Source organism: Salmo salar, chromosome 16 (assembly GCF_965601325.2).
Source record: "Salmo salar chromosome 16, fSalSal1, whole genome shotgun sequence".
Classification (NCBI taxonomy): Eukaryota; Metazoa; Chordata; class Actinopteri; order Salmoniformes; family Salmonidae; genus Salmo; species Salmo salar.
In genome coordinates, this window is record NC_138306.1 from 66,654,099 (window position 1) to 66,942,456 (window position 288,358).

The window sequence follows — 288,358 nt, forward strand, 5'->3', positions numbered from 1 at the left end:
CCTTGCCTGTGAAGCCCTTTTTGTGCAAAGCAATGATGACGGCACGTGTTTCCTTGCAGGCAACCATGGTTGACAGTGGAAGAACAATGATTCCAAGCACCACCCTCCTTTGTAAGCTCCCAGTCTGTTATTCGAACTCAATCAGCATGAGAGAGTGATCTCCAGCCTTGTCCTCATCAACACTCACACCTGTGTTAACAAGAGAATCACTGACATGATGTCAGCTGGTTCTTTTGTGGCAGGGCTGAAATGCAGTGGAAATGTTTTTTTTGGATTCAGTTCATTTGCATGGCAAAGAGGGACTTTGCAATTAATTGCAATTCATCTGATCACTCTTCATAACATTCTGGAGTATATGAAAATTGGCATGATCCAAACTGAGGCAGCAGACTTTGTTAAAATTAATATTTGTGTCATTCTCAAAACTTTTGGCCACGACTGTACAGCAGTAGTTATATAGGATGAGCCTCAACTAGAATACAGTATATACTGTACATATTGGGTAAAAAAGTATTATTATTGTTATTAAAGTGACCAGTTGTTTAATGACTATGTAAAGTACATTGGGCAGCAGTCTCTAAGGTTCAGGGTAGAGTACCGGGTGGTAGCCGGCTAGTAACTGTGACTAAAGTTCAGGGCAGGGTACTGGGTGGAGGCCAGCTAGTGGTGACTGTTTAAAAGTCTGATGGCCTGGAGATAAGGTGAGTCTACTGCCCAATTTGCACTTCATCAGGTACCCCAAAAATTTGCGTTAATGTTTTTCAATCTGAAAAGCATGATTACACACATGCATTATGTTATGATGCATAGTATCACTAGGAATTCCGTGGTTGCCAAAGCACCGCAATGGCAGCTTTGGATGATTACTCCTGTACATTTACTAGTTATTCACTGTTTTAAGTGTTTTTTTATGTCAACAAGTGATCGATTTAGGAAGCTGATTAAGAGTACGTTACTTTGATCTAGACAATCTGAGAATATATCAGTCTGATTCAAATTCGCTCAACAATAACAACCTGCACCTAAGTGACTATAACATGCGTGGGAGTCTATGGGGTGGCCCATGGAAGAGCCTGAAAGTGCTGCAGCCTTATTTCAGTGACCAATGGGGCTTTGTCAGACCTAAGCCTCCCAATCCCCCTTCCCAACTCAAAGCACATGTAGAGCTGGCCTCATTCGGTGCGCAGCTCCACTCATCATTAACATGTTTATTTTCTCACACTTGGAGAAAATTGAGCATTAGGAGTGGTGTGACCCAGTGGGAGAAGAATAGCCTGGGTGTCAGCAGTCAGACCTGTTAGCTACACTCAAACCCAAACTATAAGGTGCCCAAACTTCAGTGGTGTAAAGTGCTTAAGTAAAAATACTTTAAAGGTACTACTTAAGTCGTTTTTGGGGGTATCTGTACTTTACTTGACTATTTTTAATCTTTGACAACTTTTACTTTTACTTCACTACACTCCTAAAGAAAATAATGTACTTTTTACTCCATGCATTTCCCTGACACCCAAAAGTACTCGTTACATTTTGACAGGAAAATGGTCCAATTCACACACTTATCAAGAGAACATCCCTGGTCATCCCTACTGCCTCTGATCTGGCAGATTCATTAGCACAATTTTTTCGGTAAATTAGTTTGAGTGTGCCCCTGGCTATCTGTCAATAAAAAATTGAAACCGTGCCGTCTGGTTTGCTTAATAAGGAATATGAAATAATTTGTACTTTTACTTTTGATACTTAAGTACATTTTAGAAATTCCATTTACTTTTGATACTTAAGTATATTTAAAACCAAATACTTTTAGACTTTTACTCAAATAGTATTTTACTGGGTGACTTTCACTTTTACTTGAGAGTCATTTTCTATTAAGGTACTGTATCTTTACTTTTACTCAAGTATGACAATCAAGTACTTTTCCACCAGTGCAAAACGTACCCCTGCCCTTATACCTGTGGGGTACAGATGGGAGTTTACAGTTTAGTTGGCCCACCATTTCCCAGTAGGTTGGGCAGCAGAGATATCCCTTAGATCACAAACCAACTCCTATCTCCTACCTCCTTGGCACTTGAAGAGTTCTGAGATGACTGGATCCGTGCCCACTTCTACCATCAGGAGACCCAGTGTGTGCACCCATAATCTGCTCACAGGAGAGAAACGTACTTTAGAGCCCTTCCATCTACACTGTACGAGGACAAATAACACACCCTAGCCTGACTATTCAAAACATGTCAGCTAGGTAGGCACTTAGGAGTACTCTACCTCACACACTGTTTAAATAAATGCTGGTCTTCAGTTTCTGTTGAAAGTATAGAGGCAAGGCTAAAGTGAAGGCTGACTTCAGTGTTTGATACAAACAAATCTTTTCCTGAGTAGGAATGAAGACTACAGTCCTAAAGCCCACTCAGTACTCTGCATGACAGTGAGCATAACTCACTACCCTCGCCTCCTTTAAAAAGTTCACAGCTAATAATCCCTCATCATAAAAACAAGATGAGAAATGGTACCAATTTGTCTTCCAAAAGGCCAACCTAACGCCCACAAGGGTTAAGTCCCTTCCAATAAACCCAGTTGTGATTCATTGGGCTGGAGAGAGAGAGAGTTAGAGCTGCCATGGAAAAAGCCATGACCAGACGGTAAGGTAAAGTTTATACAATGACCCAACCGACCAACTCTTCCCCACCCTCCACCCTGTTTTGCACACACACACTATGTCGACTACGCCAACATCTGTCCGCAATCACAGGTCTCTCAAAAGTAAATCAAATTCAGGATGACTATATGACTGAAAGTGTGTGTGTGTGTGCCTGTTTGTGCTTCTGCCTGTGTGTGTGTGTGTGTGTGTGTGTGTGTGTGTGTGTGTGTGTGTGTGTGTGTGTGTGTGTGTGTGTGTGTGTGTGTGTGTGTGTGTGTGTGTGTGTGTGTGTGTGTGTGTGTGTGTGTGTGTGTGTGTGTGTGATGTGTGTGTGTGTGTGTGTGTGTGTGCGTGTGCGCATGTGCATATGCGTGTGTTGGTCCAGGGTCCAGACCTGGACTGAGTTTGAAGAATGAGTCTCTCTCAGGTTTGATACTTTAAGGTGGAGATAGTGTGTCCTTCATTTTCATCATGTTTCATACATCTGTACAAGACTGTATAAGCTATTCGTTGAGAGGAACATTGCAAGGTCCACCACCGGGCTGAGTGCAGAGAGAGTGCAATACTTTATGATTTATAGCACCAGAATGACGACAGATATCCTCTAAGCATATACTCATAATATATTCAATATTATGTACAATGATACATTACTGTACCCATAAATATAACGATGAGAGCGCAGAGAGATGAAAGAACTTCACTGGGGAGAAGACTTGTATTTCCTTGTAGACTCTTTATTTTCTTCTTCCACAGATCAAGTGCTTGACTAGATATGGCTACTTGGATCTGAGTAAAGGGTAAGGGTCACTTCTGGATTTAACAATGGATTTAATCCCTTCCTTTCTCTGTGAACCAGACAACCCCGGACTTCCCCTCTCTGCTTCAAAGAGAGGTAAACACAAACAACTTGTAGCAAATGAAACGATGCCAAATCGCAACCTTCGGCAGCCATTTTGATTGGAGGTAAGCTCCTGTAACTGTTCCCAGACCTATGTGATAGTATCAGATTTAGCTAGGTTGTTGTTGTTTTTCCACTAGTGCTGCACCCTTATAAGTACAGCACAAATTGATGGCTGGACAGGGCGGCCATCCAACAGCTTGAGTTTTGAACTTCGAGCCAGTTCAGTCTTTTCACTGTTTTTGTAAAATGAAGGGTGAGAGCAGAGAAAGACATTATGCTCAATTCAAAACAGCGTCATCCACATCAACTCATCAGACTCCAACACTGTCAGAAGGCATCCGTATCAGGAAAACAGCAATGCTGTGAACATGAATAACCATGGTCAGTGATTTTCAGATATACATATAAATGGATTGTGTAGAATGGTCATAGCGCCAAATTCCTCTGCCTCTGTTCTTGTAAATTGCCGACCTATCCTACAAGGGTTCTGGTATTCACCTCTAGGGGCAGAATTCCTTGCTCTAATAAGAATGTAATATCAGTCAATAACTGCAGGGTGAGCAGAGGGGTCCAGGGGGGTAGCTATTACTTCAGGTTAGAGACCAGGCAGCGAAGGTACATTTTCCACCCACTTCATGCCTCAAATCTATTACACATGAGTATTGTATTGGATACCCTCCCTCAGCTCATTTGTTTACATTTCCCATTATGCAACCTAAACTGTCCCTGGTTATGAAACGAACAAACAAGTATATCTTAGTCCCTTCATGCCAACAAATACTTTGCGAAGGCAGATGAGATATAAATGGCATTTTCTTTTGTTTTTTCCTTAAAAGCACATCAGAAATGAGGGCGCTATATCATGGATGCAGGTACAGAAAGATGTCATAATTGAGAAGAATGCAAAATGACACAGCGCTCATTTGACTTTATGAAGCTGGTTATAGAACTAAATGCTACCCAGTAAAAGTTCAATGGGTAACATTTAAAACGGTTTTCAACAGATTTACTAGTGTATTAAAATCACCTCTGCGTGACTTGTTAAACACTATGGTAACAGTCTTTGATTTGCCATCTAGAACTGGGAACGAACCACAGTTCCACCCTGTCCCTGCCAAACAATATAAACTTCTCTGAATTGTATAACTCGAAATGTGTAATTCTCTAATTAGCTCATGTTAAGAGTGCAGTTTTGTTAATGTTGCATGTTTATTTCTTGACATGTCAGATAGATCATTTGTATCGTACTAGAGCTATTTTAACAGCATTTTATAAATCATATTTCGGATTGAAGTAGAATTTCAGATCTAAACTCCACCATGACAAGAATGGCACCGTGCTTCAAATGAATGTCAAAACAGAGAGGGTTTTTATAAACTCCATTTGTTCTCGCTACAAACAGTTGTTTCTTCATTTTAATTCATACAATTTACACTCCCTCTGCAATCTACATAATTACAGTGCTACCAAGACAACTTCACTAACTAAGGTCTGTGTGTCAGTTTCCTGTATGTTATCCGGAACAGATTTTCTTTATTTCAAGTCAAACTTTAATTTAACTGGATGTATTTTTTACCGTAAAAGTCATTTAATGGTGCCAGATGGTGGTATATCATAAATAGCTGCTTACTTGTTACTGGTTTGTTTATAAGCACCAACCACAGTGGCTCTATGGTAACGAAATAGGTTTTCCCATGTGTTAATTTGTTCTTCGCTATGGCAGAGACTTTCCCTCCAGTGGCTATGACGGTGATTTCAAATACTGGCTTGGATAGGACACTTTAATAGGCAGCTATGCCAAATTATTTATGGTGAGTGTTGTTAATAGGGGGAAAACAAACGCAAAAAAACTGGCACAAAATAACCAACTGTGTTTGTATCACTGTATTGTTCAACATACATTTGTCACAACTTTTATTCAATTAAGCTTTAGTACTACAGTAATGTTGACTGATTTCATGTGTTAAAAGTTTCCATTATAGTGTAAACTATCAGCTGACAATTGGGCAAATACTTTGTCAATATGTGGATCCACACATAAACAGTGGTTATGAAATCTGTAGGAACGCTATGTCATTGCCAGCAGCTGAATATATGAAGCCAAAATCCATTGTGATTGACTGATTAATCAACAAGACCAAGAACAGAGAGAACTTTTTTCAACCCCAATCCTCTATTCAGTGTTTACTGACAGGGTGTAGGAGTAAACGGTGACAGATTGAACAATAATGAAGATTGAACTCCTACTTTTTCAAAGAAGTTAACTTGCGACCATGGCCTGTTGTTGTATGGGGACCTACTTTGTGGAGTGTTGAGTAAGTTGATTTTACAGATTGCATATCACTCCTCTTTGTTTTTAGAATACGGAGGAGGCGGCGTGGTTTATCCAAGTCAAAGCTGTCAGCTATTCTGTGGTGTGCTTTAATGTCCTATCTGTGAGTGTTTGTTTTTACTGACACTGTTTCAATATGTGTGCTGCAGATAGTTCATGCTCCGTGGTCAATGTGGTCGGGTCAGAGGTTGTGTTTGTTTTTCCACTCCCTGTCAGACAGCAACACCTGGGCGACCCAACCAAACCAATCATAGTCTGGGGTGTCAACACCACTGCAGCCTGAGTACAGAACATATCAACGTGTTAGCAAACATTGGCCTCCCTGGCCCAGTCCACATGATTGGTAGTAACAAAGTCATGATACAGTGAGGCTCTATTTTATTCTATCCAATTCTATTAGTTTCTATTCTATGTGATTAGAATCCTGTCCATTGTTTCTCCTTGAAGTTGTTGAATCTTTACCAGTAAGTCCCTATTGGCAGTGTTAATCATTCACTTCAGTTTCCCTCAGAATTGAATTATCCAATATTATCATGTGCTGGAAATACTGTCCTACTACTAGGATCCATTGGACAAGCTAAGCCATCACAGAGAAAGAGGAGACGGAATAAAACAAAGCCTTTTACAGTAACTGTCCATAGTTTGCAAGTGTATTTAATGGATTGTGGTTTGGGGAGTTTCAAAAGCCCATGGACATAATAGCATATCTTTGTTGAAATCAACAAAAAACTCTTCGAGACAACCCTAGGCAACCATTAACACATTCATCATTGAACCAGAAGCAATAAGTCATCTTTATGGGAAGAGTGTCTGAAAAGTTCCCAGCATCATTGAACCATGCACAACCACATGGTAACAGAGTTATGGTAGAGCCCTGAATACCTGGCTATCTATTATATACTACTGCATGGGAGAAAGTGGCTTTGGAAATGTTTGGTTACCAAAGTTCATGCACTAACATAAAATTATCTGAAACTGTGTATATTAAAAATGTTTTAATCTAGCATTCAAGTATAAGGTTAGAGGCCCAGGACAATAGCCAGCATTTCATTTGAAATTGGTTATTGCACATAGCTCTGAGGGCGTTCTCCATGATATCAAAGGTTGCAAACGATTATGTACAGCTTGTCCTCATTGTATATATCCTAAACAACTCCACCTTTAAAGGGGCAATCTGCACTTTCGAAACCAATTTTTTAAATGTAAATTAATGATACTGTATTGATTCTTGAATAATGTAACTTATAACTAACTACCTATTGAGCTTAGTTCAACTGTCGTACTCCATCCGAACCAAAATATAAGCTTGTTTTACTCTTTTGTTTATAAACAATGTAATTAGAAACGATCACTGTATAACCTCAAAACATGGTTACAACTATAATTTTGATATCATGGATGCTCAGTCCTTGCACCCATAGCTCTGTGCCTCTGTCTATGAATTTCAGAGTGAATACATTTCTCCAGCCCCATCCGTCAGACGTTTACCAAAACAGTGGCGGGGTCAACCTCTTCATTATTGTTAGAAATGCAGATTGCCCCTTTAAAGGTATATCTCTCAATTCAATTCAATTCAAGGGGCTTTATTGGTAACTTTATGGGTAACATAACATATGTTACCCATCCCAATAAAGCCCCTTGAATTGAATTGAATCAAGTGAAGTAGATAATAAATAATAGAGAAATAAACAATAAAAATGAACAGTAGACATTACACTCACAGAAGTCTCTCTCGCTCTCTGTGCTATATTTCCTGAAAGCGCTTTGCACCAATAGCGAGCAGCCCCACTGTACCTGGTGTGCGAGCTTCAGTGAACCAGCGCTCTGGATTGGTTCGCGTAGCAGAAAACGCGGCCATTACGGTCGCCCAGCTGGAGGAATGTACAGTATGTTAATGCATTAGGAATGACAGCATAAAAAAAAATGAAAAAAGGAAGGAGTCAAATGTGTTCGGTTCACGCACGACATCTCTAGCTGCTGTGCAGTTTGAAAAGTTTGTCTAAACTTTTACATCAAAAAGCAATTTGGGATTTATCGGTCCGGTATACCAAGAGGAATAGTTTCTGCGCATATTTGGAGCTTCGACGTATGAGACGTTCTGTACATCGGCGGACTCCTTGTGGATATTTACATGATACAGAGCTTTATCTAGTCCCGTTTCTTCGAAAACTATCTGCAAGAATAAGAGGGAAACGTATTGGATAGTATTATTCTATAGACTTTCTTAGTGAGACATTATGTTGGGGAGTACGGCGCAGTACGCAGCTAAGAAACGGAAGAAGCCTGTTCAGAAAATGTAAGCAACTCTGAATATAATTTTCAAGTAAAAAGATACGGCTACTTTGTGTAAAGGAATGGTTACATTATCTTACAGGTCAACCAATGCTACTATTACAGGTTATAACGACACAAAACAATAAACTAAACGTTTCATTTTAAGGTTATTCTACTATTATGTGTATAGTAGACGTTGTGTAGCCTATCGTATGGCACTTATTTTCACTATAGGCTATGGGTTCTGAGCTTCACTAAATCAAGTTACGCAAATAAGACCGATGTCACTACCTTTTGTCATAATTTTATGGGTGAATGCATGACTGCATTTTTACGATACACACATTGATTGACGTGTTATGTATCAATCTATAATTGATCATTGTCTATGAATAATATGCATATTATGATACTGGTTCTGTGTATAAATTGTGCGTAATGTTGGTATAGCTATGGGTATCTGCAGTGATTCTGCAGATGCAACGATGCCCAACTGATTTAGCCTACTTTCTCGTTCCAAACCATTTTCATTAGATTTGTTATCTAAAAAAAAAGTTTAAAAAAAAAGTAAAATGGAAAAAAAATAAAATCTATACAATCTCTATTTAAGTTCTCAGTATTTTCCACAGCAGCCTGCTATAAATGCTTCCTGAAGTCTTTAGGGTTACCTTAAGATTACGTTTTGGTGTGTAGTTATGATCTGGCATGGAAATGGTAGTCTTGCATAGTCACAATCAGGTTGAAAATTGACTGCGCTCTCACGCAATGCTTACATGGAGGAGGGAGAGCAGGGAAAACTGGGTCGCAATGTTGTAATTTAATAGTCTTGCGGTTTTTTTCCAATCATGAGGAACAAACTTTTTTGCATTTCAAAACTTTTTCCTCTGCAAATTACCATATTTCCGTGTCACACAAAGTTATACAGTTGTATTCTCTGGCAAAAAAACATTACTTGAACAAATCTTTTTTTTAAATGTTTCAATATATTGCACTAATCAGAACATTTTGGTCCCAAGATTCCAGCAAAAAAATCTTATTTTCGTTCATCTGACTTTCATTTATCTGCATGTCCAGCCCTTATATTTGCATAAAGAGTTGCATTCATGAGATGTCAATAAAAAAAACAAGGTCCGTCTAAGCATAAACTTGATAAAAAATAAATGTATATGAATGCTGTAAGTACATCAGTTGTTTGCTCACTGGGAAATGAATATCCAACTTGTCAGTGACAACTGTGTTGAGTTTGACGTTTGTGTCAGCAACTCATTGAGCATATTACAGTGTTATTGACACATGTCCTGGGATTTCCAATGATCTTCTATATAGAAGAACCCCTTACCTTCTAATGACTCTTATGTAGCTTGTGAGCAACATAGATCAAAAAACATGTGCGTGATTGTGAGAGTCTTAGCGTTTCATAGAAAACATTTAATAGTTTGTATCTCAAACCATTCGGACTCTACAGACATTTTTGTATAAAAAACCCGCCCCGGGCCCCTTTGGGTTCCACCCTTGTCTCACAAATACTGCTCTAGCTCAGCCACCGATAATCAAACAGACTAATGGTTGGTATTTACGGATGCAGAAGAAATAGACGATTCCAATGGTACAAGAAGACTGTAGCTCAGACGTACAATGTTTTAAAGGAGTTAGAGGCCTGAAACGCACCAGCGATACGGTGGGACTCATTGAGTTAATAAGTATGAGTAATTACTTTATTATTACCTAGTTATAACCTTATGACCCTATTCAGCAAGTATTTTCCTCAATTTTGAAAAAGTATTTTCTTTCTCCAATCTCCAAACTATCTACCAGCTCTATATGTAAACATTATCTTTTCATTTCTCTCTCCCTCTATCAGATTTCCAGAAGGTTGGAACAATGGCACAGGGTAACCTGTGGGCCTTTAAAAAAAGAGAAGATTGGTGATATTACATTACCTACAGCAGGAGACAGTGTCTACAGTTCTAGTGTCCAATAGAGTGAGCTTTTTCTACCTCCACAATGATATCATTGTGTGGCTGCTGTGTGCAGACCAGGCTTAGTCTGCCTCTCAAATGGCACTCTATTCCGTATACAGCATAGTGCACTACTTTTGACCAGGGCTCATAGGGCTCTCTGGTAAAATGTAGTGCACTGTATATGGAATAGGATGCCATTTGGGATGTATCGCTAGTGTTTTAGTAGACATTCCTCTGAGTATGATACTCAGTCAGCCACTCTCACTAGGTCACCGCTGGGAAATATCCCTTTCAGAACAGAAAATGCATGACTCTTTGTGATTTCTCTGTGAATCAAATGAGAGGGATCCAAAAATTCAACAAACATTTCACTTTTTATCTAAGAGACTCACAGACAGACAGACAGACAGACAGACAGACAGACAGACAGGCAGGCAGGCAGGCAGGCAGGCAGGCAGGCAGGCAGGCAGGCAGGCAGGCAGGCAGACAGACAGACAGACAGACAGACAGACAGACAGACAGACAGACAGACAGACAGACAGACAGACAGACAGACAGACAGACAGACAGACAGACAGACAGACAGACAGACAGACCCTGGCTCTCCAGTCCACACCAGACCCTCGGCCACCCCTCCACGCCTGGCCTGCCACTTGTCAGTGATGTCACATGGCTACATTAACTGTAACGGACCTCACCAGAAGCTCATTACGGGAACACTTGAGCCAGAAGTGACTAGGCTATTTTTGGCAGCAAGTATGTCAATGGATTAATATGACTTTGATGGTGATGACCATGGAGGGGCATGCATTCACATCCCCACATTTTAAAGCTTTACTATAAGGGACCCCTATTCCCCATCCCCAGCTGTGGCTACCACCTTCACCATTACTTCACAGACAGTGTCCTGACTGTTTGGAAAGAATGTTAGACAGTATTTACCTTGTCTTTTTTTCTTCTTTACCAAACAGTTTGGAAATAATGCTAGACAGTTTTGATGTACTTGTTATTTTAGACATAGAACCTAATCTTATTCAGGGGTTGTTGCTACACTGACTCAGACAAAGTACCTTTGTTTGGGAGTCTGGGAAAGCAGTCTTGCATTAAGATGGTAAAACTCTGCCAAGATAGATAACACTACACATCCATTGTTTTAAGAATTGGACCTACAGTATGAGTCATGGTGAGAGAGCCAGCGAGGTGGGCAAGGTGAACGCTGCAGGTTGAGCCATCTGAGTTTAATCCCAGTCTTGTTTTGTTGTGGTGGACCAGAGACAGATAGAGTTCTACTGGAGGTTATCAGGGTGGGAATGACCTTACCAGAGCCGGGCTCAAATAGTATTTGTGCACTTTCAAATACTTTAGCTGCCCTTGGTTGAGCTTTCCTGGTGCAAAATAACCAATAGAATAGGCCCAAAAGGCAAAACCCTGCCCGTCTGGCACTCCGTGATGGCTATGTCAAATGTTGAACGTATTTGATGGAAAACAAATACTTTTTGAATCTAGGCCTGGGCCTCGCTATTTCCAAACGTGCGCAGGCCTCTCATGTCATGTGTCGGTTACAACACTCAAAATCAGATTACGTAGATCTGGTTCCTCTATCACTCCTCCTCTGTTCAGCCATCAGGTTGACCTTTGGAAGACTGTTATCTATTTTGGTTCAGATCTAGGCCATCTGGTTTGAACTGTTTATGGAAAGGTTGACCATTTTAATTATGTAAGCCAAAATGCTTCAAGAAGCTAGCACTTATCTTATTATGAATACATAAGTATATAAACATCACTGTGTGGTCCTTGCAGTGATTAAGAATACACTACTGTAACATTGAACTACGTGCACCCGTATCAAAACATGCTAATGTCACTTGGAATTTGTCATTAACTTGTGATATCACCTGTGCTACAACAATGAAGGTACCTCCATCTGTGTGAGGAATCCAAGATGGTGGACGGACAGAGATGGTCTGAATGAAGAGCCTATTGTCCCCAAGGCCAGTCACTGGTGTCGTCACTTTCCCTTGTTTTCTGGGAATGTGTAATTTGGTTCCAAACCTCTGGCTTGAGTTACTGTTGAAATCCCTTCGGGTAAGCCCTTGGTGGTGAAAATACAGTGTTGGGTTACAACAGACCTCCATTTGACAACAATGGCTTGGTTTCTCAAGACAAGGTTCTCCCAAACATTGAACCATGAAATTCTGAAGTGGGAGAGCTTGTTGGTTTTAAGGATTGGTAAGAGTAGACAATGACACACTATGTTAACAACATTATAAGGTTTAGGATTTGAAATGTCATCTATGTCTATGACAAATCATTTCTAATACATTTTTCAGTTTTTCTTATATGTCTATGAAAGTTCATTTCCAATAAATCTTTTCACATAGTTTTTCTTGGAATAGATGATTATGATGTACAGTATACTTGACACACAAAGCTAATATTGCCTTGCTTATCAAATGCCTAAAACAACTCTGACCAGCCTAATATAAGCTCTTGGACTTAAGGCCTTTTGTAGTTAGTTGAACATTGTAATGGATTAATTATGCTATTTGACAGTTTTTAAAGAGAGTTAAGTACGTTTCTAGGAATATGCCAGAGAGAGTGCAGCAGCTGTGACCCAAAGGTGCTCGGTGAGACTTACGCGAAGACAAATACCTGGAACACAGAGGCATGTATTTATGAGGAATCAGGATGACATCATACTGCCCCAATGACCTGGTTCTTTACTTGAGGTTGAGAATTCCCTATAGTTTACTACTTTTGATGCTATAGGCCCGGGGTGTCAAACAAATGTTCCTCGCGGGCCGCATTCGATCTTCACTGAGGTCCGGAGGGCCGCAGTTAAAATTGAGCTCGCCGTCAAAATTTGCAAAAAACATGTCCTCTACCTATCGCTTTCGGAATGTTCGATGATTATTGACTGTCAAGCTTTCGTTTCGATGACTGTTTTCTAGCTGGACAGAGTGAAGAGACTATACTGTATATACTGAGCAAAAATGTAAACGCAAAATATAAAGTGTTGGTCCCATGTTTCATGAGCTGAAATAAAAGATCCCAGAAATTGCCCATACGCACAAAAAGTTTTTTTCTCTCAAATTCTATGCACAAATTTGTTTATATCCCTGTTGGTGAGGATTTCTCCTTTGCCAAGATAATCCATCCACCTGACAAGTGTGGCATATCAAGAAGCTGATTAAACAGCATGATCATTACACAGGTGCACCTTGTGCTGGGGACAATAAAAGGCCACTTAAATGTGCAATTTTGTCGCACAACACAATGCCACAGATGTCTCAAGTTTTGAGGGAGCGTGCAATTGGCATGCTGACTACAGGATTGTCTACCTGAGCTGAATTTAATGTTAATTTCTCTACCATAAGTCGCCTCCAACGGTGATTTTTTTTTGGGGGGGTCAATATGTCCAACCGGCCTTACAACCGCAGACTACGTGTAACCACGCCAACCCCGGACCTCCACATCCCGCTTCTTCACCTGCGGGATCGTCCGAGACCAGACACCCGGAAAGCTGATGAAACTGAGGAGTATTTATGTCTGTAATAAAGCCCTTTTGTGGGAGAAAAAACTAATCCTGATTGGCTGCGCTCCTGCCCAGTCATGTGAAATCCATAGTTTAGGGCCTAATTCATTTATTTAAATTGACTGATTTCCTTAAATGAACTGAAACTCAGTAAAATCATCGAAGTTGTTGCATGTTGCGTTTATATTTTTGTTCAGTAAATATATTTATTTACTCAAACCGCCCGCTGGCCTTGAATTTGACACGTGCTATAGGGAATAGGGTGCCATTTTGTACATTTGGAAACTTGAGACATCTCTGTAAAAGACAATTGTTCTTGGAGGTTTTTGGGTCTGGATCACATTTCATTTCCTGAAGTGGCCCTATGTATGTTTTTCAACAGCCTTAGAGTCTTCTTTAGTGCCAGAATTCACTTCAACAGAAACCCAACAGTGGGCAGGGGAATACCCTAACCCGAATAGCACACGGCTAAAATCATAGAGTAGATCCAACTTCATTAAGGACTAAATTGTTCAGGGATTTTCACATAACAATAAAATGAAATCGGATTCCATGTAAGATATGCACTACTATTCCATTCTCTACCAAAATATTTCTTACAAGGTGGTTTCATCATCACCAGAGAAACCAGGCTGTTTAGCAGAGACTAGGGCTGCTTGTCACACTTTCTTCTCTTGTGTGTAATTCTCAGCACCAGTATATCTTAGAAGTCTCTTTTCATCAATAATAGAAAGACCATAAAATAACCCTGCATTAATTTCAAACCCCCATCATCGAACCGTAACTTATTTTTCTCTCTTTTTTCAGTCCTAAACCCCCTCCTACAGATGGCATCAAATCGAACCCGTCAAAGCGCCACAGGGATCGGCTGAACGGAGAGTTGGACAAGTTGACCGGGCTGTTGCCGTTCTCAGAGGATGTACGTGCGAGGCTGGACAAGCTGTCTGTGCTTCGGCTCAGTGTGGGATACCTCAAGGTCAAGAGCTTCTTCAGTGGTGAGTGGCACATACTCTGACTCATAGACGAACCAACACTTTAGCTGCCTCATAGGCCTCATTGTAGCTAACTCTTACGACAGAGGTGAAGACTGTTAGATTGAGATCTGTAGTTTTTGGTTTGAGGTTTCTTTTTCTCCCATCGTTTCGCCTCGCTTCTCAACTCTGGCTGCTAGTCTCTCTCTCTCTCTCTCTCTCTCTCTCTCTCTCTCTCTCTCTCTCTCTCTATTTCTCTCAGGAAACAGTTTATATCTGTGTTGCCGTGTTAATTGCACTTTGAGTCTCTGAGGCCGAGTGTTGAGTAGAGGACAGACAGAAATATGGTACCTCGGAGTGTCACATGGCCAGACGCTAGCTTCCTTTTCCTGTCGAGTGGCAACACATGTTCTGAATATCATCACACACACACCCCCGTCCCCCCACCGCCCGGGCCCCTCTTAACTTTCCGGCCCCTCTTAACTCCCAAAACAGTTAGAGGATGTTCTTGTGGTCGGAGATGTTAGCTAGCAGTGCACATACACGCACGCACACACGCACCCACGCACACACATACACACCAGAAGGATTGACTGTCCTTGCTAGTTTCTGCCACACATAACTTTTCCTCAAATAGTTCCTGCCCTGTCCAAAATAGCATCAATTAGAAGCAGACTACAGCCTCGTTGCAAGCCAGGCCATGACGAGAGCTAACAGACACTCCGACAATTTTTTTTTTTGTTGGTCTGGGCATCCACCGACAGACATAGCAGTTAGTTATAAACACTCTGCATCAACAACAAAGGCAAATCAGACAAATCAGACCTTTGCATATTGTATGTTTTGGACATAACTTCCTTGGCAACCAAAGGTGTTAATTGTTACGAATGGAGACATGCGTTTATTGCGTTACTAAGTAAACGTTGCCAGGGCGATGGCCATACACAGTGCGAGTAGTCAAGATCTGCAAGCCCCAAAGCGGTTAGGAGATCCCGTTTTGTTTCCATCCTCTTTTACACCACAACAACACACACAGCAGCAACAGCAGAGCCTCTCTCCCTCACCCTCTCTCTCTCTCTTTCTCCCCCTCACTCTCTATCCCCCTCTCTCTTTCTCTTATGGAGCAACAGAGAGGGTCAGAAGGACAGAGAAGGTCAGAAGAACAGAACAGAGAGGGTCAGAAGGACAGAGAGGGTGTGTGGAGGGAGTTGGAAATCAGGCGTTGAACTCTGACTCCACCCACACTCTACTTCCTGTGCAACCCCTCACCCTCCTTTCCTTCTTCTGTTCCCTCCCTTCCTCCTTCCTCATCGGCCTGTGTGAAGTTCAAGTTCACAAACTCCCCCCCCCCCCCCAAACAAACGCAACAGGATCCTAGTAGAGTGGTGTACTGTGCTGGCACGGCATGGTCCGAAAATGAATTGTCTTATACATTATATATTAGCATTTTTACATTATTAGTTGCTATTAAAGATACTAGAACTTTCGTTCAACTCTATTTAAAGTGGGCTTTGTATATTTTATACACACATTTTCTCAGTGATGGAATTTTGGTCAACCTCAAACATGCCGTGGTGGTCAACTCCCCTTGTCCGCTTTTAATTTCATGACCACAAAACGCTTTGGTTATTCCTGAGCTATGTAGATGTATGGAGAGTTCAGAATAGGTTGAAGTGGCTGGATGTTTGGCTCAGGAGAAAGAGACCTTTGTACTCTGAGATCCAAGCTGGACCTGCTCTTTTATATTTTTATTGAACCTTGATTTAACTAGGCAAGTCAGTTAAGAACAAATTGTTATTTATTTACCCCGGCCAAACCCGGACGACGCTGGGCTAATTGTGCGCCGCCCTATGGGACTCCCAGTCACGGCCGGATGTGATGCAGCCTGGATTGTCCCTGCTCTGTCTTGCCCCTCAATCATAGACCACTAAAGGCTGATGGGAAGGAGGCCGGCCTAGAGCCGTAAGGCGTCGCGGTTGATGAGAAAAGCCCTAGGGTTGTGTCCCACGACTCCCATGGCGCTCTACATAAGCAGCACATTGCTGCTTCCCCAATGATCGTCAACTTACTGGCCCACCAAACCCCAATTTGCTCTCTCTCCCTGTCTGCTGAAAGTACTGTATGAAAGTAATCTATCTGTTGTCTATCTGGGCCGCCCCCCCAGGTGATGGGGGTAGGAAACAACATCTCCACCCCGCTGATCCTCAACACTGGGGCCCCACAAGGGTGCGTACTCAGCCCTCTCCTGTACTCCCTGTTTACCCATGACTGCATGGCCATGCACGCCTCCAACTCAATCATCAAGTTTGCAGACGACACTACAGTGGTTGGCTTGATTACCAACAACGACGAGACGGCCTACAGGGAGGAGGTGAGGGCCCTCGGAGTCTGGTGTCAGGAAAATAACCTCACACTCAATGTCAACAAAACAAAGAAGATGATCGTGGACTTCAGGAAACAGCAGAGGGTGCACCCCGCTATCCACATCGACTGGACAGTAGTGGAGAAGGTGGAAAGTTTTAAGTTCCTCAGCATACACATCACGGACAAACTGAAATGGTCCACCCACACAGACAGCGTGGTGAAAAAGGCGCAACAGCACCTCTTTAACCTCAGGAGGCTGAAGAAATTTGGCTTGTCACCAAAAACACTCACAAACTTTTACAGATGCACAATCGAGAGCATCCTGTCGGGCTGTATCACCACCTGGTACGGCAGCTGCTCCGCCCATAACCGTAAGGCTCTCCAGAGGGTAGTGAGGTCTGCACAACGCATCACCGGGTGCAAACTACCTGGCCTCCAGGACACCTACACCACCCGATGTCACAGGAAGGCCAAAATGATCATCAAGGGCAACAACCACCCGAGCGACTGCCTGTTCACCCAGCTATCATCCAGAAGGCGAGGTCAGTACAGGTGCATCAAAGCTGGGACCGAGGACTGAAATACAGCTTCTATCTCAAGGCCATCAGACTGTTAAACAGCCATCACTAACATTGAGTGGCTGCTGCCAACATACAGACTAGATCTCTAGCCACTTTAATAATTAATAATTGGATGTAATAAATGTATCACTAGTCACTTAAACAATGCCCCTTTATATAATGTTTACATACCCTACATTACTCATCTCATATGTATATACTGTACTCTATACCATCAACTGCATCTTGCCTAAGCCGTTCGGCCATCGCTCATCCATATATTTATATGTACATATTCTTAATCATTCCTTTACACTTGTGTGTATAAGGTAGTTGTTGTGAAGTTGTTAGATTACTTGTTAGATATTACTGCACGGTCGGAACTAGAAGCACAAGCATTTCGCTACACTCGCATTAACATCTGCTAACCATGTGTAGGTGAGCAATATAATTTCATTTGATTTGATTTGGTCTCACCATGGTGGTTATCTTTAGTGTGTGATCCCAGTTCAGAGTAGAAGTGTCAACCAACCATTTCCACACTTGATATCGCTCAGATATCTTCTGATTGAGAATGAATCAGAATATGCATGACTTCACAAAACAGCTTGTAGTTGCAACATTATTCCCATATCAACAATATCCACACATGGGGAATAACAGTGAATGTTAATAGATTTGTGTGGCTGAGCTCACCATGCGTTCCCTACTGCAATATGAACAGTGGTCTTTCAAGGCCTTCTTCGTACCATGTGGTTCCTATCTCTGTGTTTGACTTGGCTGACACTGTGAAGTAAGGGAGTGTCAGTGAGTGTCAGTGATAGTGTGGGAATGGAGGTTTGACACTGTACGACTCTGAACTGGGGTCAGTAAAGTCGAAAGATCACCACCGTGAATCCATGTGACTTTATGGTGAGACAACAGACAGACTCTGTAGCAGTGGGGCCCATGCAGAGTGCAGAAACCCGGGGGAGATAAATACTGCGGGGGGGGGGGGGGGGGGGTGTGTGTGTGTGTGTGTGTGTGTGTGTGTGTGTGTGTGTGTGTGTGTGTGTGTGTGTGTGTGTGTGTGTGTGTGTGTGTGTGTGTGTGTGTGTGTGTGTGTGTGTCCGTGTCCGTGTCCGTGTGTGTACTGTCAGCAGACAGGGAGAAGGCATACTGGGATCTAGTGGGCCAGTAATGCTGATCATGTTGGATCACTGGATCTATGGTTCCTGACAGTGGTCTGCGTTGTTGACGAACAACACTTCATCCAGAAAATAAATCGGAGACGGTCATGATTGTCGACCATAAAACATACTGAACCACCGCTTTACCTTTATCCGTCACACACAACACACACATCCATCTTTCCACCTCCTCCCCGTGCGTTGTCTCCCTGCCTAGCTCTGGCCTTTGTCTCTGTGAAGCCTGTTTATCGTCTCTGGGATCTGAGGCTGCCTGCCTGCTGGGCGTGGAAAGGTGGAGGGGCACGTTTGGGGAGGGAAGCTCTGGAGCATTGCTGGCTGGCTGCACAACCACAACACGAGGGACTGCTGTCGGAGTCAGCTGTGTTTGCCTAGTGATGGATCAGACATATATATTATTGGTAGGCCTAACCCCTGTCACATTCCAGCTCTACATATTAGAGCAGTGTTTAAAAAAAAAAGATGAATAGGCCGTGTCCCATTATAACTGAAATATACCTGTCGTGTTCTTCATGTTCCTGTGGACCTGCAAGGTGAGCAGGTTTCTGTAGTTCTAGCATAGTACTACTAACATGTCAGATTCAACTCTTCATTATAAGTTGTATTTTAGTTGAATTTGTGTTGGCGCTGGGCTAGAACAAAAGCCTGCACACCTTGTGGGTTCCTAGGAAACAGGATTGAAGAGCACTCCTCCATTATGTAAAGTCCTATGAAATAAAGCTGGGCCATGCCTCCCAACTTTATCTCCGTTAGTGATGCCATTACCCCCCCCCCCCCCCCCAACAGAGAGAGGCTGTAAAACAGGCTAAACAAGCTACTGAGAGTCACCTTTGAACCCTCCATGCAAACCAATCTCACATTCTCCTGGGGTCATGGTAAGGTTGTACTGAGGTTGTGCTGAGGTTGTACTGAGGTTGTAATAAGGTTGTAATAAGGTTGGACTATGGCAACTATGATTCATTTCACTTCCCTTGTGACATACATTTGGTCGTATTTGTTATTATTCTGAACTGAAACCTTCATTGAATACAGTTACTGTTGTTTGTTACGAAGTGTTGACAGAGTGACATGGAGCAGCTTGGCACTCAGGGATGGTGTTGAGTGTTGTGGGTGTTACTGTTGGTGAGACAGATACAACACAGGGTTGGACTCAACGTTAGTGCATGTGTAGGTCAAACAAAAAGTAGAGGGACAGGGCTGCCATTTTGCTGAGAAACAAACGCTCCCGCTGAGACTAAACACACACTACACGCTAAATCCTAAAACCAAACAGAACAATATTGACCAATGTTGGGATAATGCAGCTTTTCCTAATCAGTGCAGAGAGAAATCATGGCACAGATTCAGTATTTACACAGTTGTGATGTCACAGGCCCAGGTTGGAGAAGTATGTGTTTACATGTTCATACACTCAAATGGCTGTAATGCGTGTCATCTCAACATTGACCTTGTATCCCTTTGTTGATGTTGAAGTCATCCAGTCATAAATAGCTGCCTGAAGGATGGATGCAATTTGTAAAGTGCATGATCACACACCAGATCGATTTGCATTGTTATTGCCATTCATCTAGTCGGTCTATGTGACGCCATTGTAACTGCAGTGAGTAAGCGGTGTTAGTGAATGGTATGGTGTCTGGACATGTTCAGCTGGGTAGTGTTAGACACATTGAGGGCTACGCGCCACACACACACACACACACACACACACACACACACACACACACACACACACACACACACACACACACACACACACACACACACACACACACACACACACACACACACACACACACACACACACACAAATACAACCACTGCTCCAGGACATAACATGATGAAATGGAGTGAGGAGAAGTTACAGAGACAGGGAGGAATGTTCCCTGTCACCATTAGCAGTGACCTCTAACCCCTTGACCTTCCAGAACAACCTCACAGGCTCTGGCAGGCTCAAGGTTTTGACATGTTGTTGTTGACTACCTAGACACCAGGGTTTCCCAAACTCGGTCCTGGGGCCTCCGCTTTGGGTGCACGTTTCGTTTTTTTTGCCCTAGCACTACACAGATGATTCAAATAACCAACTCATCATCAAGCTTTGAATATTTGAAATCAGCTGTGTAGTGCTAGGACAAAAAAAACTAAACGTGCACCCAAAGGGGAGGCCCCAGGACCGAGTTTGGAAAACCTAGACCAAGGACAGGTACAGTCATTACAAAGCTTTAGTTCAAATACCTGTTTGAGAGGGATAACAGTCACTGTTAGTCTAACTCTATGACAGAATGAGGCCCCAGCCTTAGGACTGACGGTGTGTACTGAGTTTTACCTTAGATGACTAGTGCTCTCTCTGTTTCTCCCTCCGACCGCTCTCTTTTCTTCCACTCACCCCCTCGACCCGCTCTTTACTGAGCAAAGTATGAAAGCAGACCAATACCTGAAGCATTATAATGGGATTTCTATAACCGATTCAGGCAACGGTAAGACACACCATCCTTTTTCAGATGGGTAAATATCCTAGGACATATGACAACGATGAAGCTGTTGTGTGAATCACACTAACGTAGTGGTTTATGAGCCACTCTGTAAAAGTTTAAATCTGATGTTGAAGAACTAGACTAGTCACATGAATTATTTCACTATGACACGTCGTTATAGTGTTGTAGGAATGTCCCCGTGGGCACCGCAATAAGAATAACAACAATGTGGATTATTTAACCACAGTGATATTACCAACCACCACCCATTTAACACAACGATGTCAAGACCGGCTTGTGATTTACAGCCCAGTACACACTGAGTAAACCAAAAAAGACATATCGCCATGAAAGCCAAACTTTAATGACATGCTCTTTTTCTTTCTTTTTCCTACTACAGGCGTTTTCTTCTCTCCGTTTTCCTCTCTCCGTTTTCTCGGGGCACGGTGGGACTTTAGCGGGTGCTTGGGCATGTTCCTACTTGAGCAGCTAGCCGCTTGCTGCTGTGTTTTGACTGGGGTTGTGCTGAAGAGGGTAAGCCAATAGTCATGGCCCTGTGCTAGCTGAGATGGCTAGGATGGAGTCCTGCATTGGGTGGGTTGGGTCGACCCGGGAAGATCCGGAAAAATCTAGCTTTGTACAGGAGTGTAGTTCAGTGGCTCTGAAATTTACTCCAGTGTTGCTTCATGCCCATCTTGATCATCTCGCTGGCTTGCTTAGATTGGGCACAGGGTGAACAGGCCATTTTTCAAAAATGTTAAGTTCCAACTTATTGAGCAGCACCCTCTCTGTAATGGCTATCAAACACAAGGCCAAACAGTTGGTACATGTACAATATCTGTGTCTGGTTAGCGTGAGCTCCTCTACCTTCCAGATGGTGTCAAGTTCCTGTGTTTTGAGTTATGATCAAGTTCTATTGCAGGCGAAGTGCCAAGACTGAGGAATCTGCCACATGCATACTAAGCCATATCACAAACCCAGCAGATTCCTCCAGGTATACCGACCGCTAGCTAGCTCTGAAATACTAGCCCTGTGCTGTATTTGACTAAAATGTCACTGGGGTCTCTACCCGTAGTTGGGATTGAGTTTGACAAGAGATTTCTATCTTAAAATTCCCCAAATAAAGAGTTATGCATTGTAAGGCATTGATTGCTACAATGTCTACATTTTTGAGTAAATGGTGGTCAGAGATGAGTAAGGGAAGGGTTACTGTTAGGGTTAAGGTGTGCATTGAACCAATAACAGCGGTTGAGAGGTTTGTAGAACCAATCACAGGATGACCACAGGGGTCATAATGTCAGACAGAGGTCAGCAGCAGTCGAGTAAAGCTGTCTCAATCAGGCCAGGTTAAAGGTCACCATGCAGGACAGGTTGAGACTGGCCCTAATGACCTACAGCTTTCAATCTCTTTCAATCAATGTTCCTCATAGAGCTCAAGCCCTTTGTGTGTGCGTGTGCGTGTGTGTTTGTGTGTGAGAGAGTGGAATTTCCTTTTTTTCCACATAAGAAATTACTGTAAGAACTTTACAAAGACCATATCTGCGTCCCAAAATAGCACCCTATTCCCCACCAGCATTGATCAAAAGTAGTGCACTATGTAGGGAATGGGGTGCTATTTTGGGACACCGCCCATTACGTTAGAATGAACGACTCCAGCCAAAACAAATATTGATGTTCTGCCTCTCGCTGAAACAAACTGCCTCTTTTTGTCCTACCAACAATGGAGAAGCCGTCGCACTTTCTCTCTATGGAAGAACACAATGGTTGGAAAACAAATAGGACCAGGAAAATCAATGCTTGGGGAAGACAATGTCAAAAGTTGCTATTGTAATTTGAAAAGTAAGTCAAGAAACATGTGGTTTTCGTAATAGTTCCCCATACTAGTTGAAAAGGAGTCGTCAGTTGAGAGTGAAAGTCGAAAGGGGTTCTCGTGGAGCGAGGGACTTGTAGGTCTACTCCTGTTTCTTTCTGTAGACCTACTCATGTTTCTTTCTGTAGACCTACTCCTATTTCTTTCTGTAGACCTACTCCTGTTTCTTTCTGTAGACCTACTCCTGTTTCTTTCTGTAGACCTACTCCTATTTCTTTCTGTAGACCTACTCCTGTTTCTTTCTGTAGACCTACTCCTGTTTCTTTCTGTAGACCTACTCCTGTTTCTTTCTGTAGACCTACTCCTGTTTCTTTCTGTAGACCTACTCCTGTTTCTTTCTGTAGACCTACTCCTGTTTCTTTCTGTAGACCTACTCCTGTTTCTTTCTGTAGACCTACTCCAGTTTCTTTCTGTAGACCTACTCCTGTTTCTTTCTGTAGACCTACTCCTGTTTCTTTCTGTAGACCTACTCCTGTTTCTTTCTGTAGACCTACTCCAGTTTCATTCTGTAGACCTACTCCTGTTTCTTTCTGTAGACCTACTCCAGTTTCTTTTTGTAGGCATACTCCAGTTTCTTTCTGTAGACCTACTCCTGTTTCTTTCTGTAGACCTACTCCTGTTTCTTTCTGTCACGTCCTGACCATAGAAAGCTTTTATTTTCTATGGTAGAGTAGGTCAGGGCGTGACTGGGGGGTTGTTCTAGTTTATATTTTCTATGTGGGGTTCTAGGTTCATTTTTCTATATTGGTGATTTGTATGATTCCCAATTAGAGGCAGCTGGTTATCGTTGTCTCTAATTGGGGATCATACTTAAGTAGCATTTTTTCCACCTGTGGATTATGGGATATTGTTTATGTTTAGTTGCCTGTTAGCACTGCATTGTCGTCACGGTTCGTTTATTCTTTATTGTTTTGTATTTGGCTAAGTTTCACTTTCTAATAAATTATGTGGAACTCTACATTCGCTGCGCCTTGGTCCGACATTCATTACAACGACGAACGTGACACTTTCTGTAGACCTACTCCTGTTTCTTTCTGTAGGCCTACTCCTGTTTCTTTCTGTAGTCCTACTCCTGTTTCTTTCTGTAGGCCTACTCCTGTTTCTTTCTGTAGGCCTACTCCTGTTTCTTTCTGTAGACCTACTCCTTATCATTTCTGTAGGCCTACTTCTTATTCTTTCTGTAGACCTACTTCTTTTTCTTTCTGTAGGCCTACTCCTGTTTCTTTCTGTAGACCTACTCCTTATCATTTCTGTAGGCCTACTTCTTATTCTTTCTGTAGGCCTACTTCTTTTTCTTTCTGTAGGCCTACTCCTGTTTCTTTCTGTAGGCCTGCTACTTTTTTTATGTAGATGTCACGTCCTGGCCAGTATAGGGTTAATTGGTATTGTAGTTTGGTCAGGACGTGGCAGAGGGTATTCGTTTTATGTGGTTCGGGGTGGTGTGTTTTGTTGAAGGGGCATTTGGTTTAAGTATTCCGGGGTTTTTGGGCACTGTTTGGTTTTCAGGTATTCTATGTTTAGTCTAGTATGTCTGTTTCTATGTTTGGTTAATTGGGGTTGGGACTCTCAGTTGAAGGCAGGTGTTGTCTATCTGCCTTTGATTGAGAGTCCCATATATTAGGGTGTGTTTGTGTTTGTTATTTGTGGGTGATTGTTCTGTGTTTCGCCTTGTGCCTTACCAGACTGTTTTTGTTGATCGTTCGTGTTTTGTTATTTTTGTACGTTCATTTTGAAAGTAAATAAACAGCAAGATGAGCATACACATACCTGCTGCGTTTTGGTCCTCTTTAACCGACGACATGCGTGATAGTAGACCTACTCCAGTTTCTTTCTGTAAGCCTACTCCTGTTTCTTTCTGTAGGCCTGCTCCTGTTTCTTTCTGTAGACCTACTCCTATTTCTTTCTGTAGACCTACTCCTGTTTCTTTCTGTAGACCTACTCCTGTTTCTTTCTGTAGACCTACTCCTGTTTCTTTCTGTAGACCTACTCCTGTTTCTTTCTGTAGGCCTACTCCTGTTTCTTTCTGTAGGCCTACTCCTGTTTCTTTCTGTAGGCCTACTCCTGTTTCTTTCTGTAGACCTACTCCTGTTTCTTTCTGTAGGCCTACTCCTGTTTCTTTCTGTAGGCCTACTCCTGTTTCTTTCTGTAGGCCTACTCCTGTTTCTTTCTGTAGACCTACTCCTTATCATTTCTGTAGGCCTGCTCCTGTTTCTTTCTGTACACCTACTGCAGTTTCTTTCTGTAGGCCTGCTCCTGTTTCTTTCTGTAGACCTACTCCAGTTTCTTTCTGTAGACCTACTCCAGTTTCTTTCTGTAGACCTACTCCAGTTTCTTTCTGTAGACCTACTCCAGTTTCTTTTTGTAGACCTACTCCAGTTTCTTTTTGTAGACCTACTCCAGTTTCTTTTTTTCTGTAGACCTACTCCTGTTTCTTTCTTTCTGTAGACCTACTCCTGTTTCTTTCTGTAGGTCCTACTCCTTTTTTCTGTAGGTCCTACTCCTGTTTCTTTCTGTAGGTCCTACTCCTCTTTTTGTTGTCCTATTCCTGTTTTTCCCTGAGTAACAACAGAAGCAGCTGCATGATAAGAACAAGGAAAGAGCAGCAGGCAGTAGGGCACTTTAGCCTCCTATTACTTTGTTCTCTTTAGCAGTCCTACACCAACCTGAAAGGTATCGGCTGGTCCATTACGTCCAGTTGAGTTGTTTTGATGCTTTTCCTTATTATTGAGAGATCAGATTGAGATTGATGGGAACAGAGGGAATTAGGGGTTGTGGGGTTTTATAAGGGGGGGGGGGGGGTTGGTAAATCATCACTTCTCATTTCTGATGCATGAGTTCAACTTTTGGCGAGACGAGAGGAAACGGAGAGAAACTTCATCTCTCTGAAGGACAACTGTTATGTTTTCGCCCTTTTTTTTATAAACCTCCAGTGTTATTCAGCTGTCACTGAGTCACACACTTTGAAACTAACAACCCCACAACAGAAGAGATAGTCTAGGAGGGGGAAAAGAACGATTCCTTTATTTTCATTGAATACACAGAGGATGTATAGTAGAGTTCTCCTTTTGCAATGTGTCATGAGAACGGTGCGAGTTAACAAAGGAAAGACCACGAGGGACACCCCCCCGGGGAATACATTATTTTTTTGTTTTTGTACTGGCCCCCCTGTGGGTATCGAACCCACAACCCTAGCGTTGCACACACCATGCTCTACCAACTGAGCCACAGGGCTAACATGTGTTTGTTCATTCGTGCATATGTGGGCTTCTGAGTGGCACAGGGGTTTAAGGCACTGCATCTCAGTGCAAGAGGCGTCAATACAGTCCTTGGTTTGAATCCAGGCTGTATCACATCTGGCCATGATTGGGAGTCCCATAGGGTGGTGCACAATTGGCCCGGGTTTGGCTGGGGTAGGCTGTCATTGTGAATAAGAATTTGTTCTTAACTGACTTGCCTAGTTAAATAAAGGTTAAATGCATAAAAAAGGTGTGTGTGTGTGTGTGTGTGTGTGTGTGTGTGTGTGTGTGTGTGTGTGTGTGTGTGTGTGTGTGTGTGTGTGTGTGTGTGTGTGTGTGTTCCTCAGTCAGTTATCAGGGGAAACCTGGTGAGCATGTTGAGTAATCTCCTTTATGTATACAGGAAGCTCTCTTTGTTCAGACTGAGTGGATCAACATAAGTCAGGCTGAATAGGAATGCCTCACTGTTGCCTGATGCCTGGTGTCTCAGAGCAGCAAGGTGTCTGCTAACCTCCGCTCCAACCCTTCACCCCTGGCTCTGATCTAGCGCTGGCTCTCTCCCTGCTCTTCTGGCTGCTGGCGAGAGACGGGGATTAGATGCAGGATGTTGGATGGTCATCCAGCTGGGCTGGATAGGACTGGACTGTGGCTTTATTGTTCGGTTAGCGGCAGTTCTAATTGTATCCCTCAGGCGATGACATGCCTCAGGAAGGGAATATCCATTTCCAACAGTCCACTTCCCTGAGTTTGTACAAACAGCTGAGTGTGTTCCTATTCAGAAGACTGTTGAATAAGAATGTGCATCGGGATACATACCTGCAATGATGATTCATAAGAGCAGCGATGATCTAGTGTTTCTGGGAGGAAAAATATGTTTCCTGACTATGGCTGTATCACATCCAGACATCCATACTGTATCACAACCGGCCGTGATTGGGAGTCCCAAAGGGCAGTGCACAATTGACCCAGCATCGTCCGGGTTTGGCCGGTGTGGGCCTTCATTGTAAATAAGAATTTGTTCTTAACTGACTTTTCCAGTTAAATAAAGGTTAAATAAAATGTGAAATTATAAAATAGGGCTGTGGCGGTCACAACATTTAGTCAGCCGGTGATTGTCAAGCAAATAACTGTCGGTTTCACGGTAATTGACCGTTAATTAACATAAACACATTTAGCATCTCCTGGCTTCCACACATAGCCTACAAGCCCCTGATGCAAACCGTTGGAACACCTACATTTTAAAACATCTAATAAAACCATGTAATATAGCCTACACATTCACAATAAATCCATTATTTAGTTTAGAGAGTTCTAAAGAAGCATGATATGAAGAAAATATAGTCTATTTCATACTCTAAGTTCTCCTTATGTTAGGTCCTCATCTGGCTATGCCAAATGGCTGTGGGCTACACTAGTTAATTTAGCAGAGAAGATTTGCTTAGAATTCCGTGGCATTATTTTATATTATTTTATAGTATGAAGAATACAATTGAACAAAGCTGAATAAAATATAAATATTTTCCCCAAATGATTTGAGGGAGTGCACACTTGCGGCTATTCTGAGTTGAGCGGTTAACAAATACATTGGTACTCCTATATTCTTAATTTAGAGTTATTAATGTAACTTTATTTATTCTACAAATTTGGGCTATATGTTTTGATTTTTAATACATTGTAAGGCTGCATGATGCGACTCTAATGATGATTTGAAAAAAGTTGCTTGAAAGGCATGAGCTTTGCTTACACACTTCATCAGTCTCTCATTCACAATTTGACAAGCACTTGATAATGCCTCGGATTTCACGGCGGCATCTCCTTTGTGGCCGCAATGCACCCTAAAAAAATCCTTGCCTTTTGCGGCCAGTGGCTGTTGTGCCCTTGGCACGGAGTGCTGCGTTGTGCCCTTCTCCCTGAGTGCTGCGCCTTCCTATGCACCTCTCACTCACATGGCTCTCCATCACATTATCTGGTCTTTCTCACAGGCTACAAGTGAAGACAAACACATCGTGGAGGCAACTGCCTTATCCAATTCCAAGGTGCTTATTGAAGATATTGGAAGAACTGTCCACATTTACTTGTTGTCAGCCAACAAGATTAGTAGGCCTAACGAACAGCAAACGCACTAGCCTATGCCAATCTACTATCCCCCATAGTACAAAAGTCAACCTATTCTATTCTGTTCAAGAGATAAATATTCCAAACATGGTCTCCAAACAGTTGTGGGATGCGATGGATCCCAAATGAATGCAACCACTATCATAAAAAAAACTGTTTTACGTAATGTGGCTGATGCAACAGATTAGAATATTTATCTTAAAATGTTGATAAACTGTTAGGCTATTTATTTCACATTATAGGCGCAGCAATGCGCACATGGCAGTAGGCAATAAGCACGGATGTTCCATTAGCGGGAAAACACCATTATCAAAAGTGACCGCAAATGTGATTATGCATGTAATGCTTTTATTATAAAGGTGCATTTTTATGGTGAACATTATCTTCCCCAAACTTGAAACTCACGCGCTGCTTATGTATGCTAGTTAGGCTCAGAACCCCTTGTAGAGTGGATTAATGTGCCTAATTGTAAGAAGTTATTTGGCCACTTTAGTGGTGATACAAACTTATCAAAACATATAGGCCTATGGGCTAGGCTACGTGAGGTGTGCTACTATGATTCCAAAAAATAGGCAGATTCTTATGCTGGGCATTATTCACAAGTGATTGCCTAATATTGTCACCCATCAGACTATTCTTGATTTAATGTTGTCTTTACATATACTAAATAATATATGTGTGAAATTTGTTTGATTTGTAATGAACCATTATCATGCACCTGTCTCGAAACAAGGGCAGCGTGAAAAAATACATGTCATCTATGCACTTAAATAGCGAATGGAGGACGCTTTTCCCGTGGTTAATTTTCATGCCAGTCAGGTAGGCTATACTCCTGATGTAAAGATAAACAATGTGCTTAATATAAGGAAAGTTGAGAAATAAATATAGTAGGCCTAGCCTATAGAAAGCTGATGGGATCCTCCTCTTTTTAGTAGAGGCATCACTGTTTTCTCGCGCAATTGCATAGCCTATAGAAATGTTGCGCAACATGAGCTGTTTGATTAGATTTTCGAATACATTTGCATTGATGTCAGAATGATTAGAGGGACAATAGAGTGCAGAGTACCAGGCAGTTAGCAAGTTTGGTAGGCTACTAATGACCATCACAGCATCAGAGCTTGGAGAAGTCTAATTATCGTGACTAAACGGTCACATGGAATTTGACTGCCGTCATGACTCGTGACCGCTGGTGTTGCGGTAATACGGTCACCGCTGGTGTTGCGGTAATACGGTCACCGCAACAGCCCTATTCCTGATTCAACTTCTTTTTTTTAATACAAAGTGTTTGCCTCTTCAGATTTTCTGAGTTTCTGAGAAATGTTTTCACCGTTTTTTCCAGGAAGACTTCCTTCTGAAACTCAAACTCAGGTCTAGGGTTGCAAAGGGTTGGAAACTATCCGTTAAATTTCCAGAAATATTCCAGAAATTTTCCATGGGAACTTTGCTTAAATTCATCAATAAAGTTAGCTTATAACAGTGAACCTTTTTTTGTGGGAGACACATAAGGCAATTATAGGTCTTGTGGCATAATTTTGTTAAACTATCCCCAATTCAATAGAATTGCAACCCTCTGCATGCACAGTGCATTCTTCCATCACATGTACAGCTGATTCTGAAGATCTTGCACACTAATGAGATGCTATTAAGCCCACACTACTATACTGTCTGAGCCAAGGACTACATGCTTTCTGGTAAGTTTTGATTACAATACTGGGTAGGGTGAGTATATTTAATATGACATACATGATTTTTTTGTTAACTAGTAAATAGTAGCCTAAAGAAAAGTGTGTTTAAATCATTTCTAACTTTTTGACAATTTCTGCTAGTTACTTTTTGCTACCATGTCGGTTTTAGCTTGCTTGAGCCTGCTAACTGAGGAGTGTTAATTCACCTGTTTCCATATATGTTTCATTTTAAAACATTTATCTTACAAAGGAGTTGTTAATCTAACTTCTTAACTATTTATCTGTACATGGAATTGTATTTGTTGTTTTTTTACTCATTTTTTTCTAATCTTTACAGGAAAATGCCACGGTGTGGAGACATTTCACTGCAGCTAATGTAGAAGGAAAAGCTGTGTACATTTGCAAATACTGTGCCAAATCATATGTGAAGAATGCAACAAAGATGCAGAATCATCTGGCCAAGTACATAAAGTTCCCTCAGCGTTCACAACAAGAACCCTCTGACAAAAGTCACTCTACTTCTATTCGAGGTGAAAATTATGACTCAGACCCCTTATCGATAGCAACAGCTCATGTTTTTTTTACTCAATGGAGGAACGTAGTCAGAGAAATGCTGATGAATGTCTTGCTCGAGCTGTGTATGCAACTGGTTCACATCTGATGCTCACAGACAATGTGTATTGGAAGAGATTTCTGAATGTTCTTCGCCCAGCATACACCCCTCCAACCAGACATGCTTTATCTACTCATTTGCTGGATGCAGAGATCAACAGAGTTCAAGTGAAGGTCGAGCAAATCATAGAGAAAGCAGACTGTATTGCAATCATCTCTGATGGGTCGTCAAATGTTTGTGAGCAAGGAATAATTAACTACATCATCACCACCCCTCAACTAGTATTCTTCAAGAGCACAGACACAAGGGACAAGAGACACACAATTCAATACATTGCAGATGAGCTGAAGGCAATCACCAATGACCTTGGTCCACAGAAGGTATTTGCACTGGTGACAGACAATTCTGCGAACATGAAGGCTGCTTGGTCTAAAGTGGAGGAGTCCTACCCTCACATCACACCCATTGGCTGTGCTGCTCATGCATTGAATCTGCTCCTCAAGGACATCAGGGCACTGAAAACAATGGATACACTCCACAAGAGAGCCAAGGAAATGGTTAGGTATGTGAAGGGTCATCAAGTTATAGCAGCAATCTACCTCACCAAGCAAAGTGAGACGAATAAGAGCACCACATTGAAGCTGCCCAGCAACACCCGTTGGGCTGGTGTTGTCATCATGTTTGACAGTCTCCTGGAGGGGAATGAGTCTCTCCAAGAAATGGCCATATCACAGTCTGCCGATATGGACAGCCCCATCAAGAGGATCCTCCTGGATTATGTATTTTGGGAGAGAGTGGTAAGCAGCCTGAAACTCCTGAAACATATAGCAGTAGTCATTGCACAGATTGAGGGAGACAATGCCATCCTGTCTGATGTTCAGACTCTGCTTGCAGATGTATGATAAGTTATCCGTACTGCCCTGCCCACTTCACTGTTGCTCCAAGCAGAGGAAACTGCAGATCTGAAATATATCAAAAAGCGTGCAGACTTCTGCCTGAAGCCCATACACACCGCAACATACATGTTGGGCCCCAAGTATGCTGGTAAGAGCATCCTGTCTGGTGCAGAGATCAAAAAGGCCTATGGTGTCATCATTTCCGTGTCTCGCCACCTTGGCCTGGATGAGGGCAATGTTTTTGGCAGTCTGGCGAAGTACACTTCCAAGCAAGGGCTTTGGGATGGAAATGCAATATGGCAGTCATGCCAACATATTTCATCAGCCGCCTGGTGGAAGGGACTTTGTGGATCTGAGGCTCTTTCCCCTGTTGCCTCCATCATCCTCCAGATCCCACCAACATCAGCCGCCTCAGAGCGCAAACATCCTTGTTTGGGAACACAAACACCAAAGCACGCAACAGGCTAACAAATACAATGGTTGAAAAATTTGTGGCCATCCGGGCAAATTTGAGGCTTTTTGAGCCTGACAGCAAGCCATCCTCAACAAGGTTGGAAAGTGACAGTGAAGATGAGGCCTCAGAGTCTGATGTTCAAGAGGTGGACATTGAGGAGGTCCAGGGAGAAGACATGGAAGCCTGAGAGGAAGATAACCAATGCTTTAGTTTCTAGACTATCATTTTACAGATGTATGTTTAAAATGTTTTTGGGAGATGCGATGGATCATTGGGATCATTCAATATTTCTTTTCTTTTGTGGTTCTGTGAACTCATCCCGTGTGAAGAGTCAACTAATTTAATTAAAGTTCAATTCGTAACTAAATGTTTAACTACATTTTCGTATTTAAAAATTTTTTTATATTGGAAGGATTTAATCATTTGCAATTATATATACTTATGATAAGGTAAAAGATTTATGCTTCTGTCTCCATATAATATGGTAAATATATCCAAAGCAAAAAAAAACATCTACATTTAAATTGTATTAATATTAATTTGCATTCCCACGGGAAACTTCCACCTCTGAATATTCCCCAAAATGTGCAAACCTACTCAGATCATCCTTTATTTGAGATTTAAAGGCCTAATATTTGACAATGTGTCATGTGCAAACATGAGCCTCGAGCCTCGAGCCTGTATGTTCTTCCAATGACACAAAATGACGGAACAGTTTCACCCACTGTCATGGCACACACCACTAAACATGTTGCACCAGACTGCACGTATCCCCTGAATGACTGTATACAGTACACTTCGAGCTCACCTGACACATCGTCAAGACACAGGGAAGTGATTTGGTTTAACATCATGGTGGTGGAAAATTACTGGCAGGCATTCCCCTCCCCCAGAGTTATGAATGAACATTTACATAGGCAGAGGCCCATGTGGGTTATTAGAATAAAGAGGTGGAGAAGTAGAAATCTGTCAGGAAGGTAAGAAGTAAAACATAACAAACCAGCCTGCATGTCTTGTCAGAATCCAATGTTTATTCTACCCTCTTCTACCTCTCTCTAATCTACACCTCTCTCACTCGCTCTCTTTGTTAGTCACTCTCTTTTGCTCACTCTCCCTTTTCTCCCTCTATCTCTCTCTCCTCCATTCTCCTCCATTTCTTTTTCTCTGTCTTTCTTTCTCTCCCTCATCAAACATTTGCACCTCTTTCACCCTCTTCTGCTCGGCATAAACAACATCTTTGAAGTGAACACACTAACACTGAAAAACCTGTTGGAGCAGATTACAGAATTCCCCAGTGGAGTGTGATAGCTGTTTCCCGACATATACTTAATCTGTGTAATCAAAGTCATAATTCATGGGGAAATGTACTTCTGTGGAAATAACACAGTATGGGCTTGTTGGGCAAAGATAATAGTTAATATTTCACTACCAAGCTTGTGTAAATGTATGGCGGTTACCTGGTCTTGTTACAGTACAATATTTCTTTTAAAAAGCAGAAATTAGAATTTTGGCTACCAATGACATTTTGAACTTGAACTGAAAACAACACTTCCCCTTGCAAGAGTTGTGTAAAACAAACTTGAAGTAGAGAAAGTAACTTCAGCAGCTACAATATGTGCAATGTAAGAAGTGACAGACGGATACTGAGAATGTCTGCCAGAGAGAGACGTTTGCTTTGGCTCTGGCCATCGTTTCTTCAGCAGAATCACTCTGGACACCCGGTCATGTCCGCTCTCCACTCTTCTCTTCCTGTCTTCCGCAAACTCTAACCCCCCCTCCTCAGTTTAATGTTCCCTTCAGACCAAGTCATAGTCGTACTGTGCCGTAGTGTTGTGGGGTGGGTTTTATCGGCGCTGCATTGAGCGAGGCACACAGGAAGAGATAGGGCTCTCTTTCCTCTTGGCAGCCGCGGGTCCCCGGGGGAGGCATGCTTGCGTGAGAGCAGGGCCCGGGATCTGTCAGTGGAGCAGGGGCTGGGAGGGGGACGAGGAGGTGGGTGGGGTCTCTCAATCAGTTCTCTCTCTCTCTCTGCCTCTCAAGGTCTCCTGTGTTAGCGCTGGGAAGGCACACAGACGAGGTGCCCTTGTCTGTCAGCGGACCTCAAGAGCACACACACGAATGCACACACACACACACGCGCACACACACACACACACACACACACACACACACACACACACACACACACACACACACACACACACACACACACACACACACACACACACACACACACACACACACACACGCAATACAGGGTGTTGATGTCAGGAATCCAGGATGCCCTTATCAGCAGGGGTTCTTGGTGTTGCTGGGATGTGGCGGCAGGGAGGGTGGAGGAGGAGGGGTGTGTGTTCATTTCCAGGGCTCCCTTCTTCTTCTCCTTCGTCTTCTTCTTCCTCATGGGCAGGTCCTGTTGGCTCTCACTGGAGGATGAGGGTTAGTGTACGCCCCCCCCCCCCCCCCAAAAGAAAACACACACCAAGAGGGAGAGACTGAGAGAGGGAGGGAGAGAGAGAGCGAGGGAGAGAGAGAGAGAGATATTACAGGCCTTATTTTAGCTGGTGCGTCATCGCTCTGCTTGACGCATTGAGCACCACCGCCACCACCTTATCAAATGACAGGGTTCTGGAAGGACAGCTCCAGTGGCAGAGAATGAGGCAGGAGTGTCCGTTGGCCTGGTTGCCTGGCCTTGATGTTGAGACAAACTGTCGCCAACGTTTTATTACTCAGTTACTTTAGCCTCTGTTGATTGGTGCAGGCATCCCCTGGCTGTGGTTACGGGATGGTATGGGGGTCCAAATGATGACTCAGGACACCTCCTATAACGAGACCATTACATTACCCAGATGCATATCGGATTTATTGCCGCGTTTCAAATGGCACCCTATTCCCTACGTAGTACACTGCACGGTGACATTTGGGACGTAGCTCAGATCGGTGTTTTCGTTTATTGGAGATGAGGAATCCTTTTCTTTGTCTTTTGATATGAAGATTGAACAGACACGTTTAGCCCTTCACACTCGTGGGAATTGGCCTATATGGATAGGGTTAAAATGAAACGTTTCTTACAGAAGAAGTATGCATAAGCACGGTAGCAATTATAAGGGATGAGTTTGGAGGTTATGTGGAAATTATTATCGTATGTTTTGTGATATGGAAGGTGATGTTCACATTTGGACGGGTGTTTGGGTTTTGCTTGTATGACGTCAAAGCGGTATTTATTATAATCCTCAACGTCTCATCTTTTAGAATACGTCGAGTTCTCTTAGTATACAGCATTTCCCTCACTCAGACAGCAAAACATTAGCAAAAGTTGCCCAATTAGCAGGAGGGATGGGGGCAGCTCTCTGTCGCGGGCAGTGCTCAAGTTCAGAGTGGCTGTCAGTCAAATCCCATACAGTGCTGTGAAGGACAGAGCTATGACGTCATGTATAGAAAGTTACTGTACAGACACTGCGTTCCAATTTCATCACTTATCAGTGCCCAAATCTGCCATTTTCAACCCTTATACGGGTAAGAGTGTAAAAGGGCTACGACAAGTTGAGTGGGTCGGGCAGAGAACATGAAGACACATAAGCAGCCAGAGCCATGCCTAGGTAGGCCTTCAGACATGGCATTAGTGTGTGTGTGTATTTCTTCACAACCACTCAAGGTTAACTATTAACCAGGCTAAACCAAAACCAAAACCTAAATCTTAAACCCTAACCAACAACCATAACCTCATCTCAACCTCTCTCTCACCCCAGTGGTGAACACCAATCGTCTGTGGTCCTGTGTAGTTTAGTTAGCGGAGCATGACGCTTGTAACACCAGGGTAGTGGGATCAATTCCCGCGGGGGACCAGTATGAAAAAGAGTATGAAAAAGCATCTGTTAAATGACAAGACTGTCTATGAAGGCTCATGACTATTGGGCTGTAGTGGCTCAGCAATAATGTACACGTCTTCATTTCCTGCATTGATTAAGACTTCCTACATACAGGATATTTGATTCTCTCTAACTGCTATGATCTTTTGAACAAAGACATATGCTGTGAACGTGTGCCGTGGGCTATCTTACAAACAAACACACACACTCCATGCAGGTGCCTTACAGTAAAGTCAAGTCTACCCTATCATACTGTAACCAGACAGGACAGGCTTCGTTCCATTGTGTAGCAATTACATAAACCCTCCATTTTTTTTCTTCTTTTTTGCCTGCGGTGGGCCGGCGGGCGGGCGCGGAGAAGGGCTAGTGCGAGCAGTTCTCCAACATGTCTGTGCAGGGAAGGCGCAACCCCCGCTTTCAAGTACAGCCCCAAGTATGTAAACAGGATACCCTGCGCTGCCGGAGAAGAAAGGCAAGGCATGGAATCATTAAAAGTTAAAAGACAAAACTGGGGCCTAGAAATAAGCAGCATCTCCTTTTCTACGTCCCCTCCTCCTCTCTTCCCTCGTTCTTTTTTCTGTATTACTACTAGACATCAACCCCTGTGCTCCTCTTGCAACAGAGTGAAGCTAATTGCTGGTTTTAATTATGTTCTGTTTGCGTCCCCTATGGGCCCTGGTCAAAAGTAGTGTACTATATAGGGAATAGGGTGACATTTTGGATATATCCCTGTCTTTTTTTTACTACTAATTCATGCAGCAGCTGAGAGAGACGGAATCTTCTTGAATCAATAAATGAACAGCTGTTTCATAATTGTAAGCCAGAGTAGAAACATATTTAGACTGGTGTTTATTTTTAGGGAGAGCAATTTAGAAATACCAAATAAAACATTTTGGGAATGTGTTATGTGTTGCATTCCTGAAGCAACAGAAATAGATTGCGGACTAGTCCTTGACTGCATTTTACTGTACGTCTAAATTGGTGTGAATAGTTGTTATATGCATATGACATGTTGTTAAACATACTGTATGTGTGTAATTCATGGATTGGTAAGCATACTGTTTACTTGGTTAGCATACTTTTACTGTATGCCGAGCTTTGTGCGTACACTACGTGTGCTTCTAGTAAAAATAGGTTCTCTTTTGTGCAAAGCACCTCCTGGTGATATGAAGCTGGTGTGGTTCTCTCTACCCGTGCTGTTGAACACGGTCAATCAGTCACCTCCATAATGTATGGTTTGTTTTCTCTCCAGTCACTTACTGTATGCAAAACGCAGAGCAAAAACAAACAGTTCATTGACAGAAAGGCGCCGGTTGATATGGGTCAGGTGTTGGACTGCTGGAGAGCAGGGTTATTGCTCGCTCGCTCTCTCTCTCTCTCTCTCTCTCTCTCTCTCTCTCTCTCTCTCTCTCTCTCTCTCTCTCTCTCTCTCTCTCTCTCTCCTATTCATATGGCTTTATTGGCATGGGAAACATATGTTTACATTGCCAAAGTAAGTGAATGAGATAATAAACAAAAGTGAAATAAACAATCAGAAATGAAGAGAGCGAGGGAAGGAGGATGGAGGCAGGGGAAGTGGTTAGGGGGAGTCGGGATCATTTTCTCTGGCTGTGCTGTGAGTGCGTCGTCCCCCAACTCCCCCAACCGATTGGTTCCTTTATCTCTGACTCTGACTACTTCCCAAGACCCTGCGTGCAAGGACAAATCTGTAGTCTGGCTCTAGTGGAACTAAATGTCTTCAGATTAAGATAATATCCCTACTGAATATCTGGCGCATTTTATTTTCTACCCCCCCCGCCTTCATTCCTCTATTACTCTCTTTCATTCTTCCTTCTTTTCACCTCACTCCTCCTCAACCCTCTTCTCTCATCACGTCTTTCTCACTTTCTCTCTCTGCCTCTCCCGCTTCTTCCCTCGAAGCAAAAACAAACATGACTCTTTGGCACCGACTTGACTGTGGAGGCAAGGCTGTGTCAGAGTAATCTTCCACTTCCAGATGTGCGCCCCACTGCTCGCCGGGGTTTTATTTCACTTTAAGATATATGTGGTTTCCTCACTGTCTAGTCTCCTCTTATTTTATTTTCCCCTGTTTCATTTAAAAGGGCTGAATGAATAGGAAGCCAGCAGCATACCACCCTGCAGCCCACCGCTGGTTTGCTTCTGAAGCTAAGCAGGGTTGGTCCCTGGATGGGAGACCAGATGCTGCTGGAAGTGGTGTTGGAAGGCCAGTAGGAGGCACCCCTTCCTTTGGTCTAAGAAAATATCCCAGTACCCCAAGGCAGTGTTTGGGGACATTGCCCTGCATAGGATGCTGTCTCTCGGATGGGATGTTAATTGGGTGTACTGACCCTCTGTGGTCACTAAAGATCCCATGGCACTTCTTGTAAGAGTAGGGTGTTAACCCAGGTTAAATTCCCTGTTCACCTAATCATCCCCAGTTTACAATTGGCTCATTCTTCCTATTCCCCAGGTTGTTACAGTGAATGTGTTCTCAGTCAACTTATCTGGTATAATAAGGGTTAAAAAAAAATCCTAGCTATTTCTTATGCTTGGAGTCCATACAATCCCATCAAGTAGTCATGCGATCCACTGCCTTATGTGATGTCTGTCCAAGTGATTTAGATTTGTGCTAGTAATGTATTACCACATGTATTTAGCCCAGTGTAAGGAGGAAAGGCCATTGTGGTCTGACCAAAGACTCTAGTTAATGAGGTACATGTGTGTCCATGGAGACATGGGAGAGTTGCTGTGATCTATGTCTGTTTAACATAGCGGCCTGTGATGCATCACCCTTTGATACGTAGCACAACATACAACTTTATTGTTCGTCGAAACGGAAACGGATACGTGCGGTCTGTTGTCATCATCAACCCATTGAGGCGGTTAGAAAAGAGAGTCACATTTGATGATATGAATTGAATATGTATTTTCGTGTATTTTTTCACGTTTTCTTTATGTCCTTGGTGCTCTCCGTTGGTTCCATTCTCTGCAACAACAGGTACGCCTTTGTAAATGAATAACACACACACACTGTCATAGGAGAGGAGAGGAGAGGAGAGGGGGAAGTGGAGGAGAGGAGAGGGGGAAGTGGGGGAGAGGAGAGGTGAGAGTGAAGTGGAGGAGAGGAGAGGAGAGGAGGAAGTGGAGGAGAGGTGAGAGTGAAGTGGAGGAGAGGAGAGGAGAGGAGGAAGTGGAGGAGAGGTGAGAGTGAAGTGGAGGAGAGGAGAGGGGGAAGGGGTGAGGCCAGTCATCCAGAAACAGAATAAACATCCCAGCAGCTGCTTCATTAGTCTATAGCCAATGATAATTTTCCATGGCTCCCTCCGCCACCATGGCAACCTGTTGTGTGGCACACACACCCCACACACTCACACGCGCACACACACACACACACACACACACACACACACACACACACACACACACACACACACACACACACACGTGGACGCACATCCCCTCCAGTCATTGTGGCATTGTTGCGAATTGTGTTAGAGGTAGGTGAAGGAGTCAAGCGCAGGAGAGCAGAGATGGGATGGAGAAATGAACGGGGGAGGAAGGGGAGTATGTGCAGTATGTAGACTACTATTTGCATTCCCACACTGTATTTAAAACAGGCTGGATATGAATGTCTGGGAATCTGGAGCAAGAAGGCCTTATGAAGTCATGTGTGGCTCAGTTGGTAGAGCATGGCACTTGCAATGGTTGTGGGTTCGAGTCCTGCCGGTGCCACTCATATGTAAAATGTAAGCATGCATGACTAAGCTGGTTTGGATAAAAGTATCTGCTAAATGGTGTACGTTATTGTTATATGATGGTCTTTCGAAAGGAAAGGAATGAGATGCCTACACTTAAAAAAAAACGATGCTATCTAGAACCCAAAAAAGTGTTCTTCGGCTGTCCCCATAGGAGAACCCTTTGTAGAACACTTTTTCGTACTAGGTAGAACCCTTTTGGTTCCAGGTAGAACCCTTTTGGGTTCCATGTAGAACCATTTCCACAAAGGTTTCTACATGGAACCCAAAAGGGTTCTACCTGGATCCAAAAAGGGTTCTCCTATAGGGACAGCCAAATAACCTTTTAGGAACCCTTTGTCTAAAAACACAATCACTCCCAGTGTGTCTCCTATGAGGTCCATGGTAACCTGAGGAACATGCCATTGGTTATGTCTATGTGACACTGTCATAGAAATGACGAATGGCCATCTGTTTCCGGTTGTTGGATGACCCAGTTTGTGGCTTAACCTTTTAGTGCGGTGGGCTAAATCAGGGCCACACAGAGTGATTCTTAGTAGTTTTAAACAAATCTACTTTGAAACAGAAGTAGAAACCTCACACACATGGTTATGGGCTTAAAAGAAGAAGACATCTGTACCATGTCAGATATAGAGTTGAACTATATTACATTTTGAATTTGCATCCCAATATTACACTTTATATACATCACAGACTGTTTCAAGACTGAAATATAACAACAACTTTTGACATAGAAACACCGGATTTTCATTGGGTTCTTTGAAATAATCTTGATTGATTATCAAATTAGGAAGAATATTGATAACATTCCACACATGAGGCCAAAGAGGGCGCTTTTGGTCATTGACTGCAGGAAAGGGCTACACATCAACCAACATCACACTACCTGGTTTTAATCAATATGTCGGGAATCTGATTAGGAATGAATGGACAACTGGATATGATGAATGTTGAATTGAATTGAATCAACTTTATTGAGAGGGTAAACTGTCGCTACAGAAGTTACATCCTTCAGCTGCTGGTCTATACTGTGCTATGTTCTGTTATCTCTGCCTTATCCAAGCCCTCTTGTTTTATGTAACCACCACTACAAACCAGGAAACCAGTGTGTGAGGAAATAACTACTGGTAAGTATGCTGCTTTTGGAGGATGGAATGTTGTATGGAATAGATTTGACAAGACCGTTAGCTGTGTTTAATGTGTTGTTTACACACACACACACACACACACACACACACACACACACACACACACACACACACACACACACACACACACACACACACACACACACACAATCTGTTGTGTAATCTGATACAGGGAGTCTGTCTTGTGTTGTTTTTTTTAACTTTCTCTCACTGCCCTGAAATTAGGCCTGTTTCTGACATTGTTAAAGAAAAGCTGCTGATTGGACAACTCAGAGGCAGCTGCTGATTTCCCATGATCCTTCACACACTCACCTGTGTGTGCGTGTGTGTGCGTTAGGGCTGGGAATTGACAGGGACCGCGCGATACGATATAATCATGATATTTAGGTGCCGATATGTATTGCGATTCTCACGATTTTCACGATTCTATTCGTATTATGCGATTCGATACAGAAATTTGATGTTCCAAACATATTGCTCACTATATGTCTGCTGCAGAGAGACAAGAGAGAGTATGATAAAATGAGTTTTGATCAGTCAGGGAAATAAAAGTACTGAAAACTTGTTGGCTCACTATTTTAAAAGAAAACAAGTTATAGGATGAAAAGTACCAGAGTTTTGGCACAGGTACAGCCGACTAGCGCTAGCTAACTCTACCTAGCAAAAAAAATATAAAATCGATACTTGTAGTCAAAGTTTCAATATAATTTCCCCCACCACAAGTGTGTGTGCGTGTGCAAGTGCGTGCGTGCCTGCCTGCCTGCCTGCGTGCGTGTGTGTGTGCAGGGTCAGTGTTCTGGTTCACTGCGTCAGCTGCAGCTGTGCTGTGGCTTCACACACACACACACACACACACACACACACACACACACCACACACCTGTTTCAGCCCCATTGACTTTATGGCTAGCTAGACATTTCCACTAGACGTTGGAACATTGCTGCGGAGACTTGCTTCCATTCAGCCACAAGAGCATTATTGAGGTCGGCACTGATGTTGGGCGATTAGGCCTGACTCGCAGTCGGAGTTCCAATTCATCCCTAAGGTGTTCAATGGGATTGAGGTCAGGGCTTTGCGCAGGCCAGTCAAGTTCTTCCATACCAATCTCGACAAACCATTTCTGTATGGACCTCGTGCATGGGGGCATTGTCATGCTGAAACTGGAAAGGGCCTTCCCCAAACTGTTGCCACAGAGTTGGAAGCACAGAATTGTCTAGAATGTCATTGTATGCTGTAGCATTAAGATTTCCCTTCACTGGAACTAAGGAGCCTAGTCCGAACCATGAAAAACTGCCCCAGACCATTATTCCTCATCCACCAAACTGTACAGATGGCACTATGCATTGGGGCATACACAATCGGTACCGGCGTTGAAAAATCATAATTGGTCGACCTTTAATAGATACACTATAGAAACACTATACAGACACACTATAGGCACACTATAGACACACTATAGACACACTACAGGCACACTACAGGCACACTATAGATACACTATATAGACGCACTATAGACACACTATATATACACATTATATATATAAAAGTATGTAGACACCCCTTCAACTTAGTGGATTCGGCTATTTCAGCAACACCCGTTGCTGACAAGTGTATAAAATCGAGCACACAGCCATGCAATCCCCATAGACAAATATTGGCATTAGAATGGCCTTACTGAAGAGCTCAGTGACTTTCAAAGTGGCACCGTCATAGGATGCCACCTTTCCAACAAGTCAGTTGGTCTGCACTGCTAGATCTGCCCCGGTCAACTGTAAGGGCTGTTTCTGTGAAACCTCTAGGAGCTACAACGGCTCAGCCGCGTAGTGTTAGGCCACACAAGCTCCTGAGAATGGGACCGCCGAGTGCTGAAGTGCGTAAAAATCGTTTACCCTCGATTGCAAAACTCACTGCCAAGTTCCAAACTGCCTCTCGAAGCAACGTCAGCACAATAACTGTTCGTTATGAAATGGGTTTCCATAGCTGAGCAGCCGCACACAACGCTAACATCACCATGCACAATGCCAAGCGTCGTCTGGAGTGGTGTAAAGCTCGCCGCCATTGGACTCTGGAGCGGTGGAAACACGTTCTCTGGAGAGAAGAATCACGCTTCACCATCTGGCAGTCTGATGGACGAATCTGGGTTTGGCAGATGCTAGGAGAACGCTACTGGCGGGCAACTCCGACGACTGTTGACTGGCGGGCAACTCTGACGACTGTTGACTGGCGGGCAGCTCTGACGACTGTTGACTGGCGGGCAGCTCTGACGACTGTTGACTGGCGGGCAGCTCTGACGACTGTTGACTGGCGGGCAGCTCTGACGACTGTTGACTGGCGGGCAGCTCTGATGACGACTGTTGACTGGCGGGCAGCTCTGATGACGACTGTTGACTGGCGGGCAGCTCTGATGACGACTGTTGACTGGCGGGCAGCTCTGATGACGACTGTTGACTGGCGGGCAGCTCTGATGACGACTGTTGACTAGCGGGCAGCTCTGATGACGACTGTTGACTGGCGGGCAGCTCTGACGACTGTTGACTGGCGGGCAGCTCTGTTGACTGGCGGGCAGCTCTGTTGACTGTTGACTGGTGAGGCTGGATTTACGCACTAGAAGCCTGGTGCGTGGTGCTGGTATTGGGCTTACCAGATTTTGAACACGCACCTCCAGGCTAGTGCGGGGAGCGGGAACAGGACGAGTCGGACTGGGTTGACGCACTTCCGGGTTCGCACGAGAGACAGGAGCTGGAAACCCAGGGCTATGGAGGTGCACAGTCGGTCTAGATCTTACCTCCTGCACAACCCGCCTTGGCTGGATGGAACTAGTAGCCCTGTACGAGCGGGGTGCTCGTACAGGGCAGACTGGGCTGTGCAGGGGCCTGATGGTAGCCGTGCGTAGAGCGGGAGTTGGGTAGCCTGGTCCTCGGAGGCGTACCGGCGACCAGATGCGCTGCGCAGGCATCCTCCTACCAGGCTGGATGCCCGCTCTAGCACGGCACCTGCGAGGGGCTGGAATAGCGCGCACCGGACTGTGCGTGCGTATGGGTGAGATAGTGCGCTCCTCAGCGAAACATGGCGCTCTCCACCCCATACGCTCCTACATATAACCACGGGTAGCTGGCTTCCGGCTCTTCCTATGCCTAGCCAAACTACCCATGTGCCCCCCCAAAAAAAATTATTGGGGGTGCCTCTCGTGCTTCAACGCCAGTCTTGATCCTCGGAAACGTTCCCGGTCCTTACCAGCCATACTCCATGGGCCTTCTCCGGCCATAACCTGCTCCCATGTCCATCTCTCCACATAGTCCGTATCCTGAACGTGCTGCTCCTCTCTCCGCTGCTTGGTCTTGGTTTGGTGGGTGATTCTGTCAGGGATTTCTTCGTCGGAGGACGATATAACGAAATCATCGTCGGAAAAAGATGACCAATACGCAGCAGAGTCGATATAGTTCATTTTGAACATTTAATAAACTCAAGATGGATATACAAAATAACAAAGCCAAACTCACGATAAACTGACAGTCCTGTTAGGCTTACTTACGCTAAACATGAAACAATCACCCACAAATAACAAACACAAACTAATATATGGGACTCTCAATCAAAGGCAGATAGACAACACCTGCCTTCAACTGAGAGTCCCAACCCTAATTAACCAAACATAGAACCAGACATACTAGACTAAACATAGAATACCAGAAAACCAAACAGTGCCCAAAAACACCGGAATACTTAAACCAAATGCCCCTTCAACAAAACACACCACCCCAAACCACATAAAACGAATACTCTCTGCCACGTCCTGACCAAACTACAATACTAATTAACCTTTATACTGGCCAGGACGTGACAATAAACAAAGTGTTGGAGAACACTATCATCTCGAACATCTCGAACAAACTATCTAGAATAAACTATCATCTCGAACACAAAAGTTTTTTCTTTCAGTGAAATACGGAACCGTTCCGTATTTTAACTAACGGGTGGCATCCCTAAGTCTAAATATTCCTGTTAAATTGCACAACCTTCAATGTTATGTCATAATTACGTAAAATTCTTGCAAATTAGTTCACAACGAGCCAGGTGGCCCAAACTGTTGCATATACCCTGACTCTGCGTGCAATGAACGCAAGAGAAGTGACACAATTTCACCTGGTTAATATTGCCTGCTAACCTGGATTTCTTTTAGCTAAATATGCAGGTTTAAAAATATATACTTCTGTGTATTGATTTTAAGAAAGGCATTGATGTTTATGGTTAGGTACATGTTGGAACAATGACAGTCCTTTTTCACGAATGCGCACCGCATCGATTATATGCAATGCAGGACAGGCTAGATAAACTAGTAATATCATCAACCATGTGTAGTTAACTCGTGATTATGATTGATTGATTGATTGTTTTTTATAAGATAAGTTTAATGCTAGCTAGCAACTTACCTTGGCTTCTTACTGCATTCCCGTAACAGGCAGGCTCCTCGTGGAGTGCAATGTAAAGCAGGTGGTTAGAGCGTTGGACAAGTTAACCGTAAGGTTGCAAGATTGAATCCCCGAGCTGACAAGGTAAAAATCTGTCGTTCTGCCCCTGAACAAGGCAGTTAACCCACCGTTCCTAGGCCGTCATTGAAAATAAGAATGTGTTCTTAACTGACTTGCCTAGTTAAATAAAGGTGTAAAAAAACTTTTTTTTTAAAACTAAAAGAAAATCGGCAAATCGGAGTCCAGAAATACCGATTACCGATTGTTATGAAAACGTGAAATCGGCCCCAATTAATCGGCCATTCCGATTAATCGGTCGACCTCTAATATATATAGTGTGTCTATATAGTGTGTCTATATAGTGTGTCTCTGTAGTGTGTCTCTATAGTGTGTCTATATAGTGTGTCTATATAGTGTCTCTATATAGTGTGTATCTATAGTGTGTCTATATAGTGTGTCTATAGAGTATGTCTATATAGTGTGTATCTATAGTGTGTCTAGATAGTGTGTCTATAGTGTGTCTATAGTGTGTCTCTATATAGTGTCTCTATAGTGTATCTACAGATGAAGCCACTCGAAGCTGCTGTATGTGGCTCATAGAATAAAATCCAAGCCCTTTCTATGGATTCTATGATATGGATCCCTACTGGATTTCTACTTTCGACCATTCGCCTGACATGGCCTTTTTTTTCTCCTTCCGTTTCTTTGCTTCTGTCATTAGAGTATTGTATAAGAAAGAGTATGCCACATCATTAGAATATTGTATAATAAAATGTGGCGTGGGCCTTTCTGATGCGGTGTGATAGGTGTGAAGTTTGAAACATAGTCAAATGTATGAGTCACCACACCACCAGGGAAAGTCCCTCAGAAGCCCGCATGCAGCCACCTCTACCCAGCAGTGTCACTAGAGAGAGTGGAATGCTTACCACAGGGCCATGCAGCCACCTCTACCCAGCAGTGTCACTAGAGAGAGTGGAATGCTTACCACAGGCCCAGCCTGGTACCACTACAACTGAGCACTATGCCCTACTATTCCTCTTTCTATTGTCTCTGTTTCACATCCTCCTCTCTTTGCCTAAAAGTAGACATTTCATATTTTTGTGTAATGACAATTTCAGGGGAATCCAAATCAGTGATGACATTGCTTCAGACTTGTAGAGTTGCAAATTGGAAATTGTCCTTCTCTGTCTGTGGGAGGTAGGTAGGTTAGCGTTTGACGTGCGTGGATTTTCCCTCTATGCTGATCAAGGTCTGAAGTCACCTACTGACTCACGTCACAGTAAGCAATGTATCAACACCCACCGCACTGATGATTATGGGAACTTTACCTTAACTTTACCCATGGCAAAATGAAAAGTGTATAAAAAATATTTTGAAACTCCCCTGTGAGTGCTAATTTGAAATGCAGTTAGCATGCCCTGAGGTTTACAGAATGTGAGGATACATTTCTGAATGAACCAGAGGAGTACAATCTCAGTTTGGAGAGCAATAATACCTCACACCTTTTTTCATATAGAATAACAAACTAGCCACACCTTGTCCTTACTTTAACTGTCATGATACAATATCAATATTTAGTCTCGTCAGCCGTGAAAGCCTCTTACAGTGTGCTTCGGTGACTTCAAAATGGCCGAAGCTTAAGGAGAGTAAGTACAGTATGTGATGAACTGCTTTGTCAGATAAGCGTGGGTGATACTGTCCTACACGTACTGCTGCTGCTATATAAACCAAGAGCAGATGGCCATCAAACACGGAAGTGTTGGCGCTGCGCAGAGCAGAACCGATGCAGTTCAGTTAGATCAGTCATTGTGTACTCCTGTTCTTGATTTCACAATCTCCGGAGTAGCTCCGTTGTCCTCAGGGGTTTATTAAGGGTTTTTTCTACCCCCCCCCCCCCCCCCCCACACACACACACACACACACACACACAGTCTCTTTGGGATGTGAAATGAATCTTTTGCACCTCAGTCTGGCTGGCACAAGCCTCGCACTCTCTCTCTCACTCGTCTCAACCACACAGCGATCTGAAATGTCTTTTGTATACTTTGTTTTCTTAGCACCGGCATCCTTCCTGGTCGCGACGCTGAGTGAAACTGCCTGGCCCGCTATCAGGTGCCAGCTCGAACTCACACCTGGCTGGTGCAGACCTGGGTTCATCAACGATTCAGTCTTTCTAATAATTTTAGTGTTTGCACTAGCCTGCCTGGAGCCTGCCTGGAGTTTCAGATGGAAGGGGTTTGCGGTTTGGGACGACTCTATTTGTCCATTAAGCCAGGCAAGCGCAATCAAGCACAGATAAAGTATCTGAAATCATTTAAAATAGTCATTGAACCCAGGTCTGCTGGTGTACATTGCATGCTAGAGTTGAGCTGGGTTATTTGGGCTAGGAGGGGTAGGTTGGAGATAGAGAGGAGAAGTACAGTAAAACAGGTCTGCTCAACCCGCACTCCTGTCCAAACAAGGAAATTATATTTATTTGCACTAATAGATTGGCAGTTGCATTATTATATGTTCTGTTGCCTGTTAACAACCCAGAAAAACAAATGTAGTACCGTAATTTCCGGACTATAAGCCACAACTTTTTTCCCACGTTTCGAACCTCGCGGCTTAAACAATGACGCGGATAATATATGGAGTATATTTCCCGCTTTCAATTTTTTTTTCTCCCACAAAACACATTCTGTGACGTGCTCAGTTTTTTGGCGGCATGAAGCTTTCATTAGACCAATGAAATTGCCGAACGGGTTAAGGTCAAACAACTTTTTTTTTTTACTGTTTAGATTAAATCGAGCGCTCTCAAACTTCCCATCATTCTGATTACAGTAGTCATTTTGTCACCCTCATCATGGCGAAGACACGGAGAAATGCATATGATGCAGCTTTCAAGTTGAAGGCGATTGATCTGGCTGTTGGAAAAGGAAATAGAGCTGCTGCACGGGAGCTTGGTCTTAATGAGTCGATGATAAGACGTTGGAAACAGCAGCGTGAGGAATTGACTCAGTGCAAAAAGACAACTAAAGCTTACTGCAATTTTTTTTTGTTACAAGCCGTGTTTCGTTAAAGCCTATTTATTTTTGTTACAAGCCGTGTTTCGTTAAAGCCTATTTATTTTTGTTACAAGCCGTGTTTCGTTAAAGCCTGTGTAAAGTTCATTTCTTTCAATGTACCGGTAGGCACCTGCAGCTTATAGACATGTGCGGCTTATTTATGTTCAAAATAATATATATTTTTTAAATTCAGTGGGTGCGGCTTATATTCAGGTGCGCTCAATAGTCCGGAAATTACGGTATTCAAACTGAAACAAACAGTTTTGTATTTGTGCTGTCCTTTGCAGGAGAAGGAAGTTGTTGTTGTTGTTGCTGTTGTTGTTTATCTCTCAGCTTGTAAACTGGGCTGCCACTGAGCAGACTGTTTGTTTGCATGGCTCCATGGAGGTTTGGAGTCAGTCATGGCAGGCAGAGCCAGGCAGAGGCCTCACGACAGACAGGGGGTCAGAGGGATGGAGGGTTGACAGTTTGGAGGGTTACCAGACGGTTCGGGGGAGCCGAGCCAGTGGCAGGCAGGGCAGGGCTTGGAGGTGGGAGAGAGAGCAGGAGAGAAGGAGGGAGGGAGTCAACCGAGGTTCCATGTTGCATTCTGGGAACGTCAGCATCATAATAATGGTCTATTCGGTCCCTCCAGCTCCAGAGGCCCAGTAGCTCTCCCAGTCCAAACCACCGGCCCCTAAAGGCCCCAAACACTCATAACAAACCTCCCCAACCCTTCCCTCCAATCTGTTATTTTCCTTCCACTCTCTGGCCGCGTCCCACATAGCACCCTGTTTCCTATATAGTGCACCACTGATATAGATCTGTTCAAAAGTAGTACACTAAATGGGAACAGGGTGCCATTTGGGATGCTGCATCCCTCTCTCTTGCTGCCTTTCTCTCACATAGTTTTTGCGATATCCAATTTTAGCTGACCACTTGGGCCTCCTTTCCTCCTCCTTCTCCTGGCCTCTCCCCTCCCCACGTGTCCCCCTGACTCATAGGAACTAGTAGAGGTTTTAAAGGGGGTGGCAATATTTAGGCTGGGCCAGCCCACCCGGCGGTAGGCCTGCTCGAACCCTGCTTTTTTCCAAAAAGGCCTCTTGGAGCTGTTGACTGACAGTAATTGGCAGATGAAATGGCGTAGCGTGTAAAGACTTTATTTAGAGCGAAAGAGAAAGAGGGAGAAAGAAAGAGAAGGGGAGGTGGAAAGAGAGGATAGGGTTTAGAAAGTGAGCTGTGCTGCAGTAGTAGAGAGGGACAATTTAATGTCATATACACCAAATAGGTGCAGTGAAATGTTTTTTTTTTTACAGGGTCAGGCATAGTAGTACGGAGCCCCCGGAGCAAATGATAGTTAAATGCCTTAATCAAGGGCACGTCGAGTTGTTTCACCTTGTCAGCTCAGGTGTTCAAACCAGCGACCTTTCGGTTACTGGCTCAATGGTCTAACTGCTAGGCTACCTGCCCTGTCTATGGTGTCAGTAAACCTGGCTGTTATCCAGCCATAGTCTATACTCTTGTCAAACAGCATTTGGACTGTAAGTCCCTCTAGTCTGCTCCACACTATCATTAACTCAGTACCTTCAGTACCTACAGTATCTACAGTACCTACAGTATCTACAGTACCTACAGTATCTACAGTATCTACAGTATCTACAGTACCTACAGTACCTACAGTATCTACAGTATCTACAGTACCTACAGTATCTACAGTATCTACAGTACCTACAGTACCTACAGTATCTACAGTACCTACAGTACCTACAGTATCTACAGTATCTACAGTACCTACAGTATCTACAGTATCTACAGTACCTACAGTACCTACAGTATCTACAGTACCTACAGTACCTACAGTATCTACAGTATCTACAGTACTTACAGTATCTACAGTATCTACACTATCTACAGTACCTACAGTATCTACAGTATCTACAGTACCTACAGTATCTACAGTACCTACAGTACCTACAGTATCTACAGTATCTACAGTACCTACAGTATCTACAGTACCTACAGTATCTACAGTACCTACAGTACTAGTACCAGGTGCACAACTTGTTGTACTCCAGATCAGATCAGATGGCTGGCATGCCCTGCCTGGCGTGACCTTGTTTTGTTATCCTCGTCATACCAGTGTCTCCGTTGGCATGAGAGAATAGCGAACAGCCTTTATTAATGGGCTCTGCCCCGATGAATTCAAATCACCCTGCAGAATGGACGGCTTGTTCAGACTCACTGCATCCCTTGTGTAAACCATGCTGTACTTTGGTAAAGCACCCGCAGCCATTATTGAAGCATTCAACTACCTTTTAAGTGCCTGGCTGGCTGGCACAGTGGAAGAGGTAGAATAGGTGTGTGGGTGTACAGTTAGGGGTCTCTCGTCTGCACGCGTGTGTACGTGTTTTACTGTACTTGTGAGTACCAGAAGTCCTCACAAGAATTACAAACCAACAAAAATGTGACATTTTGCCGGTCTTCACTTGTAAAAAGGCTATTTTAGGGGTTAGGCTTATGGTTAGGGTTTGAATTAGGGTTAGGGTTAGAATTAAGGTTTAGAGTTCGAGTTAGGGGTTAAGGTTTTATTAGTCGACAATGCAACAACAATATGAAATAATAAAAGATAAGAATACGAACATAAAGTAAATGGCTCAGTAGAATAGAATAAAATGTTTATTCAAATCTAATATGGCATATAAACTGAGCAATATAATGAGAGGCTGGTAGCAGCAGTGTGTGTGTGTGTGTGTGTGTGTGTGTGTGTGTGTGTGTGTGTGTGTGTGTGTGTGTGTGTGTGTGTGTGTGTGTGTGTGTGTGTGTGTGTGTGTGAGCGAGTACATGTGTGTGTGCTAAGGTGCAGAGAATCAGAGCAGGTCGTCAGTCCAGTTCAAACGTTCAGCAGTCTGATGGCTTGAAGATAGAAACAGTCTCTGAGCCTGTTGGTATCAGACCTCATGCTCTGAGGCCTTCTGCCCGACGGTAAGGTAGAGAACAACTCGTGGCTGGGGTGTGTAGGGTTAAGGTTAGCGTAAGGTTGAGGGTTAGGGGTTAGGGAAAATTGGATTTTGAATGGGAATCAATTGTTGGTCCCCAAAAAGTCCTCACAAGTATAGTAAGACATAGTTGCGTGTGTGTGCCCGCTTGAGTGTGTGCATGCATGATTTTGTGTGTGTGTGTGTGCCTGTGTCTTAGCATGTGTCTGGTGTTTCTCAGTAATCTTCCTCTTCCTCCCTCCCTCTGAGTCCTGCAGAGATCGGTTTGAAGTCCCAAGCCCCCCAGCTTTGGTTGTCCCTTTCTCAGCTCTGTGTGCAGCTGGTGCTGCAGCTCAGTTGCATCCCAAATGGCACCCTATTCCCTATATAGTGCACTACTTTTGACCAGCCTTATATATATATATATAGGGAAGCTGGTCAAAAGTAGTGCACGCTATAGGGAATAGGGTGCCATTTGGGACGCAGGTCTACAGTATCAGTCAGAAGCCAGCTGCTCTGCTCTGTACTGTAGGAAACCAAGCAGCCCTCAGCACAGCGCAGCACTCCCCTGGCACAGCACCAGCATTTACCTAACCTTACGGAGATGAATCAAGAAACCGAGCCATGTTTACATAAGCTAAGTGTCTTCAGGCACAAATCCACCATCCACAAGAAAACACCCTTCAGGTTAGAGGTAGAGAGGAGACTCAGTGACATTAAGAAAACATTGGCTTTGTCCCAAATGGCACTCCATTCCCTATATAGTGCAGTGTGCACTACTTGTGACCAGGGGCAATAGGGCTCTGGCAAAAAGTTGTGCACTATGTAGCCAAAGAAACATTCTCCTCTTGGCTGGCTGGAAGAAGAAGGGTGTTGCGTGATGCTTCGTACTGTTATATGAGCGAGAAGAAGAGAATGGAATCCTCTGAGTTCACTGACTGGTGACATGTGAAGTGGTGTGGTCTGTACATGAAGCCCAGGGAAATGTGACAGATGGATGGATGGATGGATGGATGGATGGATGGATGGATGGATGGATGGATGGATGGATGGATGCTCGCTGGCTGGCTGGCTGGCTGGCTGGCTGGCTGGCTGGCTGGCTGGCTGGCTGGCTGGCTGGCTGGCTGGCTGGCTGGCTGGCTGGCTGGGTTAGTGTTGTAATACAAGGTGCTAGTGTGTGTGTGTCTTGGTTTGGTTGCAAATAAGAGAGAGAGATGGAGAGGGGGAGGGAGAGGGGGAGGGAGAGAGAAATCCTGAGATTCTCCATCACCCCCCACCAATAGTTTCTGTCTTACCACAGTTTTTATGAAGCAGCCAAGTATGAGCACTTGGGCCTCAGCCAACTCCTGGAACAATGAGAGCCTTTGTGTCTCTACCTGATGCTGTCTGGCTGTCTGACGGCTAACTGCCTTCCTCAGCAGAACAGGGAGGAGGGGGAGAGGAGGTGTGTGTGTGTCTCGTGTTCTGCGGTGTGAGTGTGTGATGACGGGCTAAGGTGTGTGTGTTGACTGCGAGACGATTTTGTTGAGCTAGCTGTAGGAGTGGGAGGTGTTGTGTTGAGTAGTGAGCAGCGTGGGTGAAAGTGTGTGTGACAGAAAGGAGTGTGTGGTTCGAGGGAAAGAGTGTCGATGCGGTAACGCAGGCTGGGAGGTTGTGTTGACTAGTGGAGCTTGTGTGTAGTAGTAGTTAATTAATGTGTGTGTGCTTGTGCATCTGTGCACGTGTTCGTGTGCTTGTGCAACGTGCACATGTATGTGTGTGTACGTGTGTGTGTGTTGTGGAGTGCAGTTGAGTGGGAGCTGTGCCGAGTCTAACAGTGGAAGTGAGATTGAGTACAGAGTACATCTCTGCCCGATCCCCTCGCCTTTCCTTCCTTCGCCTTGCGTGAGGAGAAGGCGTGCAAACTTTCAACCCTGGCAGTCGAGGTTGAAGTTTTGGGAAAGGGAGAGAGCGAGAGAGAGCACAGAGGAGGGGGAATGGAGGGGGACGGCGAGGGGAAGGGGAGAAGGGGGTGGGGTGGGGGGGGGGGGGTGGAGGGGCGGATCAGGGTAAAGTGTTTGGTTACACAAGGACATGGAGCTTGGTAATTAACATCAGCAGGGAACCAAATGGAGGATCCACTTGCCAAGAAAAAGACTGCCCTCTTATTTTCAGGCTGCATTTTCTGCTTCAGCCTGTGGTCGAGTGGGCAGGAGAGAGAGAGAGCGAGAGAGAAGGAGAGAGAGAGAGAGCGAGAGAGAGGAGAGAGAGAGAGAGTGAGAGAGAGAGAGACCAGAGAGAGAGAGTGAAAAAGAGAGGGTGCGTTGAAGGTAGAGAGGCCTAGAAAGTGGGAGACAAGAACAAATGAAAGGCAATGAGGGGAGAAAAGAAAATTGGGTGATGGTAGAGGGAGAAGAAAAAGGGAGAGAGAGTGAAAAAGTGAAAGAGGGAGTCTGACCTGAGTAGCCTCGCAGTGCGGTGTCGTGCCATGGAGTGATTTAGAATAGGAAACGAGCCGCAGTTTAACTCAGCGGCTGCCAGAAACGCGACATTAGAGCTGAAAAATGTTCCGTTGGCTTATCGAAAGTGTTGAAAGTAAACACTAGATATTAATAACTTGCCCTGAGATTTCGCCTGGAAAGAAAACGCCCTTCGACAATGGTTGTTGCTCGGGAAAGGGGGATTGGGGAAACGGGCCGAGGCAGAGACTCTGTGTTTAGCCTTACGAGATGCGTGTGTTTGGTTTTTCACACTCAACAGTTTCCCGTGTCTATCAAGAAGGATCCACCACTCAAATGATATCCAACCAACCTGACACAACTGTGGAAGCATTGGAGTCAACATGGGCCAGCATCCCTGTGGAACGCTTTCGACACCTTGTAAAGTCCATGCCCCCGATGAATTGAGGATGTTCTGAGGGCAAAATGGGGTGCAACTCAATATTATGAAGGTGTTCCTAATGTTTTGTTCACTCTATGTGTATATATATATTTCTCTCTCTCTGTACACACACATATATATATATATATATATATGTATATATATATATATATGTATATATATATATATATATATATATATATATATATATACACAGTGCCTTCAGAAAGTATTCATACCCCTTCACTTATTCCACATTTTGTTGTGTTACAGCCTAAATTCCAATTTTTCTCACACATCTACACACACTACCCCATAATGACAAAGTGAAAACGTGTTTTTAGAAATGTTTGCAAATGTATTGAAAATGAAATACAGAAATATCTAATTTACATAAGTATTCACACCCCTGAGTCAATATATGTTAGAATAACCTTTGCCAGTGATTAACGCTGTAAGTCTTTCTGGGTAAATCCCTAAGAACTTTGCACACCTGGATTGTACAATATTTGCACATTATCCTTTTTCAAGTCTTGCCATAGATTTTCAAGCCATTTTAAGTCAAAACTGTAACTAGGCCACTCAGGAGCATTCAATGTCATCTTGGTAAGCAACTCCAGTGTATATTTTGCTTTGTGTTTTAGGTTATTGTCCTGCTGAAAGGTGAATTTGTCTCTCAGTGTCTGTTGGAAAGCAGACTGAACCAGGTTTTCCTCTAGAATTTAGCCTGTACTTAGCTCTATTCCGTTTATTTTTATCCTAAAAAACTCCCTAGTCCTTGCCGATGACAAGCATACCCATAATATGATGCAGCCACCACTATGCTTGAAAATTTGAAGAGTGGTACTCAGGGATGTGTTCACCATGGTCAAAGGGATATTCAATGTCTGCTTTTCTTTTTTTCTTCTTTTACCCATCTACCAATAGGTGCCCTTCTTTTCTAGGCATTGGAAAACCTCCCTGGTCTGTGTGGTTGAATCTGTGCTTGAAATTCACTGCTTGACTTGAGGAACCTTACAGATAATTGTATATGTGGGGTACAGAGATGAGGTAGTCATTCAAAAATCCTGTTAAACACTATTATTGCACACAGAGTGAGTTCATGCAGTTGATTATGTGACTTGTTAAGCAAATGTATACTCCTGAACTTATTTAGGCTTGCCATATCAAAGAGGTCGAATACTTATTGACTCAAGACATTTCAGCTTTTCATTTTTTATTCATTTATAAATATTTCTTAAAACATAATTCCACTTTGACGTTATGGGGTATTGTGTGTAGGCCCGTGACGCAATATCTAAATGTAATCCATTTTAAATCCAGGCTGTCTCCCTGTTTTTCCTCTCTCTCCACCTCAATCTCCTATGTCACCTATCCCTTCATCACGCCTTCCTTGTCTTTGTATTTCTTCCTCTTCTCCCTCTTCTCCCTGTCTCCTTCCCTCCTCCTGAGCTCATCCGTGCTTCATCTTTGGCAAAGGCTTTAGTGTGCTTCTCTCTCTCGCTGACTGTTGGCTTTGACATTGAAGGCTAATTATGTTGTATCCATCCATTCATTAATGATCCAGACAACAGTATAAACGGACCTCCAGCAATGCCTGTCCGCGCAGACAACCGCCACCGTCGTCACAGTCTCTTTGGAGTGTCTCTCTCTCTCTCTCTTTCTAACTCTCTCTCCCCCGCTCTCTTTCCCTCTAACTCTTTCTCTGTAGATGAAACAAAAATACTTGTTTGTCAGATCATTCAGGTGCTGCTGGCTCCAACCACACTTTAACTCTGCATTTATCTACTTTGCATAAGTGGAGAGCTGGATAGGATCCATGTAGCCATAAAATAGGTATTGCTGGTGCCAAGGGGGCCTGTTGGAAAAGGAAACTACATCTTTTATCATGAACCATTAATTCAACAATACCTAAACTGGAGTACAGTATTGAATCTCACTTTACAATTCTACAGAAGACACGTAGAAGATGCTACATGTAATAAAAAAAACATGTTTTATGATATTGATTTACTTGTAGTATTTGGAGAACACAGCATAGAATATGAATCTTTCTCACACTAGACTTGATCAAAACTTCATGGAACCTGACTCAAATGTTTTATATTCTGTTCGAACTTCTGTTTTTAAGGTCTGTACGGTTTCCTCCTCACTCATAGTTTGTCGTTAATTAGTCACTTCCCTCTCCCAGAGTCCTTTGCAAAAAACAACAACAGGAACACACTCACTGAGTGGTGAAACGTCAAGGGGGAAAAAACTGAGAGAAAAACTGAGTTTGTATTTCTTTAGCAGCGAGAAGCTGGAAGTTAGCTGCTTCTAGCTCTGGTCATTGGGGTGGGTGGCAGCATGAATACGGCCTATCGACAAATGAAACAACGGCCCATATGTGACATAGCATGGAGGCAGGGGAATGTAAACAGAGGGATGTCTGGGCCGCACTCTGCACTCTTCTAAACTTAATCTCACTACACACCAGGGTCAAGGGTCAGGGTCTGTGCAGCAGGTTTATGGTGCCCACATAAGCAGATAGAGTTCTACATGGACATGTGGTGCGAAGATAGGCTCCAAATGGGATCGGATTCCAGTAAATCCAGTTATAACAAAGGCTCTTTATTGTGATACCAAAATGCAAGACCTTTCGCACTCCATGTCACTCACTCACTCACTCACTCACTCACTCACTCACTCACTCACTCACTCACTCACTCACTCACTCACTCACTCACTCACTCACTCACTCACTCACTCACTCACTCACTCACTCGCTCTCCTCTCTCTCTCTCTCTCTCTCTCTCTCTCTCTCTCTCTCTCTCTCTCTCTCTCTCTCTATATATATATATATATATCTTTCTCTCTCTCTCAGGGAAGAGAGTTGTATGTGTTTCCTCTAACAGGAAATAGCTCTGTAAACAGAGTACAGAGTACAGTTCGTCCCATGATCCCTCAGTGTTTAAGGTTTACTGTAGGCTGTAGGAGACTGATGTCTGATGGTTGCTGGATAATGGAGTAGTATTATATAGTTCTGTATTGTGCTTCACGTAGGTTCTTAGTTTGGTTCATTAACCCTTCGTCTCTATGACTATTTTAGACGTACCCTAGCCTTCACAGTATAAAGCCCTCAAATTCAAATCTGGATCTTGAAGCCAGTTCCACTGCTTTTTGTAATTCTTCCCCTCTAATCAGGGAATGATTTAGACCTGGGACCCCAGGTGGGTGCAGTTAATTATCAGGTAGAACAGAAAACAAACAGGGTAGGATCTGAATACCCCTGGTATAGCCTATGGGGAATGAATAATGCCTATGTTGTATAATGTACAGTAGGTTCATATTCTGCTGTGGAACCTTGAATAGCAATGTGCTGTAACTTATACCTTAGTGTGACCTTTTGGGAACATGCCTGCTGTGACTTCCAGGAAAGTTGCCCCTGTCCCTGTTCTGTAGAGGGTGTTGTTTATGTCACCCAATGTGGGTCTTCAAGGTCCACAGTTGCATTTGAGGGCTTTATTCTGGAGTAAATCTCTGTCCCACCTGCTCCATGACAAACCATAGCTGTGTCCCAAATAGCACCCTATTCCCTTCATAGGCATGCGGGCCCTGGTCAAAAGTAGTGCACTACCTAGGGAGTAAGGTGCCATTTGGGATGAACCCCGATGTGGCCTAGGCATTTGCTGCCATGTCAGACCGCTATGCTGAACCACACAGACGTACGAGATACCAGACCCGGTCTCAGGGAGGGCTAACTCTAGAGATCCCTTCCATCTCCACTGAGTTAGATCAACTAACTCCACTGAGTTAGATCAACGATCAAACTACCTCCACTGAGTTAGATCAAACTACCTCCACTGAGTTAGATCAACGATCAAACTACCTCCACTGAGTTAGATCAAACTACCTCCACTGAGTTAGATCAAACTACCTCCACTGATTTAGATCAACAAACTCCACTGAGTTAGTTCAATCTGCTTTTAGTTTTTTTTAGCACCTTACTTGTGGAATGATCTCCAAGGCGCTCCGAAATTGGATGAATCGGTGCCTCTAGGGCCGATTATGGACTTTCTTTTTTCACTGAAGAATGTGTTTGTTTTCTACGATTACTGTGTATTGCCGTGTATACAGGGCTCATCTGTAAAAGAGACGTCGTTCTCAGCATGACTCCCTGTCAAAATAAAGGTGAAATGAAAATGAAAACACTATGTATACGTAGCACACCTATAGTCCACCATCGGACAGCTACAGTCTACTCCTGTTTATGTGTTCTGTAACAAAGTATGCCACAGGACACATATACAGTACAATGAGTGCACATGAATGAGGGCCAGAGGGGAGACAGTAATGTCGCTTATTAGCTGTCCTGCACATATTTTCACCAAATTGTATAATGGAAACCCCAAGAAGGGTAACTTGGGGTGCCGTCTAGAGTGTCCGTCTTGTTCTGCCAATAGCTCATTGGGTATAAGAACAGTACATAAAACAAATTTAAAAAATGCATGAAATGAAATGTATGCATTCACTACTGTAAGTCACTCTGGATAAGAGCGTCTGCTAAATGACTAAAAATGTTTAAAAAAATGTAAAGTTAATATTGAGAGATGTAAAATTGAGATGATTCTATGCTTGTTGACCACATGGACTCAGAGGAAGCTAAGTAGCCTTTGTGCTTACCTGGGGGCAACTGTAGGACCTTTGTCAAGACGTAAACAAATGCATAGATACCTTGTCAGAATATCTTGCTGTAGGTACAATATGTTAAGAAATATTTCGGAAGAACAAGTATGCTAATGGAGAATTGATTAAATAAATCCAAGTCACTCTTCAAAAGAGTTGTGTGAACTGGGCCTGTATACTGTATTGTACTGTACAAGGGAACCAAGGGGGTCTGTATGTGCCACTGCTGAAGAGAGAGTGTCGATCTGTAGTAGAGTTAAAATGGTTATTCCATCAAACTTCAAATTATTAGAATAGTACACAGCGCAGAACAACCAGGTTGAGGGTCAGTGGCCAAAGCCCGCGAACAGGAATATTCCAAGTTCAGACAGAAGGGGGAGTCAGATCGCTATGATCGCCAGGAACTTTACTTTTGGTCTCTATTTTTAATTGTTGTGCTACTGGTGATGCCTGTTGATGTTAGGTAGGCAGCTACAGTAGCTGAATGATGTTAACATCTTCAGGTTTTGTTTCATTAAATGTATTTTATTTCATCTGGGTGCTTGCGTCACCTACTAACACCCTGGTACTACCCGTAGCTTCCGTTCTCCTCAGTCCGAGAAAACACTGAGAGAGAAAGGTATGTGTTGCAGATTACTCCTTTGTAGAAGTCCATAACGTGAAATAAATAAAACATCCCAAGGTTAATGCTGTAGATATTGTTACAAGGGAGTGTGAGACTATTGAAACACGTAACTTTCAGAGTTTTATTGTTGTTATTAATATAGTTTACAGAGTGCTGCTGTTGCTAGCTAGCATGCTTTTCTGTGATGCAGATGGTTAGCTGAGCTGCCGACTGGTGCTGGCGTTGCATTATGGAAGATGTAGTTTGGTCCTCTAAGGTCTGAATGGGATAGAGGCGATTTCACGTTGTAACTTGTTTGTGTTGCAGTGTTTTTGTACATGAGTTGTTGTATTTTGGTACTGTTAACACTGATAGCACCTAGCAATGTATTGGGGATGTGAGACAGGATATGTGTTTTACCTTTCTTCATGCTCCTGTGTAGAACAACTTGTCAGATGGTGCATTGGAGACTGATGTGTTCCTGTCCTGTCTTTTCACAATACTATTGCAGATCAACATAAAAGCCTAAAAGACAGCCGTGGTGTCGCCCTTCATTTCTTGGTTCTCCTGTGGTACATAACAGACCCGCTACATATCTACAGATAGATAGAGCACTGGGCTCCTCCAGAGCTCTGCAAGTTATGACCTGCCCTTAAACAAGAAAGAGAGAGAGAGATATGAGAGAGGCTGGATGAGGTTGTGCTAGCCGGCCAGACGACGAGGCAGGCAGGGAAAACAATGGTTCAATTCAGCTCTTAGGTTTCAAAGTCTTCAAAAAAACCCAGTGAATGGGTGTGGGGGAGAAGTTAGGGAGAGACAGGGGAAGGATAAGGGAGGGTCAGGGGGTTTGTAGATACGGAGAGAGAGAGAGAGAGAGAGAGAGAGAGAAGAGAGGGTGGGGGACTGTAGGGGTGCAGGGGGCTTAAATGGTTTCTTTTCCTCTACTGTATGTACAGCGTCTGATGCCAGGAGAAGTTGTAGTAGAATCTCTAGAGGACTTAGCATAGAGCCTAGGGGAACCCCTAGTGGCTGAGGAGGCCCCATCGCTTTACCTCTATACTTTAAAGGCCTGAAAAGGGAGATGTAGAGAGAGATGGGGGGGGGAGATAGGAATGGGGTCTGTTGTTTTATTTGGGAACTGACTGGGGGTTTGCTAGCTGCTTTCCCCAGTCCAGCTGGTTCTAATTAAAGTCATAGGTAGTGCTACAGTGCAGTGTGGGATGGATGAAACAGAGTCTGCTGGTTTTCCAGCATCAGAATCTGAACCAGTCCAGTTGAGTTCCCACGGTGCTACTACTTCCCCACAGCCATTCCCTCTTTCTTTCTTTCTTTCTTTCTTCCCTCCTTCCCCCTCTTCTCTTCCTCTTTGTTCTCCTCGTTTGTTTCTTTCGCACACTGTTTTCTTCTTTCTCCCCAAATCTGAAGTACTGCGCAAATGGGAAACAGCTCCGGGTTGGCCACAGAGGGCAGAGTCAGGACGTGGAGGCAGAGAGAAGAGGAGAGAAGTTCCAAGTGCGTAGACTGGGGGAGGCACCCGAGTATTACAGAAGAGGTCCACTGAGCATGCCCCAACATGCCCACAACACAAAGCCTAGCCTAGTAAAGCATTCCTGTAGTACAGGGTACTACACTTACTAGTATACAGTACACTAGTACAGTGTACTTGTCTTACTGTATATCATTCTAACATTCTTTCTAACTCAGTAACACATTGGCACTGTTTTGGAGTTTTTTCTTTTTTGCTAGTGTGAACTGTTGAAAATGACTTTTGCAATTACTGATTTATCACCAGAAAGAAAGTTGCTCAGGAACTGAAGAGTTTACAAACCAATGTGTGCTTAGCTTAAACACCGAGGAAATCAATCGGCCGTAGCCTACATTTTATTTCACGCATTTCACAATCTCTAACATAGCTCAGCCTCACAAACAGAGAAAAAGGTGTGAAGAAAAGGTGGCCGATGATGTATGTGAAATTGCAGAGTGCATAAAATCTATCTTTAGCCTTATGTTTTGCTGTAAATCATGTTAAACATAGGAGCCGAGCGCGCCATGAGAGAAATTACAACTTTTTGGCACGGCTCAGAAAAAACTCCAGAGTTGAGAAACGAATAAGTCGTTATTTAGAAGTACATGTTTATACATCCCACACACTGGAGCTCTCCTCTCTCTCCCTGGGCTTTAAACATACCATCGGGCAAAACCTCACACACCGCACACACATACATACACACGTACACAATCCTCAGACTCATGTTGTGTACAGTACTTCACTTAAACTGGTACGAAAATGACATACAAAACAGTTACGTTGTTGTATTATCGATTTTCTCCCAGGTTGAGTCAAGAGACAACAACAGGATACGGACCTGTGTGGGTCTCTCGTTACGCCTGACTGGTTTTGGTATTGTAGTCCACCCACAGTGAGTGCTAAGGGCACTATCACACATTTGTTTACCTATGAAGTGTATGAAGTTCTTTATGTTTAGGGCAGCAAGTGGGAGGGAGTCATTAGTGCCAAACACCATTTACACACAAAAAAAGAGAGCAAGAAAATACTGGGAAGTGGTCCAGTTTGTTAGCTAATAGGGTTCAGGTGCTGTCAAGGATGCAGTCTCGCTCTGCACGCGATGGTCATTAACTAGATGGCCATACAAGAGCAAGAACAGATAGAGGAGGATGGGCTTCCCTCTCTCTCTCTCTCTCTCTCTCTCTCTCTCTCTCTCTCTCTCTCTCTCTCTCTCTCTCTCTCTCTCTCTCTCTCTCTCCCTCTCTCTCCCTTTCAATTTATGCCCCTCTCTCTGTCTTAAACTGTAACTCCTCTCTCTCTCCCTCTCTTTTTACCCCCTCTCGCTCGCTCTATCTTGATCTTGATCTCCTCTCTCTCTTTCTCTCTCCCACCTCCCTCTCCCTCTCTTGCTGCGTCTCTCTTTTCTCTTTTTTTTAATCTCCTCCCAGTCTCTCTTCTCCCCCTATTACCCCCTCTCTCTTCCCTCTCTCTCCTCCTGCTTTCTCTCCTCTCCCTCTTTTTTCCCCCCTCCCCTCCCTCGCTCTCTCCTCCCTCTCTCCCCCCTCCCTCGCTCTCTCCTCCCTCGCTCTCTCCTCCCTCGCTCTCTCCTCCAGTGTAAAGAGTATGAGTCATGGCTCCCTGGCTCTGTCTGGGAAACATCAGCCGTTAAAAGGGGGATGAGCTAGTCACACGGCAGTCGGTGTGTTCCTATACTATACACCAGAGTTGGAGGGAGCGAGGGAGAGAGGGAGGGAGGGAGGGAGGTAAACGAGGGAAGGAAAGAGGAAGTGAAAGAGGGAGCTGGATGCGTGGTGAAGAGGGAGGAAGAGAGGGGGTGAAAGAGGGATGGAGGTATAGCGAGAGAAAGGCGAGGAAAAGAGGGAGGTAGAGAGGTACAGTACAACACAGCTGAACTGCACTGTAGGTGGCTTGTATGGGGATGTATATATGTGTTTGTGCATGTAGACTTTTTGTGGGTTCAACATTTCTTCTTCGGTGTGACAGGAAGCCGTTTATATTGGGTGTCATTATTGTATCTGTACTGTAGCAGTCCAAGAGAGGCCCTGCTCTGTAGTGATTCGATGTGTGTGCTTTCAGAGACACTTCTGTATACCGGTTGAACATCTGCAAGCTTATTATATCATTCACACACACACACAGCCTTTTACCCTTCAACCTTTTGGCAGGTAGCTCGAACCTGGTCATTCACACACATACGCACGCACGCACGCACACACAAACACACACACACACACATACATACAAACTACTGTCGCCTAAGCATGTCATCAACAAGGCATACAGAATCGTCCTTCCACTGCCAGATGACATTACAGTGAGACAACAAATAAAGACAGTTTGTCTGTGTCCTAAATAGCACCCAATTCCTTATATATAATGTTCTACTTTTGACCTTGGTAGGCTACTTGTTGATGGGGTAGACTACTTGTTGATGGGGTAGACTACATATCCCATTACTGTCACCCTGGGATGATATACACTGCTCAAAAAAATAAAGGGAACACTAAAATAACACATCCTAGATCTGAATGAATGAAATAATCTTATTAAATACTTTTTTCTTTACATAGTTGAATGTGCTGACAACAAAATCACACAAAAATAATCAATGGAAATCCAATTTATCAACCCATGGAGGTCTGGATTTGGAGTCACACTCAAAATTAAAGTGGAAAACCACACTACAGGCTGATCCAACTTTGATGTAATGTCCTTAAAACAAGTTAAAATGAGTCCCAGTAGTGTGTGTGGCCTCCACGTGCCTGTATGACCTCCCTACAACGCCTGGGCATGCTCCTGATGAGGTGGCGGATGGTCTCCTGAGGGATCTCCTCCCAGACCTGGACTAAAACATCTGCCAACTTCTGGACAGTCTGTGGTGCAACGTGGCGTTGGTGAATGGAGCGAGACATGATGTCCCAGATGTGCTCAATTGGATTCAGGTCTGGGGAACGGACGGGCCAGTCCATAGCATCAATGCCTTCCTCTTGCAGGAACTGCTGACACACTCCAGTCACATGAGGTCTAGCATTGTCTTGCATTAGGAGGAACCCAGGACCAACCGCACCAGCATATGGTCTCACAAGGGGTCTGAGGATCTCATCTCGGTACCTAATGGCAGTCAGGCTACCTCTGGCGAGCACATGGAGGGCTGTGCGGCCCCCCAAAGAAATGCCACCCCACACCATGACTGACCCACCGCCAAACCGGTCATGCTGGAGGATATTGCAGGCAGCAGAACGTTCTCCACGGCGTCTCCAGACTCTGTCACGTCTGTCACATGTGCTCAGTGTGAACCTGCTTTCATCTGTGAAGAGCACAGGGCGCCAGTGGCGAATTTGCCAATCTTGGTGTTCTATGGCAAATGCCAAACGTCCTGCACGGTGTTGGGCTGTAAGCACAACCCCCACCTGTGGACGTCGGGCCCTCATACCACCCTCATGGAGTCTGTTTCTGACCGTTTGAGCAGACACATGCACATTTGTGGCCTGCTGGAGGTCATAAAGTAATCCTTCTAACCCCCCCCCCCCCCCTTAAAAGATTTAGATGCACTATTGTAAAGTGGTTGTTCCACTGGATATCATAAGGTGAATCCACCAATTTGTAAGTCGCTCTGGATAAGAGCGTCTGCTAAATGACTTAAATGTAAATGTAAATGTAATTTTGCAGGGCTCTGGCAGTGCTCCTCCTGCTCCTCCTTGCACAAAGGCGGAGGTAGCGGTCCTGCTGCTGGGTTGTTGCCCTCCTACGGCCTCCTCCACGTCTCCTGATGTACTGGCCTGTCTCCTGGTAGCGCCTCCATGCTCTGGACACTACGCTGACAGACACAGCAAACCTTCTTGCCACAGCTCGCATTGATGTGCCATCCTGGATGAGCTGCACTACCTGAGCCACTTGTGTGGGTTGTCGACTCCATCTCATGCTACCACTAGAGTGAAAGCACCGCCAGCATTCAAAAGTGACCAAAACATCAGCCAGGAAGCATAGGAACTGAGAAGTGGTCTGTGGTCACCACCTGCAGAACCACTCCTTTATTGGGGGTGTCTTGCTAATTGCCTATAATTTCCACCTGTTGTCTATTCCATTTGCACAACAGCATGTGAAATTTATTGTCAATCAGTGTTGCTTCCTAAGTGGACAGTTTGATTTCACAGAAGTGTGATTGACTTGGAGTTACATTGTGTTGTTTAAGTGTTCTCTTAATTTTTTTGAGCAGTGTGTGTATATATATATATATATATATATATAGACCATGCTCATCCATTAGGTGCCCAGACCATCCCTGGCTCCCTGGCTCCCTGGCTCCCAGACTCCCTGGCTCCCTGACTCTCTGACTCCCTGGCTCCCTGGCTCCCTGACTCCCTGGCTCCCTGACTCTCTGGCTCCTTGACTCCCTGACTCCCTGACTCCCTGGCTCCCTGGCTCCCTGACTCCCTGGCTCCCTGACTCCCTGACTCCCTGGCTCCCTGGCTCCCTGACTCCCTGGCTCCCTGGCTCCCTGACTCCCTGGCTCCCTGACGCCCTGACTCTCTGGCTCCCTGACTCCCTGGCTCCCTGACTCCCTGGTTCCCTGACTCCCTGACTCCCTGGCTCCCTGACTCCCTGGCTCCCTGGCTCCCTGACTCCCTGGATTCCTGACGCCCTGACTCTCTGGCTCCCTGACTCCCTGGCTCCCTGACTCCCTGGCTCCCTGACTCTCTTGCTCCCTGACTCCCTGACTCCCTGGCTCCCTGACTCCCTGACCCTGACTATAGCGGTGGGTGGGTAGATTGTATTCCCCTTGAAATTAGAGACCTTTTATGGTTCTGTTTGGTCCTACAGGAGACTGACTGGTGGGTTGACCTTCTAATACTAAAATAATGATGAGACTAGACTGCTGCCCTCTGCCCAGATAGGACAGCTGTGGTCAGCAGACCAGCTGCCTGCCCTGGGGTGTTGAGGTGGCGGTGAGGGTCTGTGTGTGTGTGTGTGTGTGTGTGTGTGTGTGTGTGTGTGTGTGTGTGTGTGTGTGTGTGTGTGTGTGTGTGTGTGTGTGTGTGTGTGTGTGTGTGTGTGCTTGCGTGTGCGCGAGCGTGCGTGTGTGTGCGACTCTGTCTTACACTCTCTACTCTCTCTTCGTCACTAGGTTCAGTAGCGATGGCTTGAATGTGAGAGTGCCAACTTTGTGGTTCTGAAGGGATATGTTGGCATTTCCCTAGTATTGGAAACATTCAAAAGAAAAAATATCAACGGAATATTTTGTTTTGAAGTAAATGACGAGAAATTATGACGAGCGCGTCATCAAACGAAAATGCCATATCAAAGTGCATAGAACGCGTACGATCGCTGGTGACAGGGGATCATTAGGAAAGAACAACTGGAGCTAGATGATTCCAAAGCCTCTGATCATAGGCTACTCTCCATAATATACACTGGCAGCAGTAGGAATATCATTTGAATGGTAATTGAGTCCTGATGGATTGAGTTCCGCGGGGCCGGGGCAGAGTTCCCGCTGAAACGGTCCTACACTGACCAAACCACTTCAGACCATTTTCGTTTTTTAAAACTCGGTTACTCCCGTCCATTTCCAGCTCTTCGCGGCTACAGTCAACCAGTCAGTCAGTCAGGAGAGAATAGAGGAATGTGGTGTTTCTGTTGCTGCTATCTGACCGGCCAAGTGGCAATTTTGCGGCCTGGTCTGTTTTCCTTGTTTTGCCTCCCCTCTGCGGAGGCCTGTGTGTGTGTGTGTGTGTGTGCGTGCGTGCGTGCGTGCGTGTGTGTGGACCGGGCTGAGCCAGCCCTGCCAGTCATTCCTTTGCTGTGTAGTCAGAGCTTCACGTCAGTGTCGAGGTTAACCCCACAGCCCTTGAGGCCAGACCACAGATTTTCTGATAGGGAAGTCGAAGCTCGTTTGACTGGTTAAACCCAGTGAACTGTTCCAAGGGTTTGGTCTCTGTGCTCCAGTAACAGCAGCAGGGTAACAGCACCACAACACATCTAGTCCTGCCAGGACTGGCTCCCTTTACGTGGGACAGGCAACTGCTATATTGGTGTTCTGGGCCCGTATTCATAAAGCATCTCAGAGTGCTTTATATATAATCATATTCATTATGATCTAAGAGGAAACATTTATCCTATATCAGCACTCTGACACTGAGAATATGAACCCTGGCCCATTTTCTCTCTAGTTGGTTCACTGAATTAAACAGCTGTCTCCCTGGTCCACATGCCAGCTACACATCATATATATGCCATTTAGCAGACATTTTTATTGAAAGTGATTTAGTCATGCATGCATACATTTTACGCACAGTGCTCCCAGGAATCAAACCCACTATTCTGGCATTGCAAGCGTCACGCTCTACCAGCTGAGCTATAGGGCCACAGTCATGACCCAGTCATGAGGCCTCATTGTCAGCCCAAATAGAAAAACGGTCTTCTCTTCCTCCCTTAGTCATTACTGGAACAAACATGGGAAAGTAACCATACCGCATAGCCACATACTGTACATGTCTGCCAAACCCTGAAACGGTGCTCTCTCTCTTCCTCCCACCCCTCTCTCTCTCTCTCTCTCTTCCTCCCGCCCCTCTCTCTCTTTCTCTCTCTCTCTCTCTTCCTCCCGCCCCCCCCCTCTCTCTCTCTCTCTCTCTCTCTCTCTCTCTTTATTTTTCTCTCTCTCTCTTTCTCTCTCTCTCTCTCGTTCGCTCTCTTTCCATCCTAACCCTGATCTATGCTACATAGTTAAGCACTCTGCAATTTACTGGGCCATATCGATAGTCCATCGTCCTTTTAAATGGTTTGCCTTTGACTTGGCATTTCCCCCAAAATTATCTCCCAACATCTGTGTCCTGTGGGAAAGGTATTTTGGGGTTTTGTTGCTGGAAAGAAACACTGTTGTTTTTGTTCTTCTCTCTCTCGCTCTCTCACTCTCTCGCTCGCTCTCTTTCGATCTCTCTCTCTCGATTTCCCTCCCTTTCTTTTTTCTATATTCTTCTTCTTGTGATACAGAGGGCTTGATAACGGCTGAGGATCCAGAAATAGCATTAGCTGCAGCCTGTAGCTCACAACACAGGAAATGACTGGGCGCCCCACCCAGCCTGCAGCCGACCGTACCTCAGGGGCAGAGCTTGCTCCAGGCTAGCCTGTACAGCAACCACAAACTCTAGCTAACTCCAATGTAGACTTTAGCAGTCAGCCAAATGCTCTCAGGCCGTACCTCAGAGCAAGGGTTAGCTCTGTGCTATAGCCTAATGTTTGCCTGGCTACCCAGACTCCTTTCACACCCACAGACATTCGTTTCTTCTCCTCAGTCTGGATCTGAGTACCTCCCTGACCCTTCATCGAATGTGAACACATTCGGGGCTGTGTGATTGGTCCAGAAACTGATAGGTTGGGCTAGAGCCAGAACACACGTGGGTAAAGCATTGGCTTTGATACTCTGATTGGTTTGAGATGATCCAATCACTGTTGACTTTGTCTTGTGTACAACCCCCCTCGTTCCCCTCGTCACCACAGACGACGAAAGTATGTAGTGAACGACAGAGCAGCGTAAGAATTTAGTGGGAGTTGTCAGGCAAGCCTAATGTAGTCTACAGCAGCCAATCTCTCTAGCTTGCTCTGGGCTAGCCAATGTACAGCAGCCACTCTCTCTGGCTAGCTCTGGGCTAGCCAATGTACAGCAGCCAATCTCTCTAGCTAGCTCTGGGCTAGCCAATGTACAGCAGCCACTCTCTCTAGCTAGCTCTGGGCTAGCCAATGTACAGCAGCCACTCTCTCTGGCTAGCTCTGGGCTAGCCAATGTACAGCGGCCACTCACTCTAGCTTGCTCTGGGCTAGCCAATGTACAAAGCAGCCACACACTCACATTCCAATTGGGAAACTTATAGACTTATAGCAAGGTACTTTGAGAGTCACTTATCTCTGTGATTGAAAGAATTTGTGTTGGTGAAGCAGCCCCCAGTCAGCCCAGCCAGGCCCAGCCCAGCCAGGCCAAACAAGCCCAGCCAGGTACGACCAGGCCGCAACCCAAGCTGTAGTTCAGGCTGAGCAACATGCTTTATTGATTTAGGATCTGTGGTGAAGGAAGAGAAAGCCCCCGGCTCTTTCAGTCCTCATCAGATGTGGCTGAGCACAGTGGGTGTGTTGTGTCCAGCCGGGTATGAGGGTCGAGGGGAGGCTGAGAGTGGGAACAAGGAGGCTCTTGTTCTGGTCTGGAGCTACAGACGGGAAAGACCAGAGCTCTACAGTTCAGTCTGGACTGCAGTCTGGAGTCTGGTGGAGTCAGTCACTGATGTGTCCGACTCCAGTATTGTACAGCTATTTGTCACTGTCTGTCACCTCCATTTGTTTGTCTCCTTCTCTGTCACTCTGACTGTCTGTCAGCCTCTCTCTTCCTCTCTCTCTCTCTCTCTCGTCTCGCATTCTCTCCCCTTTTCTTTTTCTTCCCTATCTCTCTCTTTTTCGAAACATATGATGTAGTGCTTAGTCCCCTATGTGCCTCGCTCTCTGTCAGGGCTTCTCCTGGGGATGAAAACAAATGAACAAGGGAAGGAGAAAATGGAGTTAGACAAATTGGGAGGGAGGTCTTATAATCCCATCTATTAAGTCTGAAGTCAAAGTTAAGTCCCAAATGAGCCCAAAGCCAATCCTGGCTGACACACAGACACATGCAAGCAAGTGCATGCACACAGACACACACACCATATGTTTTACTATCCTTGTGGGGACCCAACATGTATTTACATTCAAAATCCAATTTTTCCTAAACCTAACCCTAACCTTAACTCCACCTTTAACCCCTAACCCTAATTCTAACCCTAAACCAAACCCTTAAACTAAGCTTAAAATAGCCTTTGTTCTTGTGGGGACTGTCTTTTACTATCCTTTACTATCCTTGTGGTGACTTTTGAAGATGTCCGGTACCGACGAGGATAGTAATGCAAGCCCAGACACACACACACACACACACACACATACATACAAACACACACACACACACACACATATACGACCACAGCCACACATGACAACAACAACAGCAGGGGTTGGAGAGAGGGAAGGAGAGCTGCCTGTGTGGCTGTAGGAGGCAGCTCTCCTTCCCTCTCTCCAACCCCTGCTGTTGTTGTTGTGTGTGTGTGTGTGTGTGTGTGTGTGTGTGTGTGTGTGTGTGTGTGTGTGTGTGTGTGTGTGTGTGTGTGTGTGTGTGTGTGTGTGTGTGTGTGTGTGTGTGTGTGTGTGCGTGTGCGTGTGCGTGTGTGTGTGTGTGTGTGTGTGTGTGTGTGTGTGTGTGCGTGTGTGCGTGTGTGAGTGTGTGTGTGTGTGTGCGTGTGTGAGTGTGTGTGTGTGTGTGTGTGTGTGTGTGTGTGTGTGTCTGGGCTTGTATTACTATCCTCATTGGTTTGGAAGAATAAGAAGAAAAAGAGTTACAGACGTTAGCAGAGAGCACGTCAACAAAACCTTTGACAAGTCAGTTCAATGCTGCTTTCTCCCACTGTCCGGCGCGTATCGCTTTCAGGATTGCGTGCCGGTGTGAAGTTATGTTTCTCTCTCTGTTCTGTTTTGCAGCGACCATGAAGAAAGGCAGTCCAGGGTGGGGGGTGGAGAGAGCGGTGGGGTTCGGAGGGAATGGACAGATCACTCTAGCGAAGAGCACGGCCAAAACGACCTCTGTGGAAGCGGTCCCGTTTTCCGAGGGAAACCTCCTGCTCCAGGTATACAGTGTGTGTACTGTATGTGTACAGTGTCTGTCTGTCTGTCTGTCTGTCTGTCTGTCTGTCTGTCTGTCTGTCTGTCTGTCTGTCTGTCTGTCTGTCTGTCTGTCTGTCTGTCTGTCTGTCTGCCTGTCTGCCTGTCTGCCTGTCTGTCTGTCTGCCTGTCTGTCTGTCTGTCTGTCTGTCTGTCTGTCTCTCCCCCCACCCCGAGGCCTCTCTCTCTCTCTCTCTGTCCCTCTGGGGTTTACCTGAGGAAGCTTAGCTGACTTGAGGGGCAAGCAGCGACCTGTCCCCCAGCTCACACACACTATATGATGCCTCTCATACCCATCTACATGTAAAGAAACCAACCTCACTCCTTCCCCTCCAGTTATGTCTTGACACGACCGAAACTCCTCCACCTCACGAGAGTTAGGGATTACTGCCTCTCGTTATCAGCCTATATATCACGCAAACTGTATACCATAGATGTAGAACCCCTGTATACAGTCTGGAACAAATATGCTCGATTATAAACTCTTTGTTATTTCGACAACCTCCATAAAATGATAACCTCTCGTACGTGTATGTTCAATGCCAACAAAGGAGAAAAGAAGAAGACGCGGATTCAACCACTTGTCTAAAGCACACATACAGAGTCATCTTCCTGGAGTAAACACCCAAAGTCCCTGCCCTCCTGACTAAATCCTGAGTTTGACTCTCTCATTTCATTACCCGTGGGGCAATGCCTCTGACAGTGCGGTCCCATTTCTCATTGGGGGCTAATGCTAGGAGTGTTAGCGTGCTGTCCCATTTCTCAGTGAGGGCTATGCTAGTTCTCGTTAGCATTAGCTTTATTGCTAAAGATAACCATCGCCATCTCCAGGGAGGTCTCAACGCGGACCACACACAGCCTTTTACCCTTTAACCTATTCTCTCCAGTAGGGGCTGGTCTAATGGAGGATGGTGCTAGACTGATTTATGACTGATTCTCTGCCTTGATAGTTTGGTAGTGCTGGGCAGTTTGTAGTTTAGTCGTAACTGTCTTCCCTAGTCGTTGTCCTGGTGACTACAGTAAATCCACACAGAGAACAAATACAGCTCTTATGAGACACAATTGTGTGTTGTTTTATTTTTAAAAACCTTTTTTGTAGGGCTAAACACCAGACAAAGATTCATGGGGTAGTTGTTTCACTGTGTTTCACTATGTGGTTGATTCACCATGCAGAAAACTTGTTCAGTGCAATCTGGGAGCATATATCATTAAGATGTTACAAACCACATTATCGTCTTGTTGTCCTGTAGTCTTTCTCTGGAAATAATTAGAGTAGGTGGGTTAGAATCACTCACTATTACCCTCAAACACACACACGGTGGTGTAAAGTACTTAAGTAAAAAATACTTTAAAGCACTACTTAAGTTGTTTTTTGGGGTATCTGTACTTTACTATTTATATTTTTGACAACTTTTACTTCACTACATTCCTAAAGAAAATATTGTACTTTTTACTTCATACATTTTCCCTGACACCCAAAAGTAATCATTACATTTTTCATGCTTAGCAGAATAGGAAAATGGTCCAATTCACACACTTATCAAGAGAACATCCCTAGTCATCCCTACTGCCTCTGATCTGGTGGACTCCCTAAACACAAATGCTTCGTTTGTAACACCAATGCTTCGTTTGTAAAAATGTTTTTACATTTAACCTTTATTTAACGAGGCAAGTCAGTTTAAGAAAAAAACTCTTATTTACAATGACAGCCTACACCGGCCAAACCAAGACAACGCTGGGGGCCTAATCACAGCTGGGTGTGATACAGCCTGGATTTGAACCAGGGACTGTAGTGACCCCTCTTGCACTGAGATGCAGTACCTTAGACCACTGCGCCACTCGGGAGACCCGGCGTGACTCATTGATGTCTGGTTTGCTTAATATAAGCAATTTGAAATTACTTCTTCTTGTATTTTAGATACTGAAGTATATTTTTGCTATGACAATTGAGTACTTTTTCCACCACTGCGCACACACACAAATACTTTGGCCTGTATTCCAATACCTGTTAGCTAATGTCTGTGTTTTAAATGCTGAAAATCTTCAGCAGCTTCCAGTAAATTCAGATAGGCCCTTTATTGTGATACCAAAATGCAGGATCTCTCACTCTCTCACTCACTCACTCACTCACTCACTCACTCACTCACTCACTCACTCACTCACTCACTCACTCACTCACTCACTCACTCACTCACTCACTCACTCACTCTCTCACTCACACACACACACACACACACACTCTGGTGGTCTATTGTTTACAAGGTCCAGGATCCTGTGCGTGACAAGAAGCCATATTCCCCCCTGCTCCGTTGTATTGTCACATTTAACACCTGAACAAAGGAATGGCTAATTACATGGGATGTTTACCCAAACCTGAACAAACACATACACACACACACACACACACACACACACACACACACACACACACACACACACCATGGCTACTTCTCCCTCCTTCAACAGCCGGCCAGAATTCCTCCTCTAATTTAATTTGACTCCTTTATTGCCCCTTATCATTCACTACGTCATGGAATTCATTCTTATTTCTTTCAGTTTAAGTTTATTTGCCTATCTTTATGTCAAATAACGAACTGTGTCTTGTTTGACGTGTGAAGTATGAACATATGTTAACATCATAATAATATAATACTATTAAGTTCATAAATAGTATGTTCATAGTGTCTATTTTTGTCTGACTGAGCCTCTCTGTGTCTCTAGGCCCTGAACGGCTTCGTGCTGGTGGTCACGGCGGAGGGATACGTGTTCTACTCCTCTCCTACTATTCAGGACTACCTAGGCTTCCACCAGGTAAAATAGGGCCTTTTGACCCACACTGACTGACACCCACATTATGCATATACTGCTTATAAATGTGTTATGTATAGGTTATTCAGGTTTTATGAAGACCCTATGTAGGTACATTTCAAGTCACCTCATAGCAGCCGTATCACCTAGCTAGCTGATGGTATCCAACACGTCAGCTTATAGCAGCCCATATCACCTAGCTAGCTAACGGTATCATACATGTCATCTCAAAGTAGCCATATTACCTAGCTAGCTAATGGTATCATACATGTTACCTCATAGTAGCCGTATTACCTAGCTAGCTAATGGTATCATACTTGTCACCTCATAGTAGCCATATTACCTAGCTAGCTAATGGTATCATACTTGTCACCTCATAGTAGCCGTATTACCTAGCTAGCTAATGGTATCATACTTGTCACCTCATAGCATCCCATATCAACTACCTAGCTAATTACGCCATCATATATACACTGAAGAGAAATGTCAATATTGTCACATTTGAATAATTTGTTGGTCAGCTGACCTTGTTGGACATTCTAATGTGACGCCTCAACATTGATCATCCCCATAGCAAATCAGTCATTTCTGAAGTAGCAAGGCTATAATCGGAAGCAGAAGTGCATGGAGTTGAGATTCATATGCCCTTGGCTCTCCTTCCCATCACCGACATTTATACAGACCACGTTTAAATGGAAGTGTTTAGAAGTCAGAAGTTCATCGACAAACAAACTCCAAACTCTTGTTCCGTGCACACACACATCATTCCCAGAGAGAGACCTTGACTGAGGCCAAGTACATGTTTTAGGAAGCCTAAGGGAGAAAAGGGAAAAGAGAACAAGCATTTAATCACACAGCACTCTCTCTATCAGACCCACGTTCCCGGCGTTTTTTTTTCATGGCGGAGCGATTCATTGATCGAAGGGAATGGGAAAACACATGAGTCATGTGTGCTGGGAACAGTAAAGTGTAGCGTGACTGCCGCTTGGCACATTGGGCCCAGAAGCACTGCTTGCCCTCTGTGCAACACGATGCATGAACCCGGGTCATTGGCCCATACACACACTTACAGTACATGCGCACACACAATTACAGCCAGGGGTGAACGTAAGGCGGTCCGGTATGGCGTCCCGGGAAAAATTCTGTGATTAGGCCCATAAGCGTGTGCACACATAGGACGTCCCGTACTGGGAAGAAATTAAATCTACGTTCACCCCTGCTTACAGTACACACGCACTTACACACACACACACACACACACACACACACACACACACACGCACTTCACACACACACACACACACACACACACACACACACACACACACACACACACACACACACACACACACACACACACACACACTCACACACACACACACTTACACACACACACACACACGCACTTACACACACACACACACACACACTCACACACACACACACACACACACACACACACACACACACACACACACACACACACACACACACACACACACACACACACTCACACACACACGGTGCATGGCCAGGTCACTAGCCTAAAGACAGACGTTACACTGCAGGAGAGAGGCTCTAATGAATATGTTTTTTAATATGTTATTGACTCATGCTCCAAACAACAACACACACGTACGCACACACACCCACAGAGAGTCCTCTTGGAATATGGGGGTTGTTTGTGCCTCTGCACCTGGTGAGCTTTGCTCTTTAACGAGAGATGTACAACCCATCCCACTCCTTTCCCCTTCCCACGAAACATTGAATGAAGCAGACACTGGAGTATTAGGGCTTCCAAACCACTAGAGGGCAGCACCTGTTAGTTCGTATTCCCAGGAGACATTTGGAAATGACTGAATCTCATGCACTTCATATATTCCTCTCGAGTCTGTACTGTAGTTACTGTATATTGTCTTTTACACTCTTGTCTCCCTCTTTGTCCTGTCTCCCACAGTCAGATGTGGTCCACCAGAGTGTGTTTGAGTTGATCCACACGGACGACAGGGCCTTGTTCAGACGTCAGCTCCACTTCGCCCTTAACCCCAGCCAGTTTGATTCAGAGCCAGGGACAACAGAGAGTGAGTAATACACTATGTTAGTACACTAGTCTGCTATGTTTAGTACTCACCCTGGCTTTTCGACTGCCTAAGCCAGGGGTGTCGAACTCGTTCCACGGAGGGCAGAGTGTCAGCGAGTTTTGGGTTTTTCCTTTCAATTAAGACCTAGACAACCAGGGGAAGGGAGTTCCTTACGGATTCGTGACCTTAATTCAGCAATAAAGTACAAGGACGGAGTGAAAACCCGCAGACAGTCGGCCCTCCGTGGAATGACTTTGACACGTGGACTAAGCCAATCTTTGTGGAAAGATTTGATATTGCTTGAAAAAAAACCATTTTGTATAGTTAGCTGAATATACAGGATAATAAACAGGCAGCCTAGCTGTTAAGAGCATTGGGCCAGTAACTGAAAGGTCACTGGTTGGAATCCCAGAGCCAACTTCGTGAAAAAAAATGTGCCCTTGAGCAAGGCACTTAACCCTAATTGCTCTTGTAAGTTACTCTAGATAAGAGTGTCTAATAAATGACTAAAATATAAAATATATTTAAATATACATGTCTGTACCGTAACTGTGTGTACTGTAGGCCTGCAGCCTAACAACAGCAGTGACATCACCAGCAACATAGTGAGCTACAACCCGCAGCACATTCCCCCCGAGAACTCCTCCTTCCTGGAGAGGAGCTTTGTCTGTCGCTTCCGCTGTCTCCTGGACAACTCCTCTGGCTTCCTGGTACAGTAAACTAACAGTCCAACCCCACACGTCAAGAGGCCAAACGTCTTCAGATTAACTTTGTATTAGTAGTAGTGGTTAAAATACGACTTTTGCCTCCACAGAATGAGGCAATGCGCAAAACAAAAACTTACCTTAGTGTAGTTGTATTTATGATTTCTGTTTTTCCTCATGTGATCATACAGATTGAGAAGTCCCTTACCTTTCCTCCTTATTTCCCTGTGTCTTCAACTCCAGGCCCTGAACTTCAATGGGCGTCTGAAGTATCTCCATGGCCAGAACAAGATGTCAGATGACGGGACCATAGACCATCCCCAGCTGGCCCTGTTCGTGGTGGCTACCCCCATCCAGACCCCCTCTATCCTGGAGATCAGGACCAAGACACTTATATTCCAGACCAAACACAAGCTGGACTTCACCCCCACGAATGTTGATACACGGTAACACTTCCATCCAGTGTTATTATTAAAGTACACTATAGTATGTGCACATCCCTTAGTGGATTCGGCAACTTCAGCCACACCCGTTGCTGACAAGTGTATAAAATCGAGCACACCGCCATGCAATCTCCATAGACAAACATTGGCAGGAGAATGGCCCGTACTGAAGAGCTCAGTGACTTTCAACAAGTCAGTTCATCAAATTTCTGCCCCAGTCAACTATAAGTGTTATTGTGAAGTGAAAACATCTAGGAACAACAACGGATTAGCTGCAAAGTAGTAGGCCACACAAGCTCACAGAACTGGACTGTTGAGTGCTGAAGTGCGCAGCGCCAAAAAATTGACTGTCCTCAGTTGCAACACACACTACCGAGTTCTAAACTGCCTCTGGAAGCAACGTCAGCACAATAACTGTTTGTCGGGAGCTTCGTGAAATGGGTTTCCATGGCCGAGCAGCCGCACACAAGCCTAAGCTTGCCACCATTGATCTCTGGATCAGAGGAAATGCGTTCTCTGGAGTGATGAATCACACTTCACCATCTGGCAGTCCGACGGATGAATCTCGGTTTGGCGGATGCCAGGAGAACACTACCTGCCCCAATGCATGCAACTGTAAAGTTTGGTGGAGGAGGAATAATGGTCTGGAGCTGTTTTTCATGTTTTGGGCTAGTCCCCTTAGTTCCAGTGAAGGGAGTTCTTAACGCTACATCATACAGTGGCATTCTAGGCAATTCTGTGCCTCCAATGTTGTGACAACAGCTTGGGGAAGGCCCTTTCCTGTTTCAGCATGACAATGTCTCCATGCACAAAGCAAGGTCAATACAGAAATAGTTTGTCGAGATTGATGTGGAAGAACTTGACTGGTCTGCACAGAGCCCTGACCTTAACCACATTGAACACCTTTGGGATGAATTGGAACGCTGACTGCGAGCCAGGCCTAATCGGCCAATATCACTGCCCGACCTCACTAATGCTCTTGTGCCTGAATGGAAGCAAGTCCCCGCAGCAATGTTCCAAGATCTAGTGGACAGCCTTCCCAGAAGAGTGGAGGCTATCATAGCAGCAAAGGGGGGGGACAACTCCATATTAACGCCCATGATTTTGGAATGAGATGTTTGACGAGCGGGTGTCCACATACTTTTGGCCACGTAGTGCATATCTAACTTAAAGATGACGTTATTCCTTTGTGTGCGTTATAACATTGACATTCATTTCTAAATGATTTATAAGCATTTGTGAGGACTTATTCATGAACGTTACTATGAATTGTAACCCCAAACTGTAGAGAACCGTGAAAAAAAACAGAGTAATTAGCGAGCGTTTCTGATGTTATTCCTCCTGTGCGTTATTGTGTGTCAGAGGGAAGGTGGTTCTGGGCTACACTGAGCTGGAGTTGTGTATGAGAGGCTCTGGATACCAGTTCATCCACGCTGCTGACATGATGTACTGTGCCGACAACCATATCAGAAGTAAGTCGTTATCACCTTTCCCAATGAATATTACAATTTTCCTCTTTGGATGTTTGAATTAACTAACGAGTGATTGAATGGACGAATGAATGAATGGCTGAACTAACAAATGGATTAAACAACGAACGAATGAAATTAGCAAAAACGAATGACTTCTCAGTATTTGCTTTACCCGACCCTGTTGTTGACAGTTTCCTCGTGTCTGTTTCCCTCCTTAGTGATAAAGACAGGTGAGAGTGGTCTGACTGTGTTTAGACTCCTGGCCAAGAATGGTGTGTGGGTCTGGGTTCAGGCTAATGCCAGACTGATCTACAAGGGAGGGAGGCCCGACTTCATCATGGTCAGACAGAGACCGTTATCGTGAGTAGAGTCATCGTCTGGACAATCCAATCCAAGATTTCTCTGCGCTGTACTCTGCTGTACTCAACTCTGTTTTGTTCTAACACTCTCCTTTTTATTCCTCAAGAAATAAGGAGGGTGAGGAGCAGCTTCGCCAGCGGAGACTCCAGCTGCCCTTTAACTTCGCCACTGGGGAAGCTGTTCTCTACGAGGTGGGCCCCTCTCTGGACATAGCTGATGTTCCAACCCAGAGCAAGGGCCCTAAGATCAGGAAGATGGCTGAAGAAATGGCCCTGGACCCCGACTCCATGCTGGGCTCCATGCTGAAGCAGGACCAGTCCGTCTACATGCAGGTACAGCAATTTACTGTTTTACCGTATTCCCTATATTATGCACTACTTTTGACCAGAGCCAATAGGTCTCTAGTGTACTATGTAGGGAATAGGTTGCCATTTTGGACCCTGACAATGTGTCAAATAATCCCGTAAGGGATGGGTCGCTAAGGATGACTTGACACGAAAAGTATTTTATTCATTCAATCATTCATCCATGCAGACCAGCCCCAGCGAGCCCTCCAGCGGGCCCCCCAACCCTCAGGAGCTGTGCTCCTGGGAAGACCAGGCCTTCAGCAACAGCCACGCAATGGCCAATGTGCCTGGTGATTCCTGGCAGTCCCAACACCACACTATGCCCAAGCCTGACGCGGGCATCAGGGAGGAGTCCACTGTCCAGGACCTGATGGAAACACTGCAGCAGATCATCGGGGACAACAGCCTGTGTTCCAGGTTTGACTTCTACTATAAAATAAATTATATAAATGAATGAAAAACAATAGTATATTATAAAATTGAAAGGTGAAAGGACAGTTGCTTTGTCTAGCAACACTATCATGACTATAGCAAATACGTAGGTTTTGTGTGTCAAGAGTGCAGTATTTATTTAGTTGCACAGCACAAATGTTTGTTAGCACGTTTCTCACACTGGCTTTAGCCACAGAGGGAGCAGGCATGCCTAGGCAAGTGTAGGGGGGTTGCCTAGCAACATGTGCCTGGAGGGAGTCAACTTTTGCATAGCGCCACAAATTTGTGAATTTGTTCGGACCGAACAGCTAACATGATAGCTAAAATAGCTTTGAAGATTTCAGCTAATAGGAAGAAGTATGTAACTATTTACATATAATTAAAATGTGGGTAAATTTGTGGACAAAACATACGCAACCTTTAATTTTTTTTACTTCTTCAACTACCGCAACATATTTTCCTCACTAACAAACTTCTAAACTTCTTCCACTAGACGCATCGTCGTATTTCTCTCGCCAAATGATAACCTAAAACATTTCTAATTCCTTATGAGTAAAAGTGTAGTAATCTTAGTGTAATTATTTGTGATTAAATATGTGCCCCACAGTCCAAAGTAATGAGGTTGACATAGTCTATCAAAGTAATCAGACCAGATATTTTTATAAATTGAACTTAGAATATACTTCACCGCTTCACTTAAGTAAAATGTTTCAACTTCTTCTACTACCACAAAAATACTTTCAAAGAGCTGAAGCAAGTCACACAATTTTTGTTCATGGAAAATTACCATCTATTATTTATTGTATCTATTTCAAAACAATTATGTGAAGTGCATTGTATTGTATTGCTATACTGTAGCTTGTATGAAATGTGCTATACAAATAAAGTTGGATTTGATGTGATTGCGGCCTGGAAGGGGACCTTATCTGATCTTATCTTGTTGCAGCCTGGATGTGGACCCCATAGAGCTGAAGGACTGGGAGAACACTCTGCTGAAGATGAGCTCCAGCAACTGTGAGATGTCCGAGGACCTTGATGACATCCTCAACCATGACATCCTGTCATATGTGGAGGAACATCTCTTCAAGGAGATCGGAGGACTCAAGATGCCCGAGCAGCTGGGCTCAATGCTGGGGTCCGTCAGTGTCAACAACCCCCTCTTGGAGGTACCAGAGTGCCTTACAAATGTCGACCTGCATGGGAATACCATGATGCCTGGAGGAAAGGGCTTCAACTGGGGGGCTGATCCCCAGCAGAACCAGTTGCTTGGGTTGGGAGGCTTGAGTGCGGCTGAAACAGTGAGTAACGTTCGGGGCATGATGAAGCTGACACACATGGGCTCTCAGATGGGATTGAACGGCCCCACACTCCAGCAGGCTTCCTCCAGGGACACCTTTGCCCAATCCCTGGGAAAGAACCTGGGCCTGGAGAGCAACGCTAACCCTCTGGCCTTTAACCCTTCCCTGACTGGCTCCTGTGCCCAGGTGCGGCAGAACCAAGCCAAAGGTAGGCAGCAAGGCCTCCAGGCCTCTCAGATCCTGTCCAGCCCTGGTAAGGGGCTGGCGTCTTATTCCCTGAGACAACAGATGCAGTCAGACCTTGCCAATCGGAGCTCAGCCACTCAGGTCATCCCTGCTCCTATGGGTCTGCCAATCCAGAGCCAGCTGCTAGGGTGGAACATGAATGATCAGCTAATGAGATTCCAGGACCAGAGCTCCATAAGCCAATCAGATCCCTTTGCAGTGCCCGGTCAGGAAACCATGTGGATGCCCTTGCCCTCCTCCATGCCCAATACCAACATGGTGGACGACACCCTGTTGGAAACCTTTGCCCAGAATATTTCAAATCAACCAAAAGACGTCATTCCCAACCCGGCTAGCTGCCTACAAGGGCACTTTTCCCTGCAGACACAGCAACAGCAGCAGCAGAAAATGCTGCCCACGATGTTACACCAACAAAATGGACACCAACACAATGTCATGGGCAGCTTTTATAACAACCAGGTGTCTGACTTCCAAATTGCTCCCCAGCTCCCCATCCCTGGGCTCGAGGCCCAGCCACAGCAGAACTCTCAGGCCCAGAACTACAGCAGGGATCAAACAATATCAGGCCAGTACAGGCTTCAAAAGACCTCTGCTGTAGTCACCTCTCCTCTCGTCTCATCCAACAGCTGCATGTTCAGCAGCACCAACCCCCCCTCGGTTCCTGTCAACGGGGTCTGTTTAACCCCCAACACGGCCCTTGGTTCCCTGGTCCCATCCTCCTGTCAGAGGGCCACGGCCCCCCTCCACGACCACAGTCCCTCCCAGGCCTCCTGCTACTTCCAGAGGAACTCCAGCGGGCCCATCGTGGGGTCCTCGGCAATCCCACAAGGTGACACCAACATCAGCCCTCTGTCCTGTCAGGTGGGGCCTGGTCTAACCCCTGGGGGACTCACACCAGACAGCCTGCTGGTCCAGCAGCAGTACCTCGACTGCAATGGGCAGACACAGGTAATACAGGCACCAGTATTTTAATGTAACCTTTATTTTAACAGATTGTCCCATTGAGGTAAAAATACCTATTTAACAAGGGAGACTTGTTTCATTATTACAACCAGATTATAGCGTTTCTAATTGCACCAGTATTTAGGGTTTTACTAGTAGGACAATTATTACGAGCCACGAAGGGGCCTTTGGGAAGAAGGTATCTGTTTCATATTTGTCTTTGACGTATATTGAAGCATTTAGTGCTAATTACTCTGTTGTATGTACTTATACACAAATTTGAAGATTTTCTTTGTCCATTGTTGGTGGTTTCTTTGAGAAGGGTATAATGAGGATTTTAAAAGCACTCAAACAAGCACTGTTTGCTGTGGGTTGCATGCATTACATCATCCCTTTGTCTTTCTGATCTGTTGTGGCTAACTTCTTCCTAATTGGTCCGTTATTTACCATCCAGGTCACAAACTGTCCAATGGAGGAAAACATGTCGTTCCAGTTCCCGCCCCTACCCCTGCCCAACGGAACCACATACTTCTCAGAGAACAATCAAACCAACTGTTGCAACTTCTAGAAGGTTCTACAAGGAGGAAGAACCCGCCTTTTCTGCGGCTGAATGGAATTTGTTAAGATACTGATGATGAGCCCTCTTCGCTAAACAAATAAATACATGGACACATACAGACTCACACAGCCAGGTGCCTTTGGGGATTCTACCACCACCATGCCTTACTTCACCAAGGAGACTGGCCAAGATGGCTTCCTTCATTTCTCTTCTATGCGTCTCAAATCGTATGTTTGGCGTTTGGACCAGAGGGTCGTGTGGCTTATTTTTCTTCTGCAACCAGACTGACTGTCACTGGAGCTCCTCCTTGACTTGCTTTCACCTTGGGTGTGCATGCCCTGGTTAAAAGTAGTGCACTATATAGGGAATAGAGTGCCATTTCGGACGTACACTCACGTCTGGTGGATGTGGAGGAACGACAGAATATATTTATTAGTTGTTTTGAATTGTACCCCCCCCGTTTGAATTGTGCCTCGTGCCTCTGATGTTAAAGAATTGCCAGAAGATTTTGGAAAGGAAAGACGAAAGATGATGAAGTAAGCAGTAATAGGGAAAAAGAGAACACGTTGAATGAGATTCCTGGGATTACTTTTAAGTTGTTTTTTCAAATCCCGAAATGCATTTGAATATATAGGATCTAGATGACTTCCAAAAGGAAAGGTGAGATAGTCGATGCCTGGTAAATTTACTACAGTATGACCATACGGACAAGAAGAAGAGAGTTTGCATTTGGAAAATGCTAAATATGTTGGCATATGATATTATGGACAGGATGGATATCATTACGTACTGTACAATATGTTTATATGAATGATATACAGTTTAAACTGTATCAAATGCTTATTTTGATACGGGGGAAAAAACTATTCCCCAGCAATCATAATACTTCAATGACCTTTGAGACTTGCCACATGTTCTTGCATCACAAACCACGCTCCATTTCGATATTATCCTATTATTACAACAAGATATGTTAATCAGAATGTAATGACAACAACAACAAAAATACATTTATTTACTCAGCTTTGTTTCGTTTTTTGAAAAAATGCATCTTTTGTATTTTTATAAGCATTTAACCAAAACCATAAATATGTAATTGAGCCAGTTTTGTCTTTTCTGATATTTTGTGAAGTGTCCCACTGGGAACACAATGGTTGAATAAACATTGATTCCACGTCATTTCAATGAAATTATGTTGAACTAACTTGGAATAAGTGTTGAATTGATGTCTGTGACCAGTGGGATTCCTGTGCACCTGCAGTTTTATTTGCTTCTATTGTGCTTCTATTGATACAAAACACCCAAGACGGGGAGGTGCCTTGGTAAAGTATTCATGCAGAAATGCATCAGATAGTTTAAGTGCCTCATTTGCATAAATATGCAGATGAGAAACCGATTAACCAATCATGGAAAAGCATATAATCACCAGTCAATTTGAAAAGAAAAAGTAGAGCCACTGTTCAAACTGCATTGTTGATATGGTCTCCTGTGTGGGAATATCTTTCACTTTACTTTCATTTCCTTCATTAATTATTTTATTGCCTTGTAGTTCTACAGGGAAGTAATACAGTATTGGCAGCTACAGTTTCAGAATGATCAATGATCCAATTCAATGTGGATTATTTAATGTATTCTAGAGGGATCGGGTGCTTTCAAAAATCAAAAATACAAAATCTATAATGAACACCTTAAGTGTCCATATTGAAAGTATATTTGTCTGTATTCTTGTCTGCATGCTTCTGCACAATGTAGGCACTATAACTATTGCACTGAGGCCAAGGCGCCTTTCTATATGCAGTACCATTTTAATGCGTACATACTATTTTTCATTTGTATTTTTAAGTAATGTGGCCTTTATAAGATTCACACCTATTATTATACACTATTTTATACGTATGTTTTCTGCACACAGAACAGTTAAGGTCTGTAAAACCTTTTTTGACCTATTTCCTCAGAACAGTATTTATAAATATACACCTTGTGGCTTTTGTTGTTGTTGTTTTTCTGCCTCTAACAATGTGTCAGCCATGGCGCTTACGTCTCAATTGTTATATTTCATCTCCACATTATTAAAGAGGTTTAATGACTTTTCACAGGTTTGTCTGTTCTTATCAGAATCACTTTTATTCGACAAGTACATTTACATGTGTCAGGAATTTGACCTGGTGGGATTTATGTTATGTTTTTTGGAAAATGTTTTGTTGTTGTTGTGGCTTTCACAATATTCAATAAATCTTTAATGTGATGTTCAATGATACAATTTTATCAGCAGAGCAAATAAATACAAATTTAAAATAAAATACAGAAAGATAAACAAAAACATACAACCTATAGATATATCACACATACTGTATGTATTATACCATAACACTTGAATATGATTATATCAACACATCGTTCTAGATCAGGGATCATCAACTTGATTCTTTCTTGAGCGGATGGTCAGGTAGCCAGAAAATAATAAAAAATATAGTTTTAGACTGCAAATTGACCCCAAGAAGCCTAAACAGATATAGCATTTGACTAAAACATAATCATTTCAAACCTTGATTACATTTGGGAACATTGTCCTGCGTAGGGTGCCGTCTTTCGGATGGGATGTTAAAACGTGTGTCCTGACTCTGTGCTCATTCAAAATCCCATGGCGCTTATTGTTAGAATAGGGGTATTCATCCCGGTGTCAAGGCTAAATTCCCAACCTGGCCACATTCCATCATGGCCACCTAACCATCCCCCTCATTCCTAATTGGCATACATCACTCCTCACCTCTTCACCTGATAGCTGATGTGTGGTGAGCGATCTGACACAAAAATGGACGCTGTGCATCACTGAGGTGGGTGCTACAAACTTCCCCCTATTATGTAAAGCGCTTTGAGTAGCTCAGTTGGTAGAAAAGTGCTATATAAATCAAATAAATTATTATTAATTATTATTATTTGTTTACGATCACATACCGTATGTGTCTCTATTATGCATGGGAATACTTGGGAACAGATTTCCAAAATGAAAATCACTTGGAGCTGATTTCCTGTTGTTTTATGTCCAAAAATTGGTAACATTTTTTTTTGCTCAGAAAACTTGGAGGACCAAATAAAACCACCCACGGGCCGCCAGTTGGGGTACCCTGTTCAAGATGTTACCTCAAATCACCCACCATACACCCAACAATGATCAAATATTTATAATGGCTCTATGTATTCTATCCAGGAATCCCACATTTTATGAAAGGACTGTGGGCTACCTTGTATATCATATGTTATTTTTTCTAGTGGCATACAAGAACTGACCTCATTAATCCATTGAGAGATATTGGGAGGATCCTCATCGTTCCACTTAACAGTTATACATCTTTTGGCCTCAGTCATAGCTAAGCTAAAGAAATGATTAATTCCCTGAGAGGTGAGTTGTAAATCGTATATAGATCACCAAGGGTCGTTATCATGGAAGTTAGATGTACTTCCTTATGAAGGACCTTGTGTGAAATACTTTCAATCTCCAGCTACCTTTGTTCAAGTTCAGAGCAGGCCCATGTCCTGTGTAATAGAGAACCTGTCTCTGTTTTACAGCGAGGGCAGTGTGGGGACAAGTCTTTTTTAAAGAGGTTCATTCTTTCAGGTGTAAGATAAGCTCTATGAATGAATTTGTACTGACAAAGTGTTTATCTTGTGTTAATGTAAACTCTCTGGGATTGCTCATTCATTTCAGACCATTGATCTTCTGTGATCTGGGTCCCAGGACACCTCTCCCATTTATTTTTTACCCTTGTGGTATATTTGGAATATTCTATTAATAAGCTATAGTGGCGTGAAAAATTATTTGCCCCCTTCTGATTTTCTCTATGTTTGCATATTTTTGATACTAAATATTATCAGCTTCTTATAGTTGTTGATACTGTAAGTCTCTCACATCGTTGTGGAGGAAATTTGGCCCACTCTTGCATGCAGAACTGCTTTAACTTAGCAACATTTGTGGGTTTTTAAGCATGAACTGCTTGTTTCAAATCCTGCCACAACATCTCAATTGGGATAAGGTCTGGACTTTGACTAGTCCATTCCAAAACTTCATATGTGTTGCTTTTTAACCATTTTCATGTAGACTTGATTGTGTTGGATCATTGTCTTGCTGCATGATCCATCTGTGCTTCAGCTTCAGCTCACAGATGGATGGGCTGACATTCTCCTGTAGAATTCTCTGATACAGAGCAGAATTCATGGTTCCTTCTATTAAGGCAAGTTGTCCAGGTCCTGGGGCAGCAAAAGCATACCCAAACCATCACACTACCACCACCATGCTTGACCGTTGGTATGAGGTTCTTAGTGTGGAATGCAGTGTTTGGTTTTCACCAGACATAATGGGACCCATCTTGTCCAAAAAGTTGACTCAAGTTTGCCAAAAAGCACCTGGAAGCACCTGGATGATCATCAAGACACTTGGAAGAATGTTCTATTGTCAAATGAGTCAAAAGTATAAGCTTGGTCTCAGACCTGTTGTAAATGTAGTATTGAGTCAAATTGGGATATAGGGGACAAATAAGTATCCTGCCCCATATATCGATTAACATCATTCCATACCTTTACAGATTGACGTAAGAATGGGGTTTCCAGTAAACGTCTTAATATTCTTGGGAGTAAAGCAATATGGAACATATTACATACTGTATCTTGTACTTTTAGAATATGCCCTTCAATCTGAGTCCATGTAGGAGGGTTATTCTCATTAAACCAGAGAAATAGTCATCTAATCTGTGCTTTAGATATTGGAAGGATCTCACTCTTAGACCAGTTAATTGTGTAACCAGAGAAAGTACTCAAATAATCAATCACATGCAACAGCACCCTCAGTGATGTGTCTGGTTTTGTGAGAAATACAAAGATACAAAGAAATCTTGTGAACTATATCTCCCACTGAAAATCCTGTGATGCAAGAGTTATCTCGAATCTTTTGAGTCAGTGGTTCTTAAACCAAAGCAAACAGCATGGGGGAAAGAGGACACCCTTATCTCGTACTACGACCAATAGGGAAGCAGAGCAGACACCATTTAATTCGTGCTCACTCTGGCTTTTGGTGTGTCATATAAAAGCTTAACACAGTTACTGAAATATGCACCAAAATGTAAATGCTTCAAAACCTTGAAAAGATACTTCCATTCAACACGATCAAAGGCATTCTCTGCATCAAGTGATACTACAACTACGGGTTCATCTGACTGTCTTGCTTCGGATAAGATATGAAAAAGGCACCTTAAGTTATTAATGACATTCTATCTTTAATGGACCCTTGTCATTGTTAATCAATGTTTGTAGGTACCCTTCCAGCCTGAATGTGATGGCTTTAGCAATACATTTCAAATCAACATTAATGAATGAGATTGGGCAATAAGAAGATGGCATAAAGTGGTCTTTTTCCGGTTTACAGATCAATGAAATCAAGGCCTCTTGTAGAGTTGGAGGCAACACACCCTTGTCAATAATATGTGGATGCATTTTCATTAATGCATCTATTAATTGTTGTTTAATTTTTTGGTTAAATTCTACAGTGAAACCATCATGAGCCTTCCTGACTGAAGGCTCATGACTGCCCTCAGTATTTACCCGTTGTTTATTGGCTAATAAATTCTTATCTGTTTCCGATAGCTTGGGCAGGCTAATAAATTCTTATCTGTCTCCGATAGCTTGGGCAGTTTTAGTGACTACAGGAAAAGTTACGATTTTTTTTATTTCAGATTCTAAATTTTCCAGATGCTTATGTGACTCCTTTTCACCCTAGAGGTGAATGATATTATCTGTCCTGTCAGGTATGCCTGAGGGCCCTCATGATTCCTACAGGATAGGAGGAGAGGGAGCAGTCGGAGTATTTATTTCCAATAATTATTTTATCTGTAAAGACATACATTTTTCAAATATGTATGTTATGTTATGCTATGTTATGTTACGTTATGCTTTACTTTATGCCATGATATGTTATCTGTGAAAGTGGAAGTAGTCGCTTGCCAAACCACTTATGAAACGGTGTTACGTCATATTAATTTTGGTCACTAGAGGGAGCATACTCACATAACATTACCACAAGCCCTCTGGTGTTACACAAAAGAGAGATAATATGTTTGCACACAACTCACTATATAGTAATATTGGACTGAAACAGGAAAAATGTTCTTGTAGTTCTAGAGAAAATACAAGAAAGAAAGAAAAAAAACTTTTAGAAGGTTTTGAAGTTTCATTTTCTCACCTGAGGAAAGTACGGGGAAAAAAATGTATGAAATGTATGCATTCACTACTGTAAGTCGCTCTGGATAAGAGCGTCTGCTAAATGACTAAAATGTAAAAAAAATAAAATAATGTAAATGTCCTCATGGTTATTTTAGTTATAGAAAGCCATACCCAACATGAGTAAATCAAGATAAATAAACTTCTGCAAGGTTTTCCAACTTCACTAAATATATAATTGCATAGCCGAATAGTCAACCAACTTTACAAATAGTTGACAAGTTGTGCCAGTGACCAAATGGAACCTTGAGCTGATCCTATTTCTGTTAATTGCACGCGCCCTCTAGCCTGAGGCCTAATCCTTGCGCGCGCCCTCAAACTCAAGGCCTCTGATTCGCGCGCCTCCACCTCTGATCCTTGCGCGCTCTTGCACAAATCTGTGCCGGTTGCCTGGTCAGTCCAGTCCAATGCGTGTTCCCTGGAATAACTGGGCTGTGGGCTCAGGTTGAGAGCGCGCTTTAGCTGCTCGTGACACAAGAGATTTGCAAAGAAGCGTTAGTGAAAAAGCTGCAACATATTTCAATGTCGTTATTATTTCCCCCTCTATTTTTTCCACTAATATTAACCTTGTAACGAAACGAATGATGACATGGACTTTGCTTGATGTGGAAGCCATTATAATCGGATGTCAACAGCATTTTATGCACAGGTTAAACACCGCGGAAGGGATGCACTTGCTGCCACTTTTTGACGAATGTCAATTTAGCAGTGCTTATTTGTTGGAAAACTATATGTCATTGTGATACGGCGTTCAGTTGCATGCAATGGCATTTATTTAATCGTTGTCAGTATTTGTTTGTAGGCTTAATTATTTGAACCGCCTGACAAACATCAACGTCATTGATGTAGGACAAGAGGACTGATGAATCGGTGCATTGCTTGATCCATTCTTGAAAACAGTTCCTTCTGGACAAGATCTGGGGATGAGTAAATAGGTTATTAGACAAACATTACCGGGTTTATGTAGATCGGCTCGGTCTTCACTTAACATAGAATAATTCGGCTATACCGGCAGGCTACTAGTAAAGCCTCAACCATGTATGCTGGACGGAAAAGAAGAAAACCGGTGCAAAGAGGGTAAGTGAGAGTTTTTTGAACGTTGTATTAGCTTGCATACTGAACTAAAATGGCCCACCATAACGTTGTTATTATTTTGTATTATTTGATAATATATGAGTCAACGCTATATGACATGATAGTCACTCACGATCCATCTAAATAGCATGTATATATCTTCAATATTGTTTGGTGCAGACAGATTTGGATATATATTATAAGCAGTATGTTTATCCTAGATAGTATATTGTGTCAGGATAATGATGCATAATGTTATGCATAATGTCCTAAATAAAAATAACTCAACACATAAGTTGACTCATAATCATGATGTGGTCAAATGGTTGAAGTGATGTTCAATTGAGATGGAGAGAGATGATTCAATATGATGATTCAATTCGAATCTTAACGAACCCATGCCAGTGCTCCGGGCACAGGTGGAAGGCGCGCAGTGCTCGTGCTCATCATTCTCAGGCCTTTTGTATTTATTTTCGTTTCAGTATTTTTCATAGTTCAGTGTGCCCTTATTGTATCGTGTGAAACGTTCAAGTACTTGCAACTTGACTATTAATATTTTTTTACACTGTATTTCAAATGTTATTATTGCTTATCTATAACTGGTAAAAAAAATAAGCTAAAAAGGAGCGGAAATAATAATTAAACTTATAAGGAAATAAGAACATTATTATAATAATATTCTTGTTATTATTATTGTTATTAGTATTATTATTGATATGATGATGATTTATTATTAAACGTATAGTATTATTATTAATACCAATATTTAATTATATGATTTATCATTCAGCATCGAAGTGAAAGACCAAAAGTGAGTACTGAGTGGCAATATGTCCACAGTTTACCTTCTTATCAACATTGAGAGAATTAGCTTACTGGCTTCATAATTTCCTCTGTGATTCCCTAATAAACCCCATGTCTCTTCTCCTGCTCAGAGAGAAACAGACAGCTTCATCTGAAGGGACCAAGTCTAACCCATCAAAGCGCCACCGGGATCGTCTGAACTCTGAGTTAGACCGTCTGGCCAGTCTACTGCCCTTCCCAGAAGAGGTCACCTCCAGCTTGGATAAACTCTCTATCTTACGGCTCAGCGTGAGCTACCTGAGGACCAAGAACTTCTTCTCAGGTGATGTGTGTGTGTGTGTGTGTGTGTGTGTGTGTGTGTGTGTGTGTGTGTGTGTGTGTGTGTGTGTGTGTGTGTGTGTGTGTGTGTGTGTGTGTGTGTGTGTGTGTGTGTGTGTGTGTGTGTTGGCTGCAGGTAACTGTGTGGAGGTTATAAGCTTAGGATATGCACTGTAGTGACATACATTTGATCAATTATTTGGACATTTCCTTAAAAGAAAAGAAAATATAATTATTATATATTATATGATATTATATTTTTTTAAATTGTACTCTGCTGAAAAATAATGTATTAGGTTGTATTATTCAATTCCTTCTAAATGTATTAAATAATTGTGTTATCTTGGCAAGGCCTTTCTAAGAAATGCTGCAACGCTGTATCCTTTCACATTTTCTTCTCAAGACACACCACATGATGTAAAGACAATACTGAACTACTTAATAAGCTAATCAATGACATACAAAAACATTTTACTTTCAATATGGGGTTTTCTATGTCACAATCCCAACCTGCAGTGCAGGCGCTGAGTTCTGGTGGTGGTGATGCATCATGTATAATTAAAAGAAAATGAGCTTAAATCATTTATAAAACGGAGGGAGGAAAATGTTTGTTTTAGACAGTCAATTTTAAAATGGCTGTTGAGGTGAGTCGAATGGAAACAGTGGGCATGACCCGACTCTGCCGTGGGTAAGAGCGGTGTTGAAGATGCTGCATGGGGAATGGAAAGTGCATAGCTGGGGAGGAGAGGAGAGGAGGAAAGTGGCAGGGTTGAGATTGCTTATGGGACTAACCTCAAGGCACAAAAGAACAAAGCTAAAATATTGTGGAGATGTTTCACCTCAATGACTTCTGGACCTTACTACCCAATGTTTATGGTTTAAAGAGAAATCATCTGAATAAATGAATAACATCACATAGGTTCCCTCCATCTATTTGGAAATGGAAGGAAGATTGGAGGTTTGCGTTTGGATCAAATCAAATCAAATGTATTTGTCACATACACATGGTTAGCAGGTGTTAATGCGAGTGTAGCGAAATGCTTGTGCTTCTAGTTCCGACCATGCAGTAATATCTAACAAGTAATATAACCTAGCAATTCCACAACAACTACCTTGTACACACAAGTGTAAAGGAATGAATACGAATATGTACACAAAAATATATAAATTAGTGATGGCCGAACGGCATAGGCAAGATGCAGTAGATGGTATGGAGTACAGTATATACATATGAGATGAGTAATGTAGGGTATGAAAACATATAAAGCGGCATTGTTTAAGGTGGCAAGTGATACATTACATCAGGATGGCAAGATGCAGTAGATGGTATAGAGTACAGTATATACATATGAGATGAGTAATGTAGGTTATTGTAACGGTCGTCGTATATATAGTGGACCAAGGCGCAGCGGGTTGAGTGCTCATTTTAAACTTTATTTGAGACACGTAACAAGAAAACGAATGAACGCACGCACGCACGCACGCACGCACGCACGCACGCACGCACGCACGCACGCACGGTATTACAGGCTAAACACAGCAGTGCAAAAACAACTTCCCACAAAACCCATTACAAAAACACCCCTCTATATAGGACCTTCAATCAGAGGCAACGAGGAACAGCTGCCTCCAATTGAAAATCCATCCAATAACCCTAAACATAGAACTAAAAAGACTAGACCAGAACATAGAAATATACTAACATAGAACATAACCAAAAACCCCGGAACACTCTAAACGAACACCCCTCTACCTAAACACATAGCCCAACAAACCCGAAACAAGGGCACTGCGTTCATCCACCACTGGCCTGCTGGCCCCCCTACCTCTGAGGAAGCACAGTTCCTGCTCAGCCCAGTCAAAACTGTTCGCTGCTCTGGCACCCCAATGGTGGAACAAGCTCCCTCACGACGCCAGGACAGCGGAGTCAATCACCACCTTCCGGAGACACCTGAAACCCCACCTCTTTAAGGAATACCTAGGATAGGATAAAGTAATCCTTCTAACCCCCCCCCCCCCCCCCCCCTTAAAATATTTAGATGCACTATTGTAAAGTGGTTGTTCCACTGGATATCATAAGGTGAATGCACCATTTTGTAAGTCGCTCTGGATAAGAGCGTCTGCTAAATGACTTAAATGTAATGTAAGATAATGGAGGTAAAGGCAAAAAAGGCCATGGTGGCGAAGTAAATACAATATAGCAAGTAAAACACTGGAATGGTAGATTTGCAGTGGAAGAAAGTACAAGTACAAATAGAAATAATGGGGTGCAAAGGAGCAAAATAAATAAATAAATAAATAAATACAGTAGGGGAAGAGGTAGTTGTTTGGGCTAAATTATAGTTGGGCAATGTACAGGTGCAGTAATCTGTGAGCTGCTCTGAAGAAGAGGCGGCCGAAGGAGGAATTGGCTTTGGGGGTGACCAGAGAGATATACCTTGCGGAGCGCGTGCTACAAGTGGGTGCTGCTATGGTGACCAGTGAGCTGAGATAAGGGGGGACTTTACCTAGCAGGGTCTTGTAGATGACCTGGAGCCAGTGGGTTTGGCGACGAGTATGAAGCGAGGGCCAGCCAACGAGAGCGTACAGGTCGCAGTAGCGGGTAGTATATGGGGCTTTGGTGACAAAATGGATGGCACTGTGATAGACTGCATCCAATTTATTGAGTAGGGTATTGGAGGCTATTTTGTATATGACATCGCCGAAGTCGAGGATCGGTAGGATGGTCAGTTTTACAAGGGTATGTTTGGCAGCATGAGTGAAGGATGCTTTGTTGCGAAATAGGAAGCCAATTCTAGATTTAACTTTGGATTGGAAATGTTTGATGTGAGTCTGGAAGGAGAGTTTACAGTCTAACCAGACACCTAGGTATGGGTCACATAAGGATGGAAAAAATTAAGCCAGACCGTAAAGCCTGACTTATGAGTTTTTTGGTCATGTTTTTGCTAATGTCATGGTAATAGTCTGAGAAGGTGTACAAAAATGATCAGATTAATATTGCCATTGATAAAATTGAAAATAAAACGAGACATGACCTTTTTCAAGGTCAGTCTCGCAAAAAGACTCATTCTTGCGTTCTAACTACCCGCTATTCAAAGCGCTCTGATTAAGGGAATCGTTCACAAACATTGGCACATTCTAAAATACGATGATAGTCTCGGTAATGTGTTTTCGGACCTTCCTTGGTCGTATTCTCGCGGGGCAGGAATCTCAGAGACCAATTGGTACACTCTGATTTACCACCCCAAGATATTCCTGAACAACGTCTATTTGCGCCCCTACTGGATGGAAATTACAAGTGTAATGGCTGTGCTCAATGCAATGGCACTTATAAATGTAGATCCTTCAAACACCCACAAACCTGGAAATCGATACCAATCAAAGGTGTTATCACGTGCTCCACTAAGGCAGTTATTTATCTTATAACTTGTCCTTGTGGTAAAAATGATGTGGGTAAAACAAAGTGTGAATTAAAAGTACGTATCTCAGAGCATCGTAGCACCATTAGGTGCAAAAACTTGACTTACCCAGTTGCGGCCCACTTTTTGGAAGCAAACCACTCGATTTTGTCTCTGCGTTGTATTGGCATCGAACATGTCACCCTCCCTGGGAGAGGGGGTGACCTTGATAATTTATTGTTAAAACGAGAGGATGCCTGGATCTTTAATTTAAAGACCCTTGCACCCTTCGGTCTCAACATAGACTTTGATCTGAAGCCATTCTTGTGATTATTGTGACTTTGCCATTGTAATTGTTTGTAAACTTGTGTAGTCTAAAATGAATCTATGATCGTATGCTATCCATTTGTTTTTTGTATGCTGTTCTTTGTATGCCATTTTTATATTTGAGAATTAACCAATGATATTAGGCCACTCTTGGCCATGATTACAGACACCTGTGTGTCTTTTGACAATATATAAACGACTCATCTTGCAGTGTCTGTGATCATACCCTGATGAAGACAGCTTGGCTGTCGAAACGTTGGATATTACATTTTTGCATCCGAGCTCCTAGAGTGTGCGGCTCTCCCTTATTTTCAAGTAGTCTTGTGTGGCTCATTTGGTGGAGCATGGCACTAGCAACGTCAGAGTTGTGGGTTCGATTCCCAATGGGGCAACCAGTATGAAAATGTATGCACACACTACTTTAAGAGTGTCTGACAAATGTAAATGTTAAGCTATTACATGACTCAGCTGAACTGTTTCCAGATATGCAGCTTAGTGTTGATAATCATTCATATGGTGACAATTAAATATTGTGTAAAGAAATGTTCACACACTAAGGGCTCTATTTTCATCTGGCGCTAAGGAGGCGCAAGTGTCAAACGCACGTTAGTTTGCAATTTCGTCATCACTGGGACACTGGCATTTTCCAGCCATAACGCGAGGTTCGGCAATTTACCTGTCTTAACATCGGCTCCCTTGGGCTGAGGTGGTAGGGGTGGCAATATTTGAAAACAATTGTTTTCCCCCAATTTAATTTAATTTGATTAAAAACCAAACATAGCCAACCCTCCCCTTAATCAAGACTGGTTTAGCAACATAGGTGCCTATTTTTTTATAATAGGTGCCTATTTTTATCCTGGCCATTAGCCAACTAGCCTATGAATAAAGAGGTTTTAAATGGTCTACTGAGAGTGCTTTGAAATATTTTGAAGGTTTTTACTTTTTCATTATTCACAATTCACATACCTGCATACTTCGTTTCACTTATTCAGTAGCCTATCCAGCCGCATTATCAAAGAGTACCCCTCATTTGATTACCAAAGACACGCTACTCCAAACTATTCAGTCATCCATATCAACGGGTGATATGTTTTTAAATCTGCCTCAAACATAGTCAACGATACAATTGACAGAGGCCTAGTATTTTGTATAGACTTGCGAGTGTAATGCTTAAAACCATTTAGGCCTAAGTGTCAAATCAAATCAAATCAAATGTTATTGGTCACATACATATGGTTATCAGATGATATTGCGAGTGTAGCGAAATGCTTGTGCTTCTAGTTCCGACAGTGCAGCAATATCTAACAAGAAATATCTAACAATTCCACAACAACTACCTAATACACACACATCTAAGTAAAGGAATGGAATAAGAAGGTATAAATATATGGATGAGCAATGTCAGAGCGGCATAGGCTAAGATGCAATAGATAGTATAGAATACATACATATGAGATGATATGTAAACATTATTAAAGTGGCGTCATTAAAGTGACTAGTGTTCCACTTATTAAAGTGGCCAATGATTTCAAGTCTGTATGTAGGCAGCAGCCTCTCTGTGCTAGTACACTGTGTGTACACAGTGCCATGGAACGAGAGAAGCCATTTAAGATATCATGCTTCTGACCCCATCCTGTTTAAAAATATTGTGGTGTTTTAAAAAACAGATTGTTTTCCATTTCATATCAAGCCCCCTGCTACCCTTACCCTAAGCCTAGGCTACTAAGCCTGGTTCAACAGCAATGCGTCATGTCTTTTTTATCCTGGCCTTGCAAAGTAGCTTATCCTTAAAAGGTGTTGAATGCTTTATTCGTCAGAGTGCTTTGAATTGAAAATATACTGCACATCCTAAAACATGCACACATGTGCCTACCTGAATACTTCATTTAGCTTGTTGAAGTATCTGTCCCCATCTCCAAAGAGCGCATCTCATCGGGTTAACAAAGACACTCTCCTCCAAACGTATTTAAATGATTCAGTCCTATAATGCAGTATCAACGGTAGGCCTAGGCTATATCTTGCTATTTGAGAACGTGCCTCACACATACAATACAATTCACGGGAGCCTAGTATTTTTTTATTTGAGGAGAAGTGCGATGCGTAAAGACATGTAGGCTAGGCTCTTGAAGCCAATTACAACAATGTTGACTGCCAACACTCCAAACATAGGCTATTGAGCAAACACTGTTTTTTGTTGTTGTTGCTATTACTCATTACTGTAGCCTATGTTATTTAACATTTAACTGTAGTATCAATCCACAATGGACCAGGACAAGAATATTCCGTGCCCCCAGCAGAATTGGAGTTGATGACGACGCAAAGACGTCAATAACCTACAGAACTTGAGACAAAAGCATGCAGTATTAAGCCAGCGAGCGGCCAAGCCCTCGTCACATCTACAACTTGTTTATTCATCAAAACCAAGCACTTTCACGCCACCGCCAGCTATTTTACTCATAATTCCGGGTGTGAAAATAGCAAAAATATTTCTGACACACCCTCAGAACCTTTAGCGCCAGCGCTTAGATGAATCATTGCGTCAGGTTTGTTAAAATAGAGCCCTAAAAGTTGTATATTGGTAGACTGTAAATTATGAGATAAGATTTACAAATATGTTTCAGATGAAACTGGCCGTAAATGATGACTATGATGCCTCAAGCAACCTCAGAGACATGACGATATACTAAGTAAATAGAAGATATTTTAAACTCATTTATCAACTGTTGTACCCTCCATATTGAATGTTCTTAGTTATTTGAAAGAGCGGTTGAGTTTGCGTTATACTGTAGCAAAGACTACAACTGGAAATGATTTAGGCCCTGACTGCAGATTATTGTAACGGGGGGTGTGTGTGTGTGTGTGTGTGTGTGTGTGTGTGTGTGTGTGTGTGTGTGTGTGTGTGTGTGTGTGTGTGTGTGTGTGTGTGGTGTGTGTGTGTGTGTGTGTGTGTGTGTGTGTGACCACTGTCCAGGTGTTTTCAAACACTGGAACTGTTCTGCCTCACAACGCTGTAACCCTGCTACTTTCTCTCAAACGATTTCTCAAACGGGGTGTTTGATCATAGTCTTGTCCTTTTTGTTAGCATTTTATCTGGGTACTGGGTAGAGCTTCTGCATGTTTCCCTTCTGCTGCCACATGACAGTATGCAGTACCGACGCCAGCTTCAAAAAGATGGAAAGCATTGATGAACACAGTTAGGGTGGAGAACAGAAGATCTGATTATGAACTGATCATTTACTCAAAATCAACCATTGTGTCATAGTTTGTTCACCATTGATAAACTGTGTTGATAAGTCTTACCCAGTATACAACTCTGCAGTCGTTCCGTTTCAATTTGCCCACCTGCTTCTGGATTTTGTTAACATACCGTTTGATTTAGATAAAGAGTATTCCGTCTTTCCGATGCCTCTCTCCAACCAGCGGAGATGAGGTGATGATGGTGTTGTTGTATTTTCTGGTTGCCTCGTGCCGTCACACTAACCCGGTCACCCCCGCTAACCCGGTCATCCACTCTGTTGTAAAGGCCTCCCGCAGACCGTTGCCACGGTTGTCTCGCTCACAAAGGATGGATTCTCCACTCGACATGGGTTACAAATGTGCCTGACTGTCTTAAGACAGCTTACGGCACAGCCTTGGCTTTGTGTTGAGTTACAACGATAGCTAAACCTCAGTGGCCGGAGTAGAGTAGATCTGTTGTCTAGATCTGTTGGGTTTTGCCTCAGATCGCCTTGTCTTCTTACATCCATGGTTCGATTGATTTGAATGAGTGTCACCCATGGCGGTTCCAGATCATGTTGGTAAATGAACCTCTCTCACATGGAGAGAGAAGAGGGCCCTGTGCTAACTATCTTATGACTGGTCCATGATGAATTGACTAGAGCCATTGGAAAAGTAATGGATGAGGACTTTGTGGACCACACAGAGAACAAAACTGGTTAAAAAGCAAAAACAAGTGGGTGGCTAGAGAGCAAAAACTAAACAAAGAACCCGTACTAGAAAGTTCAGTTCCAGGGCTTGGATATTAAAGAAATATAGCTTTTATAAGTGTAATATTGTTAAACAGTTCTCAGAACTGAGCAACAAAATAAAGCGTCGCTTTTGTTTTCAATGTCATACTAACAACGTATTGTCATTACATAGAGCTGAAAATGAGCATTTGAGGATGAAAGTATTTTGGAATAAAAACAACAGCGTTAATCCACTTAAAGAGGGTTTATACTCCTTTGAAAAAGAAAATAAGAAGGGGGGGTTAAAAAAAAAAAAAACAGCAGCACGTCAGAATCAAACCTTGTGGCCACAAAAGGGCCAGTCTTGTGCTGCTATGTCAAGGTAGCCAGCCAGGAATACATTGGTCTTAAAAGGTCACTTTGGTGTGATTACGAGAGTGTACCTTCCCATCAACTGACCTATTTTCTCATGGTTCAACCTACTGTAGTGCCCAGTGGTATTAGAGAGAGAGATAATGAGATTCAGTAGATGAAGAAGAAACTGAACTAATAGTCTCTCTCTCTCTCTCTCTCTCTCTCTCTCTCTCTCTCTTGCCATCTCTCCAAATTCCTGCTCTTTACCTTACACCATCAGTCTGTCAACAAGCTTTTCTTAATTCCTGGAAAAACTGATCCCGTAGAATGCATTCCTGCTAAATAGGTATGTGTGTGTGTGTGTGTGTGTGTGTGTGTGTGTGTGTGTGTGTGTGTGTGTGTGTGTGTGTGTGTGTGTGTGTGTGTGTGTGTGTGTGTGTGTGTGTGTGTGTGTGTGTGTGCGTGCGCGTGCGCATGCGTACGTGTGTGTACAAAGCACTGTCGTTATGCTCCATCAATGAACCCCCTCACACACACAGACACACACTTTGCTCCAGCCACAGGCCTCCATATTTTCACAACAACGGCCATGTTTATTTTGGCGAAGCCCGACCCTAGTGCCCCGTCCATCCCCAGTGTGCTTGTGTGTTTGCGTGCGTGTGTGTGTGTTGAACTGATCACAGCCCTGGTCACTTATTAGACTGAAGCTTCCATACAGGTCAGTCAAACGGTCTGATGTGAGGAGTAGAGGAAAACAGACCCCATGCCAACACAGCTTACAGTTCTCTTAGTTGCTCTGGCAGCTTTCAGGTAAACTTTGAGCACGATGACAATTTTAGTCAGAGAGAGGCTTACTGTAGATTTGAAATAGAGACATGATGACCTACGAGTTCCCTCCTCCTTCTCCATCTCTCTGCTCCTGTTAGCACTAGTCACAGCTATCTCTCTCTCTCTCTCTCTCCCCCCTCTCTCTCTCTCTCTCTCCCTCTCTCTCTCTCCATCTCTCTGCTCCTGTAAGCACTTGTCACAGCTATCTCTCTCCCCTCTCTCTCTCTCTCTCTCTCTCTCTCTCCATCTCTCTCTCTCTCTCTCTCTCCATCTCTCTGCTCCTGTTAGCACTAGTCACAGCTGTCTCTCTATCTCTCTCCCCACTCAATCTGTCTCTCTCTCTGTCTCTATCTCTCTCTGTCTCTCTCTCTCTCTCTCCCTCTGCCATGACTTGTGAGACAGTAGAATAACTAGAGACAGTGTTGGGACAAAGACTCTCTTATCTGAGCAAGAACCCGTCCCAGCCATGGTACCCACTATTAAGGCCAGGGAATCGTCGATCATTGTGTGTCAGTCACACATTTTTCTGCTTTAAGTGGCAATTAACGCTCATTAAAATCTGATGGAGTGGGGACTGTTCCAGTGCTATGCTGCCGAGCTGTCACAAGGCATTGCAGTCTTCTGATAGCTATCCACTATTCTACTCGCTCCAATAAAAACTAAAGGGGAAACAGTCTCCACAAAACGAAATGGAGAGGGAAAGTGCTGTGACAAAAGCATCATGCTACTAAAATTAAATCTTACCGTTGTTTAAAAAAAATGGTAAAATGACATTTTGTGACATTCATTTGGCCTAGTGTGTTCTTTTGACCTCTTATGATCCGAGTTTTGTTCATGTAAAGTTTTTTTTATTTGGTCATCATGACTGGAAGCAGGAGCTTTATTGCATGTGGTTTGTGTTGGTTTTCAGCTGAGATGCTGCTGACTTAATTGTTGGACCAATTCACTTTTGACATGCAGTCTCAGCCTTCTCCAGAGCAATGCCAGGCCACCGAAGGTTCTTCTAACCCAGTTCCCAGATTCAAGTCAAGTCAAGTTTATTTGTCATATCCACAGGATACACATGGTGTACACACAGTACAATGAAATGCTGGTTTGGAGGTTCAAATCTCAATAATGTGACAACAAGAATATTAAAAAAACAACTAATAAAGTATACAATTTTTTTTCTATATAATATAAATACAAGGAAGGCATTCAACACATTTACAGTACAATATTTACACGTGTGTCAGGAAGGAGGATATTGAGAGCAAAGTGTTTAAATTGTGCAGTTTAGCATTAACAAATAGATGTCTTAACCCATTTAATCCCGAATTTTTCCCAGACATGAAAATATCCAAATTTTGTGTCATTAGTAAGCCTTTGAAATAATCAATCATAATCTTTTTGAATTTTCATGGAAAAGTAGGTGAAAAAGTGTGTTTTATGTGACCGGTGGGATAATGTGATGTATACTGAATTAACATATTTCTCCTATGCAGTCATGAAAATTCTCATATATCCCAGCCCAGTTATTAACACATTTCAAATCAAATCAAATTGTATTTGTCACATACACATGGTTAACAGGTGTTAATGCAAGTGTAGCGAAATGCTTGTGCTTCTAGTTCCTAGTTCCGACGATGCAGTAATATCTAACAAGTAATCTACCAATTTCACAACAACTACCTTGTACACACAAGTGTAAAGGAATGAATACGAATATCTACATAAAAATATATAAATGAGTGATGGCCGAACGGCATAGGCAAGATGTAATAGATGGTATGGAGTACAGTATATACATATGAGATGAGTATTGTAGGGTATGAAAACATATAAAGCAGCATTGTTTAAGGTGGCTAGTGATACTTTACATCAGGATGGCAAGATGCAGTAGATGGTATAGAGTACAGTATATACATATGAGATGAGTAATGTAGGTTATGAAAACATTATATAAAGTGGCATTGTTTAAAGTGGCTAATGATACATCTAATTACATCAAGATGGCAAGATGCAGTAGATGGTATGGCGTACAGTATATACATATGAGATGAATAATGTAGGTTATGTAAACATGATCTAATATAAATAATATAAAGTGGCAAGTGATAAATTGATTACATCAATTTTCCCATTATTAAAGTGGCTTGAGTTGAGTCAGTATGTTGGCAGCAGCCACTCAATGTTAGTGATGGCTGTTTAACAGTCTGATGGCCTTGAGATAGAAGCTGTTTTTCAGTCTCTCGGTTCCAGCTTTGATGCACCTGTGCTGACCTCGCCTTCTGGATGTTAGCGGGGTGAACAGGCAGTGGCTCGGGTGGTTGCTGTCCTTGATGTTCTTTTTGGTCTTCCTGTGACATCGGGTGGTGTAGGTGTCCTGGAGGGCAGGTAGTTTGCACCCGGTGATGCGTTGTGCAGACCGCACCACCCTCTGGAGAGCCTTCCGGTTGTGGGCGGAGCAGCTGCCTTACCAGGCGGTGATACAGCCCAACAGGATGCTCTCGAATTGTGCATCTGTAAAAGTCTGTGAGTGTTTTTGGTGACAAGCCGAATTTCTTCAGCCTCCTGAGGTTGAAGAGGCGCTGCTGCGCCTTCTTCACCACGCTGTCTGTGTGGGTGGACCATTTCAGTTTGTCCAAGATGTGTACGCCGAGGAACTTAAAACTTTCCACCTTCTCCACTACTGTCCCATCAATGTAGATAGGGGGATGCTCCCTCTGCTGTTTCCTGAAGTCCACGATCATCTCTTTTGTTTTGTTGACATTGAGTGCGAGGTTATTTTCCTGACACCACAGTCCGAGGGCCCTCACCTCCTCCCTGTAGGCCGTCTCGTCGTTGTTGGTAATCAAGCCTACCACTGTAGTGTCGTCTGCAAACTTGATGATTGAGTTGGAGGCGTGCATGGCCACGCAGTCGTGGGTGAACAGGGAGTACATGAGAGGGCTGAGAACGCACCCTTGTGGGGCCCCAGTGTTGAGGATCAGCGGGGTGGAGATGTTGTTACCTACCCTCACCACCTGGGGGCGGCCCGTCAGGAAGTCCAGGACCCAGTTGCACAGGGCGGGGTCGAGATCCAGAGACCCAGGGTCCCCAGCATTGCCACTAGAATGCCCCATCACATTCTAGTATGACTATTTTACATATCAAAAACCCTTATACAAAACCGATATGAATACTGAGAGCAAAAAAACTAAAAACAACAACCATCAACGTATTTCAACATTGTTACTTTATTGTAACATACATTGTAACATTGTTACTTTAGTGCAACATGTATTAAAACATTAATATTGTAACTTTATTGTAACATTTGAACTTGTACTTTAGTGCAATATTCATTGTAACATTGTCATTGTGTCATTTTAGTGCAACATTCACTATAAACTGTATAGCAGTCGTGTCATCCATTCACATTCACAACTACGAAGAGGCCTACACTATACAAAAAAAAATTATATATATATATATATATATATATATATATAATACACATATACATATATATTATAGAGGTAGGAACCAAGTGCATGATTATATATATATATAAAATATAGAATATATAATATAGAGGTTATAGCGGTAGGAACCAAGTGCACGATTAGTTTGTAAATCACTATTTTGAACTACGATCAGTCAGACCTATTGTCATACAGTATGTCTTGAATCAATTGATCCTCAAAAACATTTCAGTCATTTTGATTGTCTTTTTTCCCTTTTTCCTCGACTTTTCTTTTCTTCCTAGAGTTCGCTGTACTGCCTCTCCTCACCCTTTATTGACTTTTCTATTTTTCTTTTATTCGCTTTTTCAGCCCTTTTTCATTCGCTCTTTTCTCCTTTTCCACTGTCCATGGTATATCTTGAATGTGCAGTGGAGCTTTGCATTTCTCACATGCATATCTAGTGCGTTTGTCACAATGACGACATCTATGGAACTGGTGCATCGTGTTGATTGGCCAGTGAGAAGCTTTGTCATATCTTGCCTGATCTTCAACAGTAGCAGCTAGTAGAGATCTCCTTCGGTGGCTCAGTGGTTTCGTGCCAAACTTTTGCATAAGAAACTGTGCCACTATCCATAAGAAGGTGAGCAGGTTGATGGTCTCTCCCATAACATCTCTGTAAAATAAATGGCTGTTTATGAGTGCACTGTTGAGAGACCATGCAGAGATGGGCCACCACCACTTCTCAGACCTGATGGAGATATGGTATCTTGAAACCTGTAGGTCGTGAAGTTCAACACCACCCATGTGCTCATCGTATCGGTTGATGCATTTTGGTTGTGGGACTTTGTCAAAAGGCACATCGCTCCTTGTTCCATCTCTTGACAGAGGTCTCACTGTATTTCTCCTCCATGTTTGTTGCCACAGTGACAATGTTATTGTCTTTCTAATGGACCAGCACCTTGTCTCCTTGGGTCAGAACCTCAGAGGTTCCCAGGGGTAACTTCATGAAGTCCTTCTGTGGCTTGAATGGGACATCAAACAGACGATTCTGCCTCATCGTTCCAGAGCTCCCATATCCTCTTTTTGTCATTTCATCGAGGAGTACAAGCGAAGTGAAGAGGTTGTCATGAAGGAACTTGCAACCTTGAGGCACCTGAGATTGCTCTGCAACACCAAGAGCGAACACTGGGTCCATGACCCAACCCAGTCTCAGGGAGGAGAGTGTGGGGTGGTGAGGGATAACGTCCCTGTCATGATCAGTTTGTATAGGTTCAGCATATACATTCAACATCCTGGCTGGCAAATGGCCTGTCCCCCCTCATATTTCATATCTGACCCATCGCTATCACAATCTCTGAGGGATAAGTACAATGTTGCACGCCTTGTCTGAGCAGTCACCTAGATCCAACATATCCAGAACTTGACTCAAAGTGAAACTAACAGAAAGAACAGAGTAGAAAGTTAGGTAGAACAAGAACTATGTATGTGTATACCTATGTGTATACCTAGATGCTCTGTGTTATCCCGCCGGTCACTATTGTTGCCGTCAACATGTTTACTCGTTCTATGACCACACTGAACAAAGTTGAGTAATTGCAAATGCATATATCAATACTAGACACCTTAAAGATGATGTGTACCAAAAATTGGGAGCTTTGATGCAGCCATCGTCTTCTCATGGTGCAACCAGGAAGTAAACAGCTCTGGTCATGTGACAATTTACACTAAACATGTGACACTGCACATATTTCATTGAGACCCTTTATTATTTCAATATTTACTGGAAATGCATTGAAATATCATTCAGTAAAATTTTTAGAGCCTTAAAACTGGAAACGTTTTTTACGGTCACTATTGTCACTACTAATGGGATTAAATAGGTTAATAGCAGCAGTCATGATGTGTGTGTAACATGAAGGGGGGGGGGGGTGTGTGTGTGTGTGTGTGTGTGTGTGTGTGTGTGTGTGTGGTGTGTGTGTGTGTGTGTGTGTGTGTGTGTCTGGGCTTGTATTAGCAAAGCGCTGGGAAGGAGAGCGAAGGCTGTACAAATCCACACTACATCCACTACTACCTGGGCCTTATTGGTCATGTCAATGTTTACATTGACAGATAACTGCTTCTGGCAAACATGTAGTAGGGCCAAATAACATACATCTTGGTGTGTGTGTTTGTGCGTGTGTGTGTGTGTGTGTGTGTGTGTGTGTGTGTGTGTGTGTGTGTGTGTGTGTGTGTGTGTGTGTGTGTGTGTGTGTGTGTGTGTGTGTGTGTGTGTGTGTGTGTGTGTGTGTGTGTGTGTGTGTGTATATATGTGTTGTGCATATGTGAGGCTGTGTGAGTGAGTGCATGTGTGCTAAGGTGAGCAGAGTCAGTACAAATGGTCAGTCCCAGATGTTTAGCAGTCTGATGGCTTGTCCTAGACCCGATGCTCCAATCCCGTCTGCCAGGCAGTACAGGACTGAACAGTCCGTGGCTGGGGTCCCTGATAATGTTGCGGGTCTTCCTCAGACAACGCTTTGAGTAGATGTCCAGTATGGTTGGGAACACGGCCCCAGTGATGGACTCGTTTATGTGACTATTTCCCGCCTCATCCCTGTCACTTTCACTGTGTGTTTATCAGACCCTTTTTTTCTGTTTACTGTGTTTACTCCCAGAAACATTTCACGCGTTCTCCACATGATCAATATTTCATTTCTTCTGCTTTTTAACTATCGTTTGGTGTAACCCGAACCCACATGGTATACTGTAGGCCTATAGAGCTTATGGAGTTGACTGAAATTGATACATAGGCAGAACGGTGGTATGCTGTACATTGTTGGGAGTCACTGCTACGGGCGGTTACAGAGCATAAACAGCTTTATTTAATCAAGAGGCATATTGATGTTTGTCTTTTGTAATTAGTGTGTAATGAAACCAGCAGACAAACAGGAGATCCATAAATTAGTCCGGTTAGTGCCAGGGCCTCTCTCTCTCTCTCCCAGCAGAGCCACCCCAACTGTGCCTGCCCTGCCCCCTGTGGCCACCCAAAGGCGCGCGCGTGTGTGTGTGTGTGTGTGTGTGTGTGTGTGTGTGTGTGTGTGTGTGTGTGTGTGTGTGTGTGTGTGTGTGTGTGTGTGTGTGTGTGTGTGTGTGTGTGTGCACTCCCCTCTCTGCCACCCCATGAAACAGTGAGAACCCATGTCAGTGCTGCCAGTTGGCTAGCTACAGTATTGGCGCCCTGTAGGCAACATCAAACAGGATCAGGGCCTCCATGCAGTTTGTGTGCGTGTGGGTGTGCATGTGTGCGTGCGTGTGTGTTGTTGCCCTGTAGGCTACATCATCCAGCGTCAGACACTCCTAGTGGAACTGGAATTGCCGATGCATCAGTTCTTGGAAGTGTTTTGTTGTTAAAGAGGAAGTGTTGTTGATGACGAGTGGTGGACAGCGCAGAGGTTTGGCTCAGCTGGATTCAGAGCTGCTATTCCCTTACTCTACGTAGTGACATTTTACACATAAGAAAACACAGCTACAGTTGAAGTGGGAAGTTTACATACACCTTAGCCAAATACATTTAAACTCAGTTTATCACAATTCCTGACATTTAATCCGAGTAAAAATTCCCTGTCTTAGGTCAGTTAGGATCACCACTTTGTTTTAAGAATGTTAAATGTCAGAATAATAGTAGAGAGAATGATTTATTTCAACTTTTATTTCTTTCATCACATTCACAGTGGGTCAGAAGTTTACATACATTCAATTAGTATTTGGTAGCATTGCCTTTAAATTGTTTAACTTGGGTCAAACGTTTTGGGTAGTCTTCCACAAGCTTCCCATAATAAGTTGGGTGAATGTTGGCCCATTCCTCCTGACAGAGCTGGTGTAACTGAGTCAGGTTTGTAGGCCTCCCTGCTCGCACACGCTTTTTCAGTTCTGCCCACAAATATTCTATAGGATTGAGGTCAGGGCTTTGTGATGGCCACTCCAATACCTTGACTTTGTTGTCCTTAAGCCATTTTGCCACAACTTTGGAAGTATCCTTGGGGTCATTGTCCATTTGGAAGACCCATTTGCGACCAAGCTTTAACTTCCTGACTGATGTCTTGAGATGTTGCTTCAATATATCCACATAATTGTCCTTCCTCGTGATGCCATCTATTTTGTGAAGTGCACCAGTCCCTCCTGCAGCAAAGCACCCCCACAACATGATGCTGCCACCCCCGTGCTTCACGGTTGGGATGGCGTTCTTCAGCTTGCAAGCGTCCCCCTTTTTCCCCCAAATAGAACGATGGTCATTATAGCCAAACAGTTCTATTTTTGTTTCATCAGACCAGAGGACATTTCTCCAAAAAGTGCGATCTTTGTCCCCATGTGCAGTTGCAAACCGTAGTCTGGCTTTTTTATGGCGGTTTTGGAGCAGTGGCTTCTTCCTTGCTGAGCGGCCTTTCAGGTTATGTCAATATAGGACTCATTTTACTGTAGATATAGATACTTTTGTACCTGTTTCCTCCAGCATCTTCACAAGGTCCTTTGCTGTTGTTCTGGGATTGATTTGTACTTTTCGCACCAAAGTACGTTCATCTCTAGGAGACAGAACGCGTCTCCTTCCTGAGCGGTATGACGGCTGCGTGGCCCCATGGTGTTTATACTTGCTTACTATTGTTTGTACAGATGAACATGGTACCTTCAGGTGGTTGGAAATTGCTCCCAAGGTGAACCAGACTTGTGGAGGTCAACAACAAAAAAATCTGATATGGAGGTCTTGGCTGATTTCTTTTGATTTTCCCATGATGTCAAGCAAAGAGGCACTGAGTTTGAATGTAGGCCTAGAAATACATCCACAGTTAAACCTCCAATTGACTCAAATTATGACAATTTGTTTATCAGAAGCTTCTAAAGCCATGACATCATTTTCTGGTGAAATAATCTGTCTGTAAACAATTGTTGGAAAAATTACTTCTGTCATGCCCAAAGTAGATGTCCTAACCGACTTGCCAAAACTATAGTTTGTTAACAAGAAATTTGTGGAGTGGTTGAAAAACGAGTTTTAATGACTCCAACCTAAGTGTATGTAAACTTCCGACTTCAACTGTATGTGTTCTTGTATTACAGTATGAACATGTACACTTAAGGCTAGTGTTACAAACTGTACTTCCATGTAGGTTAGAAAAGCAGTTCTAACTTAGCATGTCCTCAGCTCTGTCTTACCATTTCAGAATCCGCTTCCTTCTGTTACCGACATCAGGAAGAGAGACTCATGGTGTTGAGTTGCTAAGCATGGGGGGCTGAAATCCCCCGGCTCACCCAAAATAAATTACCCAGCTATGGGGTGTAATTTGGGAGCTAGCCCTGACAGCCAGGGATTCATTGAGTCCAAGGAGGTTGAACGGTACAGCATGGCTATGTGCTTGGATCGGATAACCTTGGCAATGAGAGTCATCAACAAACCACTGTAAGCCAATTTACAGCTCATTGCAGCATCAAAATGTATCCCAGGTATTCCAGGAAGAGGAAGGAGTCCTCTTAGCCAGCTACATAGTCCTCTCCAACTGTACTGTGTTATATGTTCTGCACTACTCAACTGTCCTGATCGGATCAGCTGATTAAAACCATATTATACGACAATAGTAGCATTGCTTGTTGTGACCATGGTACTGTGATCATGTTCGCTGTCTGTTGTAGCTGTACAGCTGTCCTCACCCTCAGATGAACAAAGTGCTTTAAGACAGTCTTGAAGAGGAAGAGAATATAATAGTATACTTTAATATCCCTTTGGGAAATGCTTAGCAACAAGGTATGTGCTTTTAAAGACGGAATCACAAAGAAGTACCGGGGGGGAAAAAGAGAAACAAATAACAGATTTTCTCACTCAGGAGACCTAGTATCTTTTGATAAAATAAACATCCTAATTTTAATCAAGTTGACAGCATCAAGGGCATTTCACGGTATATGTTTTTTTTTTAAGTGTTGTTTATACAGACTGACAGCGGGATCTGGCAGGAAGCCAAACACACATGTTTATTAGTCTCTGAGGACATCTTGCTTCTTCAAGGTTTCTTTCTGGACCATTTCTTTAAGCCATGTGTGCGCTTTCCTCTCAGTTGAATGTCATCATGATTCATTGATTGATTTATTCAGTCGAGTGTGGTGGAGGTTATTCAACTGGGAGCTCTCCCTCTCTCTTTAAGCTTTCAGTATTGCCTGGGGTAGTCAGTCAGTCACAAAAGCACTTCACACAGATGTTGAGAGTCTTTGAAAACAAATCATAATCTTGTAACTTGTGACCTTCGTATTGTTTTCCATAGAAAAATAAAGACTGCGTACTTGGTGGTTGTTTGGGATTGACAACAAGAGCGTAACGGTACAATAGTGTTCTAGTACGGGATTCAGTCCGAATGCGCTTTGTCGTCTAGGCACCTTTTAAAGGCGATGTTCCCGCGTTCACAGTAAACACTGCATATGTCAGCTCAATCGGAAATTACCTTTAAATGGCGCATAGCAGACAAAACATGATCCGATTGAACCCTGGCCTAAGTAGTATTGTAGTTGTATTTGGCTGCAGGTACTCTAGCCGTTAGAGCGTTGGGCCAGTAACCAAAAGGTCACTGGTTTGAGTCTGTTAATGTGCCATTGAGTAAGGCACTTAACCCTAATTGCTCCTGTAAGTCGCTCTGGATAAGAGGGTCTGCTAAATGGCGTAAATGTAAAATGTTGTATTTACACTGTGTTGTCCTGATTGCCCTTTATGAGCATCCAAACACCACTGTTTCCAGGATAGGCCATCTGCTCTGCTGGGATCTGAGAGCAGGCAGATTAGGGCTTACGTAACACTACATCGCTTTTCAGTTCATGTTATTATCATCCTCGTGTGTGTGTGTGTGTGTCGGTGTGTGTGTGTGTGTGTGTGTGTGTGTGTGTGTGTGTGTGTGTGTGTGTGTGTGTGTGTGTGTGTGTGTGTGTGTGTGTGTGTGTGTGTGTGTGTGTGTGTGTGTGTGTGTGTGTCAGATGTTGTTTATGCTAGTGGTTAATTCATTTATTTATGCTAGTGGTTCTGTTTTCTAATATAAAGGATGGTTTGGGTGGATAAGAGTTTGTGAGTGTTGTGCTAAGCTACACCTGTTCTATTTCTACTTCCTGATCCTAAGCCTCCCTGGTGTGTGTAGAGGGTTAAGTCGATCCTCCCCACCCAGAGAGGCACTGATCTCCCGCTAGAATGGAGAGTGGAAGTAGCCTGGGTACCAGTCCGTTTGTGCTATCATTCCACTCCTTGCCACTCCTTGTTTGGCATGACAACATAGCACAAAGACTGAAGTGGAAGCCCTGTAGAGCAACTTTCTAGTGCGGTGTCGTAGCACAGCATTAAAGTATCCTGGTCCCAGATCTGTTTGTGCTGTATAACCAACTCCTATGGTCAAGTCTGGCATGACAGTGACCGTAGCAGTTGGCAAGACAGCACTAACAGATCTGGGACCAGCCTGTAACGTTGTATTATTGTTGTAGTAACGTTGTATAGTGTTGTGTCCCAGGCAGCATTGCTCTCTCTCTCTCTCCTCTACTGTACCTGCTCAGCCACTCATGAAATCCATGTGCCTTGTTGCATGGAATACTAGCTGTATAATTACCATGTTTTGATTGAAATTATACAAAAGTTCACATCATGTCATAAGCATAGAATGGCCTTAATCACATCTTAATAATGTTCCTCCTTACCAAGCTAAATATAGGGTCATATAACGTGATTCAAAGCATTTAGAATGTTATTGTGCTGCACAGCATGACAGAGATATCAATGAGGCTGAAATACGAATATACTAACATGTCCAGTTCTAGCATCTCACTGACAGGAGAAGGGAAATAGCATAACATGAATGGAACAGTCCTCTAATGAGTGAACTATCTCAGTATTGTACCATTTCCGTTCAGTCCTGGAGTAGTGCTTTTAGATTTATCCAGAATGTACAACTAGATAGTCAAGGCCTATGCTTGGGGCTTGAACTATCACTAACAACCAGTGGTGTAGCGGTGGGTAAATGCAGGTAACCTTTTTGAATTTTCGAGAGCGTTTACCCAGTTTTTGCAGAAAAACAATTCTTGAAAATATAGGGAGCATTACTTTACTTTCCGTTAACGGAAATCAGCGTTTTCCTACCTATTTTTTTTTTTTTTTTACATCTACGTCACTTCTAACAACCTATGATTAGGTTGAATGTTCTCTCCCCTACGGTTAGAGATGGGGTTTAGCAGGAGGATTTGGGGGCCTCAACTGGGATTGACCTTGTTTGTTTGGGCCATTAGCTACATACATATTTCACACGTCCCATTGGTGTCTCTTGGCCCATGGTGTGGTGGCGGGCAGTTGACTCCTTCCCCTGTTTGTGTGTGTGTGCGTGCGTTATCCCCACCCCTTTTCCCAGTGTGAGCTCTAGCTGCTTCCCCTCAACACACAGACACACACACACATACACACATACACAGACAAACAGAAACACACACTTTCTGGGTAATTTTCATTAATGATTCATGAATCGGGGGGGGGGGGGTCTGGGTTGGATGGGTGCATGTGTGTCCCCAACACAAGCTGTCACATTTAACGGGTCACTGTTTATGTCACACACACACACACACACACACACTCTATTGGTGATGTGCGATTTGTGGGAAGGCGGAGGAAGAGGTAGAGGAGAGAAAAGGGTTTCAGAGAAGGAGAGTGAGAGCTAACTGTAAATTGATTCATTTGTGTTCATGGTTGAAAGCTATCTGTGACAGAGTTTAGTAGAGTAGTTCAGAGAGCTTTAAAATAGTACAGCGCAGTAGCTGTTTACATTAGTACAGTAACCATATTTAAAATAGTATATCACAGTAGCTTTTTACATTAGTACAGTAACCATATTTAAAATAGTACAGCGCAGTAGCTTTTTACATTAGTACAGTAACCATCTTTAGGCTTAGTCACAAATCAAATGAAATAACATTTTATTTGTCACATTAGCCAAATACAACAGGTGAAATGCTTACTTTACAAGCCCTTAACCAACCTTTAAAAAAAGTAAGCGATAAGAATAACAAATAATTAAAGAGCTGCAGTAAATAACAATAGCGGGGATATATACAGGGGTTACCAGTACAGAGTCAATGTGTCAATGTGCAGGGGAACCGGTGTCGAGGTAAGTGAGGTAATTATGTACATGTAGGTAGAGTTATTAAAGTGGATAATAACAGAGAGTAGCAGCAGCGTGGGGGGAGGGACTCTTATAGAAGCCTCTTGGACCTAGACTTGCCGCTCCTGTACCGCTTGCCGTACGGTAGCAGAGAGAACAGTCTATGACTAGGGTGGCTGTAGTCTTTGACAATTTTTAGGGACTTACTCTGACACCACCTGTTATAGAGGTCCTGGATGGCAGGAAGCTTGGCCCCGGTGATGTACTGGGCCGTACGCACTACCCTCTGTAGTGACTTGCAGTCGGAGGATTAGCAGTTCCCATAACAGGCAGTGATGCAACCCATCAGGATGCTCTCGATTTTGCAGCTATAAAACCTTTTGAGGATCTGAGGACCCATGCCAAATATTTTCAGTCTCCTGAGGGGGAATAAGTTTTGTCGTGCCCTCTTCACGACTGTCTTGGTGTGCTTGGACCATGTTAGTTTGTTAGTGATGTGGACGCCAAAGAACTTGAAGCTCTCAAACTGCTCCACTACAGCCCCATCGATGAGAATGGGGGCGTGCTCGGTCCTCCTTTTCTTGTAATCCACAATTGTCTCCTTTGTCTTGATCACGTTGAGGGAGAGGTTGTTGTCCTTGCACCCCACTGTCAGGTCTCTGACCTCCTCCCTATAGGCTGTCTCATCGTTGTCGGTGATCAGGCCTACCACTGTTGTGTCATCTGCAAACTTAATGATGGTGTTGGAGTCGTGCCTGTCCGTGCAGTCATGAGTAAACAGGGAGCACAGGATGGGACTGAGCACACACCCCTGAGGGGCCCCCATGTTGAGGATCAGCGTGGTGGATGTGTTGTTACCTACCCTTACCACCTGGGGGCAGCCCGTCAGGAAGTCCAGGATCCAGTTCCAGAGGGAGGTGTTTAGTCCCAGGGTCCTTAGCTTATTGATGAGCTTTGAGGGCACTATGGTGTTAAACGCCGAGCTGTAGTCAATGAATAGCATTCTCACATAGGTGTTACTTTTGTCCAGGTGTGGAAAGGGCAGTGTGGAGTGCAATAGAGATTGCATCATCTGTTGATCTGTTGGTGCGGTATGCAAATTGGAGTGGGTCTCGGGTTTCTGGGATAACGGTGTTGATTTGAGTCATGACCAGCCTTTCAAAGAAATTCATGGCTACAGACGTGACTGCTGCGGGTCTGTAGTCATTTAGGCAGGTTACCTTAGTGTTCTTGAGCACAGGGACTATGGTGGTCTGCTTAAAACATGTTGGTATTACAGACTCAGACAGGGAGAGGTTGAAAATGTCAGTGAAGACACTTGCCAGTTGGTCAGCGCATGCTCAGAGTACACACCCTGGTAATCCGTCTGGCCTAGCGGCCTTGTGAATGTTGACCTGTTTAAAGGTTTTACTCACATCGGCTACGGAGAGCGAGATCATACAGTCGTCCGAAACAGCTGATGCTCTCATGCATGTTTCAGTGTTACTTGCGAGCATAGAGGTTATTTAGCTCGTCTGGTAGGCTCGTGCCACTGGGCAGCTCTCGGCTGGGCTTCCCTTTGTAGTCTGTAAGCCCTGTCACATCCGACAAGAGTCAGAGCCGGTATAGTACGATTCGATCTTCGTCCTGTATTGACACTTTGTCTGTTTGATGGTTCGTCAGAGGGCATAGCGGGATTTCTTATAAGCTTCCCAGTTAGAGTCCCTCTCCTTGAAAGCGGCAGCTCTATCCTTTAGCTCAGTGCGAATGTTGCCTGTAATCCATTTCTTCTGGTTGGGGTATGTACTAGAGGTCGACTGATTATGATTTTTCAATGCCGATACCGATTATTGGAGTACCAAAAAAGGCCGATACCGATTAATCGGCTGATTTTTATATATATATTTGTGATGAAGACAATTACAACAATACTGAATGAACACTTTTATTTTAACTTAATATAATACATAAATAAAATCAATTAAGTCTCAAATAAATAATGAAACATGTTCAATTTGGTTTAAATAATGCAAAAACACAGTGTTGGAGAAGAAAGTAAAAGTGCAATATGTGCCATGTAAAAATGCTTACGTTTAAGTTCCTTGCTCAGAACATGAGAACATATGAAAGCTGGTAGTTCCTTTTAACATGAGTGTAACGGCTGTCTTCGTCGTCGGATGAAACAGAGAAGTCATCGTCAGAAAAGGTGGACCAGTACGCAGCGGAGGATGTGTTCATCATTAGTGTTTTAATAGAACAACGTGAACACTATACAAAAAACAAGAAAACTGACAGCCAACAGTCCTGTCAGGTGCAAACACTAACAGAAACAATTACCCACAAAACCCAAAGGAAAAACATGCTCCTGATGTGTGACTCCCAATCAACAACAACAAACTACAGCTGTGCCTGATTGGGAGCCACACACGGCCCAAAACAAAGAAATACAAAAAACCTAGAAAAAGAACATAGAACGCCCACCTAACCAAAATAAAGAACAAACCCCCCCCCCCCCCCCCCCCCACAAGGTGCGGACTCCGGCCGCAAAACCTGACACTGAAGGGGAGGGTCCGGGTGGGCCTTCTTACGGCGGCGGCTCAGGTGCGGGACGTGGCCTCTGCTCCACCCTTGGCGTCGCCCTCTTAGGTGGCACACCTGGCCGCGCCGAAGGTCTGGTGGGCGACACTGACTGCGCCCGGCTGGCGGGCGGTGATGGTTGCGCCCGGCTGGCGGGCGACCCTGGTTGCGCCCGGCTGGCGGGCGGTGATGGTTGCGCCTGGCTGGCGGGCGACCCTGGTTGCGCCCGGCTGGCGGGCGGTGATGGTTGCGCCTGGCTGGCGGGCGACCCTGGTTGCACCCGGCAGGCGGGCGGCGATGGCTGGGCCCGGCTGGCGGGCTGCGACGGCTGCGCCCGACTGGCTGATGACCCTGGCGGCTCCGGCCTGGCTGATGGCTCTGGCGGCTCCAGACTGGCTTGCGGCTCTGGCGGCTCCAGACTGGCTGGCGGCTCTGGCGGCTCCAGACTAGCTGGCGGCTCCAGACTGGCTGGCGGCTCCAGACTGGCTGGCGGCTCTGGCGGCTCAAGACTGGCTGGCGGCTCTGGACTGGCGAGGCTGGGCTGACGCACTAGAAGCCTGATGCGTGGGGCTGGTACTGGACGTGCCAGCCTGGAGACACGCACCTCAAGGCTAGTGCGTGTAGCGGGAAACACTGGACCGTAGAGGCGCACTGGCGGTCTCGAGCGCAGGGCTGGCATCACCCCTACTGGCTGGATGCCCACTTTCCCCTGGCACATGTGGGGCGCTGGTACTGCGCGTACCGGCCTGAAAATACCCGGCCTCGCCACAGTACCCATCACCCCAAAGCACGGGACCTGTCCAGTTCGTCTCTGCCCAAAAATGGTACGGGGAGCTGGCCTGGGGCTCCATCCTCGCCCCGCCAAACTGCCCTTGTGCCCCCCCAATTTTTTTTAATTGGGGCTGCCTCTCGGGCTCCCTTACCAGCCGTGTTCCCCGGTCCTCGCCAGATTTCCTCCGCTGCTTGATCCTGTTGTGGTGGGTAGTTCTGTAACGGCTGTCTTCGTCGTCGGATGAAACAGAGAAGTCATCGTCAGAAAAGGTGGACCAATACGCAGCGGAGGATGTGTTCATCATTAGTGTTTTAATAGAACAACGTGAACACTATACAAAAAACAAGAAAACTGACAGCCAACAGTCCTGTCAGGTGCAAACACTAACAGAAACAATTACCCACAAAACCCAAAGGAAAAACATGCTCCTTATGTGTGACTCCCAATCAACAACAACGAAATACAGCTGTGCCTGATTGGGAGCCACACACGGCCCAAAACAAAGAAATACAAAAAACCTAGAAAAAGAACATAGAACGCCCACCCAATGTAACACCCTGGCCTAACCAAAATAAAGAACAAAAAACTCCTCTCTATGGCCAGGGCGTTACAATGAGTCTTCAATATTCCCAGTTAAGAAGTTTTAGGTTGTAGTTATTATAGGAATTATAGGACTATTTCTCTCTATACCATTTGTATTTCATATACCTTTGACTATTGGATGTTCATATAGGCACTTTAGTGGTTCCAGCCTAATCTCGGGAGTTGATAGGCTTGAAGTCATAAACATCGCAATGCTTGAAGCACAGCGAAGGGATGCTGGCAAACGCAGGAAAGTGCTGTTTGAATGAATGCTTACGAGCCTGCTGCTGCCTACCACCGCTCAGTCAGACTGCTCTATCAAATCATAGTGTAACAGTTGTCTTCAAGAATGGACCAAGGCGCAGCGGGAATGTGGATACTCATAGTTTAATTCAAAAAAGAGTAAAGCATCCACGGTGAAAAAACAATAAACAAGACAGCAACAGTTTTGCAGGCTAACTAAACGCAGTGCAAAAACAACTACCCACAACCCCAAAGAAAAAGACACACTGCTATATAGGACTCCCAATCAAAGGCAACTCAACACACCTGCCTTCAATTGGGAGTCCAATCACCCACACAACATTTAACACACACAAACCCCCTGCCACATCCTGACCAAAACTAACACAATTACGCCCTCTGCTGGTCAGGACGTGACACATAGACTTAATTAGAATATAATAAACACACAGAAATACGAGCCTAAGGTCATTAATATGGTCAAATGCAGAAACTATCATTCCGAAAACAAAACGTTTTTTCTTTCAGTGAAATACGGAACCGTTTGTATTTTATCGAACGGGCGGCAACCCTAAGTCTAAATATTGCTGTTACATTGCACAACCTTCAATGTTATGTCATAATTATGTACAATTCTGGCAAATTTATTACGGTCTTTGTTAGGAAGAAATGGTCTTCACACAGTTCGCAAAGAGCCAGGCAGCCCAAACTGCTGCATATACCCTGACTCTGCTTGCACAGAACGCAAGAGAAGTGACACAATTTCCCTAGTTAAAATAAATTCATGTTAGCAGGCAATATTAACTAAATATGCAGGTTTAAAATGTTTTACTTGTGTATTGATTTTAAGAAAGGCATTGATGTTTATGGTTAGGTACACATTAGTGCAACGACAACGCTTTTTTTTGCGAATGCACTTGTTAAATCACCCCCCGTTTGGCGAAGTAGGCTGTGATTCGATGATTAATTAACAGGCACCGCATTGATTATATGCAACGCAGGACAAGTTAGATAAACTAGTAATATCATCAACCATGTGTAGTTAACTAGTGATTATGTTAAGATTGATTGTTTTTTATAAGATAAGTTTAATGCTAGCTAGCAACTTACCTTGGCTCCTTGCTGCACTCACGTAACAGGTGGTCAGCCTGCCACGGAGTCTCCTCGTGGAGTGCAATGTAATCGGCCATAATCGGCGTCTAAAAATGCTGATTACCGATTGTTATGAAACCTTGAAATCGGCCCTAATTAATCGGCCATTCCGATTAATTGGTCGACCTCTAGTATGTACGTACAGTCACTGTGGGGACGACATCCTCGATGCACTTGTGATAAAGCCAGTGACTGGTGTAGTGTACTCCTCAAAGCCATCGGAAGAATCCCGGAACATATTCCAGTCTGTGCTAGCAAAACAGTCCTGTAGTTTAGCATCTGCTTGTCTGACCACTTTTTTATAGACCGAGTCACTAGTGCTTCCTGCTTTAATCTTTGCTTATAAGCAGGAATCAGGAGTTATGGTCAGATTTGCCAAATGGAGGGCGAGGGAGAGCTTTGTACGTGTCTCTGTGTGTGGAGTAAAGGTGGTCTACAATTATTTTCCCTCTGGTTGCACATTTAACATGCTGATAGAAATTAGGTAAAACTGCATTAAAGTCCCTGCCCACTAGGAGCGCCGCCTCTGGATGAGCATTTTCCTGTTTGCTTATGGCGGAATACAGCTCATTGAATGCGGTTTTAGTGCCAGCCTTGGTCTGTGGTGGTATGTAGACAGCTACGAAAAGTGCATGGGTATGCACTCAACCACACAGCCATATATTTACAACAGTACAATGCCGTTTGCTGTTACAGTATGCAGTACAGTAGCCTTCTATCCCCAGTGCACTCAGCCACAGAGTCACAGCCAGAAGTAGGGAGGTTAGAGAATGCCGGTGGTGGCCCGCCCAGATAGAGTCGGTCATCTGTACACTGGAATTGAGGAGCTCTTATTCTGATGTTTATATTGCTTGTTGGCTGCCACCACATTATGCCAACAGGGAGTGTGTGTGTTCAGTAAGCGGGTGGCAGGCAGGCACTCCCCTTGTTCTACGGAGTCAAAAGCACTTGCTGTTTCCTAGGCGCCCCGGGCGCTGTGTGTGTGTGTGTGTGTCACAGGCATCTGCTGCTTCTGTGGTGTCATCAACACGTAACGCGGCGCACAAATAGGCCCTGGTGTTAATGTTTGATGGCTGACATGCCTCTCCTCTCTCGGCTCTCCCTTCAACAGCAGCAGCAGCCTGTGTGGTTCCACGACACTGCACTCTGTCTCAGAGAAAGCGCTCATCGCTCCCCTGTTCATTCACTTAGACAGGTGTGATGTAATGGCGCTTGCCGTCAAGCTAACACTAGCTATAGCTGACGTTATAGTGGATTTTATCTTGTCTGGGCTGTTGATTTCTAGGGCTAAGTATGTCGAATGTTTGGCAAGCGCTGGGTTAATTACGAGCATTCCAGAATCCAGTTGATCTCTACGTTGAATGAAAGAGTTGATTGTGTTGGCGAGATGGGATAGATATGAGTTCCATGAGCCAGGGTTCTAACTGAGACCTGTTCTGTCCAGAATAGCAACTAGGAGCCGACTCTTCTTCTTCTTCTTCAGAAAACCACCGCTGCGCTATTTGCACCAGCGTGTTGATTCATGTTTTGTAAGGATGATCCGACCGCCCAGTTTCACCCAATTGATGTTCAGCCTCTCTTCCACATGCTTCCCTAGCTACCTGACTCTAGATTTCAGGCAGCTAAGGGAACAGCCCTGCTAACTGGGAATACTCTTCCTTGTTGACAGGAGAGGGAGAGAGAGGAAGAGGAAGAGAGCGAGGAAGGCAGACTGACACACTACTGCTCTACTGCTTCATTGTGGAAATGAGACACAGATCCGTGTTCGTGAGAGCAACGTTGGGTGTGTGAGAGAGAAGGTAGCGTGTTTTTAACCCCAAGCTGACAGACAGACAGGCGCTAGACCCTATGTAGTGTAGTGTACTGTACTGTACGGTACTGTAATGTACAGTAGTATAATGTACTGTAGTGCGCTGCAGTGCACCGTACTGCATTGTAGTGTAGTGTACTGTACTGTAGTGTACTGTAGTATGTCATTTAGCTTGTTCTGTCCCTAATAGAGAAGAATTTCCCAATCCCCTTTTAAACAGGGAATGCTATGAGGGTCATTGGTGATATTGTGTGTAAACACCAACCTCACATCAATATCAGCATTTTGTCTTTGAAGCCGTTATCTGTTGTCCACTTTACAGATGTGCTTGTTCATTTGCAGTTTAGTGTTTTTTTTTTAAACCGTCTGTAAAGTGCTATCTGTGATCAGAGAGGCTACAATATACAGTTCATATCACTTCAACTCATTTTCACTCGTCTTTACAATAAGGAATCACTAAGTAAAAGGTTAAGTCTAGTATTTCTGTTGTCTCTAGTCACGGTGAACCTGCATTTCCCAACCCCTTTTATACTGTACGTGGAATGCTTTGAGAGTTTATATCATTTCAAATCTTTATTACTCGTTTGGACAATGAGCTTCAGGGGATCTCTGCATGCAAGGTGAAACGATTAGTATCTCTGTTTTGCCTTCCAGTCACAGAGACTGTGTTGGGGTCCTGAGAAGTACCATTGGGTTACGTGCTGGCCGCCTGGCCTTTTAGCCCTGTCGCTGGTGGAATCCAGCTAAAGCCATGGGAAAGAGGCCACAGAACTTCCACAATGCCTTTGAAGGAACAGACAGATGTAGACGAGGCAGAAAGCCTTCAATCTCTTTCCAGTGCTTCCCCTTGGCTTTTAACATTTAAACTTCTCCATTTGTCTCCGTCAAAACATAGTCAAATCTTTCTCATTGAGGAGCAAGGGAACATTGTTTGGTCATGTATTACAGTTTTTCTCAATTGCTAAAATACAATTTCTGAAACCTTGCTCCATTTCCTGAAAACATTAAACACAAAACCTCATCTTCAAGCACTATTTACATAACCTCTGACTCCTCTCGCAAAATGAAACATTCGCCTCAAAACAGTTTTACCTGTGTTCAAAATCAAACACTGCTCTCATATCATAAACAAAGTGATCAAAATGATATACACTCTCAAGCAGTCAGTAAACAATACACTGAAAAATAGAAAACACATTGTTCAAAACATACAATATCGCAGGGAGAAGTACATTTTTAATCTAAAAAAAATATTCATATTTTTCCGTCATTGTCTTTTGATGAACGAAAACATGTTCTATCATAGTAGCTCAAAATTGATGAGAAATTACTACTCTGCTTTGCTCTTTGCAATTTTGTTTTTTGTTCTTCCTCCTCCTTGTACCCCTATTTTTACATTACTGTACCCTGCATCTCACAAACTTGTCCTTTGTCTCTGTGATACTGTAATTCTTGTTCTTTGTTGATATGAACCTGCAACCAGTCAAAATCTATTGAGCAGTCAGTACTGTTAATAAATGGAAAGCACAATGTTCAGGGCCATACAATTTGTCCATTGTACAGTATACAGCCTACAATGCACAGTACTACAGTATACAATACTAAAAGGGACAAAAATCAAAGGAGTAAACATGTGATCAATGTGCTTCTTCTTGTCTTTGGGCTGGTTCAGGCCAGAGCACTTTGTCGACATCACAAGCAATATTGTCCCTCCTGAGGCAACGGGGGAAGAAGCCTCTTGTGTGCCGTATCCAGCCCTGACATGATTCCTCACCTATATCACCACAGGCTAAATCCATGACTTGCAGCAGATTTACTCTGGTGTAGGGTTGTCTATCATACACTTTCCATCTCCAAGAGGAGAAAAACTCCTCAATCGGATTCAGGAAAGGCGAGTATGGTGGGAGGTACAAGTTCATAAACTGCCCATTGATGTTACAGTTTTTCTCAATTGCTAAAACACAATTCTGAAACCTTACTCGATTTCCTGAAAACATTAAACACTAAACCTCATCTTCAGGCACTGTTTACATAACCTCTGACTCTTCTCGCAAAATGAAACATTCGCCTCAAAACAGCTTTACCTGTGTTCAAAATCAAACACTGCTCTCAAATCATAAACAAAGTGATCAAAATGATATACACTCTCAAGCAGTCAGTAAACAATACACCAAAAAATAGAAAACACATTGTTCAAAACATACAATTCTCAGGGAGAAGTACATTTTTAATCTAAAAAAATATTCATATTTTTCCATCATTGTCTTTTGATGAACGAAAACAACATGTTCTATCATAGTAGCTCAAAATTGATCAAAAATTACTACTCTGCTTTGCTCTTTGCAATTTTATTTTTTGTTCTTCCTCCTCCTTGTACCCCTATTTTTACAGTACTGTACCCTGCATCTCACAAACTTGTCCTTTGTCTCTGTGATACTGTAATTCTTGTTCTTTGTTGATATGAACCTGCAACCAGTCAAAATCTATTGAGCAGTCAGTACTGTTAATAAATGGAAAGCACAATGTTCAGGGCCATACAATTTGTCCATTGTACAGTATACAGCCTACAATGCATTGTACTACAGTATACAATACTAAAAGGGACAAAAATCAAAGGAGTAAACATGTGATCAATGTGCTTCTTCTTGTCTTTGGGCTGGTTCAGGCCAGAGCACTTTGTCGACATCACAAGCAATATTGTCCCTCCTGAGGCAACGGGGGAAGAAGCCTCTTGTGTGCCGTATCCAGCCCTGACATGATTCCTCACCTATATCACCACAGGCTAAATCCATGGCTTGCAGCAGATTTACTCTAGTGTAGGGTTGTCTATCATACACTTTCCATCTCCAAGAGGAGAAAAACTCCTCAATCGGATTCAGGAAAGGCGAGTATGGAGGGAGGTACAAGTTCATAAACTGCCCATTGATGTTAAACCATTCCCTTACCTGAGCAGCTCGGTGGAAACTGACATTGTCCCACACTATCACATAGGTGGGAATGGGATTCTCATTTAGCTCTTGACCCTGCTGCTCTTGAACCTGCTGCTCAAATAAAATATCTCTTAGATTGGCAATAAATGTTAGAAGGTGCTGGGTGTTATATGGCCCGAGTGTAACATGGTGATGTAGAACACCATGGTTGCTGATTGCAGCACAGATTGTGACATTGCCACCTCGTTGACCAGGGACTTCAACAATGGCCCGCTGTCCAATCATGTTTCGGCCTCTCCTTCTCCTCTTTGTTAGATTGAAGCCTGCTTCATCGACAAAGATGAACTCATGGGGTCTGTCCAAGGATTCCAAGTCAAATATTGTCTGTGTAGAAATACAATATACTGTATGTAGCATTTTGTAAGTCGTACAGAGACAGTGCTATACTGTAGAGTACAATTAGGCCTACTGTATGCACTCCTGATTCACATACATTGTATGTACTGAAGAGTAATGTCATTCACATAGTATGTGTTAGTACTGTAGACAATCTGGATTACAGTAAATGTTTCTGAATGTACACTTACTTGCACATACTGACCTCGCAGTTCTTTCACCCTTGGTGAGTTGCGCTGAAAAGGTACTCTGTATACTTGTTTCATTCGCATCCTGTTACGATGGAGGACACGGTCAATTGTGGAAATGCTCACACTGTCGATTCCATGGAAGTGTGTGTTGTCTTGTATCACTCGTTCCTGGATTTCTCTGAGTCGTAATTGCATTATCTTGAAGGACCATGCCAACTATAACGGCCTCTTGCTCCCGATTGAATATAGCTGTCCTTCCACCTGCATGTGGCAGCCTTGCAATTCTACAAAAAGTAGTTGTGCAGTTACAAAACATATTCATGCAGTACAATACATACCGTGATTAACTTTACAAATGTCTATTGAAACAGCTGCATATAGTGTACTACAGTAAATTTGCAATTACAAAAATACAGTAGTATACTGTACCTGTTCTCTTCTCTGAATGTCCTTACTATGGTGGACACAGAAAATCGGCTCAAATTGGGTTGCACTCTACGTCCTGCTTCCCTCATTGTCAGTCCATGGACAAGAACATGGTCTATAACTGTTGCTCAAATTCCATCAGATATTTCCACTCTTTGTCTTCCTCTTCCTCTTCGTCCTCCTCTTCCTCTTTCTTGCCCTCCTCCTCCTCGTCGCCCACCTCCTCCTCTTCCTCCTCGTCGCCCACCTCGCATTCGTCCTCGTCCTCTCACATTGTTTCTTCTATCCATTCTCAGACTTTCTCCTTCCCACCTTCAACAACCTGTTTGCTCTCTGAACTGGCTTATATTGGTTGTGTCACATCATTTGAAACAGGTTAAATCAATTTTGAGTGGTTGTGTTCAATCAATGACATGTGTTCTCTATTTGTATTTGATTGTTGCCACTTGTGTTTACCAGTATGGATGACATGTGCATTAGAGTGCAGAATGGGTTTTGAGAATGAGAATGTGTTTAGTGTTTTGCTGAAAAGTCTAAGTGAGATCTGCAAATTGTGTTTTACCACGTGAAATGGTTTAAGATATTGACAACAGACTGCATAATTAGCTAAATGAGTCCAGGCAACTGAGAACTTTGTTCAGCCAATGGGTTTTAGTGTTTTAGCAATTGAGAAAAACTGTAATTAAACTGTGTTAGAGTGCCTTTTTTTAATTTTAACGGATTAAACAGAGCTGAAACTTTTTTCTATCAAGTTTAACTTCATTATCTTCACCAAACGGAAAAGGAACGCTGATTTGTATTCCTTCACTGATACTTCCCAGTAGATGAGTTTATATCATTGCCAAGCAGAAGGGTTTAATGTGTCAGTATGAATCTGTGTCTGGGTCTGATTATGAGTCTGGGTCTGAATCTGAGTCTGAGTCTGGGTCTGAGTTTGAGTCTGAGTTTGTGTCTGGGTCTGAATATGGGTCTGAGTCTGGGTCTGAGTCTGGGTCTGACCCCCAGCACATTGACCTGATGGCGATAGACTTAACCCCCACAACTGAGTCCTAGGATGGTGGGTGGGTTCACCTTGTGACCCCTCTATTTCCCCTCTAGCCTCACCCCCCAGCCCCCTCAATTCAGTCCTACTCCAGATCACTATAGACCTGTGTGTTGGTCATTTAGAGCATCATGTCCACACACTGCTCAGGGGTCAGTGAGTTGTATAGGGGTCAGGGGTCATGCTGAAAGACTCTAGAGTCTAATCCCTCTCCTCTCTGTGTTTGGGTGTTACAACTCAAACTTCATTTTCTACAGTTGAGCAGTAGCCTACATCCAATATGACACGTTCATTTACATTTCTAATATGTGTTTCTTAGAGCTATATGTGTGTGTGTGGTGTTTAACGGTATATCCATATTGTAGGGCCAGCTACCTCCCCACTGGTTTGAGCCTGTGATCCAGACTGTGGACCATGTGGGATGCGGAGGGGGTACTGTGGGTAGAGTACTCCTAGTTAGTTCTCCGGTGAGGGCAGACTGAGGCTCCAGAGTGATGGGCATACACGCACACACTCACACACACACGCACACACACACACGCACGCATACACACACACGCACGCATACACACACACACACACACACACTGGACAGAGTGAGGCTCCAGAGTGATGCTCCAGCTTTAGAGGTGCTGTAGAGATGTCACACCTGTTGGTGACCTTTATCTCTCACTGTACAACACTAATGCCTTTTCCACGTCTCACACAAGTGAAAAAAAACCTGTCCTGTCTGTCCTTCACTTTTCTCTCTTTCACTCTCTCTCTTTGCTTTCTCTCTCTCTTACTCTGTTTTTTCTTTCCCTCTCTCACTCCCTCATTCTTGTATTTTCTCTCTCTGTCTCTCTCTCGTTCTCTCTTTCTCTCTCTCTTTCTTACTCTCTCTCTCTCTCTATTTTTTAAAGCATATTCAGAATACTAATAATTCAGAATACTTTATCTCAGTGTGTTATTGTAAGGCTTTAGCTCTTTTCATTCCCACATCTCCTCCTTCTCTTTCTCCCCCTATCCCCTCCATGGTCTTCTCCTCCCCCCATCCCCTCCATGGTCTTCTCCTCCCCCCATCCCCTCCATGGTCTTCTCCTCCCCCTATCCCCTCCATGGTCTTCTCCTCCCCCTATCCCCTCCATGGTCTTCTCCTCCCCCTATCCCCTCCATGGTCTTCTCCTCCCCCTTTCCCATCCATGGTCTTCTCCTCCCCCTATCCCCTCCATGGTCTTCTCCTCCCCCTATCCCCTCCATGGTCTTCTCCTCCCCCCATCCCCTCCATGGTCTTCTCCTCCCCCTATCCCCTCCATGGTCTTCTCCTCCCCCTATCCCCTCCATGGTCTTCTCCTCCCCCCATCCCCTCCATGGTCTTCTCCTCCCCCCATCCCCTCCATGGTCTTCTCCTCCCCCCATCCCCTCCATGGTCTTCTCCTCCCCCCATCCCCTCCATGGTCTTCGCCTCCCCCCTATCCCCTCCATGGTCTTCTCCTCCCCCTATCCCCTCCATGGTCTTCTTCTCCCCCCATCCCCTCCATGGTCTTCGCCTCCCCCCTATCCCCTCCATGGTCTTCTCCTCCCCCTATCCCCTCCATGGTCTTCGCCTCCCCCTATCCCCTCCATGGTCTTCGCCTCCCCCTATCCCCTCCATGGTCTTCGCCTCCCCCCTATCCCCTCCATGGTCTTCGCCTCCCCCTATCCCCTCCATGGTCTTCTCCTCCCCCCTATCCCCTCCATGGTCTTCGCCTCCCCCTATCCCATCCATGGTCTTCTCCTCCCCCTATCCCCTCCATGGTCTTCGCCTCCCCCTTTCCCATCCATGGTCTTCTCCTCCCCCCATCCCCTCCATGGTCTTCGCCTCCCCCTATCCCCTCCATGGTCTTCTCCTCCCCCCTATCCCCTCCATGGTCTTCTCCTCCCCCTATCCCCTCCATGGTCTTCTCCTCCCCCCATCCCCTCCATGGTCTTCGCCTCCCCCTATCCCCTCCATGGTCTTCTCCTCCCCCTATCCCCTCCATGGTCTTCGCCTCCCCCCTATCCCCTCCATGGTCTTCGCCTCCCCCTATCCCCTCCATGGTCTTCGCCTCCCCCTATCCCATCCATGGTCTTCTCCTCCCCCCTATCCCCTCCATGGTCTTCTCCTCCCCCTATCCCCTCCATGGTCTTCGCCTCCCCCTATCCCATCCATGGTCTTCTCCTCCCCCTATCCCCTCCATGGTCTTCTCCTCCCCCTTTCCCATCCATGGTCTTCTCCTCCCCCTATCCCCTCCATGGTCTTCTCCTCCCCCTATCCCCTCCATGGTCTTCTCCTCCCCCTTTCCCATCCATGGTCTTCTCCTCCCCCTATCCCCTCCATGGTCTTCTCCTCCCCCTATCCCCTCCATGGTCTTCTCCTCCCCCCATCCCCTCCATGGTCTTCTCCTCCCCCTATCCCCTCCATGGTCTTCGCCTCCCCCTATCCCATCCATGGTCTTCTCCTTCCCCTATCCCCTCCAAGGTTGCAAGATCGAATCCCAAAGCCGACAAGGTAGAAATCTGTCGTTCTGCCCACTGTTCCTAGGCCGTCATTGAAAATAAGAATTTGTTCTTAACTGACTTGCCTAGTTAAAAAATAAAAAAATATCCTCCCCCTATCCCCCCCATGGTCTTCTCCTCCTTCTGTCCAGGCCAATGTTGTCTGCCTCACTGGATCATCCTCCTCTCATAATGAATGTTTGCAAACACATCAGTAGTACTTAAAACTAACATGGGCTCAGTCAGAGCAGACATGAGCCATTAGCACAGCTACAGAGAGCTAGAATAGACAGCAGCATGCGCTAGACTAGGCTAAAGAAAGCACCCCGCAATGCCTGCTGGGAAAACCTGGAACGCTGGCAGAACCCACATCAGCCTTTAAAGCCCCCTTTAAACTGTTTAAAGTATTGATTATCAATGGCATATGATTGGTTTCATATTTGTGGTGGTGGATGGCATTTGTTGGTGTTTAATGAATTGTTAATGAGCTAGGGACCTGTCATGCCTGTGTGTTATAAAGCACTCTGACATTCACAGCAGATCTCTGTAAACATTATTTCAAAGACTTAAGCCCTCTCTCTCTCTTTCTCTCTCTCTCTCTCTCTCTCTCTCTCTCTCTCTCTCTCTCTCTCTCTCTCTCTCTCTCTCTCTCTCTCTCTCTCTCTTCATCTCTCTCTCCCTGTTTCTCTTTCACTCTATAGTTGCCCTGAAGACCCACGCTTGCAAGGGTTTGAAGGCCAACGGTGGTAACCATGACAACAGCAAGACAACGGGATTGGTGGATGGCTGGATGCCCGAGGGTGAACTCCTATTGCAGGTTGGTGGGCAGGCTCCAGGTGCAGGGCACAAACACACGACAAGCAGTGTGAGACCCCAGCTGGCGCCTGCACTACACCATACATTCTGTGCACTGAAACTGTATCAAAATATGTTTCAAATCATTGCATCAGAATGTTCCATTATGTCAAGGAATACAATGAGCTATCTTTCCACATACGCACACACATGCACCCACATACACACACATCTATACACACACCGCCACCTGCAGCCCAGGCACATCTGGTCTACTACTCTCTACTCCAAACTGACCAGGAGACATAAGAAGACTACTCACTCTGTGAAGCTCATCTCATCTAGCGTGTCTCGCTTCAGATCAGGGCTGGTTATATAGAGCACGCTGCCTGCCTGCCACAGTGCATAGCTACATGTCTTAGCATTTCCCTAAACTTTCTGGGCTTCTGTTCTGTCCCTTAAGCATGCCACGAGCTTTGAGAGAGAGAGAGAGAGAGAGAGAGAGGGAGAGCCTGGAGAGAGAGAGCCTGGAGAAAGAGAGCATGGCGAGAGTTAGAGAGAGAGAGAGAGAGAGAGCTGTCTGGCTGAAGCGTAGCTAAGTTAAGTGATAGATTGAAAGCTTTCCCCGGCAGGCACAGTAAGTGCCTTGATAGAGAGGCAGGTGAGACAGGAGACTGCAGGGCTCTCACACACAGCAGGCACAACAAGGCAGACATGGAAAGTCTGTCTTGTAGAGGGAGTGAACCACATGAGGACAAGCATAGATATATACAGCTGAAGTTGGAAGTTTACATACACCATAGCCAAATATATTTGAACTCAGTTTTTCACAATTACTGACATTTAATTCTAGTAAAAATTCCGACTTAGGTCAGTTAGGATCACCACTTTATTTTAAGAATGTGAAATGTCAGAATAATAGTAGAGAGAATTATTTATTTCAGTTTTACTTCTTTCATCACATTCCCAGTGGGTCAGAAGTATACACACACTCAATTAGTATTTGGTAGCGTTGCCTTTAAATTGTTTAACTTGGGTCAAACGTTTCGGGTAGCCTTCCATAAGCTTCCGACAATACATTTGGTCAATTTTGGCCCATTCCTCCTGACAGAGCTGGTGTAACTGAGTCAGGTTTGTAGGCATCCTTGCTCGCACACTATTTCAGTTCTGCCCACAAATGTTCTATGGGATTGAGGTCAGGGCTTTGTGATGGCCACTCCAATACCTTGACTTGGTTGTCCTTAAGCCATTTTTCCACAACTTTGGAAGTATGCTTGGGGTAATTGTCCATTTGGAAGACCCATTTGAGACCAAGCTTTAACTTCCTGACTGATGTCTTGAGATGTAGCTTCAATATATCCACATCATTTTCCCTTCTCATGATGCCATCTATTTTGTGAAGTGCACCACTCCCTCCTGCAGCAAAGCACCCCCACAAAATGATGTTGCCACCCCCATGCTTCACGGTTGGGATGGTGTTCTTCGGCTTGCAAGCGTCCCCCTTTTTCCTCCAAACATAACAATGGTTATTATGGCCAAACAGTTCTATTTTGTTTCATCAGACCAGAGGACATTTCTCCAAAAGTATGATCTTTGTCCCCATGTGCAGTTGCAAACCGTAGTCTGGCTTTTTTCTGACGGTTTTGTTGCAGTGGCTTCTTCCGTGTTGAGCGGCCTTTCAGGTTATGTCGATATAGGACTCGTTTTACTGTGGATATAGATACTTTTGTACCTGTTTGCTCCAGTATCTTCACAAGGTCCTCTGCTGTTGTTCTGGGATTGATTTGCACTTTTCGCACCAAAGTACGTTCATCTCCTTGAGACAGAACGTGTCCCCTTCCTGAGCGGTATGACGGCTGCGTGGTCCCATGGTGTTTATACTTGCGTACTATTGTTTGTACCGATGAACTTGGTACCTTCAGGCATTTGGAAATTGCTACCAAGGATGAACCAGACTTGTGGAGGTTAACAATCTATTTTCCGTATATGATACGGAGGTCTTGGCTGATTTATTTTGATTTTCCCATGATGTCAAGCAAAGAGGCACTGAGTTTGAAGGTAGGCCTTGAATTACATCCACAGGTACACCTCCAATTGACTCAAATGATGTCAATTAGCCTATCAGAAGCTTCTAAAGCCATGACATCATTTTCTGGAATTTTCCAAGCTGTTTAAAGGCACAGTCAACTTAGTGTATGTAAACTTCTGACCCACTGGAATTGAGATACAGTGAATTATAAGTGAAATAATCTGTCTGTAAACAATTGTTGGAAAAATCACTTGTGTCATGCACAAAGTAGATGTCCTAACCGGCTTGCCAAAACTATAGTTTGTTAACAAGAAATTTGTGGAGTGGTTGAAAAATGAGTTTTAATGACTCCAACCTAAGTGTATGTAAACTTCCGACTTCAACTGTATAATGATAGTGTTCTAATTCTATTTCTATGGGGGAAAGTTAAGTACTTCTGGTGGTTATTGGCAGATTGGGCTCTTTCCTTAACCTACAGGATCTCAGCCTAGAAAGAGAAGGTTGTACCAGGCCTGCTGAGACCAGCTGATTGGTTTGGACTCGTTTAGAGTAGCTACAAAAGTTATGTCCATGCCATAGCCTACTTTGGTGCCATCATTCATCCCCCACTTAAAGAGACAATGCTCTATTCTGTCCTGTACTTACAGGGCCCTATTTGGCCCTGCACTTAAAGGGACAGTGCCCTATTTGGCCATGAACTTAAAGGGACAGTGCTCTATTCTGCCCTGTTCTTTGAGACTGTATCAACAGTTAACTAATGAAACAAATACCAAAATATTGTTTTTGAGTGGAATTGTCCTTTAAAGGGACAATGCTCTATATTCTGCCCTGCTCTGTGCTCTGTACTGGATGTTCAGTCAGGGGAGATGTGATCTGCTTCATCTGCAGCCCCCCCTGTTGTGCCATCATGCAGAATCACACCGTGCCAGAACAGTCAACACAGAATCTCTTAAGACAGGCTGAGCTACAGAGGGAGGGAGGGAGGGAGGGAGGGAGGGAGGGAGGGAGGGAGGGAGGGAGGGAGGGAGGAAATTAGGGAACTATTGTATTTGAGAGAGAAAGAATAGTAAATAGAGAGAGAGGGGGAAAGAGAGAGAGATGCTAAATGAAGGCGAGGTCCTTATTCATGACATTGCTGTTGAGAGGGCCGGAAAGAGAAGGGAGGAACAGAGATGGGGGAAGCAGAGATGCGGGAAGCAGAGGAGAGGGGGAGCGGAGGAGAGGAGAGGCTATTTCTGACCAGGGCTGGCTGTCTTGCTATGTTCCAGTTCAGACACTTGGCCATGAATTATAGAGTGACTGTGAGGACATCCATTATTGAAAAGGGGGGGTAAAATGAGAGCAGAAAGGTGTTATTTGATATTCTCCATATAGCCTAATGTACTTGACCTTTTTTTAGTCCATGTCATTCAGGTTACTTTTTCAGTGGAACGAAATATAATTCCATAAGCATTTGAAGTTCACTAAAGGCATGGTAGAATCAATATCAGTACAATATCAGTACAATATCAGTACATACCAAAAAATACAACAACTGATTGTACAAAAAAGGAATGCACCCTTGTGTTTTCTCTGTGCCCTGCCATACTGTTCCAGTGTTTGCCCTGCCATACTGTTCCAGTGTTTGCCCTGCCATACTGTTCCAGTGTTTGCCCTGCCATACTGTTCCAGTGTTTGCCCTGCCATACTGTTCCAGTGTTTGGCCTGCCATACTGTTCCAGTGTTTGCCCTGCCATACTGTTCCAGTGTTTGCCCTGCCATACTGTTCCAGTGTTTGCCCTGCCATACTGTTCCAGTGTTTGCCCTGCCATACTGTTCCAGTGTTTGGCCTGCCATACTGTTCCAGTGTTTGCCCTGCCATACTGTTCCAGTGTTTGGCCTGCCATACTGTTCCAGTGTTTGCCCTGCCATACTGTTCCAGTGTTTGGCCTGCCATACTGTTCCAGTGTTTGCCCTGCCATACTGTTCCAGTGTTTGGCCTGCTATACTGTTCCAGTGTTTGGCCTGCCATACTGTTCCCATACTGTTCCAGTGTTTGGCCTGCCATACTGTTCCAGTGTTTGCCCTGCCATACTGTTCCAGTGTTTGGCCTGTCATACTGTTCCAGTGTTTGGCCTGCCATACTGTTCCAGTGTTTGCCCTGCCATACTGTTCCAGTGTTTGCCCTGCCATACTGTGCCAGTGTTTGCCCAGCCATACTGTGCCGGTGTTTGGCCTGCCAGTCTTCTGTGCCAGTGTTTGCCCAGCCAGCCTGTGCCGGTGTTTGGCCTGCTATACTGTTCCAGTGTTTGGCCTGCCAGTCCGTGCCAGTGTTTGGCCTGCCAGTCCGTGCCAGTGTTTGGCCTGCCAGTCCGTGCCAGTGTTTGGCCTGCCAGTCCGTGCCAGTGTTTGGCCTGCCATACTGTTCCAGTGTTTGGCCTGCCAGTCCGTGCCAGTGTTTGCCCTGCCATACTGTTCCAGTGTTTGGCCTGCCATACTGTTCCAGTGTTTGGCCTGCCATACTGTTCCAGTGTTTGCCCTGCCATACTGTTCCAGTGTTTGCCCTGCCATACTGTTCCAGTGTTTGCCCTGCCATACTGTGCCAGTGTTTGCCCTGCCATACTGTGCCAGTGTTTGCCCTGCCATACTGTGCCGGTGTTTGCCCAGCCATACTGTGCCGGTGTTTGGCCTGCCAGTCTTCTGTGCCAGTGTTTGCCCAGCCAGCCTGTGCCGGTGTTTGGCCTGCTATACTGTTCCAGTGTTTGGCCTGCCAGTCTTCTGTGCCAGTGTTTGGCCTGCCAGTCCGTGCCAGTGTTTGGCCTGCCAGTCCGTGCCAGTGTTTGGCCTGCCAGTCCGTGCCAGTGTTTGGCCTGCCATACTGTTCCAGTGTTTGGCCTGCCAGTCCGTTCCAGTGTTTGGCCTGCCATACTGTTCCAGTGTTTGGCCTGCCATACTGTTCCAGTGTTTGGCCTGCCATACTGTTCCAGTGTTTGGCCTGCCAGTCCGTGCCAGTGTTTGGCCTGCCATACTGTTCCAGTGTTTGGCCTGCCAGTCTGTTCCAGTGTTTGGCCTGCCAGTCTGTGCCAGTGTTTGGCCTGCCATACTGTTCCAGTGTTTGCCCTGTCAGTCCGTGCCAGTGTTTGGCCTGCCATACTGTTCCAGTGTTTGGCCTGCCATACTGTTCCAGTGTTTGGCCTGCCAGTCCGTTCCAGTGTTTGCCCTGCCAGTCCGTTCCAGTGTTTGGCCTGCCATACTGTTCCAGTGTTTGGCCTGCCAGCCTGTTCCAGTGTTTGGCCTGCCAGTCTGTGCCAGTGTTTGGCCTGCCAGTCTGTGCCAGTGTTTGCTGTCACTCTGTCAGGGGGCATACATCCAGACCAGATAGCATACAGGCTGGGAAAACAAACAACTAGCTGTGTCATGTTGCAGACTGGAACAGGCTTGTTCTCTCCCTCTCTGATCTTTCAACCAGCCTCTTTCCCTCTATCCATTCCCCGTTCTCTTGTCCTGTTTTTTTTCTCTCAATCTCTCACTCCGTCTCTCTCTTTGTCGTATCCCTCTCTCTTTCAATCTCCCTCCATCCTTCCTCTCTCGTGATCTTTTCTCTCTCTCCATTCTCAGTGCGCCTCTCACATCCCCTTGCCACTCTGTGTTTTGTTCTGTCTGCCAACGGACGCTATAACTACAGCAGGCAGCGTTCTTTCATCCTGGACAAGTGCATGATGTCCACAGCTCCATGAAATATGAAAAATACATTTTTGATCAAGATTTTTGGTGACTGCCCAAGTCCCCCCCCCTCCTCCCCCCAGGGAGGGGGCTGTGTGTTCTTGAGCTAGACAGATGAATCTAAATATTTATACAGAGAGCCTGAACACCGCTCTGCTTTCTGAGTGTTTGTGTACGGTGTGGGGGCGTCAGGCCACAGAGATAGAACTAGAAAGTGGAGGATGGGGCTGCTGAGGAGAGACGGAAGGACTTACAGATGGCCTGGGGCGACAGTGGTGGTGGGAGCTTTCTGGGTATTTTTTGAGAGAGCGTAGGCCTGCATAATAAAGAAGAAACTGTATGTGTGTAGCTGATGTATAGGAGTCAGACGCAGGACAGCAGATAAGAGTAAATAACCGTATTTTACTCAACATATAATAAATGCAATACAAAAACAGAGCCCACAATAACGGACCTACCTTCATAGAAACAATCACTCACAAACAAACATGGGGGAACAGAGGGTTAAATAATGAACAGGTAATTGGGGGATTAAAACCAGGTGTGTAAGACAAAGACAAAACAAATGGAAAATGAAAAGTGGACCGGCGATGGCTAGAAGGCCGGTGACGTCGACCGCCGAACGCCGCCCGAACAAGGAGAGGGACCGACTTCGGCGGAAGTCGTGACACTGTATGAGCCGGCAGCTGCGAGGCTCCTCAGGATCCCATGGATGTCAGGGTTTCAGACCGGTCTAGGAGCCTTCAGGTTTAAAGACAGAAATAAAGGCAGGCCAGGACAAGCAGTTTGTGGCCCTTGAGTTCATTATAGCTTACCCAGACAAAAGCTAAGTAGTACGCTACACAGCGCTAACTGGGGGAATAGGATATTGGGTCTGCCAGGTACAATTTTAGTCATATAGCTATTTACTTGCAAAAGGGATGGGTTCATCCAACCTGATATTATCTGGGTTATGTTTCTCTGGGTGCCATCCGTGGAAAAAGGAAGATAATGACCGTGTATGGTAGGCTATGAGGCTATAGTTTCCATCCACTGTAGATTGTGTAATGGGGTTCTCGTTGCTGACATGTTGGTAATGAATATGATGGGGTATTCGAGGATGTGAGTGTCAGGACAGCTGCCCTGTAGTGCCATCGGTTGGTTTAAGGAACGTGTACCCACGCACGCATACACACCTAGAGCGAACAGAGCGACGGAACGACTCCTTTGCCCCTGAGCATTGTGGGGGAGATGGAATAGCAAAGTGTGAGACAGTCTGTGTGGTTCTGTGACCTACACCCTCGCCTCCTCCCTTTCTCTCTCTCACCTCCTCCCCCTCTTCCTCCCCTCCTCCCCATCTCCAGCCTGTCTTTGTGTTCATGTGACACGTCCTCAGTGTGGGGCCTCGTGCCTCTCCTCTCCTCCTCTCCTCTCCTCCACTGCTCCTCTCCTCCCCCTCTCCTCCACAGCCTGAAGTGGTATCATGCCCCCGTTTGCAGTTTCTCTTTTTGTTGCCCTCTGTTTCCCCCCTCTGTTTCCCACCTTCCGTTTCCCCCTCTCTCAGTTGTGTCTGTCAGAATAGACCAGGTTTGATAGGACCTCCTGTCCTCAGGAATCTGTCTGTCTGTCTGCATGCTGTAGTCTGTCCTGCTGTTTTATACATGCTTGGTGTTGGCAGTCAAATACAAAACACACCAAATGGCACAAATGTATCACTATAATATGAGTTGTCAGTGTCTTCTCGTGATGGATACCAAACACAATCATTCAAAAGCTGTTATTCATTTGCGTCAATCTCCTCTATATCCTCTTTGTCCAGCCAAAATAATTGCACTCATTAAACGTCTTTGATAACAGTACGCAGTGAGGGACATTCCCTAACTTCCTGTCTGTCGTGACTTGTTCTCCCTCCTCAGGCCCTTAATGGTTTTGTCCTGGTCATCACTGCAGAGGGGATCATATTCTACTCCTCTCACACCATTCAGGATTACCTGGGATTCCACCAAGTAAGTCTCTGCTGCTGATCACAGGGCTCGTAGCCACTCAAACCCACTGGCACACGCACCACACACGCCATACATCATACACACACACACTCTGCTGCTCAAACGAGCGTGCACGCACGCACACACGCACACACACACACACACACACACACACACACACACACACACACACACACACACACACACACACACACACACACACACACACAGCAGAGAGAGGAGGATTGGGCCTGCCTACAGAGCCACAGCATGCCACAGAGGGAGTCTGGAAGACTTTGCATGACTCTGCCCTCATTCTATTTACTATGGAACGACCCAGGGAGTGCTGGGACACAGACCCCAAACTATAGTTCTACAGGTTTTTGTGCCAAACCAAATCTAGCGCACCTGATTCTAATAATTAGCTGTTTGATAAGCTGAATTAGGTTAGTTACGACTGGGGTGGGAGTGAAAACCTACAGGAGGGTAGCTCTCCAGGAACAGGGTTGGGAGAGCCCTGTAATACACTCTACTGCATCCTGCCCCTTCTTTGACCCAACAGTTACAGCCAGAATGAGGGTGAAAATAAATATGCTACTGTACAGTTCCAAACTTCACCCAACGCCACCTTGTGTCCTTTCCTGCCCTTTTGCCTCATCTCCGGCCCCCTCCATTCCCTAGTCTCGCCCTCAATGCCCTCTGGTACCCAGCCGTGCTAAGCGCTTTAGCTTGCTTGAGTCAGGATTTCCACTGGATAAGAGTTTGATAACCCCGTCCAGAGGTCAAACGCAGGTTAATCAGTTAATAAGAGCTGATCTATAGCATATTTAATCACAGCCCTCTATAAGCATGCATACTGTCTGTCCTATGTTTGTTTAATTGATTTAACCCCCAGCAGCTGATTAACCACTCTAATAGCCTTATTTATTCAGGTTGGATCAGTTTTTGATAACATCCATGCTTGCGTACACAGTTGGGTTAAGCTGTATTAGCAATTAATAACACCCCCTAAAGCGCTCTCTCTCTCTCTCTCTCTCTCTCTCTCTCTCTCTCTCTCTCTCTCTCTCTTTCCTTCTCCCTTTCCCTCCCTCTTTCTCTTTTTCCTTCTCTCTCCTTCTCTCCTCTCTCTCTCCACCTTTCCTTCTCTCTTTCCTTCTCTCTCGCCTTCTCTCTTTCTCCCTTTCCTTCTCTCTCTCTCTCGCTCCCTCTTTTTCTCTTTCCTTCCCTCTCTCTTTGCTTCTCTCTCGCTCTTTCCTTCTCTCTCTTTCATTCTCTCTCTCTTTCCTTCTCTCTCTCTCCCTCTAGCTCTCGCTTTCTTTCTCTCTGTTCATCAGTGGAGGCTGCTGGGGGGGAGGACGGCTCATAATAATGGCTGGAAAGAAGCGAATGGAATGGCATCAAATGTATTTGATACCATTCCCTTAATTCCGCTCCAGCCATTACCACGAGCCCGTCCTCCCCAGTTATGGTGCCACCAACCTCCTGTGGTGTTCATACTGCTGTAACTGCAAGCTGCTGTAGAATAAATGTTCCCACAGTGTGAACCACACCTCTCAGGCCTTGTTTCATTTCAACAACCATCACTTCACATCTACAGCGCTAACTGAAATCCTTTTGGATGTGGCTGCCTGTTGTGGAGCTGTGTGTATGGTAATGAGAAGTAGCACTGAGATGCTAGTGTGACACGGAACCTCAGGCTGTGCTGTGTCCATGTCACCACTCTCTGTGTCCATGTCACCAACTCTCTGAGGTGGTCCAGCTCATGCCCTAACCTTCCTCCTCACTGCAAGCCCACAAAACAAGGGGTCGTGTGTGTGTGTGTGTGTGTGTGTGTGTGTGTGTGTGTGTGTGTGTGTGTGTGTGTGTGTGTGTGTGTGTGTGTGTGTGTGTGTGTGTGCGCGCGCGCGCGCATCTTACTGATTCTACAGGAGTGAATTCAGTTGTGTCTAGATCATTTTTCAGTAAGTCAGACAATAGTTCCCAGTTCTATGTGCTGGTGCGCGTGACCGTTCTAAAGACCTCTCTCTTTCTCCCCTTATTCCAGACGGATGTGATGCACCAGAGTGTGTTTGATCTGATCCACACTGAGGACCAGCAGGAGTTTAGGAGGAACCTCCACTGGGCTCTCAACCCCCCGGTCGTGCCCCAGCAGGTGGAGTCACCCCCAGGTCAGTCTTACACTGTGTCTCACTGTCTATCCCGGGCCGACCCATTTTCACAAATCTGTCCAAAGCCACTGTGAGCCTTTCACATTACTAAACTCAGCAAAAAAAGAAACGTCCTCTCACTGTCAACTGCTTTTATTTTCAGTAAACTTAACATGTGTAAATATTTGTATGAACATAACAAGATTCAACAACTGAGACATAAACTGAACAAGTTCCACAGACATGTGACTAACAGAAATTGAATAACGTGTCCCTGAACAAAGGGGAGGTCAAAATCAAAAGTAACAGTCAGTATCTGGTGTGGCCACCAGCTGCATTAGGTACTGCAGTGCAACTCCTCCTCATGGACTGCACCAGATTTTCCAGTTCTTGCTGTGAGACGTTACCCCAGTCTTCCACCAAGGCACCTGCAAGTTCCTGGACATTTCTGGGGGGAATGGCCCTAGCCCTCACCCTCCGATCCAACAAGTCCCAGACGTGCTTAATGGGATTGAGATACGGGCTCTTCGCTGGCCATGGCAGAACACTGACATTCCTGTCTTGAAGAAAATCACGCACAGAACGAGCAGTATGGCTGGTGGCATGTCATGCTGGAGGGTCATGTCAGGATGAGCCTGCAGGAAGGGTACCACATGAGGGAGGAGGATGTCTTCCCTGTAACGCACAGCGTTGAGATTGCCTGCAATGACAACAAGCTCAGTCCAATGATGCTGTGACACACCGCCCCAGACCATAACGGACCCTCCACCTCCAAATCAATCCCGCTCCAGAGTACAGGCCTCAGTGTAACGCTCATTACTTCGACGATAAACTCCAATCCGACCATCACCTCTGGTGAGACAAAACCGCAACTCGTCAGTGAAGAACACTTTTTGCCAGTCCTGTCTGGTCCAACGACAGTGGGTTTGTGCCCATAGGCGGCGCTGTTTCCGGTGATGTCTGGTGAGGACCTGCCTTACAACAGGCCTACAAGCCCTCAGTCCAGCCTCTCTCAGCCTATTGGGAACAGTCTGAGCACTGATGGAGGGATTGTGCGTTCCTGGTGTAACTCGGGCAGTTGTTGTTGCCATCCTGTACCTGTCCCGCAGGTGTGATGTTTGGATGTACCGATCCTGTACAGGTGTTGTTACACGTGGTCTGCCACTGCGAGGACGATCAGCTGTCCGTCCTGTCTTCCTGTAGCGCTGTCTTACAGTACGGACATTGCAATTTATTGCCCTGGCCACATCTGCAGTCCTCATGCCTCCTTGCAGCATTCCTAAGGCACGTTCACGTTGATGAGCAGGGACCCTGGGCATCTTTCTTTTGGTGTTTTTCAGAGTCAGTAGAAAGGCCTCTTGAGTGTCCTAAGTTTTCATAACTGTGACCTTAATTGCCTACCGTCTGTAAGCTGTTAGTGTCTTAATGACCGTTCCGCAGGTGCATGTTCATTAATTGTTTGTGGTTCATTGAACAAGCATGGGAAACAGTGTTTAAACCCTTTACAATGAAGATCTGTGAAGTTATTTGGATTTTTACGAATTATCTTTGAAAGACAGGGTCCTGAAAAAGGGGCGTTTCTTTTTTTGCTGAGTTTAGCTAGCGATGTATGTTTGATTCTTTGTTGCAAATGTACAGATGGCATACGTACAGTATATATGCCATACTGAAATTGAACTTGTGGAAGGGGCTGAGATGAACTACAAGCAGAAAAAAACAAAAGATAAAAAGGAGATGCTTTGTTTCAGTATGGTAGTTAGTCGATGTGAAGTCGTTGTTTAACTTTAAAATGACACATACAGTGATACTCCCCCTACATACACCACTGGTTGACGTTCACTACTAGCAGAAAAAAAACATGAAAACATGATCAAACGAAGAACTGCAATGAGTCAGCCTGAAGTCACTCAGACCCAATGGGTTAACTTTTCCCTAAAAACAGCTGACCCCAATTTCACCCAGCTGAGCTCTGTACAGAGAGGGAAGGAGATGAGAGGGGGAGAGAAAGAGCATGGAGAGAGAGAGAGAGAGAGAGAGGAGGAGAGAGAGTAGAGAAGATGGAGAGAAGGAGGTGACCTTTATCAGGCACTCCATGACTTGCAGGGTAAATGTTAGAACACACACGGCCGTCTGTTTTAATTAGGCAGGGTTTAGAGCTAGCTACCGTAGCGTTACCGTGGTACTTTAGAACAGGGACGGAATGGAGAAGAGGGAGGACTGGACAGACTGGAGCTACACACCCACACACACACAAGTGCACGCACATGCACACACACATGCACATACACACACTCACCAAACATAATGTAGGAGCATCTGGACCCTGTTCAACTCTGTTCAACAGACATATTAATAGACCACAAATGAAGTAGGCATTGAATATAGTAATTTGACTTGGTCCTTGACCTGTTTCTATTCCTCAGATGGAAAGCCAGTCCCCAGCTCATCCCTGGTGACCTATAACCCCGATCAGCTGCCTCCGGAGAACTCCTCCTTCCTGGAGAGGAACTTCGTCTGTCGCTTCCGCTGTCTCCTCGACAACTCCTCTGGCTTCCTGGTTCGTAACCACTCATATTCCTCCTCTCTCAACCTCATATGCACAGGAGTACTGGAGACTGACATGTCTCCTTTTAGGAATATTATTCTTGCAATGATGTTTGAGCTCATGTTTGAGATTTGCCCTCCATTGAAGACAGCTATTGTTGGACATGTGATCTGTGTAAGCATGGATATAAGGGAGAAAAGTGTCTGTGCGTGCAAGCATCCTTACTTCCGTGTGTACTGCATTCTTGCTTGAGTGTGTACGTCTACAAGTGTGTGTGTGTCAGATCACACCTCGAGACATCAGCTTTATTAGAAGAGAGTGTTCCTGCCTACTTTGCCGCTGTGACTGTGTCCCATGACTGTACTGAGGGAGGCTGAGCCGTACAAGAACAAAAGCCTGGGAATACCCAGACACTTCTAGTCTGGCCCCTGGCGTGGGGTGTCCCGACTCCCGCCAGAGATCCTCAGAGGCAGGCGCTTTACCCCCCCCCCCCCCTTATCCCAGAGCTACCCTCCACTACTGACCCCTGAACTACTGAATCCCCCTATGCCCCCCCACCTATCCTCCCTCTGCAGAACTCTGAGCATTCTACTTTCCAGGGCTACCTCCCCCATTCAGACCCCTAACTCCCACTTCCTCTGCCCCCCCCATCACCCCTCTCCTCAGAAGCCCAGTGGTGTGAGACCAAAGGATGCTATTTTCTCCCAGCTAGAAAATACAGGGCTGCTGTTCACTTCTGACTCCTGCACCCCTACCTCCCCCTATCCTTCCTGGCCTTACCACCCCCTTTCTCCACTTCTCCATCAAAAGCCCAGCACTCTGAGGCCAAAGGAGACTATTTTCTCCCAGCTACAGTAGCTAGAGAGCCATAGAGAGCCTATTAGCCTGGTCAGCGTGGTGTCGTACCACTTCAGACCACGGCGGGATCAGAAGCCACTACCCACCCTCAGTAATCCGTCTTAAAGAACCACAGGGTCGTGGGGAAAAGGGCTTTAATCTGCCTTCTAGAAGAGGAGAGCACCCAGAGAGGAATTTGCTTAGTCAGAGTAGCTCGAGGACTCCCAAAGGGCTCAATCTTCTCCTCAGACTAAAGGGTTGTGCTGGATACCACAGGGACAGAGAGAGAGAGAGAGACAAGAGGACAGAGCCAGAGCACATTGACTGGGCTAGAACACAGTAACGTACAAGTAAATGTATTGCTGTAGGGGCCTACAGTATAGTCCGTGTGCAGTTAGTATAGCGTACTCAGAGAGCTGTGAGGGATATCAGCCTGTGCTTGCTGTTAAAGCTGGCATGCAGAGCTCATGGTGGTGGTGTGGGTGTGTCATAGTGGGCCCTCCTGCTTGGTGAGCAGAAAGGGGGAGACCCCCTTGCCCCCTCCTCTCCTGCGCTCTTCCTAGCCTCTCCGTCTCACCGGTACAGAACGTGACCATGCAGAGTAGCGGGGGGCTGGTGGTAGGGGAGGGGAGGAGAGGGGAGGGGGAAGGGAAGGGAAGGGAAGGGAAGAGGAGAGTAAGATCGGGGTACTTCCCAACTCTGTGGAGGTCATTTGCGTGAGGGGTAATCCCAGGGTCTGCCTCAGTCTAATTTCCATAGCATTGTTTTGGTAGTCCTATTGCTATTTGAGGGTAGATTCTTGACATCATTGCACCTTGCCTTATGCCCAGCAGGATCAATTAGATTTTTATTTTTTATTTTTTTTATTTCACCTTTATTTAACCAGGTAGGCTGGTTGAGAACAAGTTCTCATTTACAACTGCGACCTGGCCAAGCTAAAGCAAAGCAGTTCGACACATACAACAACACAGAGTTACACATGGAATAAACAAACATACAGTCAATAATACAGTAGAAAAAGTCTATATACATTGTGTGCAAATAAGGTAAGGGAGGTAAGGCAATAAATAGGCCATGGTGGTGATGTAATTACAATATAGCAATTTAACACTGGAGTGATAGATGTGCAGAAGATGAATGTGCAAGTAGAGATACTGGGGTGCAAAGGAGCAAGATAAATAAATAAATACAGTATGGGGATGACGTAGTTGGATGGGCTATTTACAGATGGGCTATGTAAAGGTGCCGTGATCTGTGAGCTGCTCTGACAGCTGGTGCTTAAAGTTAGTGAGGGAGATATGAGTCTCCAGCTTCAGTGATTTTTGCACTTCGTTCCAGTCATTGGCAGCAGAGAACTGGAAGGAAAGGCGGCCAAAGGAGGAATTGGCTATGGGGGTGACCAGTGAAATATACCTGCTGGAGCACGTGCTACGGGTGGGTGCTGCTATGGTGACCAGTGAGCTGAGATAAGGCGGAGCTTTACCTAGCAAAGACTTGTAGATGACCTGGAGCCAGTGGGATGGTGACAAGTATGAAGCGAGGGCCAGCCAACGAGAGCGTACAGGTTGCAATGGTGGGTAGTATATGGGGCTTTGGTGACAAAACGGATGGCACTGTGATAGACTGCATCCAATTTGTTGAGTAGAGTGTTGGAGGCTATTTTGTAAATGACACCGCCGAAGTCGAGGATCGGTAGGATGGTCAGTTTTACGAGGGTATGTTTGGCAGCATGAGTGAAGGATGCTTTGTTGCGAAATAGGAAGCCGATTCTAGATTTCATTTTGGATTGGAGACGCTTAATGTGAGTCTGGAAGGAGAGTTTACAGTCTAACCAGACACCTAGATATTTGTAGTTGTCCACATATTCCAGACACCTAGGTATTTGTAGTTGTCCACAAGTCAGAACCGTCCAGAGTAGTGATGCTGGACGGGTGGGCAGGTGCGGGCAGCGATCGGTTGAAGAGCATGCATTTAGTTTTACTTGCATTCAAGAGCAGTTGGAGGCCACGGAAGGAGAGTTGTATGGCATTGAAGCTTGTCTGGAGGTTAGTTAGCACAGTGTCCAAAGAAGGGCCAGAAGTATACAGAATGGTGTCGTCTGTGTAGAGGTGTATCAGAGAATCACCAGCAGCAAGAGTGACTTCATTGATGTATACAGAGAAGAGAGTCGGCCCGAGAATTGAACCCTGTGGCACCCCCATAGAGACTGCCAGAGGTCCGGACAACAGGCCCTCCGATTTGACACGCTGAACTCTATCAGAGAAGTAGTTGGTGAACCAGGCGAGGCAGTCATTTGAGAAACCAAGGTTGTTGGGTCTGCCGATAAGAATGTGGTGATTGACAGAGTCAAAAGCTTTGGCCAGGTTGATGAATACGGCTGCACAGTATTGTCTCTTATCGATGGCGGTTATGATATCGTTTAGGACCTTGAGCGTGGCTGAGGTGCACCCATGACCAGCTCTGAAACCAGATTGCATAGCGGAGAAGGTACGGTGGGATTCGAAATGGTCGGTAATCTGTTGGTTAACTTGGTTTTCGAAGACCTTAGAAAGGCAGGGTAGGATAGATATAGGTCTGTAGCAGTTTGGGTCTAGAGTGTCTCCCCCTTTGAAGAGGGGGATGACCGCGGCAGCTTTCCAATCTTTGGGAATCTTAGACGATACGAAAGAGAGGTTGAACAGGCTAGTAACAGGGGGTGCAACAATTTCGGCAGATAACTTTAGAAAGAGAGGGTCCAGATTGTCTAGCCTGGCTGATTTGTATGGGTCCAGATTTTGCAGCTCTTTCAGAACATCAGCTATCTGGATTTGGGTGAAGGAGAAATGGGGGAGGCTTGGGTAAGTTGCTGTGGGGGGTGCAGGGCTGTTGACCGGGGTAGGAGTAGCCAGGTGGAAAGCATGGCCAGCCGTAGAAAAATGCTTATTGAAATTCTCAGTTATAGTGGATTTATCGGTGGTGACAGTGTTTCCTAGCCTCAGTGCAGTGGGCAGCTGGGAGGAGGTGCTCTTGGGAGAAGAGGGCCATAAGACCCACCACACCATACTGACCTCGCATGAGAGGATACATGCCGAGAGGAGAGGAGGAGGAGAAGTAGGAAAAGGGAGAGCAGAGGAGGGGTGGAGAGAGTTAGGGAGAGGTTAGTTGAGAGGAGGAGAAGGGAGGACTAGGCCCAACTTAAACTCATCAATCAGAAGAAAGAAATGAATTCCACCATTTACCGCTCTCATAAACGTTGTGTACTATTTTTATCACATCTTTGAATTGTTGATGTAATGACTACAGAGGACTCAGAGCAGAGGACAAAGTATACAGTTACATTACAGTACTTTGGTGTGTTTTATCCCTTCCTTGCAATGTTCTCTAATCTTCAATGACTTCCGTCACCCCCTCAAGGCCCCCTCAGCCTTGTACAATGATGTGTCCCAAATGACACCCTATTCCCTATATTGTGCACAACGTTTGACCAGAGCCCTATAAACCCTTGTCAAAATCTGTGTGCTAAATTGGGAATAGGGTGCCATTTAGGACGCAGTCCAAGTCTCCTCTGGTGTCATTAATTCCATCCTAAACATCATGCTCCTATTATATGAGGGTTATTACATACAGCATGTTGTATTGTATCTGACTCTAGTAGAAGAATAATGAACAAGTTAATTGAATCATTTTGGTTTTCCTCATTTTGCTGAAGTACTGGGAACTCTTAATGACATTTTCCCTCGAGCTTTCAACTGTTACAGATAGTAAAAGAGATGCGTGTGCACTAATGTTGATGTTTCTTTTGTTCCATTCTTGTTTTTATATGGGAAAATATTCAACATGACATTGTTGATTATAATAATGCCTGTCGTCTAGATCCTTGCACGGTTTTTGTTGCTGTTAGAATCCATCAACCAGTAGGCCATGATATCTTAAGAGGCTACCGTTTGGCTCAGGAAAAAAGCTATTTCTTCCTGTGAGAATGTCTTGCTTCGACATTCACTCATGCGCAACGTTATCTGAATAAAGATTGCGCTGGAGACTGACTTTGAGCAGGAGACACAGCCCCATCAATATTCCAGTAGGAGATTCAAGCTGTCACACAAATCAAGCTCAAAGAATTATGCTTTTGCTGGTTTGACAGTTGCGTGTCCCAGTGAATTGACACACGTACAGTAGTTTCATTAGTTCATCCTGGTCGTCTGGGCTGCAGTCTCTCTTTGACACACTGTTAGCTGACCAGCGCGTGCAATATTTGTTTCTGGTTCCGTGATCATTTGTAACCTAGTAGTAGAAAGTCCAGACCTTCATTAAATAAACAAAAGGTATTTTTGTATTTTTTTTATTTCACCTTTATTTAACCAGGTAGGCAAGTTGAGAACAAGTTCTCATTTACAATTGCGACCTGGCCAAGATAAAGCAAAGCAGTTCGACACATACAACAACACAGAGTTACACATGGAGTAAAACAAACATACAGTCAATAATATAGTAGAAAAATAAGTCTATATACAATGTGAGCAAATGAGGTGAGATAAGGGAGGTAAAGGCAAAAAAAAGGCCATGGTGGCAAAGTAAATACAATATAGCAAGTAAAACACTGGAATGGTAGATTTATAGTTCAAGAAAGTGCAAAGTAGAAATAGAAATAATGGGGTGCAAAGGAGCAAAATATATTATTACAGTAGGGGAAGAGGTAGTTGTTTGGGCTAATTGTATGTTCCCCAACCAGAACCAAATCTTGCGTGCTGGCCATGTAAACGAGAGACTAGGTCATTTGTACTGCTGTAGTAGCGTTCTATTCAACTACAGCCCTTCATTACAATAACAGAAGGTCCAGTATGTTCCTAACCTGAAGGTCCAGTATGTTCCTAACCTGCAGCTTAAGCAGAAATCCACAGGACAGGCGTGAACTCAAAAATACCGTCCCAGTGCACCTAGCGCACCTCAACTCTTAGTATTTACCCAAAGCCAATTAGCTCTGATGTCCTGATGCTTTAACAGGGACAGAAGAAGAAGTTCCCTTTCATTAGCTCCATAACACTCATCACTGTCAGGAGAGGGACTGATGTGTTGCCGTGGAAACACGCAACGGCGAAGGAACAGAACATAACATGGCTCTCGAAGTATCTTCTCCGATCCATCCTGTCCTGTCCTGTCATGTCACACAAAGAGCTCAGAGCGAGCCTGACACTGACATGTCGTGCACGTCACATGTCGGTTACTTACTGTGAATGTAAATAAGTATTTCTGCCCCTCCAGCGAACCGTGCGACCTGCGTGCTCTGCTGTTCTGTGTTATTTCTCATCAAGGTGTACCACGCATCCACGTGATGGAGATAGATGGATGCTTCTACTGTAGTGTATGTGCGTGTGTGTTTAATGTAGTGCAACGTAATGTAGTTCTACACTGTCCCTCTGGGGCTCTGGCAGGCAGGGGAGGAGGAGGGTCTGAAAGTTTTATCAGTCCAAAAGCCACAAGCAAAGGGTTCCCTGGCTTTTCTAATTAGCAATTTGATGAGCAGGGTTATGGCCTGCTGGGTTATCGCTGGGGATGACAGGGAATCTTGGATGTTTACAGTGTGATCGAAGGGCCCCCAGGCCTCCAGCCAGCCTAGCGAGGGACAGAGAGACAGGCTCAAAGACAGGCTCAGCCGTTAAGACTGGTCTCTCTCTCTCTCCATCTTCCTCTCGCTCTCGCTCTCTCTTATCCTGTCTCTCTCTCTTGCGCGAAAACAAAACAGGCACTCTGAGTGGAGTAGGGAGAAGAGAGCACATGTGATATCATTTTCATTGTCACAGAGGCAGCAGAGGAATGTGTCATGCAGTTGAATGGGAGAGCGAAGGGAGAGTCCTAGTCTCTCTCTAGTCTAGACTGCTGCGGTTGGCTAAGGGAGATTGTTGGAAGCATTCACTCTCTCCTGACACTCCTCGGCTCTCATACAAATGAGTAAAAGCCCCACTGTAGTATACAAACAGATATATAGCAAACCTGACTGACACAGAGCTCTATTACATTTTTAAACGGTTCAGTTTTACAGGGGTATTGTTCATTCAACCTCTCACTGAAGGTGCAATGACTGTGAACCAAACGCTATTCCTCTAACCTGAGTGTGTGGTTTCTCTCTCTGTCCGATTTGAGTATAAAAAATCATTCCAACCTACTATTTTCAATTTTATTATTTGTGTTTTATCCATCGATAAAGAGAACATGCTTAGTGTTTGCCATGTGTATCCTGTGTTGGAGTTATAATAGTCATTTATATCTACAGTTGAAGTCGGAAGTTTACATACACCTTAGCCAAATACATTTAAACTCAGTTTTTCACAATTCCTGAAATTTAATCCTAGTAAAAATTCCCTCTCTTAGGTCAGTTAGGGTCACCACTTTATTTTAAGAATGTGAAATGTCAGAATAATAGTAGAGAGAATTATTTATTTCAGCTTGTATTTGTTTCATCACATTCCCAGTGGGTCAGAGGTTTACATACACTCAATTAGTATTTGGTAGCATTGCCTTTAAATTGTTTAACTTGGGTCAAACGTTTTGAGTAGCCTTCCACAAGCTTCCCACAATAAGTTGGGTGAATTTTGTCCCATTCCTCCTGACAAAGCTGGTATAACTGAGTCAGGTTTGTAGGCATCCTTGCTCGCACGCGCTTTTTCAGTTCTGACCATACATTTTCTATAAGATTGAGGTCAGGGCTTTGTGATGGCCACTCCAATACCTTGACTTTGTTGTCCTTAAGCCATTTTGCCACAACCTTGGAAGTATCCTTGGGGTCATTGTCCATTTGGAAGACCCATTTGCGACCAAGCTTTAACTTCTTGACTGATGTCTTGAGATGTTGCTTCAATATATCCACATAATTTTCCTGATTCATGATGCCATCTATTTTGTGAAGTGCACCAGTCCCTCCTGCAGCAAAGCACCCCCACAACATGATGCTGCCACCCCCGTGCTTCACGGTTGGGATGGTGTTCTTCGGCTTGCAAGTCTCCCCCTTTGTCCTCCAAACATAACGATGGGCATTATGGCCAAACAGATCTATTTTTGTTTCATCAGACCAGAGGACATTTCTCCAAAAAGTACAATCTTTGTCCCCATGTGCAGTTGCAAACTGTAGTCTAGCTTTTTATGGCAGTTTTGGAGCAGTGGCTTCTTCCTTGCTGAGCTGCCTTTCAGGTTATGTCGATATAGGACTCGTTTTACTGTAAATATATATATACTTTGTACCTGTTTCATCCAGCATCTTCACAAGGTCCTTTGCTGTTGTTTTGGGATTGATGTGCACTTCTCGCACCAAATTACGTTCCTTTCTAGGAGACAGAACACGTCTCCTTCCTGAGCGGTATGACGGCTGTGTAGTCCCATGGTGTTTATACTTGCGTACTGTTGTTTGTACAGATGAACGTGGTACCTTCAGGCGTTTGGAAATTGCTACCAAGGACTTGTGGAGGTCAACAATAAAATGTTACTCATGTCCAAGTTTGATATATGATATGGAGGTCTTGGCTGATTTCTTTTGATTTTCCCATGATGTCAAGCAAAGAGACACTGAGTTTGAAGGTAGGCCTTGAAATACATCCACAGGTACACCACCAATTGACTCAAATTATGTCAATTAGCCTATCAGAAGCTTCAACAGCCATGACAACATTTTCTGGAATTTTCCAAGCTGTTTAAAGGCACTGTCAACTTAGTGTATGTAAACTTCTGACCCACTGGAATTGTGATAGTAAAATAATCTGTCTGTAAACAATTGGTAGAAAAATTACTTGTGTCATGCACAAAGTAGATGTCCTAACCGACTTGCCAAAACTATAGTTTGTTAACAAGAAATTTGTGGGGTGGTTGAAAAACTAGTTTTAATGACTCCAACCTAAGTGTATGTTAACTTCCGATTTCAACTGTATCTATCTCTCTCTGACTTCCCAAACAGTTAAAAAAGAAAGATTGGGGTACATTTATTTATGTGTTCAAAATGTAAATGTTTCTGTTTGCCATCTAAATCCTGTTAACTACATAACTATGATGCAATAAAGAAAAGATGGAACATCAGAATTGCATTTCACGCTACATCACTTATGACATCACAAATGAGTTAGTTCCGGGAATTTAAGTACATGACAGCTGTTCATTCACCTGTCATTCTGTGTTCTTGAGCTAGCTTCGATACGTGTGAATTAGGTTCAAAATCTCCAAAATGAATTCTTTGTATGTTGGTGACCTCCACCAAAATGTTACCGAGCCAGACCTAAACGAGATGTTTAGTGAGGCTGGACCAATCTTTTCTTTCCGTGTATGTAGGGATCGGGATACACACCGTTCCCTCGGGTATGCCTACGTTAACTTTTATCAACAAGACGATGCTGAGCGTGCCCTGCTCATGTTCAGCAATGATATGCTCCAAGGAAGATATCTGCGCATCATGAAGTCTGATCCTGACTGTACCCTGAGGAAGAGTGGGGTGGGAAACATCTTCATCAAGAACCTGGACAAGAAGTCTATAACAAACAAAAACCTGTATGAGACCTTCTCAGCATTTGGAGACATTACTCTAGCAAGGTAGTTTGTGACGAGAATGGCCATTCCAAGGGTTATGGTTATATTCGATACAAGACCCAAGAGGCTGCTGATAGAGCCATCGAGAAATTAAATGGCATGTTAATGGATAACGAAAAAGTGTTTATCGAGCGCTTTAAGTCACGCAAAGAGCGAGAGGAGGTGCTTGGAGCCAAGGCCAGAGAGTTCAACAACGTGTTTGTCAAGAACCTTGGCAGAGACACGAACGATGAGAAACGGATTGAGCTTTTTGGAAAATATGGACCAACCGTTAGTGTCAAGGTTATGAAAGACGATAATGGAAAGTCGAGTGGGTTCGGTTTCGTTTGCTTCGAGAGGCATGAGGATGCACAGAGAGCCGTGAACGAGATGAACAGGAAGGAGCTAAACAGGAGGCTGATATATGTAGGCCGCGCCAGAAGAAAGCAGAGCGCCAGACGTTGCTGAAACTCAAGTTTGGGCAGAAGAAGCCTGACTCCAAGGCCAAATACAGAGGTATAAATCTCTTTGTAAAGAACCTGGATGATGCCTTTGATGATCACCGTTTAAGGAAGGAGTTTTCTGCATTCGGAACAATTATCAGCGCCAAGGTGATGACGGAGAGCGGCCGCAGCAAAGGCTTTGGCTTTGTTTCCCTCTCCTCCCCCGAGGAGGCCACCAAGGCTGTGACGGAGATGAATGGCTGTATCGTGGGCACCAAGCCGCTTTACGTGGCCCTGGCTCAGAGCAAGGAACAGCGCCAACAATACCTGGCAGACAGGTACAAGCAGAGGATGGTCAGTGTCATGGCAGTGCCCAACACCGTCATCAACTCCTACCAGCCTCCTATTCCACAGGTAAATCCAAACAAGAGTCCATGCAGAAAATCATTTATCCAACTTGGACATGAGTAATGAACATTTTATTGAGAAATGCTAACTTCGAATTCCATATAGCCTTTTACTTCAATGTGTACATTCCACAGGCCCAGTCCCATGCAGCTGCCTACTACTTCAGCAACCAACTGGCTCAGCTGAGTTCCAGCCCTGGCATGATGCCCGTTCAGCGGATAGCAACTCAGGCCTTGGGCTAGCGCCCACATCATCCTGCCAGTGCAGATGCAGCCACTGCCATGAGCAAGCCTCAGTACAAATATATGTGATAGAATTAAATGTGCCTTAAATAAATACATAAGTACAGTACCATAAAGTGTACCAGCAATCAATATGCTCATCATTCATCTGAGTGTGAGCTGTATTGATGTCTAAGCAGTTTGATTGTTGATGTCTAGGAATTCCTATATGTGGAACATACAGCCAGCTTCTCATTCATGAACAAACGTGACTGAAGCAAGCTTTGTTGTGCTCGTGAATCATATCTCATATCTTCTCCCTTTCAGGAATTTAACATTCGCATCTGGCGACGCCATACGCAATAATCCTCTGCTCCCCACGGCAGTCCATATTGAAGTCCAGGAGCCTCACCAAGCTAAAGCCGGACAAAGATCTGTCCCAAACACTGGAGCTTGAAGCCAAGAGAGGAACAGGGTCCTTCAAACTTCCTTCACAGAAGAAGAAAGAAAAATTTGAACAAAATTATATTTTACAGTAAAGGCCCAGTGCAGTCAAAATTATGTTTCCTGTGTTTTGTGTCATATAACAGCTGATGAAACTAAGACTGTAAAAGTATGAAACATATTTATCAGTGTTATTTCCTAATAGTTGCTGGTTGAAAATACAATCTACACAGGACCTTGTAATCAGCAAGTTTTGCATGGGTGGAGTTATAGCCTGCCTGGTGACATCACCAGGCAGCATAAGTTAATATACCAATTACGAAGAGAGTTCCAAACCTAGCTAGTTTTCAGGTTACATATCACTCCCACTAAGCCCCTCCAATTAGGTCCCTCACTCAGACCACTCCCAGACAGTCCTAAAAAAAAAAGTGCTGTTTTGCTAAAAAGCTATTTTGGATTATTTTTGACAATTTTATTGGAAAACTATTACAGTAAGGCACTTAATTGTTACGCAGAAATGATTTAATATTGAGATGAAAATGGCTGCATATGGACAAAAAAATGTATGTCATAAGATAAGCTAGACCTTGAAAGAAACAAGGGTCATTTTAGGTCTGGAAAAATGTGAATATGAGTTTCCTTTGTTTTCCTTTTTTTTTACTGTGTTTTGTGTGTAGCTGACATGAGTCGTGTTCATGGTTGATCATGGTCTCGTGATGGGGAAGCCCTGCCTGCGACTTTAAAAATCAGTGTCGGCCCATGGCCCTAAAGGGAGTTTCCTCTTGGTCTAATGGACATGATGGTGTTGTTGCTCTGCACCCTGTAGACACTTGTGTACTCCATACCCATGTTCTCCACCAGCTTACAGCACAGCTCCACGATCAGAGGGACAAACTGGGGGAGAGGGGAGAGAGAGGGGAGGGAGGGAGAGTGGAAGAGTGAAAGAGGGACAGTGACTTAAGGGATGGAAAGTTGCCAAAACACCGTTCTTCAAAACGCACACTGTGTTTTGATCCATCAGTGTGTCTCCCTCCAGGATGCAACAAATCTCGGCACATCTTAAAGGCCATCAATGGGACGACAGGCCTAAATACTGCGCAGTACATCCATGTCTTACAGTAGCTGCACCGCTCTACACCAGACCTGGGTTCAATTAGTATCCATTTTCTTTCAAATACTTTCATCTTTACGATTTCCTCTGTCTTTTGAAACTATTCCATTGGTACCAGACAAGCTCAGTCAAGTGCACAAATACTAGTACTATTTACATACTACTATTTTATTTTATTATTTTAATACTAGTAATACAATAGTATACTTTTAGTATTTACTAAAAGTATTTTCTAATAGTATTTACTATTAGTACTACTGTTGTCTCACGTTGCTATCCTCCCAAGTCTCGTTCATTACTCGGCTATTGGTTTCCAAACTAATCAAATCAAATCAAATGTATTTATATAGCCCTTCGTACATCAGCTGATATCTCAAAGTGCTGTACAGAAACCCAGCCTAAACCCCAAACAGCAAGCAATGCAAGTGAAAGAAGCACGGTGGCTAGGAAAAACTCCCTAGGAAAAACTCCCTAGAAAGGCCAAAAACCTAGGAAGAAACCTAGAGAGGAACCAGGCTATGAGGGGTGGCCAGTCCTCTTCTGGCTGTGCCGGGTGGATATTATAACAGAACATCAAGATGTTAAAATGTTCATAAATGACCAGCATGGTAAAATAATAATAATCATAGTAGTTGTCGAGGGTGCAACAAGCACATCCGGTGAACAGGTCAGGGTTCCATAGCCGCGGGCAGAACAGTTGAAACTGGAGCAGCAGCCAACCCAGACAGGAAGACCACGTCAGTGACTCAGCCCACTCAAGTGACGCACCCCTCCCATGGACGGCATGGAAGAACACCAGTACGCCAGTGACTCAGCCCCTGTAATAGGGTTAGAGGCAGAGAATCCCAGTGGAGAGAGGGGAACCGGCAAGGCAGAGACAGCAAGGGCGGTTCGTTGCTCCAGCCTTTCCGTTCACCTTCACACTCTTGGGCCAGACTATACTTAATCATAGGACCTACTGAAGAGATAAGTCTTCAGTAAAGACTTCAAGGTTGAGACTGAGTCTGCGTCTCTCACATGGGTAGGCAGACCATTCCATAAAAATGGAGCTCTATAGGAGAAAGCCCTACCTCCAGCCGTTTGCTTAGAAATTCTAGGGACAATTAGGAGGCCTGCGTCTTGTGACCGTAGCGTACGTGTAGGTATGTACGGCAGGACCAAATCAGAAAGATAGGTAGGAGCAAGCCCATGTAATGCTTTGTAGGTTAGCAGTAAAACCTTGAAATCAGCCCTTGCCTTAACAGGAAGCCAGTGTAGGGAGGCTAGCACTGGAGTAATATGATCAAATTTTTTGGTTCTAGTCAGGATTCTAGCAGCCGTATTTAGCACTAACTGAAGTTTATTTAGTGCTTTATCCGGGTAGCCGGAAAGTAGAGCATTGCAGTAGTCCAGCCTAGAAGTAACAAAAGCATGGATACATTTTTCTGCGTCATTTTTGGACAGAAAGTTTCTGATTTTTGCAATGTTACGTAGATGGAAAAAAGCTGTCCTTGAAACAGTCTTGATACGTTCTTCAAAAGAGAGATCAGGGTCCAGAGTAACGCCGAGGTCCTTCACAGTTTTATTTGAGACGACTGTACAACCATCCAGATTAATTGTCAGATTCAACAGAAGATCTCTTTGTTTCTTGGGACCTAGAACAAGCATCTCTGTTTTGTCCGAGTTTAAAAGTAGAAAGTTTGCAGCCATCCACTTTTTTATGTCTGAAACACAGGCTTCTAGCGAGGGCAATTTTGGGGCTTCACCATGTTTCATTGAAATGTACAGCTGTGTGTCGTCCGCATAGCAGTGAAATTTAACATTATGTTTTCGAATGACATCCCCAAGAGGTAAAATATATAGTGAAAACAATAGTGGTCCTAAAACGGAACCTTGAGGAACACCGAAATGTACAATTGATTTGTCAGAGGACAAACCATTCACAGAGACAAACTGATATCTTTCCGACAGATAAGATCTAAACCAGGCCAGAACTTGTCCATGTAGACCAATTTGGGTTTCCAATCTCTCCAAAAGAATGTGGTGATCGATGGTATCAAAAGCGGCACTAAGATCTAGGAGCACGAGGACAGATGCAGAGCCTCGGTCTGACGTCATTAAAAGGTCATTTACCACCTTCACAAGTGCAGTCTCAGTGCTATGATGGGGTCTAAAACCAGACTGAAGCGTTTCGTATACATTGTTTGTCTTCAGGAAGGCAGTGAGTTGCTGTGCAACAGCTTTTTCTAAAATTTTTGAGAGGAATGGAAGATTCGATATAGGCCGAGAGTTTTTTATAATTTCTGGGTCAAGATTCGGCTTTTTCAAGAGAGGCTTTATTACTGCCACTTTTAGTGAGCTTGGTACACATCCGGTGGATAGAGAGCCGTTTATTATGTTCAACATAGGAGGGCCAAGCACAGGAAGCAGCTCTTTCAGTAGTTTAGTTGGAATAGGGTCCAGTATGCAGCTTGAGGGTTTGGAGGCCATGATTATTTTCATCATTGTGTCAAGAGATATAGTACTAAAACACTTTAGTATCTCCCTTGATCCTAGGTCCTGGCAGAGTTGTGCAGACTCAGGACAATGGAGCTTTGGAGGAATACCCAGATTTAAAGAGGAGTCCGTAATTTGCTACCTAATGATCATGATCTTTTCCTCAAAGAAGTTCATAAATGTATTACTGCTGAAGTGAAAGCCATCCTCCATTTGCGAATGCTGTTTTTTAGTTAGCTTTGCGACAGTATCAAAAATAAATTTCGGATTGTTCTTATTTTCCTCAATTAAGTTGGAAAAATAGGATGATCGAGCAGCAGTGAGGGCTCTTCGATACTGCACGGTACTGTCTTTCCAAGCTAGTCGGAAGACTTCCAGTTTGGTGTGGCGCCATTTCCGTTCCAATTTTCTGGAAGCTTGCTTCAGAGCTCGTGTATTTTCTGTATACCAGGGAGCTAGTTTCTTATGACAGATGTTTTTAATTTTTAGGGGTGCAACTGCATCTAGGGTATTGCGCAAGGTTAAATTGAGTTCCTCGGTTAGGTGGTTAACTGATTTTTGTCCTCTGACGTCCTTGGGTAGGCAGAGGGAGTCTGGAAGGGCATCAAGGAATCTTTGGGTTGTCTGAGAATTTATAGCACGACTTTTAATGCTCCTTGGTTGGGGTCTGAGCAGATTATTTGTTGCAATTGCAAACGCAATAAAATGGTGGTCCGATAATCCAGGATTATGAGGAAAAACATTAAGATCCACAACATTTATTCCATGGGATACAAATTAGGTCCAGAGTATGACTGTGGCAGTGAGTAGGTCCAGAGACATGTTGGACAAAACCCACTGAGTCGATGATGGCTCCGAAAGCCTTTTGGAGTGGGTCTGTGGACTTTTCCATGTGAATGTTAAAGTCACCAAAAATTAGAATATTATCTGCTATGACTACAAGATCCGATAGGAATTCAGGGAACTCAGTGAGGAACACTGCATATGGCCCAGGAGGCCTGTAAACAGTAGCTATAAAAAGTGAGTGAGTAGGCTGCATAGATTTCATGACTAGAAGCTCAAAAGGCGAAAACGTCATTGTTATTTTTTTTGTAAATTGAAATTTGCTATCGTAAATGTTAGCAACACCTCCGCCTTTGCCGGATGCACGGGGGGTATGGTCACTAGTGTAACCAGGGGGTGAGGCCTCATTTAACACAGTAAATTCATCAGGCTTAAGCCATGTTTCAGTCAGGCCAATCACATCAAGATTATGATCAGTGATTAGTTCATTGACTATAACTGCCTTGGAAGTGAGGGATCTAACATTAAGTAACCCAATTTTGAGATGTGAGGTATCACAATCTCTTTCAATAATGGCAGGAATGGAGGAGGTCTTTATACTAGTGAGATTGCTAAAGCGAACACCACCATTTTTAATTTTGCCCAACCTAGATCGAGGCACAGACACGGTCTCAATGGGGAAAGCTGAGCTGACTACGCTGACTGTGCTAGTGGCAGACTCCACTAAGCTGGCAGGCTGGCTAACAGCCTGCTGCCTGGCCTGCACCCTATTTCATTGTGGAGCTAGAGGAGTTAGAGCCCTGTCTATGTTCGTAGATAAGATGAGAGCACCCCTCCAGCTAGGATGGAGTCCGTCACTCCTCAACAGGCCAGGCTTGATCCTGTTTGTGGGTGAGTCCCAGAAATAGGGCCAATTATCTACAAATTCTATCTTTTGGGAGGGGCAGAACACAGTTTTCAACCAGCGATTGAGTTGTGAGACTCTGCTGTAGAGCTCATCACTCCCCCTAACTGGGAGGGGGCCAGAGACAATTAATCGATGCCGACACATCTTTCTAGCTGATTTACACGCTGAAGCTATGTTGCGCTTGGTGACCTCTGACTGTTTCATCCTAACATCGTTGGTGCCGACGTGGATAACAATATCTCTATACTCTCTACACTCGCCAGTTTTAGCTTTAGCCAGCACCGTCTTTAGATTAGCCTTAACGTCGGTAGCCCTGCCCCCTGGTAAATAGTGTATGATCGCTGGATGATTCATTTTAAGTCTAATACTGCGGGTAATGGAGTCGCCAATGACTAGGGTTTTCAATTTGTCAGAGCTAATGGTGGGAGCCTTCGGCGTCTCAGACCCCACAATGGGAGGAGTAGAGACCAGAGAAGTCTCGGCCTCCGACTCCGACTCGCTTAATGGGCAGAACCGGTTGAAAGTTTCTGTCGGCTGAATAAGCGACACCGGTTGAGCATTCCTACAGCGTTTCCCTCCAGAAGCCATGAGAAAGATGTCCGGCTGCAGGGACCGTGCGAGGGGGTTTATACTAACGTTACTATCTGTACTTACTGGTGGCACAGACGCTGTTTCATCCTTTCCTACACTGAAATTACCCTTGCCTAACGATTGCGTCTGAAGCTGGACTTGCAGCACAGCTATCCTCGCCGTAAGGCGATCGTTCTCCTGTATATTATGAGTACAGCGACTGCAATTAGAAGGCATCATGTTAATGTTACTTAGCTTCGGCTGTTTGAAGTCCTGACGAACCATGTCCAGATAAAACCTCCGGGGTAAAAAAAGTTGAGTGAGGGAAAAAGTTAAAATATACGGTAATGAAAAAGTAAAAACCGTCAGGTAGCAAAGTAAGATCGGCAACAAAAACGCACAGCAGCGTAAACAAGTCTGCAAGTTGTGACCGGAAACAACTAATACTGTATGAGGAAGCCTGGACCAACCAGCTCTTTTTTTTTCTCCCCAGGCCCTGACCCTCCAGGGCCGTCTGAAGTTCCTGCATGGCCAGAACTGCCATCTGGATGACGGCTGCAACGTGCCCCCCCAGCTGGCCCTGTTTGCCATCGCTACCCCCCTCCAGCCTCCATCCATCCTGGAGATCAGGACCAAGAACATGATCTTCAGGACCAAACACAAGCTGGACTTCACCCCCATGGCCTGCGACGCCAAGTATGCCCACAATATTCAGTCTTACTTCACATTATGATGGAATGTTGTTAAAAGTTCCACCGGTTATAGCTGGTTGAATTAACGTCATTAGAACCCCTTTTAAAAAACGGAACTCGTGGTAATCTGGTTGTAATGATGTCATTTCAACCAGTTTTGCCTGCTGGGGTGTTGCTAGGGTGTTTGTTACTGTGAAGAGCAATTTCTTGTCATATGGCTATAATATGTTTGAAGTAGTGGTAATTCAAACATATTTTCATTGCCATTGATGTCCTATTGGATTATGGTCCTATTGGATTATGGTTTTACAATTATTATTCTGTCTATATTCTGTCTCTAATAAAAAACAAAAAAAGTGTTTTAAGTGAGAATAATCTGAAGCCGAGAAAGAAAGGAAATTCACGAGCACCACAATACCTATTCCGCCCATGCTCTACTAAGGTTTTCAAGCACACAGCTTTGCCCTACTACAATAACTATGTTGGTATTGTACTTCAAACTATGTGTAGGCAGGATGAATAGGATTCAAACCTTCTCAAACAGTCTAATTCATACTCTTATAGGAGGTGCTTCCACAATAATGTGATTTGTACCACATGCAAGTTAAAGTATTTGATTCTTCACACTCCACAGTGAGACGTTCTCATTACACTACCTTTTCCTGTATTTTTTATTAAATGAAAGCAAGCTTTGCTATAAATACTTACAAGACCATCAGGCTTTATTGAGCTGTTTTGTCTTGTAGTAATGTGGTACATGCTTGTATTTCCTAAAACCTTTATTTTAGCAAAACATGTCATTGAAAAGAAAATATCATAAGAACATCCTTTTTTGGTCAGTAGGTGCCCAACATAACAACAGGTGGTGTGTTGGACATAGTAGCTCAGATAGATAGAGCCTGTCTGCATGCCTGATTTCTGTAACCGTTAGCTTACCTGTGTAATATTGACATAAGCACAGAACCAATTGTGTTTCAAACAAGTTATGTTTGTACTTGTATTTCTTTTTGCAATACAGATGGTGAAGCAACAATAATACAAATTTACAATAGGCCTAGGTCTAAAAATACATACAGCCAAATGATACATAGTTTGAAGTACAATATCAACATAGATACTGTAGTAGGTGAAAGCTGTGTGCTGGAAAACCTTGGAAGAGCATGGGTGCTCATGAATTTCCTTTCTTTTTTCGGCTTCAGACCAATGCCTATTCTCACTTAAAAAAAAAAAAGTTTTATTTTATTTCCGTGTTTTTTACACCGGAAGGTGATTATGCAACATTATTATACGACATTATAATTAAGCAATAAGACCAGAGGGGGTGAGGTATATAGCCAATATACCACGACTAAGGTCTGTTCTTTCCCACGACACAATGCGGAGTGCCTGGATACAGCCCTTAGCTGTGGTATATTGGTCATATACCACAAACCTCTGAGGTGCCTTATAGCTATTATAAACTGGTTATCAAAGTAATTAGAAAAGTAAAAATAAATGTTTTGTCATACCCGTGGTATACGGCATTCAGGGCTCAAACCACCCAGTTTATAATACAGCATAACACATGCTCTCCTTGTGAACCCTCACAATGTCATGTGTTTTATTAATCGATTTATTGATAAGATCCCTGCTTACACTCCTACTGATCATTGCTCAAAGCAAATTGGCAAGAGCAAGGAAACAAAGATTGAAGCAAATATTTACTATGCGATTACACAATGTAGCTGGCTAGATGACTACAGGAGCGCAAAATATAGATGAGCTGTTCTCAATGGAAGGGTTCTGAAAAATTATTTCTTGCCAAGGCGAGGAGTGATTGTGAATATATCATAGTCATCCACCTCGGTGGAAACGACTTGGGACACATAAAGGAGACAGCCCTGGTGCGTCAGACACCAGCTGATTAGGAGGTAGTCATCTGAATGTTCCCATCACATCGGTGGTCTACTCTGTCATCACAAGGTGGAGGAGTTGGATTTCAGTGGGAGGAGGACATCAACAAGCGCATAGAGATGGCCCGGCGCTCTGTCAACCAGCTGGTGTTTGCATTTCTCCGTGACAGGCGCATGCCCACAATTGGCAACTTTGCCATAAATCACTATGTCCTTGGGCATTACCGTAGGGCAGGGTTTCCCAAACGTGGTCCTGTGGCCCCTGGATGCAAGTTTTGGTTTTTGCCCTAGCACTACACAGCTAATTCAAATAATCAAAGCTTGATAATGAGTTGGTTATTTGAATCATCCCCCCCCCCCCCCCCCCCCCCACACTACTCTCTGTTTATCTTATATGCATAGTCACTTTAACTATACATTCATGTACATACTACCTCAGTTGGCCCGACCAACCAGTGCTCCCGCACACTGGCTAACCGGGCTATCTGCATTGTGTCCCACTACCTGCCAACCCCTCTTTTTACGCTACTGCTACTCTCTGTTCATCATATATGCATAGTCACTTTAACCATACCCACATGTACATACTACCTCAATAAGCCTGACTAACCGGTGTCTGTATATAGCTTTGCTACTCTTATTTTCAAATGTCTTTTTACTGTTATTTTATTTCTTTACTTACCTACACACACACAAAACACATACCTTTCTTTCCCGCACCATTGGTTAGAGCCTGTAACTAAGCATTTCACTGTAAGGTCTACACCTGTTGTATTCGGCGCACGTGACAAATAAACTTTGATTTGATATGCATTAGACTAGGTTTGCTCATATACACTTCATATGACTGGCAGCATGGTGCAAGCCGCTGTGTTGTTGCCGAGCAACCAATCCAGTGTTAGAACTGTGAGTTTCGGCTAAAAAAATATGTTAGCATTGTCAGCTACAAAAAGGTAGATGATCGTTGTTTCTTAACAGATGCAAATGTGCACGTGAGAGCGATACATTATACATTTAATAAAAACTGCTGCACCTACAAACTTAGTCAATCCGGTGTTTTTTAAGCCCAATAGTCACTTTATGGACTCTTTAGTCTTGTTTTAATCCAGTGTCTAGAACTTGAGCTAGGTAGTTGCAATAAATACTTTTGCTAACTAAATCAATTGCTAACTGCCCTATAAAAGAATCTGCAGTTTAAAAATCTGGTATGTGGTTCTCGGTAACGGACGAAAGGCTCATGACGAGAGGCGGATGAGTGTGTTGTGTACCTACAAGTTGATTTGAGATTTTCATTGAGATTGGTGTCATATTGGCTTACATATATTTAACACTGAGCTTCAACCAATGCCTATAATAGACGACTATCGTCTCGTCTATAATAATGGTGTTTTTGTGAATCTTATTGCATTGCAGGGGGAAGATCGTGCTGGGCTACACTGAGGCTGAGCTCCGGGTTCGAGGCTCTGGATACCAGTTTATCCATGCAGCTGATATGCTCTACTGTGCTGAGAACCACGTCCGCAGTAAGGCTTTTTACTATGATGTCTCTACCTTTAATAATAATAATGGAATATTCCAAATAACATTGATTTAGAACAGTAACTTGACAATTAAACTTGATGTACACTACATGGCCAAAAGTATGCTCGTCGAACATCTCATTCCAATATCATGGGCATTAATATAGACTTGGTCCCCCCTTTGCTACTATAACAGCCTCCACTGTTCTGGGAAGGTTTTCCAGTAGATGTTGGAACATTGCTGCAGGGACTTGCTTCCATTCAGCCACAAGAGCATTAGTGAGGTCGGCACTGATCAGTCGGCGTTCCAATTCATCCCAAAGATGGATTTGAGTTCAGAGCTATGTGCAGGCCAGTCAAGTTCTTCCACACCGATCTCAACAAACCATTTCTGTATGGACCTCTCTTTGTGGACGGGGGCATTGTCATGCTGAAACAGGAAACTTTTGTGAAACATCACAGCACAGTTGACAATATATGGCAAATCAAAAATGGATGGTGTTAATTTTTAGGGAGAGGGGGCAGTATTCAGAAGTTTGGATGACTGAGGTGCTCAAAGTAAACTGCCTGTGACTCAGGCCCAGAAGCTGTATGCATATATGCATATACTTGGTAGTATTGGATAGAAAACACTCTAAAGTTTCCAAAACTGTTAAAATAATGTCTGTGAGTATAACAGAACTGATATGGCAGGCGACAACCTGAGAAAAATCCATCCAGGAAGTGGGATCTTTTTGATGTGGGTGCTTTACAATTGAATGCTATACAGTATGTAATGGGTTAGGACCCAGATTGCAGTTGCTATGGCTTCCACTAGATGTCAACAGTCTTTAGACATTGTTTCAGGCTTGTTTTCTGAAAAATTAGGAAGAATGAGACCTTTTGGTCAGTGGACTGAGGAAGTATCCAGAGCTGGTTTGGGCGCGTGACCGAGTGCGCACCTTTCGTTGTTTTTCCTTTCTATTGAATACGCTATTGAATACGCTAAAGTTTTCGTGACTCCTCTACTTGGCAGGAAAATGTTTGTATGCTTTTGTAAGCGGGGCGCTGTCCTCAGATAATCGGATGGTATGCTTTCGCCGTAAAGCCTTTTTGAAATCTGACACAGCGGCTGGATTAACAAGAAGTTAATCTTTAAGCCGATGTATAACACTTGTATTTTTATGAAAGTTTATTATGACTATTTCTGTATTTTGAATTTGGCGCTCTGTTATTTCACCGGATGTTGTCGAGGTCGGTTGCTAGCGGAACGCCTATCCCTAAAAAGTTTTAAGAGACAGATGGGAGGGGTTGAGTGGAGCTGAACGGTGGGATTAATAACAACAAGATAACTCATGTCAAATATACTGTGTCCGTAAAATGTGTATAGGTTCAGAACTTTTGTGAAACAGCACAGTTAAAAATATATAGCAAAATAGAAATCAAACTGGATGAGCTTCAGCGATAGATGGGAGTGGTTGATGGTAGCTGAAGGATGGGATTGAAAACAAACCAAAAATAACTATTGTAAAATACATTGTGTCTGTAAAATGTACAGTACCAGTCCAAAGTTTGGACACACCTACTCATTCAAGGGTTTTTCTTTATTTTTACCATTTTCTACATTGTAGAAAAATAGTGAAAACATCAACACTATGAAATAACACATATGGAATTATGTAGTAACCATAAAAGTGTTACCCAAATCAAAATATATTTTATATTTGAGATTCTTCAAAGGTGAGTAAGAATATTTTGAAGATAAATACACAACGCAGAGGATGAGAGGACTAAAAACTAGAGTACTAATGGTATTTGGCCCAGTTGTATTTCAAGAACTTCTGATTGGTCAACCCCAGGCTAGGGTGGGGGGTTATAAATGGCATCCTGTCCTTTGTTCTGTGGAGAAAAGCTGAGTACAGGGGAGACTGAACATCTACCTCCTAGCATAACATCTATGGTATGTCCTTCTCTAATAAACCTATTTTTCTCCCCCGATTTGCTTTGGAGTTTGTGTTATTGAAGAATAACATAAATTGCTAACAGTAGCAACCCTTTGCCTTGATGACAGCTTTACACACTCTTGGCATTCTCTCAACCAGCTTCACCTGGAATGCTTTTCCAGCAGTCTTGAAGGAGTTCCCACATATGCTGAGCACTTGTTGGCTGCTTTTCCTTCACTCTGCGGTCCAACTTATCCCAAACCATCTCAATTGGCTTGAGGTCGGGTGATTGTGGAGGCCAGGTCATCTGATGCAGCACTCCATCACTCTCCATCTTGGTTAAATCGCCCTTACACAACCTGGTGGTGTGTTGGGTCATTGTCCTGTTGAAAAACAAATGATAGTCCCACTAAGCGCAAATCAGATGGGATGGTGTATCACTGCAGAATGCTGTGGTAGCCATGCTGGTTGTGTGCCTTGAATTCTAAATAAATCATTGACAGTGTCACCAACATAGCACTGCCCACACCATCACACCTCCTCCTCCATACTTCACGGTGGGAACCACACATGCGGAAATCATCTGTTCACCTACTCTGCGTCTCACAAAGACATGGCGGTTGGAACCAAAAATCTAAAATTTGGACTCATCAGACCAAAGAACAGATTTCCACCGGTCTAATATCCATTGCTTGTGTTTCTTGACCCAAGCAAGTCTCTTCTTATTGGTGTCCTTAAGTAGTGGTTTCTTTGCAGAAATTAGACCATGAAGGCCTGATTCTCGCAGTCTCCTCTGAACAGATGAGATTGAGATGTGTCTGTTACTTGAACTCTGTGAAGCATTTATTTGGTCTGCAATTTCTGAGGCTGGTTTCTCTAATGAACTTATCCTCTGCAGCAGAGGTAACTCTGGGTCTTCCTTTCCTGTGGCGGTCCTCATGAGAGCCAGTTTCATCATAGCGCTTGATAGTTTTTGCGACTGCACTTGAAGAAACATTTAAAGTTTTTGACATTTTTCAGATACACTGACCTTCAAAGTAATGATGGACTGTCATTTCTCTGCTTATTTTAGCTGTTCTTGCCATAATATGGACTTGGTCTTTAACCAAATAGGGCTATCTTCTCTATACCACACCTACCTTGTCACAACACAACTGATTGGTGCAAACGCATTAAGAAGGAAAGAAATTCCACAAATTAACTTTTAACAAGGCACAGCAGTTAATTGAAATGCATTCCAGGTGACTAACTCATGAAGCTGGTTGAGAGAATGACAAGAGTGTGCAAAGCTGTCATCAAGGCAAAGGGTGGCTACTTTGAAGAATCTCAAATATAAAATATATTTAGATTTGTTTAACACTTTTTTTGTTTCTACATGATTCCATATTTGTTATTTCATAGTTTTGATGTCTTCACTATTATACTACAATGTAAAAATATAGAAAAACCCTTGAATGAGTAGGTGTGTCCAAACTTTTGACTGGTACTGTATATAGTATGAATAAGCTGGAAGTAGAAGCCTAGATGTTGTTGTCCAATAGTTTACTCCAATTAGGAGAGGGTAGTAGGGTTAGGGGAAAATAAAAATCATTTAAAAAAATTATTTTAAAATATATATTTGGGAATGAAAATCATGCAGACAATTAAATTGATGGAATCTACAATCTATCTGCAATATTAAAGCAGATCTACCCCCAAAATAGTTTTGGTAAAATAAACAAACATGGAAAGGGCCTTCCCCAAACGGTGGAAGCACAGACTCGTCTAGAATGTAATTGTATGGATGTAGCGTTAAGATACGTTCTCCTGGCATCCGCCAAACACAGATTCGTCCGTCGGACTGCCAGATGGTGAAGCGTGATTCACCACTCCAGAGAACGTTTTTACACTTTTATTTTTATTTCACCTTTATTTAACCAGGTAGGCTAGTTGAGAACAAGTTCTCATTTACAACTGCGACATGGCAAGATAAAGCAAAGCAGTTCGACACATACAACAACACAGAGTTACACATGGAATAAACAAACATACAGTAGAAAAAAAATATATAATAATAATAATAATAAGTATATATACAGTGTGTGCAAATGAGGTAAGATAAGGGCGGTAAGGCAATAAAATAGGCTATAGTGGCGAGGTAATTACGATATAGCAATTAAACACTGGAATGATAGATGTGCAGAAGATGAATGTGCAAGTAGAGATACTGGGGTGCAAAGGAGCAAGGTAAATAAATGAATACAGTATGGGGATACAGTAGTTGGATGGGCTATTTACAGATGGGCTATGTACATGTGCAATGATCTGTGAGCTGCTCTGACAGCTGGTGCTTGAAGTTAGTGAGGGAGATGAGTATCCAGCTTCAGCGATTTTTGCAGTTCGTTCCAGGCATTGGCAGCAGAGAACTGGAAGGAAAGGCGGCCAAAGGAGGAATTGGCTTTGGGGGTGACCAGTGAAATATACCTGCTGGAGCACGTACTGCGGCTGGGTGCTGCTATGGTGACCAGTGAACTGAGATAAGGTGGGGCTTTACCTAGCAACGACTTGTAGATGACCTGGAGCTAGTGGGTTTGGCGACGAGTATGAAGCGAGGGCCAGCCAACGAGAGCATACAGGTTGCAGTGGTGGGTAGTATATGTGGCTTTGGTGACAAAACGGATGGCACTGTGATAGACTGCATCCAATTTGTTGAGTAGGGTGTTGGAGGCTATTTTGTAAATGACATCGCCGAAGTCGAGGATCGGTAGGATGGTCAGTTTTACGAGGGTATGTTTGGCAGCATGAGTGAAGGATGCTTTGTTGCGAAATAGGTAGCCGATTCTAGATTTCATTTTGGATTGGAGATGCTTAGTGTGGGTTTAGAAGGCGAGTTTACAGTCTAACCAGACACCTAGGTATTTGTAGTTGTCCACATATTCTAAGCCAGAACCGTCCAGAGTAGTGATGCTGGACGGGCAGGCAGGTGCAGGCAGCGATCGGTTGAAGAGCATGCATTTAGTTGTACTTACATTTAAGAGCAGTTGGAGGCCACGGAAGGAGAGTTGTATGGCATTGAGCTTGTCTGGAGGTTAGTTAGCAGTGTCCAAAGAAGGGCCAGAAGTATACAGAATGGTGTCGTCTGCGTAGAGGTGGATCAGAGAATCAAGAGCAAGAGCGACTTCATTGATGTATACAGAGAAGAGAGTCGGCCCGAGAATTGAACCCTGTGGCACCCCCATAGAGACTGCCAGAGGTCCAGACAACAGGCCCTCCGATTTGACACACTGAACTCTATCAGAGAAGTAGTTGGTGAACCAGGCGAGGCAGTCATTTGAGAAACCAAGGCTGTTGAGTCTGCCGATAACAATGTGGTGATTGACAGAGACGAAGGCCTTGGCCAGGTCGATGAATACGGCTGCACAGTATTGTCTCTTATCGATGTCAGTTATGATATCGTTTAGGACCTTGACCATGGCTGAGGTGCACCCATGACCAGCTCGGAAGCCAGATTGCATAGCGGAGAAGGTTTGGCTGGGATTCGAAATGGTCGGTGATCTGTTTGTTAACTTGGCTTTTGAAGACCTTAGAAAGGCAGGGTAGGATAGATATAGGTCTGTAGCAGTTTGGGTCTAGAGTGTCTCTCCCTTTTGAAGAGGGGGATGACCGTGGCAGCTTTCCAATCTTTGGGGATCTCAGACGATACGAAAGAGAGGTTGAACAGGCTAGTAATAGGGGTTGCAACAATTTCGGCAGATCATTTTATAAAGAGAGGATCCAGATTGTCTAGCCCGGCTGATTTGTAGGGGTCCAGATTTTGCAGCTCCGGTGTCCAATGGCAGTGAGCTTTACAACACTCCAGCCAACGCTTGGCATTGCGCACGGTGATCTTAGGCTTGTGTGCGGCTGCTCGGCCATGGAAACCCATTTCATGAAGCTCCCGACGAACAGTTCTTGTGCTGAAGTTGCTTCCAGAGGCCGTTTGGAACTCGGTAGTGAGTGTTGCAACCGAGGACAGATGATTTTTACGCCAGTCCCATCAGTCCCATCAGCTTGGGTGGCCTACCACTTTGCGGCTGAGCCGTTGTTGTCCCTAGACCTTTCCACTTCACAATAGCAGCACTTACAGTTGACCGGGGCAGCTCAAGCAGGGCAGAAATTTGACGAACTGACTTGGAAAGGTGGCATCCTATGACAGTGCCATGTTGAAAGTCACTGAGCTCTTCAGTACGGAACATTCTACTGCAAATGTTTGTATATGGAGATTGCATGGCTATGTGTTCGATTTTATACACCTCTCAGCAATGGGTGTGGCTGAAAATGCCAAATCCACTCATTTGAATGGGTGTCCACATACTTATGTAATATATATTTCTGGGGCGGCAGGTAGCCTAGTGGTTAGAGCATTGGACTTGTAACCGAAATGCTGCAAGATCGCATCCCCGAGCAGACAAGATAAAAGTCTGTCGTTCTACCCCTGAACAAGGCATTTCACCCACTGTTCCTAGGACGTCATTGAAAATAAGAATTTGTTCTTAACTGACTTGCCTAGTTAAATAAAGCTAAAAAATATATATATTAGTACTACATCTAATTATATTTATGTGCAGTAAGCTAACTACATGTGGGTTAGAAATATTATCTAAGAGGCAGACTGACACCACACACTCTCCTCTGTTGTTTGCTGACAGAGAGCGAGAGAGAGAGAGAACAATCGTTCAGCGGTAATAGTGTCCTACTTACAGTAGCATGTAAACACAATGACCCTGTTCTAACCATGGAACATTAAGCATCAGCATCACTGCTCTTCACACATTCCATACTGCTCTTTACAGCTCAGTGGTTGATGTTTACAATATCACTTCCCCTTCCATCTCTCTGAGTTTATAGTATCGAGCTCTCTGACTCTGAGTTTAAATACTGACTGGAGGGGACAATTTTCCTAATGAAAGTGTTAAAATATGCTAGTGAGCTCAAAGACAAGCCTGATGTTATTCATATTATTGTTATTGGTCAATATCACTCCCCCAACTTTCTGACTCTTGAGTTTAAATGCCCGAGGGGACAATTAGCCTAATGAAAGTGTTAAAATAATCTAGTGAGTGCAAAGACAAGCATGATGTTATTAATATCAACAACAAAAAATCCAGTATTCATTGTTGGACAGATAGTTATTTCAGTACAATATATGCTGCCTTTTCAAACTTTTGACTCACAACCTTTCATTGCTTTTAGAAAGTAGTCCAGGGTAGTAGGTCGGTGTGTCTAAAAGACATGTAGGCTGAGCTTTGATTGGCAAACTGTCAGAGAGTTAGTGGAAATCTCTGGTTGTGTCCTAATAGTCTCTCCTTTCTCCCAAAGTGTACACGTGTTCACTTCCCTTCATGGATTTGAAAAGAAATGACTGGTATATTAAACTCCCTCTAGCCCATGCCTACACCAATCCAATGCTTTTACATTTGTTGAGAGTAGTGAACCAGTGCACACTTCAGGAGGGAGGAGGGATTATTGGGACAAACCATATAGACGGCGTTGGCCGACAAACGTCACAGAAATGATGCCCGCGCATCGATGTGGCCGGAAGCCGTGCATTTTTATGATTATGAGCGGTCAGATAACTAGCAACAATGGCTTAAAGCTGCCTTGTGGGGAACCGTAGGTGGCTTGTTTCCGCTAGTTTTATCTTGTTGTTGATACCATGTCTTGTTATGAGGTGTTTTGACAGATTTCATGTCAATTCTAATATGGCAAAAATTCACTAGCAAGCTAACCAGCAACTCTAATGATGTATTTGAGAAACAGGTGCTCATTGTGCAAATTAATTAATGTTTTCAATTAACATTTGGAAACCAAATATAGTTTACAAGCCGACCCCGTCTGTTTTGCCCCATAGTTGCACACTCAACGTTTTTGTTGCTAAACAACCAACCCGTCTATGTGTCTCTGTGTGACACGTGGTTGGTTCGAGTGGAGAATATGTTTACACATAATCCAGATTATGGAGGAGATTGTGCAAAACCCAGAGTAGAGCAGAGCAGAGTAGAGCAGAGTACCGGTGAACAGAGCAGAGTGGTGAACTGGGGCCACATATCCATATCAGGAATGGAATAAAGATCCAAAGTCCACCAGTGTCCACTGAAAGTGACACAAGTTTCAGTTTTACTGCAGGGGAACACATTGGGTGTAAATCTGCAGTGTCTGCAAATCTCTTTACTGCACGCCTCTCTTTAGAACAATGGGTCTATAGTGCCTCACACCTGCGTCCATTCACCACAATGAACCTACTCCGGAAAGCTGCACAGTTGAGACGTGCTCTACTCCACAACACGCCTTGCAAAGCCAACAATAGGTCAAATGGGTGAAGGATCGAGGTGTGTGTGTGTGTGTGTGTGTGTGTGTGTGTGTGTGTGTGTGTGTGTGTGTGTGTGTGTGTGTGTGTGTGTGTGTGTGTGTGTGTGTGTGTGTGCGTGTGTGCGCGTGTGTGCGTGCGTGCGTGTACATTTAGAGGTGTGATGGTACTGCGTGCATAGGTGTATGTACACTCCCATGCAAACAGCATATTTCGTCAGACTTGCTTTTGTAAGCGTCATGAGTGTGTAGGGATTGGTTCCATGCATGGGTGCACATATGCACTGTTGCCTATGTGCATAATAGCCTATGTTCAGTTATGACCATACAATCATTGGTTCTGATACATCCCCCTGACTCAGTGTCTTATGTGATTCCAGTGATCAAGACAGGAGAGAGCGGGCTGACGGTGTTCAGACTGCTCACTAAGGATAACCGCTGGAGGTGGGTCCAAGCCAACGCCAGACTGGTCTACAAGAACGGCAAGCCTGACTACATTATCGCCACCCAGAGGCCCCTGGTGTAAGTGCAGCTTTAGCCTCTCCCCCTCTCCATAACCCAATGATGTTTTGAATCCATTTTTAACCCTAAACACTTTTCTGAGTGTTAAATGTAACACTAGAGTTGATTTAGCACTGGAGATTTTGCTGTGTCTGTTTGTATGAAGTATTTCAATAAGGTGAATGTAATATGTAATCCTAAACAGTCAGAGCTCTTTAGTCCATAGTGTTAGGGGCTTTTGTCCATATAGTCGTCCATAGTAGTCCATAGTAGTCCCTAGTGTTTTGGTAAGCTATGCCTCGTCCTGCTCTTGTTCCCAGTTAGTAAGAGGGAGGACAGTAGATTGGATTTCATCACATTAATAAAATTCTCACGACGCCAACTATATGAAGAAAAAAAATGTAATTCACAGGAAATGTTTACTTTTTTAATGTGGGGCTTTGACAGTCAATCATTTAAATAATGTATCTTATCTCACCACCACTAATGAGATTGGTGCTCTTGATCCATGTTGTGTCGGAGCGTCTCAAAGTCAGGGGGCGTGGTCAACAGTGTGTACCGCATCTCCTGTCACATCCAACCTGGATCGATATGCAGATGATATGCATATACTTTTAATGCAGATGAGAGCACTGAATCAGCGTACCATGAGTTTTAATGCTCTGAGGGAGACTGCATTGTATTCCCTTTGAGTCAAGAACCAAAACTTCTCCATTGTGACTTGCGAATGCATTGTCTCCAGCTTTCAGTCACATGGCAGCTCGATCAGCTGTTCAATTTCACTTCCCGGCATGTCAACTGAACCAGGATGAAACACAGATTTCGCTGATTCGTTCACTTTGTTTGTATTTCCCCTGCATGCTTGTGTTCAATTCGTTCAGTTCCCCAAATATGTCTGTTACATAGGCAAGGAGACACATTTTCTTTTCATTACACAGAAAGTCAACAAAGTTTGTAATTTAAATCCATTGCGAATGACAACAGTTCCTCTCTCAATTCGAAAACATCTTTCCAACACTCCCCCTCAATAACCACCAAGCTTCGGTGTGAAATACAATATTGTCATGCTCTGATCCCATATCCCCAAATAGTTTTGTGAACAGGTGTGCGCAATGTAGTTTACAATGTTCTACGCTCAGCTCTTTTGCCGCCAGTTGCTCTCGGTGTATTCAATATAGCTCAGTGGGTATTGTCACACCCTAGTCTTGTGATTGTCTCCACCCCCTCCAGGTGTCGCTTATTATCCCTGGTGTATATATCCCTGTGTTTCCTGTCTCTCTGGGCCAGCTCGTCTTGTTTGTTTTTCAAGTCAACCAGCGTGTTTTCCCGCACTCCTGCTTCTACTCTCTTTTGCTATTCCTCCTGGTCTTGACCCTTGCCTGTCCTGTCTCTGAGCCCGCCTGCCTGACCACTCTGCCTGTCCCCGACTCTGAGCCTGCCGGCCGACCTGTACCTCTGCCTCCCTCTGGATTACCGACCTCTGCCTGCCTTGACCTGTCTTCTGCTTGCCTCTGTTGGAACATTAAATATTGTTACTTTGACAGTCTGCATCTGGGTCTTACTTTGATTCCTGATAGTACGAACTGGCCATGACAGACCCAGCAGACTTGGACCAGCTTCGCCACGCTGGCTCCCTGCAGGGAGCCACCATTGGGAGGCATGAGGAGCTACTACAGGACCTTTTGGAAGGGCTTCATTCCCTGACGGAACACCACGACCAGGGGTTTAAGGCTACTATGGAGCAAATCAGGGAGTTAGCTCATAGGCAGCTTGCCACCTCTGAGAACCCCCAACCACCCAGTAACTTTTTCCCTATTAGTGGTGAGTTTGTACAGCCTACCCCGGCTCCCCGAGAACCCCGCTTACCTCCCCCGGAGCGCTATGATGGAGATTCCAGAACCTGCCGGGCCTTTCTCTCCCAGTGCTCCCTCATTTTCGAGCTGCAGCCTTCTTTGTTCCCCTCGGACCGCTCGAAGATAGCGTACATTATTACGCTGATGTCCGAGAGGGCACTCGCCTGGGCCGAGAGGGCGGAGGTGAGAAAGGTGTTCGAGAAAGGTGTTCGAGGCTCCGTGTCCGGGAGAGAGGCTGCCCGGAAGTTACTCCAGCTTCGGCAGGACACCCTCAGTGTGGCAGACTATGCGGCGGAGTTCTGCACGCTAGCAGCGGAGGGTACCTGGATCCCAGAAGCGCTGTTCGACACATCCTGCATGGATTATCAGAAGAGGTAAAGGATGAGCTTGAACGTAGAAGGGAGAAGAGGTCTGATTGCGGTCCCAATTGCTCACTTAGGGATCCCACCTTGCAGCTGATAAACTCCGGAAGTCCCTGGCGTCTACGTCCCCAAGAGGATCCGAGCTTACCCGAGTCCCTTCAAGGGCCTCAGGAGATGCCGATTTACCTCTTCCCAAGCTGATGCAGCTCGGCAGGGCTAGGCTGCCTTCAGCCAAACGCGCACGCAGATTTAACAGCCAGAGTTGTCTGCATTGCGATACTGTCGGTCATTGTGTCTACCTGTCCCTTCAAGAGACCCAGCTCATTCGTTGGAGTGAGTAGTCTGGTGGGTCTTAAAGATAATTGTTCTTCTCCCCTTACTTGCCCCCCTCTCCATGCCACCCTGCTGTGGGGTGACCAGTTCAACTCTCTCCAGGTACTCATCGACTCCAGGACCGACGTCAACCCCTCTCCATTCGCATGGGTGTTAGAGGTCTGGATGGGCGCTCTATAGGCCGGGTCACCCACCAGACCCCCCCCCCCCCGTCAACCTACGAGTGTCAGGGAACCACAGCGAGACGACCATATTCCTGCTGGTTGAGTCTCCGCAGGTTCCCATACTATTGAGATTATCTTGGCTCCAGCGACACAATCCCTCCATTGACTGGGCTACTGGTGCAATCATGGACTGGAGCCTGTACTGCCACACTCATTGCCTAAAGTCAAGTCTGCCTGCCATGGAACGTCTTCCCGGGGGCTTGGAAATTGCCCCAGACCTCTCCACCAGCTCCGCAGAGTACCAGGACCTCCGGGAGGGGTTCAGTAAAGCCCAGGCCACTTCGCTTCTGCAGCACCGACCTGCATCCAAGAAGGTCAAGTCTGAGGCACTGGCATGTCGCTATAGGGCCGCAGCTACACCCTCGGAAGCCGAGACCTGTCCCCCCCGCTCCAAGATCATCGTCCTCTGTTGCCCTGTACCCTCCGTATTTTTCCTACCTTTTCTGTGTCTAGAGTCAAAACCATGTCTGACTGCCCCTTGTTTTCTGTTTGTAGGCCCATCCCTCCCCCTGTGTCATCGATGGCCAGCCAGCGTACACGGTGAGACGCCTCCTGAGGGTTTGACCACAGGGCAGGGGTTTCCAGTACCTGGTTGACTGAGAGGGTTATGGCCCAGAGGAGAGGTGCTGGGTTCCCGCTAAAGACATCTTGGACCCGGCCCTCATTTCCGACTTTCACCGCCGGCACCCCAGTCAACCAGGTATCCGCCCAGGTGGAATGCCAGGTGGCGTCCCTTGACGGGGGGATAGGGGGGGGGGGGGTACTGTCACGCCCTGATCTGTTTCACCTGTCTTGTGATTGTCTCCATCCCCTTCAGGTGTCGCTTATTATCCCTGGTGTATATATCCCTGTGTTTTCTGTCTCTCTGGGCCAGTTCGTCTTGTATGTTTTTCAAGTCAACCAGCGTGTTTTCCCGTACTCCTGCTTCTATTCTCTTTTGCTATTCCTCCCGGTCTTGACCCTTCCCTGTCCTGTCTCTGAGCACGCCTGCCTGACCACTCTGCCTGACCCTGAGCCTGTCCGCCGACCTGTACCTCTGCCTGTCTTCTGCTTGTTACTTCGACAGTCTGCATCTGGGTCTTACCTTGATTCCTGATAGGTGTATCATAAAATGCGTCCATTTGTCAGAGGGAGACACATTCATAACTAAAGTGCAGAGGCCTGCCCACCGTCCCATGATAGATGGAGCCCTTCTGTGCAAAAGCCCACCATTCGATCCCATGGAATCTGTTTTTCAGCACATTGAACGTCCACGTCCCATTCGTGAGACAACAATATCCCCTCCTGAATAGCATCCCCCGACATGCAGCGAACCAAAGTCAATGCATGGCCATCTCGGCCCGCACAGCTAACATCTATTTGGAGAGCATAAGGTGGGGAGTTATTCAGTCGTTCAGTCAGTTTCCTCTTGATTGCTTGCTATTCTTAGTTTCAGTGTTATCTGACAAAGGTATTGATGTGAGTTTCTGTGTCTCCCCACACATTGTTTTCCCCATATCAATTGCAGCCGGTAATGTCAGTCTCTGCAATAGTGTGTGGTTTCATAGCGTAGCAGGCTTAGCCATTCACCGTGGAAATGATTCAAGTGCAACCGTCAAGAGCAGCCTTTTCCCACGATCTAAGGGCGCTCTGTCGTTGAATTTTAACTTTTAGATTTGAATCGTTTTCATTTCGATTTTTAAAGTTAACCACATTACAATGATTTTGAGAGACAAAGAAGATATGTGTTTTTTTTTGTTTTCTTTACCAGGATTTTGAAAATTGTCCCACAACACCATTTTCATATCAGGCAACCCAACATGGGTCACGACCCCTAGTTTGGGAACCGCTGCTGCACACTGTTAAAATGAAGCTGCTACCAACTTTAAGGACACAAAACCTTAACTTTGCTGGAGTTTTATCCTAAACAGAAAGAGTGTGTTCTGATTGGTTCTCTCCATCCTCTCGTACCCAGGGAAGAGGAGGGAGGAGAGCACCTGAGGAAGCGTTCCATGCACCTCCCCTTCACCTTCGCCACGGGCGAGGCCCTTCTCTACCAGAGTAGCTACCCCATCCACGGCCTCACCGACTCACTCCAGACTAAAGGCAAGACCAAGTCCAAGAAGGGCAAGCTGGACAAGAACTTGTCGAAGGATCACGGTGGACTGGACCCCAGCTCCCTGCTTGGGGCATTGATGAGGCAGGATGAGTCCGTGTACGTGTGCCAACCAGCCGTCGAGCCCAAGATGTCCTTCCACAGTAGTCTGTTTAGTGAGCGACGCGAGGGGGAAGGGCAGAGCAGTGGAGGCTATAGCGGTGGCCCTCTGGGTGGGGGTGTGGGAAAGAGCTGGAGCGCCTTGCCAAACGGTGTCACCACCACCTCTACTGGCCCCAACGGGGAGCCTCCATCCAGCTTCGACCCACTGCTCGCCACCCTGGACTCACTATCTCTGGAGGGGGACGAGACATGCTCTAACAGGTGATTTTATATTTGTATGTATTGTGTATATAATATTATATATAAGTATTTTCCAATTGAATTGAGTGTAAAGTCCCTTTGGACTGCCCAATGTACAGCCAGTCTTGCCTACGCTTTCCATTCTTTTGCCCTTCTGTTATTAATTCCAATATTTTTTTATGTATGCATTGTTGTACTCCCATGGCTGAGGAAAGTCTATATGTATTTTGAATTTGTCGAATAAAATAAATGTCTTCATATCAGCGAGCTGTTCTCTGCTCTGGAGAACCTGGGTCTGAACGCAGAGGATCTGGAGCTACTGCTGCTGGATGAGAGGATGATCAGAGTGGAGATGGATCCAGACTACATCCCCTCGCTCAACGACCTGCTCACCAACAACGAGATCCTCTCCTACATCCAAGACTCGCTGGAGAACAAGACCGAGGAGGACCAGGGTCGGGACAGTCACGTGTCCATACCACCAACCACAACCCATCCCCCTGGCCCTATCCTTAATTCTACCCTTATCCCTAACTCTTATAACCAAGCCACCCCCATTATACATATCTCTACCCTCCACCCCCAGGCTACTAACCCTCCTGTCCCCCAACCCACATTACCCCCTCACAGACTACCAAAGCAGCCACCCATATTGCAGCTCTCCCAGCAGATGCAGCAGCACCTCAACTTAGTAAAGCCCGTTCTGGCAAAATACCCCTGGCCCCCGACACAAACGGACGTCCCCACGCCAAGCCAGCCAGACACACTGCAGCACACAAACTCACTAAGCGTGGTCCATAATGGTCACTGGCTTCCCCAGCAGCAGCATATGCATGCAGGGCTGGACGACCACTGCCACAGCATTCACCCCCTGGTCAACGGTAAGACATCCCAGCTGGGGCCTCAAGGGGCCGGGCAGCTCAAACACCACCAGCACCAGAACATCATCCATCTTCAGAGCCAGTGGCAGCAGCAGAACCAGCACCTACAGGTCCAGCTTCAGTCTCAGTGCCATTTCAGACAGCAGAAGGCTACTAGCAACAGCAGTGTCACTCACAATGGCGTGCACCCTGATCCCGATTGGCAGAGGTACGGCTACGACGACCAGTTGGGACTGACAGCTAATGGAGCTAACGGAGCCTGCACCGTCTCCTATACCAACGGGCGCGCGGACACCCTCTCACACGCTACAGGAGGTGAGGTCACTCGCGCGGATTACGGTATGGGTGCTTCGACTACCGTGGACATGGTCATGAACTGGGGTACGGTAGGGGGCACAGGTCACTACCAAGGACAAGGAGGGGTGACTGCTACCCCTTCAGACCATCTGGAGCATCACAAACAACATTATCCACAGGTCCCATCCACCTACTTTCACCGCCAGTACCCCACCACACAGAACTCCTTAGATTACATCCTGGGGCTATCACAGCCTCACCACACCACGCCTTCTCTGGACGCCTACGGCATTTTGAATAGCCCCGCTTCCCAAGATGCCACTAACTGCAAGGTAAGAGTCAAAGAATAAAGCAAGATGCTCATAGATAGATAATAAACCTAATGTCTTTTCTTGTGTAATATTTGGTGAATTTCTATGACTGTATGTTTGTGGGACTGTCTTGTTAATGGTCACTGACACCCCAGCATTAGGAGCGCTATTTCTATGTCATGAAAGCGATGGTTCTCTGTAAAGGCACTGATATAGCATGGGAAGCCCAGCCTCGGGCTTGTTTTGGCTGCTGCTTTACAGTTCAATGTAAGATAAATTGATGTGAACAAACATGAAATGTCAACAGATGAGTGGAGAGCAAGGGTCACGGCGGTGGAGAATCTATTAATGGAGAGGAAAGTAGGTCTCCCATGGAGTGGGGTTGATCTTTGAGGATTGCGCCACAGTTAAGTCAACTGTTGAAGTGATTCTGTCAACTTGAGCATCGACTGCAGTAGGAATACCCTCTCCAACCAGGGTTGTTTCCTTGCAGGTAGCACAACATAGCCTTGACCTGAATGCCTGGTCTGATCCTACCGCAATGTGATTGTGAAGGAAGCAGCTCTGGTCTGTAGGACCACCTTACGATCTGTTCAAAGCTGATAATGTAAGCATGACTTCAGAGCAGGGCACTGGAAGAGAACTAGTGTAGGCGTTAGAGAGAACAGCAGGCTATTCCACTTCCATGACTGCTGCTTCATGGTGTTGCGTACATTAGAGTACTGTACAGTTACAGTATCAAATCAAATCAAATGTATTTATATAGCCCTTCTTACATCAGCTGATATCTCAAACAGCAAGCAATGCAGGTGTAGAAGCACGGTATAGTATATGTTGTGTTCAGTAATGTAGGGTTCCAGCTCAGTTGAGTATTGAATGATGTTGCTTTAAGAGTGTATCACGCGCGGTGTGCATGCACGGATATGTGAGTGTCACACAAGTTTGAACCAGTTGCTAACATGTTGATCTGAAGTAAAGACGTTCAGTTTAATTGCACAACAAGCCTCCGTACATTTGGCGACGAAGATGAGATTAGGTCCCACGCGTGCCTCTGTGCATTTGTAACTTTTTATACAGTACAGTAGTCTTGTCAGGGAGGGACACAAGGGGCCCAGTCAGTCAAAACAAGGCCTCAGGGCAAGACAAACTGGACTATAGAACTCCGCTCATTAGTACAGCACACAGTCCATTCTGTATGCTGGACACCATCTTTCTCTCCTTGTTGTTTGTTGTTGTGCTGAATTAATGTTTCAAAAACCATGAAGGGTAACGAACGATAGAGTTGGTTGGTCTCTTTGTTGAGAGAGAGAGAGAAGAGCCGATGGTGAAGAACTGTAATGAATAGAACAAGGTTGAGTCCCACAGTGAGAGCTATAGCTCCCAGGCAGCGACCGCTAACCGGACCGGCGGCAATTCATGCCCCCATCCCACTCCGCCTTTCCTGTATTTTCCTTCAGGGTCAGCGACCACGCCCCAGAGGAACATAGAGCCAAGCTGGCCAGTCAAGCATGAGCTGTCCTGACCTACAATTTGCCCATCGTCATTACCTAATACATAGAGGGGCAGACGAATGTGTGGCAATGATGTGTGTATGCGCATGGGTGCGTGCCTACATGTGTGGTGTCTTATCCCACCACAGGGGGTGCTGTTTACCCCCGGGGGTGTTGCTGTGATTTGGGATTGAGTAGCATTAGAGATTAGTTGAGTTTGGCCTACCTTAACCTGGCTGGGTTTGTCCTGCTGCAGGTGCTCAGTGTCCTGCTGGCCTGCCCCTATGGGGGGCCTATATAAGGTGGCCCTATTAGGATTTCTACATGGATGATGCCTAGCTAATCCATTTAGGGCCCACTAAGCAGGATTACAATTAGGCCGATGGTAGGAGCTGTCACAACAGACACTCTGTCCCCACACACAGGGGATTCCCTCATACAGGGAAGCCACAAAGTACATACTCACACCTATGGAGTATAGAGAGTGGAGCTCAGTGTGTGTACCAGTGTCAGTACTCTGATGGTTTGGCGGATATGCTACTTTTTGTAGTTAGCTAGTGTATTAGCAATTACTACAAGCTACAGTTAGCTCTGCTGTCCTGTCCACCCATCCACTGCTGTCCACTGCCCAGAGTGTGTGTGTGTGTGCCCGCTCTGCACCACTCTGCTCTCTGGCTGACCTGACCTGCAGTAGTCCTTTCCTGCAGTCAAATGACCTAGTGTCCTCATGGGTCGAATGTTATTCATATTTTTCATAATTTCATAATAAACATTATTTCTAAAAACCCACAGAAAATCTGTTTTTATGTCTTCTGTAATGTATATAAAGTGTAATTTTAGGATGCAAACTCAAAATGAAATACCTTTTAACTATATCTGACATGATAAAGGTGTCTTCTTTTTTTAAGCCCATAACCATGTATGTGAGGTTTATACTTCTGTTTCAAAGTAGACTGGTTAAAGACTACCAAGAAACACTCTGTGTGACCCTGATTCAGCCCACTGCGGTGAAAGGTTACGTGATTAGTGTCAATGACCTCAACATGTCACAGAACAGAGCCCAGTGTAGTGATTAGAGTTAGTTTGATTTTTTTGGGGGGGGAGAAGGGCGAGGTTGTGTCCTATCATATGCGTACAGCTCCAGTGATATTTTAATGTCGTTCTGTGTTTAGATGGAGAGCGGCTGCATCCTCAACGACACCAACGTGGCTTACACAGGGAGCTGTCTACTGCCCAATGTGAACGGCCAGACAGCCAGCGACAGTCTCCACCCCCAGCTTGACGCCCTACAGACCCTGCCCACCCTCCCAGACCCACAGACTACAGGCTTCTACCTCTGAGAGGGGGGACAGGGGAGGGGGAGGACGGGTGTGTGTGTGTGTGTGTGTGTGTGTGTGTGTGTGTGTGTGTGTGTGTGTGTGTGTGTGTGTGTGTGTGTGTGTGTGTGTGTGTGTGTGTGTGTGTGTGTGTGTGTGTGTGTGTGTGTGTGTGTGTGTGTATCAGTGCAAAGAGAGACCATTGGACCATTTTGTCAGGGGGCATAACAAAAATAAACAGAGAGGAGGAGAAGCAAAAGAAGAAGAATTAAACCGAACCGTGGATGTTAGGACTTTCTATGTAACATTCTCTCCATTTCATTTGTGTACGACGGACTCAGGACTCCGGGAAAGAGCTCAGGATAGTGTCTCTCTGCACTCTGACAGTAGTTTCCCCACTGGCACACAGCTCAGGGGAAACCAAATGCATCTTCTCATGTTGTTACACATTTTTTTATGAAGGGTATGGTTGGTTGAGAGAGCGGCAATTTCTTCACCACTGTGAATTTCATTGTTTTTCTTTATGGGTGTACAAAATACAGTTTCCGACAAAGATTATTAACAAGACTGTGAGAAGGGAAATTTTTGACCACTGTCAGAGCTACAGTACTGCGCTTCAGTACAGTATAACTTGTTAAAGGAGGGAAAGTGAATGTGGGTATGGAACGGATGGAGAAGGATTGATATGGAGATGAATATTCCTTATGAAGAATGATGAGACATATTGATTGATTGAAGGAGCTGGATGTCTGAAATGATTGTGAGGTAGATTACAAATGTTCTGTTCTGTGTGTTTATGTTTTGTTGCGTCGTCTGCCCATAGAGAGGAAGCGGAATTGATTCAGGCCTATCATTTTGGTTTTGGTGATCTACGTGTTGGTAAAATAGTATTTAGGTTGTCCTCTTACATGTTATTGAATATGATTGAATATGTGAAACAGATCCCACATTGTGGTCAAATGGTATCTAAATATGAAGAGGGAGAGCAGATCGGAGGAAGGGATGACCATTTTGGTGTTTGTTTATTTCCATGCTGCATTTTAGCCTGGAAGAAGTTTACGTTACCAGTACAATGATGTTGTGTATTTATTTAAATGGCACTCAAATCAACCGAAGCATTTTCTTCTTTTCTTGACTGGCTACAGTGTGAAATCACTCAGTAAATTAAGTTCCGGAATACAGCAGTAGATAGCTTAAATTCACTAAATTCAGAAGTAAACAAACTAATTCCAGATCCATCATTCCTCATTGAAAAGCTTTGAGAAAAATATACATTTGGATTCAAGTTGATTTCCTGAATTGAAATGAAATTGAGCTAAACAAACTGTATTCGATGCTAAGAGGCAGAGGAACGGGAACGGCAGTTTCTGACGTGACGAGAAAGGTCGTTTCAGTGGGCCTCCTCTCTTACAGGGCCCTAAGTGATTCCATCATGGTCATCTATCACAGTGGTTCTCAAACCTCTCAGAAGATTCACAATTCTGCTGTAGCCTTGAACTAACTCACCTGATTCACCTAGTCAAGGGCTTGATGATTAGTTGACGAGTTGAATCGGCTGGGCTAGCTTTAGAATAGATCAAAAGCGTGGAACAGGTGCGGGTCCCCAGCAGAGGTTTGAGAACCACTGATGTATCACACTGAAGACCTATTCCATGAGGTTTGACTTGGTCATACGCAGACTCATGAGCATTGATACAAAAACCAAATGAGAGGACAAGTATTTTAAAGAGATTCTGTATTGAAAAGTTGCAATGTTGAATGTGTTGTGTATATTGTAAAAGAGTTGTAAAAATATCCTATTTGCAGTATTTCGTTATTAAAAAGTGCTGGAAAATAATTTTTATTAATATTGGTAGCGTTAGAATTTTCTCCGTCCTAAATGGCACTATATTCTCTACATAGTGCTATACTTTTAACCAGAGCCCTATGGAACTTGGTCAAAAGTAGTGCACTATATAGGGAATGGGTTGCCATTTGGGATGTAACTTATTACATAAATGTCACTAACAAACGCATTTACAGACTTGCCTCTCTCTTTGTATTTGTTTGTTTGTCTTTTTTTGTATACAGACATTTCTTATACGAAATAGATTTATTTAAATCAACCAGGAGATATATGTAAAAAATAAAAAAGCAAGGTGACAATCAATAACAACAAAAACTGCTTTAAAAAAAACTGTTGTGTAAATAGTAAGGTAATTTTTATGACATTTGTTGCAAGCACTACTTTAAAAGCACTGGTCCTTACAAGCAATTTTTCTCTAGCACAAAAAGTAGTCTTGTAGAAAATAATTTGGGATTCAATATTATATGACTACAGTACCTACAGTTCTGTGTTTTATTTCAAAGTCATGTTTGGAGAGCTTTTTGTGACTTTTACTCAAAAGAATATTGTGCCATAGTGGTGACATACTGGAGACACATCCCAGATTTTAATGTTTTATGTTTAAAGATACAATGGTGTCATTGTTCTTTTTTTATCACGTTGAATTTAATTTGATATTCTAACACACAAAGTTATTGTAGATGTAAAACAAAATACAAATAAAAGCAGTTCAAATGTTAAAATATACTATTTGATCCTGGAAATAAAGGATTTGTGCAATCACAGTCCATCTTAATCATAGTATGTTTGTGCTCATATTGTTTTGTGTCTCTTTGAAAAGTGTTAATTTAACAATTATTTCTGATTGGTTCTGTAATGTACACTATGAACTTAAAGGTGTTGATTTTTTAACACAGACAGATAGACTTGTGGGGGACAGACAGACATTTAGGGAACAGACAGACATTGAGGGGACAGACAGTTATGAGACAGATGGTCAGACAGACATTTAGGGACAGACAGACAGACTTGTAGGGGACAAACCAAGGCGCCAGGGTTCCAGTCTGGAAGCATGCTTTCGAATTCCCAGAGGACAGCTTCGGTATTGCATTTCAACTGAAGCACGGCCCAGAAAGACAATTCCCATCAACGGCCCCATAGAGAAGTCAAATTCCAAAATTCATAATAAAACACTTTAGTCATCACCTTTGTGCACCAAAAAAATCCATTGAATTATTCAAATATTAGTTGCTGAGGCCGATATTTTTTTTTATCACTCAGCTGAAGATATTGACATTTTATATTCATGCTCTGATGTCATGAGCCCAGCTGGCAGAGTTCCCGGATCATGTTCGCACGATACTGCTGTCTAATCAGTGCTAGTGCACAAGCATAGTAGTCCCGGTAAAAAAAGATGTCAACGACCACGAAACGGCGTATGCGAACGTGAGTTGATTACGTTGAAAACAACGGGCGTCCATCTTGGACGCTGTCTCCAGTACTTCTATACCTAAGTGGGACAGACAGATGTTTGAGGAGACAGACAGACTTGCCCTGGAGACAGGAGTGACGCACGCTATGCACCACCCAACCAGGAAGTGAGACAGTCTCTCTGAGAGTGCTTCTATCTCCATCCTCATTGATCGCTTCTCTCCATCCATCCCCCCTTAATCCCCTGGACAATCTCTCCCTTTTTGCACAATGGCAATGTGTGAACACTGACCCCAGGAGCAAGCAAACAAACACATATTGATATCACAGTCACCCCGGGTGGAGACTAGAATAACTACTCCTACCAACAGAGGGGACACAGTGACAGGCATCCCGTCCATGAAACTAGCACGCCATTTTCTCCATCACTTCCTATCTCCTTTCTGTCTCTCTCCTATATGTCTCCTGTATGTGTATCATGGGCTGTGTTCAGAAGCAACGAAATGGGAGAACATATTTTGAAACTGAGTGAGGTAGACCTGGATTTCTGTGGCAAACCTTTTTGGTACGCTTTGGTACGCCCTACTGAACACAATGGACCATGATAGACAAGGTGTTGGTTGGTGGAGACAGGAGAGAGACCCTCTGTGGCGTAGCGAGACAGTCCAGAGTCCAGACAGAAACAGCCCCCTGCTTCGTCACTCTAATGCCTGCCAAGTTCCAAACAATCTCTGTCTAATGAAGTGTGACAGCCTGACAAATTTTATTGAATAGAAACGCAAAGGGCTATTTTTGAATGTTCACAAAAAAATCTTAGTCGGACCATATTGGGAGCATTAATTCAAGAATATGTAAATCTTTCACGTGGGGACTTTTACATACAGTATTATCTTGGAAGTAGTTCATGCTTTACAAAGCTTCTCCATTACATTCGCCTTTAGAAATTGATGTAATTATAACATGGTTTTATTCCAGTCCCCGGCAGCATATATCCTGTACATGTTTATCTACTTTAGAACGATGGGGAGAGTGTTCAGAAACCAAAGAGAGACGCAATGCCCAATAACAGATGCGCAGGGTCACCAAAGCCGACCAATCCCCTCCGTTCTGCCTCTGCCTCCCTCACTAGCTGTTTTCATCTTTAATGACCCACATGAAATCATTTATAAGAGTTTTTCTTCTCCTTTGGTTTCCTCAGTTAGCCATGGATGCTTGTAACCTAATCAACAGGAGGAAGCAGGTCTAGCCCTTAGGTCTTCCCCAGAGTTTTCCAGCATGTCACACTCCATTCCAGGGGGGAATGTTTTTAAGGTGCGGATGGAGCTCGTATGTATAGAAGGCAGTTGCTGGGGTATAGGAGGAGAATGGAGGGTGTGTGTTCATGTCCTGGTCATTGAGATGATCCCTCTCTACTCCATACCTCGCCCCTGTGTGAACAGTGAAAACAGAGGCGGTCCAAATGGCACGCTATTCCCTACAAAGTGAACTACTTTTGACCAGAGCCCAATGGTCCCTGGTCAAATGTAGTGCACTACATAGGAAGCCATTTGGACACAGCCGTAGCGCACAACACTATATGCATTATAGATTCACCATCAACCCTGGAGCTGAAACACTGAGCACTCTCCCATTAGGTCACGACAACTTACTCCTCAATTAAGAAGCTTTCCAGGTTTTATGTCACCACAGCAGCCTAGTGCATAGAACACATATAAAATATTCAATGGTTGCTCCATACCATTCAGGGCAGGCCATTTCCCTAATGGCAAATATAGGTTCCGTACCGATGCTTTGCGAGCAGCAATCTTGAGAAAGAGAGTGGTGACCTGGTTTTTGAGTGACCTGGTGACAGCAATGGTTACATTTTACATAACATTTGAGTAATTTAGCAGACGCTCTTATCCAGAGCGACTTACAGGAGAAATTAGGGTTAAGTGCCTTGCTCAAGGGCACATCAACAGAGGGCCCAACGCTCTTAACCACTAGGCTACCTGCCGCCCTACTTGAATAGAATACAATACGCCAATACTTGACTACAGACAATCAAGGATAACTGCAGGGTAGGACTGTGAGGGCCTTAGATATACTGCAGTTATTTTTTCCAAAAGCAACAGAAAGATGGTGTGTTTGCTTTAGTAAGGATAGAGTTCGATCTTGGTTTCAAGTACTTTATCATTGAGTCTTGCATTGTGTCCTGGAGTATCCTCTCTCCTTTGTCCACTCCAGGGACTCTGAGTGCTTTATAGATCGGTTTCTGTGTTGTTTCTTCTCTCTTCTCTTTTTATTTGTCTTCTGTGTACTTGACACACTGTGTTGCCCAGGAAGAGTGTTGCTGCTGGAGACAGATCTCTCCATCGACCCCTCCCTACCTTCATCCATTCCTCCATCTCTCCCTACATCCCTCCCTCCCCACTAGTGCCCTGTCGTTCAGCCCCCCCATCCCCCAACACACACACACGCCCCCCCCCCCCCCCCCCCACCACCCCATGGGCTGTCAAAGCACATTACTTCCAGCTTGTTGCACACACTCCCCTTTCTCTCTCCTCCTCATAGCAACATTGATTTTTGTTGGGGTTATATATATATATATATATATATATATATATATATATATATATATATATATATATTAAGATCATTTTTACTCTTTTTAACTCTACTGAAAAGTTGTAGAGTTGAAACAATGATATGAGGCAGAGTTGAATGGGATTTCTCTCTCTGTGTACTTTTCAACTGTAGTGTAGAGCACCAATAACCTGAAGCCACAACAGTAGTTATCTATGCTGACAGTGTTTAGAAACAACATTACTTTAACAGCAGACACAAGCCATCGTTCCATGTTATGTTTTCTCTAATGGAATGTGCTTGCACTCACACAAAGAACAGAAAAACAGAAGACTTGTGCACCGAGACACTTGACCTCTCTTGGCTCCCGAAGGTTGTACAGAATGTTGTATGCTCTTAACATCAACTATGAAGATATCAAATCCCTTTAGCTCAACAAGCCAAAGCATAAAACAGACATGGTGTCACGCTTGTTTGTAGAGAAGGACCAAGGCGCAGCGTGAGTATCCTTCCACATCTTTATTAATATGTGAAACTTCGCAAGACATACAATAAACTATAAACAAAATAACAAACCGTGACGACAGAGGTGCAACATGCACTAACTCAAACTAAGATCCCACAAACAGGTGGGAAAAAACTGCCTAAATATGATCCCCAATCAGAGACAACGATAGACAGCTGCCTCTGATTGGGAACCATATCAGGCCAACATAGAAATATAACATCTAAATTACCCACCCTAGTCACACCCTGACCTAACCAAAAATAGAGAATAAAAAGATCTCTAAGGTCAGGGCGTGACAGTACCCCCCCCCCCCCCCCCCAAAGGTGCGGACTCCGGCCGGAAAACCTGACTCTATAGGGGAGGGTCCGGGTGGGCATCTAGCCTCGGTGGCGGCTCCGGTGTGGGACGTAGACCCCGCTCCGCTCGCGGATCCGCCATCTTTGGTGGCGACTCTGGTTCAAGGATCATCGCCGGAAGCTCCGGACCGTGGACCGTAGATCACCGCAGAAGGTTCCAGACCGGGAACCCCCGCTGGAGGCTCCGGACCGCAGACCGTCGCTGGAGGCTCCGGACCGCAGACCGTCGCTGGAGGCTCAGTGCCATGGACCGTTGCTGGAGGCTCAGTGCCGTGGACCGTCTCAGGAGGTTCCGGACCATGGACCGTCTCAGGAGGTTCCGGACCGGGGACCGTCTCAGGAGGTTCCGGACTGTGGACCGTCTCAGGAGGTTCCGGACTGTGGACCGTCTCAGGAGGTTCCGGACTGGGAACTGTCGCCGGAAGCTCTGGACTGGGAACTGTCGCCGGAAGCTCTGGACTGGGAACTGTCGCCGGAAGCTCTGGACTGGAACTGTCGCCGGAAGTTCTGGACTGGGAAGGCACACTGGAGGCCTGGTGCGTGGAGCCGAGACAGGATATACTGGACCATGGAGGTGCACTGGAGGTCTGGAGCGTAGAGCTGGCACAACCTGTCCTGGCTAGATACTCACTTTAGCCCAGCAACTGCGGGGCGCTGGCACAGGACGCACTGGGCTGTGAAGGCGCACTGGCGACACGGTGCATAGAGCCGGCGCAGGATATCCTGGACCGAGGAGACGTACTGGAGACCAGGAGCACTGAGCCGGCACAACCCATCCTGGCTGAATGCCCACTCTAGCCTGGCAAATGCGGGGAGCCGGCAACGAGCGCACCGGGCTGTGAATGCGACCTGGAGATACAGTGCGTATCGCTGCATAACACGCTGCCTGACCGGTCACACGCTCCCCACGGTAAGCATGGGGAGTTGGCTCAGGTCTAAACCCTGACTCCGCCAATCTCCCCGTGTGCCCCCGCCAAATTTTTGGGGGGAGCTGCCTCTTGGGCTTTCGTTGTCGTTGTAACTCCTCGTATCATCGCCGTTCCTCTCTTGCTGCCTCTATCTGCTCCCTTGAACGGCGATACTCTCCACTTCGCATCCTGGGCCCTGCTCCCCTCATGATCTCCTCTCATGTCCACTCATCCTGGCCATGCTGCTTGGTCCATTTTTGGTGGGATCTTCTGTCACGCTTGTTTGTAGAGAAGGACCAAGGCGAAGAGTGAGTATCGTTCCACATCTTTATTAATATGTGAAACTTCGCAAGACATACAATAAACTATAAACAAAATAACAAACCATGACAACATGCACTAACTCTAAATAAGATCCCACAAACAACAGGTGGGAAAAAACTGCCTAAATATGATCCCCAATCAGAGACAACGATAGACAGCTGCCTCTGATTGGGAACTATATCAGGCCAACATAGAAATATAACATCTAGATTACCCACCCTAGTCACACCCTGACCTAACCAAAAATAGAGAATAAAAAGATCTCTAAGGTCAGGGCGTGACACATGGGTCCGCCACAACTCCACATGTGGAAGAGGGAGCTGTCATGAAGGTTTAAAGAAGAGGCATGGCCAGTGTGGGAAGAGAAGGAGGAAAGCTCTTATGGACTTCCCCTCCCGGGCATGATGCACCCCTCCCTCGGAGTATACAGACCTTAACCTAGATCCTTAGATCCCCCCTGAGAGGTGTGGAGCACAGTGGAGCTAGCCTGCCATCTAGACTGCTGCTAATGCAGTAAACAGACACCCTGTATTCACGGTAAATGCTACATGTCAGCTCAATCGGAAATGACCTTTATATTTCTATTGAGCAATCTGTAATGCTTCAGCGATACAGATTGAACAGAGCCTTAAAATGTATATTTGTCATAATCCATGTGTTTTCCATTTTGCAATTGCGAATGAAAATGAATGAAAAAAAACAGACCAATTTAGTTATGGAGAAATTACTTTAAAGTTAACTTTTGTCTCCAGTGGAAAAGGTACAGTAATATTTTCATCAGAAACACTGTCTTGGTGACTGAAGAATTCTAGACAGGCAAGAACTAGGACGGTCCAGAGCCATATATTTATTTGTTCTAAATATATGCCTATTGGATGGTCCATTTCCTGGCTGTGTGGGAAAGGTCAGGAATTGGCCAACTGAAAGCTTGCACTTAGTGTCTAGTGGGCCCACAGGGAGTGGGGTGGGGGGGGGTGGTTGCTAAGGGAGTCTGAATTGGTCATCAGTCAGCTAGCATCCACCAAGCCAGTTGGACACCCATTCTCCTGACCTTGTACTAGCTCCCCTGTGTGTAGACTTCAGCAGCACTCAATACTCTGCTATACTGTAGGGACGGCATTTAAATGTCATATGTAGAGAGACCAAGTAGTGGTTCCACAGAATGTACTAAACATAAATGTAAATGTACATTAAGACAGATCACACAGTATTGATAGCAGCTTTAATGATGTGTCGAATAGAGCTGAAATAAACTCAAGCATATTGTGCCAAATGTTACTTGCTCAGGAGGTTGGTGACACCTTAATTGGGGAGGATGGGCTTGTGGTAATGGCTGGAGCGGAATAGGTGGAATGGTATCAAATACATCAAACACATGGTTTCCATGTGTTTGATACCATTCCATTTGCTCTGTTCCAGACATTGTTATGACCGTCCTCCCCTCAGCAACCGCCACTGGTTACTTAGGCTATGTAATGTCCATGTTGCAGTACAGACAATGAACTAACGGCTAACAGTCAGCATATACAGTGAGCTCCAAAAGTATTGGGACAGTGACACAAATATCATACTCCCAAGACATGCTAACCTCTCAACCTTAAAATAACACGGAAGGTCATCATTGTTCACAATTCATTCAGGTTGATCCATAATCATGCTAGCATGCACATTAATGTAGAAGTGTTTAGAAACATATTCTATTCATAAAAGTGACTCCAAAATTACACAATACATTATTTACCGTTCACAAACGGTTCATTGTTCATTGTGGGCTATGAATATGGAACCAAATACTTAACTCTTTGCTACTTTAATACACAAGTGAATTTGTCCCAATGCCTTTGGTCCACAAAAATGGGGGGACTATGTACAAAAAGTGCTGTAATTTCTAAATGTTTCACCCGATATAGATGTCTGCACTTTAACCTCATCATCATTGTATCATTTCAAATCCAACGTGCGGGAGTACAGAGGCAAAACAACAAAAAATCTCTCACTATCCCATACTTTCGGAGCTCACTGTATTAGCAAAAGACACAGTCATAAATAATTTGCTGTAATTTTACCTTATGTTAGAAATAATGTTTTTTTTTAAAAGCCTTTCGTGAACTAACACTCACACTTGACTCTTTTCCCTCTTACTAGCTCTGACTTTGCTGATAACTACTTTATTGAGGAAAACATTTACTTACTATGACTTTGATGTGTGGTTGTCCCATCTAGCTATCGTATGATGAATGCACTAACTGTAAGTCGCTCTGGGTAAGTGCATCTACTAAATGTCTAAAATGTAAATGTCACTCTTCATCCTCCTCATCCGATGGGAACAGCCTAATACAAAGTGATGCCTCATGATACAGAGTGACATCACTCAACAACTTCACTTCCTGTGGCATCTTAATGAAGTCATACAAGACATTATCATCATCAGGAAGCAGGAAGCCATCCAACCAGCCCAGGGGCTCTGCAGTATTTGGATGTGTCATCAGCTAATACAATGTTATTCCTCCCAGCAGGGGGGCGGCCCACCCCTGCCACCATCCACTCAATGAGTTAGCACATCCAGGGGGCACCTTCAGCAAACGGAGGCTGTGCCAATAATAACCCTGGCCCGCTCTCCAGCCAGCCAGCAGCCAGCCTAGTGCTTTAAATAGACACAGATCCAATCAAATTGGCAGTTTTTTTCTCTGTAAAGGTCAGTGAGTGCTTTCTCTGATAGACCTGGAATCCCAATGTACTGTAGATAGGTAACCAACAGGATATAGAGAGAGGACTTCTTGGTAGAAAAGGTGTAGACTCTAGAGATCTTCTACTGCTGGGGTTAACTCTTAGCACCTCACCTCTGTGGCCCAGGTGTAGTGACAGTCTGTCATATGTATTCTCTGTCACAGCACTGTCCCCTGCAGTTCAGCAAGAGACCAGCGGCAGCACTCTGAGAGCGGTTGGCTTAGCGAGAAGGATGGTTCCAAACGGACAAAACCGGGATCCCACAGATCAACCTGACCCCTTGGCTTGACACACAATGGTCTGCATCCCAAATGACACCCTATTCCCTTCATAGTACTCATTTGGGACGCAAACCATGGGACCTGACCTCATACTCTCACATAAAGCAATACAAAATAACATTGATTAAAGTTACCTATGGGAGCCAACAGGAAAACTAGCCTAAGCCTATGTCCAATTGCCCACTGTCATACATACTGTGCATGTCGTGAACAGTACACTGTTTGTCCATTGGACAATAGGAGACATTCCTTCTGCCTTTGTATAATGCCTTAGTGAGCTTATTTTGCAGCACGGTTTAACTTACAACCTTCTCTGGCAGTGTGTTATGGGTGACTCAAAGCAGCGGGCAACCATTAGCTTGTCTTTTGTGTCAATATGCCACAACAGGTTTTGATCAGCTGCTCAGTTGTTGAGCCCCAGTGGATGTGGAGGGAGGCAGTCGGATACAGGAGGAAACATGAAATATTCATTGTGTGGAACTAACCAGGGTTGGGGGTCAACTCAAATAGAAAGCAGTCAATTCAAGAAGTAAACTAAAATTCCAATAAAAAAAGGAAAAAGGAGCATATGTTTTAAATTATTTCTCATTAACTGAAGGTATTTATGTAATTGGTTTTTACATTTTTAGAGTTTAAATGTAAATTTGAATTGACTGATAATTCGAATTGACCACCATGCTGGTCTGAGATCTTCTCTGTGCAGAGATTTTGACATAAGCAATTAACTCTGTGTACTTCCACTCATGATGCAATCATTTGTAAATTTTGCTAATTGAAATCTCTTTTCTTTATAATTTATCCAAATTCAACCTGGTGAGACCCTTTGTACAGACAGGATATCCTGACACAGCCATCAGCCTATCTACACACATTGTATTTGCTCCTGCTTCTCTTCATGGACTATGATAAAATGTCAAAAGACCCCAACCACCCAAGCCATAGACTATTTTCTCTGCTGCTTCACTGTAAGACGTACCGGTGCATCAAGTCTGACGCCAACAGGCTCTTAAACAGCTTCTATCCCCAAGCAATACAACTGATAAATAGCTAACTGTCACGACTTCCGCCGAAGTTGGTCCCTCTCCTTGTTCGGGCGGCGTTCGGCAGGTCGACGTCACCGGTCTTCTAGCCATCGCCGCTCCACCTTTCATTTTCCATTTGTTTTGTCTTGGTTTTCCGCACACCTGGTTCACATTCCCTCATCTGACTACATGTATATTACCCTCTGTTCCCCCCATGTCTGTGTGTGGAATTGTTTGTTTGTTACATGTGGTTCGCATCAGGCTGGTTTGCGCCGGGTATGCGTTTGACCCGTGTGTTTTGTTTATTGTACCGTTTGTGTACTTTGGGGGTTATAGCTGTTTTCCTTGGGCATGAATAAAGTGCGCCTGTTATCACTCATCTCTGCTCTCCTGCACCTGACTTACCTTCAACCAGTTGCGCACATCGTGACACTAACAAAATAGCTACACGGACCAAGTTTACCTTGTATCTTTATTGACCTTTTATTTCAGTCTCTATGCACACTCACAGGGGCCTACACACTCACACACACTGTCACTCCAACGCAAACACAAACATTCAAACATTCACTCCATAATTTGCTCATTCACACATAATATGCACATGCATTTACACTGACTTGAAACACCCGCACACCCACTCACATGCAAGCTGCTGCTATTCTGGTTATCTTACATCCTGTTGAGCAGTCACCTTATCCCTACACATACTGTATCGACCTCCACCACTCCACTGTTCCTGCATGTAAATGTGACATTGGAACTGACTTTTTAAATATTTATTGTATATAGTATGTTTACTTTCTTACTTTATTGTGTATTTCATATTTATTAATCTTATTTCTTGTGTGTTTTTATCTATCAATACATTATCATTGATTATTGCATTGTTGGGTTTTGAGTTTTGCAAGAAAGGAATTTCACTGTACTTGTGACATTAAAACTTGAAATTTGAAACTTGTAAATATTATTTGCTCTGAAACGATTTGCTGTCAAAGAGCAAGATGTGCAAGATTTGATGCCCTGAAAGATGAGATGAGTGGAAGATGAGATGATGACATGGAGAGTTTGTTAATCCCAGCCCTGCTCTGTTGTTTTGCCTCTGTAATGGAACTGACCCAGACATGTTTCTCTGTAATGCTTTCTGATTGGTAGACCGCCAAAACGAAATGTAAACAAAGGGAGAAAAGAGGAAGAGAATACCCCCCACTCATAATATTTTGATGGGGCTTCTCGATGTTAACAATTCACTGAGCTGAGACTCACTCTAGTTTTGTCCTGGGGCTGAAGACAGTGCACAGGAGAAGAACTGTGGCCTCTGATGTAAGGCCCCCCAACCGTCTGTGTGTGTGTGTGTGTGTGTGTGTGTGTGTGTGTGTGTGTGTGTGTGTGTGTGTGTGTGTGTGTGTGTGTGTGTGTGTGTGTGTGTGTGTGTGTGTGTGTGTGTGTGTGTGTGTGTGTGTGTGTGTGTGTGTGTGTGTGTGTGTGTGTTCCATCTGCTATATGCCAAGAGGAGAGCTCAGAGATCTGTCTTCAAGGTCATGTTCACTACACAATATGGAGTTGGGTTTTGATAACTGGTCGTAAGATTTGCTAGCAACAACATTGAGTCACCGTCCGTCGATTCTTGTAAAAATGTCAATTACCTGTACCTATGTTTGTCCTGTACAACTGTACAACTGTGGTCCTTCTACAGGGTGTTGAAATTCATACTTTTGATAAAAACTTTTATCAAATACAACCATCGACTTTTTCTTCATTTGTGTTGCTCATACTACGTAGTCAGATTCAATTGGCACATGAACATTCACGCTTTGTTGAGCAACACAAATGAGGAAAAAGTTAGTGGTTGTTTCCAAATAAAAGTTTTTATTAAAAGTATGAATTACAGCACCAAACACATGGTTTTCCATTTACTCCGTTCTGACCATTATTATGAGCCATCCACCCCTCAGCAGCCTCCACTGGTACAGGTAAGCGTTTTCAGAATTGACATTTTTACAGGAATAAACTCAATGCGACCAGGTATCAAAACTCAACTCTGCCTCGATATAAGAGAACTAAGTTGAGCGTTCCTCAGCTACAGCATACAGGTATATGTCTATGCTATACATTCAGTGCTAGTGACTGTAATTACTCATTCAAACCAGGCTGTGCATACAGACATCAATACTGTCTATGCCTTGCCCTTGTTAGTTACCAAAGACACCTGCAACAGACAGAGGACAGAGCTGTGCTGTGCTGCACAGAGAGGAGGTAGAGAGGAGAGGAGGAGGTGGAGGAGGAGGAGGAGGAAGAGGAAGAGGAGGAAGAGGAGGAGGAGAGCAGAGAGAGACCATCTCCTGTTGCCTTGATGAGATAGGAAGTGACAGCAGAGTGCTTCATAGACTGGCACTGGGAGCCAATTATAGGTTTAAAAAATATCCACTGCCTACAGATGTAGGATCTTAATGGAAAATTCCACCCAAAAACGTTATTTTGGTACTTGTTTCATTAGTCCATTGTTGACATAGTGTAGTCCCAAAATGTTTTGCTTGTCAGCAATCAAGATTTCAAGATATGTAATTTTCAAAATACAGAAATCATCCCCTGATGATGCGTTTTGCATCATGTGATCTAAAACGCAGCATAATTTTTTGTGAGGAAAAATCAAGTCTGAAATTTGAAAGTGGAAATTACAAACTTCAAAAGCCTTTTTAAACCTCAAATACACTACAAGTTTGACATTTTCTGCATTGCATCAAGGTTCCCCTGCAACAGGGTGATCAAATTAAGATCCTACATCTATACCTGGCTGTCCAGTCTTCCTCCCATATCCTGCACACACACACAAACACATTTGTGCATACACACACACACGCACGCACACACACACACACACACACACACACACACACACACACACACACTTAACGTATGCACATACACACATCATTTACTGAAAATTCCCGAAAATTGTTACAGACACTAAACAAACACACACACAAACATACATACATACACATGCACACACACATGCACACACACACTGCATACACACACTTCTCCCTTCTCTCCCCCGGAGGTGTTTTCTTTATCGACCGTGGTTCTGTCTGGAGATGTTCTCTGTCTCACCTCAGTTCACTCAGCTGTGTAATGTGTACCGTCACTTTAATAGCCTGCCTGGCAGCCTCCTTCCTCTGTAACCCCCAGCCCCAACCGCACGACAATAACCTAACTTACCTAGCTACCAACCAAAAAGATGGTTTGGTTGGTTCTGTGCTCTACACTGACCACCAAGCTCACAGTCCTGGGTTTGAACTCCTCCATATGCAACTGGGTCCTGGACTTCCTGGCGGGCTGTGAATTAGGCCGTGAATTAGGCCGCAAGTGTGCGTCCTCAGTCCTCTCCTGTACTCCCTGTGTACCCTCGCATTGCGAGGCCTCACACAGTTCCAACTCCATCATCAAGTTCGCTGATTACGCGACAGTAGTAGGTCTGATTAACAACAATGACGAGACGGCCTACAGGGAGGAGGTAGGCACTCTGATGGCGTGGTGCCAGGTAAACAACCTCTCCCTCAATGTCCGCAAAACAAAGGAGCTGATCGTGGACTTCAGGAGGAACCAGGCTGGGCATTGTTAGGGATTTCTGCCCTATGTGCACTCAAGAGACCACAGGAAAACTTATTTGGTCAGAGGTTAGTTTGTTTAATAAGAATTGCAACCCGGAGTATACACTTACAGCAATTTGCAAGCAAGACGCTCAGCTCTCAAGATGGTGTTGTCCCTTTTTATCCACAACTGAAGTTCACCCCACCCAGGGTGATGTCCTATAACTTTAATACCATATAAGCTCATAATTAATAGTTGCTAATACAAAGATGTCTCTGCTAGGCGGAGTTCAGCTTATTTTTATTTGCAGTCAGTTTCCCAATCCTTCTTCCTCCTTTTGCTATCATGTGCTAGCAGAAGTAAGAATGGAGCATAGTATCAACAGGAACAGAAAGTATAGTTTCAACAAACAGGCGTATGACTTTTGTACAGTTGACCTCTTCATGCACTTACAAAGTCTCTACCACTGATTCTTCATCTCAAGCTAAAGCAAAACATGAATCATTGTACTTTTGTAACTACAGGTGTTCCTATAATGTACAGATATTATAAAATTCCCTTCAGCATGTCCCCATCCTCATCAACGGGGCCGCCGTAGAGACGGTCAGAAACGTCAAGTTCCTCGGCGTCTCAGAGGAGCTGAAATGGTCGAAGCACACCTACACCCCGTGGTGAAGGCACGACGGCGACCCTTCAACCTCAGGATGCTGAAGAAATGTGTCCTGTCCCCGAGGGCCCTCACAGTGTTCTACAGGACCACCATCAAGAGAAAACTGTCAGGCTGCATCATAGCCTGGTACAGCAACTCCGACCCCTGTCGGACCGCAAGGCACTTGGGGACACACAGCCTGCCCTCCAGGACACCTACAACACCAGGTGTTGCAGGAAGGCCAGGAAGATCATCAGGGACCCCAGCCACCCGAGCCATGGCCTGTTCTCCCCGTTTCCATCACTCATTACAGGAGCATCATGTACGACTGGCCAATAGCTTCTACCCCCAGACCATCAAGCTGCTGAATAGCAACCACTAGTCAGCTACCCCGGCTCCTCCCCCTATAGACACCCCCCCCCCCCCCCCCCCCTCAAGAATTTCACTGTTACCCTGTAACTACATCTGCAACCTTGTACATGTGACTATTAAACTTTCTAATCTAATCTAATAAAGGACCAAAAATGAAGTAGTAAGAGAAAAATGGAAGAGTGTACATGAAACAGGTTTTAGCCTTGGTGACACAGTCGGTCCCCTCTCTCCACCTCTCGCCTCCTCTCTCCCTTCTCTCCCTCTCTCTACCTGTCTTCCCGTCTCTCCCCTCTCTGTCTCACTTCCCTCTCTGTTCCCTCTACCTTCTCCCCTACTCCTCTCTCCCTCTCTGTCTTCTCTCTGCCTCTAAACCCAGAGGAATTCATTCCTCCCCTCTCAACCCAGATGGAACACTGAGTCAGTCTCTCCAATCAGCCTCTGACGCACGGATGCAACCTGTTCCTCAGCAGAACGACACATCCAAATATTTATGTATGAATTACCCCATCACCACAGTGACCTTTCTCCAAAAATCCCCTCCTGGTAGTTTTCCCACCTCAGTTCCTTCTCTTCCATCTCGACCCATTTCTGTGTGTCATCTTGCTCTGAATTGTCAGGTTCACTGACCGTCTGGGTTAGCCAAGGGAAAGTGAATCCCTCTTGGTTTATCAAAGGCTTTCTGAGAGGGAGCAAATGTTCCTTGGTTCTCTGTTGTTCTGAAATGGTTGTTATTCTGATCTTATCTACTTATGATTTAATTTGTGTAATTCCCTCCAAGGACAGCATAGATAAAAACCTAAGGATTAAGACTTATGTAAGGTAACATTAAAACCCTGTTTGTTTGTGTGTGTGTGTGTGTGTGTGTATTCGTGCATGTGTGCATGTGTGTGTGTGCGCACGCTCGCGCGTGTGTGTACACAAGGTCAAATGCTATTTCTAGGGGGTTTAGGGTTAAGGTTAGAATTAGTGTTAGGGTTAGGAACTTGGATTAGGTTTAGGGTTAGTAGCTAGGGTTAGGTTTAGTGTTAGTAGCTAGGGTTAGGTTTAGGGGTTAGGGTTATGGTTAATAGGATTTTGAATGAGACTGAATTGTGTGTCTTTACAAGGTTAGTTGTACAAGACTGTGTGTGTGTGTGTGTGTGTGTGTGTGTGTGTGTGTGTGTGTGTGTGTGTGTGTGTGTGTGTGTGTGTGTGTGTGTGTGTGTGTGTGTGTGTGTGTGTGCGTGCGTGTGCGTGCGTGTGCGTGCGTGTGCGTGTGCCTGCCTGCGTGCCTTGCACAATCAAGGCAAGTGCTGGGAATTCCTGCCAAAACCATGTGAAAGAGTCACATTGTGTGAGCATAATCCACCAAATACCATAGTCCCATATTAAATTATGTTTGCCTAACATTACATTAGTTTCACAGGTTTGAGGAAATCCTCTCCAGAAAAGCATTACTCAGTAGCTGACTGCATGAACCAGTGGGATCTGTTGCATAATTTGCCAAATACCACACAAGAGGTCTCCACACAATCATATATCGTGTAGAAATAATACACACCATTTGGCAGACGCTTTTATCCATAGCAACCTACTGTCATGCATGCGCACATTTTTTGTATTGGGTGGCCACAGCAGGAATCGAACCAACAGCTCTGGTGTTGCAAGCGCCATGCTCTACCGACTGAGCCGCACAGGGCAAGAAAAACGTGCTCCATATTATTCAACATGTCTCTATGTAACACATTGTAGTATCCACATAATAGAATAAGGGGGAGTCAAAACAAATTCCTATGGGTCTTTTTGACCCACATTCAACAATAAATTACTGGAAAATCGAGTAGAGGATTGTGTGTGTGTGTGTGTGTGTGTGTGTGTGTGTGTGTGTGTGTGTGTGTGTGTGTGTGTGTGTGTGTGTGTGTGTGTGTGTGTGTGTGCGTGTGTGTGTGTGTGTCTCTGTAGTTCTCTGTATGTGTGTTATGCGTTATGCGAGCGTGACTGAGCATGTGTTTGTGGGTCGGTTGGGCCTGCGTGTTTGGTGTGTGTCACTCAAACAGCGGATATAATTTGTTGGGCCACAACAACACATACGCTGCGCAGCTGAAGCAGGTCTCCAATCATGCGTGGCTTGCTGCCTACCTTAGTGTCACTTTACCGCTTGGCTGGCTCGCCGCCCGGTACCACGGGGCGTTATTTACCACCACAACTAACCTAACCGTTCATATCCATACAAACGGACATGTCCTATCTATGCTGCCTTTGCTGATATTCCTCAAGCTTTCTCTGTCAAACTCCTTTGTAGGATTCGAGAGGCACGGGAGAGGCGGTACACAGCAACAAATAAGGCTGCTTGGCATTTCTAGCTGTATCTGAATCTTTTTTTAGGTCCATTTATGCTGCGAGCCATTGAACCATTGAACCAGTTGAGCCATGTTAGTTATATAGCCTATAGCCTATAGCCTATAGCACCGTTTCTTCTAAGAAGGCTGTACTGTATTTGAGGGACGTGTTTTCTACTAACTCCTCATAGGAATGAGTCATGGCAGTCCCGGTCCCAGTCCCATTCCCAGTGCCACATCTGGCACCATCCCTATGGATCCCTGTGGATCCCTGGCCCACTCCTCTTGTTGTGGCTGGATGTTGACCGACATGAGTCGCATACAATCTGAACTGGCTACGTTAATTCCCTCCTTCCTTCCTTCCACACACACATACACACGCACACACACACACACACACACACACACACACACACACACACACACACACACACACACACACACACACACACACACACCATCTTCTTTGCTGTCTGTCTGTGTGAGGTGCTACATTTGATCTGTCGGTTAGTGTGAACGTTCAGTCTGGCCATCCTGCTGCTCCCAATCTGTTCCTACAGCTAAGAATAATAACTTTGTATTAAGTTGCGTTACACTGCTGCAAATGTTACCAAGTTTGTTGGACAGCCTGGACAGCTTAGACAGCTTGGCTTGCAGTGCAAAGTGGCTGTTTTCACAGCTCTTTCTCTCACACATTCCCATAAACTCTGAAGACCCCACACATATTTAAAATTCAACTGCTCAAATTGGCCATAAGCTTCTGTCTGTTGAGTGAAAGTGCACAGGGTCATTGGTAGGTTCACTTACTTGTTTTAAAAATGCATTGTGACCTTTAACCTATTGTTTTTTGTTTGTTCCTCTGTGGTCCTCCTTTCAGTCATAAAGCTCTGTATGGACCCCGTGTTCCTCATTCTTGTCAAACATTATAAGGCAAACGTGTAATGAGTCCCACTATCTCTCTCTCTCTCTCTCTCTCTCTCTCTCTCTCTCTCTCTCTCTCACTCTCTCACTTTCTCTCCCTTTCTCTCTCTCTCTCTCTCTGGTCTCATTTTCAGGCTAATGCATGCTGGTGGAAACAGGTCTGATGGATCTGTGAGTGTCACACCCTGATCTGTTTCACCTGTCTTTGTGCTTTTCTCCACCCCCCTCCAGGTATCGCCCATCTTCCCCATTATCCCCAGTGTATTATACCTGTGTTCTCTGTTTGTCTGTTACCAGTTAGTTTTGTTTCGTTAAGCCTACCAGCGTTTTCCCCATGCTCCTGTCTTTCTCTAGTTCCTGTTTAATAGCTTTCCCGGTTTTTGACCATTCTGCCTGCCCCAACCCTGAGCCTGCCTACCGTTCTGTACCTTGTCACACCACATTGGATCACTGAACTCTGCCTGCCCTGACCCTGAGCCTGCCTGCCATTCTGTACCTTACAGACTTTGCTCTGGACTACTGACCTCTGCCTGCCCTTGACCTGTCGTTTTGCCTGCCCCCCTGTTTCTGTAATAAACTTTTGTTACTTCAAAACTGTCTGCATCTGGGTCTTCTCCTGAGCCTTGACATGTGAAGGTCATTGACAGGACTAGAGGGCCTCAGACAGTCATTCTAATGTGGTTCAATGTGCTGATAAAATGTGACCCAAACTGGTAACCCAAACATTGTGTGAGTCCAAAATGGCACCCTATTCCCTTTATAGTGCACTACTTTTGTTTGGGGACCATAGGGCTCTGGTCAGAATTGATGCTCTATATAGGTAATAGGGTGCCATTGCGCTGGGATACAATGAGGATAGGAAACTATCTGAATACCACATGACACTCTTCAATTGACATATCAACATGACAGCAAAAATGCATTAGCAGTTGCTACATGCAGTACCAAATTCAAAGGTAAAAGGTGAAATAGAATGGTGTGTATTGATTGTAAATGAGTGACTGCTACCCTCTGCTGGTCAAAAACAGAAGCATAGGAGGAGTCATTACGTCACAACCACCACAACCCATTTAGGCCCTGTTTGTTTGGGTTACATGATGGTTCCAATAAAGATTTGATTCAGGCATCCATGTAGATGTAATGTATATTTTTACACACATTCATCCACCATTGTCTTTAATCCTTAGATGGCTGTGGAATGGGTAGAATTGGAAATAACTCGATCTAATGTTGGTAACTGGGTCTAATGTTGATTTCATTCACTCATTATTTCTGCTGCCACTGATACGTCCATTGTCCCTACAGCTCTGGCAACATGGTGTGTAGAGGTGTATCCTACTACAGAACCATGATATAGTATGTTTAGAGAGGTCATCCCAGCACCTGTGAGCGTCCATGGAATGTTCTCTCAATCCAACTGCTCCAGCTGTCATGTCTTTAATCAATCATGTATCCCACAGCTAGGCTGGAGCAGGTGACAGGTGTCTCCATGACAACCCCTGTTCTATCACACCACAGTGACAGATGGGACTCTGGGAGACAGGGACAGATCAAGAGCAATGTGGAGCATAGGGACGTCACTATCACTGTGTCTGTGTGATCCGGGGCAGGGATGAGAAATTCATCACTGGTATTCTTACAGTAATTCACAAATCTTCTGATGCTACTGGCTACTTATAGAGATATTTACATTGATTTAAGCCACTGTGAAGTTGTCTTTTATGGCTGCAATCTTGTGGCTCTGACAGAGACGATCCTTTGTTTTTATAGGACTTATAAGGGGAGGCTTACCGATGCACTCCTTCCAGTACCGGCCCCCTCTCTGTTCTTACATGTGGACAACAGATAAAAACACTGGATGTCACTGGATATCAAATACTGTTTCAAAGGACAAGCAGGAAAAGGTGTGTGTTATTACCTTTACACAGCCTGTTGTTTTCCTCCACAAACACGACATTATGTGTTTGACTTTTGGCTCTCTCTATTGAAATCATTCAAAACATCTTGTTGATGAAAATGAAGTCAATCTTCAAACGGAAAAGTCATAGGGGAAATGAAAGTAATGTGATGTTGTTTCAGTAAGATTGATCGTAAAATAATATTGGAAAAGTAAAGATATCCAAACACGATTAGGGTAGTACATTAGTAAAAAGTATATATTTTATGGACTGTTACAATGATGTTTATCAATTGCACACGCTTACTTTTCTTTAGGCATGTAACTAAATATGATCTATAATCTGTCCAGTTGTCACATCCTGACCAGGGAAAGAGGTAATTTGCCATAGTAGAATGGTCAGGGCATGGCAGGGGGGTTTGTTTTGTATGTATTTTGGGTTTTCTGTTTCTATGTGGGTTTGTTCTAGTTGTCTATTTCTATGTGTTGGTTTTCGTGTTCGGCCGGGTATGGTTTCCAATCAGAGGCAGGTGTCTTTTGTTGTCTCTGATTGGAAGCCATACTTAGGCAGCCTGTTTTTCCTTTGGGGTTGTGGGTAGTTGTTTTCCGTTCTAGTCTAAGTACCTGACGGGACTGTGTAGGTTGTTTTGTTATTTTGTCAAGTGTCTTCATTAAAAGATTGAAAATGAGCACTATCCACGCTGCGTCTTGGTCTCCATTCCACGACCCCTGTGACACCAGTCAGTCTTCTATAAGTATAGTGAACAAAAATGTTTCATGAGCTGAAATAAAAGATCCCAGAAATGTTCCATATGCACAAAAAGCTTATTCCTTTCAAACGGGGCAGCAGGTAGCCTAGTGGTTAGAGAGTTGGGCCTGTAACCAAAAGGTTGCTAGATCAAATCCCTGAGCTGACAAGGTAGGAATCTGTTGTTCTGCCCCTGAACAAAGCAGTTAACCCACAGTTCCTAGGCCATCATTGTAAAGAAGAATGTGTTCTTAACTGACTTGCCTAGTTAAGTAAATGAATAAAATGTTGTGCACAAATTTGTTTACATCCCTGTTAGTGAGCATTTTTCCTTAGCCAAGATAATCCATCCACCTGACAGGTGGTGAATATCAAGAAGCTAATTAAACAGCATGATTATTACACAGGTGCACCTTGTGCGGGGGACAATAAAAGGCCACTCTAAAATGTGCAGTTTTGTCACACAACACAATGCCACAGATGTCTCAATGCAATTGGCATGTTGACTGCAGGAATGTCCACCAGAGCTGTTGCCAAAGAATTTAATGTTAAATTCTCTATCATAAGCTGCTTCCCACGTTGTTTTAGAGAATTTTGCAGTACGTCGAACCGGCCTCACAACTGCAAACCACATGTCACCACACCAGCCCAGGACCTCCACATCTGGCTTCTTCATCTGCAGGATGGTCTGAGACCAGCCACCCGGACAGCCGATGAAACTGTGGGTTTGCACAACCAAATCATTTCTGCACAAACTGTCAGAAACCGTCTCAGGGAAGCTAATCTGTGTGCTCAACGTCCTTGCCAGAGTATTGACCTGACTGTTGTTCGGTGTCATAACCGACTTCAATGGGCAAATGCTCTACCTCGATGGATGAATCTGGATTTCAACAGTGTCGGGCAGTGTGTAGTTTGGGCGAGCGGTTTGCTGATGTCAACATTGTGAACAGAGTGCCCCATGGTGGCGGTGGCGTACGGTATAGGCATGCATAAACTATGGACAACGAACACAATTGCATTTTATCGATGGCAATTTTAATGCCATGACGAGATCCTGAGGCCCATTGTCGTGCCATTCATTCGCCTCCCTCACCTTATGTTTCAGCATGATAATGTCGCAAGGATCTGTACACAATTCCTGGAAGCTGAACATTTCCCAGTTCTTCCATAGACTGTATACTCACCAGACATGTCACCAATTGAGCATGTTTGGGATGCTCTGGCTTGACGTGTATGACAGCGTCTTCCGGTTCCCACCAATATCCATAAACTTCGCACAGCCATTGAAGAAGAATGCGACAACATTCCACAGGCCACAATCAACAGCCTGATCAACTCTATGTGAAGGAGATGTGTCACGCTGCATGCGGCAAACGGTGGTCACACCAGAAACTGACTAGTTTTCTGATCTAAACCCCTACCTTTTTTAAAAGGTATTTGTAACCATCAGATGCATATCTTTATTCCCAGTCAAGTGAAATTCATAGATTAGGGCCTAATGATTTTATTTCAATTGACTGATTTCCTTATATGAACTGTAACTCAGAAATTGTTGCATGTTGTGTTTATATTTTTGTTCAGTGTACGATTTGTGTGGCAGACTAAAGATCTGTTATATTGAAATATCAATACTTTGTTTCCAGTCACAGAGATAGAATTGTCCAGGTCAGGCCTTGCTGGAAAGTAAACCAGGGGCCAGAATGAAATTCAAACCCCTAAACAACTCTGTCTAACTTCTCTTTCATAGCAGACACCTTATCTGAAGCAGGGTTTCCCAAACTCGGTCCTGGGGCCCCCTCTGGGTGCACGTTTTGGGTTTTGCCCTAGCACTACTCAACTGATTCAAATAATCAAAGCTTGATGAGTTGGTTATTTGAATAAGCTGTGTAGTCCCGGGACCCTGATCTAAAGCAACGTACAGTTCAGTGAATGCATACCTTTTTTGTAAGCTGTGTGGGTATTAGATCAGCCTTTCTTAAAGTATGAGTCGCGACCCAAAATGGGTCGATAGCCTGATAATGGTGGGTTGCGAGGTGTCAGAGTACATTTATAATTATTTCATGAATTACAGGAATTGATTTTGGCCAAGTGCAATTGCACTCTCTGTTCGGTTCGCTCTCTACTTTGCAGCGGTGTTTCTGCTCAGTTTGGCAGCTGCGTGAGAGGAAGATGCCCGTGTGCTTCGCGGTTTAATAAACTTTTTTTTTTTCGACAGTTTTCTTGAAAATCACTTCGCGACACACACGCTGCAGTGCTGTTGTTCAGCAGCAGATGATGCGCTGTCAGCAACTGGCTTGTAATTCCCACTCGTCATCACTCACCGCTGTCATCGAATGGACCCAAGCTAGCCACAAGTTATATTGTCATTAAATGCAAATACAGCGATGAGTTTCTCTCTCTTGGTTTCATACAAACTTTGAGAAATAACGAGGAGCGTCCACAGTGTATTTTGTGCAGGGAAGTGCTTAGTAATGAGTCTCTCAAAACGAACAAATTAAAACGACAGGTCCTGATCAAACATCCACAGCATGACGGTAAACCCAGGGAATTATTTTAGAACAGGGCCGAATACTTCAGGAAGCAGTGCTTTGACAGTGGAAAAGTAAGTCAGCTAGCAAGGTATTGTTGTAATTGTATAACAGGTGATGATAAGCAGAAATAAGGGAGTACTACTCTCATAGTAGTCGATGTGAGTTTCTCTTCAAACAACCCCCTGGCCTTTTACACAGCTAATAGCTAACATTAGCCAAAGCAAGCTATCTAGCTAACGTTACTGATAGTGCAACCCTGGTAACAGTACAGATGAAGATGGGGAAAAAACGGTTGCTGTTGAAATACAAGCAAACATTTTTATTCTGAACTGGAATACACTGATAGACGCAAGATGCTTTTTGAGGCTGAGAAACTGACTGAGAAAGCAGTAGATGTTCTGATCCTGTTTGGCACCACATACCTGTGCGAGTCAGGGTTCTCAACTGTCAAAAACTGAGCCAAGAATAGACCTGCTTGTTGAAAACGTCAACCAGTCACACACCAACCATTAGGACTGTGTGTGTGTGTGTGTGTGTGTGTGTTTTATGGTCTACATCTGTGTGATGTGATCAATCAGTTTATTCCAGTGATTTATTGTATTTTAACAGCAACAGGTCCAACCTAGACACATGTAAGAGTGTTTTAATGGGGAAAAATAAACATGAATAGCTATGTATATGGGTATTTCATTTAATTGTTCTTGTCTATGTTGCATTTGTTATTGGGCATAAGGGGAATGAAATGTACCGATATTTACATATAGTTGCGTGTTTTTGTAAGCTTGGGTCCCCGGAAACCACAGAATTTTTCATTTGGGTCCCAGGCAGAAAAAGTTGAACCTGTATTAGATACACCCAAGAATTGAACCCACAGCATTTGCCAACTGAGCTACACAGAGCTACACAAGCGTCCACCATGAGGTAGAAATTTCTGCCTTTCACGTGGTGACCGGGAAAAGGCTTATGTGGGTAAACTGAGATGTCAGATTCATGTAAGTGGATGGATTGATTGAAGGATAGATAATGAAACTAAGTTAGGGATTTGGTTGGAATTACTATCATCTTTCTCACTGCAGTTCAACAGGTTCAGCAGATAAATATCTGACTCATCAACTAGGCTACATAAATGGAGGATCATCTCACTCCCCTCCACCCATGTTGACACCCGCTGTCCTTAAATCACATAACCCACACGCTCACGCTTCAGAGGGAAGTGTCGCCTTATTCGCAGATGTTGCCCCAGTTTACAAGCAATCTCTTTAAAAAACCCTCTCCTCTCCAGCCCCCTCCTCGTCATAGATGTGAAGATATGGCGTTCATGTTTTCTCTTTATTTTATTATGGCCAAATTGCCATATTTGGTCAAAATGGATGCTTTGTTGTAGATTGTTGTGTCAGAGATACTTGTATAATGGTAGCCTACTTGCTGAACGTTTCAGGGCTATATTGCTCAACTCCATTACGCTATCTAGAATCCAGTTCCGAAGTTACTACACAACAACATGCAAATAGACTGTTGTTGCTGGTGTACTTACAGCCTTAATACACAGGTAGAACAACTTTAGGTTAAGTGTTACCACACTTTCTCTGTCTCATGTTCACAGGTGTAAGGGGCCAAAATGCAGTACTTCTTTTGTCTCCTACTGTTGATGAAGGTTTACTCCAAGTCTCACGGCACCCATGCGAGAAAGGCTGCGACTGTCGCGAGGAACTGAAACTCACCGCTTGCACTAACGCCCTCTTTACCCAACCACATCCCTCCTTACACGCAACACCTGGACCTATCTATGAACCTCCTAACCTTTATTCCGAAGAGTTCCTTCCAAATGGAACGCAAACTGGGGGTTCTGCTTATGAAGGACAGCAACATCAGCGCTGTGGCTGACGGGGCCTTCACCCAGCTAGAGTTCTTTCAGAAGTTGGACCTGGGTTGTAACAGGTAGTGGAGAGTTTTTCCTGGGCTCTTGTTTCTGTTTTGCTCTTTGAGGTCTTGGCCGGGTTATTGTAAAGCACTTTGTGGCATCTGTTCATGTCAAAGGGGCTTGATCAATTAAATTTGATGGTTGGATGGATAGATTCATTGATTGATGTATCGATTGATTAAACAGGATCTCGTCCCTGAGCGAGAGCTTCTCCCTGGGCCTGAACGCTCTTGAGAGAGCTGCAGCTGAGCTACAACCACCTGCATACCCTGGACAGCAGGAGCTTCATGCACCTGGATGGCCTACAGAGGCTCAACCTTACTGGCAACGCCATCCATAACATCCAGGTGAGGTTGTTTTTACTTTTGTTGAACAACATCAAATAAGGTGACACAGGACTTCTACAATTCTATTCTGTTCTATTTTACTATATTATATTGTGTTTTATTTTATTCTGTTGTATTGTGTTTTGTTTTATTCTATTGTGTTCTGTTCTATTCCATCCAGGTGAGGTCCTTTGGTTCCATGTCCACCTTGCGGCAGCTCCACCTGGAGGACAACCATCTCGTCTCCCTAAACAATGGGGTGTTCTCCATGCTGAAGTCCCTGGAGGTCCTCAACCTGCAGGGAACCAGATCAACAAGACCCAAGAGGGTGTCTTCACCCCCATGATTTCCCTGGCCCTGCTCAACCTGGCCCACAACCAGATGAGCACCATCTACTTCAAGACCTTCCTAAGCATCCACATGTATAGTACCCATATCCTGTTGGAAGGAAACCCCTGGAACTGCAATCGTGACCTACAGAAAGTGTTCCATAAGCTTAGAAGTGTTCAAAGGCTGTTCTTGGATGATTACTATAATCTTAGCTGTAATGCTCCGACAGAACTAGCGAACTACAGGTTGATGGATATGGATACGGAGCTGTGTATCGCACCCTAGATGGTTATTGTGCTGATTATCACGATCACCGTGGTGATAACAGTGTTGGGGGCCATGGTCATGGCAGAGAGGAAGAGAAAGAAGAAGAAGAAGAAGAGGGAAGGCGTTGGACAGAGCAGGGCAACTTGTCTAACTAAGATCACTAGGGATTGACTTCTTCTCGGCAACACAATCCTTTTAATACACTTGCACAGTAACATGAAGAAAATATCTCTCAGAGACAGTTAGAAACATTGCCATATTTTAAAGGACATTTAGTAGGCTATTGTATAATTTCACAATTATTTATTGTACACAAATGTATTCACTCAATATGTAGACTTTTTGCATTTGTAATAATACCAGAATTTGTAATGTTCTATTAGATACTTTGATATACAATATAAATATAAATTAAACGAAATTGAAAGGTGCACAAGCTGCATTGTATTCTATCTATTTCCTTTATTATGTAGGAAATATACATTTTATAGATGTTATAGATTTTAGAAACAACAACAATTGCACATATTGCCTTTACAGTTCGTTATAAACATGCTCTTATGCATTTACAGTAGTTGGTGTATGTTGAAGGGCAGCTGGACAATATTTGGGAGGTTGGGTTCACTTTAACAGATAGCAGAGACGTCACACGAAACCCATCCTCTGGGCGTATCGAGTTCGGAGTTCCCATCTGAGCGAAATGGCCTGAACGAAGGTGTGGTTATAGGTCGGAAGTATTTGCATGAGCGTTAAAGGATATTACTTACGGTGTATCATTCATCTGTATCATGCGTGCATAGGAAAACGACGAAATAAACTGTATTGTAGGCAATGCAGGAAGCGTTCGATTTACGACTGGGAGACACAACTGCCACCGCCGAACCTGCGTAGTCATAGTTGAAAAGAATAGGAATACGGACCGGTGACTTTGGCAGGTAAGCTTGATGAGAAAACGGGCGTCCAAGCTCATATTTCCATGTTAAAGAGAAACTGCGCTAATTTTGTAATTTTATTGCGAATCTACAATATTTTGATGTAAGTGCTCTGTTTAGCACTGCTTAAAGTAAACGTTGTACTTTTTATGTCTTCAATTTGGTGTTAAGTGTTCATTATTTGACTGTGAAACATGCATTTCGTTCATACTACCGCATTGGACGGTGAAATTTATTTTCTCACCGGTTTCACCGGTTCTTCTGATATGACATACACACTCACGAGCAACATGAGTTCTTAGGTTGTAACAATGTTACTATATTTCTTACACCCCTTGTGCAACTTGTGGGTAGCCGAATCTTTATTATACCCATGCTAAACATATTTACTGTATAACATAGTGTTTCAATATGCTTTGTGTTGTAATCACGACAGATATATATAGTTAAGCAAATTTTACTATGCATGTTGTTAACCAGCACATCAAGTACACGAAGTCGGTAAGAAACAAGTGGTTTCCGTTTCCTGTGTAACATCAAAATAAGTAACATGAATATTGCTACACGTTCTCTTTTTTTTCTAACAACAAAGGCAGACTCCACCTAACTTTGGTATGTAGTCCAATCATTTTGATTGTGAACTGAATGTTTGTTTGTCTCTCACTGTCTATTTGCACACACACACAGTACCAGTCAAAAGTTTGGATATACCTACTCATTCAAGGTTTTTCTTTATTTTTACTGTGTTTTACATTGTATAATAATAGTGAAGACATCAAAGCTATGAAATAACACATGGAATCATGTAGTAACCAAAAAAGTGTTAAACAAATCAAAATATATTGGAGATTCTTCAGAGTAGCCACTCTTTGCCTTGATGACAGCTTTGCACACTCTTGGCATTCTCTCAACCAGTTTCACCTGGAATGCTTTTCCGACAGTCTTGAAGGAGTTCCCACATGTGCTGAGCACTTGTTGGCTGCTTTTCCTTCACTCTGCGATCCAACTCATCCCAAACCATCTCAATTGGCTTGAGGTTGGGTCATCTGATCAGGTCAGCACTCCATCACTCTCCTTCTTGGTCAAATAGCCCTTACACAGCCTGGTGGTGTGTTGGGTCATTGTCCTGTTGAAAACAAATGATAGTCCCAATAAGCGCAAACCAGATGGGATGGCATATTGCTGCAGAATGCTGTGGTAGCCATGCTGGTTAAGTGTGCCTTGAATTCTAAATAAATAACCGACAGTGTCACCAGCAAAGTACCATCACACCTCCTCCATGCTTCACGGTGGGAACCACACATGCGGAGATATGGACTTGGTCTTTTACCAAATAGGACTATCTTCCCTATACCACACCTACCTTGTCACAACACAACTGATTGGCTCAAATGCATTAAGAAGGAAAGAAATTCCACAAATTAACTTTTAACAAGGCACAGGTTAATTGAAATGCATTCCAGGTGACTACCTCATGAAGCTGGTTGAGAGAATGCCAAGCGTGTGCAAAGCTGTCATCAAGGCAAAGGGTGGCTACTTTGAAGAATCTCAAATATAAAATATATTTTTTGGTTACTACATGATTCCAAATGTGTAATTTCATAGTTTTAATGTCTTATGCTACAATGTAGAAAATAGTACAAAATAACGAAAAACCCTGGAGTGAGTGGGTGTGTCAACTTTTGACTGGCACTATATATATATATATATATATATAATGTGTGTGTGGTGTGTATGTATTTATTTATTTATTACTTTCTTTGATTTACATTCAGTCTTTCAGTTGTATACAGTAGGTCTTCGGATGGCCCTACCTGTGTGTGGCTCAACTCTCATGCTGTCATCTCATTGCAACTCTGTGAGATCCTTAGCAGAGGTATTGTAGTACTTTGCCTGTCTCTGCTGACTTTCTTTGAACTTCTCTGCTGACCATTAATTTTGTCATTCCTGGTCTCAGCAGATTTTCAATCATTCGCACTATTGTCTTTGTACGTCTTTCCATCAGTGCCATTGCAGGGCTGCTGTCTGTTGCTTGTGACGGGGTATTTCTGTGATCCAGCAGGACTAGGTATGGGTCAGCACCTGCTCTCTTTGCTTTTGCCATCAGTCGTTCGGCTGTTTTCGCTGCCAATTCCAATTTCCCATTACTTTGCGAGTATACTGGAGACAATGTTTAGTGTTTAAAGTCCCAGGCCTTGCTGAAACTTCTGAACTTGCCTGAAGAGTACTGGGGGCCATTGTCTGAATATAGGATGTCAGGTATGCCAAAGTGTGTCTTCAGTTTTGAAATGGCCGCTTTTGACTGCGTGTTCTCCAAATAGTCCACCTTCCAGAAGTTTGAGTTTTCAATCAACTGTGACCATGTAGTCTCTGTTGTTGAACTTGAACAGGTCCATATTTTTGTCCCAGGGAAGCTTTGGTGCTTCGTGTGGTCTCAGCGTCTCTTTCTGCTGCTTCACACCCCATGCAGTGCAGGTGCTACATTGTTCCATGCATGTTCTCAGCTGTGCATTCATGCCCGGTCAGTAGACACGCTCGCAAGCTCTTCTCAGACATCCCTCGATTTCTATGTGTGAGGAAGGGATTCTTTGAGGGCAGCAAGCACAATGACTCGCTCACCTCTGAAGGTAACTCCACTTTGCACACTCAACTCATCTTTGTTGTGAAAATACATTGCTACTTTCAAGGGTACATGTTCTTTCACTTCTGGCCACCCCTGCAGGATCACATTCTTCAGTGTCTGGAGCTTCAGTGGCTCTCTGGATGGCCTTTAGTCTCTCGCTTGACACAGGCAGGTAGTGTATCATGTTGATTGATTCCACAGGGCATCTGTTCTCTTGTTCTGAGAGGCACACCCTGCTTAGGGTGTTGGCCAGCACCACATGTTTTCCAGGAACCTATCTGAGACTGACCACAGGGGTCTGTGCAATGGTATCAGCTGATTTTTCTTGAAAGCCAGCTCGAGTCTTTCTGACCACTCCCACAGTGAGTCCTTGTGTGTTAGGTGTCACAGCGGCTTGCGGTGCTCCGTGGCATGGCTGCAGAACTTGCATAGGTCGTTTACCATGCCCAGGAGGCGCTGCACCCCCTGCACATCTTGTAGGCCTAGGCATCTGTCTGATGGCTGTCGCTTTTCCCGGGTCCACTTTCAAACCCCTCTGATGTTAGCAGGTGACCAATGTAGGGCACTTCCTTCAGCCTGAGCTGCAGCTTCTCTGGATTCAGCTTGATATTGAGCTTCCTGCATCTGTCCAGGAGCATTCACAGGTTCTTGTCATCGTCCCGATTTTGCAGCTTCATTGTTGTCTCCTTTCTCCCATAATCAGGATGCCATCTGCAGTGATATTTATTTATTTATTTTTTGACTCCTCGGCAGACCTTCCATTCCCTGTTTCAACTTCCTCTGAAAGATCTCTGGGGATGAACTGATTCCGATTTGGCATGCGCAGCCACCTGTAGCGTCCCATGGCAGTAGAGAACGTGGTGAGATAGCTGGATTCCTCATCCAGTTCCACATGTCAGTTGTTTCATCACAAACAGAGAACACACGTGCTCTGTTCAGGTCTGGCACCACGTCTTCAATAGTGGTTAATGGCTCCACTTGAGCGCCTTGAAAGGTTTTGGATCGATACACACTCATATTTTTCCAGATGGTTTTTGCACTGCGATCAGGCTGCCAATCCAGTCTGTGCTTTTTTTTTCTTTCCCCCAACTGCTTTTTATCATCCTTTTCTATAGACCACCAAGCTCCTCTCTGAGTGGTTTATGTAGTGCTGCTGGACAGGCTCCACTCACTTGTCCACTCCCGGCTTCAGTTTGCCGGGTAAGCATCCATCTCCATGGAATACATCAGCTTGCTCCTGTTTTATTTGCTCTTTAGTCCAGGACCCTGTTTTCTTGACGGCCAGGATGCTGTGATGCTGCACAGTAAGCAACTCCATTGCCTGGATAGCCTTGCTGCCTACAATGGGCCTGTGCACATTCTTGTTGACTACGATGAACTCACCTCTGTAGGTTTTCTTATTGCGTGGATTGATCACTTTTTTTTAACGTGTGCACTTCCCCAGTGGCGTCGGGCTACTCTTGTTATACATCACCAATACCTGACTGCAGGGCTCTAGGTGACTGTCTTTTGTGAGGTTTGCAGGGATAACATTACAACTAGCACCACAATCTAGCTGAAATCTGACTGACATTTTGTTGACCAGCATGGTTGCAAAGAGAGCTGCATTGGGGTATTTTTCTTCTTCCTGTACCATGTTTATGCTCTCTGACTTTGGCCTGTGTGATGCAGAGAACATCCTCACTGCTCTCAGATTCAGCTGACGCATTTCACATTGCAAGTTCAGTGAGATATTTGTCTAAACTCTCATCTTGGCCCTGACTCCGCATGACAAAAATGTTTATCTCTCAATTGTTTCATTTTTCGTGGGATCACAAAATGCATCTAGTGCTGCAATTACTTCCTCAACAAAGAGATTGTCTCTTGTACTGCCCACACCAAGGGTCTCACAAATCTCTCTGCCTTTTTCCCCAATTAGATATACAGTAGCTTCACTTTAGTCATCAGGTTTTTCTCCCATTGCAAGAGCTATGTACAAATTAAATTCCTCTTTCCATCTTTTCCAGGTAAGTGCTAAATTACAATCGTCAAAGTCAATTTCTTTTCACTGGATTTTCCATGGCGATTTATTTGTAGAATGGAATGTTAGCTACTCACAAATCTGCTTATGGCCAGTTAGCTTTTAGTATAGTCATTCTATAATCAGCTAGCATTGACGTTCGGCGCGATGACTAGCTTGTAAAAGCAGACCTTTTCCAAACTGGCGCCTGGGATGTATTATTATTTGTATTTTTTCACTGCCACAATGTTTCAATGTGCTTTGTGTTGTAGTCCCAACAGACAAAGATATATCAGGACTCTGTCTTTCAAAGATGATTCGTAAAAATCCAAATAACTTCACAGATCTTCATTGTAAAGGGTTTAAACACTGTTTTCCATGCTTGTTCAATGAACCATAAACAATTAATGAACATGCATCTGTGGAACGGTTGTTAATATTCCAACCGGACAATTCCTTTGTCTTCAAAAAATAAAAGGACACGGCTAACTCTCATGTGAGCGCGCGCCACTAAGCTCATGTCATTTTCTCAGTCATCTGATTCCAATGGCTCTTATTCTCCACCCCATTCACAGTGGAAGCATGAAACAACGTTCTAAAGACTGTTGACATCTAGTGGAAGCCTTAGGAATTGGAAAATGACCCCACAGACACTGTGTATTAGGGAATCACTTGAAAAACTACAAACCTCAGATTTCCACACTTCCTGGTTGGATCTTTTTCTCAGGTTTTTGCCTGCCATATGAGTTCTGTTATACACAGACAGCATTCAAACAGTTTTAGAAACTTCAGAGTGTTTTCTATGCATATTATTAGTAGATTTGGATATCTTAGCTTCTGGGACTGAGTAGCAGGCAGTTTACTCTGGGCACCTTCTTCATCCGGATGTCAAAATACTGCCCCCTACCCTAGAGAAGTTAAGACACTAACAGCTTACAGACGGTAGGCAATTAAGGACACAGTTATGAAAACTTAGGACACTAAAGAGGCCTTTCTACTGACTCTGAAAAACACCAAAAGAAAGATGCCCAGGGTCCCTGCTCATCTACGTGAACGTGCCTTAGACATGCTGCAAGGAGGCATGAGGACTGCAGATGTGGCCAGGGCAATAAATTGCCATTTCCGTACTGTGAGACGCCTAAGACAGCGCTACAGGGAGACAGGACGGACAGCTGATCGTCCTCGCAGTGGCAGACCACGTGTAACAACACCTGCACAGGATCGCTACATCCGAACATCACACCTGCGAGACAGGTACAGGATGGCAACAACAACTGCCCGAGTTACACCAGGAATGCACAATCCCTCCATCAGTGCTCAGACTGTCCGCAATAGGCTGAGAGAGGCTGGGCTGAGGGCTTGTAGGCCTGTTGTAAGGCAAGTCCTCACCAGACATCACCGGCAACAAAGTCGCCTATGGGCACAAACCCACCTGTCGCTGGACCAGACAGGACTGGCAAAAGTGCTCTTCACTGACGAGTCGCGGTTTTGTCTCACCAGGGGTGATGGTCGGATTTGCGTTTATCGTCAAAGTAATGAGCGTTACACCAAGGCCTGTACTCTGGAGCGGGATCGATTTGGAGATGGAGGGTCCGTCATGGTCTGGGGCGGTGTGTCACAGCATCATCGGACTGAGCTTGCCTTCTCTGTGGCTCAGTTGGTAGAGCATGGTGTTTGCAACGCCAGGGTTCTGGGTTCGATTCCCACGGGGGGCCAGTACAAAAAAAATGCATGAAATGAAATGTATGCATTCACTATTGTAAGTCGCTCTGGATAAGAGCGTCTGCTAAATGACTAAAATGTCAAATGTAAAACATTGCAGGCAATCTCAACGCTGTGCGTTACAGGGAAGACATCCTCCTCCCTCATGTGGTACCCTTCCTGCAGGCTTTTCCTGACATGACCCTCAAGCATGACAATGCCACCAGCCATACTGCTCGTTCTGTGCATAATGTCCTGCAAGACAGGAATGTCAGTGTTCTGCCATGGCCAGCGACGAGCCCGAATCTCAATCCCATTAAGCACGTCTGGGACCTGTTGGATTGGAGGGTGAGGGCTAGGGCCATTCCCCCCAGAAATGTCAGGGAACTTGCAGGTGTCTTGGTGGAAGAGTGGGGTAACGTCTCACAGCAAGAACTGGCAAATCTGGTGCAGTCCATGAGGAGTTGAACTACAGTACTTAATGCAGCTGGTGGCCACGCCAGATACTGACTGTTACTTTTGATTTTGACCCGCCCTTTGTTCAGGGACACATTATTCAATTTCTGTTAGTCACGCGTCTGTGGAACATGTTCAGTTTGTCTGTTGTTGAATCTTATGTTCATACATATATTTACACATGTTAAGTTTGCTGAAGATAAACGCAGTTGACAGTGAGAGGATGTTTCTTTTTTGCTGATTTTAGTTAAGCAAACTTTACTTTGCATATTGTTAACCAGCACATCAAATACATGAAGTCGGTAAGTAACAAGTGGGTTCTGTTTCCTGTGTAACATCAATATGAGTAACATCAATATTGCTACACATAGACTGTATGGTTATGATAATCAATGTAGCCTATTGTTTAGGTTACAGTAAAAATGAATCGAACTTCCTGTCTTCCAGAGATGGCCGCAGACGACAAAGTGGTCATCCTATCGGATGATGAAGAAGATCAAAAGAGGAAGTACGTCCTGGACGAACCCTTCAACACTCTTTCCCTGGAGCTTCAGACCGACCGAGAGCCAGGACCCACTCCTGCAGCAGCAGACACACGGTCTGCTCCAGAGACACCCATGGCCTCACCACTGAAAGACCTAGGCTGCTTTGAGAGGATGTGCCTTAGAGTCAACTCCCAGCTCCTCATCTCCAAGATCTTCTACTTCTTCTTCTATGCAGCATACGGTTCACTGCACCCACTCCTAGCCGTCTACTACAAACAGCTAGGGATGTCACCAAGCCGTAGTGGACTGTTGGTTGGGATCCGGTACTTTATAGAGTTCTGCAGTGCGCCATTCTGGGGAGTGGTGGCCGATCGTTTTAAGAAAGGAAAGCCGTTGTTGCTGTTCTCTGTGCTTTGTTGGTTGGTGTTCAACTGTGGCATCGGCTTTGTCAAACCAGCTGCCATGATCTGTAAGGAGAAGGTGGACATCCCCACAATGGCCCCACCAATACTGCCCTTGACGACTATGACACCAATTAACGGCTCGCTACCGGACGCTTCCACCAATCACACGAGGAGAAGTCGTCGGGATTTGTTTCAAAGTTACTTTCCTAGCTTCCCTTTTGTTTTGAATGGCCTTGATTCTGGCTATAGCTTACGCCACAGGCATAGGAGAGGTGCTGATAGCAATACCACTCAATCCGCTGGGGTGCCTTACGAGCAGAGTAATGCTACAACCACAGCTACGACAACAGCCACTCACACCCCCACCGGTGCCCAACCCAGAGTGGTGTCTGATGAGCAAGCCAATACCACTCAGCTTTTACCGAATACCACAACTATGCCACTGACCACTAAAACCCCTACCCATGCCCCCACCACCACCAATTCCACATTGATGCCTCACAAGCAGGGCAATTCCACTCAAGCTACTCCAAATACTACAACAACAAATATGGCAACCACTACCACCACCCCTGCCCCCACCCAACCTAAAGAGTACATCATTGAGTACAACGAAGATCAGGTCGAGAGCATTTTTCTCCTGATCCTCTTGGTCATCATCGTGGGGGAGTTTTTCAGCGCGCCGGCGGTCACCATTGTGGACACAGTGACGTTACAGTACCTGGGGAAGCACCGGGACCGTTACGGCCTGCAGAGAATGTGGGGGTCCCTTGGCTGGGGCGTGACCATGCTGCTAGTGGGTATCTGGATAGACCACACCCACATTACGCTGTTCATCGACGGCGTGGTCGGCTGTATCCTGCCCGAGTACAAGAACTACCAGGTAATGTATGACATTGAAAATGTGACAAATAATATCAAATCAAATGTATTTAAATAGCCCTTCTTACATCAGCTGATACCTCAAAGTGCTGTACAGAAACCCAGCCTAAAACCCCAAACAGCAAGCAATGCAGGTGTAGAAGCACGGTGGCTAGGAAAAACTCCCTAGAAAGGACAAAACCTAGGAAGAAACCTAGAGAGGAACCAGGCTATTAGGGGTGGCTGTGCCGGGGTGGAGATTATAACAGAACATGGCCAAGATGTTCAAATGTTCATAAATGAACAGCATGGTCAAATAATAATAATCATAGTAGTTGTCGAGGGTGCAACAAGTCAGCAACTCAAGAGTAAGTGTCAGTTGGCTTTTTCAAAGCCGATCTTTGAGAGTATCTCTACCGCTCCTGCTGTCTCTAGAGAGTTGAAAACAGCAGGTCTGGGACAGGTAGCACGTCCGGTGAACAGTTCAGGGTTCCAGCAGGTCTGGGACAGCAGGTCTGGGACAGGTAGCATGTCCAGTGAACAGGTCAGGGTTCCATAGCCGCAGGCAGAACAGTTGAAACTGGAGCAGCAGCACGGCCAGGTGGACTGGGGACAGCAAGGAGTCATCATGCCAGGTAGTCCTGAGGCATGGTCCTAGTGCTCAGGTCCTCCGAGAGCGAGAAAGAGAGAATTAGAGAGAGCATATTTAAATTCACACAGGACACCGGGTAAGACGAGAGAAATATTCCAGATGTAACAGACTGACCCTAGCCCCCCGACACATAAACTACTGCAGCATAAATACTGGAGGCTGAGACAGGAGGGGTCAGGAGACACTGTGACCCCATCCGATGATACCCCCGGACAGGGCCAAACAGGCAGGATATAACCCCACCCACTTTGCCAAAGCACAGACCCCACACCACTGGAGGTATATCTCCAACCACCAACTTACCATCCTGAGACAAGGCCGAGTATAGCCCACAAAGATCTCCGCCACGGCACAACCCAAGGGGGGGGGGGCAACCCAGACAGGAAGACCACGTCAGTGACTCAACCCACTCAAGTGACGCACCCCTCCTAGGGACGGCATGGAAGAACACCAGTAAGCCAGTGACTCAGCCCCTGTAATAAGGTTAGAGGCAGAGAATCCCAGTGGAGAGAGGGGAACCGGCTAGGCAGAGACAGCAAGGGCCTTTCGTTGCTCCAGCCTTTCCATTCACCTTCACACTCCTGGGCCAGACTACACTTAATCATAGGACCTACTGAAGAGATGAGTCTTCAGTAAAGACTTCAAGGTTGAGACTGAGTCTGCGTCTCTCACATGGGTAGGCAGACCATTCCATAAAAATTGAGCTCTATAGGAGAAAGCCCTGCCTCCAGCTGTTTGCTTAGAAATTCTAGGGACAATTAGGAGGCCTGCGTCTTGTGACCGTAGCGTACGTGTAGGTATGTACGACAGGACCAAATCGGAAAGATAATATGGCCCAGGAGGCCTGTAAAGAGTTGCTATAAAAAATAATAAGCAATGGGTCGCTAATGGCAACATAGTTGATACGTAAATAAAAAATGTAGTTAATTTGTTCATTTCTTCACTCGTTCCTTCCCCAGGTGGCCTTCATAGTGTTTGGAGTGATGATGGGTCTGGCCCTGGTGGTAGCAACACAATTCTACTTCGACAGGTAATAGGGGCAGACCCAATTTAAACTGTTTGAAACCCCACCTTTTTTAGCTTTTCCTTAAATCAATGATTTTATTGTTATTTTAGACTTTTTGTTTTATGTTCTTTTATTCATCACTTTCATAGAATTGCTGTTTGTTTTTAATATCTTCTATTTGATTTATTTTACTGTAAAGTGTGTGGCGATTTTAAATTGCCTTTAAATTAAGTTTGATTTGATTTGACAGTGGGGACTACAGACAGGAGGTGCCTCAGAGGCCCCATGAGGTAGAGATACCACAGGTAAATCAACTGGAAAATGAAAACTCACACTAAGTGGAAATAGTCTTTCTAATTTCTTTAGCCGAAGTAAATACTGCTTTAAATAGAAAATTGTTATTTTATTCGTTTTACACCATTTTTTTCACACAGGTAGATGGGAATGTGGCATCTCCAGAGGAGAGCTCCACCTCGGACCAGACCCCCATCACCCCAGAGTCCACCACCACCGAACAGCCTTTCTATTACAGTGACCTCCTCAGGCTGCTGTGTAGTGTTCAGTACAGCACGGTGCTGTTTGTTGCCTGGTTCATGGGCTTCGGTTACGGCTTTGTGTTCACCTTCCTGTATTGGCATCTAGAAGACCTGAAGGGGACCACCACGCTGTTTGGAGTGTGTTCGGTTCTGAGTCATGTGTCGGAGCTGGCTGCTTACTTCACCAGTCATAAGTTTATCGAGCTGGTGGGACACATCAGGTAAGGATGGGGTTGTTGGTGTTCTTGTTTTTGGGAGGGTGGCGGAGGAAGGGATATCACATTATCCATCTCTTTTAACCAAATCTTTTACCAAAAACAGCAGCAGCAACAACAACCAAAGCACACCGAATTTTCTGAAACTGAGGATTTCCACGTTTGCTATCCCGTTTCACCTCAACTAGACATGCTGCATGTAAACAATCGTGTTCGTTTAGAGTGCCTCTTGCTTGAACGTCACACAGACCTTGTGCGTATACTATAGTCAGACAGACAGACCTAGCACAGAGCAGGGACATTTGAGGGTGTTATGTTTAAGGAGAGAGGCCCATCCATCTGGCAGCTCTGTGCGACCTATGTCATTTTGACCCACCATTTAAAAGCATTCTTCTCTAACATCATGGGTGGTTATAACCCTGCAAGAAATACAGTTACCTATTAGTGCAAAGGTCTCAAGAAGAATTTTTTTGCTTTTTGCCTCACCAGTTCAATGGGCACTGTGCACAAAGAGTAATACTAACTATACCTAGTAGGGCATCTCTTAAAACCAGGGGTGATTTGATGTCACACTTTTTCTCCATCCCTAGCAAACACAGCTGATTAATCAAATTGCATTCTAAACTGAAGATCACGATTAGGTGATTATTGGAGTCAGGTGTGTTAGCTGGAGCAAAACTGTGATGCCAATCAGGCCCTCGAGGACTGGAATTGCCCACCCCTGCTTTAAACCTTGGATGAGTATTCTGCGATGGAATCCTAATTAACGCAACAAAAGACGCTCTAAGTCTGAAAAGCCTATACATTCCATACATCACCCTATTTGATCTGTTTTGCTTCTTCTTAATAACTTTTGCTCGGAGTACCTAACCTCTGAAAATCTCATCACTAATTTCTTTCTTTCCTCCCTGTTTTCCTAACTTAGGGTCTTGTACATTGGCTTGGCATGTAACACAGCACGCTACCTGTACATTTCTTACTTGGAGAATGCATGGATAGTTCTGCCTATGGAGGTCTTACAAGGTAAGAGAGATCAGGTCCGGCATTGACATTACTTCCTGTTGACATCTGACTGAGGAAAGGTTCAAATCTGATTCTGTAGTTAAGGGCTGTATTATTGAGCCTCAGAAAAGTACATCTTAGGACAGGAATCTGTTATTTCAAGCAATCGCTGCCTTATAAAACACCTTTTAATGTTAATATAGGAATGTTAATATTGATTTGAATTGAAAAGGCCTTTACAGTATCACAACAAACTGTCATATTAAAAGACAGTATCAACAAAAGGAAATTCAATAAGGATATCCTGGTAATGTCATATGACTAGTGAATAGGCACCATGTTATCCCTGTTTGTCGATCTGTGGTTACAGATGAGATTATTTAAGAGCAGGTTGGATGGGTCTTGTCAAACACTGGACAGGAGAATATATTGTTCCACTCCCTCTTTCAGACACCTTGGGTACACAATAACCAATAGGACAGAGGTAGGCAACTAGATCCAGAGTGGGCCGAATTTTGTTGAAGAGAATGGTCGGTCCCAGAAAATAACTATAATAATTTCTACACTCCAAATTGACCACAACTAAGCCCAAAAAGAGATTGTATTTTGAGACGCAATCATATATTAGATTTTTTTGGGATGTGGGAACACTTGGGAACAGACTTCCTAAATGAAACACATTTGTAGTTGAATTCCTGGTGATTTTACACTTCTTTTTTTGGTATAATGGTCTGGGGTTGTTTTTCATGGTTCAGGCTAGGCCCCTTAGTTCCAGTGAAGGGAATTCTTAACGCTACAGCATAAAATGACATTCTAGATGATTCTGTGCTTCCAACTTTGTGGCATCAGTTTGGGAAAGGCACTTTCCTATTTCAGCATGACAATGCCCCCCCCCCAGAAATGGTTTGTCGAGATCGGTGTGGAAGAATTTGACTGGCCTGCACAGAGCCCTGACCTCAACCCCTTTGAACACCTCTGGGATGAATTGGAACGCGGACTGAGAGCCAGGCCTAATCGTCCAACATTAGTGCCTGACCTCAGTAATGCTCTTGTGGCTGAATGGAAGCAAGTACCCGCAGCAATGTTCCAACATCTAGTGGAAAGCCTTCCCAGAAGAGTGGCGGCTGTTATAACAGCAAAGGGGAACCAACTCCATATTAATGCCCATGATTTTGGAATGAGATGTTTGACGAGCAGGTGTCCACATACTTTTGGTTAGGTAGTGTATATAATGATTGTTTGTATTTTTTTTTACTAAACACGTTGGGGGGGGGGGGGGGGGGGCAAAGAAATAGCCTGTTGCCGACCCGTGCTCTAGGACAGAGGTCCCGACTTATAAAGTGAATGTACTCATCCATGATTCTTGCAAGGAATGTAACTGTGGCGTTGTGTTTTGAATGGTGGCGGATAAAATGTCCTATAGGCCTACGCCTCATGACAATTTTTCTAGTAATAACTGGTAATGCGCTCAATAAATAAGTAAGAATAAGCTCGTTATTACTGGTCATAAGTGATGGGCACTGTTTGCTTTGGTGCTATAGCTTCTTCCTGAGCTTTATGTCTTAGAGAAGTGTTTTGCAACTCCAGCCCACAAAGCAAAGTAAGATGACCATCCTGTTACTTCAGCATAAGAATGTGTGTGTATATACAGTTGAAGTTTACATACACCTTATCCAAATGCATTTAAACTCAGTTTTTCACAATTCCTGACATTTAATCCTCGTAAACATTCACTGTCTTAGGTCAGTTAGGATCACCACTTTATTTTAAGAATGTGAAATGTCAGAATAATAGTAGAGAATTATTTATTTAAGCTTGTATTTCTTTCATCACATTCATGCACTCAATTAGTATTTGGTAGCATTGTCTTTAAATTGTTTAACTTGGGTCAAACGTTTCGGGTAGCCTTCCACAAGCTTCCCACAATAAGTTGGTGGAATTTTGGCCCATTCCTCCTGACATAGCTGGTGTAACTGAGTCAGGTTTGTAGGCCTCCTTGCTCGCACACGCTTTTTCAGTTCTGCCCACAAATGTTCTATAGGCTTGAGGTCAGGGCTTTGTGATGTCCACTCCAATACCTTGACTTTGTTGTCCTTAAGCCATTTTTGTCACAACTTTGGAAGTATGCTTGGGGTCATTGTCCATTTGGAAGACCCATTTGTGACCAAGCTTTAACTTCCTGACTGATGTCTTGAGATGTTGCTTCAATATATCCACATAATTGTTCTTCCTCATGGTGCCATCTATTTTGTGAAGTGCACCAGTCCCTCCTGCAGCAAAGCACCTCCACAACATGATGCTGCCATCCCCGTGCTTCATGGTTGGGATGATGTTCTTCGGCTTGCAAGCCTCCCCCTTTTTCCTCCAAACATAACGATGGTGATTATGGCCAAACAGTTATATTTTTGTTTCATCAGACCAGAGGACATTTCTCCAAAAAGTACGATCTTTGTCCCCATGTGCAGTTGCAAACCGTAGTCTGGCTTTTTTATGGCTGTTTTGGAGCAGTGGCTTCTTCCTTGCTGAGCTGCCTTTCAGGTTATGTCGATTTATAGGACTTGTTTTACTGTGGATATTGATACTTTTGTACCTGTTTCCTCCAGCATCTTCACAAGGTCCTTTGCTGTTGTTCTGGGATAGATTTGCACTTTTCGCACCACAGTACGTTCATCTCTAGGAGACCAGAACGCATCTCCTTCCTGAGCGGTATGACGGCTGCGTGGTCCCATGGTGTTTATACTTGCGTACTATTGTTTGTACAGATGAACGTGGTACCTTCAGGCGTTTGGGAATTGCTCCCAAGGATGAACCAGACTTGTGGAGGTCTACAATTCTTTTTTCCTGAGGTCTTGGCTGATTTTTATTTTGAGTTTCCCATGATTTCAAGCAAAGAGGCACTGAGTTTGTAGGTAAGCCTTGAAATACATCCACAGGTACACCTCCAATTGACTCAAATGACAATTGACTCAAATGACTTAAATAAAGTAGAGGTGAGGTTTCCTGTTAGATTGTTTTTTTTCAATTTGTGCTAATACTACAAGACGGACTGCTTTTTTCTTCTGTAACATTTTACATTTAGCAGACACTCTTAACCCTAATTGCTCCTGTAAGTCGCTCTGGATAAGTGCCTTGCTCAAGGGCACATCAACAGTTTTTTCACCATAGTCGGCTCGGGGATTGAATCCCGCGACCTTTCGGTTACTGGCCCAACACTCTTAACCGCTAGGCTACCTGCCGCACCTACTTTGAAGAAGCATTTTTATCCTATAGGCTGTGTAATGTTTACCACTTCCATCAATGTTTGTCCTCTGACATCATTTACATTTTAGTCATTTAGCAGACGCTCTTATCCAGAGTGACTTACAGTCGTGAGTGCATATATTTTTGTACTGTTCCCCCATGGGAATCAAACCTACAACCCTCGCTTTGCAAGCGCCATGCTCTACCTCTGAGCCACACACAATATTTCACTTTTCTAACCTTTTGTTTTTTCTGTCTGTCTCTTTGTACTGTAGGTGTGACCCATGCGTCGGTTTGGGCAGCCTGTATCTCCTACCTGAGTGCCGCGGTGCCCCCAGCTCTGAGGACCTCTGCCCAGGGTATCCTCCAGGGTCTACACCTGGGGCTGGGACGGGGCTGTGGGGCCATGGTGGGGGGCGTCTTCGTCAACTATTTTGGTACGGATGCGACAACAACGGCCCCTTTTGACAGTCCCATTTGAGTAGTGAAATTTAGCAACTCCTGCCATACAGCCATGTTTTTATATTTTAACATGATTTTGAGAACCAATGAGTTCTGGTTTATTACATATTTATAAACTACATATCCACTAATAAACTATGTATAAACCTATTAAATGACACCTTAATATAAAGTGTTACCACTATGTTTTTTCTGTATCTGTAAAGTGTATCTTTCTTTTTCCAGGAGCTGCAGAGACGTTCAGAGGGATTGGAATGGCTTCCCTGGTTATACTCCTCATATTCTCCTTCATTCAATGTCTGACCGGACAGAATGAGGATAAGGGTGAGGGAGGGGCGAGCACCTCAGTTCATATTTTTTACAGACCCTGCATCAGTGCACTCTTAGAGGAATTTGTTCTGTATAGAATGGTTTAATGGATTGCTTCATATATTGCACTAAAAACAAAATATTTATATAACTGCAAACCACCCTTATTTTTAAGAGTACCATACAAGAATAACCTCAATTTGTATTCCCCTCGATAGAGGACAGGATGCTAGCAGAGAACATTCCGGTTCCTTCCAGTCCAGTTCCCATCGCTACCATAGACTTGATGCAAAGCCAGGTCAGAACTCTCCAAATTGTTGTACTCATATGCTGCTTCTTTCAGCAAACCAATTTCCCATTGTGGGACAATGATGTGTACTACTACTAATTACTACTACAACTACCAGGTTGGTGTGATGGTGCCCCGCCCTGACCCTAGACCCCCGGCTAAGAAGACTAAGCACCAGGAGGAGCAGGAGGATGTTAACAAACCGGCCTGGGTGCTGAGTGGCTCCCCCTGGGTCACCATAGCCTTCGCTGTCTGCCAGATCAGAGAGATGTACTGCATGGCCAAGAGTAGTCTACCCTCAGAGACACAGCCACTGCAGGTAGGATGATGAACGATAGTCCTTTTTTTTTTAAAGATGTGTCAAATCTCAATGAGAACTCTTGTCCTCAGATTTGCGACTCAAACGTTTTTAAGAATTAAGCCAATTCATGTCATTTTTTTTATAACCTTTTTTGAAATATTTTATTTCAATGGGATTTATTTTTCTATTTTTATATCGTATGATTAACAGTGACTATGTGAACGATTTCTCCCCACGCCTTCATGTGAACTAAAGAAAGGTGAGACTGTGTGTGCACTGTAGAGGTGAATTCGACACTGTCTTTGTGACGTGGTGAATGTGGTCAAATGTCCCATGTTCCTGTGTTTGGTCTACTAGTTTAGTGCATGGTTTGGTTATGTCTTTAGTGTATCCAAAACATTTTTGTCACGATGGATTAGCCAATGATGTTATATTATCTTGTCTGTTGCCAGGAGCAAAATGATCAGACCTCTTCTGAATACCAGGCAGTGGAGACTGAACACGGCACAGTGCAACAGGAGTCGCCACACCACCATAACGGTTCCCCAAGCAGCGTATCTAGCAAGGCCCACCCCGCAGAGCACCCCGAATCCCAGCCCTCTCCCCTACCAGACCAGGGGAACTCTGTGGCGCACCCTGCCTTTTTACCTGGTAATTTTGAGGCTTCACATCAACTGTCTAGTACAAACCCTTTCCGGCAGTAGATTAAAGGCTTGAGTTGAGTTTCGAGACGGATCAGGTACTTACATTGTCGCGGGTCTCCATTGGGTGCCTGAGACATGTACAGGAGGGAAGGGGTAAGGAGCATTGAGCGCTACTCCACATCGATGACTGTGCTGTAAAAAAAGTACCGAATGATATGCTTTCTGTGTGTGTGCCATCTGACGCGGTGTAAATAGGATTTGATCGAGAAAGGGTCAAAAGGGATTGTTGCCTTCTAGAATGTAATGTATTTATTTCCTCTGTGTCTTCCTGCACGAGCTTCTGACAATCATGTTATTATTTTGACTCTTGGGATGAAATGATATGTATACACAATAAAAATGTATTTGTAGCTAAATCTTTAACTTTCACTGCTTTTCTGGCGTCTCAATGATATTATAGCGGTCTATTCCGGCATGTTTTTAAAAGCCCAAGAGTAGACACTTGGTGGCAGTAGTGTACCGTATTGAAGTACTAACCCTAAGCGTGCGTGTTGTGTGAAGGTTGAGGTCAGGGTGTGCTTGCTGTTGCTGCTGATGGGAGTGTGTGGGAGGACAGTAATGGTGTTCTCTTCAGAAACTACACCACAATGCCATCTGCAACATCCCTTGTCTCGGCAGAGAATATAAGCTAATATTGATGTTGAAGATGGAAGAAAAAAAAAAATGAAAAAAAGATTTAATTAATTGGACTTATTGTTTCCCCCGAATCGTCTTTGTTTTGAACACAGAAATTAATATAATTCATTATTAGTGTACTCTAAATAGTGATTACACTACAACAGTCTCAAGAGACAACACTGACCATGGCAGCTGTCTTATCCAATAGTGTTAAGCATGTTGTCTACATCTAAGGAATGAATCATTTGACCTTAAGATTTCTCCATCAGCTGCACTCCATGAATCAGTTCTTTTGAAGGTACTCCATGAATCAGTTCGTTTGAAGGTACTCCATGAATCAGTTCGTTTGAAGGTACTCCATGAATCAGTTCGTTTGAAGGTACTCCATGAATCAGTTCGTTTGAAGGTACTCTATGAATCAGTTCGTTTGAAGGTACTCCATGAATCAGTTCGTTTGAAGGTACTCTATGAATCAGTTCATTTGAAAGTCTAATAAAAAATTATATTCCCATGTTCCTCAACGATCTTATTGAGGTAAACACCAGTATAATATTTGTTTACTCTTGACCACATGGACTCGCACATACATTAGTCTGCTGCAATGCCTTGTGGGTACGTATGATGTTGCTGAAAGTGTTGAGTCATGGACTGGTCCTATTTATGCCTGTAGTGTGGACACTCTGACATGATAGGACCAAACAGCTGCCATGTTCAGTAGGGCATCATGGGACTGTTGCAGTACTGTAGCAGCATCCTTTATTTACACAGTACACTGATAATGCTGCACTGATGAAATAGCTACACAATAGTCATGCTGATCATTGGAATGATAGGTATGATATTGTGTAGGCCTAGGTGATCTTTTAAAAACACTCCAGGATAGTACAACGTGCTACAGCGGAGAGGCAGGGAATTGATTATTGGAATGTTCAGACTGTTGGTTTCTCTCTGGCTGTACCATCGAGGCCCCCTCACTCCGCAGAAGCTACACTGCCTTTCCAATCCAAACTGCCTCAACTCCTAGCCTTTCATCTGAAGCCAAGTAGAGAGATTCAATATCTGTCTCTACCATCAATTTTAAATGTGGTGTTTGTTTCTTTTGCTTTTTATGCGTTTTGAGATTATTTTGTTTAATGAAAAGCACCGTGCAAGTTAAATTAATATTTGTATTATGTGTTTTGTGTATATTGTAGGCCTAGGAACTTTTGACAACATCTAGTAAATTAAAATGCCTGATTATGATTTCCAACCAAACTGATGCAGTTCTACACATGAGAGCGCATACAGTCACCAGGATCATGTTAACTTGGTGCAAAACGTTTTTACAACAGAGTGAAAGCGGTAGCCTAGGCCTACGAGCTGAATGTCTCAAATTGGAGCACAGATTGTTGTTTTCCGTTGCAAACAGTTTTGCTACGGTGTCTGTGTGCCCTACTAAGCATGACCCAGGATGTCCTGCAGAGTGAGAAAAAGTGCCCTGTGTGACACAGTGAGAGGCTTTGTCTCTACCGTCATCAATACAACCATACATAACGCCCACAGGGCCAGCCTCTCCGTGGGCTGATCAGTACAGCCCACAGCAGCCCCAGCCTTAGCCTGCAGGAGGCACAGCAGGGGAGCTCAGAGCCATGGTTACTCCCACCAATACCCTGTTGGGCAGCAAAGCCGTAGGATCCAAGGAGCAAGAGCAGTGTGGAAGAGTAGAATGACTTCACAACCGTTTAGGCCTAAGTACTGTAGTGGTTCATTGAGGTCTAAGCAGTTGATCTTTGACTTAACATTTCAGCACTTAGTATGTCAGTTTCTTATCAAGTGCAGAGAGAGAGAGAGAAACAGACCCATCCCTTTGGTTAAGTACATATGATAAGTACTGTAAAGTACATGTGAGACAAACTAAGTTGCTGAGGTTTTGTGATTGAGTCAGGGACTTGTTTTTGCGGGTGGGCGTGTGAGTGGGGGGATCCTAATCCCTAGCGTCTGCTGTTGTTTTTCATGCCTGTTGGGTTGAGATCAAAAACTTAACGGCAATAATCATGCAAAATTGTCTGGCTTTCGCTTCAAAGAGAATACCAACATTAGTTTTACTCATTTTCTTGTTTGTTTAGTTTGTTTCATCACTTCTACTAGTTTTTATAAAGGGAACTGGGTTATCTTTTGATAGACTGAGAATACAATACAATGTCTCTGAAATAAATGATCATATTAAACTGTCATTTAAGAGCACATGAGTCTAGACTTGGCATCTGCCTGAGGCGATAGTTAGAAATATGTGCAAAGCCATAGGATCCAAGGAGCAAGAGCAGTGTGGAAGAGTAGAATGACTTCACAATCTGCGTTAGCAGATTGAGCTCCAACACCATCAGAGCTGGTGTACAGTGGGGAAGATGTCCGAAGACCGGCAGAAGTGGAGAGCCTTTGTTGCTGCCCTATGAGCCAGCCCAGTCGTGATGGGGATAAGTGAGTGAGTACATTGGAAGATAATTTGACACACATTAGCTGGGCTAGGCAGTGGGCGTTAAGGGGGTCTCTGGAACCTGCGCGATCGTAGGCCCACCCACGTGGGTAAAACCCCCGGGGTTTAGAAATGTAATCTCGTTTCATTATGACTCTGAGAAGCCCACTACGGACCCTGAGTGTGGGTCGATCATTCCTAGCCTGCCTCTGTATTCGTCATTGGGTACTAGTTTGGCGTATCTGTTTTGTATAGACAGATTGCTGTTTACTGGGAAAATTCACTGAATTTTCAGCTGCTGCATTTATGAACATATAGATGCACAATCAACATAGTGACATTGATCTAAAAATGGCCTGAAGATTTTTGTAGTAATACTACCACATCATTTCTAAGATGGTAGTACTTGTTATTATTTTTTCAGACAATCCCCACCCACACAAAAAACACCCACACACACACTTCCGCCCACACACACAGCACACTCTGCCGCCCACATACACACTTCCACCCACACATGTTGACAAAGACATAAGATGCTCATGGCATTGAACACAAAAACACACACAAAGTAATGTGTTATACATTACATACTGCTTAGGGTTCACCTACAAATGTTCTTTTTCACTTAATAACAGAATATTGAAAGTAAGCTATTCACTATCTAATGTAATAGTGTGTAATGCATAATGTGTTAACACCTACAAAGGTGTTCATGTCTGTCAATATTGTATTGATCATATTCTAATTGATGTGTTATTCATGTCCAGCATCTTAACCATTTTGAGACCAGGAAGCTTCCTTTGGTGTGTGTGTGGGGGGGTGTTATCACAGGGTAAGGCGAGGGGATGACAAGCGCACACGTGCGTGGGTGTCGGTGAAATGTGTTTGTAATTGGTACAACAGTGAAAATGTACAGAACACTTTTAAAAAAGAACACGTATATAAATCTGAAATACAGTACCGATAAAACAATTAGAGGCAAATGGAAAATATATATGTTATCTCATCTCTAAAAGTGGACATATTCAATGGAAAATATATAGCCTATATGTAGCCCTGTAATAGGGTGCATGGCAGAAATGCCGGGTGTATTCGGAGGGTGTGTGTGTGGCCCTGTGGCCTCTGATGTAAGGCCCCCCAATCGTGTGTGTGTGTGTGTGTGTGTGTGTGTGTGTGTGTGCGTGCGTGGGCTCTGGCAGGTCAGGGCCGTCCACAGACAGGATTAAAGGAGTGGGTGTGCTGCTGGAAACTATCTGGGCTGAATTTACCTGTTCCCTGTTACCCTGGCCCTGCCTGGCTGTATGGAAAACACATTAAAACCACACAACAGCTGCTCCTATACTCTGTCTGTGTCCCGAATGGCTACCTATTCCCTATGCCCCATAGGGTTCTGGTCAAAAGTAGTGCGCTATATAGGGAATAGGGTGCCATTTGGGACGCATACTCTGACTCAATTACCTATCCTCATCATTAATCTTCTTCATAAAATATAACGTAGTAAACTATTGTAAATAGTAGCTTGTCAGTTATGTTCTCTGTTCTCTGGTCTCATAGCTTCACAAGGATGGGAAATACAGTATATACTCCTCTACTCAATTATCCTGATAATTCATCTTCTTGGTAAATAGATACTCATAATTATAATTTTTCATTAAAAAAATTAGCAGCTGAAAAAAGTAGCTCTGCAAATATAGATAGTAGGTAGTAGGTGTATCATGCTTCTGAGTCTCTTTTCTCATGAGTACAAGAAATGTGCGCTGAGAGTTTGTTCAGTAGCAGTGTGTGTAGATTCTATATATTCTAGATCAATTTTTCAGGATAAAAACAAAGCCTCATCATCTCCCTAAGGCAGTACTGTGTGCTGTGGCTGCACGGCCTACTTGCCAGAAATAGCTCATTGATACAGAAGCAGATTGAGTTAATATAACAGTAAGCAGGAAGCTTTCTGTTGTCTCTAGAGAGAGCAAGCCTTCCTCCTTTCTATAATTTGTGATAATAATGTGAAAATAAGAGTTTATATTCACATGACAGTGAAGGACACAGAATGAACATCTCATTCTGTGAGTTGATTATGTGTATTGTAGACAGTCCACGCCCAAAGTGAAATGGGCAATGCACAAGTCTGAGAGTATATTTGGAAAGGAGGAAAGGGGCTGGTGCCAGCCAAAGATTTGTGTGGGTGTGTGTAAGTCCTTAGAGAAATGTTTGTGGTTCCCATGCACACATAGGACAAAGTCCCCCTTCTCTCTCTGCCTATATTCCCACTTACTGCCTCAATTCTGAGAGTAATCTGATGGGTAAAACACAAGGAGTCACTAAATGGCAAGAAACTCAAAATAAATGTTTGCATAGAAACATCAATTTGCATATACTAATGTGTTTTATCCAAAGAGTGAAGGAGTAAAAACAAATGTAAATCAAGAAATGAAATGATCAAAGAACGTAATTACATCATTGATGATATGAGCCAATCCTTAGTCTATCTGAAATGTCAACACTTCTGTACAGTCATATAGCCTATAGGGCGTTTTAGGGTCTACTCTAATCTCAACTCACACGGTCCCAGTTGACCGGCGCTGCCTGCCTCTGCCACTGCTGAGATGTGGTGCTTGGTATTCCATGCAGAAGCCTCCCACGCCCCTGTCCGCCCACGCCAGGATTTGCGTCACGCAGGCGCGTGGGAGTGAGCACTGTAGCAACCGCGGAATATCCCAATTTCAATAGCCGAGGAGGAGGGGGGTAGGGTAGCAAGCAGGCAGCTCACACTCATCTAGTCTAGAGACGTTCAACACAATCGTATTTCTATTCAAGGAGGCGAAGGAGGGAAGGCAAACGTTGTCAAAAAACGCGAGGACTTTTTAGGCCAGAGAGCGCGCTTATTAGGAAATTAGAGAGCGTCTTTTGGATCTACCGATTTTTGTGCAGTTTCTTCAGTTACAGTTTATGGCAGTTCAGGCTATACTGTAGCTGATACATTGAAACAACTAGATAAAGGAAACGAACGGGGACCAACGTTCACCAGGTATGTAGCAATTAAAATACATAGTTGGAAGATGTTATTGGGCTATGACAATAATGTAACAAGTTGTAGCCTTGATACAATGTTGCAGCACTGTTCTATTATTGCCGACAATGGTATTTTTTAACTCATCTTCCTGATGTGGATTTACTTGCAAGACCGGTTTTGAGTGACATTTAGTCTGGTGCTGGGTTACTGCATTTTGCATTTACCTTTTTTCGTTGTGTGTTTCGAAACGAAATTTCTTTTATTTTCTTTTATTTTCTATTTAGCTAGATTGATTTGTGCAAGTATTCCATGATCGTATTGTCTTGATTCGCCTGTGTGACTGTGATGTCTTGTGTGCCTCTTGATTTGCTCTGGTCTGTGGAAGGTTGAGTTTGATCAGGTTGCTTTGCATTTTGCCCAGAGGATCTGACAGCAAGTAGTTGAAGGTCTGCAAGTGCAGACCTGTCATGAACTGAGGAATAGTGGATTAGCAGGTGGTGTTTGTGCAGTTGTTTGCGAACAGTCTCTGAATTCACATTGATGATAAATAATCAAATGATTTTATTCACCTAACTAAAGGTAATTCAGCAATATCTAATTATTTGTGACATAGTCCTCTAACTTGCAAGAAATGGGTAGCTAACAATCCCTTGGCTAAAGCGAGTGGGGCCTATGTGTGTGTGAGAGAGATAGAGGCCACCTACGCATGCTGCAAAGGAGGATTGTGGCATGTGGTCCCATCAGCAACTAAGGACTCTAACTGCTAACCGCCCCTCTTCCTTCTGCAGCCCTAGTACTGCAGAACTTACAAAGGAAACTCAGACAAAGTGGAGGGAGTGCCTCTTCCTCTCTCAGTCAGCCAGCCAGTCAGTCACACACAAACACAAACACAAAGACACACACACCCCCACTCCCCAAAACACACGCATTCACACACACATACACCAACACTCTCTTGTCAGGCAGAACCTCTTGCCCATCCCGTCTTGTGTTCTCTCTCCCATCCCGTCTTGTGTTCTCTCTCCCAGGCATGGCGGCGGCGTTGCCCAGAACTCTGGGGGAGCTGCAGCTCTACCGAATCCTCCAGAGGGCCAACCTGCTGTACTACTATGAGGCCTTCATCCAGCAGGGAGGAGATGACGTGCAGCAGCTCTGTGAGGCCGGGGAGGAGGAGTTCCTAGAGATTATGGCTCTGGTGGGCATGGCCAGCAAGCCCCTGCACGTCCGGAGGCTCCAGAAATCCCTGCGAGACTGGGTCACCAATCCAACGTTGTTTAATCAGCCCCTGACATCTGTACCGGTGTGTAGTATACCAGTCTATAAGTTACCCGAGGGGTCCCCCACGCCAGTCAGCGCGGAGCGAGGGGGTAACAACAGCACCCGTGGCGAGACCCATGTCAAGGTACCGAAAATCATGGCTGCGACATGTCTGGATCCAGGAAAGCTGGACGTGGCCAGGGACAGAGTGTCAGGAGGGTCTCCACTGCAGAGCGGCAGCGAGGGGCGCTTCTGGTCAGGTCACAGCAACGACAGCGAACAGAGCCTCTCTCCGTCCGACCGGGGGTCTCCGTCGTCCCCCCGAGAGGGTCTGGAGGCACTTGACGCTGCAGCTTTGCAGTCTGTCCTGGAGTGTGTGGACCGGATAACCCCGGCCCTGGCCAAGAGCGACCCCACGGAGGTCAAAGAGCAGCTGAAGACCAATAAGAAACTTGCCAAGATGATTAGCCACATCTTTGATATGAGTGATGATGATCCAAGGAGAGAGGAGGAGATCAGGAAGTATAGCGCCATCTACGGACGCTTCGACTCGAAGAGGAGGGACGGCAAACAACTGACGCTTCATGAGGTAGGGATAAGAGATGGGATCCTTTTGCAGTGCTAGGCTAGTCTGCTCAGTGGCAGGGCAATACAATATAAAGTGACAAACCTCAGTTCCACAAAAAAGGGTAGAAAACTACAAAAGGTAAATCACCTGAAGAAAATGTGCGCGCTTGCTTAAGCTGTCTAAAAGTAGATCGGTAGTAGCAGAGTTCACTGACAGAATTGTGTATCTACAGTTATAGTTGACAACATGACTTATTAACATCTGTTTTCTGTCTTTCAGCTGACGGTGAACGAAGCAGCAGCCCAGCTGTGTATGAGAGACATGGTACTACTGACCCGTAGAGACGAGCTGTTTGGTCTGGCCAGGCAGATCTCCAGAGAGGTCACCTACAAATACACCTACAGGACCAGCAAGTAAGAGCCACTCTCCTCCACTGCACCTCACGCAACCTTGCTTGTTAGAGTTAACAATGCTAAGGGAAGTTGGGAAGCATGGGTGACTTATTTACTTGCTAAATACATTTTCTCCTCCTGGTTATTACTATGTAACTAATTACTGTAATGTGTTACATTTTACAGACATATTTTTAAGTTATGTAAATGATCATATGTTATGATTAATGTCATGTTCAGACTAAGCTTTCCATATCTTTCAATGTTTCTCTGCATACAAACGGAATTTATTTTCTTCTCCACACTAGGTCTCGCTGCGGCGACAGAGATGAGCCGTCTCCTAAAAGAATAAAAACAGAGGAGAACCTCTTTGACATCCAGGAGGCTCTGCAGGCCATCCACATGAGACAGAGCATACTGAGGGAACAGCTAGCCTGCGCCAAGTCCAAAGGAGAGGAGGTAGTTGGGAGAAACCTTCAGGTAACATGCCTGAAAAGTGGATTATAAAATGTGAACGTGGGCCTCCCGATTGGCGCAGCCGTCTAAGGCACTGCATCACAGTGCTAGAGGCGTCATTACAGACCTGGGTTCGATCCCGGGCTGTATCACAACAGGCCGTGATCGGGAGTCCCATAGGGCGGCGCACAATTGGCCCAGCGTCGTCCTGGTTAGGGGAGGGCTTTACTTGGCTCATCGCGCTCTAGCGACTCCTTGCAGCGGGCCGGGCGCCTGCAGGCTGACCTCGGTCGTCAGGTGAACGGTGTTTCCTCCAACACATTGGTGCGGCTGGCTTCCATTGGGGAGAAAACGGGGTTATATATTTTTTTAAATAAAGTAAACATTACAGGAGACGTGTTTATTTTACATGGTCATTTCTGAAGGCATGTTTTTTGACAAGAGTAGGTGCACTTGCTAACGAACTGTAAATGTATTGTGTTTTAACAGGTGCAGTTGGACCGTCTGTTAGCCAGACAGATGGAGATCCTCCATGATGCTGCAGTACAGGAGAGGTTACACGCTCTGGATTGGAGGATACCTGCAGGGGCTTTGAAGTACCACAGTGAGGCTCCAGGCACCAACGGCACGTCGGTAGACAAAGGCACAGAGCACCAAGGTAATGGTACTGTCTGTCTTCTGCATCTCTCTTTGGAGTGTGCTCGTACATGAGTGCTATCCTCACGCTCCAAATTCACAGCTCTGTTAATCACCATTTCCAGCCTTCAAATCTTATTTTATAAGTCAGGGAATCATGTTGTATCTGGGTTTTTTTCTTCACACATGTCAAAGTCAGGAGGAATCATAACTGTGTTAAGCCGTTAGCCAACCCTCAGGGACTCATCCCATCTTCATCCTTTTCTCTCTCGCACGGCCCATACTCCTGACAGCTCATTATATTCATGTTACCCATAATTATCCTCTCTCTGCACCTGTCATTAACTCTCCCACCACTGTTTACTTCCCCCGCCATGTTGCTGCCCAGGGGCGTCTCTCTCTCTCTCTCTTTCTTTCTCGATCTCGCTCTCTTTCTCGCTCTCTCATATCTCCCTCTCTCTCTCGCTCTCTTTTTCTCTCTCTTTGTCTCTCTCTCTCTGTCTCTCTCTCTTTCATCCTGTCTCTCCTTCATAAGCTATTAAAAGCACCTTATTCAAGTTGAATGAGAAGAAGAGTATAAAATATTTTTGGGCACCGAGTGGCATATAAACTCGGGCCCACAGCAAAGATTTTGAGAGACAGAATGTTAATGTCATTTTTTTGTATCATCTAAGCAGCTTCTTGTATGATGCTGTAACAGCAGTGCCATTGGAATTGATCGTGTGATATGGCAGCGTGTATCTCAATGGATTATCCATGCCCTAATGTTTGTCTGTGTTTATGTGTATTTTCAGACGAGCGACCAATGAATTTGCGGGTGGCAAGTAAGAGTGTGGCGGAGGGGGAGCTTCCCCTGGGGAAGCAGCTAGCCAATGAGCTCAAACGTTACCATAACAACCATAACACAGATGAGGCCAAAGCACCAGCAACAGGTACAGCACCACTCAGGCAAATGTATGTTCACTCTTGAGTCACGTATGTATTAACATACATACATACATACATACATACATACATACATACATACATACATACATACATACATACATACATACATACATACATACATACATACACACTACAAACAGTGAGTATTAGTAATGGTCTGTTGCATGCACACACCTGCCTACATTCAAGCTACAGTATGAGTGAAAAGGTATATGATCAGAAAACACATTGCATGTTTTATTCTGATGATATTTTCTTTGTGTTTTACCTTAGAAAATGGATCCTCGCATCAAGCGGCCAAGCGCACTGACAGGAAGACCATTAAATCAGAACCAGAGGATTCCACATAGTGCCTCCCACCCTTCGTCTGTTTCCCCATCCGGTTTTAGTCATCAGTTACACTTTTTACAGTAAGCGTCTATCTCAGTCAAATCAATGGATACTAAAGCAAGCACAGCCACAGTAGAGCCTTAAGAAACCAACGTTGCCTCAAAAAAAGCATTTATTTTCTTTAATTTTGTCTAAGGTTTTTGCCAAAGCGTCAAGACTAGAGCATAGGTTCAGTCACGGGGAAAACTGAACATGGATGTCCTTTCACAGGATACCTTTCATGCTGTATAGGTCTTTATGTATTTATTGATTGATGTACATGATGTTATTTAAGAATGATGGGTAGGGAAAGTAGCCTTGTACCACCATCCTGACCTCCTGAGCTTACATTCTGTTTCGCTACATGAATTTGAATGAAGTTAAGTGAAACAAGAGCGCAGAGGTCAGGATGGTGGATCAGGCTATATGAAAAAGACAACGGGGAAAAAATGGTATTCTTTTTACCCCCAAAGCTATTTTTGGCTTGTCGTGTTCGATCGGTGGGTGACTGATGTACTCTAAAGAGTACAGTAGGATTCTGTTTTAATCAGAGGTGAAAAGAGAGAGCTATCTGTATAGGAGGAGTTATAGTTTTGCTTCCTGCTAATGTATGTATTTATGAGTGGTACTGTAAATTAATCTGAGGCTGCAGAATTTTTTGTGTATAGATCTCCAGTTAGAGTTCAGATCAGTGTTATGGGATAGGTTGGCCCGGGGACGGACTGGGACCAAAAATCAGCCCTGGCATTTTTTTTCTTTGAGGCCCCCACACCGGCCCATTTCTATCATCAAGGCCCCCATACCGGCCCGTTTCTTTCTCCCTTGAGGCCCCCATTATTAGCCAGATCATGATAATTGTGCACAAAAAAAAACTGTTTAGACAGGCCCACTAGGCAAAACATTTACCAGCCCATCTGGCATTTGCCCGAAATGACAGATGGCAAGTCTGCCCCTGGATTGGCCTAGACATGGAATGGGGCCTACAGTATGTCAATCAAATCGAGTTTCCCTGATAAGTCTGTCAAACACATGATCTTGTACTGTAAGAACACACATTTGAACCTCAACACAACATTATTTGAGTTACCCATTTTATTGAGTAGGGCCCCTGGTTTGTTATTAAGGCCGGGTATTGCCAGGGACCTCACGATACGATATCACGACACTTAGATGCCGATTCGATATGTATTGTGATTTGATACTGCAATTTTATTGCGATTCAATGTTCCAAACATATTGCTCACAGTGTCTGCTACAGAGGGTCGAGAGAGTCATGAAAAAAGGTGTTTTGATCAGTCATGTGAATAAAAGTCCCAAAAGGATGTTGGCTCACCATTTTAAAAGAAGATGGATAACAAGTTTTTGCGCATGTACAGCTAACAAGCACAAAAATAATATTGCGATATATTGTCAAAAATAATATCCCGATATTTAACTGTATCGATTTCTTCCCCTGTCAAAATCTGTTATATTGTTGCACTCCAGAAAGTTGTGTTTTAATACATACGTCAGTGTAGGACCGACAGGGCCAATTCGGCCTGTAGTATTCCAATAATATTTGCCTAATCCCAAAAGCAGGGTTTTGTCAGTGTAGTGTTGGTGTCAATCTCTATACAGTGTTTATGTGTGTAGAGCAAAAACCGAATAACTGTTGTTAGAGAAAACAAGTGAAAGTGTCTGGTATCATAAGATGTTAATGTTACTTAGCCTAGTAGTCTTAGATCCTACCAATGTTTCACCTGTGACCACCAATGTATAATTCCAGATGTTTCGTATGTTAGAATTAGCTCTCAGATGGTTGTTTAATGTTGTGTTTCCAATGTGTAAATCTGTCTTGCTCTAGAGTCTGTTGGTCTTTTTCGGGGTCACCGCAGTCACAACAGTTTTGTAATAATAGTCTCTCTAGCTCAATAAGACTGCAACAAATGCAATACTTTTGTAAGTGCTGTTTAAGTACTAAGTACATACCTTCTGGGCCCACTGTCTGTTCTGTTCTGTGCTAGGTGGCTTCTCCTGTCTTCTGTACTGGTTTGGTTTAATCAGTGTCGTGTAATGTTCACAGACCAACGCATGTCCAGCAGTGTGATAGATAGTCGAAATGTTAAGAGTACATTGATTCGTGTTCTTGTCACTGTTATCGTAAGTCATCGAGTTAGCCTAGGCTTGCCTACACAGTAGATATGCACCTGTTTTTAAACACTAATATATTTTATTTGTTATACAGCACATAAACATTATTAAACTTTATTTTTTATGGTGGTTGTTATTCTTATTCATGATATAATATATGTCTGATACAGAAAGAAGGAACATTTATATTTTCTATGTTAAAATATTTTATATTCATCTATTATTATTATGTCCTGCGATAAAATAACAACATTTACATTTTTTTTGTTATTATGTATTTTTTACAGCTAGACAGCTAAAATGTTCCATGGCAGAGAACCTATACTGGTATTTATAGGTATAATGAGTGCTGACAGACAGACTGAATGTGGCCCAGTCACAACACTTTCTCTTCTTAAAAAAGAATGGAATGATGAACCGCTGTCTGGGGTAAAGCATTTGCATCAGCGTTATATTAAAACATTCTGAAACTGCCCGATGACTCACTCTGCTCACAATGACGCAGGTCCTTTTCATACTTCACATCTCTCTCTCTCTCTCTTTCGCCTTCTCTCTCTCTCTCCATCTCTCACACACACATACTCCCTCGCTCTCTCTCCTCCCTCTCTGCTTCTCTCATCTCTTTCTCTCACACACACACACACACAGATTTTCTCCTGAGATCAGGTCAACTCATCACTGAACACCCACACGTGTAGCTCCCTCCCATCCTCTCAGTCTCAGCCCTATGTGATGGCCTCCCTGCCAATGCAAGTCACTGATGTGTTGCCATGGCAATAGTGATTGTAGGCGGCGGCACTACAGGCAGTGGGAGGGAGCTCAGCCCGGCTGCTAAACTGCGTGGGTGTGATCTGGTGAACGCGCCATCACCCCCGTTTTAACAAAGCATGAAACTAACTGTGCTTGAACAGAGGTGGGTATCAAGTGAATTACCCCCTCATCTTCTCCAATAGTGCAACTAATAAAGGATTGATTAGTTAATTCTTTGTTTGTTTTTATTTTAACTGTTTTCATCAGAGTGTAAAGTCCAGCAGGTTGCTTTGTTTAAAGGGATAGTTCACCCAAATTACAGAATGACACATTTGTTTCCTTACCCTGTAATCAGTCAATGGACGAGGTGTGCTTTGGTTTTATTTCAGCATTGTTTCCCAAACTAGGGGTCGTGGCCCAATGTGGGGTCACCTCATTTGAAAATTAGGGTCGCGGGAGAAACGCTGAAATAAAATTGAGCTTGGTTCATAGAACCGGGGTTACGCTAAAAGTGATTGTAATAAACAGAGAGATTTCTGTTTTCTTCTTACAAATGTGTCTCTATCTTTTGAACCGTTTACGCTACAAAATACTATTCTGTTTCCCTCTACAATGCCCAAAAACCATGCAGGACTCATTAGAACAGAGTGGACAAGACCAGGCACTAAATCAGACTGGGGGGGAATGATCTGATGATCTTCTGAACTTCCCAATACCGTTCTGATGCATTTCATTCACTTCAAGCCATACTTCCTTCAGATTCAAATACTGTCAAAAGTACTGTCAGAATGATTTGTCAGGTGGAAATACTGTCAAAAGTACCGTCAGACTGACTAATAGACTGTCATAGCCCCAATGAAAAAGTAAACATTGGCTGTTGATTACATCACTTTTTTCACATGGTGGGATTGCAATTTTTTTTAAATATCAATATTGAGTCGCGGTCCAAATTTTTGGAAACCCCAATATAACCACCAATATGTAATTTTGTAATTTGGGTAAACTATCCCATGGCCTAATAGATTTTTTATTTTCTGCATGTATTCAATTGTCAGTGCTGACCTGTGCTCGTCCTACTTGGCACCACCATCACAGTTTTTTTTGTGTATTTTTGTTTATTTTTATGTTTCTATGAGAGAGCTTTGAGTTTGTGTATAGGCTGTGTAGAAGCTGGCATTTACGCTATTTCACTCATTAGCTGCAATATACATGTTGACCAGAAGGTGTCAGAATACAATCAAAAATGCTTTCATGAGCGAGATGAAAATTACAGTTAATAGAAAATAATTTCAAAAGATGTGTTTTAAACTTTTAGAAAGGTACATTATTCCTCTCCTCTCTTAGCAATAGGCGGGAGTAATGCTTTGGGATGGTAGGTTTACAGCTGCCTGTACTATCAAAGACGGGAAAGGTTTGAGAAAGATTGACCCATTTTATGCTCAGATTCAGTTAACTTCAGTGAAAAGCAGCTTGACTTTCTCTACAAACAAATGGAAAATGAACTGGGCCTACATTGTTTATTCTGGTCATTGTACAAATGTGTTATACGGTGAACACTATACAAATAATTCCGACTGAATTGTTCTTAACTGCAGTATAATTTTACTATTCATGTAAGCATTGTTATAATGGATATTAGTATTGACCGTGACCTTCACCCCCCTTTGATGTCATCGCCCAGGGCAGTAAAACCGGACACTTTCTCATGTTAAGTTGGCTACATCGCTCTCAGTATTCTACCGTTTGCACATGGCTGATGTACACCTTTATTTTCTAGTTGCAAGTAAATGCAATTAAAATTGAAACTTTAGTTTAATGCCACATGGGCAGACAGACATTACAGCAGAGAACTGACTACAGTTTACAGTACAACAAGTGAAGTCGGTAATGCGGAATTTTCTTTTATTATTATGCATATGGAAACTCTTTGGCATGGCATCTAAGTAATCTGTTTCATTGTAAATAATATGCTAAAGGATTTATTTAGACGGCTACCCATTTGAGTGGTGTTATTTATTTGAGTGTGTATGGCTATTTATCACTGCACACGTCAATAAAACATCACAGGAATTTCTTGGGGAAATGCAATTACCGGTAGTCTACAATTCAATAACAAATGATGCTGGTGTGTGTAGGCTACACGCCAACTGCCTACAAATAACCTAACGTAGCCAATCATAAAATAAACTCCTGAACCCTTATAGATTCCCCACATTCTGGTCTTGACGAGAAGAACAAAAACACTGTCGGGGGAGTTTCTCTTCTGCACTGTTCTACCAATCCAGTAAATGTGGAGGAGGAGTTAAGATACAGTGTTCCTTTATTAATATTCCGGATGGAAACAACTTCAAAGCGCAACCTAGCAAATAGTCCGGCACAGTAGACGCGTCACAATACCCATAAAATCTAGCGGTAAAACCCGGTAATGGTCTCAATCGTTTTTTCCCCATTCATTTTTGCGTCTGGGATTTTAGAACTACTTCATATAAGGTCTGTGTTTCGTGTAGGTTTACCCAGGCGTGACGTTTTGATGGCCATGTAATTCTCTATCGGACAAGGTGAGTATTGTCAATATAGTCACCTCAATTTACTATAAAAATTCAAAATGCTAATTACCAACAGAGAAGACCTCAGCAAGACTACAAATTCCTGCAGGAATCTTCTGCACATCTCAAGCTGGCACTGTCAGCTACCATTCACCAGCACGATCAGAGACCTTTGTGCCCATCTATGAATGTATGTCCCCTTTCTCTGTCTTAGCCACTGACTAAACTTTAGTTAGCAGAGCATTATATTAAAACAATCATTTTGTTTTACTTAGCCAAGATAATTGTTTGTACAGTATGTCGACTTTGAGCCAAGATAATTGTTTGTACAGTATGTCGACTTTGGTGTCTATTTCAGAGAGCATTACAAGGTGGAGAAGATCACTAGAAGTCTGGCCATGTGGAGAAGTGCAGCTATAGTGAGGGGCAATTTACCAGTTTGGTCAGGGCCAGCATGAGGGATAAACGTTTATCCTGAGTCGGTGAGTGTAGCTATTAAGTTAAGTTTGAGCATCTTAGCAATACAATGTGTCTTATACAGCTGTTAACATTCTATAAGGAAAGAGCCACTTAATCAATTATATAATCATTAACCAGATTATCCGGGATACCAGACTTCGATGACTGATAACTCAGTTCTCGAATGTTGTCATTGATGAGAATGAATCTAAAAATGTTTTGACATTCAGAATTGACTTTGTTTAGACATCCAGTCTGTATTGTAGTTTCATGACCAGAGACAAATCTTTAAAGGCAAAGTCATTATTTATTAGGAGTGGTACATGCATTCACACAGCCTTTTTATAGGATTGTTTCCACTATATAATTGATATGTCAAGTGATACAATCCCAAGTTAACAATTAAAAGATTATGGAAAAACTGCACTTAAAGGTAAGATCTGTTCTGAGCGTGGTACCGGATATACGTCATCAGATACGTCATCAGAGCGCGCAACAACATTGTACTGTCTACACTCGGTTTGTTGTTTATATTAAAACATTTTCATGAAATCGATTTTAATCCGAACTAAAGTTTTTTGTTGCTAAGGATTCCACGACGCGGTTAGCCTTTACGGCTGGGACTGCAAGTTCGTGTTCTTTTTTTTGCGTGGATTCCGCAAGTGCTAGCTGGCTGTACTACAGACACCTGTTGTAGTAGTCGTCGTCGTGGGAAAGACTCATTGTTATCTTTTCGTAAAACAACTGGTTGCAGTAAAGAGCCAACCTGGATACTAAGGAGATCCTGTGGGAAAACGACGAGTACCAACAGCTTTATGCTATGGAGGAACAACATACTCCATCATGGAAAGATCTGACCACCTCACAACGTAACTTTAACCCGACAAAAAAAAGAAAAACAGATTCATCTACAGACACGGACGATTTACTTACCATTGAGGTATGGCTAGTGCTCTGGTTGGAATTCATGCAACACTGGAAAAGTTGTGTGAGGAGGTGGCAGGGCTGAGGGGGAGCTTGGAGTTCAGCCAGAGTGAAATTCTCACGCTCCAAAGAGAAAACGAGACACTCACAGCCAAGGTAAAAATCCACGATTCCAACATGGATTGTCTACTCAGGGAAAACAGGGTGACGAAGGAGTCGCTACTAGACATACAAAGTTGTAGCATGTGTGAATACATTTTTTTCTGGGATTCCTGAGGACGCATCCAATAATCCAGAGGGCGCGATCAGAGAATTCATGCAGTCCGCCTTGAAACTTCCAATAGAGACTATAAACAAGGTGGCTTTCCACTGAGTACACAGACTTGGAGCTCGGAGCGACAAGACCAAGGGTCCCCGACCGATCATCGCAAAATTCGAACACCACCAACAAAAGGAGCTGATCAAATGCAGAGGAAGGGAGCTTAAAGGGACCAAAGTCTGTCTCAATGACCAATTTCCAAGGGAGATAAACGAACGTCGTAAGAGACTGTATCCGGTACAAAGACAACGAAGGGAGAATGGTAAGCGTGTCTTTATTATTGTGGACAAACTCCTTATAGATGGACAGCTATTCCGAGACAGCTCCATAACACCTCGGCTGTACTAAATTCTACAGGGACTTCAGGTTACGAAAAAAAAGAAAGTATGGGAACTGTAAAAATATCTGAACATTTTGAAGTGGATATGAACACACACTTACTCAATTACATGCTTGCTTACACATACGGACTTATACATACACACACACACCTGATCTCACTCTCTTCTCTCACTCTATTTCTCTCTGTTCTCTTCTCTCTCTCTATTGTCAAGAACTGTTTTATAATTTAATGTGTTTATTGTTTTATCTTTTTTATGTATTTGTCTACAAGCGTATATATGTTTACAACAAGCCGTCTCTAGAGTCTCTTTCATGATCATGTGAAACGTCAATTGCTATGGAAATGCAGGGATGTGTTTTTCAATTATGTTAAAGGTAATTATGATGTAACTATGATGGTGATACGATATGGATTACAATTATCATCATGAATATCAAGGCTGTACGCACTACATGTTACACACATAGACACTCAACCATGCAAATTGGCAGTTATAATTTATTTCGACTAGAGGTCGACCGATTATGATTTTTTCAACGCCAATACCGATTTATTGGAGGACCAAAAAGTGTCGATTTTTCTACATACATACTGCTCAAAAAAATAAAGGGAACACTTAAACAACACATCCTGAATGAAAGAAATAATCTTATTAAATACTTTTTCCTTTACATAGTTGAATGTGCTGACAACAAAATCACACAAAAATAATCAATGGAAATCCAATTTATCAACCCATGGAGGTCTGGATTTGGAGTCACACTCAAAATTAAAGTGGAAAACCACACTACAGGCTGATCCAACTTTGATGTAATGTCCTTAAAACAAGTCAAAATGAGGCTCAGTAGTGTGTGTGTGGCCTCCACGTGCCTGTATGACCTCCCTACAATGCCTGGGCATGCTCCTGATGAGGTGGCGGATGGTCTCCTGAGGGATCTCCTCCCAGACCTGGACTAAAGCATCCGCCAACTCCTGGACAGTCTGTGGTGCAACGTGGCGTTGGTGGATGAAGCGAGACATGATGTCCCAGATGTGCTCAATTGGATTCAGGTCTGGGGAACGGGCGGGCCAGTCCATAGCATCAATGCCTTACTCTTGCAGGAACTGCTGACACACTCCAGCCACATGAGGTCTAGCATTGTCTTGCATTAGGAGGACCCCAGGGCCAACCGCACCAGCATATGGTCTCACAAGGTGTCTGAGGATCTCATCTCGGTACCTAATGGCAGTCAGGCTACCTCTGGCGAGCACATGGAGGGCTGTGCGGCGCCCCAAAGAAATGCCACCCCACACCATGACTGACCCACCGCCAAACCGGTCATGCTGGAGGATGTTGCAGGCAGCAGAACGTTCTCCACGGCGTCTCCAGACTCTGTCACGTCTGTCACGTGCTCAGTGTGAACCTGCTTTCATCTGTGAAGAGCACAGGGCGCCAGTGGCGAATTTGCCAATCTTGGTGTTTTCTGGCAAATGCCAAACGTCCTGCACGGTGTTGGGCTGTCAGCTCAACCCCCACCTGTGGACGTCGGGCCCTCATACCACCCTCATGGAGTCTGTTTCTGACCGTTTGAGCAGACACATGCACATTTGTGGCCTGCTGGAGGTCATTTTGCATGGCTCTGGCAGTGCTTCTCCTGCTCCTCCTTGCACAAAGGCGGAGGTAGCAGTCCTGCTGCTGGGTTGTTGCCCTCCTACGGCCTCCTCCACGTCTCCTGATGTACTGGCCTGTCTCCTGGTAGCTCTGGACACTTCGCTGACAGACACAGCAAACATTCTTGCCACAGCTCGCATTGATGTGCCATCCTGGATGAGCTGCACTACCTGAGCCACTTGTGTGGGTTGTAGAATCCGTCTCATGCTACCACTAGAGTGAAAGCACCGCCAGCATTCAAAAGTGACCAAAACATCAACCAGGAAGCATAGGAACTGAGAAGTGGTCTGTGGTCCCCACCTGCAGAACCACTCCTTTATTGGGGGTGTCTTGCTAATTGCCTATAATTTCCACCTGTTGTCTATTCCATTTCCACAACAGCATGTGAAATGTATTGTCAATCAGTGTTGCTTCCTAAGTGGACAGTTTGATTTCACAGAAGTGTGATTGACTTGGAGTTACATTGTGTTGTTTAAGTGTTCCCTTTATTTTTTTGAGCTATATATATATTTGTAATAATGACAATTACAACAATACTGAATGAACACTTATTTTAACTTAATATAATACATCAATAAAATACATTTGTTCTCAAATAAATGATGAAACATGTTCAATTTGGTTTAAATAATGCAAAAACAAAGTGTTGGAGAAGAAAGTAAAAGTGCAATATGTGCCATGTAAAAAAAGCTAACGTTTAAGTTCCTTGCTCAGAACATGAGAACATATGAAAGCTGGTGTTTCCTTTTAACGTGATTCTTCAATATTCCCAGGTAAGATGTTTTAGGTTGTAGTTATTATAGGACTATTTCTCTCTATACCATTTGTATTTCATATACCTTTGACTATTGGATGTTCTAATTGGTACTTTAGTATTGCCAGCCTAATCTCGGGAGTTGATAGGCTTGAAGTCATAAACAGCACAATGCTTGAAGCACAGCGAAGAGCTGCTGGCAAATGCAGGAAAGTGCTGTTTGAATGAATGCTTAGGACCCTGCTGCTGCCTACCACCACTCAGTCAGTCTGCTCTATCAAATCATTGTCTTAATTATAATATAATAACACACAGAAATATGAGCCTTAGGTCATTAATATGGTCAAATCCAGAAACTATCATTTGGAAAACAAAACGTTTTTGTTCTTTCAGTGAAATACCGAACCGTTCCGTATTTTATCTAACGAATGGCATCCCTAAGTCTAAATATTGCTGTTACATTGCACAACCTTCAATGTTACATCATAATTATGTACAGTTCTGGGAAAGTAATTACGGTCTTTGTTAGGAAGAAATGGTCTTCACACAGTTCGCAACAAGCCAGGCGGCCCAAACTGCTGCATATACCCTGACTCTGCTTGCACAGAACACAAGAGAAGTGACACAATTTCCCTAGTTAAAAGAAATGAATGTTAGCAGGCAATATTAACTAAATATGCAGGTTTAAAAAATGTTTTACATGTGTATTGCTTTTAAGAAAGGCATTGATTTTTATGGTTAGGTACACACTGGTGCAACGACAGTGCTTCTTTCGCGAATGGTTTGTTTAATCACCCGTTTGGCGAAGTAGGCTGTGATTCAATGATAAATTAATGGGCACCGCATCGATTATATGTAACGCAGGACTTGCTAGATAAACTAGTAATATCATCAACCATGTGTAGTTAACTAGTGATTATGTTAAGATTGCTTGATTGTTTTTTTATAAGGTAAGTTTAATGCTAGCTTGCACCTTACCTTGACTCCTAGATGCACTCACATAACAGGTAGTCAGCCTGCCACGGAGTCTCCTCGTGGAGTGCAATGTAATCGGCCATAATCGGTGTCCAAAAATGCTGATTACCGATATTGTTTTGAAAACTTGAAATCGGCCATTCCGATTAAACGGTCGACCTCTAATTTGGACATAACACATTTTAGTCTTACTCTTATACAGATATCGTACACACTCACTATATCACATCCAATATCATACACATCAACCTACTCAGATTTGCTACACACATAATATCTTGCAGTAACTTTACAAGCACTAATTATGGTAAATTTAGACTGAGAATAGTATCTAGTTATGGTAAGGGGTGAAATAAGTATAGCCAGTTATTGTAATATGGATATATATATGGATATATATATATATATATATATATATATATATATACACACACACACTGTTTACAGAAAACTCACTCTACATCCTTCGATGAAGTTGCGTGGAAAAAAGGAATGGGGTGGTGAAATAATTTTCTGTCATGGACAAAGGAACTCAAAGGGTGTGATGATATTAATTAACAAACATTTCGATCTGAATGTGCAAATAGTAAGGAATGATTCGCAAGGAAGGTGGATCCTTTTGAATATGAAAGTGGACGAAAAAGAGATTTGGCTCATTAATCTATATGGTCCAAATCAGGATGATCCACACTTCTTTGAAAACATTTATACCAATTTATTGAACTTACAGGCAACAAAGGATCTAATAATTATGGTAGGAGACTATAACACAGCGTTAAGTACCTCTGGACCGTAAAGGTAATCACTCTACAAACTATCATCACCGTGCCCTTAAGGAAATCACAAATATTATGGACACATTAGAAATAGTGAATATTTGGAGACCAAAAAACCCCGACCTAGTGAGATATACATGGAGGAGACTTAATCAAGCTAGTCGTCTTGACTACTTTCTTGTCTCTTTCTCTCTTGCATCAAAGGTTACAGTTTTAATAGGAGACAGAATGCGATCGGATCATCATCTAATGATCATAATTTCACATAACGCTTATAGATTTTCCACGTGGACGGGGATATTGGAAATTTAATCAAAGTTTACTTGAGGACAACTTATTTTTAACTAAGACAAAATTATTTTATAACTGAATTTTTCCAGTATAATATAAGTTCAGCAAATCCCCTTATTGTTTGGGATACCTTTTAAATGTACCTTCAGGGGTCATTCAATTCAATATTCATCAATAATAAAAAAGCAGTTTCTGGCTAAAGTGACAAGACTAACAAGGGAAATGCATGAACTAATAGTACAGGTAGATAGCAATAAAAATTATACTACAGAGATACAAAATAAGTTAGAGGAAAACAAAAAGAACTTGAGGAACTTATTCAAATCAAAGTTTTATTTGTCACGTGCGCCGAATACAACAGGTGTAGACCTTACAGTGAAATTCTTACTTACAGGCTCTAACCAATAGTGCAAAAAAGGTATTAGGTGAACAATTGGTAAGTAAAGAAATAAAAACAACAGTAAAAAGAGAGTGAAAAAGAACAGTAGCGAGGCTATAAAAGTAGCGAGGCTACATACAGACACCAGTTAGTTGGGCTGATTTGAGGTAGTATGTACATGTAGATATGTCACGTCCTGACCAGCAGATGGAGCTGTTGTAGTAGTTTGGGGGTCAGGACGTGGCAGTCTTGTGTGTGTGTGTGTGTGTTTGAATGTTCTGTGTGTCTTGTGACTCCTGATCAGGAACAGCTGGGGATTGTTGTTCCTGATTGGGAGTCATATATGTAGGAGTATGTTTGTCACTGGGGTTTGTGGGTGGTTGTTTTTGCACTGCGTTTATAGCCTGCAGAACTGTCACTGTTGTCACCTTTTTTGTGTTGTTAAGTGGATGCTTTACTCCTTATTTTTAATTAAATATGAGTATTCACATACCTGCTGTGCCTTGGTCCATTTATGAAGACAGCCGTTACAGAACCACCCACCAAAGGACCAAGCAGCAGAAGAGGAGGAAGCCACAGGAGAGAAAAAGGGAGGAATGGACATGGGAGGACGTCCTGGACGGCAAGGGAGCCTACACCTGGGAAGAGATCCTGGTCGGAAGGGATCGCCTCCCATGGGAACAGGTGGAGGCACTCAGGAGAGTGGAGGCAGCTGGACAGAGGAACCAACATGAATGTTAATGCGGAACACGGCTGGCGAGGAAGCCGGAGAGGCACCCCCAATAAAAAATGTTGGGGGGGCACACGGGTAGCTTGGCCAGGCCAGGGAAGAGCCGTAAGCCAGCTACCTGTGACTACAGGGAGGTGCATATGAGGTGGAGGGCGCCATGTTACGCTGAGGTACGTACCATCTCGCCTATACGGATGCACAGCCCAGTTCGCCCAGTACCAGCGCCCCGCAGGTGCCAGGGCAAGGTGAGCATCGAGCCGGAAGGGGTGATGCCAACCCTGCAATCAAGACCGCCAGCGCGCCCTTTCGGTCCGGTGTTTCCCGCTAGACGCACTAGCATGGAGGTGCGTGTCTCCAGGCTGGCACATCCAATACCAGCCCCACGCATCAGGAGTCTAGTGTGTCAGCCCAGCCTCGCCAGTCAACAGTCACCAGAGCTGCCCGCCAGTCAACAGTCACCAGAGCTGCCCGCCAGTCAACAGTCACCAGAGCTCCCCGCCAGTCAACAGAGCTGCCCGCCAGTCAACAGTCGCCAGAGCTGCCCGCTAGTCGTAAGTCGCCAGAGCTGCCCGCCAGTCGTAAGTCGCCAGAGCTGCCCGCCAGTCGTAAGTCGCCAGAGCTGCCGGCCAGTCGTAAGTCGCCAGAGCTGCCGGCCAGTCGTAAGTCGCCAGAGCTGCCGGCCAGTCGTAAGTCGCCAGAGCTGCCGGCCAGTCGTAAGTCGCCAGAGCTGCCCGCCAGACTGCCCGGTTCTGCCAGAGCGGCCAGACTGCCCTGAAATGCCAGAGCGGCCAGACTGCCCTGAAATGCCAGAGCGGCCAGACTGCCCTGAACTGCCAGAGCGGCCCTCCTGCCCTCCGGCCCAGCCCGAGTGGCCCTCCTGCCCTCCGGCCCAGCCCGAGCGGTCCGTCTGCCAGGGTCAGCCCGAGTGGCCCGTCTGCCCGGCGCAGCTATCGGCGCCATCAAAGTGGGCGACGCCGAAGGTGGAGCGAGGTCCACGTCCTGCACCTGAGCCACCTCCAGGATAGGTGGGTTGGGGAGGGAGGGTGTAGCACAGTGCCGTCGGTGACGGCAGCCACCCTCCCTTCCCTCCCTTATTGTTTAAGGGTTAGTGTTTATGGGTTTTGTTGGGGATTTTGTTTGTTGGTGGGTTTTTTTGTGGTTAGGTGCATTCCGGGGTCTGCACCTTGAGGGGGGGGGGGGGGGGGGGTACTGTCACGTCCTGACCAGCAGATGGAGCTGTTGTAGTAGTTTGGGGGTCAGGACGTGGCAGTTCTTAACTCTACAGCATACAATGACATTGTAGACTATTCTGTGCTTCCAACTTTGTTGCAACAGTTTGGGGACGGCCCTTTCCAGTTTCAGCATGACAATGCCCCCATGCACAAAGTGAGGTCCATACAGAAATGGTTTGTCAAGATCGGTGTGGAAGAATTTGACTGGCCTGCACAGAGCCCTGACCTCAACTCCATCAAACAACTTTGGGATGAATTGGAACGCCGGCTGCGAGCCAGGCCTAATCGTCCAACATCAGTGCCCGACCTCAGTAATGCTCTTGTAGAGCCCTGACCTTAACTCCATCTAACACGTTTAGGGATGAATTGGAACACTGACCTCACTAATACTCTTGTAGCTGAATGGAAGCAAGTCCCTGCAGCAATTTTCCAACATCTAGTGGAAAGCCTTCCCAGAAGAGTGGAGGCAGTTATAACAGCAAAGGGGGGACCAACTCTATATTAATGCTATATTAATGTTTGACGAGCAGGTGTCCACATATTTCTGGTGATTCCCTTCACTGGAACTAAGGGGCCTAGCCCGAAATATGGAGAAAAAATTGCCCCAGATCATTATTCCTCCTCCCCTAAACTTTACACTATGCATTGGGGCAAGTAGCGTTCTCCTGGCATCCGCCAAACCCAAATTAGCTCGTTGGACTGCCAGATGGTGAAGCGTGATTCATCACTCCAGAGAACGCCTTTCCACTGCTCCAGAGTCCAATGGCGGCGAGCTTTACACCAGTTCAGCTGACGGTTGGCATTGCGCATGGTGATCTTAGGCTTGTGTGCGGCTGCTCGGCCATGGAAACCCATTTCATGAAGCTCCCGACGAACAGTTATTGTGCAGACGCTGCTTCCAGAGGCAATTTGGAACTCTGTAGTGAGTGTTGCAACCGAGGGCAGGCGATTTTTACACACTTCAGCACTCGGCGGACCCGTTCTGTGTGTTTGTGTGGCCTACCACTTCACGGCTGAGCCGTTGTTGCTCCTAAACGTTTCCACTTAACAATAACAGAACTTATAGTTGACCAGGGCAGCTCTAGCAGGGCAGAAATTTGACTAACTGACTTGTTGGAAAGGTGGCATCCTATGATGGTGCCATATTGAACGTCACTGCTCTCTTCAGTAAGGCCATTCTACTGACAATGTTTGTCTATTGAGATTGGGTGACTGTGTGCTCGATTTTATACACCTGTCAGCTTGGGTGTGGCTGAAATAGCCAAATCCACTAATTTGAAGGGGTGCCCACATACTTTTGTGTATATATAGTGTACCTACAGTGCATTTGGAAAGTATTCAGACCCCTTGACTTTTTCCACATTTTGTTACATTACAGCCTTAATCTAAAATAGATGAAGAAAAACATTTCCTCCATCTACACACAATACCCCATAATGAATGGGAACAGGTTGACATTTTTGCACATTTATTAAAAATAAAAACAGAAATCCTTATTTACATAAGTATTCAGACCCTATGCTATGAGACTCAATTTAGCTCAGATGCAACCTGTTTCCATTGATCATCCTTGAGATGTTTCTACAACTTGGGAGTCCACCTGTGGTGAATTCAATTGATTGAACATCATTCAAAAAGGAACACATCTGTCTATATACATTTACATTTAAGTCATTTAGCAGACGCTCTTATCCAGAGCGACTTACAAATTGGTGGATTCACCTTATGATATCCAGTGGAACAACCACTTACAATAGTGCATCTAAATCTTTTAAGGGGGGGGGTTAGAAGGATTACTTTATCCTATCCTAGGTATTCCTTAAAGAGGTGGGGTTTCAGGTGTCTCCGGAAGGTGGTGATTGACTCCGCTGTCCTGGCGTCGTGAGGGAGCTTGTTCCACCATTGGGGTGCCAGAGCAGCGAACAGTTTTGACTTGGCTGAGCGGGAACTGTGCTTCCTCAGAGGTAGGGAGGCGAGCAGGCCAGAGGTGGATGAACGCAGTGCCCTTGTTTGGGTGTAGGGCCTGATCAGAGCCTGAAGGTACGGAGGTGCCGTTCCCCTCACAGCTCCGTAGGCAAGCACCATGGTCTTGTAGCGGATGCGAGCTTCAACAGGAAGCCAGTGGAGAGAGCGGAGGAGCGGGGTGACGTGAGAGAACTTGGGGAGGTTGAACACCAGACGGGCTGCGGCGTTCTGGATGAGTTGTAGGGGTTTAATGGCACAGGCAGGGAGCCCAGCCAACAGCGAGTTGCAGTAATCCAGACGGGAGATGACAAGTGCCTGGATTAGGACCTACGCCGCTTCCTGTGTGAGGCAGGGTCGTACTCTGCGAATGTTGTAGAGCATGAACCTACAGGATCGGGTCACCGCCTTGATGTTAGTAGAGAACGACAGGGTGTTGTCCAGGGTCACGCCAAGGTTCTTAGCACTCTGGGAGGAGGACACAATGGAGTTGTCAACCGTGATGGCGAGATCATGGAACGGGCAGTCCTTCCCCGGGAGGAAGAGCAGCTCCGTCTTGCCGAGGTTCAGCTTGAGGTGGTGATCCGTCATCCACACTGATATGTCTGCCAGACATGCAGAGATGCGATTCGCCACCTGGTTATCAGAAGGGGGAAAGGAGAAGACTAATTGTGTGTCGTCTGCATAGCAATGATAGGAGAGACCATGTGAGGATATGACAGAGCCAAGTGACTTGGTGTATAGCGAGAATAGGAGAGGGCCTAGAACAGAGCCCTGGGGGACACCAGTGGTGAGAGCACGTGGTGCGGAGACAGATTCTCGCCACGCCACCTGGTAGGAGCGACCTGTCAGCTAGGACGCAATCCAAGCGTGGGCCGCACCGGAGATGCCCAACTCGGAGAGGGTGGAGAGGAGGTTCTGATGGTTCACCGTATCAAAGGCAGCAGATAGGTCTAGGAGGATGAGAGCAGAGGAGAGAGAGTTAGCTTTAGCAGTGCGGAGAGCCTCCGTGACACAGAAGAGCAGTCTCAGTTGAATGACCAGTCTTGAAACCTGACTGATTTGGATCAAGAAGGTCATTCTGAGAGAGATAGCAGGAGAGCTGGCCAAGGACGGCACGCTCAAGAGTTTGAGAGAAAAGAAAGAAGGGATACTGGTCTGTAGTTGTTGACTTCGGAGGGATCGAGTGTGTATATATTGCCAGTAACAATAACTCAAAGTTGTGTATTTGTGACATTTTTGGAGACCGAGTAGATGGACAAAACCTTGCCGTAACATTATTTGAGTTAGCCCTTGGTGAGACAGTTGACAAAGCTGTTTCTTGACTACTGTTAAAGGTGCAAGACAATACTGTTAAAGCTGCAAGACATGGACATTATTGCATATAGAGTTTTTTTTCATTGCTAGTGTCGACTGGAAAACCAGAGGCATAAGGCAGATAACTAATTAAACACTTAATAGATTTGTCACGTCTATGCCGTAGCAATCCGTATGCACAATTAACCATCACAAATTATTTTATTAAGGATATACCCCTTACTGTACACTTGGGACATGTGATAGAGGCAACAGTTATTGTCCTCATTTTCAAGAAACAGGTTACAATTGTTTTCAACTCGTTCTCCTTGAAAATGGTTTCCGACATAAGCTTGGCAGAACTTCACTAAAGGGCAAGAACATTTATGTATTGTAATTCTATTTGCAGAATACCTTATTGAACATGTGGCTGGTAACAAATTGTCACTGTAAACTTGACTGAACACAGTTCAGCAACAATGGATAAGTCTGCCCTCTTTCTCATTGGTACAGTTAGAAATATTGGTAGTATTGTTAGGGACAAAGTGATGTTCCTCCTCGGCTTCTCTAAGCTATGGGGACAGGTCATCAGCCAGAACCGCCTATGAAAAAGGACCACAAAATGAATGATCAGTGCACTAGTCCCAATTCAAATACTTAAAAAAAAAAAAAAAAATCACGATATCTATGCTCCGGTTTAGCGCATGTTTTCACATCCAACCATTCACTCAATTTACCCAAGTATGGTCTTATGGTAGTCGAATAGGCGTTATAGCACAGGTAGGGATGACATTTTACACACTGCTGCTCTTCAGGGCCAAGAATGAGGAACACTGAACTAGTGCACCCTTTGGGAGGAAGAGTGAAGAATCAGGACACAAGCCTTACAAACAGAAACTTGACCCTCAACAAATGTCACTCTGGTGGAGGATGGGACTACAATAATATAATCAAATTTGAACTCTACCGTGAACATTACCATGCCGTAGAGTAGCACTTAAACATTGAATTTAAACTTACTACTATTAGCCCATAGCAACGGATTTAATAACAGATTCATACACGTAAAAAAAATACATCAAAAGGAAGTATATTTAGAAGTGTCGGTCCTATATCTGAGAGATGTAAGAGGGGTCATATTAGTGTGTAGCCCGACTCATTCGAAATAGATACTTTTTCATTAGGAAACTGATTTTCTGGATGTCTCCTGGTCTGATACAGTGGGGGGGAAAAGTATTTAGTCAGCCACCAATTCTGCAAGTTCTCCCACTTAAAAAGTTGAGAGAGGCCTGTAATTTTCATCATAGGTACACTTCAACTATGACAGACAAAATGCGAGAAACAAAATCCAGAAAAATCACATTGTATGATTTTTAATGAATTTGCAAATTATGGTGGAAAATAAGTATTTGGTCAATACCAAAAGTCTATCTCAATACTTTGTTATATACCCTTTGTTGGCAATGACACAGGTCAAACGTTTTCTGTAAGTCTTCACAAGGTTTTCACACTCTGTTGCAGGTATTTTGGCCCATTCCGCCATGCAGATCTCCTCTAGAGCAGTGATGTTTTGGGGCTGTCGCTGGGCACTTTCAACTCCCTCAAAAGATTTTCTATGGGGTTGAGATCTGGAGACTGGCTAGGCCACTCCAGGACCTTGAAATTCTTCTTACGAAGCCACTCCTTCGTTGCCCGGGCGGTGTGTTTGGGATCATTGTCATGCTGAAAGACCCAGCCACATTTCATCTTCAATGCCCTTGCTGATGGAAAGAGGTTTTCACTCAAAATCTCACGATACATGGCCCCATTCATTCTTTCTTTTACACGGATCAGTCGTCCTGGTCCCTTTGCAGAAAAACAGCCCCAAAGCATGATGTTTCCACCCCCATGTTTCACAGTAGGTATGGTGTTCTTTGGATGCAACTCAGTATTCTTTGTCCTCCAAACACGACGAGTTGAGTTTTTACCAAAAAGTTATATTTTGTTTTCATCTGACCATATGACATTCTCCCAATCCTCTTCTGGATCATCCAAATGCTCTCTAGAAAACTTCAGACGGGCCTGGACATGTACTGGCTTAAGCAGGGGGACACGTCTGGTACTGCAGGATTTGAGTCCCTGGCGGCGTAGTGTGTTACTGATGGTAGGCTTTGTTACTTTGGTCCCAGCTCTCTGCAGGTCATTCACTAGGTCCCCCCGTGTGTTTCTGGGATTTTTGCTCACCGTTCTTGTGATCATTTTGACCCCACGGGGTGAGATCTTGCGTGGAGCCCCAGATCAAGGGAGATTATCAGTGGTCTTGTATGTCTTCCATTTCCTAATAATTGCTCCCACAGTTGATTTCTTCAAACCAAGCTGCTTACCTATTGCAGATTCAGTCTTCCCAGCCTGGTGCAGGTCTACAATTTGGTTTCTGGTGTCCTTTGACAGCTCTTTGGTCTTGGCCATAGTGGAGTTTGGAGTGTGACTGTTTGAGGTTGTGGAGAGGTGTCTTTTATACTGATAACAAGTTCAAACAGGTGCCATTAATACAGGTAATGAGTGGAGGACAGAGGAGCCTCTTAAAGAAGAAGTTACAGGTCTGTGAGAGCCAGAAATCTTGCTTGTTTGTAGGTGACCAAATACTTATTGTCCACCATAATTTGCAAATAAATTCATTAAAAATCCTACAATGTGATTTTCTGGATTTTTTTTCTCATTTTGTCTGTCATAGTTGACGTGTACCTATGATGAAAATTACAGGCCTCTCTCATCTTTTTAAGTGGGAGAACTTGCACAATTGGTGGCTGACTAAATACTTTTTTCCCCCCACTGTAAATACTGCTTTAGCTTTGCCACCTTCCACTGCAGATGCGGAAGGCCGACATGAGCGGATACGGTGGATTGAGACAGCAGCCCATGCAACAACAAAAAAAATCTCTAGGTTAAACAGACGGTTTTTGATGGGGATTTTTGTATTATGCTAATTAGATTTCCACTCGGACATTGACTCTCTAGGGGGTTAAGAAATAAATAATTTGTGCGGGCTGGAAAAGTCCCCCCCATGCAGAGGTTGAAAACCAAATGGCCAATAACCTATCCTACTAAGCCTATCGTAAAAGTGTCAAGAAAATGTAAAGTTATGACCCAGTAGCCTATTTCCCAAATATTTTAATAGCCTAAGAAGTTGTCCAAAATGTGCCGCATTCAAAAAGAACAAGAATGAAGGTCAGTCTATTGGCCTAGGTATAGGCTATTCTCAATCACAGCTTTATGAGAGATGGAACAAACAATATGACCGTTAAGAAAGGAAGATGAGGCAAATAAAGCTATTATTAACCGGTTCTGAAGACGGTAGACTTGCTTCTATCCAGCCCATGATTTATAACCTAACTCAGTACGGTAAGAAAGCCTGTTGCTAATCAGTTGACTGTCATTTCTTCATGTGCGCGCCACAAAAACGCACACATATACCTGACCTGGCCATGCTGAAACTCCACCAGAAAGATTAGAAAAGATTTGCCTTCACTTAGCCTCTGCCCAGGCTTTCAACAACATTATTTTTTTCGCATTGATTCGTCCAGATGTAGCATGTGATTTTGCGCTATAGCCTGACAGTGGTTGTAGCAGAGGTATTTATAATAGGGGGCGATACCATCGTTTAGAAAAGTTTTGAGTATATAATCACAATGGGATAAAGGTTGACATCGCCCAACCCTAGTTTTACCACCTTGTGATGTATTATGCTATCTGTATATGCCAAGTGCCTATACTTTGTTGTACTGTTTATTTTCTATTCCTTTCCAACCACTTGCCCAGTGATTTCCAGAATGATCTCTACTACGACGCCAAAGTAGGACTGTCTCGGCAAGCGTTGGCGGAGATCTGGAAGCTTCTGGAGGGAATGGACAGCTGTAGAATGGGTGATCTGGACGATGCCCTCAGCCAGATCCTGGTGGATCTCAAAGCACATGAACTCGAGGCCTCGAGATGGCACTCACTTTGAGGACACCATAGGTGTAGAGATCGACACAGTCATGAAGGTGATAATGTGTACCAGAGGGGACTGTGATGCTCAAAATCAAGTGGATTTACCGCCACACACACCACATGTGGTTTGCCTAAAGGACTTGATGACTGACAGTTTGTAAAGTAGGCTACACGGGCAGGGAGGATGAAATTAAAATAACTTCTTTTTCTGTGAGGTAACGTCTTTTCTGGACTTATGTAACAGTATAGCTTCTGTCCCTCTCCTCGCCCCAACCTGGGCTTGAACCAGGGACCCTCTGCACACATCAACAACTGACACCCACGAAGCATCGTGACACAAAAGCCACAGCCACAACTACTTCAGGTCTCAGAGTGAGTGACGTCACCCGATTGAAACGCTATTAGCGCGCACCACCGCTAACTAACTAGCCATTTCACATGGGTTACACTCACCCCCCTTTTGACCTCCTCCTTTTCCGCAGCAACCAGTGATCCGGGTCAACAGCATCAATGTAACAGTATATCTTCCGTCCCTCTCCTCGCCCCAACCTGGTCTTGAACCGGGGACCCTCTGCACACATCAACAACTGACACCCACAAAGCATCGTTACCCATCACGCCACAAAAGCCACGGCCCTTGCAGAGCAAGGGGAACAAACACTTCAGGTCTCAGAGCAAGTGACGTCACCCGATTGAAACGCTATTAGCGCGCACCACCACTAACTAACTAGCCATTTCACATCGGTTACACTTACAAGTTCATACTTGTAAGAAAACATAGTAACTCGTAGGCTAGGACTAGCCTACACACAAACTAAAGGACATATAAAAACAAAACTGCTCTCAATGGTGCTGGCTGGCATGTCTGATCTCTGCTTGAGATCACTCATGCTGCCAAACACACCCTCGTAAAACTGACCATCCTACCGATCCTCCAGTTCGGTGATGTCATCAATAAAATAGCCTCCAACACTCTACTCAACAAACTGGATACAGTCTATCACAGTGCCATCCGTTTTGTCACCAAAGCCCCATATACTACCCACCATTGCGACCTGTACGCTCTCGTTGGTTGGCCCTCGCTTCATACTCGTCGCCAAACCCACTGGCTACAAGTTATCTACAAGTCTCTGCTAGGTAAAGCCCCGCCTTATCTCAGCTCACTGGTCACCATAGCAGCACCCACTCGTAGAATGCGCTCCAGCAGGTATATCTCACTGGTCACCCCAAAAGCCAATTCCTCCTTTGGCCGCCTCTCCTTCCAGTTCTCTGCTGCCAATGACTGGAACGAACTGCAAAAATCTCTGAAGCTGGAGACTCATATCTCCCTCACTAGCTTTAAGCACCAGCTGTCAGAGCAGCTCACAGATCACTGCACCCATCTGTAAACAGCCCTTCTATCTACCTACCTCATCCCCATACTGTATTTATTTATTTATCTTGCTCCTTTGCACCCCAGTATCTCTACTTGCACATTCATCTTCTGCACATCTACCATTCCAGTATTTAATTGCTATATTGTAATTACCTTGCCACCATGGCCTATTTATTGCCTTAACTTACCTCATTTGCACTCACTGTATATAGACTTTTTGTTTTCTTTTGTTCTACTGTATTATTGACTGTATGTTTTGTTTATTCCATGTGTAACTCTGTGTTGTTGTATGTGTCGAATTGCTACGCTTTATCTTGGCCAGGTCGCAGTTGCAAATGAGAACTTGTTCTCAACTAGCCTACCTGGTTAAATAAAGGTGAAATAAATAAATAAATTGAGGAAGCGAGTCCGATCTGGTCCACCGACAGACTGAGATGCGTATGAAGCTAACGGGCACCTTTGTGTTCATCAATATGACTTAACCACTCCAATTCAGAGCACAGTCATTTACTGTACACTCAAGACAAGACAGACCTGACACATTTCTCATTGTCATCGCAGTTATTTAAGGAGTGACTGCCCCTAAAAAGCAACTTCTCGTTTTGAAAATGGCCTATGTGGCATCAATATGAGCCAGAAACATTTATTATTGTGTCAACATTGACTACAAAATGTAAATAGAATAATTTTGGTCATAAAGTAATTCTCATCCAAAACAGATTTGCAAGATGGGAAAGAATGGAATGTCACGGAATGAAGGGTACTGTAACAGTTTTCCGTGGGTTGGGTTTATTATAATCCTGCCCACAGCTGGCAGTACCCAAGTAATCATCATTTAGGAGCGCAGCTGCATGCGGTCTGATCCTAATGCCCATGGTCAATTTGGTTTGACATTCGACATCCCTATGTGGCTAGTTGGAGACATCCGTAAATTTCACAATGTACATGGGACAATATTCTAAAAGGTCAGTAGCCAAATTTTTACGACTTAACCTCAAACCATCTAGAAATTCGGATACAAATATTTAATGTATGTAATGAGACAGATGTGCAACATGAAAATATTGTCCAAGAGATGGGCTATCCAAAGTCAAACCACATTTGCCACGGTCGCACACCAGCCGGCTGAAGCTAAAAGACAAAATGATTTGGTTAACTCTTCCCACCTGCAAACACAAGAGACACCCACATCAAACCAAACCCCGAAACCAAATCATGTTTGAATTCAGTCATGGCCGATAGCATTTGTTAATGAACCAAATCTGGCTCTTCTCTAAAGCAGGGTTTCCCAAACTCTGTCCTGGGTGCATTTTTTTTTTTTGACCTAGCACTACTCAACTGATTCAAATAACCAACTCATCAAGCTTTGATTATTTGAATCTGCTTGTGTAGATCTAATGTAACATCCAAAACGGCCTCCAGGACAGAGTTTGGGAAACCCTGCTCTAAAGGACCTTCTCTCTCTTCCAGGTGTTTGTGTGCGTTTTAATTATAGTGGTCATCATCTGCAGCAAGCTGTGGTCTACAGTCTCCTGGTTTGTCCAGTTCAAGCGAATCTTCACCACCTGCTTTCTCATCGGTCTGGTGTGGATTTGCTTCTTTCTCTACGAGGTAAATTATCAATACACCCTTCCATGCATTCTGTAAAATGTCCACATGCTAATAGCCCCTTACTGTCTGATGTTCTATGTCTAGTAGTAAATCAATTATAATTATTTGAAGGTACAAAATTACTTATTTACAGCCAGAGTGGCCAGTCTGGCTACTTTCAGTGTACGGTCTGCCTGATTCAGGATTGGTTCATGTTCTCAGAGGTAAAAAATGTAGGCTAAACGCTACAACAATTCATGTCTTTGCAAGTAACATTTTGGGGGGATTTATGAACAGGTAAGGAAGCGCTAAGCTATTTCAGCTATTTATGATATGCCATAGTCTATTAAAAAATCAAAGCCAACTAAATAAATTTTAAGGAACACCAACAAGGAATATCTTGAGAAACAGAATGTCTTATCAGGAGAGTTGGACTATGACAGGTTTTTTTTTTGTGAGTGATTGATTGATAGATGAGGGATAATGGCAGTTGTGGAACCAACTGTGGTCCCAGGAACGGCAGCACTGCCGCTAAACCAGCCTCTGACCCAGGAATGGTACAACGCTAAATCCATCATATGTGTCATTGTAATTTTATTGTCCTGTCAGATTGCCTTTGCTGTCGATGCGAAATGCACCGGGAGAAAGAAAATTGACTGGTGGGATAACTTAAACGGTGAGATGATGGAGAGAGAAAATGAACACCTGAGCTTGGCATAACAAAAATGTGAGAATACATTTGATTTGATGCATCGTTCTTCTATAATGATTGGTGCATGAAGAGGGAATAAAATTCCAAAATGGTGTTTAGCATGTGTTATCCACTGCTGGCCTGCTCTACAGGCACCATCGCATGAGCCTGAAGCCAGACTGGCCAAAGTTGTTTATAAAAATGAATTCAAAAGCATTCATTTTAAGTTTAATTTGTATATCTAAGTCCGTCACAGCCTATATACGCAATTTATAGACTATAATGATTTAATACAACCAGCCTATTGTGTCGCAATGTATTTATTTGTAGGCTATAGGGCTATAGCCTTGAAATAATATAGCCTAAATAATACATTTTTATTCCTTTCTGGCTCCTGACCTAGTTAGTGTTTTATATGCTATTTAATGACATTTAGCCTATTTGAAATTATGTTCGCTTGTTACATTCACCTTTTGATGTTATTTCAAATACTTTTCATTCAAACACATGGTTTGGTTTCAATACTTAAAAAACAATTGGTAGGTTCAGGTAGTCACAAAATAGATTGGGGTCGGTTAAATTGTGTTTCATAGAATGGAGCGAATTTGGAGCAGCAGTTTTTGTCATAGCGGAGCAAACCGCTCTCTTTGCGATGAGCGCGATTTCCAACCATTCAACTCGCTCAGATACTTTGGTCGGAGACCATTAAGACCTGCGCACATTTTTTTGTATAATTATCAGTAGTAATCATCTTGTTAGGGCTGATGGCTTGTAATGACTATTGTATATCTTTACAGGTTTATATCATTATGTCCTCTTAGTATGAATAGATGTTTTTTATATAACCTTGGAGATTGAAAGTAGTGTTCAGTCTAAGCTCTCTGTGTAGTGGAATTGGAATTATTTAGTGAACTGTAGGAATGCGTACTCCCAACAACTCAAGACCTCTCTCCACTGGTAAGAAGTCCTGTAATATCCACGGAGGAGCACGACTGTTAGGTTCTAGATTTCTGGTACAAAATCCAAGCAGACAGCAACAAGGCTCAAACTAGATTTGTTACTCCCAACTGGGTGCTTCAGCCAAGAACATGCATTCAGTGCAGTGCCCATTTTATACCCTTAGTTCTCACCCCTTTCCTTCCACAAAGATGTTTCAGTACTTTTCCATCATCCAGTATTTCTCTGTGCTGCTCCTTGCATATCACAGGACTTGGTATCAGTCAAGCCAGGGCTTGAGTTATTGGGAGTACCCATTCCTGCAGTCCACAAACATTTCACTTCTCATACAAAGAGCATAAACTTAACACTACTTTAAATCCCAAAGGATATATAAAAAAAACATATATTCATACTAAGATAATATAGTGATATAAACCAGTAAAGATTGAAATTTACATGTCTATCAGCCCTTACCCATAATTATTACTACTGCTAATTATGCAAGAAAATGTGCCCCGGTCTTAATGGTCTCCAACAGCATAAACATTTTGTTACTGTTTGCAGTAAGCTTACTGTGGAAATGCATATTGGTTTCTTGTCATGAAGCCTACTGTATTGGACTCCTTCCTGCCTTACCTCCAGATTGGTACAGATGTGCCATGACTCTCCAGGAAGATCTCTGTAAGATGTACTACGTAGTCCTCAAGGTCAACAATCCTTCTCGTACCCCAAGCTAAGGTAACCTGGGGTTGGGGACAATTCCATTTCAATTCAGCCATACAGGAAGTAAGTGCAGAGCCTTTGGTCTAGCGGTAATGCTCTAGGCACATAAACTACTCCCTACCGGAGACCAGGGATCATACTCCAACCCTTATATGCCTCCCATCTCTCTGTATCCGTCTCTAATTCTACCTGTCCAAATAAAGTAAACAATACGTGAATCCTTCCTGCATTGACTGCACTGAAATGGAGTTGCCCGCAACCCTGTTGATGACCAATAACCTGTGATGACCAATAACCTGTGTAACATTCAGCCTATTTCCAATAGGACTCAGTGTGACAGTGTATTATTATATCTGTATCTGAAGGCAATCACTGACCATCACCAACCTCTTCACGGAAACCCAGAAGCACTTTGGCCAGAGGATCAGCGAGTTGCTCGTAGCCCTCAAGGACCTACCGGTCACACGGCAGATCCCTGTGCTTTCCATCCTGGTGCGCGCGCACACACTTGAAACGCTGTCACAAGGGCTGGGGTAAATTCCATTTCAAATAAAACAATTCAGAAAGCGAATTTGTGTTGAAAAATGCTTAAGAAAATAAATGGCCCTGTTCAATGCTTAGCGAGAATTTCAATGTACTTTTGTGTTGAAATGGAATTGAACCCATACCTGACTATCACACAGCAGTCATAGTAACTGTTTCCAGTTTTAGCCAGTTTCCTGCATATCACTGAAGCCACATATTCCTCATCTTCCTCAGGTGTTTATGTACTGTAGCTGGCACGGCATTAGGGGCTGCTGCGCTCTGAGAGGTACAACTCACTGGCAGGGGGGGGGGCCCTCAATGCTCCCCTCCCAGATACGTGGAGACCCTGAGGAACGACGACTGGCTGTTTAGCAACGTCCAGGAAGAGATACAACTGGTTCTCGTTGTAGCTGGAGCCACAACTGAAGGCAATGACTCACAAGAAGCTAAACCCTCTCAAGCTAAAGCCAAACCCAATGAGTCGGACGTGATGTCTGAATCTAAGGTGGCTACTGACGGGGAGTCTAACCAGCTCATCAACTACACAAGGGAGTAATGTAAGTGGTTTGTGTTGATCTCGGCTGAGTTACGGATGCAAAGGTGTTCCCCTATGAACCTGGGGGCTTATAAAAAGTAGCCTGTCATTCTAGGTTTTTAGCTGCTACACTGGAAGTGTATACCAGAGGTAAGGCCAGCAGAGAGCAATCCACTCTATCAAGTGGTCTCGGCCGCAAGCTGTACAACAAATCCTTAAAACTAGAACTAAACATTTCTGTAGCAGTGGAGGAAAAGGTTTTGGGGGTGCAGGGACCCCCCCCCCCCCACATGAGAAGTTGTATGTAGAAGGACTGAAGTTCAGCTGGTGACTTTTTAAAAGGACATTCTACTCCAAAATATATTAAAATAATCTAAAATCTAATTTCCACATCCAGAAATGAGCCCAATTACATATTGGTAAAATTATTTTGGACCAAGCATATAGCCTATGCATGGTCTTTCTTATCAGGTATGCTATAAGCATTATCACCTGTAGCCCAGCTGATGCAGCATAGTGGCTATAAATAAATAGGCTGATGCATTGGGTTGCCTATCTGCATCTACCATGGGCATAACCATTAGCTAGATCTGAAATGTGATCTTTTAACTAGTTAACATTAATCAATACATGCTATGTCCTAGAGAAAAAATTGCATAAACACAGTGAATATAATGTAGGCCTACCCGTTAGGATAACTTGAGGTAAAACGGCACATGGGGTAACACGCCCCCTCCTGTTCTTCTCACAGAAACCACTTCATGTCACCATGCTCCTCGGAGCCAAATGCTGATGACGGGTAGCACTTTGCTGGGCAGGTGGCATTGAAACCCCCTTGCTAGGCGAAAGGCGTTCCAATGATGGGCCTTAAGGTTATTATAGCTGGTAGTAGATGGTTGTCAAACTGGGAAAAACGGTCATTCAGACCAGCCTTCCTGATTTGAACTTTTGTAAACTACACTATGGATATTGGAAAATGACCTATGTTTATGAAAATACAGTCATTGTTTTTAAATGCCAACCACAGCACCTTACATGCATTAAAGGGATGATTCAGATTCTACATCAATTGGGTAATTGCTGGTCCTGTAATTTTTTGTTGTAATCTTTAAAAAAAAAAAAAAAAAAAAAAAAATTATGCGACTGTCCTCTTTTGCTTTTGTTTGCCTGCCTGGTCATGGTCAACGTGCATGTACCCTCAACACGTGATTATGTATCTTGTGCGCAGTGATCTGGGCGGGAGTGGCAATGTTTTGAGATAATGTGAATGATCTGTGAGGTATTACAATATACATATCCATACTAATTTACACTGTACAAAATATTATGAACACCAGCTCTTTCCATGACAGACTGACCAGGTGAATCCAGGTGAAAGCTATGACCCTTTATTGATGTCACTTGTTAAATCCACTTCAATCAGTGTAGACGAAGGGGAGGAGTAAAGTTAAAGGGGTTGCGCAACTCAATATTAGGAAGGTTTTCTTAATGTTTTGAATGCAGTGTATTTGAGAAGTATTTAGACACCTTCCATTTTTCCACGTTTTGTTACGTTACAGCTTCATTCTAAAATTGATTAAATTATTTTTTCCCCTCATTAATCTACACACAATACCCCAAAATGACAAAGTGAAAACAGGTTTTTAGAGATGTTTACTAATTTTATTTAAAAGTACCTCTGGCAGTCTCTATGGGGGTGCTACAGGGTTCAATTCTTGGGCCGACTCTTTTCTCTGTATACATCAATGATGCCGCTCCTGCTGCTGGTGAGTCTCTGATCCACCTCTACGCAGACACCATTCTGTATACTTCTGGCCCTTCTTTGGACACTGTTAACTACCCTCCAGACGAGCTTCAATACCATACAACTCTCCTTCCGTGGCCTCCAACTGCTCTCAAATACAAGTAAAAACTAAATGCATGCTCTTCAACCGATCGCTGCCTGCACCTGCCTGCCCGTCCAGCATCACTACTCTGGACGGTTCTGACTTAGAATATGTGGACAACTACAAATACCTAGGTGTCTGGTTAGACTGTAAACTCTCCTTCCAGACTCACATCAAACATCTCCAATCCAAAGTTAAATCTAGAATTGGCTTCCTATTTCGCAACAAAGCATCTTAAGCTCATGCTGCCAAACATACCCTCGTAAAACTGACCATCCTACCGATCCTCGACTTCGGCGACGTCATTTACAAAATAGCCTCCAATACCCTACTCAATAAATTGGATGCAGTCTATCTCAGTGCCATCCATTTTGTCACCAAAGCCCCATATACAACCCACCACTGCGATCTGTACGCTCTCGTTGGCTGGCCCTCGCTTCATACTCGTCGCCAAACCCACTGGCTCCAGGTCATCTACAAGACCCTGCTAGGTAAAGTTCCCCCTTATCTCAGCTCGCTGGTCACCATAGCAGCACCCACCTGTAGCACGCGCTCCAGCAGGTATATCTCTCTGGTCACCCCCAAAGCCAATTCCTCTTTCGGCCGCCTCTCCTTACAGTTCTCTGCTGCCAATTATTGGAACGAACTACAAAAATCTCAAACTGGAAACACTTATCTCCCTCACTAGCTTTAAGCGCCAGCTGTCAGAGCAGCTCACAGATTACTGCACCTGTACATAGCCCAACTATAATTTAGCCCAAACAAATACATCTTCCCCTACTGTATTTATTTATTTTGCTCATTTGCACCCCATTATTTGTACTTTGCACTTTCTTCCACAGCAAATCTACCATTCCAGTGTTTTACTTGCTATATTATATACACTGCTCAAAAAAATAAAGGGAACACTTAAACAACACATCCTAGATCTGAATGAAAGAAATAATCTTCTTAAATACTTTTTTCTTTACATAGTTGAATGTGCTGACAACAAAATCACACAAAAATAATCAATGGAAATCCAATTTATCAACCCATGGAGGTCTGGATTTGGAGTCACACTCAAAATTAAAGTGGAAAACCACACTACAGGCTGATCCAACTTTGATGTAATGTCCTTAAAACAAGTCAAAAGGAGGCTCAGTAGTGTGTGTGGCCTCCACATGCCTGTATGACCTCCCTACAACGCCTGGGCATGCTCCTGATGAGGTGGTGGATGGTCTCCTGAGGGATCTCCTCCCAGACCTGGACTAAAGCATCCGCCAACTCCTGGACAGTCTGTGGTGCAACGTGGCGTTGGTGGATGGAGCGAGACATGATGTCCCAGATGTGCTCAATTGGATTCAGGTCTGGGGAACGGGCGGGCCAGTCCATAGCATCAATGCCTTCCTCTTGCAGGAACTGCTGACACACTCCAGCCACATGAGGTCTAGCATTGTCTTGCATTAGGAGGAACCCAGGGCCAACCGCACCAGCATATGGTCTCACAAGGGGTCTGAGGATCTCATCTCGGTACCTAATGACAGTCAGGCTACATCTGGCGAGCACATGGAGGGCTGTGTGGCCCCCCAAAGAAATGCCACCCCACACCATGACTGACCCACCGCCAAACCGGTCATGCTGGAGGATGTTGCAGGCAGCAGAACGTTCTCCACGGCGTCTCCAGACTCTGTCACGTCTGTCACATGTGCTCAGTGTGAACCTGCTTTCATCTGTGAAGAGCACAGGGCGCCAGTGGCGAATTTGCCAATCTTGGTGTTCTCTGGCAAATGCCAAACGTCCTGCACGGTGTTGGGCTGTAAGCACAACCCCCACCTGTGGACCTCGCACCCTCATACCACCCTCGTGGAGTCTATTTCTGACCGTTTGAGCAGACACATGCACATTTGTGGCCTGCTGGAGGTTATTTTGCAGGGCTCTGGCAGTGCTCCTCCTGCTCCTCCTTGCACAAAGGCGGAGGTAGCGGTCCTGCTGCTGTGTTGTTGCCCTCCTACGGCCTCCTCCACGTCTCCTGATGTACTGGCCTGTCTCCTGGTAGCGCCTCCATGCTCTGGACACTACACTGACAGACACAGCAAACCTTCTTGCCACAGCTCGCATTGATGTGCCATCCTGGATGAGCTGCACTACCTGAGCCACTTGTGTGGGTTGTAGACTCCTTCTCATGCTACCACTAGAGTGAAAGCACCGCCAGCATTCAAAAGTGACCAAAACATCAGCCAGGAAGCATAGGAACTGAGAAGTGGTCTGTGGTCACCCCCTGCAGAACCACTCCTTTATTGGGGGTGTCTTGCTTATTGCCTATAATTTCCACCTGTTGTCTATTCCATTTGCACAACAGCATGTGAAATTTATTGTCAATCAGTGTTGCTTCCTAAGTGGACAGTTTGATTTCACAGAAGTGTGATTGACTTGGAGTTACATTGTGTTGTTTAAGTGTTCCCTTTATTTTTTTTGAGCAGTATATATAGAAAGGGACACACCTGTCTATATAATGTCCCACAGTTGACACTGCATGTCAGAGCAAAAACCAAGCCGTGAGGTCAAAGGAGTTGTCCGTAGAGCTCCGAGACAGGATTGTGTTGAGGCACAGATCTGGGGAAGGGTAGCAAAACATTCCTGCAGCATTGAAGGTCCCCAAGAACACAGTGGCCTCCCTCACTCTTAAATGGAAGATGTTTGGAACCACCAAGACTCTTCCTAAAGCTGGCAGCCCAGCCAAACTGAGCAATCTTGGGAGAAGGACCTTGGTCAGGGAGGTGACCAAGAACCCGATGGTCACTGACAGAGCTCCAGAGTTCCTCTGGGGCGATGGCAGAACCTTCCAGAAGGACAACCATCTCGACAGCACTCCACCAATCAGGCCTTTATTGTAGTGGCCAGACGGATGCCACTCCTCAGTAAAAGGCACAAGACAGCCAGCTTGGAGTTTGCCAAAAGGCACCTAAAGGACTCTGACCATGAGAAACAAGATTCTCTTGTCTGATGAAACCAAGATTGAACTCTTTTCCCTGAATGCCAAGCGTCACGCCTGGAGGAAACCTGGCACCATCCCTACGGTGAAGCATGGTGGCAGCATCATGTTGTGGGGATGTTTTTCAGCGGCAGGGACTGGGAGACTAGTGAGGATCGAGGGAAAGATTAACGGAGCAAAGTACAGTACAGAGATCCTTGATGAAAACCTGCTCAGGACTTCAGACTGGGGTGAAGTTTCACCTTCCAAAAGGACAATGACCCTAAGCACACAGCCAAGACAACGCAGGAGTGGCTTCAGGACAAGTCTCTGAATATCCTTGACTGGACCAGCCAGAGCCCAGACTTGAACCCGATCAAACATCTCTTGAGACCTGAAAAATAGCTGTGCAGTGACACTCCCCATCCTACCTGACAAAGCTTGAGGATCTGCAGAGAAGAATGGGAGAAACTCCCCAAATACAGGTGTGCCAAGCTGGTAGCATCATACCCAAGAAGATTCTAGGCTGTAATCTCTGCCAAAGGTGCTTCAACAAACTACTGAGTAAAGGCTCAGAATACTTATGTAATATTAGTTTTTCAAACTGTTTTTGCTTTGTCGTTATGGGGTGTTGGGTTTTGATTGAGGAAAATAGATTATTTTAGAATAAGGCTGTAACGTAAAAAATATTGGAAAAAGTCAAAGGGTCTGAATACTTTTCGAATGCGCTGTGGCTTCTCATAAATTGGGATGGTTTATTTCAAAATATTGCTCTTTGCTTACTGTTTGCAGATGCTGGAGAAGTCATCAGAAGATTTCATCCATCTCAGGGCAGCATGGTGAAACTGATGGTGTCTGTACAAGAGACTGAACCAACGTCGCAAGCACTATAGACGATGTTCTTGTCATTGACAGCAGTGCGAAATCTCAAATCTGTGAGTTGGATGCCTTAAGCCATTTTTGAAGATGCAATTTATCAAGAGAATAAAGAATACTTTTTATTTCATTTTTTGAAAATGTTTATCAGTTTACAATGTAGGCCGTAGTGATTTTTATCTGTAAAAAAAGCAGTTTGTTTACCTGTCTTACATTTTTTGGGGGGGGGGGGGGGAGAAAGACCAGCTTTAATATTGTGTGTAGATGGTAGCTTCCAATGTAATCATCTGCATCATTTCCAATCCCCCGTGTGCGTGCGTGCATACATACATACATACATACATACATAGTTCCAGTGCTTGTCTTATCTCCAATATATCTTACATGTAAAATAAACCTGGCTGATTTAGGATGAGTAATATCTGACAATACTTTTTTTAATTCTATGCGCTATGCATTGGGAGTTTCTCCCATTCTTCTCTGCAGATCCTCTCAAGCTCTGTCAGGTTTGATGGGGAGCATTGCTGCACAGCTATTTTCAGGTCTCTCCAGAGATGTTAGAATAAGGCTGTAACAAAATGTTGAAAATGCCAAGGGGTCTGAATACTTTCCGAATGCGCTAAGTCCCATGACATTATTTTGTAGTAAGAAGAATATTATTGAACTTAGCTGAATAAAATAGAATGGGAAAAATATGTTGCGTGTTAAAGTGATCACTTGATACAGGGTCCTATATCCTAGATTTCTAGTTATTTGGCAACTTTAGTTGTCAATAATACATACCTTAATGTCGTAGAAATCAAAACATATATGGGCTGCGTGATGGAACTTTAGACTCTTGATGATTTGAGGAAGCTTGTGCGCTGTTCCTTGCTTCAGGCTGCACAGCTGTTGTCTCATGAAGTGATCATATTTTCAAGACGTCATCCATATGCACTCGAATAGAGGCTGCATGCTTTCCTGTCGGAACGTTTTTCAATGATGCTTAGCAGGCTACTTAAGGTTTATAGTGGATGTGCTTAATGAATATGAGAAGCTGAGAAATAAATATAACACTTTCACGCCACGTATCGACCAGTGTTTGAGGAGCATGCTCTCCTTGCGCGGCAGGTGATATTCTGCCCAAACGCTGTATGCCATGGGCTCTCCAACCCTGTTCCTGCAACTACCTAGTGCTTAATATGGGGAACAAAGTGAAATCTGTTCTGGAACATCGACTGTAACGTTTTCTCAAACATATTTCCCTAAACTGTTGACCGCCCCTTTGCACGCTCAAAAAATGAATAGAGGAGATGGAAACACATGGTGGTGAGATATTCTGTATAGCTAAGGGTAATGTCACCCAATTTAATCATGAAAATATAAAAAATGCTCTATTACTATGCTATTCAAAATCAAATTCACTACAATTGTAGGCTACCTGTAAGCCACCCTTGCACAATCAATGAACCAAAAGCATTGCCTAGGGCTATACGTTCTCTCCCAGACTTGTGGATAGAAATTTTGGACGTTAGGTCATCTTAGGTAATTTTCCAAGCCTATGAGTATGCATAAGATCTAATATGCATTTTGGTGTTTTCAATTAATCATAACTTTAGAAAGTGCTGTCCATTTTGTTGTGTTAAACTTTGAAATAACATCCACAAAGACCATGTTTTACACTCAGTTTCAACCTGCTGTTGAACTTTCTTCAAATTGATCATCACAGTGAGGTGAGTTTTAAAAGCATGATACTGTTTTGATAAGTGTTTGAAGTAATTTTCGATTGTGTTGACGTCAGAGTGGTTAGAGAGACAATAGAGCCCTGTGTACCAGGCCATTAGGACCTAAAGACTGTTAGCAAGTTAGGTACTACCAAAGCATGTCCAGAGTGCATTTGAAGAGATTACCGTGACTCAAAAGCCACATGGAATTTTACTGCCGACATGACTCATGACTGCCGGTGTGGCAGTGAAAAGGTCACCGCAACAGCCCAAAGGGTGTTCCCACATGCCAAAATGCAAGTCTTCCATTAGGAAATGCCATAGAACAGTGCGAAAGAGGTAGCCATACCTCTACCTTCCGGCCTGTAACCCTTGATATTATATTTTGCAATACAAGAGCCTCCACTATCCAAAGATGGCCATTAATGAGGTAGGGGGCCTCCCTTTGCAGGGAGGTGCCCAAAAACGCAGGGGTCATTGCCACTCACAGGCGTTAAAGTTTTCAGTCACTGTGACTGATGCTGGACACATGGTGGAGACGCTCTACTATATGGTAAGAGCAGCGAGTGTAACTATAAGCTTCAGGGCACGACAACACAGCTGCCGCTGACCTTAGACGTAGGGTTTGGGTGCCAAGGTAACGAGGAGGACCCCAGGGCAAACTGAAGGCACAAACGGTGGACACGAATGGCGCACGCTGCCCACTCACTCGCTTTGCAGGCATTGGGTAGATGGGCAAAAACGGGCTAGAAAGAGAAATATTACATCTCCCTGCTTTCCAGCGGCACAAAGGCAACCAGATGAAAGCCCCAAGCACCATAGACTGTCCCATGTTACAGGCTAAAGGCTTGGAGACTGATTTTTGCGTAAGCAATGCGCACCCTCAAAACGACACGAGGTTGTTACCCTACTGTAACTGTCAAGGCCTTTGTAACAGGTGAGATATAGTAGCAGTTAATCCAATGTACCATTGGATTTGTCTATTTCTTCTGCATCCGTAGATCGACCATCCATTTGTGTGATTAACGGGGGCTAGGCTAGATCGGCAGCTCGGGGCCAGGTCTTTTTACAAAATCTACTGTCTAGTCCGAATGGTTTGAGCTACAAACTATTGCAAGCTATATGTGAAAAGCTGAGACTCTCTCAAAAACGCACGTTTTGCTCTATGACGCTCACAACCTACACAAGAGTCATTAGATGGTAAGGGGTTCTTCTACATGGAAGATCATAGGACATCCCTTGACATAGTGTTGATAATACTGTAATAAGCTCACCGTTTCTATCACAAACTCAACTCTCTACACTGATTAGTTGGATATTCATTTCCCAGTGAGCAAACAATTTCTGCACTTATTTCTGCTTTGTCTGACCTTATTTTGTTATTGATATTTGTCAAAAGCCATGAATGAAAATGTTTTTCAAATTGTTTTATGTTCTACTTGTAGCCCTGATTGTCCTGAAAGGTAAATGGTAAAACACTTAATTGTGAGGCTAAATGTAAGGGCTGGACATGCAGATAAATGAAAGTCTGTTAATTGAAAAGCCTATTTTTACTCAGGTCTCAGGACTGAAAGGGTTAAAGGAAGAAGGAAACATGCTGGTAACCCAGATGTCCTAATCCTACAACATAGATAAATTATGTGTCTGGTCTGTCTTGGCCCTATCCCGGAGGGGAGGGCTAACAAGAGCAAACGTTTCCTTAGTGAGTCATTCCCAAAGGGAAAGTAGACAAGTGCCCGACTGCATGAACCAAGCGCATATAGGAACGGGATAAGGAAAAAACACCAGAGCGTGGTGGACTTGGTGTACCAGTCTGGGGCTCAGGTGCTCAGCAAACGACCAGAAAGTACAAGTAATGGAATACTGTCCTAAAGCTCGACTTTCCAATATTAATATAACCAAGTTGCTATAAGATTTCCCCCAAAAGATCCTGAGAAACCCTGTGTGTTACGGCAATCTCTGAAGTGAATCCTGGAAACCTGTCTCCCCGTTTATCGTATGAAAACTGATAATTGTGTCAGGTTTCTTCCCTGCCTCGACCCACATAGATTGATGATTCTTCCTGGTTGTAGTACCGAGGAGGTTCCCATGTGACCCTGTTAAACTGTGTTGCTAACGCAATAGACATTTAGAGGGACTAATGCCTTAAAGCAAGGGAAATGGGTAAGCCATGGTCATGGCAAATGGCAATGTCATCCAGCTCTAAGTCAGAAGAGACCAGAGGGAGAGCAGACATGCTGACTGTCCTCCTGGCTTAAAACCTGAAAAGGTGGAGAGGGGATAGCCGAAGGGGGGATGGAGTACACATCCCTCATTTTCCCATGTTAGCGAAGACACAAAAAAGCGCTGCTACTCAGGGAATCCAACGGGGAGTGCCTCCCCAATGATGCGGAGGGACGGCTTACATTAAACCCGAGCGAGAGAGAGGATAGGGCAAGGACCCGGAGGCTTTGCCCGTTATCCTCCTCTGACGCATAGGGCTGTGCCCAAATGTCGGCTGACCGTAGCAAAGGACTGTTTAACTCCAGGTTTGCCTTGGTTCAGGGGCTTGGCCTTGGCCTGAGTCACCATCAGTCTTGGGTCCCCAAAGCCAGCTTGTTGCCCCCTCCCTGCTGTGAGGCTAGAGAAAGTTGCAGTGACCAATGGGCTGCCATGGGGCCCCGGTTCACGGGGAAGGCAGAAGTTGAAGGCTTCTTTCTTACATTTACATTTTAGTCATTTAGCAGACGCTCTTATCCAGAGCGACTTACAGTAGTGAATGCATACATTTCATACAATTTCATAGATTTTTTTTGCTTGCCCCCCATGGGAATCGAACCCACAACCCTGGTGTTGCAAACACCATGCTCTACCAACTGAGCTACAGGGAAGGCTGTATTCTTCTTCTTTCAATATATTGTCTGATCGTATCAGGACATGTTTGAGAACCTGCAAAAAGTGTTAGGTAAACTCTCTGGGCTAGGTAAATTCTCTGAAGTTCTATTACGTTGATGTGTTCTTTCCTCCAGCGGGGGGCCCCACTCTTCAAGTACAGACCTGTATTGCCACACTACTCCCCAGCCTGTTAGCGAAGCATCGGTTGTGACTACTTCCCGCCTTGCTAAAATTGATCAGAGAGGAATACCTGTAGTCAAGTAGTTTCTCTTCCTCCATGGCCGTGGAGTAGACTAGCACACCCTTGTCACTCAGATTTTGGTGTCTCGAGTCCAAGCGGAGGTCGTTGAACCACACTGTAGTGGTCTTAAAGACAGGAGGCCAAACAGTGTCACTGCGGAGGCCACTGCGAGCATGCCCATAATTTGTTGCAATTTTCATACTTTCACCAAAACGTTCAACTGGAATTGTTGCAGAAGAAGAAGAATGCTGTCCGCCTGATGAGGGGTTATACATGCCCTCATAATATGGGAGTTCAGAGTCATGCCAATAAAGGTGGCCTTCTGGCCTGGTGTTTAGTTGCTTTTTTTCATTGTTCATGGTAAGACACTTTGCATTGACATGGGTCATTGTGTGAGTGCTATGCTCTCGGCCGCACACTTGCGAGAGGGGGCATAGATTGAGTCAGTCATCAAGGTAAGGAAGGTCACTTGTAGATGGAGGAAGCTCAGGGCTGCAATCACACATCTTGTGAAGACACAAGGAGCCAGGGAGAGGCCAAAGGGTAATACCGCAAACTGGTATGCCTGGCCTTGGAAGGCAAACCGCAAAAAACTTCTGTGTTCCAGTAAGACCGGAACTTGAAACTAAGAGTCCTTTAAGTCCAGGGACGTGAACCATTCCCCCGCAGCTACGGTCTGTAGAATGTCTACCATCCACAACATGTGAAAGAGATGAAATTTTAGGAAAACATTGAACAGTTTTAAATCCAGAACTGGACGGGAGCCTCAGTCTTTCTTCAGAACCCGGAAATAGGTTTAGTAAAAGCCATCTTGCTGTTACGATGCTTTTACTCTTGTGATTGCGTTCTTCTCCAGGAGAGATGTAATCTCCTGGCTGAGGGTGCAGGCTTTCAGGGGGTCTGTGACTGAAGTAATTCTGACCCCTAAGAATGGTGGGGGTCTGCGTCGGAACTGCAGCCTGTACCCTTGTGAGAGGGTCATCACCACCCATGGGTCTGAGGAGTGAGATGCCCAGTAGGTCAGGTGCTGCTGTGTAAATTGTCCGAAGGCCAACCACCGCCATTCAGTTTCTGCCCCCGCATCTGATTGTGGGGGTGGCTGCATCACCATCTGCAGCAATGTTCACGTGCGCCTGTCTTCCCATGACTCTGTGATGCCTGGTTTCTGGGTTCCACAGCCACGTAGTCTGACTCAGCTGTTGGACATGGGGGCTTGGGCGAGCCAGACCTGGTGACGAGTCACAACTAGGGTGGATATCAGTCTGCCTAGCTCTCTGGACATGAACGCAAACACTTGAAGAGCCTTCCCTGTAGCTCAGTTGGTAGAGCATGGTGTTTGCAACGCCAGGGTTGTGGGTTCGATTCCCACGGGGGGCCAGCACAAAAAGAAAAAAAATGTATGAAATGTATGCATTCACTACTGTAAGTCGCTCTGGATAAGAGCGTCTGCTAAATGACTAAAATGTAAATGTAAGAGATGCATCATTCAGGTTGCAGAGGTCCAGGACTGTGTGCTCCAGCCGGAACATCTTGTTCTGTGCTAGCATGAGCATTGAGAGAGAATTCCCCATGTGGCCCACTTTGTTGTAGGCCTGTGACAGTAGTTCATCAGTGGCCCTGCACTGAGGTCTGGGGTAGCGGGAGTCATCCTTCAGGGCTTCATCTGGGGAGAGCATCAGCTCTGCTATGCATATATCCACCTTAGGGATATGGTCCAGCCCATGTTGTTTTGCGCCGAACATGGCGGATAGCCTCCTTCTTTCCTTGCCGTGGTGGGCGAGGGCACACAGGTCGGCCCAGCATCGCTGAAGCTCCGTAAGAAAACCTGGTGAAGGTGGCAGTGGCACACAGAATGCTGTAGCTCCCGGGGCCTTCTTAAATAACAGGTTAGCTGCAGGGGCTATGGCTTGCTACACGCAGAACAGGGCGCCATCGGTATCGTAGGCTTTCCCTCTTTTGGTGGCCCTGGGTGGGTCCCGGTGAACAAAGCCGGATGCTGGTAAATTATCTGTGAAAACCAGGTCCTCAACTCTGGCCAGCCGCTCTTCCCTCACCTTCACAGGCAGGATGGCGCAGTTAATGCAGGGGTCAGAGAGGGCCTCTTGCAGGCTGCCAACACCTAGGCAGGCAGGGCACAGGTCATGGCCATCTTTTTCTTGTTGTTCATCTCCACAAGTGGAGTAGCCATGTATGCCCAGCATCATGTTGGTGTGATGTTCTCTCAACTCAGAATGTGAAGAAGAAAAAAAAGAATACCAGTCAAAAGTTTGGACACACCTAGGCATTCAAGGGTTTTTCTTTATTTTTACTATTTTCTACATTGTAGCATAGTAGTGACGACATCAAAATAATGAAATAACACATATATAACACATTATAAAAAATATATAATATATTTTTTACAAAATTTGTACTTCACATTTTCAAACAGTACATTTATATTTTCCAATGGCGCTATACATTTCGGCGAGGTTTTTTTCTCACCTGAGTAGCCTCATTTCACTGCCAAAATAAAATTAAACCATCTAGTGTTCAGCGAAATAACAACACAATGTCAAATGCAGGTATCTTAGTCAAATAACATCCAATCAAATTAACCGTTACTCTCGCGGGAAACCTTCACTCTTGCGCATACATTTAGAAACGAAACATGACAATTTGAAAAATAAGCCACGGGAGTTTTTTTGGCGAGAATAAAGACGGCTTTCGAGTAGTAAGACAACAAATACCATTAATAAGAAGGGGCTAGAAGCGTCTTATATGGTGAGCTACCGAGTGGCTAGGACAGGCAAGCCCCATACTATTGTGGAGGACTTAATTGTTCCTGCTTTCGCGGATATGGCTGAGACATTGCTGGGGGAAAAGGCTAAGGACATTGCTGGAGGAAAAGGCTTCATCAAACAACACCGTTTCATGACGCATCAGTGACATGGCAGGAGATGTTTTGAAACAATTACTGTTTTGCATACAAGCCAGTGAATTTTATGCGTTACAGCTGGATGAGTTAACAGACGTGGCGGGCCTTGCACAGCTCCTGGTATATGTCCGTTACGTTTATGGGGGGTCAATTAAGGAAGACATCCTCTTCTGCAAACCACTGGAAACCAGGACAACATGAGAGGATATTTTTAAAGTACTGGACAGCTTTGTGACATCAAATGGACTTTGGTGGTCTTGATGTGTTGGTATCTGTACTGATGGCGCAAAAGCCATGACAGGGACACATAGTGGAGTGGTAATGCGCGTGCAAGCAGTTGCTCCCGATGCCACTTGGGTACACTGCAGCATCCACCGAGAGGCTCCTGCTGCCAAGGGAATGCCTGACAGCTTGAAAGACGTTTTGGACACCACAGTGAAAATGGTTAGCTTTGTTAAAGCAAGGACCCTGAACTCTTGTGCATTTTCTGCATTATGCAATAATATGGGCAGCAACCATGTCACGCTTTTACAACATACAGAAGTGCACTGGTTATCAAGATGTTACGTTCTGACCTGTAAAGGTGTTATTTGTTAGTGTTTGGTCAGGACGTGGCAGGGGGTATTTGTTTTATGTGGTTCAGGGTGGTTTTGTGTATGTGTCCCGGTAGAGGGGTATTTGATTTATTAGTCCAGGGTTTTGGTTATTGTTCTATGTTAGTTTATTTCTATGTTCAGTCTCGTCGTTTGTATTTCTATGTTTAGCTAATTGGTGTTGGGGCCTTCAGTTGGAGGCAGCTGTCTATCGTTGCCTCTGAAGGTCCTATAATTATGGGTGTGTTTGTATTGTGGATTGTGGGTAGTTGTATTCTGTTTTGTGCTTGTCACCTGACAGAACTGTTAGTGTTGTTTCTGTTAATTGTATACGTGTTTATTTTGTTTCTCCTTCTTATATATTAAAAAGAGAGGATGAGTGTACACTTCCCTGTTGCGTCTTGGTCCTCCACACACGACACTCGTTACACAAGAGGCAAAGTATTGACAAGTTTTTTTTTAATTGAGAGACGAGCTTAAACTTTTCTTTACTGACCATAATTTTCACTTGTCTGACCGCTTGCATGATGACAAGTTTCTCACACGACTGGCCTATCTGGGTGATGTTTTTTTCTCACTTGATTGATCTGAATCTAGGATTACAGGGTCTCTCTGCAACTATATTCCATGTGCTGGACAAAATTGAGGCTATGATTAAGAACTTGGCGCTCTTTTCAGTCTGCATTAACAAGGACAACACACAGGTCTTTCCATCATTATATGATTTTTTGTGTGCAAATGAACTCAAGCTTACGGACAATGTCAAATGTGATATAGCGAAGCACCTGAGTGAGCTGGGTGTGCAATTACGCAGGTACTTTCCCGAAACGGACGATACAAACAACTGGATTCATTATCCCTTTCATGCCCTGCCTCCAGTCCACTTACCGATATCTGAACAAGAGAGCCTCATTGAAATTGCAACAAGCGGATCTGTGAAAATTGAATTTAATCAGAAGCCACTGACAGATTTCTGGATAGGGCTGCACTGAGTTTCTTGCCTTGGCAAACTGAGCTGTTAAGACACTGATGCCCTTTGCAACCACATACCTATGTGAGAGTGGATTCTCGGTCCTCACTAGCATGAAAACTAAATACAGGCACAGACTGTGTGTGGGAAATGATTTAAGACTGGGACTCTCCAATACAACCCAACATTGCAGGGTTATGTGCATCCTTTCAAGCACACCCTTCTCATTAACCTGTGGTGAGTTATTCACAATTTTTGATGAACAAATAAGGTTTTATATGTAAGATGGCTAAATAAAGAGCAACATTATTGTTATTTTATTATTTGTGCCGTGGTCCTATTAGAGCACTTTGTCACATCCCACGAGCCAGGTTGTGACAAAAACTCACACTCATTCTTAAGTTTAATAAATGTATCGTATAGTGTTTTCCCAGGCTTACAATGATTGGTAAAAACAACATTTGAGAGTGCGCTGACCCTGGTGCTAGAGAGGGTACGCAGCTGGAGGTTTAATGTTCGAAGGGGTATGGGATAATAAAACGTTTGGGAACCACTGCTTTAAGACATGAAGGTCAGTCAATCTGGAACATTTCAAGAACTTTGAAAGTTTCTTCAAGTGCAGTTGCAGAAACCATCAAGCTCTATGATTAAACTGGCTCTCATGAGGACCGCCACAGGAAAGGAAGACCCAGAGTTAACTCTGCTGCAGAGGATAAGTTCATTAGAGTTACCAGCCTCGGATATCGGCAATTAACTGCACCTCAGATTGCAGCCCAAATAAATGCTTCACAGAGCTCAAGTAACATCAACTGTTGAGAGGAGACTGCGTGAATCAGGCTTACATTGTCGAATTGCTGCTGCTAAAGGACACCAATAAGAAGAGACTTGCTTTGGCCAAGAAACACAAGCAATGGCCATTAGACTGGTGGAAATCTGTCCTTTGGTCTGACGAGTCCAAATTTGAGATTTTGTGAGACGCAGTGTAGGTGAACGGATGATCTCTTCATTTGTGGTTCCCAATGTGAAACATGGAGGAAGAGGTGTGATGGTATGGGGTTGCTTTGTCGGTGACACTGTCAGTGATTTATTTAGAATTCAAGGCACACTGAACCAGCATGGCTACCACAGCATTCTGCAGTGACGCGCCATCCCATGTGGTTTGCGCTTAGTGGGATCATTTGTCTTTCAACAGGACAATGACCCAAAACACACCTCTAGGCTGTGTAAGGGCTATTTGACCAAGAAGGAAAAAGATGGAGTCCTGCATCAGATGACCTGGTTCCACAATCACCCAATCTCAATTGAGATGGTTTAGGGTGAGTTGGACCCCAGAGTGAATGAAAAGCAGCCAACAAGTTCTCAGCATATGTGGGAACTCTTTCAAGACTGTTGAAAAATCATTCCAGGTGACTACCTAGTGAAGCTGGTTGAGAGAATGGCAAAGGATGGTTACATTGAACAGTCAAAAATATAAAATATATTTAGATTTGTTTAACACTTTTTTGCTTACTACATGATTCCATACAGTGGGGGGGGAAAGTATTTGATCCCCTGCTGATTTTGTACATTTTTTACATTTTACATTTAGCAGACGCTCTAATCCAGAGCGGCTTAGAGTAGTGAATGAATTCATTTCATGCATTTTTTTTTTGTACTGGCCCCCCGTGGGAATCGAACCCACAACCCTGGCGTTGCAAACACCATGCTCTACCAACTGAGCCACAGGGAAGACTACGTTTTCCCACTGATAAAGAAAGGATCAGTCTATAATTTTAATGGTAGGTTTATTTGAACAGTGAGAGACAGAATAACAACAAAAAAATCCTGAAAAACGCATGTCAAAAATGTTATAAATTGATTTGGCCCATTCCTCCTGACAGAGCTGGTGTAACTGAGTCAGGTTTGTAGGCCTTGCTCGCACACGCTTTTTCAGTTCTGACCACACATTTTCTATAGGATTGAGGTCAGAGCTTTGTGATGGCCACTCCAATACCTTGACTTTGTTGTCCTTAAGCCATTTTGCCACAACTTTGGAAGTATGCTTGGGGTCATTGTCCATTTGGAAGACCCATTTGCGAACAAGCTTTAACTTCCTGATGTCTTAAGATGTTGCTTCAATATATCCACATCATTTTCCTGCCTCATGATGCAATCTATTTTGTGACGTGCACCAGTCCCTCCTGCAGCAAAGCACCCCCAAACAACATGATGCTGCCACCCCCGTGCTTCACGGTTGGGATGGTGTTCTTCGGCTTGCAAGCCTCCCCCTTTTCCCTCCAAACATAATGATGGTGATTATGGCCAAACAGTTCTGTTTTTTGTTTCATCAGACGAGGACATTTCTCCAAAACGTACGATCTTTGTCCCCATGTGCAGTTCAAACCGTAGTCTGGCTTTTTATGGTGGTTTTGGAGCAGTGGCTTCTTCCTTGCTGAGCAGCCTTTCAGGTTATGTCGATATAGGACTCGTTTTACTATGGATATAGATACTTTTGTACCTGTTTCCACCAATATCTTCACAAGGTCCTTTGCTGTTGTTCTGGGATTGATTTGCACTTTTCGCACCACAGTACATTCATCTCTAGGAGACAGAACGCGTCTCCTTCCTGAGCGGTATGACGGCTGCGTGGTCCCATGGTGTTTATACTTACTTACTATTGTTTGGAAAGATGAACGTGGTACCTTCAGGCGTTTGGAAATTGCTCCCAAGGATGAACCAGACTTGTGGAGGTCCACAATTCTTTTTTGAGGTCTTGGCTGATTTATTTTGATTTTCCCATGATGTCAAGCAAAGAGGCACTGAGTTTGAAGGTAGGCCTTGAAATACATTCACAAGTACACCTCCAATTTGACTCAAATTATGTCAGTTAGCTTATTAGAAGCTTCTAAAGCCATGACATAATTTTCTGGAATTTCCCAAGCTGTTTAAAGGCACAGTCAATTTAGTGTATGTAAACTTCTAACCCACTGGAATTGTGATACAGTGAATTATAAGTGAAATAATCTGTCTGGAAAAATTTGTTGGAAAAATTACTTGTGTCATACACAAAGTAGATGTCCTAACCAACTTGCCAAAACTATAGTTGGTTAACAAGAAATATGTGGAGTGGTTGAAAAACGAGTTTTAATGACTCCAACCTAAGTGTATTTAAACTTCCGACTTCAACTGTAGGTTATGACTAGATGATGGTTAGTTTATTTAAGTGTTTTGAAACTTTGCATGTTCCCTTGAACATCCTGCTTCAGAGAATCTTCATAGTCATTTCCTATTTCGTATTTTTATATGTGGACCTGACAGAAACAATGGAACATTTTCTATGTTTTGACAATTGAATGTTCAATATTTTGCCTTTGGAAATCAATAAAAAATCTCTAATCATTGTAATGTCATTATTTCATAATGTTTTTAATGTAAAATAAATAAATAAATAATCTAAAACCGTGTTTTTTTTTTTTTTTATCGAACCAAAACCAAAGCGACATCAAAAAGCACTAATTGCTCAGCACTAGATATCTGTCACATCAGAGAGGAAGAGGAAGAGAGAGCCCAACTCGCTGGAAAATCTGTCTCCCTCCAGCAGGTGGCGTTTTTCCAAAGAAAGGATAGGCGGGAGCTAGACAGCCAGCCATGCCAATTTGTGGACAACGACTCCCATTGTCAGGGCGGTGGAGAGACATGTGTCTTGTCAATATATTCATAATCTTCGGTCACATTCACGCCGTACATTTGAAGCCATGACGCACGAATTAGCATGAATGACAGCCAACAAGACCAGCCAATCTGAGGATGATTTACGTGCTAACAGGAGCCAATAGGAGTAGATTTGGGCGTGAATGAGATGTTTTTGTCCAGTAGAAAACATTTAAGAATCGTGACTCCCTGACTGGACCATACTTCACGACTAAGACCCAACGCATTTGGGATATATTGCTTCATATTTATTCAATATCTAGCTAGCTGAGTTGTAAACTGTTCCACTATTTAGCTTGATAGGATTGAAATGCTACATTTTCGGTCTTCGGTAGTGCTCAAGAAGTTGTTTCAATCCAACCTGAAGCGCCCTTTGACAGGTATAGCCAGGAGGACATCACCATCAGTCGCGTATTGCTTTAGCAGCGGCTGTACAGATGTCAGATCTGTGCCCAAAGTAAAGTGTCTCCAGCATGCGGTTGGATGGAGAGCTACGCCATACACTACCAACGGCCACGGAACTCGGAAGCTCTCCACCAAGAGCGATGACGGTTCGGCGTCACCGCCAACGGACACCAAAAATGACACCGCCACCAGCAATGAAACCGCCACCAAGGAGGCAGCTGCCGAAAAGTGAGTACCGTTAGCTATCCGGTACAGCTGATAAAGCTATGGAATTATACTTACCGTTTGGGAGGTTCTTTACGTTCTGGACTGAGTCTAGCAAGCTAGATTGGTTTCTAATGAGCTGCAATAAATTATGCAGTCCTTATTTGTCTAGAGATGTTGTTAACCTGACCTGTGTGTCCTGACAGTTTCAGAACTGAAGAGTCAAAGAGACCCATATTACATCAGTCCTGCACACCTGTGCTGGCCTCATACAGCGTCTTTGCTTTTGGTGTTGATACAGCTAGGAGAATGCATGCAGGCCTCACACCTCATAAAATTCATCACGCAGGTTATGTATTCAATTAATTTAGAAGGTTATGCATTCATTTGAGATGTTATGAAATGATATTGCCTATGAAACAGCACCGTTATAATATTATTATAACAGTAATAGCCTATAATAGCATGAATTTAGAACAGTGCATATCTGCCATGAATAATTGTAAAGCCAGGTACGCTCCTTCAGGCCTTAGCATTTATCAGAAAGGGGTTTTCGTTTTTCCATCAATGACACCCGGAGGTCGGTCATCAAGCTGTGTTTTTATTGTTTGCTGCAACTCTAGAGGAAGCTCTCCATCTGTTCTCTCTGTTATGAGTGTCATTCTACTTGAATACTGAACGGCCTCTCTCATTCTATAGTTTCTTGCAGGCTATATAGCATGGTAACAATGGCATGATAATAACAATTGTTGGGTGTTTCAACAACTTGTATGTTCTGGACACATCGCTACATTGGAAATCTCCATTTGAGTTGGCGTATCTTGAGTATATTATCAGATAGTGAGTATTTGTTCTCGTCGTGTTAGGCCAGCTGATAAGGTAGGCTATTTATTTACTGCCCTCCTCTGCCAAAGGCAACTGTCCAATATTAGTGCTGTCCATGGTGGCAGGGACCACTTTGCTATTTAAAAAGACCGGTGTTAAGGGTAGGCTATTGAATGACCATTATGAGCAAATGATTTGATCAAATCTCCTCTCAGCCAATCTTGCAGACTTCAGAATCCTGGAAGTCTATTACCATGGAGACAGTCTCAGATCTGCCACGGCAGACTGGGCAGAATGGTGCTTGCTGCATCAGAATGGGTAGAATGGTATTTTGGATCTAGTGTGACAGTCAGTGGGGATTTGGGTATGGGGATGGATGTCATCTAGGGGGCTACCATTTTGTCATTATAATGGATGTGGCTTCACATAGGCTACAGTGTATTATCCTGACGACCGTCTCTTTGACAATGGATCAGTTGCCTAGCATTTAGGCCTAGCTTTAATATGCTTGGTGGGATCTTAGGAATGGAGGGATCTTACACCCAATTTAGATGTGAAATCATTAGGCCATACCAACTAGTCTGATTGGGGTAATGTCAGTTTATTGCATAATTTCTCACTGCAAAAACATGACTCGCCTAACAATTCCCTGCTGCCAAAGCCTTCCCATCCCCTTGTGCAGCTGTCACACGTGGGAATTGCTACTATTGCCCAAGTCGGTGGATTTAATTTGAGCATCATATCATTGTCACCAATAACTCTTTGACCCTGGGAGAGCTGGTGCAGCGAACTGTAATACTGTAGCCCCAGAGAGTCCCTCTTATGAGAAAAACAAAATAGTCACATGATAATGGGGACAGGAACTCCTGAGTTTACTCATGCATTTTACTGCAGATAGGTGTAGAGTCGGCCTAGGCTATTAATGCTGGCAGGAATAGGCTCGCTCTCCCTGTCACATCCAGTCAATTTGCTTTTTCACAGAAAACAAATGCATCTACTGGTAATGATATGCCTCATTGCCCACAGCTTAGCAGGCACCCTTCTTGTTTTATCCATAGTCAATTTGCTTTCGCTGGTGTCAAACCAGCTTTAGTACATTATTGACAACAACGACATCCCCCGTCAGCTTAGGTTCAGTCACAGAAACACAAACATTAGGCCTAGTCAGTCCAAATGGGTCCTCTGGTGGAAGGTAGCCAAGGTAGGCCTATAGCTTTGTGCCTAGAGCAGAATTATCAACACACAGTCTGGTCAATTTAAAGGTTTTTCCTTTTCTGGTTTTGCCCTGGGTTGCATTGTGTTAGCGTGCTGTGCATTGTGCATTGTGCAGCTGCAGCATATTGTGAGTGAATAGAGATTGAGTCCTTCCGACTCTGCCCTGACTCAGATTGAGTTTTGTGGTTCCCTCCTGTCAACAGATTATGATTAATGCACTTCGGACCAATTTACCAGTGACATCTTGGAGGTAGTGAAACCAGGCTGATAAATTGGCTCGAATAAAAATGGTAGCCAAGATGACTCCATCAAGTTGGTTAATGTTTGTGTCAGGCGCAAACATATTCACCAGAGCTCTGCCTTGAAGTTGCTAGCATTTAGGCCTATAACCATGTTATTACTGTCATCTCAAGAATTACAGGCTATCCCACACATGAATTAAATAATTATATTTTGCAAATATTCTTATTTTAATTTGGTCACAGTTGTAGTAGTCACGCTGCCTTGTTTTTGCTTATTGAACTCAATTGAACTCCAGTGTATAAGGCTTGACAGCTTCCCCAAGTATTAATGAGGATCAGTGACACCAAGTCATAGCCTCTGGTCTCCAGAAACTATGGCCAGGGATACCAAGCTCTCTTTGCAGGAGAGCCCCAAAAGTGGGGCAGGCAGCGTGCTGTTGGAGGCCGAGGGCTAGGCTATATGGCGGGCTCCGTGCAGGGCTTCTGATGAGGCACACTCTCTACATGCTGCACACAGTTGACCTCACAAAGCTGCATGGAGATACAGGTCGAGGCAGTGGAAGGGGGAGGGAGGGAGGGAGCGAGGGAGGGAGGGAGGCCAGCTAAGGCTGGGTGAGAATTAATTAACGGAGCATCATCAGCACCAATCCAGATGTTTCACACCTCCTAATAGCCTGTCTGTTTGGACTTCCTACTATCCTGGGGTGAGGGAAAGGGCTTGGAGACATGAAGAGAGGGTGATGTTCATATGGGCTGTTTGGAACACAACACATGTCCTCAGTTTATTGTTTTGTTTTACACTGTGCTTTGCTGGAAGGGTATAATGATACTTTTTTTCAAGTTCTGCCATGCCATGGTTTTCACTGTTGTTCTGCAGTGTGTGATGTGTCCTAAATATTGAACGTGTTAATCCATGAATCTGTGTGTCTTGTCAGTAGGTCTATCTGCTTGATGATGATGATGATGATGCACTACGTCACTGAGTTTGTTCTAATGCCACTCACTTTACTCTGCGTATTTTCTCTCCTTTTTCGTTTGATCCGCTTGCTTTGCCTTGGTGTGTAAGTATATGTCTCAATTTATACATTCATTCTCGTGTATATGTACTGTGGTGTTTCCAGGCTAAGCCTTGCCGCTGCTGAGTGCTCTCTCTTCAATTCTCTACCTCGAAGTGTCCTCAGCCTCTACAAGCGACCGTGCTTGACTTCCCCAGCCGTCCCACTGACCTGTTTGTTCCAGCGTCCCTCTCCGGCAGGCATCCAGAAATGACTCCAGAAATGGACCAAGGACCACAATCAAATAGGCCTTATCAAACCATTTGTCATGGAAATGATAAAGGATCATAATCATTTAAGAGTAGGACTCAAAACAAACAAATACGGCTTAAACAACCCCCAAACTGGAAGAGATCCTTGTAAACAACAACAAACTGAAAGATACAGTGCAGTGTCCGGAGTCTGAGTCATTCCTGGGTAGCTGATGAAGCGATTTGACCCTCTACCTCTACCAAAGTCCTTTTATCACTTTTAAACGTTGTGACGTCTTCTTAATCGCTAGGGCAGGCTACGGAGCTGGGTTACTATAGCTCTATTGCCTGTCTGTCCCATGATGCATTGCGGGACTGACTGAGCCTGAGCTCCCACCCACCTCCCTCAGAGATCCTATTTGGTGTATGGTGGATCATGATGAAATACATACACCTCGTTTAGGCCTAACTACAGTATTCCACCTATCTATCTACCTCCAACATACTGTACTAACTCTCCTCTCCCAGAGTGAGTGGAACGGATTTGGAACTGCTATGCATAATACCAGTCAGTAAATAGGCTAATGACTCACTTCAAGCCCCCGAGCATTAGCTCAAACTTGACACTATAATTTGTAACTGATATGCATGTATTTAAATTGACATAAAACCAACAAAGTCTACCTTATTTATGATTGAAGATCCATGCAAACAAGATATTGTCTATCATAAATTCTCTAAACTCTCCTTGAACTGTCAGACTGGTGTTTTGGAAGCAGTGTTCAAACCCTTTCCTTAAAGCTGGGGCTGTAACGTGAAAATACTCACCACCTCTCCTCTACAGTATTATAGCTAGTTAATCCTGGCCCCCTGCTGCTGTTCCCCATTGCCTTTAGAGAACCCTGGCTGTTCCTCACTCTGTGTGTGTGTGTGTGTGTGTGTGTGTGTGTGTGTGTGTGTGTGTGTGTGTGTGTGTGTGTGTGTGTGTGTGTGTGTGTGTGTGTGTGTGTGTGTGTGTGTGTGTGTGTGTGTGTGTGTGGTGTGTGTGTGTGTCAGGAGAAGGCAGGCAGGCATCCTGCCCAGTCTGGAGGATCTGCTCTTCTACACCATCGCCGGGGGCGCAGAAAAAATCCCGGCTCACAAATTCACCACAGTGAGTGTCAGGCCAGAGCCAAGCAGGCAGCCACATGGTTGTATGGCAATGGTGCCTGCTGTGTCATGGTTACTGCCACAGCCTTATACTGTATATCTGAATATAAGGCTTGTTACTACTCTGGCTGTACCAGGAAGCAATAGCTCACTCATGTATGGCCCCTTGCTTGCGGTGACATTAATAGAATTACATTCTTGTTAGATTAGAATTCATTCTATTTCGATGGTGAAATGTTGATCTCCCGCTATCTGTCATGGAAGTGCAGTTTATTCAATAGGCCTTATTAGTCTTGACATTTACATTGGATCCTTCAAGAAATATAGCGTTATATTGCATTAAACTGTCAAGTTATAACCTTGTTTATAAGCATAACAGACATAATAAATGTGTTGTAAACATGTAATTAACGTGATAATCGTCAGCCCCCTGACACGAGCCATGCTTTCTTGCAGGCGCTGAAAGCCACTGGGCTCCGGACCGGAGACCCCCGGCTGAAGGAATGTATGGAGAACCTGAAAGTCATCATGAAGACCACGTCAGACGGAAACCTGGACCGACACCTCTTCAAGAAGTAAGACCGTCTAGAACTGGGATGTAGAACAGACGCTAGAAGTAATGTTTATCTAGACTTCTTCAAGAAGTTCTAGAGCTGGGTTCTATAACAAGTTAGTTCCAGAACACTCTAGACACTAGA

The 288,358-nt window shown here is 44.2% G+C and overlaps 5 protein-coding genes, 1 long non-coding RNA gene and 2 pseudogenes across 12 annotated transcripts in view; all 8 read left to right on the plus strand.

Moving 5' to 3' along the window:
• The first annotated feature begins 7,751 nt into the window (after window positions 1–7,751).
• On the plus strand, window positions 7,752–84,465 carry ahr2d (aryl hydrocarbon receptor 2 delta). The gene is given in 13 exon segments (NM_001123543.1): window positions 7,752–8,164; window positions 14,446–14,633; window positions 70,504–70,649; window positions 73,405–73,494; window positions 75,449–75,572; window positions 76,137–76,282; window positions 76,520–76,722; window positions 78,082–78,191; window positions 78,410–78,551; window positions 78,658–78,883; window positions 79,086–79,315; window positions 80,277–81,822; window positions 82,271–84,465. Coding segments are annotated over 13 exon segments (3,324 nt in total). The 5' UTR covers window positions 7,752–8,105; the 3' UTR covers window positions 82,385–84,465.
• A 5,149-nt stretch (window positions 84,466–89,614) lies between these two features.
• ahr1 (aryl hydrocarbon receptor 1 alpha) lies at window positions 89,615–179,129 on the plus strand (the record flags this gene model as incomplete). The annotated part of the gene is given in 13 exon segments (NM_001123686.1): window positions 89,615–89,719; window positions 90,507–90,527; window positions 90,652–90,842; window positions 127,549–127,664; window positions 135,269–135,358; window positions 137,382–137,505; window positions 139,908–140,041; window positions 157,242–157,444; window positions 160,746–160,855; window positions 169,479–169,620; window positions 174,326–174,829; window positions 175,073–176,318; window positions 178,960–179,129. Coding segments are annotated over 13 exon segments (3,090 nt in total). The 3' UTR covers window positions 179,128–179,129.
• Window positions 148,846–151,004, plus strand: LOC106574289 (polyadenylate-binding protein 1-like; annotated as a pseudogene). Its single transcript, XR_014380820.1, has 2 exons — window positions 148,846–150,243; window positions 150,372–151,004. The product of XR_014380820.1 is annotated as a polyadenylate-binding protein 1-like (transcript).
• A 16,230-nt stretch (window positions 179,130–195,359) lies between the features above and the next one.
• On the plus strand, window positions 195,360–207,308 carry LOC106574359 (uncharacterized; annotated as a pseudogene). The gene is made up of 4 exons (XR_014380807.1): window positions 195,360–195,615; window positions 205,691–206,018; window positions 206,188–206,348; window positions 206,509–207,308. The product of XR_014380807.1 is annotated as an uncharacterized LOC106574359 (transcript).
• A 278-nt stretch (window positions 207,309–207,586) lies between these two features.
• LOC106574288 (major facilitator superfamily domain-containing protein 6-A) lies at window positions 207,587–225,470 on the plus strand. 2 transcript variants are annotated; one of them, XM_014150086.3, is made up of 12 exons: window positions 207,587–207,859; window positions 215,083–216,407; window positions 217,997–218,067; window positions 218,294–218,348; window positions 218,478–218,800; window positions 219,720–219,817; window positions 223,312–223,473; window positions 223,724–223,822; window positions 224,026–224,105; window positions 224,215–224,415; window positions 224,608–224,656; window positions 224,850–224,966. In XM_014150086.3, the coding sequence occupies exons 2-11, from the start codon at window positions 215,085–215,087 to the stop codon at window positions 224,608–224,610; spliced, it is 2,415 nt and encodes an 804-aa protein (XP_014005561.1). In that variant the 5' UTR covers window positions 207,587–207,859; window positions 215,083–215,084; the 3' UTR covers window positions 224,611–224,656; window positions 224,850–224,966. The 2 variants fall into 2 exon arrangements, with proteins under 2 accessions (XP_014005561.1, XP_014005558.1); XM_014150083.3 differs by lacking the exon at window positions 224,608–224,656 and having other exon boundaries at window positions 207,589–207,859; window positions 224,850–225,470.
• Window positions 225,471–230,795: 5,325 nt separating this feature from the next.
• LOC106574287 (NGFI-A-binding protein 1) lies at window positions 230,796–238,066 on the plus strand. Its single transcript, XM_014150082.3, has 7 exons — window positions 230,796–231,196; window positions 232,210–233,027; window positions 233,286–233,419; window positions 233,707–233,878; window positions 234,344–234,512; window positions 235,285–235,422; window positions 235,712–238,066. The coding sequence occupies exons 2-7, from the start codon at window positions 232,212–232,214 to the stop codon at window positions 235,786–235,788; spliced, it is 1,506 nt and encodes a 501-aa protein (XP_014005557.1). The 5' UTR covers window positions 230,796–231,196; window positions 232,210–232,211; the 3' UTR covers window positions 235,789–238,066.
• A 20,378-nt stretch (window positions 238,067–258,444) lies between these two features.
• LOC106574286 (uncharacterized) lies at window positions 258,445–273,956 on the plus strand. 3 transcript variants are annotated; one of them, XR_001321511.3, is made up of 6 exons: window positions 258,445–260,279; window positions 260,868–260,985; window positions 262,531–262,626; window positions 262,977–263,144; window positions 263,371–263,693; window positions 269,303–273,956. It is a non-coding gene; the product is annotated as an uncharacterized LOC106574286 (long non-coding RNA). The 3 variants fall into 3 exon arrangements; XR_001321510.3 differs by having other exon boundaries at window positions 260,868–260,934; window positions 262,495–262,626; XR_006759799.2 differs by having other exon boundaries at window positions 259,643–260,279; window positions 260,868–260,934.
• An 8,429-nt stretch (window positions 273,957–282,385) lies between these two features.
• Window positions 282,386–288,358, plus strand: part of LOC106574285 (glutaminase kidney isoform, mitochondrial) — a 19,595-nt gene continuing 13,622 nt past the window's right edge. Inside the window, exons 1-3 of one of the 2 annotated variants that reach the window (XM_014150080.3) lie at window positions 282,386–283,007; window positions 287,574–287,664; window positions 288,117–288,235. In XM_014150080.3, the coding sequence (XP_014005555.1) occupies window positions 282,685–283,007; window positions 287,574–287,664; window positions 288,117–288,235 (533 nt within the window). In that variant the 5' untranslated portion in view covers window positions 282,386–282,684. Of the gene's footprint in view, window positions 283,008–287,567; window positions 287,665–288,116; window positions 288,236–288,358 lie in introns of both variants that reach the window. The other variant, XM_014150079.3, reaches the window with a different exon arrangement.

Bases quoted from the DNA above. Each gene is read 5' to 3' on its own strand.
- LOC106574287 (XM_014150082.3), top strand. From the start codon at position 232,212: ATGGCGGCGGCGTTGCCCAGAACTCTGGGGGAGCTGCAGCTCTACCGA. The intron at 233,028-233,285 runs GTAGGGATAAGA...TCTGTCTTTCAG, and splicing joins AACAACTGACGCTTCATGAG to CTGACGGTGAACGAAGCAGC. The intron at 233,420-233,706 runs GTAAGAGCCACT...TCTCCACACTAG, and splicing joins TACACCTACAGGACCAGCAA to GTCTCGCTGCGGCGACAGAG.
- LOC106574288 (XM_014150083.3), top strand. From the start codon at position 215,085: ATGGCCGCAGACGACAAAGTGGTCATCCTATCGGATGATGAAGAAGAT. The intron at 216,408-217,996 runs GTAATGTATGAC...TTCCTTCCCCAG, and splicing joins CCGAGTACAAGAACTACCAG to GTGGCCTTCATAGTGTTTGG. The intron at 218,349-218,477 runs GTAAATCAACTG...TTTTTCACACAG, and splicing joins ATGAGGTAGAGATACCACAG to GTAGATGGGAATGTGGCATC.